The sequence below is a fragment of the Brachyhypopomus gauderio genome, chromosome 21 (genome assembly GCF_052324685.1).
Source record: "Brachyhypopomus gauderio isolate BG-103 chromosome 21, BGAUD_0.2, whole genome shotgun sequence".
In the NCBI taxonomy this organism is placed as follows: domain Eukaryota; kingdom Metazoa; phylum Chordata; class Actinopteri; order Gymnotiformes; family Hypopomidae; genus Brachyhypopomus; species Brachyhypopomus gauderio.
The window spans coordinates 1,160,914-1,424,339 of record NC_135231.1 but is presented as its reverse complement, the minus strand read 5'-3'; the positions used below and the strand labels follow the sequence as shown (position 1 = coordinate 1,424,339).

Sequence of the window (263,426 nt, the reverse complement as noted above, 5' to 3'; positions counted from 1 at the left end):
GCTAGGCTGTAATAATTTAACTAAATGCCGGAGTTGCTGCCACACTCCAGAAATGTTTATAATTTTACCTGTCCTGTATATGTCCTCATACAGAGCTAATTTTCCCTGTTTCATTTCTCCACATGGCTGCCCGCCTGCTTGAGGAATAATGAGATGAGGAGACCAGCGATCCATCCTGAGCCAGCCACCTCCTGCCTAACCGGATGCATACATCATGATGGACATTATTACATATTTTTCCTTTTCTTTCTCTTCTTTCTGTCTAAATTGTTGTTGTTGTCATGGTGACCGGTGTCGGCCAGAGGAGGATGGGTTCCCCCCCTGAGTCTTGGTTCCTCTCAAGGTTTCTTCCTCATGCAATAAACTAGGGAGTTTTTCCTTGCCACTGTCGCCTTTGGCTTGCTCACTGGGGGCTAGGACTCGGCACTTGTAAAGCTGCTTTGTGACAACAACTGTTGTAAAAAGCGCTATATAAATAAAATTTGATTGATTGATTGATTAAAAAGGAATAAAGTTGACTCAACCTCTGTCCTGTGTCCTTGTGTGTACCACATTGAGCATGGTGAAAAGAAAGAAGACCAAGTCTGAGGACTTGAGAAGCAAAATTGTGAGTAAGCATGGGCAATCAAAAGGCTACAAGTCCATCTCCAAAGACCTGAATGTTCCTGTGTCTACCGTGTGCAGTGTCATCAAGAAGTTTAAAGCCCATGGCACTGTGGCTAACCTCCCTAGATGTGGACGGAAAAAAAAAATTGACGAGAGAGTTCAACAAAAGATTGTGCGGATGGTGGATAAAGAACTTCGTCTAACATTCAAACAAGTTCAAGCTGCCCTGCAGTCTGACCCGTGTCAACCCGTATTATTCGTTGGCGTCTGAATGAAAAGGGACTCCATGGTAGAATACCCAGGAAGATCCCACTTCTGACCCAGAGGCATAATATAGCCAGGCTGGAGTTTGCCAAAACTTGAGAAAGCCAAAAACTTTTTGGAAGAATGTTCTCTGGTCAGATGAGACAAAAGTAGAGCTTTTTGGGAAAAGGCATCAACGAGGCCTTCAAAGAAAAGAACACGGTCCCTACAGTCAAACATGGTGGAGGTTCCCTGATGTTCTGGGGTTGCTTTGCTCCCTCTGGCACTGGACTGCGTGACCGTGTGCATGGCATTATGAAGTCTGAAGACTACCAACAAATTTTGCAGCATAATGTAGGGCCCAGTGTGAGAAAGCTGGTCTCCCTCAGAGGTCATGGAGGACATTATTCCAGCAGGACAATGACCCAAAACACACTTCAAAAAGCACTAGAAAATGGTTTGATAGAAAGCACTGGAGACTTCTAAAGTGGCCAGCAATGAGTCCAGACCTGAATCCCATAGAACACCTGTGGAGAGATCTCAAAATGGCAGTTTGGAGAAGGCACCCTTCAAATCTCAGGGACCTAAAGCAGTTTGCCAAAGAAGAATGATTCCAGCAGAGCATTGTAAGAAACTCATTGATGGTTACCAGAAGCGGTTGTATACAGTTATTTTGTCTAAAGGTTGTGCTACCTAGTATTAGGCTGAGGGTGCCAATACTTTTGTCCAGCCCATTTTTGTATGGGAGGTAAATCCTGCCAATAATAAAACTGAAATGAAAACACTAAAATGAAAATGAAAATACTGTTTTGCCATTTCTTTTTCCATACATGTGTGAAAATATAATGACAAAATTAAAAACAAAATGAAATCACTTAACTTGAAATTTAATGTTTCGAGCACAGGTCATATGTGACAAAAATAAAATTAAAATAAAAAAAGGAGGATTGGCTGATTTTCTTTTTCATTTTCCACTTTTCATTTTCATTTTCCACTTTTCTTTTTCGTTTTCAACTTCACCAGCATGCAAATACATGTAAATTGACAGTAGGCGGAGCTACAACTACAGAACCTCCCGTGAAATCCAGAGAGGGCAGCACACAGCAACATGGCTGACATTTTACTAGAAACGGCAAATGAGATTATGAGGTTGGCGAATTCCCAGGACGAAGATTATATATTATATAATATATTATTTATACAAGATATATAATATATTGCTTAGATATAATCTTAGACAGGCTTGTAATTTTAGACAGGCTTGGCGATATCCAAGCTTTCACCAACATGCAGGTTAATACTGTTGTATGTCGGAATATATGTGAAGTGGTAGAACGCTTAAGGTCTGGATGGGGGACCATTGGGGGGGAAAAAAAAACTGGAAACATGACACATGCAGTTGTGCGCACAGGTGAAATGGATCAGAGGGGCAATTTCAGAGGCTTCCTGTATACCTTTAAGGTGCCGGGCCAGGCAAATAACATATGCATCATACATAACAGTATGGCCCGATATCACTTTAACCCTCAGATCTAACTGGCAATATGGCATATTGTGTAGTTTTGGACAAGTGAAATGATACAGTTCAATTGCAGATGCTTGCTGCTATATGCCTCTAATGTCTCAGGCCAGGCATGCATCATATTAAACATGTGCCTATCTATTGGATAAACTAGACTTCAGTTTGTATAATAGTATTTCTAATGCAGTTAAAATATTATATAATGTTAATAGTGCAGTCTATTAATATTGTATTTAGAGAAATTTCAACTACATACTTGTAGGCCTTATTCATGTAGAGTCACACAAATGAATACTCAGACACAGAGACCAGATGTAACGCAGCACGCACTGGGGAGCGAGGAGACGGACACAAACGCTGAAGAGAGTGAGATTTATTAAAGGCAGACTCACCGAACGACGGAATACAAAACTCACAAAGGCACGAATGAACACGATACAATGAGCTCTGGAAACGTAAACAGGTCAAAGACACAAAACCACCGATACCAGACTGGGGAAACACAGGGAAGAACATGGAACTAACAAGACACAGCTGAGGACGATAATGACACGGGCGTGGCAGACAGAGGGAAACCAGGGCAACAGACAAGCTGGGCGGGACCAAGGAGCAGGGAACAACACAGACACGAGGGACAGACACTCCGGAGTGACAGCTAAGAGAGGGGGGCGTAGCCCTATGTGACACCAGGATATTCCCTAAAAGAAAATCATCATAACTCCACCAAATTCAATTTCCATTGCTATATTCAATGCCTTCCACTCTGGCCAGGAATAGCCCTCTCTTCTCAAGAATCAGATCTGTTTTAATTATCTTTGTAGGTCCAAGCATATTGTAAAATTTTAGAATCTAAAAGATTGTTTAGGTATTCTCTTTAATAAAGTTGTTTTAGACAGACAGATGTATGTCAACCTGTTGTTATACAGCATTGGGAAATAACTGTCTGGTTGTTATGCGTCTCTTTTTTTCTGGCCCTGTAAAATAAATAGAGCTAGTGATCCACTCCCATTCACAGTGCCATGTATTTGTTTACTTCCGTCAGCGTGTCACCATGTGCTTTGTGTTTATGTTCTCCTTGTCGGCAACGCCCATTGGTAACGTTCTTCACTTCTCTGTTATCACTCTCTGTACATTTAGGTGTAAATGTACAGTAATTTTGTACACTAATAAGTAAATGTACACTAATGTACACTAATTTTGCACTTTGGATTTTTAACTTGGATATTTGAGCCTTGTGTGCTCGGTGCTTTTGTGATTATGGCTCATGCTTCCACATCATCTATTTGCTCTGAGTGTATCAAACTATCTCAGAGGGTTGCAGAACTTCAGGAAAGAATCCATACCTTACGTTCTATAAGGGAAGAGGAAGAATATCTGGACTCGATTCTTGCCACACAAACCGCTGACAAAACCGTCCCTGTGACTGGCAAAGAAAGAGATGTTTCTCTCCATTGTCGCTGGGATGTGCTGGGGGCAAAGCCTAAGCTCATCTTGGCCTCAACTCCTAATCCCGTTAACAACAACAATGATAAGGGCTGGACTCTTGTTTGGGGGAAGGAACGTAGCAGAAACCAGCACAGCAGTGGCGGCAAGCAGCAATCTTCAGAACAGAACATTCTTCTCGTTAACAGATATGAAGCTCTTGCCTCAACAGAAGTAGCAGAAACTGAGCAGTCTCATCACAACATACTGCCTCCCTCTCCAGGACATCAAGGACATCAAGCACACCCCAATCAGCATCAGAGATCCGACTCCAGTCGGGCTGCTAAGCATGCAAATAACTCTGGCCATCTGCGGACCAACCACCAGGCTGCAAACTGTGTTAGCCAGCAGCATGCTAACAAGCATGCTAAGAGTCGTCCCAACCACCAGCTTGCAATTCGTGCCAATCGACAGCTATCTAATAAGCATGCTAATAGGGTTAGCCATCGGGATGTTAACCATGTTGGCCATCGGGGTGGTAAACATGCTAGCCATCGGGATGCTAACCATGTTAGCCGCCGAGGCATTAACGGTGAAAGGAGACGAGGAACACCGCCACAGCCCAAAACGCTGCTAATTGGGGACTCAGTCATCAGAGATGTATGGAGCAACAGTATTAAGGCCTTTTGCTTTCCTCGTGTTACTGTCTGTGAAGTGATACCCATGATTCCACACATATTGCATGACCATCCAGCTACGGAAAGACTGATTGTACATGTCGGCTCTAGCGATGTTTACAAACAACAGTCTGAGATTCTGAAACAGGATTTTAACCATCTGCTCGACATTCTGGAGTTTTCCCGGTGTGAAGTGTTCATTTCTGGACCGATACCAACTGCACGTCGAGGCAGTGGTCACTTTACCAGACTGCTGGCTCTAAATAGCTGGCTCACTACAGCCTGTGCACATCGGAAGGTAAACTTCATTGAAAATTTCAACATCTTTTGGAGGCATCCTGAGCTTTTTAAACCTGATCAGCTTCACCCTAACAGAGCTGGGACTCAAATGCTTGTGGATAATCTAATGTATGGAATCACTCACATGCGGAATCTGCACCCAACCGCCAGCAGTAACGTCAGTAATGTCAGTCAAAGGAGCCCACCATCTCCTGTCAGAGAATCTGTCCATAGTCTCAGAGGTAAACTCCAGGAGATTGAAGAGGTTCCGCAACACTACAGTCTACAGTCTTGTAGGAACTCACCTACTTCTCCTGCACACTCAGTGATTTCTCAGGTCTGACACACTGGAACCCATGCTCCTAGTCAGTGCTACATTCCAGTTCTTTTAAATAGCTGGTGACATGGCTCTCAGAATCGAAATAAAAATGTAATCAGAAGAAAACACAAGGGCACAAAACATTGTAACAAACAAAATTTGATCCCAGTGAAATGCACAAGTGATGTAAGTGATGCTGATCAAACACACCAAGTCTTCAAAGTCTCCTTACTAAATGTCCGCTCACTCACAAACAAGTCTTTTGTAATAGCTAAATTAATTGAAGATTACTGTCTGGACTTTCTTTTTCTAACAGAGACTTGGCTTGATAGCAATGGAGCAATAGTGCTAAATGAGGCTTCGCCTCCCGACTTTAACTATTTTAATGTCTCCAGAGTAAATAAGAGAGGTGGTGGTGTTGCATGTTTTTACCATAAAGCATTCCGTTGTAAGCAGATCTCATTGGGGGAACATCCTACATTTGAATATCTGGCAGTACAACTCAACAGTACTTATTCAGTTCTTTTGGTTGTTGTCTATCATCCTCCCAGACTACATGCAGATTTTCTTGAGGATTTTGAGGAAATGCTTTCAAGGATTTTGGTTGATTTTGATTATGTTTTAATTGCTGGGGATTTTAATATTCATATGGATATATCCACAAATCCAATCACTTCAGAGTTCATGAGGATGCTTAACTCTTTTGATCTCATACAGCATGTATCAGGCCCAACTCATAAGCATGGCCACATTTTAGATTTGATCATTTCTAAACGTATAGAGGTTAATAATACTGAAATTACTGATGTTGCAATCTCTGACCATTTTGGTGTATTTTTCAATATGTCATTATCTACTAGAACACTCAGTGAAAAGCGTACAATAACCAAGCGTTATCTCAGTGCTGGCAGTGCCGTGGCCTTCACAGACATGATACAGTCCCTCCCTCCCCTCTCAGAAAATGGGAATGAGCTAGTTGAAACATTCACACACAGAGTTAGGAACTGTATTGATGCTGTGGCACCAAAGGTAACTAAAATAATCTCTGGTAAAATTAAGATGCCCTGGAGAAACACTCCATCTATTGTAAAATTTAGGCAAGATTGTAGGCAGGCTGAGAGACGTTGGCGAAAGTCAAAATTGCAAGTACATTTTGATATTTATAAAACAACATTGCAGAATTACAACAGTGAAGTGAAATCAGCAAGGAAAAACTATTTCTCTACCTTAATAAATTCATCCAATAATAACTCAGCTGTCTTGTTCAGAAGCATAGATCTGCTAGTAAACCCCACCTCCTGTAGCTTCCCTGAGACTGTTTCAGTTGAAAAATGTGAGGAGTTTGCTATATTTTTTAGAGACAAGATTACTAGTATAAGGCAGAACATAGCAACAAGCACTAATAGACCATCAACCCTTACATCAGTTACTCAGCCTAACTTTAATATGTCTTATTTCCAAGAAGTTGACATGGTAACACTACTTGATGTGATCTCATCACTAAAATCCTCTACTTGTGAACTGGACCCTTTACCAACAAGCTTTTTCAAGCAGGTTCTGAGCTCATTAGCAAATGAAGTTCTAACGATTGTTAATCAGTCTCTGAAATTGGGTGAATACCCTAAAATTTTTAAAACTGCAATGGTTAAACCACTATTAAAAAACAGAAATCTTGATCCCACAATTCTTAATAATTATCGACCTATATCTAACCTTTCCTTTCTTAGCAAAATAATTGAAAAAGTAGTGTCAATCCAGTTGAATGACTATGTCAAAGTAAATCAAATAAATGACACTTTTCAATCTGGTTTCAGAGCTCTCCACAGCACTGAAACAGCCCTAGTTAAGGTAGTAAATGACTTGAGATTGAATAAGGATGCAGGCAAACTCTCAGTCCTTTTTCTGCTAGATTTAAGCGCCGCTTTTGACACCGTTGATCATGAAATACTTCTTGATCGACTACAGAGCTGGGTAGGCCTTAGTGGCTTAGTCTTAGACTGGTTTAGATCATACCTAACTGGGCGTGATTACTATGTAGCTTTAGGTACCTCTTCCTCCACACGTCAAAAAATAACTTGTGGCGTCCCCCAAGGATCAATTCTTGGGCCGTTACTATTCAACCTATATACAGTTGTGGTCAAAAGTTTACATACACTTGTAAAAAACATAATGTTATGGCTGTCTTGAGTTTTCAATAAGTTCTACAACTCTTATTTTTCTGTGATAGAGTGATCGGAACACATACATGTTTGTCACAAAAAACAGTCATAAAATTTGGTTCTTTCATAAATTTATTATGGGTCTGCTGAAAATGTCACCAAATCTGCTGGGTCAAAAATATACATACAGCAACATTAGTATTTGGTTACATGTCCCTTGGCCATTTTCACGGCAACTAGGCGCTTTTGGTAGCCATCCACAAGCTCCTGGCAAGCTTCAGGTCGAATGTTTGACCACTCTTCTTGACAGAATTGGTGCAGTTCAGCTAAATGTGATGGTTTTCTTGCATGAACCTGTTTCTTTAGCACTGTCCACATGTTCTCAATGGGGTTTAAGTCAGGACTTTGGGAAGGCCATTCTAAAACCTTAATTCTAGCCTGGTTTAGCCATTCCTTTACCACTTTTGATGTGTGTTTTGGGTCATTGTCTTGTTGGAACACCCAACTGCGCCCAAGACCCAACCTTCGGGCTGATGGTTTTAAGTTTTCCTGCAGAATTTGGAGGTAATCCTCCTTCTTCATTATCCCATTTACTTTCTGCAAAGAACCAGTTCCACTGGCAGCAAAACATCCCCAGAGCATAATACTACCACCACCATGCTTGACAGTAGGCATGGTGTTCCTGGGATTAAAGGCCTCACCTTTTCTCCTCCAAACATATTGCTGGGTGTTGTGGCCAAACAGCTCAATTTTTGTTTCGTCTGACCAGAGAACTTTCCTCCAGAAGGTTTTATCTTTGTCCATGTGATCAGCAGCAAACTTCAGCCGAGTCTTAAGGTGCCTTTTCTGGAGCAAGGGCTTCTTTCTTGCACGGCAGCCTCTCAGTCCATGGCGATGTAAAACACGCTTGACTGTGGAGACTGACACCTGTGTTCCATCAGCTTCCAAATCCTTGCAGACCTGCTTCTTGGTGATTCTTGGTTGACTCTTGACCATCCTGACCAATCTCCTCTCGGCAGCATGTGATAGCTTGCGTTTTCTTCCTGATCGTGGCAGTGACACAACTGTTCCATGCACTTTGTACTTGCGTATAATTGTCTGCACAGTTGCTCTTGGGACCTGTAGCTGCTTTGAAATGGCTCCAAGTGACTTCCCTGACTTGTTCAAGTCAATAATTCGCTTTTTCAGATCCACACTGAGTTCCTTTGATTTTCCCATTGTAGCTTTTGTAGCTGAGTCTAATCACTGGGTCAAATGAGCCCTATTTAAATGGGCTCATGAGAAGTCAACAGCTGTAGTCAATCAGAATCACTTACAAGAAGTGAAGAGGCCATGACATGAAGCTAATTTGATTGACACAACTCGCTACATCACCAAAATTGACAAATTTTGTTGCTGTATGTATATTTTTGACCCAGCAGATTTGGTGACATTTTCAGCAGACCCATAATAAATTTATGAAAGAACCAAATTTTATGACTGTTTTTTGTGACAAACATGTATGTGTTCCGATCACTCTATCACAGAAAAATAAGAGTTGTAGAACTTATTGAAAACTCAAGACAGCCATAACATTATGTTTTTTACAAGTGTATGTAAACTTTTGACCACAACTGTATGCTTCCGTTACCACACATCATTAAAAAACATGGGATTAGTTATCATCAATATGCAGATGACACTCAACTGTATATCTCGCTAGAACCTAAAGCCCTAAAATCAATTTGCTCACTGTTTGACTGCATAGATGATATACAGACATGGATGTCTGACAATTTTCTACAGTTAAATAAACAGAAGACAGAGGTTCTTGTTCTTGGCAGTGATTCACAGAGGAATGATGTCCAGACTTATTTAAATCATATGAATCTGAATGCCAGACAATGTGTTAAGAACCTGGGCGTCACCTTTGATAATGAGCTCAACTTCAAATCACACATCATGACTACATGCAAGACAGCTTACTTTCACCTTCGAAACATCACTAAGGTACGAGATATGCTCTCTCCTGCTGACAGTGAAAAACTTGTCCATGCATTTATCACATCAAGGCTAGATTATTGTAATGCTGTTCTATCTGCTCTTCCAAAGAGCTCTATTTCGCACCTACAGCGAGTTCAGAACGCGGCTGCAAGGGTTCTGACCCGCAGGAGAAAGAGAGATCATATTACACCTGCACTCCACTCACTGCACTGGTTACCTGTCAGCTTTAGAATAGATTTTAAGGTTCTAGTGATGGTTTTTAAATGTCTTCATGGTCTTGCCCCTCTTTACCTCAGTGAAATGATGGTTAGATATGTTCCAGTCAGGTCTCTCAGGTCTTCAAACAGTAATCTACTGGTGATTCCTAAAAGCCGATTAAAGATTGGCGAGGGTGCTTTTAGCCACTATGGCCCAAAGCTCTGGAATTCTCTTCATGAAGAGCTCAGAGGCATTTCATCCTTGCATAGTTTTAAGAACAGTCTCAAAACATTCCTGTTTAGATCTGCTTTTAGTTAAGAAATTCTCTATCTTATTTACTTTATTACATTATGTTGTCTATTATTTTTAAATCCAATTATCTAAATAGTTTTATCTTATTTACTTTACTTCTTATTATCTTATTTACTTTACCTTTTTACTTTTTATGTTATTTTTATATTTTTATCTTTAATTTCTTTTAACATTTTCCTTTTGTCTTTTTGTCTTATCTCCTTTTAATGTTTATTTTATTTATACTGTAAAGCACTTTGAGTTGCATGTATGTATGAAAGGTGCTATACAAATAAAGACTATTATTATTATTATTATTATCCCGTCTCTCCTTTGCTCTTTAATGTTTATGTCTTACTGCCTTACTTGCCTCAAAAGACCTAAAGTTTACAGCATGTTCATGTCTTCTCTGGTAGCTCAACGTGTTGAGCCACATGCTCCCAATTAGAAGCAAAGTGCAGGAGCTACAGGGGTTCAAATCCCACTTCTACCTTTTTTTCCCAGCAAGATAACTGTTAGTCAAATACCTGAAACCAAGTAATTTTTTTTTAACAGACAGCTAGTGTATCCGAAATCACATTCTGTGGACAGATGACAAACTCGGCTTTGAAATATAAATTGTAGAGGCAACTGCGCATTGACATTGTACATTTTATTCTTGCCTCAAAAGACCTAAAGTTTACCGCAAGTTCATGTCTTCTCTAGTAGCTCAACGTGTTGAGCCATATGCTCCCAATTGGAAGCAAAGTGCAGGAGCTACAGGGGTTCAAATCCCACTTCTACCTTTTTTTCCCAGCAAGATAACTGTTAGTCAAATACCTGAAACCAAGTAATTTTTTTTTTACCAGACAGCTAGTGTATCCGAAATCACATTCTGTGGACAGATGACAAACTCGGCTTTGAAATATAAATTGTAGAGGCAACTGCGCATTGACATTGTACATTTTATTATTGCCTCAAAAGACCTAAAATTTACCCCATGTTCATGTCTTCTCTGGTAGCTCAACGTGTTGAGCCACATGCTCCCAATTAGAAGCAAAGTGCAGGAGCTACATGGTTTCAAATCCCACTTCCACCTTTTTTTCCCAGCAAGATATCTCTTAGTCAAATACCTGAAACCAATAAATTTTTTTTTACCAGACAGCTAGTGTATCCGAAATCACATTCTGTGGACAGATGACAAACTCGGCTTTGAAATATAAATTGTAGAGGCAACTGCGCATTGACATTGTACATTTTATTATTGCCTCAAAAGACCTAAAATTTACCCCATGTTCATGTCTTCTCTGATAGCTCAACCTGTTGAGCCACATGCTCCCAATTAGAAGCAAAGTGCAGGAGCTACAGGGGTTCAAATCCCACTTCTACCTATTTTTCCCAGCAAGATAACTGTTAGTCAAATACCTAAAACCAAGTAATTTTTTTTTAACAGACAGCTAGTGTATCCGAAATCACATTCTGTGGACAGATGACAAACTCGGCTTTGAAATATAAATTGTAGAGGCAACTGCGCATTGACATTGTACATTTTATTCTTGCCTCAAAAGACCTAAAATTTACCCCATGTTCATGTCTTCTCTGGTAGCTCAACGTGTTGAGCCACATGCTCCCAATTAGAAGCAAAGTGCAGGAGCTACATGGGTTCAAATCCCACCTCCACCTTTTTTTCCCAGCAAGATATCTCTTAGGGCGTACTCACACTAGGCTCTGTGATCCGGGCCCGGGCACGGTTGCCTGCCGAAGCACGGTTCGTTTGGCTAGTGTGAGCGCTCCAACCGTGCCCGGGCCCGGATCAGTTAACCGTGCTCGGGCCCGCTTTGAAGAGGTGGGCCAGGGCACGATTCATGTGGACTCGGGCACGGTTCGCTTCTAGTGTGAGCGCTATCCGTGCCCGGGCCCGCTTGGTGCCTCGTCTGATTGGTTCATTTCGCTGGAACTCAAACATGACATCAGTGATGCGACGCTCACGTTAAACAGTCATAGCGGCAAAGCGATTAGCAGACAATCGTTGTGTTAAATTATCGATAAATCTGTGCTTGCACCGTGTTTCTGCACTCCCAAAACGACTCCAAAAATACAATAAAAAGAGAATCGTGAACTTCATAGTGTTGTGCGAGCGCGCTTTTTTCCAAATAAAGCGGCGTTGTGATGACGTAAGCGTGCTCGGGCCGGGTTGCTGAAGCGAGTGTGAGTGCAGGCCAGAGGGGGAGTGGGGAGGGGGGATAACCGGGCCCCAGCACGGAACCAGCAAACCGTGCCTAGTGTGAGTACGCCCTTAGGGCGTACTCACACTAGGCTCTGTGATCCGGGCCCGGGCACGGTTGCCTGCCGAAGCACGGTTCGTTTGGCTAGTGTGAGCGCTCCAACCGTGCCCGGGCCCGGATCAGTTAACCGTGCTCGGGCCCGCTTTGAAGAGGTGGGCCAGGGCACGATTCATGTGGACTCGGGCACGGTTCGCTTCTAGTGTGAGCGCTATCCGTGCCCGGGCCCGCTTGGTGCCTCGTCTGATTGGTTCATTTCGCTGGAACTCAAACATGACATCAGTGATGCGACGCTCACGTTAAACAGTCATAGCGGCAAAGCGATTAGCAGACAATCGTTGTGTTAAATTATCGATAAATCTGTGCTTGCACCGTGTTTCTGCACTCCCAAAACGACTCCAAAAATACAATAAAAAGAGAATCGTGAACTCTATAGTGTTGTGCGAGCGCGCTTTTTTCCAAATAAAGCGGCGTTGTGATGACGTAAGCGTGCTCGGGCCGGGTTGATGAAGCCAGTGTGAGTGCAGGCCAGCGGGGGAGTGGGGAGGGGGGATAACCGGGCCCCAGCACGGAACGAGCAAACCGTGCCTAGTGTGAGTACGCCCTCAGTCAAATACCTGAAACCAATACATTTTTTTTACCAGACAGCTAGTGTATCCGAAATCACATTCTGTGGACAGATGACAAACTCGGCTTTGAAATATAAATTGTAGAGGCAACTGCGCATTGACATTGTACATTTTATCCTTGCCTCAAAAGACCTAAAATTTACCCCATGTTGTTGTCTTCTCTGGTAGCTCAACGTGTTGAGCCACATGCTCCCAATTAGAAGCAAAGTGCAGGAGCTACATGGGTTCAAATCCCACCTCCACCTTTTTTTCCCAGCAAGATATCTCTTAGTCAAATACCTGAAACCAAGTAATTTTTTTTTTACCAGACAGCTAGTGTATCCGAAATCACATTCTGTGGACAGATGACAAACTCGGCTTTGAAATATAAATTGTAGAGGCAACTGCGCATTGACATTGTACATTTTATTATTGCCTCAAAAGACCTAAAATTTACCCCATGTTCATGTCTTCTCTGGTAGCTCAACGTGTTGAGACACACGCTCCCAATTAGAAGCAAAGTGCAGGAGCGACATGGTTTCAAATCCCACTTCCACCTTTTTTTCCCAGCAAGATATCTCTTAGTCAAATACCTGAAACCAATAAATTTTTTTTTACCAGACAGCTAGTGTATCCGAAATCACATTCTGTGGACAGATGACAAACTCGGCTTTGAAATATAAATTGTAGAGGCAACTGCGCATTGACATTGTACATTTTATCCTTGCCTCAAAAGACCTAAAGTTTACCTCATGTTCATGTCTTATCTGGTAGCTCAACGTGTTGAGCCACATGCTCCCAATTAGAAGCAAAGTGCAGGAGCTACATGGGTTCAAATCCCACTTCCACCTTTTTTTCCCAGCAAGATATCTCTTAGTCAAATACCTGAAACCAAGAAATTTTTTTTTACCAGACAGCTATTGTATCCGAAATCACATTCTGTGGACAGATGACAAACTCAGCTTTGAAATATAAATTGTAGAGGCAACTGCGCATTGACATTGTACATTTTATTATTGCCTCAAAAGACCTAAAATTTACCCCATGTTCATGTCTTCTCTGGTAGCTCAACGTGTTGAGACACACGCTCCCAATTAGAAGCAAAGTGCAGGAGCTACATGGTTTCAAATCCCACTTCCACCTTTTTTTCCCAGCAAGATATCTCTTAGTCAAATACCTGAAACCAATAAATTTTTTTTTACCAGACAGCTAGTGTATCCGAAATCACATTCTGTGGACAGATGACAAACTCAGCTTTGAAATATAAATTGTAGAGGCAACTGCGCATTGACATTGTACATTTTATCCTTGCCTCAAAAGACCTAAAGTTTACACCATGATCATGTCTTCTCTGGTAGCTCAACGTGTTGAGCCACATGCTCCCAATTAGAAGCAAAGTGCAGGAGCTACAGGGGTTCAAATCCCATGTCCACCTATTTTTCCCATTTCCCAGCAAGATATCTCTTAGTCAAATACCTGAAACCAAGTAATTTTTTTTTTACCAGACAGCTAGTGTATCCGAAATCACATTCTGTGGACAGATGACAAACTCGGCTTTGAAATATAAATTGTAGAGGCAACTGCGCATTGACATTGTACATTTTATTATTGCCTCAAAAGACCTAAAATTTACCCCATGTTCATGTCTTCTCTGGTAGCTCAACGTGTTGAGACACACGCTCCCAATTAGAAGCAAAGTGCAGGAGCTACATGGTTTCAAATCCCACTTCCACCTTTTTTTCCCAGCAAGATATCTCTTAGTCAAATACCTGAAACCAATAAATTTTTTTTTACCAGACAGCTAGTGTATCCGAAATCACATTCTGTGGACAGATGACAAACTCGGCTTTGAAATATAAATTGTAGAGGCAACTGCGCATTGACATTGTACATTTTATCCTTGCCTCAAAAGACCTAAAGTTTACACCATGTTCATGTCTTCTCTGGTAGCTCAACGTGTTGAGCCATATGCTCCCAATTGGAAGCAAAGTGCAGGAGCTACAGGGGTTCAAATCCCACTTCTACCTTTTTTTCCCAGCAAGATAACTCTTAGTCAAATACCTGAAACCAATACATTTTTTTTACCAGACAGCTAGTGTATCCGAAATCACATTCTGTGGACAGATGACAAACTCGGCTTTGAAATATAAATTGTAGAGGCAACTGCGCATTGACATTGTACATTTTATTATTGCCTCAAAAGACCTAAAATTTACTCCATGTTCATGTCTTCACTGGTAGCTCAACGTGTTGAGCCACATGCTCCCAATTAGAAGCAAAGTGCAGGAGCTACAGGGGTTCAAATCCCATGTCCACCAATTTTTCCCATTTCCCAGCAAGATATCTCTTAGTCAAATAACTGAAACCAAGTAATTTTTTTTTACCAGACAGCTAGTGTATCCGAAATCACATTCTGTGGACAGATGACAAACTCGGCTTTGAAATATAAATTGTAGAGGCAACTGCGCATTGACATTGTACATTATATTCTTGCCTCAAAAGACCTAAAGTTTACCTCATGTTCATGTCTTCTCTGATAGCTCAACCTGTTGAGCCACATGCTCCCAATTAGAAGCAAAGTGCAGGAGCTACAGGGGTTCAAATCCCACTTCTACCTATTTTTCCCAGCAAGATAACTGTTAGTCAAATACCTGAAACCAAGTAATTTTTTTTTACCAGACAGCTAGTGTATCCGAAATCACATTCTGTGGACAGATGACAAACTCGGCTTTGAAATATAAATTGTAGAGGCAACTGCGCATTGACATTGTACATTTTATCCTTGCCTCAAAAGACCTAAAGTTTACACCATGTTCATGTCTTCTCTGGTAGCTCAACGTGTTGAGCCATATGCTCCCAATTGGAAGCAAAGTGCAGGAGCTACAGGGGTTCAAATCCCACTTCTACCTTTTTTTCCCAGCAAGATAACTCTTAGTCAAATACCTGAAACCAATACATTTTTTTTACCAGACAGCTAGTGTATCCGAAATCACATTCTGTGGACAGATGACAAACTCGGCTTTGAAATATAAATTGTAGAGGCAACTGCGCATTGACATTGTACATTTTATTATTGCCTCAAAAGACCTAAAATTTACTCCATGTTCATGTCTTCACTGGTAGCTCAACGTGTTGAGCCACATGCTCCCAATTAGAAGCAAAGTGCAGGAGCTACAGGGGTTCAAATCCCATGTCCACCAATTTTTCCCATTTCCCAGCAAGATATCTCTTAGTCAAATAACTGAAACCAAGTAATTTTTTTTTACCAGACAGCTAGTGTATCCGAAATCACATTCTGTGGACAGATGACAAACTCGGCTTTGAAATATAAATTGTAGAGGCAACTGCGCATTGACATTGTACATTATATTCTTGCCTCAAAAGACCTAAAGTTTACCTCATGTTCATGTCTTCTCTGATAGCTCAACCTGTTGAGCCACATGCTCCCAATTAGAAGCAAAGTGCAGGAGCTACAGGGGTTCAAATCCCACTTCTACCTATTTTTCCCAGCAAGATAACTGTTAGTCAAATACCTGAAACCAAGTAATTTTTTTTTAACAGACAGCTAGTGTATCCGAAATCACATTCTGTGGACAGATGACAAACTCGGCTTTGAAATATAAATTGTAGAGGCAACTGCGCATTGACATTGTACATTTTATTCTTGCCTCAAAAGACCTAAAGTTTACCGCAAGTTCATGTCTTCTCTAGTAGCTCAACGTGTTGAGCCAAATGCTCCCAATTGGAAGCAAAGTGCAGGAGCTACAGGGGTTCAAATCCCACTTCTACCTTTTTTTCCCAGCAAGATATCTCTTAGTCAAATACCTGAAACCAATAAATTTTTTTTTACCAGACAGCTAGTGTATCCGAAATCACATTCTGTGGACAGATGACAAACTCGGCTTTGAAATATAAATTGTAGAGGCAACTGCGCATTGACATTGTACATTTTATTATTGCCTCAAAAGACCTAAAATTTACCCCATGTTCATGTCTTCTCTGGTAGCTCAACGTGTTGAGACACACGCTCCCAATTAGAAGCAAAGTGCAGGAGCGACATGGTTTCAAATCCCACTTCCACCTTTTTTTCCCAGCAAGATATCTCTTAGTCAAATACCTGAAACCAATAAATTTTTTTTTACCAGACAGCTAGTGTATCCGAAATCACATTCTGTGGACAGATGACAAACTCGGCTTTGAAATATAAATTGTAGAGGCAACTGCGCATTGACATTGTACATTTTATCCTTGCCTCAAAAGACCTAAAGTTTACCTCATGTTCATGTCTTATCTGGTAGCTCAACGTGTTGAGCCACATGCTCCCAATTAGAAGCAAAGTGCAGGAGCTACATGGGTTCAAATCCCACTTCCACCTTTTTTTCCCAGCAAGATATCTCTTAGTCAAATACCTGAAACCAAGAAATTTTTTTTTACCAGACAGCTATTGTATCCGAAATCACATTCTGTGGACAGATGACAAACTCAGCTTTGAAATATAAATTGTAGAGGCAACTGCGCATTGACATTGTACATTTTATTATTGCCTCAAAAGACCTAAAATTTACCCCATGTTCATGTCTTCTCTGGTAGCTCAACGTGTTGAGACACACGCTCCCAATTAGAAGCAAAGTGCAGGAGCTACATGGTTTCAAATCCCACTTCCACCTTTTTTTCCCAGCAAGATATCTCTTAGTCAAATACCTGAAACCAATAAATTTTTTTTTACCAGACAGCTAGTGTATCCGAAATCACATTCTGTGGACAGATGACAAACTCAGCTTTGAAATATAAATTGTAGAGGCAACTGCGCATTGACATTGTACATTTTATCCTTGCCTCAAAAGACCTAAAGTTTACACCATGATCATGTCTTCTCTGGTAGCTCAACGTGTTGAGCCACATGCTCCCAATTAGAAGCAAAGTGCAGGAGCTACAGGGGTTCAAATCCCATGTCCACCTATTTTTCCCATTTCCCAGCAAGATATCTCTTAGTCAAATACCTGAAACCAATAAATTTTTTTTTACCAGACAGCTAGTGTATCCGAAATCACATTCTGTGGACAGATGACAAACTCGGCTTTGAAATATAAATTGTAGAGGCAACTGCGCATTGACATTGTACATTTTATCCTTGCCTCAAAAGACCTAAAGTTTACCTCATGTTCATGTCTTATCTGGTAGCTCAACGTGTTGAGCCACATGCTCCCAATTAGAAGCAAAGTGCAGGAGCTACATGGGTTCAAATCCCGCTTCCACCTTTTTTTCCCAGCAAGATATCTCTTAGTCAAATACCTGAAACCAAGAAATTTTTTTTTACCAGACAGCTATTGTATCCGAAATCACATTCTGTGGACAGATGACAAACTCAGCTTTGAAATATAAATTGTAGAGGCAACTGCGCATTGACATTGTACATTTTATTATTGCCTCAAAAGACCTAAAATTTACCCCATGTTCATGTCTTCTCTGGTAGCTCAACGTGTTGAGACACACGCTCCCAATTAGAAGCAAAGTGCAGGAGCTACATGGTTTCAAATCCCACTTCCACCTTTTTTTCCCAGCAAGATATCTCTTAGTCAAATACCTGAAACCAATAAATTTTTTTTTACCAGACAGCTAGTGTATCCGAAATCACATTCTGTGGACAGATGACAAACTCAGCTTTGAAATATAAATTGTAGAGGCAACTGCGCATTGACATTGTACATTTTATCCTTGCCTCAAAAGACCTAAAGTTTACACCATGATCATGTCTTCTCTGGTAGCTCAACGTGTTGAGCCACATGCTCCCAATTAGAAGCAAAGTGCAGGAGCTACAGGGGTTCAAATCCCATGTCCACCTATTTTTCCCATTTCCCAGCAAGATATCTCTTAGTCAAATACCTGAAACCAATAAATTTTTTTTTACCAGACAGCTAGTGTATCCGAAATCACATTCTGTGGACAGATGACAAACTCGGCTTTGAAATATAAATTGTAGAGGCAACTGCGCATTGACATTGTACATTTTATTATTGCCTCAAAAGACCTAAAATTTACCCCATGTTCATGTCTTCTCTGGTAGCTCAACGTGTTGAGACACACGCTCCCAATTAGAAGCAAAGTGCAGGAGCGACATGGTTTCAAATCCCACTTCCACCTTTTTTTCCCAGCAAGATATCTCTTAGTCAAATACCTGAAACCAATAAATTTTTTTTTACCAGACAGCTAGTGTATCCGAAATCACATTCTGTGGACAGATGACAAACTCGGCTTTGAAATATAAATTGTAGAGGCAACTGCGCATTGACATTGTACATTTTATCCTTGCCTCAAAAGACCTAAAATTTACCCCATGTTCATGTCTTCTCTGGGAGCTCAACGTGTTGAGCCACATGCTCCCAATTAGAAGCAAAGTGCAGGAGCTACAGGGGTTCAAATCCCATGTCCACCTATTTTTCCCATTTCCCAGCAAGATATCTCTTAGTCAAATACCTGAAACCAAGTAATTTTTTTTTTACCAGACAGCTAGTGTATCCGAAATCACATTCTGTGGACAGATGACAAACTCGGCTTTGAAATATAAATTGTAGAGGCAACTGCGCATTGACATTGTACATTTTATTATTGCCTCAAAAGACCTAAAATTTACCCCATGTTCATGTCTTCTCTGGTAGCTCAACGTGTTGAGACACACGCTCCCAATTAGAAGCAAAGTGCAGGAGCGACATGGTTTCAAATCCCACTTCCACCTTTTTTTCCCAGCAAGATATCTCTTAGTCAAATACCTGAAACCAATAAATTTTTTTTTACCAGACAGCTAGTGTATCCGAAATCACATTCTGTGGACAGATGACAAACTCGGCTTTGAAATATAAATTGTAGAGGCAACTGCGCATTGACATTGTACATTTTATCCTTGCCTCAAAAGACCTAAAGTTTACCTCATGTTCATGTCTTATCTGGTAGCTCAACGTGTTGAGCCACATGCTCCCAATTAGAAGCAAAGTGCAGGAGCTACATGGGTTCAAATCCCACTTCCACCTTTTTTTCCCAGCAAGATATCTCTTAGTCAAATACCTGAAACCAAGAAATTTTTTTTTACCAGACAGCTATTGTATCCGAAATCACATTCTGTGGACAGATGACAAACTCAGCTTTGAAATATAAATTGTAGAGGCAACTGCGCATTGACATTGTACATTTTATTATTGCCTCAAAAGACCTAAAATTTACCCCATGTTCATGTCTTCTCTGGTAGCTCAACGTGTTGAGACACACGCTCCCAATTAGAAGCAAAGTGCAGGAGCTACATGGTTTCAAATCCCACTTCCACCTTTTTTTCCCAGCAAGATATCTCTTAGTCAAATACCTGAAACCAATAAATTTTTTTTTACCAGACAGCTAGTGTATCCGAAATCACATTCTGTGGACAGATGACAAACTCAGCTTTGAAATATAAATTGTAGAGGCAACTGCGCATTGACATTGTACATTTTATCCTTGCCTCAAAAGACCTAAAGTTTACACCATGATCATGTCTTCTCTGGTAGCTCAACGTGTTGAGCCACATGCTCCCAATTAGAAGCAAAGTGCAGGAGCTACAGGGGTTCAAATCCCATGTCCACCTATTTTTCCCATTTCCCAGCAAGATATCTCTTAGTCAAATACCTGAAACCAAGTAATTTTTTTTTTACCAGACAGCTAGTGTATCCGAAATCACATTCTGTGGACAGATGACAAACTCTGCTTTGAAATATAAATTGTAGAGGCAACTGCGCATTGACATTGTACATTTTATTATTGCCTCAAAAGACCTAAAATTTACCCCATGTTCATGTCTTCTCTGGTAGCTCAACGTGTTGAGACACACGCTCCCAATTAGAAGCAAAGTGCAGGAGCTACATGGTTTCAAATCCCACTTCCACCTTTTTTTCCCAGCAAGATATCTCTTAGTCAAATACCTGAAACCAATAAATTTTTTTTTACCAGACAGCTAGTGTATCCGAAATCACATTCTGTGGACAGATGACAAACTCGGCTTTGAAATATAAATTGTAGAGGCAACTGCGCATTGACATTGTACATTTTATCCTTGCCTCAAAAGACCTAAAGTTTACACCATGTTCATGTCTTCTCTGGTAGCTCAACGTGTTGAGCCATATGCTCCCAATTGGAAGCAAAGTGCAGGAGCTACAGGGGTTCAAATCCCACTTCTACCTTTTTTTCCCAGCAAGATAACTCTTAGTCAAATACCTGAAACCAATACATTTTTTTTACCAGACAGCTAGTGTATCCGAAATCACATTCTGTGGACAGATGACAAACTCAGCTTTGAAATATAAATTGTAGAGGCAACTGCGCATTGACATTGTACATTTTATTATTGCCTCAAAAGACCTAAAATTTACCCCATGTTCATGTCTTCTCTGGTAGCTCAACGTGTTGAGACACACGCTCCCAATTAGAAGCAAAGTGCAGGAGCTACATGGTTTCAAATCCCACTTCCACCTTTTTTTCCCAGCAAGATATCTCTTAGTCAAATACCTGAAACCAATAAATTTTTTTTACCAGACAGCTAGTGTATCCGAAATCACATTCTGTGGACAGATGACAAACTCAGCTTTGAAATATAAATTGTAGAGGCAACTGCGCATTGACATTGTACATTTTATCCTTGCCTCAAAAGACCTAAAGTTTACACCATGATCATGTCTTCTCTGGTAGCTCAACGTGTTGAGCCACATGCTCCCAATTAGAAGCAAAGTGCAGGAGCTACAGGGGTTCAAATCCCATGTCCACCTATTTTTCCCATTTCCCAGCAAGATATCTCTTAGTCAAATACCTGAAACCAAGTAATTTTTTTTTTACCAGACAGCTAGTGTATCCGAAATCACATTCTGTGGACAGATGACAAACTCTGCTTTGAAATATAAATTGTAGAGGCAACTGCGCATTGACATTGTACATTTTATTATTGCCTCAAAAGACCTAAAATTTACCCCATGTTCATGTCTTCTCTGGTAGCTCAACGTGTTGAGACACACGCTCCCAATTAGAAGCAAAGTGCAGGAGCTACATGGTTTCAAATCCCACTTCCACCTTTTTTTCCCAGCAAGATATCTCTTAGTCAAATACCTGAAACCAATAAATTTTTTTTTACCAGACAGCTAGTGTATCCGAAATCACATTCTGTGGACAGATGACAAACTCGGCTTTGAAATATAAATTGTAGAGGCAACTGCGCATTGACATTGTACATTTTATCCTTGCCTCAAAAGACCTAAAGTTTACACCATGTTCATGTCTTCTCTGGTAGCTCAACGTGTTGAGCCATATGCTCCCAATTGGAAGCAAAGTGCAGGAGCTACAGGGGTTCAAATCCCACTTCTACCTTTTTTTCCCAGCAAGATAACTCTTAGTCAAATACCTGAAACCAATAAATTTTTTTTACCAGACAGCTAGTGTATCCGAAATCACATTCTGTGGACAGATGACAAACTCGGCTTTGAAATATAAATTGTAGAGGCAACTGCGCATTGACATTGTACATTTTATCCTTGCCTCAAAAGACCTAAAATTTACCCCATGTTGATGTCTTCTCTGGTAGCTCAACGTGTTGAGCCACATGCTCCCAATTAGAAGCAAAGTGCAGGAGCTACAGGGGTTCAAATCCCACTTCTACCTTTTTTTCCCAGCAAGATATCTCTTAGTCAAATACCTGAAACCAAGTAATTTTTTTTTTACCAGACAGCTAGTGTATCCGAAATCACATTCTGTGGACAGATGACAAACTCGGCTTTGAAATATAAATTGTAGAGGCAACTGCGCATTGACATTGTACATTATATTCTTGCCTCAAAAGACCTAAAGTTTACCACATGTTCATGTCTTCTCTGGTAGCTCAACGTGTTGAGCCACATGCTCCCAATTAGAAGCAAAGTGCAGGAGCTACATGGGTTCAAATCCCACTTCCACCTTTTTTTCCCAGCAAGATATCTCTTAGTCAAATACCTGAAACCAAGAAATTTTTTTTACCAGACAGCTATTGTATCCGAAATCACATTCTGTGGACAGATGACAAACTCAGCTTTGAAATATAAATTGTAGAGGCAACTGCGCATTGACATTGTACATTTTATCCTTGCCTCAAAAGACCTAAAGTTTACACCATGATCATGTCTTCTCTGGTAGCTCAACGTGTTGAGCCACATGCTCCCAATTAGAAGCAAAGTGCAGGAGCTACAGGGGTTCAAATCCCATGTCCACCTATTTTTCCCATTTCCCAGCAAGATATCTCTTAGTCAAATACCTGAAACCAAGTAATTTTTTTTTTACCAGACAGCTAGTGTATCCGAAATCACATTCTGTGGACAGATGACAAACTCTGCTTTGAAATATAAATTGTAGAGGCAACTGCGCATTGACATTGTACATTTTATTATTGCCTCAAAAGACCTAAAATTTACCCCATGTTCATGTCTTCTCTGGTAGCTCAACGTGTTGAGACACACGCTCCCAATTAGAAGCAAAGTGCAGGAGCTACATGGTTTCAAATCCCACTTCCACCTTTTTTTCCCAGCAAGATATCTCTTAGTCAAATACCTGAAACCAATAAATTTTTTTTTACCAGACAGCTAGTGTATCCGAAATCACATTCTGTGGACAGATGACAAACTCGGCTTTGAAATATAAATTGTAGAGGCAACTGCGCATTGACATTGTACATTTTATCCTTGCCTCAAAAGACCTAAAGTTTACACCATGTTCATGTCTTCTCTGGTAGCTCAACGTGTTGAGCCATATGCTCCCAATTGGAAGCAAAGTGCAGGAGCTACAGGGGTTCAAATCCCACTTCTACCTTTTTTTCCCAGCAAGATAACTCTTAGTCAAATACCTGAAACCAATACATTTTTTTTACCAGACAGCTAGTGTATCCGAAATCACATTCTGTGGACAGATGACAAACTCGGCTTTGAAATATAAATTGTAGAGGCAACTGCGCATTGACATTGTACATTTTATTATTGCCTCAAAAGACCTAAAATTTACTCCATGTTCATGTCTTCACTGGTAGCTCAACGTGTTGAGCCACATGCTCCCAATTAGAAGCAAAGTGCAGGAGCTACAGGGGTTCAAATCCCATGTCCACCAATTTTTCCCATTTCCCAGCAAGATATCTCTTAGTCAAATAACTGAAACCAAGTAATTTTTTTTTACCAGACAGCTAGTGTATCCGAAATCACATTCTGTGGACAGATGACAAACTCGGCTTTGAAATATAAATTGTAGAGGCAACTGCGCATTGACATTGTACATTATATTCTTGCCTCAAAAGACCTAAAGTTTACCACATGTTCATGTCTTCTCCGGTAGCTCAACGTGTTGAGCCACATGCTCCCAATTAGAAGCAAAGTGCAGGAGCTACATGGGTTCAAATCCCACCTCCACCTTTTTTTCCCAGCAAGATATCTCTTAGTCAAATACCTGAAACCAATAAATTTTTTTTACCAGACAGCTAGTGTATCCGAAATCACATTCTGTGGACAGATGACAAACTCGGCTTTGAAATATAAATTGTAGAGGCAACTGCGCATTGACATTGTACATTTTATCCTTGCCTCAAAAGACCTAAAATTTACCCCATGTTGATGTCTTCTCTGGTAGCTCAACGTGTTGAGCCACATGCTCCCAATTAGAAGCAAAGTGCAGGAGCTACAGGGGTTCAAATCCCACTTCTACCTTTTTTTCCCAGCAAGATATCTCTTAGTCAAATACCTGAAACCAAGTAATTTTTTTTTTACCAGACAGCTAGTGTATCCGAAATCACATTCTGTGGACAGATGACAAACTCGGCTTTGAAATATAAATTGTAGAGGCAACTGCGCATTGACATTGTACATTATATTCTTGCCTCAAAAGACCTAAAGTTTACCACATGTTCATGTCTTCTCTGGTAGCTCAACGTGTTGAGCCACATGCTCCCAATTAGAAGCAAAGTGCAGGAGCTACATGGGTTCAAATCCCACCTCCACCTTTTTTTCCCATTTCCCAGCAAGATATCTCTTAGTCAAATACCTGAAACCAAGTAATTTTTTTTTTACCAGACAGCTAGTGTATCCGAAATCACATTCTGTGGACAGATGACAAACTCGGCTTTGAAATATAAATTGTAGAGGCAACTGCGCATTGACATTGTACATTTTATTCTTGCCTCAAAAGACCTAAAATTTACCCCATGTTCATGTCTTCTCTGGTAGCTCAACGTGTTGAGCCACATGCTCCCAATTAGAAGCAAAGTGCAGGAGCTACATGGGTTCAAATCCCACTTCCACCTTTTTTTCCCAGCAAGATATCTCTTAGTCAAATACCTGAAACCAATACATTTTCTTCTCTGGTAGCTAACAGCTTCTACTGCAGGTTTGAAAAGCCCAGCTCCACGCAACCGGACAGCACCAATTCACACCCCCCTGACTCTCAGCCACCCATCCAGCCTGCCCTGAAGATCTGTGAAGGAGACGTGCACCGACTCTTCAAAAAACAGTGAGGAAGGCCCATACGGAGTGTCACCCTCATGGTATGCTGGGTGTTCAAGGACTCTATGATATAGAGGACTACAACTACAGTGTAAATACAGTAATGAGTGAAGAGAGAAACAGGATCATCAGAGTTGCAGCTTGTAGTGTAGAAACTGATCCCATCAATGATTTCGGAACCAGTACAAGCAGAAATCTTCGTTATACTTCATACAATTTGTATTCAATATTACTTCATTATGCTTTTGATTTCACTCTGACAGACGTGAAGATTTTGGTCTTGTAGAAAAAAAGCCAGGAACCTGTTCTACTGATGCTGAATGTGGAAAGCAAACCTCTTATTCTGTAATAGCTACAATCCTATTTGGGGTTGATGTGGTGATGGTGGTGGTGGTGGCAGTATTCATGGTTCTTAAAAAGACGCACAAGCCCGTCCAACATGCAGGCAATGATTTGACACTTATGTGACTCTTAACATCTGATAAAACACATAAGTCAGGGATGTCAAAGTCAAATACACCGAGGGCCAAAAAAACAAATTTGCTACAAGCCGAGGGCCGGACTGGTTCAATGTTTATTAAAACATATTTAAATGATTGCACATAGCCTATTGAACCAAGACCTAACACAGTGTATATTATTTAATGCTTAAATGAATAAAGCAATATTTTCTTATTTTCAAGTGAAAATATTTTTCAACAAGCAAACATGAATAAAGTAAAGGTTTGAAAAGTGCTGGAATTTAAGCTAAAGTACTTGAAAATGCTTGAAATTGTAACTACTTCGTTTCACAACAAATAACTATCTGACTGAACAGTTCTCTTGTATCTTGTAATTACAGGACGAAACATGAGAGAACGTGAAGACGTTAATATTGGGCGTTTTGAAAATAAACAACCATTAAATAATGTGAATAAAAAGCGAATTATTTCGAATCATTTCGAATATATGTATAAATATTTAACTTAATTAAGTTTAACGTGCTGGGAAATATTGAAATGAACCTTGAAAGTGACGTACAAGTGCTTTAATTCCACCTTATAAAGATGTATGAACCCTGCAAACATGACTGCTCATTGCGCTGAGGCGCGGCGCGCGCAAAGTACAAAATTCGGGAGATGCACGACCTCGTGAATCGACAGCGCGCGAGACGCTCGCGCACGAGCTGAGCCACTGCGATTACGTTATTTTCGCCGCGCTGACCGCTTGTGCGCGCTGCAGTGACTTCGCGGGCTACCGTTGCATTGTGGGGAATGTAGTGTTTGTGCGTGCAAAACACCAGCGGGTGGCTGTGGCCTGCGGGCCGGTTCTAATAGTAATTAAATATCGTCCAGGGGGCCATAGATAATCAATTCGCGGGCCGGATCTGGCCCGCGGGCCTTGACTTTGACATATGTGACATAAGTGAACTCTGCACAGTGCAGTTAGACAGTAATGCACACTTACAGCCAAGGTCACGGTGAGCACACAGAAACACAAGTAAGCATCGTGTTATCTTAGGCAAATTCTGATACCTCTCCAAAGTCCTGGAAAAGGTTGTAGCTGGCCATCTTCAAGACCACCTCAAACATAATGATATTTTTGAAAAGTTTCAATCTGGCTTCCGCTCCTCGCACAGCACAGAAACAGCTCTGGTTAGGGCCAGCAATGATCTTTTAATGGCAGCTGACAATGGCTCACCTTCACTACTCATCCTCCTTGACTTATCTGCTGCATTCGACACTGTTGACCACCATATTCTCCTCCACCGCTTACATACCATCGTTGGTCTTAGGGACACTGCCCTAAACTGGTTTCAGTCCTATTTTGCTGAAAGGACAGAATATATTTCTATATATACATTGTTGATATATATATATCAACAATGCAAGATCACATATACATACCATGACCTGCGGAGTCCCTCAGGGGTCAGTTCTTGGCCCCATCCTTTTCAATCTGTACATGCTCCCCCTTGGCCATGTCATTAGTCGCTACGGCATTTCATTTCACTGCTATACTGATGACATACAACTTTACTTAAAAGTGGACTTTTCCTCTTCTGGATCACTACTGTCAACTACCCATCCTTCAAGACTCTCTGCCTGATTGGAGGAGATAGAGAAGTGGATGGGACACAACTTTCCCCAGTTAAACAGCGCCAAGACAGAAGCAATCCTGATTGGCACCTCTCACCAGACAAAGTCTACATCTATAACCAGCTTCACTTTCTCTGGTCAGAACATCCCACTCTCCTCTTCAGTCACTAACCTTGGTGTCCATTTTGATCCACAACTCACATTTGAAAGCTATATCAATCACCTCTGCAAAGTCTCCTTCCACCACCTCAGAAATATTGCCAAACTTCGTCCGACTCTGACTGTATCAGATGCAGAAACACTGGTTCATCCTTTTATCTCCTCCAGACTGGATTACTGTAATGCACTTCTCATCGGGATCCCTAACAAGAGCCTTCAGCGGCTACAGAACATCCAGAATAGTGCTGCAGGGGTCCTGATGAGAGTTCGTAAATATGAACACATCACTCCGGTCCTCCGTTCTCTTCACCGGCTTCCTATCTCTGCCAGAATAGAGTACAAGATCTCCCTCCTCACCCACCAGTGCATCTACGGCAACACACCCACCTACCTAAAAGAACTACTCAGACCACTAACCTCCTCACGATCACTCCGCTCTGAAAACACATATCGTCTCATGCAACCAAGGACAAAGCTCAGCACTATGGGTGATCGGGCCTTCTGCTCTGCTGCCCCCCGGCTGTGGAATGCCCTCTCTGACCAGCTAAGGTCACCACAGTCAAAGGAGTGTTTTAAAAAAGGACTTAAAACTTTTCTCTTTAGGAAATTTTACGACTTATAATTAACTTTCTTTTAAACACAGTACCTAGTGAACTATTAAAATAATGAATTATTTTGATCATATATATTTTAACATATATTTGATAATTTATTTAACCATATATTTGATCATATATTTTACCATGTTTTTTTATTATGTACCTCACCATGTTGCACTTTGGGGTTTGTTTCAAATGTAAAGTGCATTACAAATAAAATATATTTGTTATGCTACAGCCCCAAACCCCTCCCTTCGGGCGTGTGTTAATGTAGTCCATGTCTTTATATGTACGTCCACGGGTGTGGCTGGGTGTGTGTGCGTTCACTTGTCTCATTAGACTAATGTGTTTCACGCTGTGCTTGTTAGGCTATGTGTATTTAGTGTGTGTGTTCGTAGTGTTTGTTGCTCGTCTTTAACGTGATCTGTGTGTATTAGTGTGAGAACTGTTGCGTGTCTGACTGTAGTTTCAACACGCTGTGTTTACTGTTTGAGCCATCTCAACTGTTTCGACACGCTGTGAGCGTGTCCTGTGTCGTTTAAATAAAACGTAGCCTTTCTGTGAACGCACCTCGTCTTCGTATCCTCGACTCCCTCGCACCCGTCACAATATTATTATTATTACCTTTAGAGGCAACTATGCAACCAATTATGGAAAAGAAAATGAAAATTCACTCGGCTTGCAAACAACTGAAATTTTCTGTGTGACATTTTACACAGAGGGACTGTTATAAATCTCCAAGTCAGCAAGTCCAGATGGAGTCATTGACTCCAGTGTGCTTCTTGAGATAAAATGTCCTGTGCTCATTGACCAGCTTACTCATGAATGCAGTGACCTCAAATTAGTGGATGTAAAGCTTCAGCTGCAGAGAACTGGTATCAGAGGATACTACATGCAGCTACAACTTACAATGTTCTGCACATGTCTGAACACAGCCAGATTGTTCATCTGGACACCTAATGAGAATTGTTCTTAAAGTTGAGTTTGACAAAGTGTACAGGAGTATGTACAGCGTCTGAAAGGTTTTTACTTTTCATGTATGCTGCCTCACCTTGTAGATGAATTTGTTGGGGGACGGTTTACACTGAATAGCAGATATGTTGACATTATGAGAAAGGTCTAGATTAAAAGTATAATGTGTGCTGTACAACAGAATATCTCTGAATGCATTTGTGCTGTGTAAATAAATTACATTCATTGTAATGTAAAGTGTGACGGGCAGGGTGAGCAACTAAAAAGGAAGCGATCACGCCAAGTCTCAGGGAAATAGGATGGTTTAATTGAAAGTGTGCAAACCAAAAACCCGTGACATAGTTCCAAATTAAGGAAATAATAACCAGCAGTCAACTGATACAAAGACAAGACATATATAGACGAACAAACGATCCTGAGGTGAGACGGATCACGGGTCCCACCCACCTGAGGGACGAACATCACGTGACCAAAACAGGACAGCTGCTGCTGTAAACAGGGGCGACCGGAAGGGGGCCCCCCCACAACGTGACAAAAGCATGTACAACATTGTACAGGAATACAATTTATTCAAATTGTCTTCACTGCAATAACAATACATTTCACTAGTTAGAGGTGATGTAAACAATTAATTACATATAACATGTTCAAAATATATTAATGGTTTGCATACTGTTATGAAAATACTAAATATTTTACAAATACATTTATCTTCAGTAAATAATCAACTTTATTGCACATTCTATACAAACATTCAGAGTACGGAGCTAAAATTTATCTTTGTGAAAGACTGTTTAAAGATTTGTAGTTAAATGCATCACACACATTGTAAATTCATGTAAAGTCATGTATAAAATTTGCTGATCAATTACACACTGGTAATGTATTAAATCCATGCATTGTTCCAAGATATCTTTCTCTAGACATTTATTTGTCTGTGTTTTGTTAAAATATATTTCTCAAAAAGGAGAATCTGTGTCAAATCTGGTGCTTTGTATGACCACAACTTTTTAAATTTAATGTAGAATAAATATAGTGTCAGGGTTCGACCCAGGCACGTGCCTCCTGCTGCCACTAGGCGGAGCACGCGAGCTAGAACCAGGGGCAATCAAGCCCAATAGTTTGCAGCTGTAAGCAGCCTATTTAATACAAGCGACTTCAGCAACTCATTGCTGAAGTTGTTAGTTTTTCACTCGCAGCCTAAGCCAGTATCTCTTGCCCTCGTGCAGTGATTACTTTTCTCGTTTCACCCCTGAGTGTTCTCAGGTTGGTCTCTCTCGTTTTCTGTTTGTCTCTCTCACTGTTTCTGCGTCAGTTTGTCTTCCAGTGTTCTGGTAGACAGACTGACAGGTACCAGGTAGAGGCTTTAGGTCTTGTTACCTAAGTCTCATCTTTTCTTTCTCTCGTTTCTTATTTTTTCCCCGTGTGACACGTTGAGCAGTCCTCCGTGTAGTTTTTGTTTTTTTCCCGTTTCTCTTCAGTGACGCGTTGACTTCTTTTTCCGCGTGTTTTTTGTTTGTTTACTTACCTGGTTTATTCGCACGTCGAGATTCCTCCGGGTCGTTCTGCTGTCATCCCTTCGGGGTTTTTGTTTTCGTTTTCCCGCGATCGCGGAGGTTTCCGTTGGCTGTTTTTGGCATTTAGTTTTAGGTTTGCACTTGAATCCACATCACGTTAAAACCAGCGCGTCACCACCGTGTTCGGAGGCGACGCGTTACATATAGTAGTGTTACTTGGTATACCCTTAAATAAAATTACTCAGAATCACGAATAAGTTCATCCCTTAGGTTCACAAGGGCAGCACATACTCTGAGAATTTTGTCTATCTTAGATGCCATGGTAATTGATACAACCTGTGACAGAATTTTATATACTTTCAAATGTCGAATTGCTCTTTCCACATGGATTCTAACATTTGCAATTCTTCTAGTTGCAGTGACCTGTTCTTCAGTGAGCTGAGCTCCTTTTTTAGTGAATGATGGCATTACTAACTCTATTTTTTTTTTGAAGAGCACATCTCTTATTAAAAAGCTCCGGTCTGCCATTACTTCATCTCGAGCATTCAAGTACAGTGGTACCTCGAGATACGAGCTGCTCTATATACAAGCGATCCAAGATACGAGCACCGAGACGAGCAAAATTTCTGTTCGACACCCGAGTGCACGCTCAAGATACGAGCATGAACCACTAGGTGGCAGTACAGTACTATATGGAAAAAAAGAAATCATTAATCAGCTCAAAGACACACTCAAACGCTTTTCTTTCTCTCCCTTCCCCACAACCTTAGGTTCAAAAACACAAACATACCTGTATGTGCGGAGATGAAGTCATTTAGCGCGTTCTAGCAGCCAATAGCGTTTTTTTAATTATTGAGGTGTTGGTAAGATCGACTCCTGTACCCGGTCATCACAGCCATTCGCACGTGTGCTTTGCAACGAGTAACAGTACGTACCATGTTTATTGATACTACTGTACTGTAATAACTATTTCTCCTACATTTATTTTATTGTTTAATTATACATGTTGCGTGTGCCTTTATTAATAAAGAACATGTCTTTTTTTCCACATTTACGCTAGTTTTGTGACTTTTTTAAGGACCGGAACCAATTACAATACTTTGTTAAATTGCTTCCAGAACCGAGCAGTTCGAGATACGAGCATCGCTCTGGAACGGATTAAACTCGTATCTCGAGGTACTACTTTAATCTAAAATCCCACAGTCCATTGTTATAAATTTATCACTGCATCGGCCACCATAAGCTGCAGAGACGAACATGATAAGTCCACATGGGGCAACTTATTACTGTGTTGTGTGAATAGTAATGGCTATGATTCACCCCTTGAATCCAGGTTTTTGGGTTTTTGTAGTAGGCTCTCGCTGCAGTCTAAAATACATGTAATATTTGGAAATGTTTTAAATGCTGCTGGCATTGTTGCCTGTAGTTTCCTTAGGAAGCCATGGAATAAGGGGTTGTAAGACTTCCTCCAATTTGTCAATCCAATATGAGAAGATCTTACTTGCCATACTCTGTGATAAACAGAATTGCCTACTCAATCTCCTAACACACGGTTCAGTTTCAACTTCATAAGCGTCAATAGCAATTGGTCTCGTATGGGCATTGTAAAAGCACTGCTGGTAAACATTTCCAGTGTTGAAACAAGGGTGTCGAATGTTTGAAGTTTTAAGCCAGTGTACAGCAGGGAATCTGTGTCATGAAGTACCCAAAGTCATTACACTGTGTCATCTGGTCCTGCATAGCCTTTTCCTTGACTGTCTTTGTGTAATCATGATCCAGCAGGGTGCAGTCTTCCCACTGTGTGTGAACAGAGTGGCACTGTGAGGCAGATGTACATTGAATGCTTGAGAGTTCTATGTCAGAGGGTTCCAGGGGGAGGGCCACACTGCAATCTGATAAGACAAGTGTAATATATTTATAGGTGTCCGCACGTGTCAAGTGACCTCTGGTTGACCCCCCCCCCCCCCCCCCCCCCCCCCACACCACCTCACCCCACCCCACTATGTGACGTCATCACATCAATAAATGTCAAGGCGATCAAAGAGTATTAAGCTGTGCTTTGATATTTTGCTTTGATAAGTTTAATTAAAACTTTATTTTGATCTTCTTTGATGTTGACTCTCCGGAGCTGTATAACCCTACTAGCCACCTGCGACACACACACATACAAACATGCGCACATGCAAACATGCACACACATACATGCACAAACCCCTGAACACAGAACAGCGCTAAAGACAGGAGGGTCTCAGACACACACACACACACACACACACACACACACATACTGATGCACTCGCACATTACCTTGACTGGCGCTGTAGGGAAACCACTATCTGCACAAACACACGCACACCCACACACACACACAGACACACAGACACACCCCTAGGACCACAGAACAGCGCACACACCCATAGTCACACAGAACAGTGCACGTGCACACAAATATGTTTGCTTTGAATAACTTCAAAGTAGCGCGTACTTCAAACAATTAACAAACTCTGATGAACCAATGAGGAGGCATTCTCGACCGACCAATCCGGGGCATGTCTAGCACGCGAGCATTTAAAGAGAGAGGGGAAACGAGAAGGGAAACGTTTTCTTGAAGGATCAACATGCGATTGTCATGCGATGCGAAATGTAAAAATTTTTATATTTATACTATATTTCACATTATACACTGTTGTATAATAAGTTAACGTCAAAAATTGCATACTGAATGAATGAACCGCTTGACTGAATGAACATTACATTTAAAACTGTCTTCCTATAAGAGGTCAAACATAGCATATTGAATGAATGAACCGCTTGAAGAATGAATGTTTCATTTAAAACTGTCTTCCAACCATTATAAGAGGTCAAACACAGCATATTGAATGAACGTTTTATTTAAATCATTCTTCCATTCGTTATCCTATATATATCCTGTATAAAGATTTTTTCAGATCATTTCCTACCGAATTAATATGTTCATAATATATAGATGACAGCAAAACTCTCGAAGGGGTGACACCTGCTGAAGATGAATTTGAATACCAAGAGATTTCATTATATACGGATCTTGACGTCAATCATATAGTGGTTGTACGCCCTTTTCGTGCATCTCCGGGTATGTTTTATTATTATTATTATTATTATTATTATTATTATTATTATTTTGAATCATTATTATTCTCATTTGACTAAATTATTCAAACTTGTGTTTTCAAAGATGATGACATCATTAATCAAGCGATGAACGACTGGGAGCCCACTCCAGCTTTTGAAGCGCCGCCTGTAATAAACGCTTGGGAAACACTGTCTGAAGCAAGTTCGTTGCGTTTCGACAGTGGGGAACATGCTTCACCGCCCAGACGACCTCCACCGTCACACAAGTTTTTGTAAATGTTTTACCAAACATGTAATGAAATGATTTCACAATTCGATAGTAAGACTGTTTTCTCATATGTATTTTAGCCGCCAGCGTGACTTCAAATCAGGAAGACGGAGCGGGTCAACTTCAGGAACATAAGCCGAATCGATACGTGGAGGAGGAGGAGGAGGACCTCATGATGGCTGATCTCATTCGAAGGGCAAGAGACGCAGTTGTAGCCGCAGAACGTCTGACAGTCGCTCGTATCCACGGTATGCGGAGCCAAATGATTTCGGCCGCGTACGCAGTGTTAAGCTCCGCTAATTCGTTTATGAACGAATTCGTTATTAGTTTCAGAGAGGTCCTTTCATGAACCATAACGACATGATATATAACCAACGTGTCTAATAATGCATTTATGATTTACACGAGTTCATTCATTGTCTTACAGAAATAAATGAGAGCCTGCATGAAGATACGATGAACCCTCAAGTGTTACAAGCCGTGCAATCTCTGAATGAAAGTTTAGCAATACCTATCAAATACAATGCTCAGACCCCCAAACCCAGACCCGAGATTGTACAGCCTCAACAACAATACGACAGTTTCTTAGAACTAGAGCAATATCTTAGAGAAATAAATGAGAGACTACAAGATACTGTGAACCCTCACATGTTACAAACCGTGCAATCTCTGAATGAAAGTTTAGCATTATCTATCGAATACAATGCTCAGACCCCGAAGCAAGACCCAAGATTGTACAATCTCAACAACAAAACGACCAATTCCTAGAACTAGAGCAATATCTTGGAGAATTAAATAACCATAACCAAACCTCTGATAACCATAATCAAAATAACGCACCGAATGAAATTGATGAGGAGAGACCAGAATATTTTCCCGTGATCAATATTGATGCCGAACAAGTAGGATGTGGAGCATCTACGGACCCAAACATTAGAATAAAAAAGTTCAATAACACGGAAATTAGAAGGAGAGTAAATTTCTCCTCATTAGAGGACATCAATAGTTTAGCTGATTTTTATATGCACGTTTTGGGTCTTATAGATGAGATGATAGAGGTTGCTCGCGAAGCCGTAGAACCGAACGACGTCATGATTTTTTAAATTCATGGACCTAATCTAAACATTTCAGAACCTATTGAAGTGACCCCTGAGGGAGTGGCGTTAGATTCCTTTCTATCGCCTCTCAAGAAAACCATTCAGAGCAACCTTGAAGTCTTGACGAGTGACGCCGTTGATTTGGTGATTCAATTAGTGCACGCTCCGAGGGGAGGAGGTGGGAACAAGAGAAAATTATCAGGACTCCTTCATTCCGAAGTTGTAAGGAAAAAACTCAGACATTTATACGATTTTCAAAATGAGGGTAATAATTTGTGTTTTGCACTGTGCGTCGCCCGGCTGCTGAATCCCGGGAGGAGTCATTTTGAGATACGGCCGATAGTGGAGCAGTTACAGAGAGATGCGGGATTAAGTCCCCACGATGAGGTCGGGTTTGCGGACGTGCATCGATTTGAGAGTCATCTCAAGTGTAAAATTGTAGTGTTGCATCGCACCGCCTCCAAAAAAGGATATTCATTTTTTCAAACCTCTGAAATCCCCAATGATCGGACTTTGTTCTTATTTTTACATGACAATCACTAGTATGGTGTAAAGAACATAAAAGGACTTCTAGGAGCGGTTTACTTCTGCAATTACTGCTACGCTACTTACAATGACCCCAGGAGTCATAATTGTAAATATGCGTGTGGCATCTGTAACGATTCCGAATGTCACAAACACAAACAGAAGAAGCCTACGCAATGCCCTGACTGTCTAAGACTGTGCAGATCTCAGTACTGTTATGACAAACAAAAGGAGCCGAAAAAGAATAACGAAAACATTATGTACACATTATGCGAAAGAGCGTTCTATTGCGCACAATGTAACACTATGGTTAAAACATCATTTGCGGAGCAGAAGCCTCATAAATGCGTCATTCCAAGCTGCCATCTCTGCGGGGAAAAGTTGGATAAACTGTTTAAAAGGTGATGACTCTGGATTTATTGCATCTCTCTCTTCTCAGCGTGTGTCTAGTTCCTTATCGCTCTGGGCATATGGTGTTACAATCAGAATACACAACTGAATATTCACTGAATATATCAGACTTTTCCACAGTTCATGAGATACCACCTTGTGCAGTTGTCACACTGGAGCCGTAATGAGTCACATGTTTATTTATCAGTTTTTTGAGGTCATAGATTTGTCTGAACATTCTTATGCAGATCACAACCAGTTCAAAGGATTTGCTTAAATGTGCAGTCTTAGTACAGTGTAAGACTGTATGCCAGGGATGCACAATTTGAAGGAGGAGCCGGGCCAAAAATTTAATGTAAAGCTGCTTGAAGCGCGCAAGTTTAAATTTTCGAGGGGTGGTGGGGGATTGGCGGCGAGTTTAAATTGTTGAGCGGGGGGGGGGGGGGGGGGGGGGGGGGTGTGTAAAATGGAGACAAATTATGTCGCGATCGATTCTTAATGTTTACTTACTCCCGTGGTGGCCCGACTAAAAGGTAGCTCAAAAAACAACACTGTTGGTTCGTCGTTCAAATTCAGGCACGAAGCCAGAAGGTGGGCCAAATTATTTACCAACCGGCGGGCCGCAGCTTGTTTTTCTTTTTCTCCACATTTGCTTTTTTGGATTTCATTTTAACTGAATTACTTGTCCTTATTACTTGAATGCAGCTGCCCGAATTATCACCAGAACCCCCCCCACACACCATATCACTCCTGTTTTACAACAGCTACACTGGTTACCTATCAAGTTCCTCTCAGATTACAAAATTCTTCTGCTTACATTTAAGGTCATCCACAATCTTTCTCCTTCATGTCTGTCAGCTCTACTTCAAGTCACCACTCCTTCCCGTACTCTCAGATCCTCTTCTTCCATACAGTTAACTGTACCCTCTGCCCGTCTTGTCACTATGGGGAGCAGAGCTTTCAGCCGCTCTGCTCCCCGACTCTGGAACTCACTACCACCTGCGCTCCGGAATACAGACTCACTCACAAAATTTAAATCCAGACTCAAAACTCATCTGTTTAAAATAGCATTTTCTGGAATATTAGATATTGGAATATTGGAATATTTTATTTAATTTAGTTTTATTTTTAATGTTTATTTCCTTTGTCTAATTTCATGATTGTCTTTTATTGTACGGTGTCCTTGGGTGCTAGAAAGGCGCCATTAAATAAAATGCATTATTATTATTATTATTATTATTATTATTATTATGAATGGCACATTTTATTTGATAACTGTTCCATTACTGCACCAGTTCAAAACAGACCACTGTGTGAACTTACTTTCAGCACAAATACTCCACACGATGTGGCATCTTTCTTTACTGATCGTGGTTGATGTCCATGTGGACACCTCACATTCTCGCTTTCTCATGAATGTTTTGAAAAGGAAATAGTAAAAATGATGTATACAATTTACCTTGGGTTTTATAATGGAGCATTTTAATTATAAAGTATCGTGCTGCACTTTCACATCTGTGCAGTTTTGAGGAAGCATTTCCTAATGAGTCAAGTACAAGGCTCCTCTGCTCTGGTGGAAAAATACCATTATAGGTATTAACTGTCATGTATGTCAATCATGTATAGTCACAGCTCCCCAAATCACTTCATACTTATTGGGATTACACTTCATACTTACATTGGGGTCATCTCATTAGGAATCATCTCAATTAGGAATCAATGTTTTTATGCCCAGGAATCTTTCACATTTCTTTTTAACAACAGCTTTTTTAACAAGTTAAAAAAACAGTACAATGTTTTGTAAAAAAAATAAACTATTTGTGTTTTCCTAAATTTCATGATGGTGTAGTTTACATACTTTAATCCTGTTAATATTTCCTACATTTTCCTGAAGAGGAGAGCTGTTGCAACAAAGATGTCAGTTGGTGGAGAGGGGTTTTTCCTCCTATTGTTTTCACTCACTCCCAGTCATGAGCTAACTCAGCAATTGGGTCTTACCTGCCAAAATCCTGTGGTGGTTAACCCCTGGGTAACCTCTGGTTAATCAGCATAGTGTTCCTGGTTTGCTTTCCACCTCTGGCAAGCCACAATGTCACAAGTTGGTGGAGAAGAGATGACTGTAGCTGGTGGAGACAGGTCACTGTGGCTGGGGACTGTAGAGGAGAGGTACTGCAGATTTCAAGATGCCCTTTCAATGTGTTGGGAATCCTTGGGTTTGTTCATAGTAGTTTTAAAGAGTCCATTGGAGATGAAGTCAATGCTTTTGTCTTCTACTGTGATTGCGAAAGAGCTGGTGAATTTTGGGTCCAGCTTTGCTCCTTTGCGTTGCTGGCTGTGGATGCTCCTTCTCAAGACAATGTCCCCCACATGAAGGTTTTGCTGAGGTTGATTTGACTGCAGCCTTGTCCTTGTTCTCTCCTGAACCTCCTCCACATTGCCCTGAACAATGTTCAAGATCTTGCCATGCCTCTCAATATCAATGGCCACCCCTTCCTTTAAAAGAAGCATCAATCTGTAACATTGTATGGTAATGCACAAATCAACCTGCATTACTTACAGTACTGAGCTGACAATTGCTAAAAATTATTTTGAGTACTGCTTTTTCTTTTATAAAACTCATCACAACAATCTGTTTGGAATAAAGTGAATGAAGCATTTTCAGTGTCATGTTCACACTAATTACTACAGAAATAGTTCAGTAGAGCTGTTCATTTCATACATGGCTATAAGAACACTGCAGAAACCACTGATAACCGGAGTACAATGATCTTAGAAACAGTAACAACTGTTGGCACTGAGCTAGACTCACTGTTTTATCTAAGCTTTTATCTCTGGCTTATTTTAGACCTTTGCTCAGTGGTAACTTCTACCCACTATCTACCCACAATTTCCACACAATCAGCAGATTTCCTCTGTAATGACTATGATTGTTTTGGGCTTTTCATGAGATAGAGACTTAAAATCTTACAGTAATGACTACCTAGTTGTGTAATTTCTGCATAGATTCACCAAGACCTGTGTTACGGCCCCCCCATTTATTTATTTAACTTTCTTTCCACTACCGTTTCCCTACGGTCTAGGCCACAGGAGGAACAGCAGCATGAAACGTGGTGAATGTATCAAATGGAAGCCAACATATGTACACACAAGTCATTCGGACACCACTGATCAAATGCCAATAAAACCTTTATTTCATGACTAACACTCATCCAGTGCAATAAACATAACTGGGCAAGAGCGGCACTCAAGAAAAGAACCAAACAAAAACAGTAAGAAAAACTCTCCTATCATACCTCTAACCCCCTAACAGAACAAAAATCTCCTAACTAAACTTACCTACAAAATAAGGAAAACAAACATACATAATTAGTACCCGCCCACTTTCCTAATGAAACCTGACAATATTCATCTAACAGTGATGTACAATGTACAGGGCGCCCCATCTTACCTGCCCAGTTTACCTACATTGCATCAATTTTATGATTTGTAACCCAAACAGGTGTTATACGGTTAAGGTCCAAAAGCAGCTCAGCCCTCTCGCAGACCCGACGGTAGCCTCTTAAGACCGACGCACCGCCTCCGGTATTCCTCCAGCAGTACTCCCATTGGGCAGTTGGTCCGTCTTCAGGTGTCAGAAATACAACTAAATAAAAATTCAATCAGGCAATCAGGTTAATAGTGGAGTAACCTGAAGGCTTAACAAGCTGTAACACCTGTATCAGGAACACCTTCTCATATGTTTTACAATTGAAGGGACCAGCATAAAGCAGATATTATTTAGTCAAAGTCAAATTTATTTATATAGAGCTTTTCACAACACACGTTGTCACAAAGCAGCTTTACAATCGTATGGGTCCAGAATCCTAATGAGCAAGCCAAAGGCGACAGTGGCGAGGAAAAACTCCCTATAGGGTGGGGATTAGGAAGAAACCTCGGGAGGATCAAAACTCATTTAGGTGCTTGTTCACTCTAAGCACTGAAGTGACACCGATATAATGGTGGTGTTGTGCTGTTAGATATAAGAGATAAGAGAATCTTTATGGTCATTATACATGAGGATAACGAAGTTTGTTGACAACATCCCAAACAGTATAGACAACCAGGTACAAAAGGCAAATAAAAAGATTTTTAAAAAGAGATAATTTACAATATTTACATGAGCAGCAGAAAGTGGGAGTAACTGAAGTTTGCAGTCTTGAGGTAGATGGTGATGTAAAATACCTGTTATATTGTACCTATTCAAGTACTAGATTGCAGTAAGTAAGATTGCGAGCGTAAGTTGTTGACGGGTGGGGGGGGAGCGTAAAATGGACACAAATTAAGTGTTATATCGCGATCTATCGATCGCGGGTGGTTGGCGCCAGAGCGAACTAGTAACTCATTGAATCATAGATATGGATCAGAGGTAAATAAACTAGATATTTTTTTTCGGCGTGAGATATCGGAAGTGTGGCGTGAGAGCGTGTGAAAACGGTCAAATGCGTGTGTCTCACGCTCAATGCGTGAGAGTTGGCAACCCTGTAGACAGACAGACTGTACAAAAGGCCCTACAGGGACGTAAGCGTTCTAGCTGGCTGGACGTGATGTCATCATCTGCGCTGCTCTAGCAGTGGATAAGTTAGTTTCAGTTGATCTTTGTGGGGAGCACGTTGTCGTGCGATGTTCGTCGAGGGAATTTAATTGTATATAGTGCATCGTTCGTGCATACATGACTTAAAGTAAGTTTATTGTTATTCTGGATGGAGGAGGGTGTAATGTAGTAGTAGTAAGGTAATATGATCACGTTTGCGTTCGTGTGATCACGGCGCTTTGAGTTCACCGCACGGGTTTAGCTAACTCATAAGTTAGCGGTTAGCACGTGATTATTAAGTTAGTTCATTTACGATGACTTGTTTCTTTACAATGTGTGTTATGTCCGACCCTTACGTTTGTATGTGTGTGTTACCTTATACCTATTTGCATAGCATACTATTCCGCTGTTATGAGTAGTTACATATTTCGTTGTACAGCGTTGTCATTAAGACAATTGCATATATCCGCCACCAGAGGGTGCAAAGGCACCAGTTGTACTGTTTATTCTATTTGTGCTTGTTATCTGTAATTGGATATTATACATCTCATATCTGTATTTGTATTTTCAGACCACACCCACACCTACACAGATTTGCACTATACACAGCCATCCTGGAACACACCCCTCACATTGATATCCCTGCCTTGAACTGGAGAATAAAGAGTTGAATGCATCCTGGCCTCAAGTGGTGTTCTGGCCGACACAACGGGGTTGAATACAGCGAAAGAGGGTAGACCAGTGACCAGCTCTAACTTTCAAGTTTAGTCTTCACTACATTTAATGGTCCTTCGAGCCAGATAGAGCTGTGTTTACCCCTGAAGATGGATGCAGTTCAACATCAAGAGACCCAGGATGTACGTCCCAAGCGACGTCTGCGGCTCCCAACTCACTATGAGGATTATGAGGTAGCATTAGCCGGTTATCATCCTCACAGACATGGACACGATGATGGGCAGAATTCATATCGGGAGGGAAGGGCCAAGATGACCACCCTCAACTACACTCACGGTTCACCACGCCACCAGCCCGTGAGATATGATGATGCCTGGACAGAGGCAGATGCGTGCTATACTGGCACCCATCTGACGCTTGAAGCAGAGGAACAGTGGACATCTCAGCTACGCTCAGATCAAGCATACAGGGGAGCGACACGAGATTACTCTACTCCACATTTATACTCTCTCTCTCGGCAGCCTGAAGAGGATATCAGAGTACAGCTGGAGGAGATCCAGCATGAACGGCTCCTACTCCGACAGTCACAGCAGCACATTTCATCTGACCTAGCTGAACTTCGCTCCATCAGAGCAGATATGAAGAAGCTTGTAGATACAGCTCGTCACTTCCAGTCTGACCAAAGTCCTCTTCATACCACACAACTGAAACAAGACGCTTGTGTTAGTAGACAGGACCCAACCCCAGCACAGATGTGGCCATCCTGCAAGAGCGAACCAGATAGCGAGGAGGATGACTGGCCTGCACCACCTTCCTGGCCAGACAATTCAGAAGTGGTGCAACCATCTAGCGACCGACCGCTAACAGACTGCCTCAACCAGATGATTAGAGAGCTTCAGACCCTCAAGATGGAGGCTCAGGCAACTGACGAGAGTATACACCTTGAGGCGAAGGCATCTCCTCATGCTCCAGTTCGCAACACAAACACAGAGGGAGGACGCCATACACGTGGAACTACTCACTCGCCTCAGGTAGTAAGCACCAAGATCTCAGCACCCCCTCCTAGTTCCTGGACTCTACCGATGAGGCCGCAACATCTCAAACGACAGTCGACAGTTCCACAGCCTGCAGCCCCCGCCCGATCGCGGCCACCTCTTCACACGCAATCCCTCCATCACAGCTCCTCCGTGGCGGAGACATCTTACAGAGGGCCTCGTCCCACCATACCCAACTTCACAAACCGAGACCCTAGTGAGTTTGCTCGACTGAAGATTGCATTGGAGAACCTCTTGCCCGCTGATGGGACTGAGCTATTCAAATATCAGGTACTGGTAGATCACCTGAAACTGGAGGAGTCTACGCTTATTGCAGACGCCTACTTGCACTCCCCAATGCTCTACACAGACACTATGGCAGCGTTGAGTGACAAGTTCGGCCAGCCCCATCAGGTAGCACTGAAGTGAATCGCTACAGTGATGGACTCCCTAGACGTGAGACGTGGAGACACCGCGGCCTTTGAGAAGTTTGCGCTTCAGATCCAGTCACTGGTGGGCATGCTCTGAACACTAGGCCCAGAAGGAGAAGTGGAGTTACAGTGTGGCTCACATGTGGCCTGACTGCTTAGTAATCTACCAACCGAGCAGAAGGCAGAGTTTCACCGTCGCATGTTCCACCACTCCGGGACCAGCTACACCCTGCTTGACCTTGCAGCATGGCTGAATTATGAGGCCTGGTGCCAAGATTTTGATGGCCAGCTACCTGCAAGGGGGACCAGGGAAGGACAGAGGCCTAGACTAGAGCCGCGTCAGGGAAGGAGATCAGCAACAGTGCTGCATGGCGCTGGCGAAGCGACGAAGAAGGAGAGCACTCCACCCCAGCAGGCTTCCTAGCAAGGGAAGAGCCAGCCCTATTGCCCCTTCTGTGATAGTTCAGAGCATTACCTCAGTCAGTGTACTGCGATATCTAAGCTCAGCACAACGCAGGTAGCGGACTGGATAAGGACCACCCTGAGATGCTGGAGATGTGCACGACGGCATCAGGCAGCGCAGTGTAACCTAAAGAAGGCTTGCGGTCTGTGTCAGAGAAAACACCTACAGGTGCTTCATGAGGTCAACTCCAGGTCATGACCAGCCAAACTTGCTGCAATGGAGAAACCTAGCGAGAGTTCAACCACCGAAGTACTCTACCTCGATAGACCCACAGCAGGCAGTAGAGTCCTGCTAAAGGTTGTCCGTATACTCATTCATCACGGCAACCAGACACTTGATACTTTCGCTGTCTTAGATGATGGCTCAGAGAGAACAATGCTGCTAGCTGCTGCCACAGACAGGCTTAGTCTGCAAGGCGCCCCAGAAGATCTAACACTGCGTACCATACGACAGGATGTGCAGACTCTCCATGGTGCATCAGTGTCCTTCTCGATCTCCTCTACTGCCAACTCGAAACGGAAGTATCGCATCACAGGAGCATTCACTGCAGCTCGCATCGACCTAGCAGATTATACCTACCCCATGGAGCAGCTTCAGCGAAAATACAAGCACTTGGTTGGTCTGCCAATACAGCCCTTCAAGACCATCAGACCGCCCCTACTCATCGGGAGTGACCACCCACATCTCATTACTCCCATGGAGCCAGTCCGGTTGGGGCCTCCGGGAGGCCCTGCCGCAGTTTGTACGTGGTTGGGCTGGGCGCTACAGGGGCCTGCTAGAATGGTACACCAGACGGCTCACCCACACCAGTGCTTGGTGACATCTGTACCAAGTCAGGTGAATGAGCTGATGGGCTATGTGGAGAAATTATGGCAAGTTGATACGGTGCCATTCAGACAGGATCATGAGGCCGTAAGCCTCCTTGAGATGTGAACCTCACGTGTGGATGTGGATGGTGTCCTCCGTTATGTCACACCGCTGCTCCGTCATACAAACATGCCCTGCCTTCAGGCCACTAGAGACGCCGTCATGCCATGCCTGAGGAGGGTTGAACGGAGATTATCTAGAGATCCTGAGTGGGCCAGAGTTTCTCCAGAGATGGAGAAACTGATTCAATCAGGATCAGTGAAGAAGCTCGAGACTCAACAGCTGTCTGAGGAAGGGGAAGCCTGGTATGTTCCCCATCACATGGTCAGTCACAACGGCAAGAACCGATTAGTGTTCAACTGTTCTTATCACTACCAAGGGCAAAGCCTGAATGAACACTTACTTCCTGGACCAACATTAAGAGCATCTTTGCTAGGAGTCCTGCTGAGGTTCCGTGAGCATGCAGCAGCCATCTCAGGTGATATCAAAGGTATGTTTCACCAAGTCCGCCTACTCCCTGAGGATCGCGCCTTGCTACGCTTCATATGGCGTGACAGCCCAAAATGAGCCTGCAGCATATGTATATATATATGTGAGTGGCAAGTACTCCCCTTTGGCACAACATGCAGCCCTTGCTGCGCCACATTTGCCCTGCAGTGACATGTTACAGATAACAGCCAACCCGGGGACGAGGTAAGATCCTCAGTCGAGAGATGCTTTTATGTCGACAATTGTCTGCAGAGCTTCCCGACCGTGGCCGAGGCTAGACAACTCATTGATCAGTTGAGACCGTTACTGATGTCAGCTGGATTTGACTTGCGCCAGTGGGCCAGCAATGAGCCCGGGGCTATTAATCACCTGCCTGAAGAGGCCCGATCAAACAGCACTGAACTCTGGCTCACTCTCGAGAAGGTTGACACTCCCGAGTCCACCCTGGGTCTTAGTTGGAACTTTCAGGAAGATATCCTTGGTTACAAGCACCGTCCAGTTCATTATGGCGTCCCGACTATGCGTAATATCTACAAGGTGCTCGCCAGTCAGTATGATCCTTTGGGGTTCATCTTACCCTACACCACCCAAGCCAAGATGTTAGTCCGGCACCTGTGGGACTAACAGGTTGAAGGTATGAAGGTTGACCACCAGGCTGGTCCAATTAAGCCATGAAACCTTCCACACTAAAATAAAAGGTTTGCAGGGTTCATACACCTTTACAAGGTGGAATTCAAGCACTTGTACGTCACTTTCAAGGTCCATTTCAATATTTCCCAGCACGTTAAACTTAATTAAGTTAAATATTTATACATATACTTGAAATGATTCGAAATAATTCGCTTTTAATCACATTATTTAATGGTGGTTTATTTTCAAAATGCCCAATCTTAACGTCTTCACGTTCTCTCATGTTTCGTCCTGGAATTACAAGAGTAAGGTAATACAAGAGAACTGTTCAGTCAGACAGCTATTTGTTGTGAAACGAACAAATTCCAGCACTTTTCAAACCTCAAACACAACGAAAGTTGTTGAGCGGGGGGGGGGGGGGGGGGGGGGGGGGGGGGGGGGCGAACGAAAGTTGTTGAGCGGGGGGGGAACGTAACACTCGTCTGAAAATAAATTCTCCGGTTTAAAATATAGTCTCCCGTTAAAATTTTTTTGGCATTTGGGTCCGTATCCAGTTAATCAGGAATGTGATTGGGTCCGGACAGGATGGCGTTCTGCCATTTGGTGATACCTGCTCTATGGCATGGTGTAGCCCTCAGGCAACAAACCACTATTTCTCCCCCCACACTGCCTCTTTAAATTTTTTTGGTAAAACATCACATTTTAAATCAGCTGATAAGTCTGGCACCAATAAAACTTGATCTGGGTGTGGGTGTGTCTTTCACCTGGGGGTGGAGCACTCCTTTTTTGGAGCATAGCATGCTTAAACACACTGCTAGCAAAAGGTAAGATCAATATCACTTTTTCACAGGTTTAAATGTTTTAAATTTGTATTTAATTAAAATATCTGTGATGTGCATGAATATGTGAAAAAGCATATTTGATTGAGTAAAGACACTTTTTCTCTTTATCTATATTCTAAAATTTGGATTTTTCATTCATTGCCTCAGGGCAACATTGCGCAGTTAGACCACTTTAGTTTGTACAATGACATGTTCATGGATGGAGATGTGCAGGGACTCACATGGACTGTTTTTGCTGTCCTATCAACTATTACTCACAGAAAAAGGATGCAAGAACATGTTATGGGTGTAAGCAACATGATCCATCAGTTAGGGTCAAACCTGAGGACAGTGAGATTGAGGACAGTGATGGGGAAAATTTGTTTGAGGGAGATTTGGATGATGATGGTCCAGTCATACTGAACATACTGTATGTAATGAGTGTGTGTGTGTGTGTGTGTGTGTGCGTGCGTGCGCGCGCATCAGCGGGGTATGACAGTTGTATATGACCTATTGTAATTTTATGCTTCCTGGTTTCTTTTGAAAACAGATGAAGATGAAAATGAAGATGATAATGATGTATCAGAGGAAGGTGTTTCACACATACCCCGGTGGAGAACACACCACAGTCCCAACATCACTAATTTGCAGGCCAGCCTTCCAAAATCAGACAATATTGTGTCCCTATATCAACACTTCCAGATATTTTTTCTGAAGGCATTCTGGAAGTTATTGTAGAGCAGTCAAATTTACAGGGGTTGGACAATGAAACTGAAATACCTGATTCTAGACCATAATAATCTATTAGTATGGTGTAGGGCTTCCTTTTGCAGCCAATACAGCGCCAATTCGTCTTGGGAATTACTTATACACGTCCTGTACAGTGGTCAAAGGGACTTTAATCCATTCTTCTAGTGGCCAGGTAACTACATGATGCTGGTGGAGGAAAATGTTTCCTGACTCTTTCCTCCAAAACACCCCAAAGTGGCTCAACAATATTTAGATTTGGTGACTGTGCAGGCCATGGGAGATGTTCAACTTCACTTTTATGTTCATCAAACCAATCTTTCACCAGTCTTGCTGTGTGTATTGGTGCATTGTCATCCTGATACATGGCACCGTCTTCAGGATACAATGTTTGAACCACTGGATGCACATGCATTGCAATATTTTGAGCAAAACTGTGCTCTTACCCTGCTAATTGAACCTTCACTGCTCTTACTGGTGCAATGTGCAATTAATGAAGGTTGACCACCAGGCTGGTCCAATTTAGCCATGAAACCTTCCACACTAAAATGAAAGGTGTTTCAGTTGAATTTTCCAACCCCTGTATATGCCATTCAGTGTGATAGCAACAAACCCTTAACCTCACTACTAAAGAACTGGAGCAGTTCATGGGTACAGCAGTGCTTTGTGCTTTCCAAAAAAGTGAAACATTGATTCAATCTGTACCCCACAGGAACAAACATTAAGAAACACAAACACACATTGCAGCTAATTTCTAACCCACAGATTGATAAACCATTTGTGGAATTTGTGAAATAAAACTTCTAATGTGATTAATACTTGTTTGTACCTCATTACACTTATATGAAAATTACAGAAAACCTTGGCATTTTAGTACCCTCATAGCGTCTACAAACCAAAATCTGGGGGGGGGGGGCAAATTTTATTATTTATATATTATAAGGGACCCCTAATGAAAAAAATATTTCCTCCTAAAATAAAAATTCATGCCATAGAGGGTTAAATAATGTGATAAAGTATAAACCGCGTCAAGTATAAACCAGTCAGCTGTCAGAAACAGCTTTTATGTGTGGCTATATTATATACTATATGACCTAACACAAGGATTGAGGAAATTCAAAAGACGTAAGCGGACGGGGGGGGGGGGGGGGGGGGTTCTACACATGAAACTTTCTTGTCCCGGGCCCCAGCAAGACTGTCAACGGGCCTGTGGTAGACATTCAGGAACTTCAAGTATTTTCTTAAATAATGTTTATATTGCCACCTTGAAAACGCATATTTTTCTTCGGCTTGCTCCTGACTCGCCCTTTCTGCCTCGTCTCCAATTCTGTCGTGTATCGGCACGCATGTAAAAACACTGGCTCTGATTGGCTACCATAATGCTGCCTTAGCTAATCGCTTTCTGACTTGTTAACAGGTGTTACACCGAGAACTGACCTATTGAGGTCTGTTACTCCTCACTAGCCTGGGCAGGGGTCCGCTCGCATTACTGTTAGTGTATCAATATATATAGTATCTCACCGCTTTTAATGACCAGTAAGTGAGGTTTCGGTTTGATAAGTGATCATTCGATACAGTTAGTTGAGGTTTGAGGTTGTATTGGCCTAACCCATCAGTTTTCTTAACTCAATAGCACAATTCTACTTTACTCTCTATTAACATAGTGAATATTATGATCTGCAACACTACTGTCCGCTAGACTTATGAGGGGGGTAGCGGCCGCAGAGATGTCCACACCGTGCCGTCTTTTCATGTGTGTCGCCAGGTTCGTTGTGCTACTAACGTATTTGATAGCCCCACGGCATTGTTTGCAGATTGCGTGCGTCTTGTCAAGTTGACCACATCGCTTAAAAAACCCGAAATATTGCCACACGTTTGATTTGTGTGTCTTTTTTGGTGCATTAAATCTCTTTGTCATTGCTAATGCTCTCGTTTCCCTCCATCTTTGTTGTGTACGTCTGCGTGTTTGCGTCAGTACCTGAGGACACGATGGTGCATTTATGTTGCCTCGAAAAAAAAAAAATGTTGCCTCTGAAAATGTTAGAATAAGGAATAGATACTGGAAAACAAAACACCCGATTTAATCATGGTATTTGCCGATGCAAAAAGGCTAGAGGCGATGCATCGTGAATTCGCCCGCAAATTAAACCCGATGCACGTTGAATCTACCGGTGCAGTTGAATCGCAGACATGTGTACCGATTCACAGATGTGAATCGGTGAATCTCCACATCCCTAGTGTTTAGTCAATGCCGCTTCTCAATAGTGTGTGACTGCATGTAAAGGTTATGTGTGTTATTTGTAAAATTACCTTGGCTTCTTTGAATATATACTATATATACTATATACACATAATGTCATTCATTTAGTCATTGCACTTAGTACAACTGCTTGACAATTGTGAAAATTTATAACAATGAACAACAACATTGCAATTTTTAGTAACTTAGAAGGAAGTAACAAAAAAATCTATTGTTCAAAATATTGGGCAGAAATGGATCATTAGTGAAAATGTTTAAACAAAGCCTTATCACTCTTCATAATCAAATCAAATCAAATCAAATTTTATTTATATAGCGCTTTTTACAACAGTTGTAAAAAAAAAAGCACAAAGTGCCGAGTCCTAGCCCCCAGTGAGCAAGCCAAGGGCGACAGTGGCAAGGAAAAACTCCCTAGTTTTTTTGCATGAGGAAGAAACCTTGAGAGGAACCAAGACTCAGGGGGGGAACCCATCCTCCTCTGGCCGACACCGGTCACCATGACAACAACAACAACAATTTAGACAGAAAGAAGAAAAAGAAAAGGAAAAATATGTAATAATGTCCATCATGATGTATGCATCCAGTTAGGCAGGAGGTGGCTGGCTCAGGATGGATCGCTGGTCTCCTCATCTCATTATTCCTCAAGCAGGCGGGCAGCCATGTGGAGAAATGAAACAGGGAAAATTAGCTCTGTATGAGGACATATACAGGACAGGTAAAATTATAAACATTTCCGGAGTGTGGCAGCAACTCCGGCATTTAGTTAAATTATTACAGCCTAGCTAAAAAGGCAGAACCAGAAGGTAACATAGGCTTGGGGGCATTCTGAGACAATGGCATCCGTCCACTGCACTGTCAACAAACTTGAGTGACCACGAGCAGTGACAGGACGACAGCACCAGCGCCCCAGTCTACCATAAAACCCTTCGTCTATGAACCCCTGGATCTGTACTTTTATCTAAGGGGGGATATTAATTATCAAACGCTAAACTAAATAAGTGGGTTTTCAACCTAGACTTAAAGATTGTGACTGTGTCGGAGTCCCGGACGCATTTAGGAAGATTATTCCAAAGCTGGGGGGCCTTACAAGAAAAGGCTCTTCCCCCTGCTGTTACCTTATTAATTTTTGGAACTAATAAAAGACCAGCACCCTGTGATCTTAGTGGGCGTGGGGGTTCGTAATAGGAAATAATTTCCTGAAGGTACTCAAGAGCAAGCCCGTGCAATGCTTTATAAGTTAATAAAAGAATTTTAAAGTCAATACGGAATTTAACTGGGAGCCAATGCAGGGCTGATAGGACTGGACTGATATGCTGAAATTTTCTAGTTCTGGTCAGAACCCTGGCTGCGGCATTTTGAACTATTTGAAGTTTATTTAGATTCCTATTTGAACATCCTGACAGTAGTGCATTGCAGTAGTCTAATCTAGAGCTAACTAAGGCGTGCACCAATTTTTCCGCATCATCCTGTGATAATGCATTTCTTAATTTAGCAATGTTACGGAGATGTAGAAAAGCTATCCTAGTAGTATTATCCATGTATTTATCAAATGATAGGTCAGAGTCGAGTATGACGCCTAGGTTTTTGGCTACTGTGCCAGGTGTAATGGGGTAGCCTGCGAGATTAAGCATTAGATCTGGAATTTTCTGTTTTGAGGCCTTAGGGCCCAGAAGGAGAACTTCTGTTTTGTCCTCATTAAGTTGGAGGGAGTTTAGAGACATCCAGCATTTAATATCTTTTACATAGGCCTCAATTTTTCTTAAACTGAGTTTGTCATCAGGTTTGGCTGATATGTAAAGTTGAGTGTCATCTGCATAGCAGTGAAAATTGACACCATGTTTGTTTATAACTGTGCCCAATGGTAGCATATATAATGTAAATAATAGTGGTCCTAGAATGGAGCCTTGCGGGACCCCATATTTAACTTTTGTACGTTTGGATGGAATATTATTGAGCTTTACAAACTGATAGCGATTTGTTAAGTAAGAATGAAACCATGAAAGGGCTGTGCCAGAGACTCCAACCCAGCATTCTAACCTTTCTAGCAAGATCCTATGATCAATTGTGTCGAAAGCTGCACTAGGATCAAGAAGCACTAACAGCGATACATAACCTTGATCTGAAGCAAGGAGGAGGTCATTTGTTACTTTAACTAATGCTGTTTCAGTACTGTGATGGGGCCTAAAACCAGATTGGAACTTTTCAAATATGTGATGCCTATGCAGATATAGGCATAATTGCTGGGCAACAGCTTTTTCTATGATCTTAGATATAAATGACGTGTTTGAAATGGGTCTATAATTAGATAGTACAGTAGGATCAAGATTTGGTTTCTTAATCAGAGGTTTAATAACTGCTAATTTACATGATTTGGGCATGTGACCTATTGTAATGGATGAGTTAACTATAGTTAGAAGAGGTTCAGTTACCGCTGGTAATACCTCTTTTAATAACTTTGATGGAACCGAGTCTAGTGTACAGGTAGCACAATTTAAGGAAGAAATTATTTTCTCTAATTCTGATTGTGGGAGTGGATGAAAAGCATCAAGTTTTTCTCCCAGTATGCGATTTAAATCGATGTCAACCAAACCAGATGACATACCAGTTGTATTACTAATAAAAGGTTTTATATTTTGTCTAATATTCTCTATTTTATTATCAAAAAAATCTATAAATACATTACTAGTGAGGTTTACTGGAATCTGAGGTTCTGCGCCTGCTTGATTTTTTGTAAGTTTGGAAATAGTATTAAAAAGAAATCTAGGATTGTTTTTATTTTTCTCTATCAGTGAGGAATATTATATTCCTTCAATACCGAAACTTGTTGCAAACACACCAAGCACAAAGGTTTTCCGTGCATCTCTGTAAATAAATAGGACATGGTCCATTTTTCTTTGAAAATTCTACACTCCTTATCTACTTTTCTCCATTTGGATAACGACATTTTGGCTAATGAGGGTGTAGCGGAGAGGTAGAGACCAAAGTATTAACAACGTTGTAACAAGCAGCAGATGGCGCATTGATACCGTCTGCTGTTTTCAGTCTGTCTCAGTGATGCGGCTTGTCTTCTACTCTGATGGAAAGAGTGCGCCCCTTAGCGGATACGCGGGCCGTATGTTTGACACCCCTGCTCTACACTGTCTCGGAACCTGGTGCGCTGTCCGAGTGTCGTTCTCACGCGACGGTCTATGTTTTAACTTTTAAACAAAATGAAGGAAAATGTCCTAACATACATTACTATAACCCACTGCTTGTTGGAGTGTTCTGGCAGAACTCTCGCAGCAGATTCTTCCCCATAGCCTAGGAAAAGTTGGGTTTAGCATATGCTAACGAGAGGAAACAAACGAGCTGGCTGCCTCCTTCACCTTCCTCCGGCGAACTCTCTCCCCCTCCCCCGCGATTGCGCACAGTTCAGGGGTCAGTGTCCTTGACCAATGAGAAATAAGGAAGATATTTGACAGATATTAGAAATAAAATACAAAATATACAAACAAAGGCATTTGACCTAATAATAATAATACAAGAGCTTAGAAATTGCATTTTAAACGTTTTAAACTTTTAACCCTTTTAAACCTTAATGAACTGAAACCATCCCACGTATGGAAATTTACCCAAAATATAGCACAGGGCTACAATTACTTAATATAATCAGTCATTTGAGTTTTAGGAATGTTGGCATTCAAGATTTGGCCAGTGTTTTGAGGATTAACTCTATATACTAGATGGAAGGGAAGCTTCACAGCATATGTTGCCATAATGATTGAGATGGAGATTTTGTAACACTCTGAGCTTCAAGAAATTCTTAGTCAATTAGTCAATTCTTAGCCCACACACACACACACACACACTGTAAAAATGAAAAAAGTTGAGAAAACTCAATATTTCAAGGCAACTTACTGCACTCGATTTTTGAGTTTTGATCCCAACTCTTAAGTTTTTAAGAAATTCACTCACAGTTGAGCCAACTTATTATTTCTTGTTTCAATTATTTATTTTTCACAGGTATATAAACTTCAGATTTTAAGTATTGCCTACAAATAATTCCAAATGATTCAAGTTATGCTAACTTATTGTAACGCAGCCCGCGCTGCGGAGCGAGGGGACGGACACAACTGCTGAGAAGAGCGAGATTTATTACAGGGCATACCATCATCGGAGTCGCTGAAACAGTCCGGGGTCATAACGGGAGGGCAGTCCGAGAAACAGGCGTAAACAGGCATGATAAACACAGGGAAACACAACCAGGCAGGGGGAAACAGAGAACAAGAAATAAACGGGCGAAAACAAACAAACTAGGAAGTACAACGAACAAACCATGAACAGCCAAACAACCAAAACAACCAACGAAGGACAAGGGACACTCAGGGACTATAAATACACGAGGAACAGGTGATGGCAATGACACAGGGGCGTGGTAGACAATAGGGAATCACGAAGACAAACGAGCGGGGTGGGATAAACAGGCAAGGAACACAGACATGAGGGAATCCGTAGTGACAGCTAAGGGAGGGGCGCGAGGTCATACGTGACACTTATTATATCTTGTTCAGATTATTTATCTTGCCCATGTATAAGAACCTCAAAATGTAAGTTTTACATACCAAGAGTTCCAAATTTTTTAAAGTTGTGCCAACTTATTATATTGTGGCGTGGTGTGGGAGAAAGAGGCCGCAAACAAGTCCATTCTTATCAAGAACAGAGGTTTTATTCTCACCTCGCAAGAACATTGGCACTCACAGGCACAATCAGATCAAACTTGAAGCTTGCAAATAGTTTGGCATTGCACATGAAACACAGGGGGAGGTCATGAAGACGCCAACGTTACACATACATGGAGGGGGAACTACGATAATGCACATGTACATAAAAAATGGACCGGGGTGACTTAATAACACACAATTAATAATCATTAATTAATAACACTATACAGACATAAACACCACATAATACGCATAACAGGGCTGGAGCCGCAAGGGCTCATGGGTAATGACGTCACCCTCTGACCCCTCTTCAGCTAACTGAAGTTGGGTCAAATAAGACAAATGACAAAACGCATTTGGACGTTAATATTCAGTTCAGAGTAGCGTAGGTTGCTGCTTGCCGCAGGTGAAATCCATTTCAAGATGTCCAGAGTCCAATTCTGGCAAAAATCGCAAACCCCGCCCCGTTCTCAACAAGGAGTCAAATTGAGCATGCGCAGAGGAGTTGGCCTGGCCTTAACTAGGGTTCAACTATAATTTGTATATTTTGACAATGCAGGTTGTAAGATCAGATCAACTTTTAACAAGAAACTCAATAAAGTAAGCCGATCTAATAACTTTGTTATAGTTTATGGTGCAATTAATTATTGTTGGCTCAGCTAAACTAAAAATCATAGTAAGGAGAGCAATTTTAAGTTCTGTTTTTTACAGTGCACTGATCTATAAACAATTCAGGGCCAACATAGAGAGAATTCATTCTTACTAATAAAACTTAGAAAATTCAAAATCTTCCACATCAGCCTTAGAATATTTCACTTTTTAAAACATATCTCCACTATTTTGCTAGAGACAATACAGACATTTCAAGAACAAGTGATTTAAGGATTTCACTAAATGATTTGTAAAATATGAACAATTATACTATAGTATGCAAGCTTGATGGTGCTACCCCTGTTTAAAATGTGTTAAAAGCCTTACAATAAATGTATATATATTTTTATTGCAGAAGCATAATCTCACTCTAAAAAAATTTATTAAAGAACAAATTGATAAAAAATAAAGACAAAATCCCATAAAATGACCTGTTTCACAATTATTGGCAGCCTTAACAATTTCTTGGAAATAAATGTATTTGAATCACTTGTCATTTCTACTGTAGTTTATGAATACGATCAAAGTATCTAGGAACATTTATCTAGTAATTCATCACTTCCTGTTTATTTGGGGTATATATATGTCATTACACAGAGGCCTATTTCTCTTACTCTTATACATAGGAAAGACAACACTATACTCAAGTAATGCAGATGTGTGTTGACCTTCATAAATCAGGCAATGGCTACAAGGAAATAGACACTCACCTGCAGATGCCCTTATCTACAGTCAGAGCAATCATCAAAAAGTTCATGCACGGAGTTATACTCAGGGCTCTCAAGTTTTGGATTCATGTCAGAGTGTGAGAGTTGTTGACGGGGGGGGTGGCGAACGTAAGTTGTTGACCGGGGGGGGGGGGGGGGGGGGGGGGTATTTGTATATCGCGATCGATCGCCAGTGGAGGGCGACATAGATATGGATTGGAGGTAAATAAACTAGATTTTTTTTTCTCGCGGTGTGAAATCGGAAGTGTGGCGCGTGAGCGTGTGAAGACGGTCAAATGCGTGTGTCACACGCTCAATGTGTGAGACTTGAGAGCCCTGGTTATACTCATAAGGTGGAGATTGCCAAATATATATATATATATATGAACACTTCTTAACCAGGGGTGCCAATAATTATAGAGGGCGCTGTATTTCAACATATATATTTTTTAATGTAATGTACATAGTAATGTACATATTTTGATAATTAATTGCTATACTCCTACACTTGGCCAGCAGATGAAAACTGTAATATACAACAATTTCTTGTAAAACTGTAGTTTTTTGTATATCCTGCTTTTAGATATTCCCCCTAAATCCTTCTCCCTAATTTGGTCCTACCCAATTCCCCTCTCACACAATAGCTGCCAGCCAAGGAAGGCTAGGGTTGTCACATGCTTTCTCTGAGTCACGTACATCCCAGTCAATATAGCATCATGCAGCATCAGGGTAGCATTATCCACCCTTTACTGCTGCATGAGCTCACAGATGCCCATGACTGGTCCATATTGACACCACTCCTCCCTTATAGAACGGCCAATCTAACCTATCAATCTAGTTGACTGTGGCAACACTGGGAATCAAACACGTGATTTTTCTGATAGGGTGACCATTTTTTGTTTAGCCCCTTAGGAGACTGTGTGTTTTAGAAGGTACCCTTCTAGTATGACACTAAATTGTATTGCTGTTTTGCAGTTCAGTTTACATGTAGCCGGATCATTCAACTTCAGTATCTATATTTTCCAATAAATCATCTGCAATACCATGATTATCATACTATCCAATAACACAGTCACTATACACCACTTTGAGCATAATTGTGAGGAAAACACATTATATAAATCATGTATGAACAACATGTTTGATGTTGTAATGACAAAAAGGTACTAGCAGTTATCTTATCTTGAATGTTGAATTACTGACTATTAGCTATGGTTATTAGCATGTTCTCATATGAAATACACATATTTTTTACAATTTGAAAAATTATTATTTTCATATTTTTCTTTGGTGATAAAACATTGAAGTTGAATTTTGATAGATGGCTCATCATAATAGCTGTAAAAGAGGTAAAGGGAAGCTTCTATAATTATACCACCATATATGATATTTGCATAATAATGTAAAATAACCACTTAAAATACATACCTTAGTTTTATGTTAAGGTTTCTTTCTCTGTGTCTTTCTCAGTCAATAGTGGTGCTTCAGCTTGAAATGAAAGAAGAGTTGGTAAATATCTAAGCTGTGCAAAACATTTTTAATGCATTTAAAAATAACCAACAATACAATTGTTTATGAACTTAACACCCCATAAATGCTATTAACCTCCATCACACGTGTGATATGTGTACCTTCTAAAGATGAAACACTTTCTTCTGATGGGGGTGGCTTAGCTTGTGAGGGGAAAAGAGAAGAAGAATCTGTATTATTTCATCAACTAAATAAAATATGTCAAAGACCTGCAGAGGAACAAAAATTCATCTAGTCTAAGACATTCTTTAAAAAAAAAAATTTGAAGTCTTAATAATCAAGGGCAGCATCAATATGAGCAGCACTGTTCCATAGTGCTTCTACTGGAGAGCTACAAGTGCCCTCATGTAGAAAATCCTCAGCCTGTTAAATGTAAGTGAGTGAGTTACAAGTATGTGCCATATAGGTGCTTCACATATGAAAAACAAATGATCTTCTTGCTCTGTTTGTGTCAGTCCTGCCTCCCTCCTATTGGTCATGTCTTCTGTTTGTCTTTTATTTTGAAATTTCCTAGTTGTGTCTGTCTTCACTCCCCTGCCCCCTCGTTATTGCTTTCTGCTGTGTCTTGTTGAGTCCCTTGGTTGGTTAGTGTATTTAAGTCTTGTGTTTAATCTCTTGTTTGTATGCGATTTGGTATCTTGGTCTTTTGTGTCTGTAATACTAGTCTGTATGTACTCCTTGTATTTTGTATTCCCTATTAGATGTACTTTGTGTGACTGGTTTCTCTAGTGATTTTGCTTGTTGATGTCTTTGCTTTTATTTAGCCTTGTCCACCTAGTAGTGATGGGCAAATGAAGCCTCTTGAAGCAATGAAGCTTTCCAACCCTTTGCTTTGCAAAAAGGTTCATTACTCGAGGCTTCATTCATCACTCACTAGTGACATCTGCTGGTGAAACTGTAACAGCCTCGTCATTCAGTTGGATCATACTTTCAAAAATTTGTAAATGCAATATTGTCACAAAGTTTCCATCAAACTCATGTTTAGTAACAGGAGAATCAATTAAATCATACTTAATTGTCATGTTTTAATTATTAAAATGATTTGTAGCCAATCTAATCCTTGACCATTAGTGGTTGTGTTGGGTTTTCTTGTATGTCATGAACGTATTTGACAATGAAGATATGTTGTACTTTACTATATTGGGAATTGAGTGGTTGTTGAGGCAGACTGAATATTTTGAGTTAGAAACTGATAAAAAAAAAACAAAATGTGTTTTAAATAATTGCTTTTTGGGGGTTCTAGATCTGGTTTGGTAGTCATGGCCTGGTGGTTAGGGAAGGGAAGTGGTTAGGGAACTGGTCTTGTAACCGGAGGGTCGTGGGTTCGATTCCCAGACCTGAGGCCATGACTGAGGCGCCCCTTAACCCTCAATTGTTCACTTATATAAAAATGAGATAAAATGTAAGTCGCTCTGGATAAGGGCGTCTGCCAAATGTAAAATGTTTTTAACATTACAAATAAGGTTTGCCTCTTCCAATGGTTTTTAGTCTGTTTTTGATGTGTGAATCTGATGTACATCCTGATCAAACAAAAAGAATTTAGAACGTTCCAGATTTTAAATTTAACCACCTTCTACAACACGAAGCAACAGTGTTCATAGCGCTTTTATTTTGAAAAACGATACGCAAAATGAAGCAATGACGTAGCCGATGTAATGCGAGGCCTCGTTTGTTGCTGATCACGTGATTTTGCTCAATCTAACACAAGCTCCGAAGCGGGGCTTCATCGGACACGCCCCTTTTTACTCGGTACACGCTTCGAAGCGTAGCTTCAGATGTCCCATCACTACCACCTAGCTATTTCTGTTAGTGTTGTTTGGTTCATAAGTTAGGTGTTTGATTATTCTTGATGTATGTTTTGTGTGCTTTGTGTATTTGTATCAGTTTTGTCATTAAATTCATTGTTCAGTCCGCACTTGCGTTCAGCCCTCTCTCCTAGTTGTTACAGTTTGTTTGCGGAGTATGTGTTTCTGTGAATCTGACTACAAATGACTAAAAAATTTAGTGTTTTTATAGACCACACAATTTTCCAACACAGATCATCAATTAACATAACTCCTATCCTGTGTCAACATTAAATCTTTAACAATTTTTTACAAAGTGGTCTTGCTCCTAAGATTTGCCTATAACTGGAATTCTTCTTTAACACATTTTAAATTAAATAACACAGATTTAATAACCTCAGCTTTAAGCTCATGAAATGAGTCATATGATGTATATGAATTTAATTATGAAAACATGATGATTGCTGGTTACTTTGTGCCATGCAGTCAGCGAGTATGAATGGTAGGCCAAGCTTTCCTTAATTTACAACTAAAAATATATAATCTTGGCTAGCCACACTTGCTATACAATTTACAAGGAGGCTAAGTTGACAAACATGTCTTTTGTGTAACTCAAACATGAAAGTGTACCTTGATCAGACTTTAGTCCATCATGCTCTGTCTTTGATGTCTCAACTTGAAATAAAAGAGAAGAAAAACATTTCACTTAATGAGTGAGAAACAAACATTTTCTCACCTATTACGAAGCAGAAACATGTATAATTACTAAGTCTGAATATATAGAAAAATATCATTTTAATCTTTTAAAATAAAATGTCAATGTTAAATAATAAAATTATATTAAATTATAATTATATTAAATTAAATTATATTAAAAGTCGAATAAATACCTTGAAATGATTTCAAACATTTTGTTTCATCTGATTGAAGATCGTCAGCTTTGAGTAAACAAAAGGCAAGAATTAGCATTTCTACCATTTAAAACTATGTGAAGAAGTGGTAAAAGGACCTGAGGCTGTATATAGTATTTTTGTTAAAATTACATTAAGCAAAATGTTGAGTTCAGTAGATTAGGGAAAAGGGCACATATGCAATAATAAAAATATTACTAAAATTATAAATATGTTAAGTACTGGATCCAATGTTGTGGATTCAGTAAATTCAGATATCCAGACTTTTACCTTAAACAAGATTTATATACACTACCGTTCAAAAGTTTGGGGTCACCTAGACAATTTTGTGTTTTCCCTGAAATCTCATACTTTTATTTATCAAATGAGTTTTATTTGAAATAATTTTCTACTTTAAACTTTGCTTTCATCAAAGAATGCTCCCTTAGCAGCAATTACGGCATTGCAGACCTTTGGCATTCTAGCTGTTAATTTGCTGAGGTAATCTGGAGAAATTTCACCCCATGCTTCCAGAAGCCGCTCCCACAAGTTTGATTGGGTTAATGGGCACTTTTTTCGTACCATACGGTCAAGCTGCTCCCACAACAGCTCAATGGGGTTGAGATCTGGTGACTGCGCTGGCCACTCCATTACCGATAAAACACCAGCTGCCTGCTTCTTCTCTAAATAGTTTGTGCATAATTTGGAGGTGTGCTTTGGGTCATTGTCCTGTTGCAGGATGAAATTGGTTCCAATCAAGCGCTGTCCACAGGGTATGGCATAGTGTTGCAAAATGGAGTGATAGCCTTCCTTATTCAAAATCCCTTTTACCTTGTACAAATCTCCCACTTTACCAGCACCAAAGCAACCCCAGACCATCACATTACCTCCACCATGTTTGACAGATGGTGTCAGGCACTCTTCCAGCATCTTTTCAGTTGTTCTGCGTCTCACAAATGTTTGTCTGTGTGATCCAAACACCTCAAACTTTGATTCGTCTGTCCATAACACTTTTTTCCAATCTTCCTCTGTCCAATGTCTGTGTTCTTTTGTCCATATTAATCTTTTTCTTTTATTAGCCAGTCTCAGATATGGCTTTTTCTTTGCCACTCTGCCCTGAAGGCCAACATCCCGGAGTCGCCTCTTCACTGTAGACGTTGACACTGGCGTTTTGCGGGTACTATTTAATGAAACTGCCAGTTGAGGACCTGTGAGGCATCGATTTCTCACACTGGAGACTCTAATGTACTTGTCTTCTTGCTCAGTTGTGCAGCGGGGCCTTCCACTTCTCCTTCTACTCTGGTTAGAGCCTGTCTGTGCTCCTCTGAAGGGAGTAGTACACACCATTGTAGGAAATCTTCAGTTTCTTGGCAATGTCTCGCATGGAATAGCCTTCGTTTCTCAGAACAAGAATAGACTGTTGAGTTTCAATTGAAAGTTGTCTTTTTCTGGCCATTGTGAGTTTAATCGAACCAACAATTGTAATGCTCCAGATTCTCAAAGGAAGCTCAGTTTTATAGCTTCTCTAATCAGCAAAACTGTTTTCAGCTGTGCTAACCTACTTGCACAAGGGTTTTCAAGGGTTTTCTAAATATCCAATAGCCTCTTTACACAGTTAGCAAACACAATGTACCATTAGAACACTGGAGTGATGGTTGTTGGAAATGGGTCTCCATACATCTATGTAGATATTGCATTAAAAACCAGACATTTACAGCTAGAATAGTCATTTACCACATTAATAATGTATAGAGTGTATTTTTGATGCATTTAATGTTAGCTAAATTGAAAAAAAAAACTGCTTTTCTTTCAAAAATAAGAACATTTCTAAGTGACCCCAAACTTTTGAACGGTAGTGTATATTATGTAAACAATGTTTTCCTAAATAAAGTTGACAATATACAATCTCTCAAAGAGAAAATATCTTACTTTTAATCTGTTCCTCCACGTCTGCTATAGTTATTGCCTTATTAAGTAATACTGCAGTCTGATTGTATTCTGAAACAAGTAGAGATGCATGCCATAAATCAAATATGTTTTTTTACTTGTTTAATTTTAATAATAAAAACAAATTGTATGTCATGCATACTTGTTAATTATACATTAAATGTGATATAAGCATTGTGTGGAATCACTTAGCATGTCAATGCAGTAAGAGTAGTTATAGCTATACAATTTCCCACTTTTTCTCAAGCTCCATGAGGTGTCCTACAAAATGGATACCTATGTTCTTAAATATGACATCTGTGGCCTGAACACCAAAACCTGGATCCTGGAACATGTATGGCATTGCCCATTTGAGCGCACAGGATCTAAACAGTGGTTACTAGCAGATAGCCAAGGAAGAAAAGTGCAAGGTGGAGATTGTTGAGGTTACACCATTCAAAATTATGCCCTGTGGCCTAAAAATGTTGGAACCACTTTCCAGTGGTTCATGAAGCAGATGTTGAGGAAGCTGAAGGGAATAACTGATCTGTGTTGAGGGAAACATTGGCCTTAGTTGCAGGGCACAGTTTTTGACATCTATATGCATTATAGTCTATAATTTATAGACGATGCCATCATCTACTGCAGCATGAGTATAAGGTCAGAAAGTTTAGAAATAATGGATTTACGACTACCAGTAGTCAGTTTTGTTAAGATTTTATTTTAGGAAGTTAATGTTGATCCACCTTTAAGAATATAGGATAATAGAGCAGGGGTGGAAGGGTAGTGGAAACTTTGATGCTGGTATTGACCTGTGTTTCATTGGCATAACAGTGGAAGTGAACGCCATGTTTGTGAAAAATCTGACCAATGTGTAACAATGAAGAGAGGGCCAGGGACTGATCCCTGGGGCACTCCTTCAGTAACACTGTCAATGCGAGATTTATTTTTACCAAGAGCAATAAAGTGCAAGTATCTTGTTAAATACAGTGTTACATATTTTGCATGCTGTAGTGTGGATGCTGTCAAGTTTTATGAATCTAGCCCACGGTCTCTTTCTTTCAGATTACAAATGGATTGTTTTTTTTTTTCATTCAGTTCTCTACATTTAAAAGCCACATTAGCAATTAATAAAAAAAAACACAGACACCCCCTTCCCCTATTGTTGTAGAAAACTCAATGCTAGAAGTGATACTTTACTGCACTCATTCCTAACAATTGATTTACCTTCCGTGCCAGGTATAGGTTCATTTTCCATCATATATTCCTGGAAGGGTGAACTTGTTTCTGTGAGGAAATACATGTAAGTCTAAATGTAATTCTTACAAAAAGATTGCATGCAATTTTGAACAAATTAAGAAACTTACGTGTCTTAGAAGCTGTCATTGAAAAAAACAAGTCCTCTTTCACAGCTAACTTTTCCTCTAGCAGTAGAAGAAGCACATTTTAGTTATCATTATTAAAAACTACAAAATACACAACTAAAAATGTAAAAGTCTTAACAATTTGAAGGAGAATAATGTAGTAATGTCATTGTGACGGGCAGGTGTGAGCAACAAAAAGGAAGCGATCACGCCAAGTCTCAGGGAAAAAGGGTGGTTTAATATAAAGTGTGCAAACCTAAAACCCGTGCAATAGATCCAAATTAAGGATATAATGACCAGCGGTCAACTGGTACAAAGACAAGACATATATAGACAGACAAACGACCATCAGGTGGGAACGGATCACGGGCTCCGCCCACCTGAGGGGCGTACACGACGTCACAAAACAACAACAACACAGCCGCTGTGGACAGAGGCGGCCGGTAGGGGGCCGCCTCACCGTGACAGACCCCCCCACCAAGCCGCACTCCCCTCCACTGGGTGTGTGGCACACAGCGGCTGCACAACAACACGAAGGGGCAGGAAGGCAAGGACAGGCAGGGACACACCTCCTGCAGTCCACGAGCTGAAACACAAAACACATAACATTAGTCAGCTCACCTCCCTGGGCGGGACCCTGGACCGACCGGGCCGTTAACAACACAAAACCACGCCCCGGTCGGTCACAGGGCTCTCACGCCCTAACCGGCATTCAGCTGGTAAGCCCCATGGTGTGAGGACGAGGGGCTACGGCTCCTCTCTCGTCCCTCGTGTGTGTGTGGGTGTGCAGGCTACCTCTCCAAGGCGTGGCTACTTCACCTCCTGGACCTACCTCCTCCCAGAGCTGACCCCTGCTAGGGGTCACCCCAGCCTCCTGGGGAGCCAACCCCTCCCGGGGCCTTTCATCTCAAGGTGGACTCCTCCACCCAACCCAGGAGCGCCAGAGACCGAGGCCCAGAGCACCCCCGACGCGGGCTAGGGAGCAGCCCCAAGGGCCTCCTGGTCACCCCGGGCAGGAGGGAGGATCTCCATCCCCAGCAGGAGCTTTTCAGACCGGAGCCCCATGGTCCCCAAACATCCGGGGGCCCCAGCCCTCTAGGGAGGGGCTCTTCACGACCGGGCTCCGGTCACCCCACAACACAAGGGGTCTCCTGCCAGGTGGAGACCCCCACAAGGTCCAGGAACACTGCCAAGGAGAAGCACCTGCACAAAGAACACAACCTCACACACACACACACACACGCACCACACACATGTACAAACACGAAACACAAACGCGCCCTACCCTATTCAGGGCCTCCCTCGGGAGAGACGCCCTCCGTGCCACACCCCATGGCACGGGACCACAGCCGGTCCCCCCCCCAAACACACATTTAAGGGGAGGAGCATGTGTGGAATTACATTTAACAGTTGACATCACGCTAGGACAAAACACACACGCAAATACTAGACAAACAAAAAACGGTGTACAAACAGACAGACGGAACCCATCACATGCGCGCTCTGTTTACACACACACACAGTGACGCGCGCCGCTCAGAGCCGCAGTCGCTCCCCACATTAAACACACGACACACGGGGAGCGAGGCGACAGTGACGAGCGGCAACCGCGTCACACATAAAACATTCAACATAGAACAGAACGAGCACGCACACTGGTCCACACGTCCATCACCCGTACACACATACAAAACACACACGAGAGTCCACCAGGCAGACACCCTGGTGTTCGCCGTGCCACATACACACAAGCGCACGGCGAAACTCCCGCAACATACAATGGACACGAAGAGCTGTCTCAGGGCAGACTGCCCTGGTCCTCGCCGTGCTACACACACACACACACACACAAAACACAAAAGCACGGCGGAGCTCTTCAAACAAAACACCACGCAGACAAACACTTACCACGAGACATGACCACGAACGAAGGAGAAAGAAAAAGAGACTCGGCGGCTTCCGAAGGGTGGCTGGTCATTCTGTGACGGGCAGGTGTGAGCAACAAAAAGGAAGCGATCACGCCAAGTCTCAGGGAAAAAGGGTGGTTTAATATAAAGTGTGCAAACCTAAAACCCGTGCAATAGATCCAAATTAAGGATATAATGACCAGCGGTCAACTGGTACAAAGACAAGACATATATAGACAGACAAACGACCATCAGGTGGGAACGGATCACGGGCTCCGCCCACCTGAGGGGCGTACACGACGTCACAAAACAACAACAACACAGCCGCTGTGGACAGAGGCGGCCGGTAGGGGGCCGCCTCACCGTGACAGTCATTATTTTGAGATATTACATTTTTATGTTTTATGCTCACCTGGTTTGCGTGTGTATCGTAACACTATACACCCAATGAAAAGGAGAATTATAAAGCACACAACACATCCAGCAAAGGATAGCAGCACTTGTCGTTTTAGGACTGAAATTATGAGAAAGAAATATTTTTAAATGGTATAATTCATATTACATATTATTTACAGTATTGTACCTTGCATGCTTATGATATACTTTGCTCAATGATGATTTTGAAAAATGTTTTATTCTCTATTTAGGTTAGCATGTTAGTAGATGTCATTAACTTGCAAACTAAACAATATTATTAGTGTACTTTATTAGCTTAATGTATTAGTTCATGACCCACCAATATTATTAGCCTTGAAGCCATTGCTAAGAGAAGTGTATAGTGGCCGCTGTGTTCTGTTGCCTCTGCATTTGTATTCACTCTTAAATGTGTCTTCTCTGGCCTTCACACTGCACTTCTGTTCAGTGCAATTACTCTCTAATTGTTCATCCTTGTACCATGTGTAGTTCCATTCAAGTGTATCAATGATTTCACATTTCAGAGTTAGACTGTCCACAGACAAAATATCGGACCAGCTTGTCTCTGTAAATAGTGAAATTGCTGGACGGGCTAAAAGGTAAAAACATTATTAACAACAACACATTCATCTGTGAAATACAGCAAAGATACATCATACTACTTTTTACAAATTACACAACAACCACAAAAAATTATTATTGTCATGTAGGGCTACGCCCAGTGTTGGGTAAGTTACTTTAAAAATGTACTTTCCTTCCCCTCTATCCATACCTTACCATTCACACATCTGTACAGTGTTCCTCTTCAATTCACATCTGTATAGCCCTATATACTGTGGTATAGGATAATCTGTATATTATCTGTATGATTCCATCTGTATTTATCACATTTATTTATACCATAAATACCAGTGTGGCGCCTGAACACTATCAGGCCTGTGCTTGTCGAATACCAATTGGGTACCAATTGGGTAGGCTAGGTCGTGTCATAGACATCGACAAACGTTTTTCCAACACCAAACAGTCATAAATATTCATTTGATACCATCTGTCATTGTCTATAATAGTCATGCATGATTCCAACGAATACCTGTTTAGGACTTTAAACAGTTAATTTGGTTAGCCTGTAAATCAAGCTAGCATGCTAAAGGACAAACACATCCAAGTGAATGGTAGTAGCTAGCCCAGCAGGTAGCGAACTATGGAAACCACAGTGTTTGACGGTCAGCATACCTTGCTGTTAGCTCGCTTACAACCTCAATACTGGTTGCCTTCTGATCGGAAATAAACCTTCAAAGTCCGAAATTTACACAAAGGCTTGGCATAATCTCAAATAGTTGCCGATGGTAGCACATGGTTCACCTTTATTGACAACACGTAGCAAAAACAAATGCTCCTTAAATGTCCAGCGCTTCAAGGCGTCTGTCATTATTGCTGCTTGAGCTTTTTTGCTGCTCTAGCACAGAAAAGCTCCAGCACAGAAACAAGTGGGAAACAGCGATACAGGGTGCAAAGAAATAAAATATATCATTAAATATTTAGCAAAGGTTTTTTTAAATATTTTTTTTATGTAACTAAAATTGTAATTCTTAATATTTCCAGAAGTAACTGTAACTGAATTACATATTTTCTCATTGTAACTGTAACGAATTACAGTTACACTTTTTTGTAATTAAATTACATAACGTCGTTACATGTAATTCGTTACTCCCCAACACTGGCTACGCCCCCTCTCTAGCTGTCACTTTGGTTCCCTTCTCCTCGTGTCTGTGTTGCTCCCTGCTTGTCTGTTACCATGGTTTCCTTCCGTCTGCCACGCCCGTGTCGTCAGTGTCTCCACCTGTGTCTTGTTGGTTCAGTGTATTTATAGTCCCTGTGTTTCCCTAGTTGGTTGTCAGTTGTTTTGTGGATTTGTGTTCATGTGATTGCTGCCTTATTGTCGATGATCTGACCTACGCCTTCCTTTTCGACCCTGATTTTGGAATTCCCTTCATTAAATCTCGCTCTCTTCAGCATGTGTGTCTGCCTCCTGGCTGGCAGTGCAAGTTGTGTTACAATTATCTTTAAGATGAAGTGAAGACTTTAACAGAATGTGTTTCAGCATTTGACACATGAATATTGTTTCCTTACACTTTACTTAATATCTGGTAGGAGTTTGCTACTCTTATTTGTAACTTCAATTAAGGAGTCCAATTCCATGATCCGAACTTAAGATGGTCAAACTGATCAAAGTGCTTATTTTACACACATTGTGCAAACTAAATTGATTTGAAAATACAGAAAACAGTAGCTTACCTCTAATGGTTAAATTGTGACTGGCAAAATATTCTCTGCCATTCTCTCCTCTTTTTATTTTACATTTGTGTGTACCATTGTTGGAAGCTTGAGCAGAGTCAATGGTGTAGTTTGTATCACTGCTTAATGTCTTTGATTCATCTGTTTCTCTATACCACTTGTATTCCCAACCGGAAGAAGATTCCAGAATTTTACAGGTAAGGGTCACTTGTTCTTCAGTGTACATCACTTTGTGAGGAGGGTTTTGGCTCAGATGTACAGTAGGATCATTTGCTGTAAAGGAGGATGTAAAAATAAATAAATAACAATCAAAAAACCTCATCCAGTCCATGTTCAGCTGATCCAAAATGCTACATTTCTATTCATTAAAAGTACAAATTATAATAATATATAGCTTATTTAATATGTAGCTTGTGTAATAGCTATAACTTAAGCTATTTTAGGTATCAAATACATTTTCAAGAAATGGATTTGAAAAAGCAAACCAAAAAAAAAGCAAGCCAAAAAGTAGCCAATTTGCTATGAAATGAAGTTGCGATGCCAATCAAGTTATAATTTCAGAGCCACTACGAGAAATCATATTTGAAATACTAAGTGAAACTTTAAGAAATAAAATGTCACACTGCCAAAATGGGGTTTTACCCAGATTGCTAAAATGCTACATGTACACTCATTCCAAGAACATGCAGCCAAGGCAGGACAGCTGAGATACAGAGGGGACACAATATGTCAGGAAAAGAAAAACATCAGAGCTTATCTAAACTCTACAGAGATTTGAGTCACATGCCCTCAAGGCCAATCATTACATTTTTGAAGAATTTTAACTGGTCTGTCCCAAACCTGTCTTGGAGTCAGTTGGTGATTTAATTACTTTAATTATTTTAATTAGTTAATGATGACTATCATCCTTGTCTACTATGGAAGTATTCAGCATATAGCAGGGTAAGCATGTAAAACCCTCATATTGCATATTACCAAACAAATAGATGATTGACAATTTTGAAACAACTAAGCATAATCACAAACATCAACAGTAGAAGGTAATATATGGATTGAAGCTCATTGTGCAGCTCAAAATGAATGAAATGCTGATGTATACAGAAGCAAGTGGACCAGGGGTGTCAAACATACGGCCCGCGGGCCGGAACAGGCCCCCAAGGAGGTTCGATCAGGCCCGCAGGATAATTTGAAAGTGGAACAAATGCATAAAAGACATGGAATTAATATTTTTTATTCGTTGCAATTCATGGATTATCCGCTAAGGGGCGCACTCTTTCCATCAGAGTAGAAGACAAGCCGCATCACTGAGACAGACTGAATACAGCAGACGGTATCAATGCGCCATCCGCTGGTTGTTACGACGTTGTTAATACCTTGGTCTCTACCTCTCCGCTACACCCTCATTAGCCAAAATGTATGTATGAAGTTTACAGATTTACAGGACAGGCGAACACTTTCTTCATTACACATTTAAAATCACTCTCCTTAGTTTGTAAGGTGTACGCAGGGATTACATTTAGATTTTATATGCGTATGTGTAAGTGGTTTAAAAATTCCTTTCTTTAAAAATCTCATTTAATCTTAAAGTGCATTACTATATTTTTCAGTACCAATTAAAGTTTTGTGCCTTTGTACAATCAGTGGGATCAGTTGCAATGCATATTTGTGAATGATAAAAGTAAATTGCACATTTGTCTAAGCCTAAGGAAATATGAGGTGTTTCATGTAATGTTTTGTAAAAGGATAGTTCATTAAATTTCAATATTTTCCTAATGTTCTTGTGCTTCTTTACACCAAAGCAAAGGAAAGACATGATATTTTGGTTATTTATAGCAGAGTATGGTATAATTTTAATGGTCCGGCCCACTTGACATCTCCCTAGGCCGTATGTGGCCCACAATGCGAAATGAGTTTGACACCCCTGAAGTGGACCATTGTACCAGGCCTGCAGTTCCCTTGAAGAGGAAATTGTTCTTTTATTGTTCACTCTTAGTAAAATCCCCAAAATATCTGCTGCTGCACCTGTGTTAGCAGGTTGGTGTATTTCTGATTTACCATAGTTACTATGTGTGTTTATGGTCTTTGTTTTGTTTGTTTAACAACCAGGCAAGTTGAACCAGGCAATGAACTCTCCTGTGTGTCTTTCATTGTGACAACAACCAAACATTTTTCAAACCTTCCAGGACACAAGCAATATGTGTTATTATAACTGGTATTACAGGAGCACCTACAACACACCTCAGTTGTGGACTCCCTCACGAACAGCTCACAGCTCTTCGGGCAACTTACCAAACCGGAGAAGTGTGATGAAGATAACACAGAATACAGTGGGTTTCTATTACAATGCTATACAGTATTTGTAGCAAATAACCCATAATACATTTCCACACACCATTTGAAAGTAGATTTCATTATCTTCCTGATCTTTAGAGAGCTGGGACCTGGGCTACCACTGTGGAGGAAAAAATAGGTGCAGAGATGCAGTAATAGCAGGTTGCTAAAATAGTTCAAACAATCTTGTAATAATCCCTTTTTCCAAATCCATCAGAAAGTAGAGAATCCATTGCAAGAATATGTAGTCTGTTGCATGCAGGGATGCTTGTAGGTCACAAACTACATCGTCATGTTCTAGCTGACGTCTGCTGCAAGTGAGCAGAATGAGAATGCCCTTATGACAACTTTTCAGCAGAGTCTGACTGAGGACATCAGATCTGAACTTGCTTGCCACACTTGTCTCTCTTTGGAGCATATTATCTCCAAAGAGAGACAATTATATGGCCACCCATATTATATGTGCACCCAACTTGGAAAGTATTATATGGCCCTGGAAAGATGGGAAGGTTTGAAATTTCATAAGGATGAAGACTGCTGTCAACGAATAATAAGGCAAACACAGTTGGTAGGAAGACAGAAGTAGGAAAAGACTGGTACGAAAAAGGTATTTTTGTAAAGAATTGTCATCAAGATTTTTTTAATTTCTCATCCTTTGTTGAAAAATATGATCTCATATGATAGTTGCTATAAAGATTTTAAAAAGGTCTGCAAAGTGATTCCTTTAGCATTGATTCAATTAAACAAAAATGTCATTTTATATTTAGAGTTGACCACGTTAAAAGTGAATCACTAACTTTAACATCAAGTGTAATAACAAGATTAGCAATGATGGTATGAGACAAAAGACTTACTATGAATATAATAGAGATTTTTTCAAAAAACATCCTAATACAAATTCTAAAACCACAATGGCTTTTGCTTATTCCAAATTTGTCTGGGGCTCATTTACCACTCTGGGAGCTCAGCCAGAGGCTTCCTCACCTTGATGCAACACCATGGTGAGCAGCTTCTCAGCTAACTCAAGCTTTCTCTCACATTCCCAACAAACAACTATAGCCCTGCCAACCCCTACCCAATGCTGTTAATGGTTTCCCTATGGGTTTGGGGAGAATCCAGGAGAACGCAGGCCCACCAGCTTGTTCATTATTAATTTTCCTCACCATCCCACGATACTGGGTCTGTCCTGCTTAGAATGTTATGACCTGCATATCTCCTGTTTCCAAGGGGATTGTAGACAACTGTGAATCAATACCACTGTATCCAGCTGATATGTGTGACCACCTTGATGGAGAGGTGTCGAGACGTCTCAGTCTCACATATGATAAGCAAAGAGAAATAATAGTTCAAGCTGGTTTTGCTTTATTTTCACAACCCACTCTAGGTTCTAGACTCTGGTTTCCTCCTCTAGCTCATATGGAGTTTTCTTTCTTCTGTAACGTTTGGGTTGGAATGATCCTCTTTATAAGGAGCCAGATTCCCTTCTGTGTGGCCGCATCACTGTGCCAGCATCACTTTATCAGTTCAAGTTATTATCTCCTTTTATAATAGCTTGATTTATCTGTGTTGTCTTGCACATCTGCCTTCCAATGATTTGTCATCTTGTAATGTATGGATCCATTCAATGGACACGATGGCTAAAGTGTAACGCGGGAGTACAGGGAAGTACCCACCGCGTATAGTGAGTGAGAATAGGAGGACCCAAGTGCCGTCTAACACCACGCCAGCGTATGTAAAAACAAAACACAAGAAAGTAATCACGCTGAACCAAACAAACAAAACAAACGCGGAAAACTCGACGCGTGAAAAGGGAAACAATATAAACCGTGATAGCACGGTAAAAACAATGAAACAAAACGAACGCGGAAAAACTCAACGCGTGACAAAACAAAAGCTCAACCGTAAGGAGACGGGAGAAAAAATAAAACAAACGTAACTGAAATAGCGCGGATGAAAGCGACGCGAAAACGAAACTGAAAATGCCAGTGAAGGAAGCTGGCCAGCAGGCAGAAAACGCCGCAAACAAAACAAAACCCTTCACAAAAACAAAGACAAACAAATGACAGGAAGAGAAATAGGCTTGTGAAAACTTGAGGAAGGTCAGGGAGCGACGCAGGAGAGAAATCTCGAAGGAGAGCAGGAGACAAAGATAGAGAGAGAGGTGATGAGACACCTTGTAACTCGTGTGAAGAATACCACAGAGACCGAGGATACCAGCTGAAAGCGCATGGAAACCTCAACGAATAAGCAATGATCCGTTTCCCAAAGCTTCCTCAAGAAGCCTTAGAACAGCTGAAACGAATCATTGCTGATTACGTGCAGCAAGTCTAGGACTGACTCGGGTGTCCCTCCTGGTGGTAGAGGGAGTGGCAGCCGAGTCAGCCCTGACATAAATACCTCAAGCATGCACCGGAGAGGTTGTGTGGTGGTTCTCCCAGAAGAAATTTACAGAGAGAATAAAAAAAATAAAATTGTTCTTTTTTCATTATGGCATACAGTTGTTTTTATCCTCTCTCCCATGCAATTTTGAGCATCATGAACGTGAGTTTTGTGGTTTATTCAAGGTTGAATGTATGACGTTGAAACAATGTTGGCATATCAATGTTGATTCACTTTTCAAAATCCAACGTTGATTCAACCATAATGTGATGTTGATTCAACGTTGAAATGCCTGCTGGGTAGTGGTAGTCCTGTCCATGTCTTTGGTTTAACCCTATCTGGATCCGCTCCCCAGTCAGTCCTGTCCGTGTCTTCTGTTGTTCCCTGTCCTGTCTATCCCTTTGTCACGCCCCTCTTGTTATTCGTTCCCAGCCTTGTCTTGTTTGATTCCCCTGTAGTTAGTGTTTAAAAGCTCCATTTTTGCCCTGTTCCCTTGTCGGTTGTTCTTGGTGTGTTGTCCCAGTAAGTCTATGTCCCTGTGCTTCCTGTGCTCGCTGTTCAAATAGCCTTAGATGTTTTCTGTTCAGTGTATTTTGTATTTAGTTAATCATTGTTTGGCCCACAAAGCGTGTCCTATAGAACTTGTAGTTTTTATTAAAAGACTCAAAGGTCCACATCTGCATCCAGCCTCCAGTTCCCAATCGTGACACATCTGTGACAATGCAGAAGTAATAACAGGTGGCAAGGTGGCAAACAGAAAGTTGGCAAAAAAGAATGACAAAGCAAAACAGCACAGACAAATGTGATAGGCATGGTTGAAGCAGCCACTTGGATCAAACCAGTATTTGAATACATACTGTAAATGGTCAACAGTAAACTTGGGGCCAATCATCTTTAATTTATTTTTTTTGCAGTATTGACTATTTAGTAGAGAATGTACTTAAGATGAGTATCCCTTAGTTAAAGTAACTGTATTTACTCCTGTTGTTTTTGCTAACATTTCCTTAAATTAGCCACCAAAAAATTGTTGGTAGTACAGGGATGCCAACTTTTGACGTTCGCTTGGAGTGAGATTTTAACCTGGAGGAGGTGGCGAGTGTAAATTGTTGAGCGGGGGGGGACGACACACGTGAGTTGTTGAGCGGGGGGGTGGGGTGGGGTGGGTAGGGGGCGTGGCGAACGTAAAATGGACACAAATTGAGTGTTATATCGCGATCTGTCGGTCGCCGGTGGATGGCGCCAGAGCGAACTAGTAACTCATTGAATCATATATGTGGATCAGAGGTAAATAAACTGGATTTTTTTTTCGGCGTGAGATATCGGAAGTGCAGAGTTGTATAATCCAGGTTCAGAAAGTAAAAGTCCTCACCAGGATTTTGCTCAAGCTTGCTAGATTTCTAATTAGTGCAATCCAGGTAAAATTAGTGGAATCAACACAATCCAGGAAGCCTGAGCAAAATCCTGGTGAGGACTTTTACTTTCTGAACCTGGATTATACAACTCTGTGGAAGTGTGGCGTGAGAGCGTGTGAAAACGGTCAAATGCGTGTGTCTCACGCTCAGTGCGTGAGAGTTGGCAACCCTGGTAGTACATTGGATGTCATTTCATTACTTTCATTATCTTCACTAATGACACTAATGACTTGTTTTCTTCACAAAAACACATAAATAAAGTGCTGTTCGGTTCTCAAATGCTCCCTCTAGTGGACGAGGCAAGATTTCAGGTGGCAGCTCGTGCTGCTTGCCATTTAAGGATTTTAGATCATTAAAAAATATTTAGTGGAAGAAATTTTTGGATCACTTAGATCAAACAAATGCACATCACTGCTGAATTCTGAAATGGGCCTGTATCACATAATGAAGGAAAAAACAAACAAATAAAAAAAAACAATGGAATGGAACATGATAAAATGTAATATAATGTAAATGTGCCATATTTAGTCAATTGTGATTTTTTCACCACAATCTAAATTTGTCCTCCGCTTTTAACCCATCTGTGCAGTTAGAACACACACACACATACTAGTGATTACTAGGGGGCTGTGGATCACACGTGCCCAGAGCCATGGGCAGCCCTAGCCCGGTGCCCGGGGAGCAGTTGGGGTTAGGTGCCTTGCTCAAGGGCACCTCAGTCATGGCCTCAGGTCTGGGAATCGAACCCATGACCCTCCGTTCACAAGACCAGTTCCCTACCACCAGGCCATGACTGCCATGACTGATCTATTCTTAGTCACTTTTTCTATATACCTGTACTTCAAAGTACAACGAGTATTTCACTGGTTATTCTGGTAAATCTAATTCTGTGATTGGACACCTTAGAATTTGGGCTCTTTCAGCTTCTGCTTTGGGAGGTTTTTATTCAGACTTCGTTGGGGTTTTGCTGGACTTGGCAACCATGGGCTGTATACAGGTTTAGTTATTTAGTCCTTTCTGTAATTGGTTGCATGAATATACTAACATAACTAACAACTATAATGCACATATGCCTATATAAACTGGCCTCTATGGAAATTCTATATAGATTTTATATAGAAATAGTTAGGGGAGACCATGGTTGGTTGTAACAGCATCACTATTACCAATATGAGATAACCTAAGAATTATGTGATCAATTTTGTGTTATGACTTCAGTGTGAAATTAGAAGTCAATGCAGAGAACAATGCAGATTTTATTGCCAAAACACAGATTTTTGGCCAAAGTCTATATTTTTATTAGATCTAATAGTGATGAAGTTGGTTATAGTTAAATAAATTGTATTATATTTAAGAGCCCTCTCTAAGGAAAAATATGATAGTTTCAAACCACAATGCTACCGGGGTGGGGATGGTGTTACATCTTTTTTGAATGTGTTACCAACTACATACTGACAGCTAAAACATTGCGTGTATCCTTTTTCCTCCACACCTTTTCTCCGCATTCTAAGATCGTGGGTGAGAAACTGTTAGGGTGGTGCATATGCACATTTCTAAACCTGCATCAGATTGTCACGTTACAGCCCCGGACCTCTCCCCTTGAGGCATGTGTTCATGTTGTCTATGTCTGGTTATGTCCATCTATGTAGCTCCGTGGGTGTGGATGTATGTGTGTGTGTACATCAGTCTCACCTGTGGCTTGTCTCGTCATCACTCGGGGCTTATGTGGTCTGTCTGTTTAATGTGCGTTCGTGCAGTGTCTTGTGCTTGTCTTTGTCCGAGTCACACACGTGAGTGTTTATGTGTTCTATGTGTGCTATTGGCGCTATTTGTAGTCTCCAATAAAGTAACGTTGCTGTGTTTGGGCTGGACTTCGTGCCTCGTCCTTCCGCCCGCACCCAGCGTTACACAGATGAGGTGAGGCAAGGAAAAACAATAGGGTTTGTCACTAAATTATATGCTGTCTGCTATGTGACACTGAGCAGATGCTGTAAGAAATCACAAAACCTCAGAGGACAATAATCAATACAATATTAAAAGTCCCCATCACACCAAGCAAAAAGTACTGTGGCAGGAGGATGTATGAATTGTTTATTGGACTGGGGCAGCAGAGTTGTATTTTTGCGTGGCTCCACATGAGGCAGGTAGGGGTGGGTATCACTACTGATTTCCCATTTCGATTCGATTTTGATTCACAAGGTCCCAATTCAATTCGATTTTCGATTTGATTCGATCCGATTCAATATCGATTCTTGTAGGGACATTTCAGTTACAATAAAAAGTGTAGTTTGAATGTGAAATGTTGTAATGATACAAGGAACACTCAAACTTTATTAAAATGTTCTTTTTTTAAAACATTCTTTTTTTAATATCAATTAATGCACACTCTTCCACATAGCTCCTTTACCAGAAAAGGCATTGAAAGCGGTTTTAAACAGCCTTTTAAAGTGCAAATTAATTTTTTTTTTAACATGTAACAAAAACATTTATGAACATAGTTCTGAATATTGTAAACATTAAGGTCCAAAAACTAAGATTTATTCATGACTGCTTTTTGACATCTTGGAGATTGTCAAATTTTTCTGCAAGAAAAGGAGCTGATCAACATGTTGAGGAGTGAGACAGCTCCTTTGTGCAGTAACAATATTGCCAACTGTTGAGAAAACTTCACAGCTTTATACTTGACACGTCGCGACCGGCATGAGGGTCCGCGCGCCGAAAACGACCTAATCGCGGTGGCTCCGCTCGTGCGCTGTCGCTTCGCGAGTTCGTGCACCTCTCGAATCTTGTAACTTTGTCATGTTTGCAGGGTTCATATACATTTATAAGGTGGAATTAAAGCACTTTGGTTATTTTTTGGCACGGGGAGAACTTGTAGATAGTTTAATCGCCTTCTCTAGTGGAGTTTGTTTGGGTTCTGGCGTTTTTTGAATATCAGGATGGTGTCGCGTTAAATGATTTCTCAGATTTGTGGTACTCCCACAATATTTCACCTCCATGTTGCACAGTTTACACACGGCTGTGCTTTTATCCAACTCTTCCCTACCATCATGGTTTCTGAATCCAAAATGTAACCATACATCTGCACATGGACGGAGTGAGCCACTTTTTCAGCCCGGGAGTTTCATGCGCAAATCCGGCCCAAAATTATTTTTCCATCCCAATCGGCCTCCCGAATCTCCCGATTAGCCACTCCGGCTCTGCATCTGCAGGGTTGCCGACTTTTCAAGATCGCTTGGAGTGAGATTTGAACCTGGAGGGGGTGGCGGTGTAAAATGGACACAAATTAAGTATTATATCGCAATCGATTGCTCGCCAGTGGTTGGCGCCAGAGCAAACTAGTAACTCATTGAAGGCTTTTTACTCTTGCTGCAGCCATGCTTAACTGTTCACCCCAGCCAAGTGGCGGTGCTCGAGAAAAAAAGGATGATCTCGCGAGATAAAACGCGAGACGTAAAATGGTACGCATATGGGGGGAAAATTGGCTAATTCTAAAGATCGATCTCAGGTTTCATAAATCGATATCGAATCATTCAAATGAAGATTGATTTGAATCGAAAGATCGATTTTTTAAACACACCCCTAGAGGCAGGCCTACTTAAATAGGAGTCACGTTTTAGTATGTGTCAATTTTTTTTACATTTATTTATTTTTATTTTACATTTTGTTGGTATGCATAGGAAGTGTTGAAGTGCTGGAGTGTGCAGAAATATTTTGTGATGTGATCTCAGTTTTTTATTGTTACAACTTACTCAGGTAGTGGAGTAGGTTGTGTTGCAGTTTACCCATGCAGTGGAGTGGGTTGTAACAATGGATCTTGTATTTATTATCAATTTATGAATTCTGTGATATAGCTGGATTTGGAAACCGTTATTTTTAGCAAACGGAACTTTGAGTACAAATTTGGAAGCTCTACCCAAATGTTCAGAGAGTTATAGTTTCTGAAGCAAAGTGAAATGAAATGTGAAATGTGCCATATTTGTCAATTGTGAATTTACACCCCAATCGAAATTTGTCCTCCGCATTTACCCATCTGTGCAATTAGAACACACACAAACACACACTAGTGATTACTAGGGGGCTGTGGTGCACACGTGCCCAGAGCGGTGGGCAGCCCTAGCCCGGCGCCCGGGGAGCAGTTGGGGTTAGGTGCCTTGCTCAAGGGCACCTCAGTCATGGCCTCAGGTCTGGAAATCGAACCTACGACCCTCCGGTCACAGGACCAGTTCCCTAACCACCAGGCCATGACTGCCCAAAGTGTTACAACAATCCCTAGTTTCCCCTGCATATATAGATTTTTAAGCTGTTAGCATTATATGAGGTAGACAGACACAATAATACTACTTTTGACTTCAGTGCTTAAGATGCAGACTATTATTTGTGCTCCTCAACAACACCTAATAGTTTATTAGTTAACTTTTAGATACTTCTAAAAGAATAGCTTCAGAAAAACAGCCATCACACAAGTGTGATATAAGACATTGGTCAAGATTGATGTTTAAACACTAAAATATCACAAGGGAACATCAGATTTACACAAAATAAATTTATGGGTCAACTAAAGATGTAAAATGATCCTTTATGAAAATGTAGGACTGTTTTTAAGATCACAGTTATTTGATGCTCAATAGATCATGCTCATTTTTGACAATTTTGAGTTGATAAAGATTTTGCTGATAAGGACTTACCATAAGCAGTCAACAGAAATGCAGTGCTTACTGCTCTTGTCTTTGGTCTTCCTTTAGTTTCCGTTTGACAGGAATAATTTCCACCATGACTTGCTTTTATAGAGGAAATCGAGAGAAGGTTACCCTTAGCTGTGACCCCATCTTCACTTGAAATCTTCATTGAGTTTCTGAACCACACATAGATCCAATCCAAGGACGTGTTTGGAACTTCACACTGCAAAGTCACTTTTTCACCAGGGAAAACCTTTTCCCATCCAGAATCTAGAATTGCTTTTGGCTGAGGGGGTTCTAAGAAAGAAAGATAATTTCGTTACAGTGCAGAACTCTCAATAGCCAAATTATATATGTAAAAACAAACAACAAAACAGATTTATCTTACCTTCAATGACTAACTTGTGATTTTGAGACTTAAAGCTGACACCCTCTCTTTTCACGTGACATGAGTATGCACCATTGTGTGACAGTTCAGCAGAGTTGATGATGTAGCTGGAATTGCTGGTGTCACTGTTTAAGACTTTTGATTCATCTGGGATTTTATACCAGTGGTATTGCCAACCAGATGAATCCTCCTCAACGTTACAGGTAAGAGTGACTTGTTCACCAGTGTACATCACTGGGAAATTAGGGAGTTGGCTTAGAGATAGAGTAGCTTTGTCTGTGGTAAGGGAGTGTGGATAAACAAAACCAATATATTAAAAGGTTAAATATTAAAATTTTTGAATTTCTTCACAATTGTAGACATGCGTTTCTTATACACACTACCATCATTCTAATCCAGGCCTCCTTAATCTGACATAATGCAAGGACTGTTTACACTTTTCATTAACTAAGCTTATACGTTTGTTTTGTACATAGGTAGAAGTGGGAGGGATGTTTTTCCCCCTATTGTTAGTAAGTCTACAGTACATAAACACAGTTGGGCTGATCTCATTTCATTGTAATTTACTGTAGAAGACATATGAACACTAATATGTTACTGGCCTTTATGGAAGAGGTGCCACTACAAAGACAAGTCAGTTAAATGAAAAGATGGAAAGGAAATCAGGCAATGTTCACAGAGAAACAAATAAGCTAAAAAAAAAGTTAAAATACTTCTTGTTTCAGGAAATGTTATAGATTATTTGAGGCTAAATATATTAGTAACATCATTACTAAGTCTACAGTTCATAAACTTTTAGACTGCTCATCATTGTATTTAACCCTTCGGTTTTGTTGACCTCACGTTTTTTACTTTAGTGTTCCCGGTCTTCAGAGACCGGTCTGTTTTAACACACAAAAAAAATTTTCACCACCTTGCAAACATAGGCATAACGTGTGTGTGTCTGTAGGTGTGTGTGTAGGTGTGTCTGTGTGTGTGTGTCTGTGTGTGTAGGTGTGTGTGTCTGAGTGAGTGTGCGTGTGTGCGTGTCTGTGTGTGTTTAGGTGTGTGTGTGTCTGTGTGTGTGTTTAGGTGTGTGTGTAGGTGTGTGAGTGAGTGAGAGTGTGTGTGTGTGTCTGTGTGTGTGTGTGTGTGTGTGTGTGTGCACGCGCGCATGTGAATTCATGCACATGAGTGGCATGTCACACTCAGATCAGAGTGTGCCTTGCAAACATAGGCATAACATGTGTGTGTGTCTGTGTCTGTAGGTGTGTGTGTAGGTGTGTCTGTGTGTGTAGGTGTGTGTGTGTGAGTGAGTGAGTGTGTGTGTGTCTGTGTGTGTTTAGGTGTGTGTGTGTCTGTGTGTGTTTAGGTGTGTGTGTAGGTGTGTGAGTGAGTGAGTGAGTGAGTGAGTGTGTGTGTGTGCGAATTCATCACACTCAGATCAGAGTGTGCCTTGCAAACATAGGCATAACATGTGTGTGTGTCTGTGTCTGTAGGTGTGTGTGTATGTGTGTCTGTGTGTGTGTCTGTGTGTGTAGGTGTGTGTGTGTGTGTGTGTGTGTGTGTGAATTCATCACACTCAGATCAGAGTGTGCCTTGCAAACATAGGCATAACATGTGTGTGTGTCTGTGTCTGTAGGTGTGTGTGTATGTGTGTCTGTGTGTGTGTCTGTGTGTGTAGGTGTGTGTGTGTGTGTGTGTGTGAATTCATGCACATGAGTGGCATGTCACACTCAGATCAGAGGGGCCTTGCAAACCTAGGCATAACATGTGTGTGTGTCTGTGTGTGTGTATATGTGTGTGTCTGTGTGTGTGTCTGTGTGTGTGTAGGTGTGTGTGTGTGAGCGAGTGAGTGAGTGAGCGAGTGAGTGAGCGAGTGAGTGAGCGAGTGAGTGTCTGTGTGTATAGGTGTGTGTGTGTGTGTGTGTCTGTGTGTGTTTAGGTGTGTGTGTGTAAGTGTGTGTGTGTGTGTTTAGGTGTCTGTATAGGTGTGCGTGTGTGTGTGTGAGAGAGTGAGTGTGTGTGTGTGTGTGTGTGTGTGTAGGTGTGTGTCTGTGGGTGTGTGTGTGTGTGTGTGTAGGTGTGTGTCTGTGTGTGTAGGTGTGTGTGTGAGTGTGTGTGTGTGTGTGTCTGTGTGTGTAGGTGTGTGTAGGTGTGTGTGTGTGAGTGTGTATGGGGATGTTTTCTGTCTCATAGATGAATATATTCTGAATACCCATTCACTTCCTGTGATGGTCACGCTTGACCGGCAACAACACAGATGTAAAACATTGGTTTAAAACACTCAAAATTCAATGAAAAAGATGATCATCACTTTTATATGTTCCAGTGCATAGTGTGGAGGATGGCATAAGGCCTTGCAGCAATCAGATGTAAAACACAATATTTATGAGTGGTTTAAGTTGTAAATCGGTCAGATTTGACCCGAACACGACAGGAGGGTTAACTATATAAAACATGGCCCCTAAAATGTAATTTGCCTATGTCGTGCAGCTCTGTCCTCCTGTTCCTAGTGACTGTAAATCCTTTCTACAACTCCCAGAATTAAGTACATGGCCTGCTCACATGCTCTTCATTACCAGACCAATGAGTTCACCTGTTTTGTACTTCTCCTACCTATTTAACTCTGCCAGTTTTTAATAATTATTTGCAAATTGCCACTAGAGTGCCACTTCTCTCTAATGCATGATCTTCTTCTTCTTTCGGCAATTCCCGTTTAGGGGTTGCCACAACGGATCAAACTCCTCCATCTGGCCCTGTCCTGAGTGTCCTCCACTGACACACCAGCCACTCTCATATCCTCCACCACTGCATCCATAAACCCCTCTTAGGTTTACCTCTCCTCCTCTTGCCTGGAAGTTCCATCCTCAAGACCCTCCTACCAATATACCTCTCCTCCCTCCTCTGTACATGTCCAAACCATCTCAATCTCGCCTCTCTAACTTTATCTCCAAAACATGCTACATGTGCTGATCCTCTAATAAACTCATTTCTGATCTTATCCTTCCTCGTCACTCCAAATGAGAATCTCAACATCTTCATCTCAGACACCTCCATCTCCCTCACCTGTCTCTTTGTCAGTGCCACTGTCTCCAGTCCATACAACATAGAAGGTCTCACTACTGTCCTATAGATCTTTCCATTCATTCTAGCCGACACCCTTCTATCACAGATCACCCCAGACACTTTATGCCATCCACACCACCCTGCCTACACTCTCTTCTTTACCTCCCTTTCACTTGCTCCATTACTCTGTACCCTCGACCCTAAGTAGGTAAACTCGTCAACCTTCACCAAATCAACTCCTTGTAACTGGACCTGTCCACCGTCTGCCCTCTCATTCACACACATGTACTCTGTTTTACTCCTGCTCACTTTCATTCCCCTGCTCTCCAAAGCATATCTCCATATTTCCAAGCTCACCTCCACCTGCTCCCTACTCTCACTACAGATCACAATGTCATCAGCAAACATCATAGTCCAAGGGGACTCCTGCCTAACCTTGTCCGTCAGTCTGTCCATGACAACTGCGAACAGGAAGGGACTCAGGGCTGATCCCTGATGTAGTCCTACCCCAACTTTATAAATCTGTCATTCCTACCGCACATCTCACTGCTGTCACACTGTTCTCATACATATCCTGCACCACCCTCACATACTTTTCTGCTACTCCTGACTTCCTCATACAATACCACAGCTCCTGTCTCAGTACTCTATCATAAGCTTTCTCTAAGTCAACACACAATGTAGCTCCTTCTGTCCTTCCCTATACTTCTCCATTAACACTCTCAAAGCAAACATAGCATCTGTGGTGCACTTAGCTGGCATGAAACCATACTGCTGCTCACAGATCTCTACCTCTCCTCTAAGCCTAGCTTCCACTACTCTTTCCCAGATTTTCAGGCTGTGACTGATCAACTTTATTCCCCTGTAATTACTACAACTCTGAACATCACCCTTATTTTTGAAAATCGGCACCATTAAGCTTCGTCTCCACTCCTCAGGCATCTTCTGACCTTCCAAGATTTTGTTAAATAACCCAGTCCAAAACTCCACTGCAGTCTCTCCCAAACATTTCCATGCCTCCACTGGAATATCATCCGTTCCAACTGCCTTACCACACTTCATTCTCCGAATTGCAGCCCTTACTTCCTCCTTGCTCACCTGAGGCACTTCCTGATTCACAACCTCTACCTCTTCTAATCTTCTTTCTCTTTCATTCTCTTGATTCATCAGTTCCTCAAAATACTCCTTCCACCTTCCCAAGACACTCTCCTCACCAGACAACACATTTCCATCTTTATCCTTTATCATCCTAACCTGCTGCACATCCTGCCCATCACAGTTTCTCTGTCTGGCCAATCTGTACAGATCCTTTTCCCCTTCCTTAGTGTCCAACTTCTCATACAGCTTGCTATATGCCTTCTCTTTAGCTTCTGCCACTGCTCTCTTTAGCTTGTGACACATCTCCTTTTACCTCTGTCTACTTTCTTCATCTCGCTGAAAATCCCAATTCTTTTTAGCCAACTGCTTTCCTCTCAAACTTTCCTGAACTTCCTCATTCCACCACCACGACTCCTTGTCTATCTTCCTCTGTCCTGAGGTCACACCAAGTACCTTCCTAGCCACATCCCTCACTGCATTTGAAGTCTCATCCCAGGTATCCAGAACTCCACCACCATTACCCCGTACCTGCCTCACCTCATCCCTGAATTTTACACCAGTCTTCATCCTTTAACTTCCACCACCTGATCTTAGGTTCCGCTCTCACTCTCTTCCTCTTCTTCACCTCCAAAACCATCCTACATATCACCATCATATGCTGTTTAGCTACACTCTCCCCAGGTAACACCTTGCAATCACTAACCTCTTTCAGGTTTCGTCTCCTACATAGGATATAGTCGACCTGTGTGCATCTTCCCCCACTCTTATACGTTACCCTGTGCTCTTCCTTTTTCTTAAAGTAAGTGTTAACTACAGCCATCTTTATCCTTTTAGCAAAATCTACCACCATCTGTCCTTCCATATTCCTTTCATTAACACCATATCTACCCAACACCTCCTCATCACCACTGTTCCCTCCACCAACATGTCCATTTAAATCTGCTCCAATAACCACTCTCTTCTTTAGGAACCTGCAAAACAACTTCATCTAACTCTCTCCAGAATTCTTATTTCTCCTCCACATTACAACCAACCTGAGGAGCATAAGCACTGATGACATTCATCATCACCCCATCAATCTCTAACTTTACACAGATTACCCTGTCACTTACTCGCTTTACCTCCACTACACTCTCACTAAACTCATCCTTCAGGATTACCCCTACTCCATTTCTCTTCCTGTCTACACCATGATAGAAGAGTTTGAAGCCACCACCAATGCTCCTGGCCTTGCTCCCCTTCCACTTGGTCTCCTGTACTCACAGTACTTCCTCCTCTCCATCGCATCAGCTAGCTCTCTCCCTTTGCCTGTCATAGAGCCCACATTCAACGTACCAACTCTAACCTCCACCTTCCTGCTCTGCTTCCTCTCCTTCAGCTTCAGAACCCTCTTCCCCCTCTCCTCCTCCTCCTTGTCCCAACAGTAGTCCAATTTCCGCTAATGCCCAACAGCACCAGTGGCGGTCGTTAACCAGGGCCTCAACCCATCCGGTATGGAATTTCTGTTTTTGATCCGCATAATTTGATTTGGCACAGTTTTTACACAGGATGCCCTTCCTGACGCAACCCTCCCTATTTATCTGGGCTTAGGACCGGCACTAAAATAGGGTGTGTGCACCCTAGTGGCTAGGTTTCTCTAATGCATAATAAGTGTTGTATTTCTAATAAGCCTGATCATTATCCTGACACTGTTTGCTACTTTGTCTCCACCTTTGCACAATCAGATTTGTGTGGCTGAGTTTTGCTCATTTTTTCACCTGGAAGGATCTTTTTGCTGTTATGATTTGCTGTTATGTATCGTTTTGGCTTTGACCCTTACCTATTTCACGACCAAGTGTTTGCATTGCCTTGTTGATAATAAAATTGCCTATAATTTTGTCCGCAAGCATCTGGCAGAATCTCTGCTGTTGCAGACTATATACAATCAGTGTCAAAACTGATCAAATGCAGTCTTCAGTGCTCACAGTGAAGTTATCAGATATAATATGAGCCTAATTTATTGGATTGGAAATTGGACTTTCAGTTCCTTTAGTGCTAAACAATGTATGCTGGACATAAGTTGGCATTCGATTTTGTTGGACTTACCGTAAACTGTCAGTGGAAATGTGGAGCTTACTGCTTTTATCTTTGACCTTCCTTGAACTTCTGCTTCACAGGCATAATTTCCATGATGATTTGGTTTTATCGAGGAAATCAAGAGAAGGTTTTCCTTAGCTGTGACGCCATCTTCACCAGAAATCTTCTTTGAGTCTTTGAGCCACACATAGATCCAGACCAAGGACGTCTTTGGAATTTCACACTTCAAAGTCACCTTTTCACCAGGGAAAACCTTTTCCCATCCAGAATCTAAAATTGCTTTTGGCTGAGGGGGTTCTAAGAAAGAAAGATAATTTCGTTACAGTGCAGAACTCTTAATAGCCAAGTTATATATGTAAAAACAAACAACAAAACAGATGTATCTTACCTTCAATCACTAACTCGTGATTTTGAGACTTAAAGCTGACACCCTCTCTTTTCACGTGACATGAGTATGCACCATTGTGTAACAGTTCAGCAGAGTTGATGATGTAGTTGGAAATGCTGGTGTCACTGTTTAATACTTTTGATTCATCTGGGATTTTATACCAGTGGTATTGCCAACCAGATGAATCCTCCTCAACTTTACAGGTAAGAGTGACTTGTTCACCAGTGTACACTGGGTAATGGGGGAGGTGGCTTAGAGATAGAGTGGCTTTGTCTGTGGTAAGGGAGGGTGGATAAACAAAACCAATAAATAAAAAGGTTAATTATTAAAATTTTTGAATTTCTTCACAATTGTAGACATGCGTTTCTTATACACACTACCATCATTCTAATCCAGACCTCTTTAATCTGACATAATGCAAGGACTGTTTACACTTTTCATTAACTAAGCTTATACGTTTGTTTTGTACATAGGTAGAAGTGGGAGGGATGTTTTTCCCCCTATTGTTAGTAAGGGCGTACTCACACTAGGCACAGTTTGCTCGTTCCGTGCTGGGGCCCGGTTATCCCCCCTCCCCACTCCCCCTCTGGCCTGCACTCACACTGGCTTCATCAAGCCGGCCCGAGCACGCTTACGTCACCACAACGTGACTTTATTTGGAAAAAAAGCGCGCTCGTACAACACTATGGAGTTCACGATTCTCTTTTTATTGTATTTTTGGAGTCGTTTTGGGAGTGCAGAAACATGGTGCAAGCACAGATTTATCGATAATTTAACACAACGATTGTCTGTTAATCGCTTTGCCACTATGACTGTTTAACGTAAGCGTTGCATCACTGACGTCATGTTTGAGTTCCAGCGAAATGAACCAATCAGACGAGGCACCAAGCGGGCCTGGGCACGGATAGCGCTCACACTAGAAGCGAACCGTGCCCGAGTCCACATGAATCGTGCCCTGGCCCACCTCTTCAAGCGGGCCCGAGCACGGTTAACTGATCCGGGCCCGGGCACGGTTGGAGCGCTCACACTAGCCAAACGAACCGTGCTTCGGCAGGGAACCGTGCCCGGGCCCGGATCACAGAGCCTAGTGTGAGTACGTCCTAAGTCTACAGTACATAAACACAGTTGGGCTGATCTCATTTCATTGTAATTTACTGTAGAAGACATATGAACACTAACATGTTACAGGCCTTTATGGAAGAGGTGCCACTACAAAGTCAAGTCAGTTAAATGAAAAGATGGAAAGGAAATCAGACAATGTTCAAAGAGAAACAAATAAGCTAAAAAAAGTTTAAATACTTCTTGTATCAGGAAATGTTATAAATTATTTGATGCTAAATATTAGTAACATCATTAATAAGTCTACAGTTCATAAACGTTTAGACTGCTCATCATTGTATTTAACTATATAAAACATGGCCACAAAATTTTTTTTTGCCTATGTCATGCAGCTCTGCCCTTTTGTTCCTAATGACTGTCTAAATCATTACTACAACTCCCAGAATTCAGTACATGGCCTGCTCACATGCTCTTCATGGCCAGACTATTGAGTTCACCTGTTTGGTACTTCTGCTATCTATTTAACTGCCAATGTTTAATAAGTCTTTGCAAATTGCCACTAGAGTGTCACTTTTCTCAAGGGCATACTAAGTGTTGATTTCTAATTAGCCTGATCATTATCCTGACACGGTTTGCTACTTTTTTTCCCTCCACTTTTGCACATTCAGATTTGTGTGGCTGAGTTTTGCTTGTTTTTTCACCTGGACAGATCTTTTTGCTGTTATGATCTTCAACTGGATTGGTTATGTATAATTTTGGCTTTGACCCTTACCTATTTCACGACCAAGTGTTTGCATTGCCCTGTTGATAATAAAATTGCCTTTAATTTTGTCCACAAGCATCTGGCAGAATCTCTGCTGTTGCAGACTATATACAATCAGTGTCAAAACTGATCAAATGCAGTCTTCAGTGCTCACAGTGAAGTTATCAGATTTGATATGAGCCTAATTTATTGGATTTGAAACTGGACTTTCAGTTCCTTTAGTGCTAAACAATGTATGCTGGACATAAGTTGGCATTCGATTTTGTTGGACTTACCGTAAACTGTCAGTAGAAATGTGGAGCTTACTGCTTTTATCTTTGACCTTCCTTGAACTTCTGCTTCACAGGCATAATTTCCATGATGATTTGGTTTTATCGAGGAAATCAAGAGAAGGTTTTCCTTAGCTGTGACGCCATCTTCACCAGAAATCTTCTTTGAGTCTTTGAGCCACACATAGATCCAGACCAAGGACGTCTTTGGAATTTCACACTTCAAAGTCACCTTTTCACCAGGGAAAACCTTTTCCCATCCAGAATCTAAAATTGCTTTTGGCTGAGGGGGTTCTAAGAAAGAAAGATAATTTCGTTACAGTGCAGAACTCTTAATAGCCAAGTTATATATGTAAAAACAAACAACAAAACAGATGTATCTTACCTTCAATCACTAACTCGTGATTTTGAGACTTAAAGCTGACACCCTCTCTTTTCACGTGACATGAGTATGCACCATTGTGTGACAGTTCAGCAGAGTTGATGATGTAGTTGGAAATGCTGGTGTCACTGTTTAATACTTTTGATTCATCTGGGATTTTATACCAGTGGTATTGCCAACCAGATGAATCCTCCTCAACTTTACAGGTAAGAGTGACTTGTTCACCAGTGTACACTGGGTAATGGGGGAGGTGGCTTAGAGATAGAGTGGCTTTGTCTGTGGTAAGGGAGGGTGGATAAACAAAACCAATAAATAAAAAGGTTAATTATTAAAATTTTTGAATTTCTTCACAATTGTAGACATGCGTTTCTTATACACACTACCATCATTCTAATCCAGACGTCTTTAATCTGACATAATGCAAGGACTGTTTACACTTTTCATTAACTAAGCTTATACGTTTGTTTTGTACATAGGTAGAAGTGAGAGGGATGTTTTTCCCCCTATTGTTAGTAAGTCTACAGTACATAAACACAGTTGGGCTGATCTCATTTCATTGTAATTTACTGTAGAAGACATATGAACACTAAAATGTTACTGGCCTTTATGGAAGAGGTGCCACTACAAAGACAAGTGAGTTAAATGAAAAGATGGAAAGGAAATCAGACAATGTTCACAGAGAAACAAATACGCTAAAAAAAAAGGTAAAATACTTCTTGTTTCAGGAAATGTTATAGATTATTTGATGCTAAATATTAGTAACATCATTAATAAGTCTACAGTTCATAAACTTTTAGACTGCTCATCATTGTATTTAACTATATAAAACATGGCCACAAATTTTTTTTTGCCTATGTCATGCAGCTCTGCCCTTTTGTTCCTAGTGACTGTCTAAATCATTACTACAACTCCCAGAATTCAGTACATGGCCTGCTCACATGCTCTTCATGGCCAGACTATTGAGTTCACCTGTTTGGTACTTCTGCTATCTATTTAACTGCCAATTTTTAATAAGTCTTTGCAAAGTGCCACTACAGTGTCACTTTTCTCAAGTGCATACTAAGTGTCGTATTTCTAATTAGCCTGACCATTACACTGTTTGCTACTTTTTCTCCCTCCACCTTTGCACATTCAGATTTGTGTGGCTGAGTTTTGCTTGTTTTTTCACCTGGACAGATCTTTTTGCTGTTATGATCTTCAACTGGATTGGTTATGTATAATTTTGGCTTTGACCCTTACCTATTTCACGACCAAGTGTTTGCATTGCCCTGTTGATAATAAAAATGCCTATAATTTTGTCCGCAAGCATCTGGCAGAATCTCTGCTGTTGCAGACTATATACAATCAGTGTCAAAACTGATCAAATGTAGTCTTCAGTGCTCACAGTGAAGTTATTAGATTTTATATGAGCCTAATTTATTGGATTGGAAACTGGACTTTCAGTTCCTTTAGTGCTAAACAATGTATGCTGGACATAAGTTGGCATTCGATTTTGTTGGACTTACCGTAAACTGTCAGTAGAAATGTGGAGCTTACTGCTTTTATCTTTGACCTTCTTTGAACTTCTGCTTCACAGGCATAATTTCCATGATGATTTGGTTTTATCGAGGAAATCAAGAGAAGGTTTTCCTTAGCTGTGACGCCATCTTCACCAGAAATCTTCTTTGAGTCTTTGAGCCACACATAGATCCAGACCAAGGACGTCTTTGGAATTTCACACTTCAAAGTCACCTTTTCACCAGGGAAAACCTTTTCCCATCCAGAATCTAAAATTGCTTTTGGCTGAGGGGGTTCTAAGAAAGAAAGATAATTTCGTTACAGTGCAGAACTCTCAATAGCCAAGTTATATATGTAAAAACAAACAACAAAACAGATTTATCTTACCTTCAATGACTAACTTGTGATTTTCAGACTTAAAGCTGACACCCTCTCTTTTCACGTGACATGAGTATGCACCATTGTGTGACAGTTCAGCAGAGTTGATGATGTAGCTGGAAATGCTGGTGTCACTGTTTAAGACTTTTGATTCATCTGGGATTTTATACCAGTGGTATTGCCAACCAGATGAATCCTCCTGAACTTCACAGGTAAGAGTGACTTGTTCGCCAGTGTACACTGGGTACTTGGGGAGTTGTCTTAGAGATAGAGTGGCTTTGTCTGTGGTAAGGGAGTGTGGATAAACAAAACCAATATATAAAAAGGTTAAATATTAAAATTTAGGAGTTTCTTCACAATTGTAGACATGCATTTCTTATACACACTACAATCATTCAAATCCAGACCTCTTTAATCTGACATAATGCAAGGACTGTTTACACTTTTCATTCACTAAGCTTATACGTTTTGTACAAAAGTGGAAGTGGCAGGGATGTTTTTCCTCCGATATTGTTATTAAGTCTTCAGTATATAAACACAGTTGGGCTGCTCTCATGTCATTGTAATTTACTGTAGAAGACATATGAACACTAAAATGTTCATTGAGATGACACATTAATGACAATGACTCAGTTAAATGAGAAGATGGAAAAGGAATCATACAAAGTAGAGGTGGGCGGATCGATCCAAATATCGATAATATCGATACCAACGCTGGTATTGATATTAAACAATACTCGTGTAAAAAGATTGATACTCTAGCTTTTTTTCTCTCCCGCACGCACTGACTGCTGTGCACGCGGATTCATCAAAGTCTCGTCTGTCTGTAAGAGCAGCGTTGCATCACACAGCACGGAGAGGCAACCCACTCCCCTCTCGTCTTTTGTTGTTGCATCACGTGGCTTAGTGGCGCCAGCCAAACAGCCATGCAGGTAGGCTCAGTCCGGCCCCGCCCACTCAGCCTGGCCCACCCAATCAGCGCTCTCCTCGAGTCGACACTCACAGTATGGAGAGAGATGGAGTTTTGAAATGTCCGTGAGGAAGTAACCTACAGAAATCCCTCGTTCATCACGTTTATGCAATATTTACTGTAATTTTATTATTTATAACATTCCTTTATTGTTAGAATTAATATTTGTAATATATTTGTATACATTTGGGGATTTTTTTTTCATGTCAAAATTCATAAAATCTATTTTTTTCCACCGATCAAATGATGCAGAAAACTGGTGAAAAAGCTTCACAAATTACTTTTCAAATTTATATCTTATAAAAACCCATGAAAGAGTGAGGCTGCACAAGCTGAAGCATGAAGTGGCAAGGGATCACTGTGTATATATCACGGACATAATTTGGGGGGGGGGGGGGGGGGGGGCATGTCCCCCCACTTTTTCAAAAGCTGGTTCTGGTCCCCCCAGTTTTTATGGTTAAAACCAAACATTTAAATAGCGAAGAATCCATGTCCCCCCCCACTTTTTAACGGCTAAAAAACAATTATTAAAATAGCGACAAATCTAGCGCTAGGACCATGCAGAAAACGACCGCTCCCAGCTCTGCTCTAGTAACACCCCCCCCACCCCTCAACAATTTTCGTTTGACACCCCCCCCGTCAACAATCTGGAACACACTAGCACCCCCATTTGTGTCCCCCCCACCTAGTCATTGAGATAATAACCTAGTACATTTGTAAAAGTGTTATCATAGATAACGTTAGATTATGCTTTAATTATCCCAAAAAAGGGAATTTTATAGAATTAAAGCAACAGGCAAGTGCACATAAACAAAATTACATAAGGTTTGAAAGATAATATGAGAGGTGGACTAGAAAAAATATGAACAATTTAACTTCAAGGAATATTTACACAGCCATACAAGTATGACATTTATAGAGACTTTAAACATACAGAGGTCATTTTTTTACTCTGTTTAAGAAAAAACAATTGCAATGAAAGGAAGAAAATTCCTTTTTTTCATATGAACAATTCAATTTAAAAAATAAACAGAAAGAAAGAAATAGAAAAGATATCTAGTGAGGGGATAATTTTTATTCATTTTTGTATTTTTTGTGTATTCTACTTGTTTGGGCAACACGGTGGCTTGGTGGTTAGCACTGTAGTCTTGGATTCCCTATCTGAGTGGAATTTCCATTTTCTCCCTGTGTCTGCATGGGTTTCCTCAGGTGTCTCTGGTTTCCTCCCACAATCCAGAAACATGGAAGTTAGGTAAAATGGCATTCCCTGACGAATTCTCCCTGAGTTTGTAACTGTGTGTCTCTGTTCAATAGAAAAATAGGTGTTTGTGCATGAATGTGTGTGTGCTTGTATGCCCAGTGGTGGATGGTGCTCTGCCACTAAGGTCTGTCCTCTCCTGGCTGTGGCATCTGGTATAGAGTACGCTGTGTGCAATTGGCTGCCGCTTCCAGCCGGTGTGTGATTGGTTGTGTAAGACTTGTACCTGTGTTAAAATTGTAAAGCGACCTTGGCTATCTTGAAAGGCACTATATAAATTGAACATTGATTCATTCAAAAAAGATTTATTTTTTAATGTTAAGGCAAACTTTGTTTTGTTACTGTTCCCTTGTTTCTAAACAAAAATATTGATTGTGATTGTACTGATATCACAGTGTATGTTTGGATGTCAGTGTGAGTCATGGGGTTTGAAGGGGAGTTAACTGTTATTGGGGGTGTGGCCAGACTGAGCGGGAACGGAGAGCGGGAGTGTAGGCTTGTCAGTTGATTGAGTACGTGAATAAAGAAGGTTATTAAAACTTCCAGTGGGCTGCTGCGTCAAGTTTATTACATGGTGTCAGATGTCTAAAGGACTGGCGAATTCCAAGGATTTCGGTCACGAAGAAGAAGAAAAAAAAAAATGTCCAAGTTTTCACCCCCGGACCCGTTTGACTTTTCCCAGCCGTCGTCATGGCCATTGTGGAGACAAAGGTTTTCCCGATTCAGAGTGGCGTCGAAGCTGGACAAAGAGACCGGATTAGTGCAGGCGAATTCACTATTGTACGCCATGGGTGTTGAGGCAGAACCAGTGTTTAATTCGTTTGCGTTAGATGAAGACGACGCAGAGAGTTATGACGCGGTGGTAGCCAAATTTGATGAGCATTTTGTGCCCAAGCGCAACGTAATTCACGAACGCGCGTGTTTTCATAGACGAGTTCAGAACAGTGGAGAGCCAGTAGAGTCGTTTGTGCGCAGCCTCTACGAGCTGGCTGAATACTGTGAATTTGGCGCAGCTAAAGACGAACATATCAGGGACAGGATAGTGATCGGATTGACCGACCTGGAAGTATCACAGAAACTCCAGTTGGAGTCAGAGTTAACACTGGAAAAGGCCATAACTACCGCCCGCCAATCGGAGCAAATTAAGAAGCAGCAAGTGAATTTGAGGGCGGAGCAGCATGTGGATGAGGTGAGGTTCAAACCGGTACGGCGTGGAGACACAAGGGTAAACAGCACGAGCCAGGGCAGGCAGGGGAGAGACAAGATGGAAAGACGGACTTGCACAAGATGCGGCAGGACGCACAGCGTTCGAGAACAGTGCCCAGCACGAAACAAGGTGTGTAGGGCATGCAACAAAATGGGACATTTCGAGAGAGTGTGCAAAACAAAGATGGTGAAGGAGGTAACAACTCATGAAGAGCAAGAGGAATTCTTCTTAGGCTCGGTGAGTGAAAAACACAATGCTAACCACACCTGGAATGTATGCATCTCAGTGAACGGCACTCCAACTGAGTTTAAAATAGACACTGGGGCCGACATTACGGTGTTGTCGTTCAGTGCTTATTTAAATATGACACAGCGCCCCTCACTGGCGAAAGCTGGTACTACCGTCTACAGTCCAGGGGGCCAACTGAAATGCTTAGGGAAATTTTTAGCTAAATGTACATACAAGGGGAACAGATTCAAGTCTTGGATGTATGTCATAGATGGCTCACGTATGAGCAACCTCCTTAGCAGAGCAGCTGCATGCGAAATGGGTCTTGTTAAGAGAGTGAACAAAATCACAGCAAATGTCTTCCAAGAAGTGGGACTTCTAAGCTGTAGACCAGTGAAAATCGAATTGAAGCAAGGAGCCATTCCGTACTCTCTCACAACACCACGGCGTTTCCCTTTTCCTGTCTTGCCAAAGGTGGAGGATGAACTTAAACGAATGCTGTCACTAGACATTATTGAGGAGGTCAGACAGCCAACCCATTGGTGTGCCCCGATGGTGCCTGTGATCAAAAAGAACGGCAAAGTTAGAATATGTGTTGACTTGAAGAAGCTCAACAAATCGGTGAAGCGTGAACGTTTCATATCGCCTACCCTAGAGGATATTGCACCTAAACTCTCAAGGGCAAAGGTCTTTTCTACATTAGACGCATCTAGTGGATTCTGGCAGATACCACTCCACCCCAGCTCAATGTTGTTAACGACTTTCATTACTCCTATAGGGAGATTTTGTTTCCGACGCCTTCCCTTTGGGATCACCTCTGCTCCAGAAATCTTCCAGCGAGAGATGAGCACACTATTGAAAGACCATCAGGGTGTAGTAGTGGTGATGAATGACATCCTGATTTTTGGAAAAAATCAGGAAATCCATGATAAGAACCTGAGTGCTGTGCTTCAGACAGTGGAGAAATCTGGGCTGAAGCTCAATAAAGACAAGTGCAACTTCAGTAAATCTGAGATACGATACTTTGGCCACATAATCAGTGAAGAGGGAATCCAACCAGACACGGACAAAGTCAAAGCTATCACACAGCTGCCTAGCCCTACCAATATCCCTGAACTAAGGCAAATGTTAGGAATGGTGAACTACCTGGGAAAATTCCTTCCGGGTCTCTCAACAGTACTTCACCCTGTAACTGAACTGCTGAAAAGGGACACACCCTGGGTTTGGACTGAAATGCAGCAAGGATCGTTCGAGAGGGTGAAGGCCATGCTAACCTCAGCGCCAGTATTATCCTTCTATGATCTTAAGAAACCTACAGTTGTCAGCGCTGATGCAAGCAGCTACGGTCTCGGGGCTACACTGCTACAAGGGGACCCAGGTGAGCTCAGACCAGTTGCATTCTGTTCACGCACACTCACTGAAACAGAAAAAAGGTATTCCCAAATAGAGAAGGAATGTCTGGCAGGTGTGTGGGCCTGCGAGCGGTTTGTGCGCTATTTGAGGGGCATGGATAGTTTTCTGCTGCAGACTGACCACAAACCATTGGTGCCCTTGATAAATTCCTATGACCTGGATCAGGTACCGCCCAGATGTCAGCAATTGCTAATGAGGCTAATGGCCTTTAATGTGACAGCAGTTCATGTGCCTGGCAAACAACTGATCATCGCGGATACTTTGTCTAGAAATCCTCTAGAGGAAGTAAATCAGTCTGACACTGAAAAAGAAGTCACTGCACATGTGTTAGCAGTCACCAGGTCCAAACCTGTATCGGAACAGAGGTTGGACAGCATCAAGAACGCAACTATGGTGGACACTGTGTGTGCTGCAAAAGGTACTCACACACATTAGATGTGGTTGGCCCGACAAAATGACCGAACACTCTCATTTACTTCAACCATATCATGCAGTACGGGCAAATCTCTCTGAACTTGACGGCATCATCCTGTATCAAGACAGGCTAGTGATCCCAGCATCCCAACGTGAAGAAATGCTGCAGCGAATTCACGAAGGTCATCAGGGACTGACTAAGTGCAGGGAAAGAGCCAGAATGTCGGTATGGTGGCCTGGAATTAGCAGAGATATAGCACGGAAAATAAAATCCTGTGAGTTCTGTGTAGAGAATAAACCATCCTACAAGAGGGAACCGCTGGTTACAACACCTCTTCCTGATGGTCCCTGGCAGAAGATCGCTGCAGACCTATGTGAGCACGAAGGTAAGAAATACCTTGTTGTAGTGGACTATTACGCCAGGTTCTTGGAGATAGCTCAAGTGCCCTGCATCGATAGCCAACATGTTATCACCAGCTTTAAGAACATGTTTGCAAGGTGGGGTATTCCCCTCGAGCTGGTGAGTGATAATGGGACACAGTTCGTCTCTGCAGAATTCAAAAAGTTCCAGGAACGGTATGGATTCGCGCATTCTACATCCAGCCCCCGTTACCCGCAAGCCAATGGTGCAGCCGAGAGGGCAGTGCGAACTGCCAAGCACATCCTGAAACAGCCAGATCCGCAGTTGGCTCTGATGTGTTATCGGGCTACTCCAATCAGTGCCACAGGGGAAAGCCCAGCCCAGCTGATGATCGGGCGTCAGATTGAAACACCACTTCCAATGCTGAAGAGGAAGCTCAAGCCAACCCCCTTCTGTGATGCTGAAGTCAGGTGGCGAGATCAGAAAGCCAAGAGGGCTTACCGGTTCTTCTATGACAGGCGGCATTCTGCTCGCCCACTTTCAGAACTGCAACCAGGGCAAAAAGTAAGAATGAAACTCGACACTGAGAAAAGTTGGAAAACACCTGCCACAGTCATAAGCAAGTCCCAGGAACCCCGTTCGTATGTCGTCCAGACAGAAGACAACACTATACTTAGATGTAATCGGCGGCATCTTCAGCCTGTCCTGGAGCATCAGGGTGCTTCTCCACTGCAACCATCTAGTGGGGAAGAGGGAATAGCTGCAGAGCCATGTGAGCAGTCCGATTCCCAGGTGCCACCTCCACACCTGACTCCTTCTGCGGACATTCCAACGCTGGCACGGAAGCCAGCTTCTCCTCAGTCAATGACTGTGACATCCAGAGGCAGGGAAGTTAGATTACCTGCCCGCTACAGAGATTGATGATGCAGTAATATCAGTTGTAGGAACAGCAGCTGTTTTTTTTTTTTGGGCAGAATAATCCCAATGCTGCTGTGGACAGAAGGGCAGTCTACCCCAATGTCCTAGTTGTAGGAGTTGAATTAGTGGTGCTCTTTAGCACGTTATGTTGAAATTATACCATTATGGTGCTCTACAAAGGTTATATACTGTTGGGGTTGTTAAAAAAAAAAAAACAGTGGGGGAGGTGTACTGATATCACAGTGTATGTTTAGATGTCAGTGTGAGTCATGGGGTTTGAAGGGGAGTTAACTGTTGTTGGGGGTGTGGCCAGACTGAGCGGGAACGGAGAGCGGGAGTGTAGGCTTGTCAGTTGATTGAGTACGTGAATAAAGAAGGTTATTAAAACTTCCAGTGGGCTGCTGCGTCAAGTTCATTACAGTGATAATAAAGTATTTTGTTGTCACATACAGTGTTTGGTAAAATTGTATCCTAGATCTTTTGGATCCTTTGGATCTATGATCTATTAAAAAGTATTGTATCGGTATCTGTATCGGCGATACTGGCCCTGTATTTACTTGGTATCGGATCGATACCACAATTCCCAGTATCGCCCATCTCTAATACAAAGCTCACACTGAAAAGAATAAACTAAAATTATATAACATAATTCAGTATTTTCTGATTATTTAATATCTGATTTCATTGGTAATTTCGATATCCTATTTCTTAGTTATGCTACTATAAATACCAGAGGTGGGGACTCGAGTCACATGACTTGGACTCGAGTCAGACTCGAGTCATTAATATTAAGACTTTTGACTTGACTTGAAAAAATATTCAGAGACTTAGACTTGACTTGGACTTTTACACCAATAACTTGGGACTTGAATTGGACTTGAACCAGTTTACTTGCCAAGACTTGATTTTTTTTACCCCAAATATTTATAAAGTGCGCCCCATTAATTTCATTTCCGTCCTTCTGACGCAGACCGGCGTTACACCAGATTCTGTGACCGTCGAGTTTTGTGACCACAGGGGGCGCTATTTTACAGTTTCTGTTCAGAGGCACAAACGCTTTACGAATGCTACGTAAACTACGCTGATGCACTTTCTTTACTCGTTTTGTTGGTGTCCACGAGCCAAAATATGACAGATGTTTACATTTACATTTATCGTCTCTTAATTACATAAATGTACTTAAACAAGATTTACCATCCCCTCACCATTGCAGCCAACAAAGAAATCATGAATGGGATGTACAGGTGAGCCTTTTTAACTGGGGTCACCAATTCTGACGGCAGCCATCAGAATATGTGACCCCACTGAATCTCCAGGTAACAATAGTAGCCTACACCGTGACCCCACAATAACAGAAAACAATGAAAAAATAACCCTAACCTTTTATTAGTCTATATTTAAACATTTTATCCAAATGTTTAGAATAACCAATCGAAATGACAGCATCTTGCTTACGATGAAGCTTGCTATTTTCGTGTAAAATGATGTAACAAAACATTCTTGTTTAAGTACATTTATGTAATTAAGAGAAGATAAAATGTAAATGATCTGTCATCTTTTGGCTGGCGGACACCAACAAAACGAGTAAAGAAACGCATCAGCGTAGCATTCGTAAAGCGTTGGTGCCTGTAAAAAAAAAAGACTCGAAAGGACTTGAAATTCCAAGTTTCAGACTTGGGACTTGACTTGACGGTTGCTTGTCTTGACTCGAGACTTGACTTGAGTTGACTGTCTTTGCTTGAGACTTGACTCGGGACTTGAGGATAAAGACTTGGACTTACTTGAGACTTGCAAAACACTGACTTGGTCCCACCTCTGATAAATACTAGCGTTGTTTAGAATCTTGGCGTTCTGTTAATTTAGAGATGTTATTGTTTTGTCATCCTCGTTTAAAGTCTGGTCATACCTGTGTTCCTTAGTATTTTCCATTATTCTTAAGTTTGTTTAAGTATCAGTATTGTGGGTGTTGTTTTGGTAATTTGTCTTGCTTTTAATTTCAGTAGATAGATTTTTTAAAACTGAGTTAGTCGATTTGTCATTCTCTGTGTCTCTGTTAAATAGTCTATTGATTAACATGCCCCATGTGTGTATGTGATTCCTTATAATAATAATAATAATAATAATAATAATAATAATATGTTTATTTTATATAGCGCCTTTCACAAACCCTTAGGATTGTTTTACTGTTTAGTGTCGTTAGTGTTTTGGTTAATCATGCCCTGTCGATCTTTGTCGACTGTCCATTGGGTTATTCGTCGCTCTCTGCTACTACGGAGAGTTTAACCCCGTGTCTGACGAATAAACGTGTATTCCCTCCACAAATATGTTCATCCTCCGGTCTTTGTGAGTTCCAGACGTTACACTGTGTGACTTAAGGGTACAATAACCCAAGAATACCTAAAATGTTATCTTAACAAAATACTAATTCTTGATAATTAACAATATACTAATTTTTCTAATACTAGAACAAAATTATCAGTTAAGAAGTTTTAGGACTGCTTCAGCATCCTTTGATGCAGAACAATTTTTTCAATGTGTTGATACATATTTTGTGGATGAGGTCTTACTGTAAACACTGAAAAAAACACAGAAAAAATTATGTGCTTACTGCTCATGTCTTTGGTCATTAACCTCAGTTTCACATTTGTCTATAGTCTATCTTTAACCTCAGTTTTACTATGTATATTTTCCACAGTGGTGTAGAAAGGAAAACTTTTGCTATTCTATTCGGTATCTACCTGAGGAAACCTTTTTCTAAGCAAGTCGGTGATCCAGTCTAAGGACGTATTTGAATTTTCATACTTCATTGTCACAGCTGAATGCTGAATAACTTCTAATGTTCTAACGTCTTTTTCGTGTATGAAATTTTACTTGATTCATGTATGAGCTACTGTGATCATGTTGATGTTGTTGCTAAAATCAATTATCTTTAAGACTTACAATTCATCTGACTGGGGCAGTCATGGCCTGGTGGTAGGGAACTGGTCTTGTGACCGGAGGGTCGTGGGTTCGATTCCCAGACCTGAGGCCATGACTGAGGTGCCCTTGAGCAACGCACCTAACCCCAACTGCTCCCCGGGCTAGGGCTGCCCACCGCTCTGGGCACGTGTGCACCACAGCCCTCTAGTAATCACTGGTGTGTGGGTGTGTGTGTGTTAACTGCAAAGATGGGTTAAAAGCGGAGGACAAATTTCGATTGCGGTGTAAAAAATCACAATTGACAAAATATGGCACATTTATCTGATACTTTCTACAATAGGAGGTGCAAAAATGCACTTCACAAATATTTAGTGGAAATGCAGAAACATTTTACTTTGCATGACATTAGGAATTTAAATTGAACTATGAATTTGAAATTGAATTAAATGTTATTTCACAAACTAAGGAAAATTGTTGAGCTCACCATCAGTCTCTTCTTGAGACAGGTTTAACAGCACACTGATAGCTCCTGTTTAACAAGAAAAGGGAAATATTTTACCACAAAAGTACTTCAATCTGCTGCAGAACTTGGCAACACAGAACATGAGCAAACTGTTATAGGCATCACTAATTAAGCACAGCTGTTAGGTATAACAAAACTTTAATCAAAACCTTCTTACCTATTAAAAAGCTGAATTTGACCAGCGCCATTCTTCCTGTCCAGAGTGTAAATGGTTTATGTTAAATGGAGCGTTCAACAGTCATGTTCCTTTCTAGTCTGTACAGGGGAAGTGAACTTCCTATCACAGCATGTAGCTTTGTACCTAGACCTGACAGGAAATGATTTCATTCAAAAAGCAAAAAGCACAATTTATTTAGTTATCTTACAATTACTATCACAACTAATAAAACATTATGAAGTAGTGAAAAACATTATCTTTACAAAATGGTGCATCATTGGAAAAAGGTCCAAAATAATCAGTTACTCAAAACTTGCATGTGATATCCTGTTCGTGTGAAGGCAATGACGGTAATAAGAATCAACCAACACTGCTTAGCAGGGTTTCAGTTTTCTCCAAACATTAAACATAAAGACTGTCAATTATATAGCACCTATCCCCATCATTTCTTGGTACAGTTACTATTTTAACACACTTTTTTCTATTTTTCTCCCAATGTGATACATGTCTTGTCTGTTTTGTTGAAACAATGCCTAAGCCACCGTTTCTGCTCAACTCAACGTCTGTGGTAAACCAACATCCTGCATTTTGTGACCCACAAACAGAAATGTCATAAATGCATAAAAGCTGCTGCTTTTCACAGTACGTGGCATAGGAGAGACAGAATTCAACTATCAGACTGTACCCTAAATACCTACATGTTATTACATAGTGATCATTTAAACAAAGTGTCCTCAAATTGGGCTTAGCTATTATATCTATTATATATGTACATACTAGCCTACTACAATTTAAATATATAAAATTGAAGTAAATCAAATTGGACATCACACATATATGGTATTAGTGTTGTACTTGGATGCTCCAAGTGATCAGTGCTTTATATTCTGTGTAATTTGTGTTAACCTTTACTGGAGTTTCCCCCCCCCCCCCATCAATGATTCACTGCCCCTCACAGAAGTGTCTTAAAGGCTTATACGTTTACTAGGTTTTAACATACTGCTTGTTTAAAAGTTTTAAAAGACTTTAATTTGCAATGGAAAAATATGGCAAAGCTGTGTTTTAGATGTTAGCATATTAGTTTTGTGGTTTTATCTTTTTCTACCCTAATACAGCATGCCAATCATAAATCTAGCCAATCACAAATCATATATCTAACAGAAAAAGATTTTAAAATACTTGTCCAAGGGAAGAAATAAAGATGATATGTGTCAAAAGTCTACACGCATGTTCTATATACAGAATGCAAGAGAAAAAAGGTGTTAACCAATAAGGAGGTCACTTCCGTAGTAACCAGACTAGTTAAATTTCTGGTGCAGAAAAAAAAGAAAAACCTTTGGCATTGCACAATACATAGTGCAGTAAATGAGTAATGCAATACAGTATGCAATAAAGCAATTAAGATCAGTGTACACAACATAGACTGTAACTGATGAGTGCATTTTTATTTTAATAAAAGTTTAATTTAAAATTTGTTCTGACAGGTCCACACAAGAGTGAGGAAATATTTGTTAACAGGAAAAATGCAATATGATGACAATTACTAACTTTGGTCCAGTTGTACTAATGATTACCTTATGCTTACAACTTCAACAATCGATTTTCAGTTTGATTGTAATGTGGCGAGGCACATGCAGGATGTAGAGATGAAAGTCTTTTTAACATAGATGTTTATTTTAACAAGACAGCAATAAAACTTAGTGCTAGCAGACACATGACACTCAAGCAGGAATGAGCATGAGCATGACGAGCAATGAACATAACACGAACCCACAATTAAATACACACTTAAATACACAAATGCTAACAAGACACAAGTGTAACAAGGATAACAAGAGAGAGGTGAAATGAGTTACACACACACACACACACTAGCACGCAGGCTAACAAACAAAAAGACAAATGTACACGTATACTACACATAAGACATCCAGGGAGGAGTGAGAGGTGGACTGTGATATTGCTAACATGTTAGAGAGATGGTTATTAGGTATTATAGATGCAGATGAACCGTGCTGTGTTCTGGATTAATTAACACAGCTAAAATTAATAATGTAATTCAGGCTGTATATTGGTCAGTAATGTAAGTCATACTCATATTACTACGCGCTCAGTGAAGTGTTAAGTTGGTGTTCTAAATGTAATACTTGTGGTCATCTAGAGTCAGAGAGGACATTCAGTAGTGGATAATGCATGGTTTATTCTCAGCATCATTAAAAGATAATCTGAAATGTGTTAGACAACCACAAAATATAGGAACATCTAGTCTCGTCAGCATACAGTGCTGCACTGCAGGATTTGCATTGCACATCTTGTTAGAGTGAGAAACCCAAAGTATATCAGAATCTATTAACAATCTGTGAGAACATGCTCATCATACAGAGGGAATGATAATGGGTACATCCCCAAAATCAAAACTTTTTTTTTTTTTTTTTTTTACATTTTCTTCTGTATTTGAGGTTCTCAAATTGAACCAAACCAACTTGAGATAACTAATGTTAAAGTGTACTAGTACAAATGGCTCAAAAATGTCTCAAAGGGCTGAAAATGACCTCTGCACAAAGGGATTCATAAACACAACTGCAGAGTACCAGCATCCATTTTACAAGAACCTTAGAACAAAATAATACAAAAAAATCTACTGTACAAAACTACACCATCTACTGGCGACACAAAAAATCACAATCTGACAGCAGGCCAACAGCTTCTATGGGCTACAAGCAGGGGCGCAGATGGCACTGGGGACGGGCGGGACATGTCCCCACCAGATTTATATTGACCCCATCCGAAATCTAGCATCTAGATTTCGTGTCCCCCCCAGATTAATATTGAGGTCAGCAACAGGCGGACCGCGGTCAACAAGTTACGTTCGCCGCCACCCCCACACACGCACAACACATTAGATTACGTTCGACAGGTCGGAGCTATCTGCCAAATTTGGCGCGCGGAAAAATATAGTTGATTACCCCTGATTTACAAGCATAAACGTATAAATTGTACAGCTTGGTCCCCCTCACTTCAGAATTTCCATCTGCGCCCCTGGCTACAAGGGCAGGTACTTAGTGTCATCTCCCCTTACACTTGAGGAACAGCAGGAACCTGGCTCTCTTAAAACAAAATGTAATGGAATCTGAATGCAAATGGTACCAAAATATGACTTTAGATTACTTCAGAGAGAGCTTTGTACCAAGGGAATCAAGTCAAGTCAAATTTATTTGTAAATGTGACAACAAAAATTTCCCTAGATTGTGAAGAAGAAACCTTGAGAGGAACCAAGACTCAAAGACTCAATCTTCCTCTGGTCAGCAGTAAACATCACTGGTCAATCTAAGGGAGTTCACATTAAAGGACGACGTTTGCCTGTAGAACCCATATTGTTTTGAAAATTGTGTGTTTTTTTTATTTTATTTTGAACACACATTTCCAGTATTTATATCTGAAAGAGACTCAGAAATAATTATACATGCTAAAACAAATCTAATGGCGGACTAAGACCTTTGCACAATAGGCCTACTGCATATCTAACAAACAATTTGTGATGTGGGGACAGGGGCGGCCGAAGGCGATGCTTGCAACAAATGATCTTTATTCTCCATAATCAAATAAAGGGATATCAAAAGAATAACTGCAAAGCAGTCAGCTTGGCAAACTTCCAATTAATCTGCAGTCAGGCAGCGGAGGCGGAGAGAGGTCCACCGTCTAGCTTCCAGCGAGGCAATGTGCAGCACTGGACCGAACAACCTGCGGGAATAAAAAGGGTGCACAACCTAATGGGGAACAGGTGCTAGTACTCAGGTGATCGGGACGGAAGGAGTGGTTTGGTGCTCGGGGGCGTGTGTTGAGAAGCCGTGTGAGCATTGTGTGTGTATTGTTCCATTTCACTACAAGAGAAAAAGAAGAAATAAATCAAGACGTCTAGGGAAGGTACAGTTCCTCTACAGTTAAATGTGTTACATTTTAGTTCTATAACAACGCTAGAAATAATAGGGGATGCCAGACTGGGGACAGATGAAGACATGGGAAAGGGTCGGGATGGGACAGGACCAAGGAACTGACAGAGTGGGACTGGGAAAGACATCGTGCACAGGGACAAAATGGGTGACTATTTGGGGGACAGAAACTGGGACTGGGACATGGAACACTATACCATGGGGCCATGGGGCAGTCATGGCCTAGTGCAGTGGTTCCCAAACTTTTTCTGCCGTGCCCCCTTTTAGTAGATGAGAATATTTTTAGGTTCACAACTTTGGTCAAACATGAAAAAAATAAACTGCAAGAAACCTTTGAAATGGTTCAAGAATTCTAAATATAATTTAAAATAAATAAGGAGATGAAATAAGAGAAACAGCAATACCTATGCGGCTAGTTCGCTAGTGCAGACATCACGCAGAGCACAAAGCATGTAACGGCCAGAAATATGTGTACTGTCTCTTTAAGGGAGCGAGTTGAGTGCGCGTATGGAATATTGTTGTTTTTATAGCTTTCTGCCGTAGACCGACTCAGACCACTAGCTCTTTATTTTATTTCTGTAAGTAACGCATTCAATGAGCTTTGGACAACTCACCAATTCATGTATGAACAGTCAAGTAGTGCTGAAGCCCAGGTTTATTTTGATCAACCAGCAAATAAACGGACTAAGCGCGAGTACGAGTCAGTGATTCACCTCTCCTCTGTGTGCTTCGTGTTTCACTCGCCTGTTAACTGTCCAAGTTCACTTCTATCCAGGACAGAGTGGATATTTAAGGTTGAACTAACTCCGAAAAGCGTTACAAGCATAGAATTAGACTGAATAGATGTTTTTATGGATCGGTCACATTGTCACCGATACCCGATCTAGAATTTTTTCAGATATTAATATTGGAATCAGTGCATCCCTAATATTGACACATGTGCACGTGTACTTTCAAGCTCCGCACTTTAGGAACCACTGGCCTAGTGGTAGGGAACTGGTCTTGTGACCGGAAGGTCGTGGGTTCGATTCCCAGACCTGAGGCCATGACTGAGGTGCCCTTAAGCAAGGCAACTAACCCCAACGGTGTTAGTTGCAGTGTAAAAAATCACAATTGACAAAAATATGGCACATTTATACCAGACATGGACACGGTATGTGGCCACTGACGGATTCACGAACTGAGACAGGAAGCAACAGAAAACCGGGAACAGAACAGGACAACAATGAGAATATAGGGACAGACCAGGCAGGCCTCTGGAATGTGGGCAGGCTGGGCAGCTTCTGGGGCAGGTCAAGAGGTGCTGCAGCTTTGGAGACGCCAAGAGGCACTGCAGCCATGGAGGTACCGGGAGGCGCTGGGGATCCCACAGCCAAGGCGGCGCTGCAGCCATAGGGGAGGCACTGGAGACATCGCAGTCAAGGAGGCGCTGGGGACACCACAGCCGAGGAGACACTGCAGCCAAGAGGGAGGTGCTGGGAGGCACTGGGGACACCACAGCCGAGGAGACACTGCAGCCAAGAGGGAGGTGCTGGGGACACCACAGCCAAGGAGGCGCTGCAGCAGACACTGAGAGGCTCTGTTCCTCAGACTTCTAGCCCTCCCCACATGGCTGATGGGGTCGACTAAACAGGCCCTGAGGATCCAGCGCTCGGGTCCTTAGCCCCTCCCTCCCCTTCCCCCCTGAGAATTTCTTAGGCACCTCATACATTGAAAGTACAGGTGGCACTGCTGAACAAAGTTGTCTGCAGTGTGAGTCTCACTATTATGCTCCTCTGGGCAGGGGTTCAGGGAGGGCAGCGCTATGGGTTTACTTGTGGAGTCGTGAGCAAGGGACGCCTGTGTAGGGGTTTCACCTACTAATCCTTTAAAGTAGATATAATTTGTTTTACCTTAATTAATAATCAGTCTCATTAATTTAGAATCAGTCTCATATTCTAATTATACCAGAACCATAACATTTAGTTATCAACTAAGGGTAATTAATGGTTTGGTATCTGAAGGATTTAACTATGAATTCTTTGGAGGTTTTGGCAACAACCACTTTTGAATGACATCAACACAGACAATTTGGTGAAAATAAATGATACATTTATTTAAAACCAACATTTATTTAAAACCAACTATTCTAAAACAAACGGCATCAACAAGGATCAGTATATTTACAGTGAAGACTGGGTACTTAGTGTGTGTGTGTGTGTGTAAAAAGGGGAGGAGTGTAATGTGTGCACGCACTTGTGCGCGTGTGAGGAGGCGGAGCTGTAATCTCAGTTCTCCTATAGAGAACAAAGCAACTAAAATGGCGCCGACTTTAAACCGTAGAGCAGCGCGACTGTGTTAATGAGCTCAGTTGGTTTATTGCAACGTGGTCAGAACAAAGAGTAATGGATCTGGCTTAATAACTAAAAATTAATGTAGTGTGTCTGAGAATGGGGAAGACTACAAGTTGTCCATTAATCAGATAAATAAAAGATGGTGGCATGCACAGCAAAGAGAGCTTTGTATATACAAATCTTGAAGATTATGAAAATAAAGTTAAACACATTCAGAATGTATTAACAGTATTAACAGAAAGCTTGGTTAACTCTACAGTTCAAATAACTTTGCCCTTTTATAAACTATGCCCAGCGGTTAGAGTCTCACGTGTTGAGGACTTGGGGTAGTGTCGTCGTCCTCCCTGAATTAGGAGGGAATTTCCACCGCAGGCTCCTCGTTGATAAAGCGATGTCGTCCAGGTGTGCTGGGAATCGTCCTTCTGGATATGAAGTCCAGGAATGAGAGTCTCGTTCACGGTTTAACTACAGGGAATTGATCGCCTTTGTTTCAGTCCGTGTGGCCGCGTTAACAAGCTTGATTGAAGTTGTTCGGTGAATCTGTTGTCGCGGTAACCAGGGTTCCCACACCTCGGTTAACATCAAATTCAAGGACCTTTCAATGACTTTCCAGGACCAACTTCCTCAAATTCAAGGACTGCACCTGGCACCATTTACCTACTGTTACCCCTGAATATGTTGTCAAAAAACAATGTTAATTCAATGCAAATTCAAAAGACCGAATGCCATTTCAAGCCATGCATCCTGAAATGTTCTGTGCATGACGTTAAGCACTGATTAAACGAAAACTTAATTCACACACAACATGTCTGGCAATTTAGCAGTGTACCTGTGAGAAGGTGACATTCACGTAAAGCGGCTACACATACGTTAACTACATACAGGAAACACTAGCTTTTGGTGCTGAACAAACAAACAAATTTCTCTACAGGAGAATGACCAAACTTTTGCAAAGTAAGTCGGCATAGGCCCTGTAGAATCAATATCATTTTAAATGAACTTGTGCTGGCACGTTGACAGTAGACAAATAATAATAATACACATATGCATATACACATACAGTACATACATAAAACAGAGGAGCAAAGCCATATAATGAGATTAGATTAGAGAAATCTGGTGTGAGATGATTCTTGCATTTTCCAAGTTTTTTTATCTACTTAATGATTCTTAATTAATTCAATCATAAAGAGAAAAGAAGGCTTTTAACCACTCCACTTACTGTAGTGAATGTGGTATTTTGCTAAAAGTACAACTACATTTATGGCATCAGAGAAATCTGAACTTAAAATGTAAAATCCGAAGTAAAATGGTATCAATGAATCCACATCAAGTTTAAATCTTCTTTCAAGAAACATGGCTACAGGATATATCTTATTTATTATTTTGAAATGAGTCCCTTTTACTTTAGAAGATATGGGCCATTTGACAAGCCATTGTGGTTTTATAATTTGTATTAGTATGTTTCTCATTCATTCAACTCTGAATATAAAATGACATTTTTGATTAATTGAATTAATGCTAAAGGAATCACTTTGCAGACTTTCTTAAAATCTTTATAATAACTATCATATCAGATCATATTTTTCAACAAAGGATGAGAAATTTTAAACATTATGACAATCTTTTTCATAGCAATCTTTTGTAAGTATTGACTTCCTACCAACTTTGCCCTATTATTCCTTGACTGCGGTCTTCATCCATATGAAATTTCAAACCCCCCAAAATATTCAAGGACCTTCAAGGACGGCTGTCTTTTATGCCTGTTTTCAAAAACTTTCCAGGGCCTTGAACTTATTTTTTCAGATTCACAAACTTTCAAAGATTTCAAGGACCCGTGGGAACCCTGGGTAACGTTGATCGGTTGATGGTTAGATTACACCGTAACTCGGGCTCGTTAATGAAGTAATACGACTTTCAGCTGTTTGCTGTTAGTCGTACCAAAGTTTGCGTGCTCTCAAATAAAACCGGAGAGAGAGAAATGGCGGAGCCTCTCTTTAATAGGTCTAACCTATGTGTCGGTCAAACCAGAGAGAGAGAGATGAATGGCTGTTCAGGGTATTTAAACACCTGAACTGTAGACACACCCTTACTTCCGTCAAAGCAAGCTTGTTCAATGTGTTGCCAGTGGTACTGCCACCTGCTGGTTTAGCATGGTACCTACACCTGAAAGGAGTTCAACTGTTCTCTAAAACTCTCGTTGTACCTGGTAAAAGGCAGGCTATTTACCTTGCTATTTTCCTGCTGTGAGATGTTACGAGGGCTGGTAATGCTGTAACAATTTGGAGAGAGGCGGATATTGAGGGTGGAACTATAACCACGACACAAGACAGGAGAGGGGTGGAGCTATCAGTAACATTTGCGTGCCCATCTCGGTTTGCCAATATATAATAAACATTTAACTGTGCAAACTTTTAACTGTGCAATACTTATCATACTTACATATCTGCCTTAACAAAATAATCTTAACTTGCCATATAGCTTATATAGACTTTAAAATAATGTACTGTATGTGTTATTGTGTATGTTGTGTGCATTCCAGACCCATTCCGGTTACTTCAGATTCCATTCCAGACCTTGTTCCTTTCTGTTCATTCCACTACAGACTCCATCTCGTTCGTATGCCATGCAAGTCTTTAAAAGGCCCTTCCTGCAAAAAGCTTGGGAGACATCTTATACTCCTTTGTGGTACGCAGCCTGTTTTGTTACCTGGTTTGACTACGTTTTCTGGATCACCCATTTGCACTGCCTCAATACCTAGTCAGGGCCATGACAACATGTCTAATGTTTGTAGAGTTACAACCAAGATATAAAAGTAAACAAATGAATGAAACACACACACACACACACATAATATAAAGTAATATTATTTATGTACTGCTTTAATATGTCTCAAATGTTCAGCATGGTGGTCAAGACCCATTGTGCTGCAAAAAAAAGCGTGCAGCAAATACAAAAAGCAAATTCAGTAATACCACAACACAGACACTACATTTCAGGACCATGATGCTAAAATTCAGAAACACTACAAATCTAGTCACAACACAATGGAAGTGTTTCTGGACAAACTATTATAAGCAGAAGCTACCAAGTGAAAAGTAAGTGATGACTATGATTTCATTATACTTTTTCCATTTACGTAATATCGCCAAGCTGAGACACTTACTTTCATTAGCTGATGCAGAGAAGCTAGTCCATGCTTTTGTCTCATCGAGATTGGACTACTGTAATAGTCTTCTAATTGGATGCTCTAAACAGTCCATAAAGAAGCTACAACTTGTACAAAATGCCGCAGCTACAGTCCTAACCAAGGCGAGGAAATTCGATCATATTAGTCCAACTCTCGCCGCACTACACTGGCTGCCAATTAAATATCGCATTGAATATAAAGTTCTCCTGTTAAACTATAAGGCGTTAAATGGTCTTGCCCCACAATATCTGAGTGAACTCATTGATTACTACAACCCATCTCGCCCTTTGCGCTCCCAAAATGCTGGATTTCTCCTAGTTCCAAAAATTAGTAAAACTACAGCCGGAGGCAGAGCTTTCTCTTTTAAAGCCCCTCAATTATGGAATAGCCTTCCAGCTCCAATCCGAGATTCTGACACAGTTCCAATCTTTAAATCTAGACTTAAGACTCACCTGTTTAATCAAGCCTTCAGCTAAAATTCCCCTTGTAAGGTGTAGGGGCTTGGGGGCCCCCAGAAATTGAGATTTCTGGTGATCTGAGATGTTGATGCTGTCATCCAGCTGTGTCTTGGCATCACTCTATTTGTGACTATGACTTGACTGGAAAGCAATGTTTCAGTAAGCCCTCATGCCTGTGGTCACCTCTGAACCCCTCCCTTTAATTATGCTGCTATAGATTAGTCTGCCGGAGCCACATGCTCATCACTGGCACGTGAGCTGTGTACATTTAAATCAATGGTGGTTTAAATTCATGTCCACTCAGTCTGTATTGTCTATCTTCTTGCATGGCTCTACCCAAGACGATTGGATACAGGCACCTGCGGGATGGTCTGGCTGCCGGTGGATGGATGGATGGATGGATAGATAGAGATATATATATATATATATATATATATATATATATATATATATATATATATATATATATATATATATATATCAGTAGCGAACCGTGACCTTTAAACCTGGGCCCGCTACCCCCCTCCCCCCCGAAATTTTTTTTTTTCCTTTCTTAATAAACTAAATAAAGAAAAACTGAGACGACAGTACAGCTTTAAAAACGCAATAAACAATAATATCTGTACTAGATAACATCTTAAGCAAAATAAGTATCCAAACAAAATAAGGTTCACAGCTCCGTGGTTCTCGGAAGCGGAATATGTAAACAACGCGCACGAGGACGTCAAAGGGATGAATCGAAACTAGCTAGCGATGGTGCTAACGACAGCTAGCGTCGCCACAGCGGGCGGAAATTATCATACAGTTAAGCCCGCCCACTAAGAGAGAAGATATGATTGGTCAATTTTGCTGTCATTTGAAACTGGTATTGCGCTGAATTATAACTGCCAGGCCCTCTGTAAACGAACAGCGGGCATCACAGTCCTGATAGGGGGAGACACAGGCTCACAGGCTTCCACTCAACCCCTCACCTTCCAACACAGATTGAATAGACACGGGTGAATATTTTATTTGCTTATATTTTTGTAATTGTTTAGATGTCGAATGTCAAACTGTAAGTAGATAAAATAAAATTGGATAATTATATATATAATGCTTTAAGAATATTTTAGGCCCTCTGAGAGGGCGTAGAGGGCCCTGACGGTTCCCCACTGATATATATATATATATATATATATATATATATATATATGGATGGATGGATGTTTATTTAATCCCGGTGGGAAATTCACATATTGCAGCAACTCCAATATGCTGATGCTGGGGTTCACCTGGGGAGTAACACTGCAGTTGGAGCCTACAATACCAGCATCACTGCTCCGACACGGAATGAAAGCCTGGCGTTCATCAACAGACATTTACAGTGACAATATCAAAACCCAGAACTTTCAATTCTACATTTTACCTAGTCTGATTGTGTGACTTGTGTATTTGTGTGTTAACGGGCCGCCCAATGGAGGATGGGTTCCCTTTTGAGTCTTGGTTCTCCTGAGGTTTCTTCCTATTCCCCACCATCAGAGGGAGTTTTTCCTCGCCACTGTCGCCTTTGGCTTGCTCATTAGGGTTCTGGACCCATAGTATTGTTAACCTTGTAAATCCTGTAAAGCTGCTTTGCGACAACTTGAGTTGTTAAAAGTGCTATACAAATAAACTTTGATTGATTGATTGATTATAGGTAAGCTAACAAAATGATCCACTATGACTCAACAGTTCCACAAAATGGGCAAAACATAATACCTAGCAGTCCTCCACATGATAGCCAATGTTTTCCTGACTGTTAATTATCACGTTTGACAGAAAAGGTTCAGGGGGTGCTTCATCTTCTTATGACATGGGGGGAGATGAGGGGGCCTTCCTTAATTTGCAAGGCCCTACGCAGGCTGCATAATTAGTGTATAGGGCACACCGGCTCTTGATAAGAGGACTACGTTCAGTATCAGAATGCTGTCGCATAAGAGCTAAACAGACAACTTTAGTAGATCTTCAGAGTCATGTAGGGTGACCACCTGTCCCGCTTTACATTGTACTATACAGCAGCATCACACAAATTGAACATTGTGACCCGGTTTTGCCTTGGACCCTACCTAACTCAAAATAAAAACACAGGAGAGGAGGAGAGCAATAAATGTCTTTGTATGTCAATCAAGCTGTTGACACGTGCACACACGCCTCCTCAACACTGTCAGCAATCTCAAATTTGAGAGTGCGCTGTTCGGTCAGGTTAGGCAACCTTGCCCATGGCTAGTTTGGAAGATGTGATTTCATTAGCAAATTGACTGCAACATACTATATCATGACTACAGCATGGACTGACTAATGAAACCGGTGCTCTGTGGATGTTATCAAGAGTCAGAATCAAGTCAAGAACAACTTTAGATATAACTGCATGGAGTTGTACAGCTATGCACTGCGAAAACCCTACTGGAAGCAGTATGATAAATTCAGGAAGAACAATTAAAGTAAGATGAGCATTCTTTGTGTAAAATGTAGAATAGATATTTGTGGTCATCTGTGTGTTTGGGAGGATGTTTTTCTTTTTTATCTCAGATATGGCCATTCTTATAAAAAAAGGTTTTTGATTTACCTTATTTGCACTGAAATTGTTAAACTTTGTATAGGCTAGGTCTAAGGTTTTGTTGAACTTTAATAGGCTGGGCTTGATTTTTGTGTGTGTGATTTTTGTATATTGACTGGTGTATTCCAACAAAGACTACAGCGATATTGTAACGGTAGGCCAGGCCAGCCACCCTCTTCACAACACTCCACCTCCCGTTCACTCCCCCGGTCTCAATCACCAATTAACTAATCACACGCACGTGTCCCTCATTACATCTCACTCCTAATAAGCCCACAGGTCCTGCACATCTGTGCTGTGTATTCCTTGTGCCTGTCGGGGTGAACCTGCGCGTGTGACGTCTTCCGCCGCTGTCCCTGCACCGACCCCCAAGTTTAAGTGACTTTTATGCCTTACATGCATTATCTGGCCTTGTGAAAAAAAAGTATACTAAAATTATGCTGAAATATATATGTACTTAAGTTGTGCTATTTTGGATCATGATTTAGATCTCAGCGCTAAATCAGAGAGAGAGAGAGAGAGAGAGAACTACTACTTCCAAACCACAGAACTACTGACCATATCTACACTTTACACACCCTGATTAAGGAACACGTACACCAAACCAAAAACGGAAAAATCTTCGCCTGTTTCGTAGGTTTCAAGAAGGCGTTTGATTCTATTTGGCACGAGGGGCTGTACTACACACTCCTTCAGAGCGGAATCAGTGGTAAAGTGTACGACATTATCAAATCAATGTACTCAGAAAACCAATGTGCTGTAAGAATTGGGGACAAACATACGGAGTTCTCCCAAAAAAGAGGAGTGAAGCAGGGCTGCAATCTGAGCCCCTCACTGTTTAACATTTACATTAATGAGTTAGCGGTGCAGCTGGAACAGTCTGCAGCCCCCGGACTCACCCTGCATGATAGGGAAGTAAAGTTCCTGCTCTATGCAGACGACCTAGTGCTGCTGTCCCAGAGCGCACAGGGACTACAACAGCACCTGGACCTTCTGGAGCAGTACCGCCAGGACTGGGCCCTGGCTGTAAACCTGAAGACGACCAATATTATGGTCTTCAAGAAAAAGCCCAGATTCCAGGGACATAAATACCAGTTCACCCTGGGCAGCACTGTACTGGAACACACACTCCAGTACACTTACCTCGGCCTCACCCTCACTGTGTCAGGTAGCTTCAGCACTGCAGTGAATGCACTAAAAGAAAAAGCACGAAGAGCTCTATACGCAATTCGGAAGAGGTTTCACAACATCGTTATTCCCATTCCAATCTGGTGCAAATTATTTGATAATGTAATCCAACCCATCGTGCTGTACGGAAGTGAGATCTGGGGTCCACTAAACGAGCACAGCTACACTAATGGCGCGATACGATCCTTTCCACTAGGACCTGCTTGGCGTGATACGGTTCGATTCGCGACGGTTTGTGAGTGTTTCCATTAGTACCAGGTACCAGTTTGCCAGTACCTTCAGGTACTTTTTCGTACCGACTCGCTCGAGGTTCTAACCGTGCCAAAGCGGTACAGTTCTGTGACGTGGAGGAACAGCATGACACTGATTGGCCAGGGAGTGTCGTCACAGGTTGCGTCAGGAGAGCGACTCCTCCACTATCGACTTCTCAGCCATTTTTAAAACCCAAGGAGAGAAGAATGGAGGACCAAAAGTCTGTTCCCTGGTCAAACGCCAAGGTACAAACCTTTCTGTTAATAATCAGCGATCAAAAAATCCAGGGCGAACTGGACGGGCCACTAGAAATGTAAAGGTTTTTAGCGAGGTTTTCGCGCTAATGGCCACTCATGGCTACCAGCGGTCCGTTCTGCAGTGCCGGTCCAAGCTAAAAAGCTTAAAAGCGATTACCGGGCGGTGAAGGACCATAACGGACGCAGCGGAGCAAACCGCAAAGACTGGAAATGGTTCCAGCAAATGGATGCCATATACGGTCACCGGCCAGCCAGTAACGGAAGAGAAAACGTGCTGGACACGGCAACGTCGGTGCTGGAGGCCACGGAGAATGGTGAGTGTATTGTGAGTTCACAGTTTTACTAGGCTCGTAAAAGATATAATATGAACGTAATATGAACGCAACTATTGTAAACGCTGGAATTTAGAGCTGTGTTTGTAGTTAATGTTACCACCACAGTCACTACTGTACAATAGCTAGCTCTTAGCCTTGCTAGTTGCTAGTTAACTGTAGCCATAAACAAAGCATGAGCAGCGATGACGTGCTACACATTTTGTGCAGTTACGCTATATTGTTATTGCTTTCACGGGAATGCTTGTGTTTAATATTTGTTATTTTTTACGTTCAAGATTCCCCTTCCACTGACGAGGCGAGCGCCTCTTTGGAACCTCCCACATCATCCGTGTCATACACGGAACCAGCGGTCTCTACACCGGCTGGATCACAAACGCCTGTCCGGCGGCCCAATACAGGTGAGGAACACAAAAAACATGTGAAGCACCGGAGTAGCATGAGTACCGAGTGCATTTCAGTTTTACTAATCAACTCCCATTACCCTCTTTTTTTGTCAAGGCAAGCGAAAAAGGACCCAGACGGACCTGGATATCGGCGCACATCTTCTGGAGATGCAGGCACAGGATGTGCGGATGCACGAGCAGCGTGAGGAGCACATCCAGCTGCTGCTCCGTGATTGTCGCGAGGCCCGAAAACAAGAAGCCGAGCTGAGGAGAGCGGAGTTGGCGGAAAATAGTAGAAAATGTTTCCTTCAACCGGGCTTTCCTCGGGGTGCTTGGCGAACTTGTGAACACCATGCGAGACAGACGCCAGTAAAAGCACACAAAATGTTGCTTGTAGTACTATAAATATTTATTTCATATAAAGCTATACGTTATTTTTAGGTAATTTGCTTTTTGCACTTTTTTTTACTATAACTAATTATTTACATATTTTGTACTTTAAATATCTATATTTCATAATAAAGTTTGATTTCATTTGATTGTATGACTGATGCTTTTTATGCAGGGTGTGTTCAGCCTGCTTGAGTAATACCAAATTATTACCAATAATTAGAGCAACCACATACAATAATGAAGATAAAGATAAATAAGATACAATAATGGTATGTGTTAAGGGGCATCGACCGGTGTTGTGGTCGCATACAAATGATGTCACAACACTACAACCCGTGCGGCAACAGCGACTCCATCCACATTGGGGTGGTTCACCATTGTAATGGAAACACAACGCGACCGTACCGTTCCGTTGTGAATCGATCCGTATCGAACCATACCGCGCCAAGCAGGCCCTAGTGGAAATGCGCCATAAATGGGACAAACAACCAGCAGAAGCCCTGCATGCAGAATTAAAGTCCAAAGAAAAACTCCAACCAACGCATGCAGGGCTGAATTAGGCCGGTTCCCTTTAATTATAAACATCCAAAAACGATCCCTAAATTTCTGGAAGCACCTAAAAACAAGTCCAAGAGAAACCCTGCAGTTCAAAGCCCTACAGAGCCAAGAACTGACCCCTGAACAGAGTCTCCTCAGTCAACTGGTCCCGAGACTTTCTGACCCTCATCTCCATCTAAGCACCAGTCAGCTCATCACACGCAGCAAGAACAAACCCAGGCTCAGAGTAAACTAGACTGCTTCCGTATAATAAAAACGGAGTACAAATTAGAAGAGTACCTCCTGACAGTCAGAGACCCACAACAGAGACGGATCCTTACCAAATACCGGCTCAGTGACCACAGCCTGGCCATAGAGACAGGCAGGTATAAACGCTCCTGGCTGCCCAGAGAGAGGCGAATATGTGGTCAGTGCGAGACTGGGGAAGTAGAGACTGAGCTGCACTTCCTCCTCCACTGCTCAAAATTCAACACAATACGAGAGCACTTCACACACAGGTTCAAACAAATAATACCAAACTACCACAGACTCAAAGAACCAGAAAAATTTGGGATACTTCTGGGAAAGGAGCATACTGCTCCCCTCGCTGCCCAGTATATATTAACATGTCACCGCCTGAGAGACAGTGGGTAACACCTACTCACTTAAAACTGTGTATAGATAGTAATATGTACATAACACTTATGTACACACCCTACTTCCTTTTGTAAATAAAACACCAGAATATATACTGTAATTATTGTTATTTTTAATCATTGTACTTGTTTTTTGTTACTATTGCCATTTTTTTTATTCTTTACCATTATTGTAATGCTTTGGCAATATTGTTGTAACTACAGTCATGCCAATAAAGCTTCTTTGAATCTGAGAGAGAGAGAGAAGCTCTACAGAAAGCAATCAAGTCAGCAATAAGAGCCTTTTCTTGCCAGGTTTGAGGTTTGTAACATGGACATTGCAGCAAAGACCAAAATTCTCTCTGTGGACTTTGTGGTACTACTGTCAGAGGGAGATGTAAGTTGAATTTTGGAGGCAGGTAAAGATGATCAAGGAACTGTACTCTACACTCTACAGTGCCTTCAGTCCTAAAACAATTGTGTAAATTTTACAGTGCACACATTGGGCCTGAAAGAGTTTTTGAAAACAGTAGCAGGACTTCTCAGAACATGGAGCAATTTATAAATTCTCCAGAGTACAAAAGGTGATTCTTAAATAGAATTTGTTCATTCAATTAATTCATTCAACTACAGTAAGTTGCATTATATACAATTGTATGTAGGGGTGGGTATCACCACTGATTTTCCATTTCGATTCGATTTCGATTCACAAGGTCCCGATTCAATTCGATTTTCGATTCGATTCAATATCGATTCTTGTAGGTGTAATGTATGGCATACAGTAGACTGGAATACTGTTACTTTAAGAGATGGGAGCGCTGCAAGGGGTTCTGGGAAAAAACGCTGTACTGAAAGAGAGTCTGTAGTAATAAAGCGCGCGGTGTAAAAGCCAATACGGAGTCGTCGTCTTCTTATGTCTCGTAAGACAAGTACGGACATTACATGGTGTCAGAAGTTAAAGTTGTTCGAGTATAAAGGAAAGTTACGTCATGGCGAAGTTTAATCCACCGAGCGAATTCAAGTTTGATCGGCCTGCGGATTGGCCGGAGTGGAAACAGAGATTTTCGGTTAGCAACTAAGCTAAATAAGGACAATGGAGAAATACAATTTACTTCATGGGGAGCGAAGCCGAAAAGATATTCAGCTCGTTCGATTTCGCTAGTGAAGAGGAAGAGAAGAACTTTAACTTGGTTCTCAAAAAGTTTGACGATTACTTTATTCCCCGCCGTAATGTTATACACGAACAAGCATGTTTTTACCAACGCGGCCAACTGCTCGGGGAGACCGTGGAGCAGTATATACGCGCGCTGTACGAGCTGGCTGAACACTGCGTGTTTGGGGACAAGCGCGACGAGCATATCAGAGACCGCCTGGTCGTGGGCATCCTGGATAAAGACCTGTCTCATAAGTTTCAACTCAAAGCAGACTTGACATTGGCCGAAGTTATCGATCAAGTGCGACAGGCGGAGGAGATTACTAAGCAGGTTAGTCTTCAGTCTAACCCGCCAGAGGCTCAACATGCGAATGTAAACGCGCTACGTCATCGCAGAAGCCCGCCATCAGACAGAAGAGAGAGGCAAGGGCAGCGGCAGGGTGGTAGCAGCCGCCAGGGGAGCTATAAAGCTGAAGCCTGTGGGAGATGTGTTAAGCCTGGACACACGGATATGAAAAGATGTCCTGCACTCAAGAGCAAGTGTAATAAGTGTCACAAGCAAGGACATTGGGAGCGTGCATGTCGCTCAAAACAAGTGAGAGAAGTCACGGAGGAGGTGGAACAGCCATACTTCCTAGGGGAAATAAGTAGAAAGACCTGCAGTCGGGAGGACTGGACAGTTAACCTAGTGGTGAACAAGGTTCCAATCACCTTTAAAATAGACACAGGGGCAGATGCCACAGTCATCAACCTTAACACTTTTAAAAGGCTGACGCCTAAAATAAATCTTAGCCTGCCCGACACCAGCTTTATTAGCCCAGGAGGTCATCTCAGCTGTATGGGGCTGTTCCGAGCTTTTACTAAGTACAAAGAGAAGCAATACTCCTTCAAAGTTTATGTCATGAGAGGAAGAGTCAGCTGTCTCCTAGGCCTTCCCGAAGCCGTAGACATGGGCCTCGTGAAAAGGGTAAATGAGGTCAGTGCCGTTTTCAAGTCACTACTGTTGAGGAAATACTGCCTAGACTCACAGGGTCAACTGTATTCACTACACTGGATGCAGCTAGTGGTTTTTACCAGATACCCTTACATGAGGACAGTAAAAAGCTCACCACCTTTATCACCCCGTTTGGAAGGTACGCCTTCCGGCGCCTTCCATTCGGGATCACAAGTGCGCCTGAGATTTTCCAAAGAAAAATGGTTGAGACTCTAGCTGGATTGGAAGGGGTAGAGCTGTTCATGGATGATATCCTTATTCATGGAGAAAACAAGGGAATTCACGACGAGCGCCTAACAAAGGCCCTGAAAGTCATCGAGGCAGCAGGGCTCAAGTTGAACGAAAACAAGTGCAAATTTAGGCAGAACCAGGTCCGGTTCCTGGGCCACATCATCGACAAGGAAGGCGTCCGGCCTGACCCAGACAAGGTAGCAGGGATAGAGAACTTTCCGCAGCCACAAAACGTCACAGAACTGAAAAGGTTCTTGGGGATGGTGAACTATCTGGCTAAGTATGTCCCTGAGCTGTCCACGGTGGGTGAGCCACTCTATGCACTTCTAAAAGGCAGGGTGGAGTGGCTGTGGGAACCCGCACAACAGATGGCTTTTCAACAGCTCAAAACCCTGATGGCCACAGCCCCGGTTCTGGCGTTCTACGACTTGGAAAAACCCACTGCCGTGTCAGCCGATGCCAGCAGCTACGGGTTGGGAGCTGTCCTTCTCCAGCAGCACGGGGAACAGTGGAAACCTGTAGCCTACGCGTCAAGGCGACTGAACGACGCAGAAACCAGGTATGTTCAAATCGAAAAAGAGTGCCTGGCCAGCGTCTGGGCGTGCGAAAGATTTGAAAAATACCTGTTTGGACTTGACAACTTCAGACTGATAACCGACCACAAGCCCCTAGTTCCTCTTATTAACAGTAAAGACTTGGACGACGTTCCTGTTAGGTGTCAGAGACTGTTAATGAGGCTCATGCGGTTTAGTGGAGTAGCTGAGTTTGCACCAGGCAAAACCCTAGCAGTGGCAGATGCTCTGTCCAGAGGCCCAGAACAGGCTTATGACGACAGAACTTTTCAAGATGAGGTAGCTGCACACATAGATACTGTCCTAAGTCAGGTGCCGGCCACACCACAGAGGATCAGAGAGATAAAGCTCAGCACAGCTACTGATCCACAGCTCCAGATCGTTTGCAGCTTTATTACCTTGTAAACCCTGTAAAGCTGCTTTGCGACAACTTGAGTTGTTAAAAGCGCTATACAAATAAACTTTGATTGATTGATTGATTTATTAGGTCAGGGTGGCCTGAGTACATAGACAAAGTCCCAGAGTCGGCAAGGGATTTTTACCAGGTCAGAGGAGAACTATCTGAGTTAGATGGCTTAGTGGTAAGAGGGTGCCGTATAGTTATTCCTGAAGGAATGAGAAAAGAGACACTGGAGAGAATCCATGATGGGCACCAAGGTCTAACCAAATGTAGAGAGAGAGCACTACAGTCAGTTTGGTGGCCAAACATGAGACAGGACATCATTAACAAAGTGCAGCAGTGCTCGTTTTGTGTAGAAAATAGGAACATGCACAAGAAGGAGCCTTTACTTCCAACTGAGCTACCATCGAGGCCATGGCAAAAAGTAGCAGTAGACCTGTGTGAGTTTAAGAAGCAGAATTACCTGGTTATTTCTGATTACTTTTCTAGATTCTTAGAGGTCTTACATTTACCCACTGTTACTAGCAGCCAGGTTGTCTCTAGGTTAAAGACAACCTTCGCACGCTATGGAATTCCAGAGGTGTTAGTGAGTGATAATGGTCCACAGCTGGTCTCTGCTGAGATTAGGAAGTTTTGTAAGGACTATGACTTTGCTCACATCACTTCAAGTCCCCATTTCCCTCAAAGCAATGGCCATGCAGAGAGAGCTGTTCAGATCGCAAAGACCATCCTACGTCAGGACGATCCCCTCCTTGCTCTGATGACATACAGGGCCACACCCAACTCTTCTACAGGAGTTAGTCCAGCCGAACTGTTAATGGGCAGGAAGATCAGGACGACTTTGCCCACCCTGCAGGATAATCTGAAACCGGACTGGCCCAACATGGACAAAATCCAACAAGCCGATGACTCGGCCAAACAAAGGCAAGCATACTACTACAACCGGCGCAATGGAGTAAGAAGCTTGCCATTACTGAACTCGGGGGACTCAGTGCTTATGAAACTGGATGGACAGAAACAATGGAAAACTCCTGCTGTTGTCCAAGGCACATGCTCAATTCCTAGATCTTACATAGTGGAGACAGCACGAGGAGACCGCTTTAGAAGAAACAGGCGCCACCTGCTGGTGAATCCCAGCCATCTCTCCCCAGACAGGGGAGGTTCAGAGGCAGCCACTCCAGTATTGGACATGGACATTGAGTTGACCAAGGAAACTGCGACACCGCTTTATATCACACGAGACTCTTGCGCCGGGGTCTAAGGTCACTCGTTCTGGCAGAGTGAGCAAGCCAGTTGCTAAACTTAATCTATAATCTTGCGTGTTAGAAATACTTGAGTTTACTTTGCTATTTCTTGCATAGCACCATATTTTGGGGGGAGATGATGATGATGATGATGATGACGGACTGAAAGGTTGGTGATTATAGGAAAGGGTTTCAGTTACCATTGATTCACAGGTTGTGATGGAACAAAGTTAAACGTTAATAGTGATGGTTCAAAAGTTATGTTTCCACATTTATGTATTCTCTTTTAAGAAGGGGAGATGTAATGTATGGCATACAGTAGACTGGAATACTGTTACTTTAAGAGATGTGAGCGCGGCAAGGGGTTCTGGGAAAAAACGCTGTACTGAAAGAGAGTCTGTAGTAATAAAGCGCGCGGTGTAAAAGCCAATACGGAGTCGTCGTCTTCTTATGTCTCGTAAGACAAGTACGGACATTACAGTAGGGACATTTCAGTTACAATAAAAAGTGTAGTTTGAATGTGAAATGTTGTAATGATACAAGGAACACTCAAACTTTATTAAAATGTATTAAGATATTAGTGTTTATACTGTGAACAACAGTTACATTCTTTTTTTATATCAATTAATGCACACTCTTTCACATAGCTCCTTTACCAGAAAAGGCATTGAAAGCGGTTTTGAACAGCCTTTTAAAATTCAAATTAAGTTTTTTTTTTTACATGTAACAAATACATTTATGAACATAGTTCTGAATATTGTAAACATTGAGGTCCAAAAACTAAGATTTATTCATGACTGCTTTTTGACATCTTGGAGATTGTCAAATTTTTCTGCAAGAAAAGGAGCTGATCAACATGTTGAGGAGTGAGAAAGCTCCTTTTTGCAGTAACAATATTGCCAACTGTTGAGAAAACTTCACAGCTTTATACTTGACGCGTCGCAACCGGCGTGAGGGTCCGCGCGCCGAAAACGACGTAACTCGCTTCACGAGTTCGTGCACCTCTCGAATTTTGTAACTTTGCGCGCACCGCGCTTCAGCGCAATGAACAAAGTCATGTTTGCAGGGTTCATACACCTTTCAGGGTATCTGCACATTTTAAAATCTCAAATTCAATGACTTTTAAGACCTTTTTAATACCTCTCACAAGGAAAAATAATACTATTACTGGGGATGCAGGTGTGTTCCACATCGTTGACCGGGGGGGGGGGGGGGGGGGGGGGGGCGTTTGGCGAACGAAAATTGTTGACGTTGTTGAGGCCGTATACTCCAACGCTAGAAATCTAGCACTAGGACCCTGGAGCGGTTATTTTCTGCAATAGCGCTAGATTCGGCAAAGTTCACATCGCGCCAGAACAACTGAACAACACACACTTATAATAATTTAATGCCTCCCCTCATAAAATTCCAGACATTTTAATACATTTTTAGGCCTTGAATATGGAAAACTAAATTTAAGACATTTTAAGACTTTTTAAGGACCCGCGGGTACCCTGACCTTTAAAAGGTGGAATTCAGGCACTTTGGTTATTTTTTTGGCACGGGGAGAACTTGTAGATAGTTTATTCGCAAATGCCTTCTCTAGTGGAGTTTGTTTGGGTTCTGGCATTTTTTGAATATCAGGATGGTGTCGCGTTAAATGATTTCTCAGATTTGTGGTATTCCCACAATATTTCACCTCCATGTTGCACAGTTTACACACGGCTGTGCTTTTATCCAACTCTTCCCTACCATCATGGTTTCTGAATCCAAAATGTAACCATACATCTGCAGGGTTGCCAACTTTTCAAGATCGCTTGGAGTGAAATTTGAACCTGGAGGGGGTGGCGGTGTAAAATGGACACAAATTAAGTATTATATCGCGATCGATCGCTCGCCAGTGGTTGGCGCCAGAGCGAACTAGTAACTCATTGAATCATAGATGTGGATCAGAGGTACATTTTTTTACTCTTGCTGCAGCCATGATTAACTGATCACCCCAGCCAAGTGGCGGTGCTCGAGAAAAAAAAGGATGATCTCGCGAGATAAAACGCGAGACGTTAAAACGGTACACATATGCGGGGAAAATTGGCTAATTCTAAAGATCGATCTCAGGTTTCATAAATCGATATTGAATCATTCAAATGAAGATCGATTTGAATCGAAAGATCGATTTTTTAAACACACCCCTAATTGTATGTGTGTATGTGATTGTCACAACTGCATCATAACTTACTCCAGAGCACATAACATTTTATATATATATATTAGTGCTGTCAATTCCAGGTGCCGCGATTAAATTTGCTCAGGCTTCCTGGATTGTGTTGATTCCACTAATTTTACCTGGATTGCTAATTAGAAAATCTAGCAAGCTTGAGCAGAATCCTGGTGAGGACTTAATCGCAGCACCTGGAATTGACAGCAATAAGTATTTGATCCCCACTGACTTTAAAAGTTTTAATACAAATTAATAAATGAAACGTCTCATTGTGACACGGGAGGCGGCTGATGGACGAGACACAGATCCACAGGTTCGTTTCCACAACGTCACGTTTATTTATATAAACAAGCGCTTTAGAGCGCACGAAGAACAGGTAACACACACAGAGACGTGTAACTCTAGACAACGACGAGCACAGGACACTGCGCGAGCGCACATTAAATAGACAAACCACATTAGCCTCACGTGATCACGAGACGATTCACAGGTGAGACTTAATCACACGACAAAACCCTAACCACGGATATCCACTGACGCAGACAAAGCACGTGGACAACGTTGACACACGCCCAAAAGGGAGGGGCCGGGGTCCTCAACGTGACACTCATAATTTTATGCAAGCTTTATTTGAACAGTGCCACATAGAATATCAAAAGAAAAACGGAGAAAATTACAAATGAGAAATGAGAACTAAAAAATAATTTGCATTTCATTGAGGGAAATGAAGTATTTGATCCCCAAATAAAACATCATTTAATACTTGGTGGCAAAACCTTTGTTGGCAAGCACAGAAGTCAGACGTTACTTATAGTTTTTTATAAGGTTTGCACACATTTCACGAGTAATTTTTGCCCACTCCTCTATGCAAATCATCTCCAAATCCTTAAGGTTTTTAGGCATGCATTTGGAAACGCGAAGAAATGCAAATTATTTTTATTTCTCAATTTTCTCCATTTTTCTTTTGATATTCTATGTGGCACTGTTAAAATAAAGCTGGCATAAAATTATGAGATGTTTCATGAATTTTTTTGTATTAAAACTTTTAAAATCAGTGGGGGATCAAATACTTATTTCCTCCACTGTGTATATACAGTGCCTTGCAAAAGTATTCACCCCCCTTTACATTTTTCACATTTTGTTACCTCACAACCTGGAATTCAAAGGGAATATTTGAGGGTCTGCATCATTTAATTTACAGACCATACCTACAATTTTCAACATTTAACTTTTTTTTTTTATTGTGAAGCAAACAACAAATAGGACAAAATAACTGAAAACATCAGTGTGCATAACTATTCACCCCCGTAAGTCAGTACTTTGTAGAGCCACCTTTTACAGCAATTACAGCTGCAAGTCGCTTTGAATAAGTCTCTATGAGTTTGCCACATCTTGCCACTGGAATTTTTGCCCATTCCTCATGGCAAAACTGCTCCAGCTCCTTCAAGTTAGATGGTTTTCGTTGGTGAACAGCAATCTTCAAGTCTGACCACAGATTCTCAATTGGATTAAGGTCTGGGCTTTGACTAGGCCATTCCAATATGTTTACATGTTTCCTCTTAAACCACTCAAGTGTTGCTTTAGCAGTATGCTTTGGGTCATTGTCCTGTTGGAAGGTAAATCTCCGCCCTAGTCTCAAATCACTGACAGACGTAAACAGGTTTTGCTCAAGAATATCCCTGTATTTAGCACCATCCATCTTCCCCTCGACTCGGACCAGTTTTCCAGTCCCTGCTGCTGAAAAACATCCCCACAGCATGATGCTTCCACCACCATGTTTCACTGTGGGGATGGTGTTCTTGGGGTGATGAGATGTGTTGGGTTTGCGCCAGACATAGCATTTTCCTTGGTGGCCAAAAAGTTCAATTTTGGTTTCATCTGACCACAGTACCTTCCTCCATACAGTTTGGGAGTCTCCCACATGCCTTTTTGCAAACTCGAAACGAGCCTTCCTATTTTTGCCTGTAAGTAAAGGTTTTTTTCTGGCCACTCTTCCATAAAGCCCAGCTCTATGGAGTGTACGGCTTATTGTGGTCATATGGACAGATACTCCAGTCTCTGCTTGGGAACTCTACAGCTCCTTCAGGGTTACCTTTGGTCTCTGTGCTGCCTCTCTGATTAATGCCCTCCTTAACCGGGCTGAGAGTTTTGGTGGGCGGCCCTCTCTTGGCAGGTTTGTTGTGGTACCATGTTCTTTCCATTTGATGATGATGGATTTGATGGTGCTCCGGGGGATCATCAGAGATTTGGATATTTTTTTATAACCCAACCCTGACTTATACTTCTCTACAACTTTATCCCTGACTTGCTTGGAGAGCTCCTTGGTCTTCATGGTGTTGTTTGGTTAGCTTGGTGTTGCAGCCTCTGGGGCCTTTCAGAAAAGGTGTGTATATACTGACAGATCATGTGACACTTAGATTGCACACAGGTGGCCTTCATTTCACTAAGTATGTGACTTCTGAAGGTAATTGGTTGCACCAGAACTTTTTAGGGGCTTCATAACAAAGGGGGTGAATACATATGCACTTGCCAATTTTCAGTTTTTTATTTTCATATTCTTTATATACATATATTTTTTCCTCATTTCACTTCTAAAACGTAGACTATTTTGTGCAGATGCATCACATTCAATTCAGAAAAAAAAAACAATACATACAGGTTGTAATGTAGTAAAATAGGGAAAAATCCAAGGGGGATGAATACTTTTGCAAGGCACTGTATATGTATGTATATATATATATATATATATATATATATATATATATATATATATATATATATATATATATATATATATATACACACATATACATACACACAAACTCAATGAAATGCAAATTATATTTATTTCTCAATTCATGTAATTTTCTCCATTTTCCTTTTGATATTCTATGTGGCACTGTTAAAATAAAGCTGGCATAAAATTATGAGATGTTTCATGAATTTTTTTGTATTAAAACTTTTAAAATCAGTGGGGGATCAAATACTTATTTCCTCCACTGTATATATATATATATATATATATATATATATATATATATATATATATATATATATATACACATATACATACACACACACACAAACTAATTTGATGTGTAATCCTAATTCATTATATCTTACATTTAAAAACATTTTATAAAAAGACATTGCACAATGATCAGGGTTAGCTGTACATTTTTAATGTACTCTTAGTTTTGCTGTGTGGGTGTTTGCCACAGTCGTGGTATTGAGCATTTTGTTGGTTACAGTTTCAATTTAGTTCATGACAAAAGTACTACTTCCTGTTAGGTGTGTTAAACATAGAAACTTCAGAAGTTGTGTGCAATGGGCATTAGCCTATAACACATTCAAAACGACCTTTGTGGTGGCCAAAGTGAACGCAGCTAAAATGGTGAAGCTACACCCCCTGGCCTGATATGACTCAATGATAATGTAGCTGAAAATTGGAAGCAGTTTAACCAATGTTTCAAAATACATGAAGGCCATCTGGGTGAGGAGAAATGCAGAAGGACATTTGTGGACAATATGCATCAATACCTTGAGATGGCATAAGGACAGAGAGCTGAGTCTGCCACACTTTATTTTGGCATGTAGAACACAAAAATGTTTCATGAAGCAAAAGAAAGTTTCATGCATATGTGTATATATATTCACAACAGAACCTAATTCTCAAAGGTTACAGGAATGTATATAGTAAATGAGTTAAGGAAGCTCATTAACACAACTATAGGTGTAGAGCTTTGGTTTTGAGGAAGAGAAAATACTGAAAAAAATCAGGACTGCATCACTATTCACAGTAGGGGTGGGAATCGTTTACTATCTCATGGTTCGATTCAATTCCGATTTTGGGGGCCACGATTCGATTCAAAATCGAATCATTGATTTATAAAAATTTCTGCTTCAGTCTATAAAATCTGCATGATCTACTAGTCTGCTTTGCAAAACAGAATGGCAAATACAGAAAATTAAGTGTCTTTCACTTTTAATTAACAAAAATAATGTGCTTTGGTAAAATAAAATGCTTTTTGTTGTGTTACCAAAATTCTTTACCTGCGTGAAGCTGGCCCCCCCTCAAACCAAAAAGGCTGAAATAACACTGCAGTTCGTTTGTGCCCGTTTGTGCTGTAAATATTTTCGTTTGTGCTATTAAGGCTTTTGAGTAATTTAAAATGCATTTGAAAAAGATCCAATTATAGCCTATTTTAAAAACCATAAAAGCACAAACTTTAATTTTAACAGCACATACGAGCACAAACGAACGAGACTAGTTTGGATTGATTTGGACATGGAGGGGGGGCTGGTGACGTCACGCATAAAAAAAAAAAAAAGAATTGGTTACATTTTAAAAACCATAAAAGCACAAACATTAATTTCAACAGCACAAATGAGCAAACACGTAGCACAAACGAACGAGACTAGTTTGGAGTGATTTGGACGTGGAGGGGGGGCTGGTGACGTCACGCGTGTGAAAAATAAAACGACTGTAACTTTACAAAGCAAGTGATTGAAGCGTTAATTTTAACAGCACAAACGAGCACAAACGAATGAGACTACTTTGGAAAAATTTGGACGTGGAGGGGGGGGCTGAGTGACATCACAGGTCAGAAAATGCATTTTTTTTTTTTTTACCCGCCACCACCCCCTTTTCGGAGGACCAATAGAACTTTTATTTTATTATAACAGAAGCAGAGGGAGGACATGTATATATATAAAAAAATAAAAAAATAGAGTATATAAGGAAATACCAATTAGAAAATAAGGAATAAAAGAAAGGAAAGAGATGGAAGGAAGAGAAAACAAACAACCAAACAGACAGAAAAATATATACATATCAGTAAATCTAGTAATAATCATTTAGTAAGGAAAGAATAGTAAGACAATGGTACATTTTTAGTTCCAAGTGCTTATTTGACTGTGTGTATGTGCATATGTGCTGGGTCATTCGGGTAGAGGTGGTATATGTGTGATATGGTTATGGATGTATAATGTGTGCAAGTAATCTGCTAGAGACTAATGGAGTAACCTTCATTAGACTAATGAAGGTTAGTATTGTTAGTCATGGTGAATATGTTTGTCATAATGTTTATCCAGAAATTGTCATTGGCAATAATTGAGAGATGATCTTCCCATTTTTTACTAGGGATGGTGACTGTTTGATCTAGTTTAGATAGGAATCTATATACACTGCTCAAGAAAATAAAGGGAACACTTAAACAACACAATATAACTCCAAGTCAACCACACTTCTGTGAAACCAACCTGTTCAGTTAGGAAGCAACACTGATTGTGAATCAATTTCACCTGCTGTTGTGCAAATGGAATAGAAAACAGGTAGAAATGAGAGGCAATTAGCAAGACCCCCCCCCCTATAAAGGAGTGGTTCTGCAGGTGGGGACCACAGACCACTTCTCAGTACCTATGCTTTCTGGCTGATGTTTTGGTCACTTTTGAATGTTGGTGGTCCCTTCACACTCGTGGTAGCATGAGACGGACTCTACAACCCACACAAGTGGCTCAGGTAGTGCAGCTCATCCAGGATGGCACATCAATGCGAGCTGTGGCAAGAAAGTTTGCTGTGTCTGTCAGCGTAGTGTCCAGAGGCTGGAGGCGCTACCAGGAGACAGGCCAGTACACCAGGAGATGTGGAGGAGGCCGTAGGAGGGCAACAACCCAGCAGCAGGACCACTACCTCCGCTTTTGTGCAAGAAGGAACAGGAGGAGCACTGCCAGAGCCCTGCAAAATGACCTCCAGCAGGCCACAAATGTGCATGTGTCTACACAAACGGTTAGAAACCAACTCCATGAGGATGGTATGAGGGCCCGACGTCCACAGATGGGGGTTGTGCTCACAGCCCAACACCGTGCAGGACACTTGGCATTTGCCAGAGAACACCAGGGTTGGCAAATTCGCCACTGGCACCTTGTGCTCTTCACAGATGAAAGCAGGTTCACACTGAGCACGTGACAGACGTGAGTTTGGAGACAACGTGGAGAGCGATCTGCTGCCTGCAACATCCTTCAGCATGACCGGTTTGGCAGTGGGTCATTAATGGTGTGGGTTGGCATTTCTTTGGAGGGCCGCACAGCCCTCCATGTGCTCACCAGAGGTAGCCTGACTGCCATTAGGTAACGAGATAAGATCCTCAGACCCCTTGTGAGACCATATGCTGGTGCGGTTGGCCCTGGGTTCCTAATGCAGGACAATGCTAGACCTCATGTAGCTGGAGTGTGTCAGCAGTTCCTGCAAGATGAAGGCATTGAAGCTATGGACTGGCCCGCCCGTTCCCCAGACCTGAATCCGATTGAGCACATCTGGGACATCATGTCTCGCTCCATCCACCAACGTCACGTTGAACCACAGACTGTCAAGGAGTTGGCGGATGCTTTAGTCCAGGTCTGGGAGGAGATCCCTCAGGAGACCATCCGCCACCTCATCAGGAGCATGCCCAGGCGTTGTAGGGAGGTCATACAGGCACGTGGAGGCCACACACAATACTGACATTACATCAAAGTTGGATCAGCCTGTAGTGTGTTTTTCCACTTTAATTTTGTGTGTGGCTCCAAATCCAGGCCTCCATTGGTTAATAAATTTGATTTTCATTGACAATTTTTTGTGTGATTTTGTTGTCAGCACATTCAACTTTGTACAGAACAAGTATTCAATGAGAATATTTCATTCATTCAGATCTAGGATGTGTTACTTGAGTGTTCCCTTTATTTTTTTGAGCAGTGTACTTTACTCAGAGTTTTGTCTGAAGAACAGATGTTAAGGAATTCTGATATTACTGGACTCTGTTCGAGTATTGCTTTATGTTTGATTTTTGAGTTTAACATGGATCTTTGTTGGAGGTATTCCAAAAATTGGCTTCTTTCAATGCTATAATTCAGGGATAGATGTGAGATAGTTGCCAGATTATTATTGTGTATGATATGGCGTAAATGTGTGATACTTTTTTCTTTCCATTTTTGTAGATTTGGTGTTTTTTTTGTGGTGGGAAATCGGGGTTGTGCCATATAGGTGAGTTTATTGTGGGCGCAGTTATAGTATTTGTGTTATTGTGAAGTTTCCACCAAGCTGTCAGAGTTGATGATATCATTGGGTTTTTGAAACATGGGTGACGTTTGAGTGCTAGGCCTATACTAATAAATGGTAAGTCTGAGATTTGTATGTCATTAATAAGTGCCTTGCACAAGAGCTACATTGACAAAACAAAAAAAAAATGGGGCTACAAATTCATGACGGAGTGTTTTTTTCAATAGCGCTGAAATAAATGCTCCGGTTTAAAATTAATTCTCACGTCAAAATTAAGAAATATTTTTAACAATTTATTCTGGGTCCGGATGGGATGGCATTTGGGTCCGTATCCAGTTAATCAGGAATGAGATTGGGTTGATTGGGTTGAGATAGGAATGAGACAGGACTGCGTTCGGGTCCGGATCCGGACCGCGGTCCGCCTGTTGGTGACCTCTGTTCTATGGTTTCCCCACGTCTGCCACGCCCATGTCGTTATAGTCTTCACCTGTTTCCATAGTTGCCAGGTTTGCGGTTTTCGTGCCAAATTGGGCTTGTTTGAATATGCAGCCGCGGGTAAAAATTCTGGGGTCGCGGGGTGCGGTTCTTTGGGCTACTTTTGAGTTGGGCCACCACGGGGGGTTACAAGTCAACACAAGTCTTAATTTGTTTCCATTTTAAACACTCGTTTATGACTATTCCTTACTCGTCATCGCCATTCACGACTTTATATTGTCATATCGTGCACCCCTAAGTAGGCTACTGGATATTTTCTAACAACTCCTGAGATAACTGTTGTGTGGCATCCTGCAGAGTTCATCTGTTCAGTGCACGCCTCACTACAGAAGAGGGACACTTTATACAAAATAGTAGTCAAATCAATCAATCAAATTTTATTTATACAGCGCTTTTTACAACAGTTGTTGTCACAAAGCAGCTTTATTAATTATCAAACGCTAAACTAAATAAGTGGGTTTTCAACCTAGACTTAAAGATTTTGACTGTGTCAGAGTCCCGGACGCATTTTGGAAGGCTGTTCCAAAGCTGGGAGGCCTTATAAGAAAAGGCTCTTCCCCCTGCTGTTACCTTATTAATTTGTGGAACTAATAAAAGACCAGCACCCTTTGATCTTAGTGGACGTGGGGGTTCATAGTAGGAAATAAGTTCCTGGAGGTATTCAGGAGCAAGGCCGTGCAGTGCTTTATAAGTTAATATTAGAATTTTAAAATCAATACGGAATTTAACTGGGAGCCAATGCAGGGCTGATAGGACTGGTCTAATATGCTGAAATTTTCTAGTTCTGGTCAGAACTCTGGCTGCGGCATTTTGAACTATTTGAAATTTATTTAGATTCCTATTTGAACATCCTGACAGTAGTGAATTGCAGTAGTCTAATCTAGAGCTAACAAAGGCGTGCACCAATTTTTCTGCATCATCCTGTGATAATGCATTTCTTAACTTGGCAATGTTGCGGAGATGTAGAAAAGCTATCCTAGTAGTATTATCTATGTATTTATCAAATGATAGGTCGGAGTCGAGTATCACGCCTAGGTTTTTGGCTACTGTGCCAGGTGTAATGGGGTAGTCTGCAAGATTAAGCATTAGATCTGGAATTTTCTTCTTAGGGCCCTTAAGTTGGAGGAAGTTTAGAGACATCCAGCATTTAATATCTCTTACACAGGCCTCAATTTTTCCTAAACTGAGTTTGTCATCAGGTTTGGCTGATATGTAAAGTTGAGTGTCATCTGCATAGCAGTGAAAACTGACACCATGTTTGTTTATAAATGTGCCCAATGGTAGCATATATAATGTAAAAGTGGTCCTAAAATGGAGCCTTGCGGGACCCCATATTTAACTTTTGTACGTTTGAATGGAATATTATTGAGCTCTACAAACTAATTTGTTAAATAAGAGTAAAACCATGAGAGGGCTGTGCCTGAGACTCCAACCCAGTTGGAGTAACCCAGTTGTGTCCACAAATCTTCTAACAAACCCACTTAGTGCATTCAAGTGCATCTTCTCTGAACAAAGAAACAGTATCCAACATGTCTTGATCATCTAAATATTTCTCGACACCGCAAAACATCTCAAAATCCAAAAGGGATACATCCAAAAACAAAGAAATAAAAAGTCTCTGCCTGAAGAACACACTCTACATCATGAACACTTTACTGACACACTTAACAAAAAGGAACACTGACAAGACACAGGAACCGAAAACTACAACTAATAATAATAATAACTCCAATAATAACTGCACTATGTGGTGAACTAAAGTGGCACATGGGGGTGTTTTTGTCATGAAACGGTAAAAGCACATGACATTGGAAAGATGGTGGCTGTAGGGCGACCAAGGTTGTATGCATATTGTACACTTCCGTATACCAGTTGAGCAGTGCATACTGAATTGAATCTAGTGCATTATTTTTAAGTATGCTATTTCGCACACAACTTTGGTGCATTCCATTATTGCATACTGCTTTCACATACAGTGTAGCCTGGAAGTATCTCCAGCATTAGCATGCAAACAAATTTAATCTGAACAGCAAAAAGGTTTAAAGGGTTTTTAATTGCTCTTACTGTTTGTAAATTGTAGTGTCGTTTCACTGCCTCCAAACAGATTGTCATTAGTTAAGTTTGCTATTTATTGTTAGAGTCTGTGTGTGTGTTTAGTGATGTTTGGTTTAGTGATGTTTGGTTTTGTCTCCCCTTTTTGTTCACTTTCATCATGTGCCTACCTTTTAGTTGTGCTCCCTTTAATTTATCCTATAGTCTCAGTCATTTGCCATTACAATACATTTTTAATAGTCAGAAATTTGTTTTGTTAAAATGTTTCTCATAATTACATGGCTTTGCTCTGACCATGTTTTATGCAACTGTCACAGTACAGCCCCTGACCTCTGGGCATGTCTGCATGTGTCTATATATGGTCCATTTCTTGTGGTGTGTTTGTATCGCTCGTATTTTTCATTGCAGCTGTCTTGTTTCATCATCGTTATTGTCAGTGCATTTAAGTGTGTGTGTGTTGTTGACGTTCTTTGTCAGTCTTTCTTTGCTTGTATGCTGTTGTTGTTTTCACTATGTGTGTTTTAGTCAATAAAAGCAAAAGTAAAAAGAAGCTCTCTGCCTGACATCCTGCTACAAGCTTCGCATTATAGCAGCATTCTTTAGAAATTCATACTTTAGAAATTCATTTATGAGATCACATTTTAGAATTTCATTTACTGCCAGTCAGTTTTTGAATGCCTGACATGACCTGCAGCTGCTCCTCTAGAATAGATCTAGCGGTTTTACTCCACTTGCTGTTATATATTGAGCATTAAAAGTACATTTTAAACAGACGCCTTAAACCAACATCCAACCCATGTTTAATATATATTATTTGGACTCAGACAGGATTGTAGGAAAGGAAATGGAAAAATTACAAGTTGATGGTGCCTTATGACATTATAAAAAGTCCCTGACTACATTTCAGGAAGTTATTAAAATATCAAGGGCAAAAACCTTCTCGGACAGTATTTCTAAAAACTCATAAACCTAAAATATATATTATATGGTAGGTAGTAGTAGGTAGGTGGTAGTCCCCATTTGTTCACTGATAACTGTAAAATTACAGTGTACACCAACTCAAATTGAACACATAAATTCTTAGATCTCACCTTCAGATGTTGAATAGTCAATATCCAGTTGGCTAGTTTCTTTCCCTCTTCAGTTTCAGTTTTAAACCCCCTCCCTCTCCTTAAAGAGACATTTAATGTAGTAGGCTCTGTAGTATGTAGTCTTTCTATGAACCCCTTATTTTGTATTTAATTTAATTGTATGGCTACATTGTTTATTGAAATATGTAAGCAAACTATTTGTTTCTGGCATTGCTACATAAAATTAGGGATTGGTTTTGTATTGTATAACTTGGGGTTAAACACTGATTCACGGATTTGTAAATTACTTTCACATAAATTAATTATCATGACACTATTGCATAATGTAACAAAGATATGACTTAGTTGAGAAATACAATTCACCCTTTATGTGACCATATCACAAATTAAAATGAAGATGGGTTGATATGAAAATTGGAAAGATCTACATAGTTCCAGTTTGTTATGTAAAAAGACATTTCTTGTTGTGTTGGTGTGGATTTTGAAAACAGGTGTGGAAGAAGTGTGCCCACCTCATATTAAATAGGAAAAGTGATCAGGACAGAGGGACTTAGACTTCCACAAAGCCTAGTAGAGGAGTATTCTGTAATCACACAGGAACTGAACCATAAACAAAGAAGCATGTAGAGTGAGTCAGTTCTGCAACAGCCAATTAAATGAGCAAAGATTAAAGTCATAAACTAATATGCCCTGCTAGTAATCAAACACTAAGCAACCAAAATAAGCTAGCCACAATAGATGGAAACTGCTGAGATTAAGACCTCAAAACTCCGCACAGTGTATGGGGCACACCACCCAAGATCTAACATCCAAAAGATCATACACCAGCCAGAGGTCAAGACCCACTGTTGTGTGATGCATAACAACCATGACTACATGCAAGCAGTGGCCCCTACGAATGAGCTAAAGAGGGAATGCCTCAGATACATAGTTTTTAGGTCAAGGTGGAGGGCCAGTAAATGCGAGGAGGTTAGTGAGTATTGGAAGTACATGGTGAGTACACGGTGATGATGGCAGATTGCATGTTGGTATACAGTGGCGGACTTAGCAATTTGGAGGCTCAAGGCGAATTTAGCTAGGGGGCCCATCAACATTAATATGCGAGAAATAAGTTCAGGTTCCCACTACAAGATTTTAGGCTGGTTTTTCAGTCGCCGACTGTTTTTGTAGATCGCCGACAGAAACTGTGGTCGGACGCAAATCGGGGATCATTCGGCGCTCGCTCAGTCGTGTAGTGTGAACTGCTGAAAGACGCTCGCCGAGCCGTCGCCGAGTGGCCGCCAACTCATCGCAGACGACCGGCAGATATCTAGCATGTTTCATATCTAGCCCAGTCGGCGACTGTGAGTCAACAGCAGCGTCTAGCTTCATACAACTTTACTACAAGACTGTGTTTAAGTTATTGTGACAGCACTGGAGAAATAGTGCGATTGACTATATCTATGTACACTGCAACGGAGAGATGAAATAATTCTGGCAATTTGGGACTATGGAGTGGTTAAACGGTAAAAAAAAATTATAATAATAACGAAAATGTGGAGTACATGTACGTTGTTTTTATTTTCTTCGTGGTGTTGCTGGTTCTCGTGTTTTTGGACGGCAGCCAGATGAGTCGGCGATTCCCCAGTCGTTTAATTCGTGAGCCCGCGTCGCCGATCAGTCATGTAGTGTGAAAGCCACAACAACTGAGAGACTCGCGATTACAGCACAACCAGTCGTGTAGTGCGAACGGCACAAAAACCTGATGACTGAAAAGTCGTATAGTGTGAACCTGGCTTTAGCTAGACAAGGGGGCCCTACAGTGGGAGGGGCCCAAGGCAATTGCCTAGCAACGCCTCTATGCAAAGACCGCCTCTGTTGGTATAGGCAGCATATTGAACAATTAAAAATAAATTTACATTACATGCTGAAAGATTTCATTAAAGGTAAAACCTACAAAGTACTGTGCCCCAAACAAAGTATAGATCTGTACTGTAATCTACATAATGGATACGACATTATATAAATGAATATGACATTATAGCACAGTCTACAGCAATAAAAGGGCATTGGTTTTCCTGATCATACCTGATCCAACTAATCACCTCATTACCAGACAATTGTTGAGTTAATAAAAGTGTTGACGCAGAGGAACACGAAAATGTGCAGGACAGTTGGCCTCAAGAAACACTACCCTTTATTTGAGGAGAACTACTACGCATTACACCTACACGAATTACACGAAGAATCAAATTCTAAACCCATAAGCATTAATATATGGACCTGCTTTTTCACTTTTAACAGTGGACTCTGCAGTAGCTCTGCATGTACTGATCAGCAGTGGCACTATTTTGCAATACCTGAACACTTTTTTATTTACTACAGCAAATATTTTCGGGAGCATCGCTTTCTCCGCATAAATCCCCTCACCCACTTCTGTTAATTGTCTAGGTTACAGATAAGCTGAGCTGAACAGCTCCTCCCTAGCGGTACAGCACTATTTAATACAAAATTATCGTTGTGTGATTCAGTATTACTTATGTATTCTGTTAAAATAGGGTTGTCAAATCTTTTCGAGTCTTAAAGTTCAAGTCCGATTTCAAGTCCGATTTCAAGTCCAAGTCAGTTAAGGTAAAGTCTAAATCGCAAGTCTTTAGTCATGATGTCGAATCAGGTCACACGTCATAGGTTTAGTGTTTACTTACTCGACTCCAAGTCATGTTATTCGAGTCCACACGTCTGCAAAACATGGGACCTTCACAGCGTTTGTGGAGGTTTTGTTTACTTTTCTTTTTCTTAAAAATGTTGCCATTCCTTTGTTTGCCCAGCAGAGGCTGCGGAAGGATTTGTTAACATTTCAGTATACGTGTGACTCACTTCTCTTTTCCGCTCTCTTTGCCACACCCTCAGATATTTAGTAGGAAGCTCACAGAGCCACACTCCACCCGTTGCAGTTTGAGAGTAACTTTACGATAGGACTTTACAATAAAATTCTGAATCTCTGGATCTCACACAGACGCCTTATTCATCTATATCTTATTCACCTGGCTATTTGATTACAACAGGTAATGTGAAACGTTTCCCTTTGAATTGTATAATCTGCCATCAACACAAACACAAACTGCTCTCGTTTTCTTGATGTACGTTTGCTGCTTCATTTGCCACATTTTTAGCACTGAGGTGAGTTTTGTCCGTTCTGAAGTGGATAACAAAATATTTTAACTCTCAGTTTAACTCTCAAGTTTTCAAATGCACGTTTTCCACATTTTATTATACTTGTAAGAAATTTCCAGAAATGTATGTAGGCTATACACACACACACACACACACACACACACACACACACACTTTAATTAAAGTGTGTCTGACGTGCCTAGACTTGCTCACTAGCTCTTTTGTGGTACACTGGTTTTCAGTTTTCGGTTTTGATGGGTAGGATTTTTTTTTTGTCTTTTGTCAGATTTCTCTAAAGGTCCATAATATTTTGTATCTTCCCAGTCTTTGAAAAGACTTTTTCAGCATATATAAAATTACCCCTTATATTATATATAATTATATATATTATAATTTTTTGGCATATTGTAAATAACCATGAAACGTGTTTTTGTGCAGGATGTCTTAAGCTGGTATAGTAAAATATAAACATACAATAAAAAGGACATTTGGTAAAAACTAGAGGAACACAATGTGTGCTCAGTTCAGTATATTTGCACACACCCTCTCTACTGTTACACAGGCTTTGCCAACTGTGCTGGTCACTATCTCTGCAGGGGCCAGAGGCCAATGTCAATGATTACCTTGGCCAAAGCTGAACTGTACAAGAATTAATTAATTATAGTCATCATGCTTTTATGGAGATAATCATATTCCAACAATTCTATCTAGCCAATGGATACATAAAAAAACAAAAAGGTCTTGTGTGTAGAGTATAATGTTCTTGGTATGGACACATGAAGATCCATGAACTTGCTCTTGTTGCAAGTCTATTTCATGCCTCCTATTTTCCAGTTTGAGCATGAAATTCAATGATGGCATTATAGGAAGCTGAAGCTGACTTTATTATAGAAGTAGATTTGCCTGTACGGAGATAGAGCCATATCTGTATGGCTATACGCACACACACACTCTGCTGTTACACAGACTTTGCCAACTGGTCTTGCTGGCTGGACACACCAAAGATTTACAGATAATGCAAAGAAAACCATGAGAAATTGTGTGACTAACCAAGTTACCAAGATACCCACATCATCTGTGTGTGTTGCAGGATGCCTCTTGGGGGTGGAAAGACGTGTGGCTGCTGTCAGAAGACGGTCTATTTTGCAGAGGAGGTTCAATGTGAGGGTCAGAGTTTCCACAAGTCCTGCTTCCTGTGCAGTGAGTTTACTTCTCTCTTTTCCTGTTTCACAGCTAACCAAACCAGGTGGTTATTAGTGAAATACATCATCATAGATCAACCCTGAATATAATATAATATAGTATAGATAGAGAGAGAGAACATTATAATAGAACACGCATTGCTACAAATGCCAGTTTGCTTTCCACTTTTTGACCTACTGCATAGCCTTATGATTAAATTTGATTATCTCTTCAGGGTCATAAAGTACATCTAGAGAATAACCCTGTTGCACAAAGAAAGTCATTATTATGCCTTATTTGAGTATCTTTGAGTTACTGCTGTTATACTGTATAGCAGTACACTGTTTATTAATATATGACGGACAAGCTTTTGTTTACACGAAAATCTTCTGCACTTCTCTTCCTCAGTGTAAAGACAGATCTTGTTAACATATGGAAATTTGTCCACATGATTCAGTCTAAGGTCTTTTTCTAAGCTAGGTCTTTTGCAGGTATGTTCTCATAATTATATGATGATGGTGTGTATATTTAGATAAGAAGTATCTGAATGCAAGAATTCTGTGTTGGTCTTTTTTGCGAACGTCCCCATCTCTCACTGTAGGTGTTACAATGCAGTATAGGCTGGGATAGCTGTAACAGAATAGAAGCTGTATAGGCAACCGTATTTTATGTTATCTGAGTCTCAGTAACTATGACTACAATGAGTAGTAAGTAAATTGAAATCCCAAAACAAATGGTAAGCAACCCTACACCTGTTGTGTTAGCCTGTATACAGTGATGAGGAATGAAGAAACCAAAGGCAATAAACACAAAAATACCAACATACACGGTGCAGCAACACAGTTTTCAGTCCATTCTTATTGTCTCACTATCGGCACTAAGATTCAACATTATTAGTTGTTGTAGTAAGTGAACTAAGTGGCAAGTATTGCAGTGAAATATATTCAAATTCAAAGACATTTCATTAAAAACAGGAGTAACTAGAACTATACATTGACAGCTATATTTGCAAACTAACTACAATGATGGAAAAACCAGAGATGTAGCATCTTTGCATTCAGGATTCCTACACAGACAAGGAAGACCTAGATGCCAGCAATAAAACGAAGGTTAGTGTGATTCAATCAACAATAAACTCTTGACTATGGAATCTGATTAGCCCCTGATTAGCAAACTGTATAAAGACATTGGATACTTAAAACAAGTGGAGTTGCGTTTTGAACAGGCTAAGGATATTCAGTCCTACTCACTCTTGAATTTACAGACAACTCGCTAACAACAAAGTTGAATAAAATTATCAAAAGAATTGTTAACAAGATAATTGGGAGTCTGTGTTTTCTCCCTCAAAAAATGTATTCATTCTAGCTGTCCCCAAAGGTAATTACAAAATGGCTACCACTTAGCATAATAACATCTCACTCTACCAAGGACCCCATTCTGTCCTCCATTTACAGACCTCTATCCCTCAATAACAGCAGTACTGTCTGTTGAGGATTGAGACGCATGTTCTTGTCTTTACATCAACAATGAACGGTGCAGAAATACCATATTTATCTCAACTTACGTCCTGTCTCTGATTGAGAATATGACTGTAAAACTGGCCATACTACTTCCCCAAAGGGTTTTCTGCTGTTATGGCCATTTAAATGTCACCTAGCATCAGCATGAGGTAAGCATTTTTATGTTACGTTTCTATTTGCACAGACTTTTTTTTTTTGCTACATTGCAGCCAAACTACCAGTACATTAATGTTGCGAGGCCCTACAGCTGGTGTAGAGACTACACATACAACGCAGCACCCCACCCCTGCCTTGGCTGCTCAGTCCACACCTTTTTAAGCTAATGACACCAAAGACACTACAGCTCCAACGGGTCAGGCTGGTTCTGAAATGGTTGATAACCTGGCCTGAAGGGATCATCTCAGAGCACACAGACTGGAACATATTCAGAGATAATGCTGCAAACAACAAACGTACTGATGCAGTCCACAGGTGATGTGAACAGCCAATGCATAGATGATGCGACTTCCTTAAAAGTAATCACAATCACTAACCAGAAGCCATGTGTAACTGCAGAAATGTGTGAGCTGCCAAAAACTCGAGATGCTGCTTTCAGATAAAAAACTGCTTTTTCCACTATTTCTGTGCATGTTTGGAGGCACAAAAACAGCCCAACAAAGAAGACTTCTCCCACCAAGTAGTTTGTCTAATCACAGCAGGTTACAAGAAATTTCTGTCTAGAGTCTAGACATATTCAGCATAACCATTCCACAAGATCTCAAAGAATCCTTGAGCCTGCTGGACCCACACACACCTCCCTCTGCAACTGAACTGAATCCTGGACTTCCTGAGTGGGAATTGGTAGCATAATCTCAGGAACCACCACTAAGGTCACAGCAGCCCCTCTGCGTGGATCGAGTGCTCAGATTGTGTGATGTTCAGGTTCCTGGCCCATTACTGTGATTCAAAGCACAGCTCAAATAATTTCATCAAGTTTGCTGATGACGGCAACAGTGATGAGTCTGTATATGTATGGAGAAGGTGAATCATCCAGACAACTGGTGCAAAGACAACAACCTCTCAATGTTGATCAATCTAAAATGATAATTGTTGAATTTAAGAGGACCTTGGACCTTGGTCAAAAAAGCCCAGCCATACCTTCACTATATTTTTTTATATTTGCATAGGATAGAACTACCTTACATTAACTCATCCTACCATATGCACTGCATCTGTATGATGACCAGCATGGTGGATGAACACTCCCATTCATCGCACCACCTGCTGACCCATCTGTTTTCCCATAGAAGATACCTTGCATAAATGCCACCACCACAGTAACTTCTTTCCAGAGGCAGTCTTAACACTAACATGGACTCATCAAAATTATTTTCTACCAGGACCCATCAAGACATACTCTACCATCCCCCAGGTTAACATGTACCTTTCTTACACATAATTGCACACCAGCATTTTAAACCAGAGTATTACCTTGTGTCCTGTTGTGAAAACCCTTATAGGCAAGGGTTAATGTCCTGAGCAGTGGACCCTGTGTGTCCTTTGTGGTTAATGCTCTGGGTATTTATTTTATTATATTTCTAGTTTCTTATGCACTTTGTACTGCTGGGTTCTGCATTTGCACTTTGCTTTGCTATGTACTGTTGTGTAGCGCCATGAATCGGATGAAATATCTTGCTTTAAGGTATGCTAAATATATAAACAAATGACAATAAGCCTCAATTGACATGACATAATAAGGCCTCTTGAGGATTATCAAAGTTGAAGTGTAACTTTTTATTTAGGCTAAAGGCACACATTTTAAAACTGAGACAATAGCGCTTATTCAGAATACAAAGTTACTTGAGGGCAGATTTGATTCGTGAAAGTACAATGTCAAAATGAGCAGTGAATCACATGTTCTGTCACATCAGAAGTTTTCGAAACATTTGGTGTTTGTTTATTTATTTGCAGTGGGCACAAGGCAAGGGTTTATTCATGATGGTGTGCCTTCAAACTGAGGAATCAAATAAGCAACCAGCTTATCTGTGTAATGAATCAGTGACTCATTAATATGATTTTCTACAAATGCTGCATTTAAGTGATTATTGTAATCTGTGAATACATATTAATCTTCCTCCGCTCTCTTTGATGACAGTGGTGTGCCGGAAAAACCTAGACAGTACTACTGTGGCTGTCCATGATAATGAGGTCTACTGCAAGACATGCCATGGCAAGAAATATGGGCCAAAAGGCTATGGATATGGTGCTGGGGCTGGAACCCTAAATATGGACAAAGGAGAATCACTGGGAATCAAACATGAATTGTAAGCTTTTGATTCAGAATGTCTACAACAAATATATATTTCCATCAAATGGAGATGAGCTGAATTTCTTTTTAATTACAGTACTCAGCCACACCAGCCCACAAATACCCCAGACACCGCCAAATTGGCCCAGAGGTTTGGGGGCTCTGATATTTGCCCAAGGTGTAGCAAATCGGTGTATGCAGCTGAAAAGGTCATAGGAGCAGGCAGTGTAAGTATACTAAATACTGTTAATCTAATATTATTCATTAATTAATTTATATATTCTGTGATGTATGTGACAGATGCGTTCACAAAAAATGGAGACATTGTACTGACCGATACTGACACCACTTTGGATATTTTTGTCCTGCAAGTTAACCTCTCCTCCCTCCACCCCCACTGTCTAGTCATGGCATAAAAGCTGTTTCCGTTGTGCTAAATGCGGGAAAGGACTAGAATCCACCACACTGTCTGACAAAGATGGAGAAATCTACTGCAAAGGTACAATATTGTTTTAATATTTAACTCTATATATATATATATATATATATATATATATATATATATATATATATATATATATATAAAATATAACTGTATAGTGTGTGTATGTATGTATATATATATATACTATATCTCCTTGGATTTCTTGTGCTCTACAGGTTGCTATGCTAAAAACTTTGGACCAAAGGGGTTTGGGTATGGCCAAGGTGCTGGAGCTCTTGCCCATGCTCAGTAAGACTGCTCAGTCCTTATTCTGTCCTGCTCAGTCCTTATTCTGTCCTGCTCAGTCCTTATTCTGTCCTGCTCTCCGGTCCGTACTCCTTATTTCTGCGTATCTAAGGAGGCATCTCACTGATGCTTTATATAAGTTGCTTTGTGCTGCATTGAACCTTATTACGATGAATAATAATGAATTAATTAAAAAAGGAAAATCTAATGAATTGCATAATAATGCAACTTATGACAGAAAGTATGTGAAAATAAAACTGCTTGTGCATACATATTGCTTGTTTGTGTTGTCTAATGAATGTGATTTTATTTGGAAAGTCAATGACCTACTAAAACAGCAACACATTAATCAGTGTATGTTAAATATGTATGTTTAAAGGATTGTCAGTGGACCATGTATCAGCATTATTTATGTTTGATGCAGGAACTTAAATTGAAACTGTGATGTCTACAATTTCAAATAATTTGTGAAATATTGTCCGTTTTGCTCATAGACAAAAGGTCTTATTTGTAATGTTTTTCTTTATTTTCATTCTTGTTTTTGTATTCATAGCCATCTCCATCAGTTGTTATACAATATTTATCTGATCAACATTTGCAAACAGATCCTAGAAACATCCATTCTCATCCGCTTATCTGGGTCCCGGTCGCCGGGGCAGTAGCCTAAGTAAAGAGGCCCAGGTTTTCCTCTCCCCAGCCACCTCTTCCAGCTCTTCTGGGGGGATACCGAGGCGTTCCCAGGGCAGCCGAGAGATAGAATCTCTCCAGCATGTCCTGGATCTTCCCCAGGGTCTCCTCCCAGTTGGACATGCATTACGGATCGCTTTTGTAAGCTTGTCTTACAATATAATTTGGTTATGTTTGCTCTCCTCCAAGCATGTTCAGTCATCCACTGATGTAATGTGGGTGGTAGTTAAAATAACAAAGGTCTGGCTGCTAACTCCATATAGCTCCATATCGGAGGAAACACATCAGCTTTCACCTTCCTGGCTTGGTGGGATAATGTGATGAGGGGCAGTTAGTTAGTGGGTGCAATTGGAGACATGACTAACATTAAGAGAAAACCAAGGTAAAAATAAAAAGGTAAAAACCAAGTTTTCCAAATTCAAATTATTGAGGCAGTCTCTCACAGAGATAAGGGTGATTAAGATCATAATGGTCAAATGCTCACCACTACAAATGATTCCGTGCCCTGCCACCCGCCGAAGGATCCTGTGGTTGCTTCCTGTGGTGGGGGGATAGCGTGTAGGTACTTTTCATTGGTAAGTAGTCATACATCTACTTCTTGTTCAAGATAACACTGTAGGTATTTGGGAGGGGGATGGGTTGCTACATTTTAATGGGCAACTTGCTTCAGAACAAGACAACAAAGATCTGTACCAGAATACTGAAATGGTTCAGTAATATTCAGGTCATGACGACCTCTGGTGGCCAGATGCTTATATCACAGCTCCATTTCAAAGCTGTAAGCAAAGGAGAAATCTGGAACTTAACAGGTCTCCACACACATACATGACACAGGTGAAAGCAGATGTAACAGTTTCCTGCAGAGTTTCCAATCTGCTGTGCACTTTTCCTAGATTAAACTAAAGTTAGCTTAACATTTTCAATAAATATATATGGAGCTTTTTTAGTGTCACCAGAACCTGAACCTGAAATCATTATTACTTGAAAAAACAGTCTGTAAAATTAATTCAGGTATGCAAAAATTCAAGTTAAAATTCAGGTTCAGGTCGAAATTCAGGTTTGGGTCGATATTCACAGGGTTCCCACGGCTCCTTGAAATCCTTGAAAGTTTGTAAATCTGAAAAAATAAGTTCAAGGCCCTGGAAAGTTTTTGAAAACGGGCATAAAAGACAGCCGTCCTTGAAGGTCCTTGAATATTTTGGGGGGTTTGAAATTTCACATGGATGAAGACCGCAGTCAAGGAATAATAGGGCACAGTTGGTAGGAAGTCAATATTTACAAAAGATTGCTATGAAAAAGATTGTCATAATGTTTTTAATTTCTCATCCTTTGTTGAAAAATATGATCTGATATGATAGAAAGTCTGCAAAGTGATTCCTTTAGCATTAATTCAATTAATCAAAAATGTCGTTTTATATTCAGAGTTGAATGTTAAAAGTGAATGACTAACTTGGTTGACTTCAAGTGTAATAAGATTATCACTAATGGTATGAGACAAAAGATGTAATAGAGATTCTTTAAAGAAACATCCTAATACAAATTATAAAACCACAATGGCTTGTAAAATGGCCCATATCTTCTAAAGTAAAAGAGCCATGTTTCTTGAAATAAGATTTAAACTTGATGTGGAGTCATGTGTATGGAGTGATTTTTGTTTCAATAGTTCCACAAAAGCAAAAGTAAATCCAAGAGCAGAAAGTATATGTTATGAATGCAAAACAGAAAAATATATATCAAAAGTATATATTTTTATATAATTGGTTATTTGAAACTTATTTTCGTTTGCATTTTGACAAGTTTTTGGTTCCATTGTTTTTGTTTTTTTGGATTTTCCCAGTAAGGTCTTTTGCTTCTGGAATCTCTCTTTGCTTCTGGTTCGTTTTTTGCTTCTGACTTTTGGAACACATTTCACGTGTGGGAGGGTCTTAGATGAAGGCGTTCCTCTGCAATCTCCATTGGTCACTGATTCCGGACTGACACAGAGCTCTGAGACCGCCTCTGGGACCAAGCCACGCCCACCCCACCAGCTTCCTAGCGTTTTCAAACATGGCGGAACGCGGTGGTTCTGTTTCACAGTAGCATGTAAACTAAGTTTTACCATAAACGTTTATACAAAGGTTATAATTAATTGGTAAATGGTCTGTAGATATTGCAAATGTACACTGTATAATAACTACATTAAGCATGGCAGTTAATATTTAGCACACTTCACCAGCGCGAGCTTTTTAAAATTTTAGTGAACTGGATGCAGGCATGAAAATCTGTCACCTTGCGGCGAAATTCGCCGTTTTGAAGTTTTCATATTTTGTGGTAAAACAAACTCTTATGAAAAATAGGTAGATAGTGAAATAAGAAACAAGATTTTTTTGTAGTTCTAAATGATGAACCCTGGTATTTTTTACACTCATTTTTGCCGCTGATGTTATTTATTGGTTCATTAAGATATAATGGTTTTGACTGAGCCATCTGGAATGGCGAAAGCGGCTCGCGTTTACGGATCTGGCTCCATATATTGACAAGACAGGTCAATATTTTTCAGCGCGACATTACCGTGAGAGAAGTCAACAGGGAAGAGCGTGTTTAAAGCTAGCCTTTAAATTATTTTTAATTTAATCGCTGCTGTAGCTTCTGTCACCGTTTTGCTACATTCACAATAGTAGCGACTAGTTACTCGCTCCTCCTGGATCATTCGCTAGCGTCCCCGCGGGTCTAAAGTGAGAAGGAAACTAATCCGCACTCTGCGTTTCAATGGACTACTCTTCTTACTCTCACCCCTCCAAGTTAAAATCTTTTTGTTTTTATCTCTGAGTCGGACAGTGTCTGAATGTCATGTCTGACATGTATTGTGTTTAGTATCTCTATGTTCAATGGTTCAATGAATATTGTTCACTTCTTAATAAAATATGGACAGCACAAGATGCATGTGATGTGTGTTTGTGTGTGGTACCTGCAGAACACTGAAAAACAGTGTGAGTGAACAAAGCTGGTTGTATATAGGGTGGCCACTTTTCAGTATTGCTTTAATTTTGGTATTTGGCTTTAATTTTGGTATTTTTTACTATTATGGATTTTACTATATTTGGCATCACCTCTCGTACACCAGCTGCCCCCCACCCCCCGTCCGTCGCCATATCAGATATTGCAAATACTCATATTTCTTCCACACATCAATGTTCTCTCCATCCAGTTCACTAAAATTTTAAAAAGCTCGTGCTGGTGAGCATGCTTAATGTAGTTATTATACAGTGTACATTTGCAATATCTACAGACCATTTACCAATTAATTATAACCTTTGTATAAACTTTAATGGTAAAACTTAGTTTACATGCTACTGTGAAACAGAACCACCGCGTTCCGCCATGTTTGAAAACGCTGGGAGGCTGGTGGGGTGGGCGTGGCTTGGTCCCAGAGGCGGTCTCAGAGCTCTGTGTCAGTCCGGAATCAGTGACCAATGGAGATTGCAGAGGAACGCCTTCATCTAAGACCCTCCCACACGTGAAATGTGTTCCAAAAGTCAGAAGCAAAAAACGAACCAGAAGCAAAGAGAGATTGCAGAAGCAAAAGACCTTACTGGGAAAATCCAAAAAAACAAAAACAATGGAACCAAAAAGTTGTCAAAATGCAAACGAAAATAAGTTTCAAATAACCAATTATATAAAAAATATATACTTTTGATATATATTTTTCTGTTTTGCATTCATAACATATACTTTCTGCTCTTGGATTTACTTTTGCTTTTGTGGAACTATTGAAACAAAAATCACACCATACATGTGCCTTTTGTAAGTCAGAAGATGAATTCCAGGAGCATTTGTTTTTTCATGTCAATATTCACAAAGTTTTTGCATGGACACTAGAAACTCGATTAATCTCAAACTTAACATTCTTTCTTTGGATACCATTTTACTTTATGTGGAAAACTTAAGTTCGGATTTCTTTGATGCCATAAATGTAGTCGTACTTTTAGCAAAATACCACATTCACTACAGTAAGTGGAGTGGTTAAAAGCCTTCTTTTCTCTTTATGATTGAATTATTAAAGAATCATTAGGTAGATTAAAAAAAAAAAACTTGGAAAATGCTAGAATCATCTCACACAAGATTTCCCTATAAATCTATAGTTCTAATCTCATTATATGGCTTTGCTCCTCTGTTTTATGTATGTACTGTATCTGTATATGCATATGTGTATTATTGTTATTATTATTTGTCTACTGTCAACATGTCATTATTTTGCCAGCACAAGTTCATTTAAAATTATATTGATTCTACAGGGCCTATGCTGACTTTTACTTTGCAAAAGTTTGGTCATTCTCCTGTAGAGAAATTTGTTTGTTTATTCAGCACCGAAAGCTAGTGTTTCCTGTATGTAGTTAACGTATGTGTAGCCGCTTTACATGAATGTCACCTTCTCACAGGTTCACTGCTAAATTGCCAGACATGTTGTGTGTGAATAAAATTTTCGTTTAATCAGTGCTTAACGTCATGCACAGAACATTTCAGGATGCATGGCTTGAAATGGCATTCGGTCTTTTGAATTTGCATTGAATTAACATTGTTTTTTGACAACGTAAGCAGCAAGAAAGTGACCCCTGTGCCACCCAGAAATGGCACCTTGTGGCAGCTGCCACATAATCGTGGCACTTAGTGTGGCCAGTGCTGCGTGACTGTGGCCTCCGTTGTCCAGGATTTCGACCCGAACCTGAATTTCGACCTAAACCTGAATTTTTACTTCAATTTTTGCATACCTGAATGGATTTTACAGACAGTTTTTTTCAAGTAATAATGATTTCAGGTTCAAGTTCGCATCTTCCTGCAGAGATGGTGCAAATGCTGGATTAGATCTGCATCTGTGACCAGGCATCTAAAGGGGTTTTCACCACCTGCACTATGGGTTATTTTCAGCAATAATGTTCAGAGTCTAATTTTTGTTTGTGCTGTCTTGAGAAAGTGAACATGCTTGGCTTTTAAAGGGAATGAAAGGAGTTCGTCTGATTGGATATTGTGGCGGTACAATGTGTAGCCTGTGTATTTATTCTCGGCTCTTCCAGTCACTAGTTATGGGTCAATATTGAAGATATTTCGATGGTTTGTGATTGTTATTATTGTGTGCTTCTCTCTGGTATCTTTATGTACACATTTGAGAGTGTTCATGCCAGGTTAGTTAGGTGAGTCTTACTGTCTGGATGTTGTTCAGGTTACCACCTAGTTTATTTGTTATTCACTGTGTGTAAGTCTTTATTTCAAGTCCTCAGTACCAAGTCGTGTTATTTCCCGGTGTGTGATTGTATTTAGACACTTAATGCTCTGTGTAATATAGTGTCCTCCTTTAGTCCCCGTTTTGTATATTGTTGGATTACTAGTCTTGTCTTCCCGTGTTTAGTTTTGTGTTATGCTGCGTCAATCTTGTGCCCTCCGTGTCTATTCTGTGTTAAGAGAATTTATAAAGAATAGTCTTATCTTTACCAAGTAAGGTACTGTGTTAAGATCATACTGCATATGCCAAAATTTCAAGTTGAATCCTTCTTGGTCTATTGGAATGTACTTTTCATCTATGTACTAGTTTTTTTAACACCATTTTTGGTTATTTATTCATATCTAGCCCACCAGACAAATTGTTTTCTTCACTACTGATGAGAGAAACAGCTTACCGTTTGAGACTGAATCTGTGGAACAAATGCTGTGAGCTCTAATTTAACCCACCAGGACAGATTTGATCAAGGTAATATCAGGATATGAAAGTTCGCCTGTTATATACAGAGAAATATGGATTTGGAAAGAAGAGATCGGGCATTATTAGAAGAATGGCTTAGTTTATTGCTTGCCAGCAAGTTTTCTAAAGTTTTTTTCTTGCTAGGTTACAAAAAAGCTTGCATTTTCACAAAAGCATTCATCTCAACACTTAGCATAGGTATTATTAACATTGTTATAGGTTTGCATGTATTCAGGCACATTTCATGATGTTAAGCAGTTAACACTCCTACCCACTACTACACTCTTCTGGATTCACAAGATTCAGAATCTATTAAGAGAAGTGTGAGTTCCATGCACGAAGAACAGCCCTGCTACCAAATACTGTTGTAACAGCATACAATAACTGAACGCATTTGATATTCTGTGAAATACAGAAGATACATTGCACATTGTTTTGTATGCTTAGCAAAGTTAAAAAGGCAGTTTACTGGTTCTCATGTGTTAGGCAATGAAGGGGCGGTGATGCTGGAATATGTCAATACAGAGGAAAGTACAAAATGAAGCTAAGACATTCACTTAAATACAGACATGGCGGATATATGTGTCTTTGTTACTTTGTGAAAATGCTGTTTACAAACGACCACATAAAATGCTTCAGCAAAAATGCTACATTTTAAAGGTTAATTTTTATGAGATTAACAGCATATAAATATAGTAAAAAATCAATTAATTGTTCGTGTCTATTAATTTTTATGATCCATTCCTTTTGCCATATAAATAGCACCAGCATGTTTGAATATTGTCTTTGCTACATTTGTTTGTCATTAAACCCCCCTACACTGTTAGCTAAAAAACAAGGAGAACCTGATCTGTTCTTTGTGCATTTGTCAACAGCACACCAAAAATATGCATGCAAGAGCAATTGTAATGCAGTAAGAAAAATGTATTGTTACTGTCCTACAAGTGCAAGTTTTATCTTATTAAAAATGGTACATTCAAATGTGAATACTATGATGGGTATGGGCTACTGAGATGAAATGAGCTCTAAAACCAAACACACCCAACTAATCTAATAATAAAGTCACCTCAACAAAAAGTCAAAACCAAACATTTAAAAGCCATCATCATTGGTTAGATTAGCACTGCTGTTGGCTAGATGTTTTTAGGTGGGGGGATCAATTTTAACTAGCAGTTATACTGAAGTGCATACACTGGCAACAATGATACACTCAGTACACCCATCCTAGCACAACACCCACTACAATAGTCACTGCTGTGGTCTGGCACACAGATAATAGCCAGTCAACCATTTTGCAGAGGGTGGTGGACAAATTATGTATGCCAAAGCAGAATTACAGGATGTAATGTGCAGTGGACGTAGGTGTGATGCTTCTAATGAAGTGTTTTATGCATCTAAGTAGCTTAGACTGGTAAGTGTCAAGGAAGGTGCCAACACCCGTGACATTAAGAAAGGTATGTGTATGAACTTTCTTCACTTCCTTGTGCAGATGTGGCATATTATTTCCACCCTGAAATCTTAAAAGTGGGAATTAGTTACAGATTAGTTACAGTAAAAGTTGCACAGACTGTCATGTACTGATCAAATAATCACAGCAAATGAAGACAATGGCACAATTACAGTATGTTATATTTCCTCACATTTGATCTACATAGCCTTCATGGTTTCCAATTTGTACAGTTTACAAAAAAAAAATACATTTAATGTATCGTATTACCAGCATTAGTCATTAGTAACTAAGTCAAAAAAATTTTCAAGTTCATTGTGGTGTTTCAAAATTGGGAACCCCTGAAATATCACTTTCTGGTGACTCAGTGTAGTTGGCATAGTCCTGGAGTTTCAGCAACATGGTCATCTAAGTGATTAGCAGACAAAAGAAAACCAAACAAACACATTTATTTCAAATCATTAGGCAAATAACAATTTAACATCAATTGAAGTGTAACACATACTGAAGACTTATTGAGGATTCTCACCAGAGGGTCTGACTCCATGGGAGGAAACTGTGTGTCTTTAGTAGACCGGTCATTGCTAGGCTGTGAGAACATGGTGTTGGGACCAGCAGTTGGGGGAGGGAGGTGGGAAAGCTTCACCTGGTCCTGCTGGGCTGAGGGCCAAGGGAGTGTGTCCCTCACCCATTCCACTGGGTCTTCCCATGCATCTTTTTTACCATGGACCTGTAACAGAAGACCACAAAGTAACGACACACACCTGCAGAGTAACACCAATGGGCCCCAAGGAGGGTTGCACAAGGGGGAACTCTTGTAGTTCAACGAAGGCTGACCCAGGATCCAAACATCAGCCCATGCATACAGCCTTCCTTTTGTTACCGAGCTGTATAAGTAAGCAAAGAGTTTACCCTTTGAATAAACTAACTTCCTAACTCTCTGTGAGGTATTGATGGAGAAGGTGGAGTATGGACCATCCTTGTTCCAATCGCACACTTGCACCTCTGGGGACCCTACTCCAGGGAACCAATGTCCCTATGTTTTATAAGCCTAGTTATTGAACATGAAGAAACTTTGATTTAAACATGGATGTGCTCTGGGGAACTAGTATACGTATACTGTTTTGTCATTGTGTTATGGGAGCCAGATTTACAATGCCTCATGTCTAATGAATTGCTATTGTGGTGGACCTCACCAAAGCAACATGAATGACTACTTGATCATCATCTGAGAGGAAGACATTTCTCTTACCTTCATACCATCCTTTGCTCCCTCCTGCAGATAGGGAATAATTGACTGATTCCACAGGTCAATAAACCAGGAACGAAATTCTTCTATTGTTACAGGACATGAAAGGAAAAAACATGGACCTGCAGAAAGAAGTGTCATGTTAAAATGTAACCTCATGCCAGAAAAAATAAAAATCACAAAGAATATTCTTTCAGAAGAAATTTCATGCATTGATGGAAAAATACAGCATACCAATGAGGAAATCGGCAGTGCCGTATTTCTCCAGAAATGTGTGGAGGTGGTACCAGAGCTTTGAGACCCAGTCCAACACCTTCATCATCTGCCCCTCACAAATCAGGATCTCACGCTCAGCTTCAATCAGCTTTCTATGCAAGTAACGCAACAAAAAGCCATTGATGGGCTCTACGTTGTTGGAGAAGGTGACCATCCTGAACAGGAGATAGAGGGCCATGTAAGCAGCAAGGTTGTAGACATAACCATGTTACAAATCATGTGCAATTCTAAGTGATGTTTATTTAATTTACATTTACTGAAATAGTGCAAATAAGTGCAAAACTTCAATAGTTTAAGTAGATAAATAAGCCTGTAATATACTAGCTAATATGTTGTATTTCCTAGCAATTTCATTGCTGTTTTAGTTACTGAATACCTAAAACTGAGGTGCAGGCCATGGTTTGGTGATATCTTCACAGGCTGGTTGGTGGTTCCAATGATAAATGGGCTATTATAAGTCAATAATTATAATTAGAGATGTAAAATATATATAAGTAAACAAGTAATTCAAATATTTAGTATTTTATTATTAAATATATAATATTTATCTTACCATTTGTAATATTTGCACGTTAATGTACTGTGGACAAGCTCACTAATAGAGGACGCATCATTGACATCATCCAACACAATGACCAATGGAATGTCTTCTGCATTGCTGTCATGCTCTATCTGATTGGCCAGATTTGACAAGTACAGCTGAAGCTCCTAAACAAAATAATGTTCAGATGAACATTCAAACAAAGAAATTAATTACCGTACATTAATTCACACAATGATTGTGTAAATAAACAAAGTGCATTTGAGTAAAAACAAAATGGTGATATATAAAACAGAATTATATTTTGATGTTAAAAGGCAGTCCATCTACTTTGGAATAATGCACTCATTTTCAATAATTAAATGGCCAAGTGCTGAGATGCTGATTAAAAAGACTTTTCAAGCAAGGTATAAGTTACTAGTTAAAACACAAAGCCAAATATTAAATTTCTGGTTTTATTGTTATGACTACATCTCACTGATTAATTTTTATTTATTTATTAGATGATCAAATAAACTAACCTTGCTGGTTTGCTGGTGCATATTGAAGGTGATGACATGGCCGTGCTCTGCCTCATGACCACTCCTCTCCAGTAGGTAGTTGGCCAGACAGTACGTCAGGTGGGTCTTTCCCGTTCCACTTGGACCTGACAAAATCAGCCGCCGGTGCTTTATCAACAGACTGATGTAGTGCTGCATCATGGATTTGGGAATGAGTGTTTCAAACACAAGACTGTCCACTGATTTTTCATTAAATCCTGAAAGGGTTTAAAAAAAAAGAGTGAAGGAGGGAGTGAAGAACAGAAACTGATAGTAAAAATATTAAAATACAGGCTGGGGGAATTAAACATAATAAGGGAAAAGAATTTAAGTTACTGGGACTACAGCAAAAACAGCAAGAAAGAGAATTTGTGCATTGCACTATGGGAATACAATTATGCCTGTTTATATAAAGACATATACAGTGCGGAAAATAAGTATTTAGTCAGTCACCAATTGTGCAAGTTCTCCCACTTAAAAAGATGAGAGAGGCCTGTAATTGACATCATAGGTAGACCTCAACTATGAGAGACAAAATGTGAAAAAGAAGACCTACAAGACCACTACTAATCTCCCTCGATCTGGGGCTCCACACAAGATCTCAGCCCGTGGGGTCAAAATGATAACAAGAATGGTGAGGAAAAATCCCAGAACCACAAGGGGGGATCTAGTGAATGACCTGCAGAAAGCTGGGACCAACGTTACAAAGGCTACCATCAGCAACACACTACGACGCCAGGGACTCAGATCTTGCAGTGCCAGACGTGTCCCCCTGCTTAAGCCAGTCCATATCCAGGCACATCTGAAGTTTGCTACAGAGCATTTGGATGTTCCAGAAGAGTATTGGGAGAATGTCATATGGTCAGATGAAACCAAAGTAGAACTATTTGGTATAAACACAACTCGTCGTGTTTGGAGGACAGTGAATGCTGAGTTGCATCCAAAGAACACCATACCAACTGTCAAGCATGGGGGTGGGAACATCATGATTTGGAGCTGTTTCTCTGCAAAGGGACCAGGACGACTGGTCCGTGTACATGAAAGAATGAATGGGGCCATGTATTGTGAGATTTTGGGTGCAAACCTCCTTCCATCAGCAAGGGCAATGAAGATGAAACATGGCTGGGTCTTTCAGCATGATAATGATCCCAAGCACACTGCCAGGGCAACAAAGGAGTGGCTTCGTAAGAAACATTTAAAAGTCCTGGAGTGTCCTAGCCAGTCTCCCGATCTCAACCCCATCAAAAACCTTTGGAGGGAGTTAAAAGTCCGTGTTGCCCGCCGACAGCCCCAAACCATCACTGCTCTAGAGGAGATCTGCATGGAGGAATGGGCCAACATACCAGCAACAGTGTGTGCCAACCTTGTGAAGACTTACAGAAAACGTTTGACCTCTGTCATTGCCAACAGAGGATATACAACAAAGTATTGAGATGAACTTTTGTTATTGACCAAATACTTATTTTCCACCATTATTTGCAAATAAATTCTTTAAAAGTCAGACAAAATGATTTTCTCAATTTTTTTTCACATTTTGTCTCACATAGTTGAGGTCTACCTATGATGTCAATTACAGGCCTCTCTCATCTTTTTAAGTGGGAGAACTTGCACAATTGGTGACTGACTAAATACTTATTTTCCCCACTGTATAAAGAAAGTTGAATGAGTCAAAGAGACCTTTGAGAGTCACAGTGATTAGTCCAGACCCTTTATTCAAACATTCACAGGGAGGGCTCGCTGGGCTCTCTGATCCCAGGAATCTTCTGCTCTGATTTACATTGTAGCTGTAGATGGAGTCTACAGACAGACCCATACTACTACTTGGGTCCACCTTGGAAATGTAATCCTAACAAAGAAAGTCAAACTACAAATGAATCACATTCATATTTGCAACCATTTAGAATTGAAGAATTGAAGTCCATATACTTTAACTATTAAAAGCTTGCATATAATGGAACTCACCTGGAAAGCTGCAATGATGAATTTGTCTAGTGTAACCCAATCAGTTCTTGAGTTGATCAATACTGATCCTATATAGAAATCCTGCTTTTTCACCTGATAAACCCAACAACACAGGTTAGCAAATTGCAAAGGTATCTACATTCAAAAATAATTAACCAGTATATACATACTAGACACCCAGGACCAACCAAAATAGGAAATATGCTTAGCATCCTCTGGCACTGACAAAAAATGCCTTTTTTTATGCCTTTTCTTAGCATCATCAGTATTCCCTCCCTGCTTTCTCTCCCCCACCTAGTAGTGGCAGTGATCACGTAGTGCCCCTTTAAAGGTCAACCATCCCTGTGATCTCTCACCGTGGCCTGCCCACCACCACTGTCCTAGTCTACCCAGTGTCCTGGGAGGCTCCACACATCTGTGCCAGGCAATATGATCCACCTTGCTGCCTGGCTCTCAGGCTCTTTGAACTGCATGAGCAATGTCAGCAAATTGTGATCTGTCCGCAGAATGAAAGGGGATGCCATAGAGGTAAGAGCCATTACTAGATGTAACAGTTCTCTCATCATACAATAGTTTTACTTTGACTGGCTCATCCACCAACTGTTGTAGGCCACAAACATCTCAACCCCACTCTGTGCCTGTTAGACGTTGGGAGTTAACATATTAGCATCAGTGCTGTCCTCTGATCACAAAGAACTCCCTGCCTACTCTGGAGAACACCATCACTGCTGCACTGTGTCCATTAACCAGTGTGCCATGGAGTGGGCCACCGCTGCACTCTTGTCCGTTTTGGCTGGATCTGTTTCCACTCACAGTTCCACTCATGCACTTCCTCAGAAACAACCGGTTTACTGCCTCGCTCCAACATGTTCATTTATGCATGTTGCATATATATGCATATAGCAAAGCCTAAAAGCCACAACCTTGAACTGCCAACGTCTGGTGCCTATCGTGAACACTGCCAGAGAGCTGCAAGATGACGTGGAAGTAAATACTAGTTGGGCTTAGTGACAGCGTTCAATTTCAGCTCAGCAGCCAGGTAGGCTGGTGCCTGGTTGTATGTTGTAAGTTGCATGTTTTATGTTGCATCAGCTTTTCCAGCACAATGTGTTCAGCAAGTATTGCAATGCTAATTCCTCCTGTGCAGCCTTCTCAAATGATGAGTATGCCTGCCAAACCCTTGTACGTAGCTCTGTGGCCAACATACTGAACCGCTCTCCCTGTAGTCTTTATCTCTCTTGGAACAGGTGCCAGATAGCACTAGCAGTGCCTGCCTAAAATGTCGCTAGAGGGCTGTTGTCAATGCTCCTGGGCCTAGACAGTGTTCAAGTGAAATTACCAAAGAACCAGTGGTCTACAGACATCGACACCTGGACAGGAATCAGGTTTCCTGACATTCACTTTTGCAAAGTCTGAAAGGCATGCAAAAGCCTAGTTGTATATGATGGCAGGTTTTGATGGTAAAATGAAGGTGATGACACTTGGACTTGTTATTTGGACTTGGACTAAATACCTCTCCAGATAGCTTCTTATCTGTAATATGCACCAAGACTCTGAGTCGAACTTCATCACTTTGGCAGGATAAATTCATTGCCTTCATGGATGCAAAGTCTAGAGAGTGAAAGGAAAAGGTAAATCTGACAAAGCCTCATTCTTTTGAGGTTAAACACTGTAAATTAAGGCCAGAACCAATTGCCACATTTCAAAGAGTGTGACAACACTATGCAGTGGAATGTCATTTGTGTGAACTTTAAATAAATTAAAATAGAATTAGGAAGTCATCATATGAATAAATACAATGTTACTGCAACAAAATATAATGCAGAAATTCAGTGTGTTCATGGTTCATCCTCCCCCTCCTTGACCCAAAATCTGTCTCTTAAATGATGCTGATTCATTACTGATATACGTCTGATCCACCTGTTCTGCTGTGCCCTGTTCCCATGACAATGCTGCCGCCCCATAGCTTCTATCCAACCTGTCACCTGACCTGCTGAACTCCCAGTCTCCTACTCTGTCTACTTCAGTCTTTTGCCCTTAGTGCTCCCCAACCCTCTGCTCATGTTGCTTCCTTGTTGTATGCTGGACTGGAACCTCAATTCACCTAGGGTTAGTTTTTTTTTTTCATTTTGTACATGAAAAATTATATTTAATGTGAAAAAGTGGTATCAAGTGGAACTTAACAGACTTTTGCTTTATACTGAATGTCACGGTGAGGGGGCCGGGTCGCCACCAGAGGGCGCGCATCCCGGCCAGCAGGCGATCCCAGCACACACCCCCGAGCACGCAACCACTCCCACCGTCCCATTCACCCGAGTACTAACACCTGTACGCAATTATGTTTCCCTCTTTTTTAAGCCCGCAGGTCGTTCGGTCCAGTGCTGCACATTGTCCCGCTGGAAGCCACACGGGACCTCTAGCTCGTCGTTTGAAAGCTACATACGTCCTTTGTTTTTGCTTATTGCCTGTTTTTCGTTGTCTGTTTTCGTTGCCATTGACATGGAGAATAAACTCCCTTCATTTCAACCTGTGCCTCCGTCCCGACGCCCCCGGCGTCACTCTGAAGAGATTATCCAAAAATCATTTTTGGAAGTCTATACATATTTTAGGTTTAATGACAAACTTGTATATGAATAATGAGTAATATACACTGAAGGTAAAACTTAATCACTTTAAAAACATACCTTATAGAAAATGTCTAAAAAAAAAACAAATTCATATTCAATGTAAAAAAAATAATAATTTAAAAGTCTAATTTTATCCCATTTGTGGGACAAAAATAAAAATGCTTGCACAGTGTAGGGCTAATACAAAAGAGAAGTGCCTACAGGTCTTGAGATTGACCGTGCCAAAAAGAGAAAAATGTAAAATCAACCATAAACAAATAAATAAATAAAATGTAAAGCAGTCTGTAATCATGTTACACCAATGATAACTCAGTTGTTTTTTATACATTGCCTATTACACTCGCAGTAACAACACATTGCCTGTGTCAATGCCTACATTGTAAATAATGTATATGAAAAGCAGTCAACTTACTGGGCACAGAGCACTCATAGAGGCTGAAGCTCAGGCTCTTGGTGAGTTTGAGCTGGTTGGACCTTAGCACAGTAGGTGGTCCATATGGCTGAGAGAGAGAAGATATGGGGGGACCACAGTGCAGCAACAGTGAGGATGGAGCATCTATTTTCAGCTGGTCATTCTCTGCTTTCAGATTTTCCACTGTAAGCTGAAAGGGAATCGTGTCATCATTCTGTCCAGATTTCTAGAATGTTTTGAAGGAATATTTCTGTTTCTGAAGGAACATATTTGCCAGTATATTCTAACACTATAATGGATTAAATCTAGTGTTCTAACTGTTTATAATCAGTGATTAGTCCAAGTTGCATTTTAGGTGTGTTTTTCCAAAAAAAAGTACCACGTTTTCCACAGAATGATTGATGTGATGTTAAAGAAAGAAAGAAAAGTATGTGAAAGAAAGTATCACATAAAAGACCGACAAACCTGCATTCTGTTCATGACCCCTTTCAACTGTTCTAGTTGATGGGCTGAGTTTAGTGCCTCTAGACGGATATCCGTCAGCTTCATTTCTTTCTCCAAAAGCTCTGAACGCAACTCAGATACAACCTTTTCTCCACTCTCGTGCTCCTCTTGTCCTTCACTAATTCTGCAGCACAAACATGATTGTTTATAGTTTCTCAGGTAAACAACTTCACAGAAAATTTAACTGTTCACTCACGCAGAGAAAGAGGTGGTTTGGAGGGGCATGGGCTCTTCTCTCTCATGGGCCTGGTTGCTGGGGACAGAGTCCTCAGGAGTGGCAGTTTCTTCAGTGTCGGAGTACAGAGCATCAGCCTTTGTGCCCTTCTTAATGGTGAACGCCTTGCCAAGGGAACTCCGTAACTGGAGGGAGACGGAGAGAGATGGAGATAGAGATAGTGAGAGATGAATATGTAGACAGGTAATGGAGTCAATTATATTAATGTAGCAAAACAGCCAGGAGAGATTTTAGGATTATAATGTATTTATCTAAATTAGATAAATAGATAGATATTTAAGTATTTAGGTATTTATCTTCTCATCACAGGTAGTGTGAATGTAGTATCATTTCACAAACATAAAAATTATTGTTAGACAGCAATATTTTTACTGCTTATTTAAGGAACATGCAATGGTGGTTTTTATGTGGCTATTGTTTATTCTCTCACCAGTTAAATAAAAAGGCCTCAGTGACTTAAGCATGTCACAATTTAACTCCTTAAAACATTTTTTACTTTTACTGTTTCAGTTTGGCCAAGTGTTTACTGATGATTCAAATTTTATTTAAATGTTTACACAAAACAAACATGACTGAAATAACACTTTGAGTAGTCCTTTATAGATGATTAATAAACTCCCAACAGTATCATGATCATTTACTTCAAGAATCCATGAAGTATCACTGATATGTCTGCTGAGTGTCTAAAACTGACCACTCAAATGGTCACCAAAACATTTATTTAGTTTTAGACAACTGTATGTATATTACAGAAATAGTTTAAATCTTAAATATGAAATGAAAGGTGTGAGGTTTTGGTATTATCACGGTGGGTCAGCCCAGACGCCACGAAAAGGGCGCGCGCACACACACTCCTTCCCTCTCACGCACGCCCACTCCGACACAGCGCACACCCTCTCATTCCCTCTCACGCACGCCCACTCCGACACAGCGCACACCCTCTCATTCCCTGACACTCCTTCCATCCCAATCACCTGAGTATTGACACCTGCCACTGATTAGACTCGGGCTCTTTAAATGCCCTCAGGTTGCGTCATCCAGTGCTGCGCATTCAGCCTGCACCCCTCGCCTCGCTACGTGGGATAGCCTGCTCTGCACCGGACCTGCTACTTCACTTCATCAAGTATCCTGTTGTGTTTATTCTGCCTTGTGACCTGAGTGTTTGCTTTTGAGCAATGGATAATTAAAGCCTTTCGCTCACAGCTTACGCCTCCTGCTGCCTCTGTCCCCACGTCACAGGTATCAAAATTTTGTGTTAATTTGTACAGAATGCTCACCTCAATGCTCCCAGTAAGATAGTGAGCTACTGGATTTACCTTACGAAAATCTGCTGTGTTTTTGAAAATTCGTAACCATTGTAGTGTTTTTAAGCAGTAATTTTGGACCAAACGGTAAGGTCATCATTAGTATAAAAAACACCTGTACTTTCGTCTTTTCATACCCAGTTCTTTTTCTTCTTCTTTTTAGCATCCCCCTTCAGACTGCTCATACTTGAGTGGCTGGAGATGCTGTTTAAACTGGAGATGCTCTCTGATGAGTTCTGCCTCTTGATTCGCAGCTCTAAAAGAGAGAATGAGGCAAAGCAAAAGTAAATTCATGTTGTGCAAGAGTTAGTGAGACAGATGTTGAGCTTACCTGATGAAAGTGTGCTGTGCAAATCCCTAAACATTTTAGCCATCAGACCTTATCACTATATATCATATCACTGACATGTCACTATAGACTAGCAATAGACATTATTTATACCTCTAAATAGAATAAAACAAATGTACATTTGGAAGCAGCCTGCATTTTGCTTGCTCCATTACCTCAAGGCCGAATCTTGTGCGTCAACGTGGCTGCCATATTTTCATAAGGAAGATGCATCTACTAATTCATGTAGGCAGGAAATCCATGCATATAATAATGAGAACATACTGAATTTTCAAACAATTTACAAATGGTTTGGTTTGTTACAAATATAAGATATGTATTTATGGAACAGGCTACTTGGTTCTCAGAAGAGACATCATATTGCTTTCTCCCCATTCCAAGAACTTCAAAGCTGAGAAAGCAGTAACCATCACAGTTCTTAGCATGCTGTTATTCTAACAAAAAACAACAAAAACACTTCTTTTAAGAAGTTAAAACAGGGTTTACCTTTGGCAGTGACATCAGGTTTGTTCAGGGCTCCTTGTATGACATCCTGTGCCTCTGTGTTCTTCATTTTCAAATGTTCTATGGTATCCCTCAGCTCCATTAGCTCGGAGTCCTAAAGGGGCAAACACCATCAAAGACACCATTTATATTTAAGAAACATTAATGCTTCTTAAACATATATCACTGTTCCCTCAACATATGTATTGTAAAGCTGACCTTTTTGTTTTTTGCCTGTCTCATTGTTGCATGTGCCCCACATTGTGTATGGAGGCTTGTGAACCTGCAGCATGTTATGAAAGGGGACCCTTCATACCAACCAATCCGCTAGTTCTGATCTGGTTGAACACAGTGACCTGCCTCTTTCATACGTCAGTTGGTACTGGCTAGGCTACAGTTATTTCAGGTTAATTTTGTTCAGCTAATTTTGTTATAGCTCCATGTTGGTGAATTAAATACACTGGGTCATTATTAACATATTCCTCGATTTTCTTAATGTTTAGTCAGTAACCGACAGTCTACCTATTTCATAGTACGTGTCTGTCTGGTAAACAGTGTTTCTGACAGTGGTTACCTTCTGTTCAGCACTGGCTGAGAGGGTCTGCAGGCGGTTAGTCATCATGGTGAGACTCTGCTCAAATGCTGCCACCAGGTTGGCCTATTGAGGTGGGGAAGTGTGGGGGGGTTAATTTAGAAAACACATAGCTGACAAATGCCCATGTAGTGTCTATATCCATATTTTTGTAAGAAAATTTGGATTTAAGCCTCCAATGAAATACACAATGATCAGCCACTTCATTAGAAACGCTTCTTTACTTTTTTTTAATAAGCTTGTGGGTGTATAGTTAGAGACAGTAGCTCATTTCTTGAGCCCATCCTCCACCAGCAAGATATGGATTCTCAGTATATAATTAAAATCTTGATGGTCTCCCAATCACACCATCGTTAACAGTTAATGATCTTTTTGCAATTATGAATCACAGTCTTTTGTTCGATGCTCAGTAAATAATATTTCATAGAAATAATTTTTCTAGGACAGCCTTTATCCACCTGCAAATAAATTGCAAATATTAATAACCTACAAAATTGCAAATATTAGGAGCATACTATCTTTACATGTCTCAGAAAAGATAGATGTGCATTATTCACTTCCAGATTGAACAACTGGAATACCTTTGTGACGGGCGGGGGTGAGCAACTAAAAGGAAGCGATCACGCCAAGTCTCAGGGAAAAAGGATGGTTTAATAGAAAGTGCGCAAACCAAAAACCCGTGCACTATCTCCAAATTAAGGATATAATGACCAGCGGTCAACTGGTACAAAGACAAGACATATATAGGCAAACAAACGACCCTCAGGTGAGACGGATCACGGGCTCCGCCCACCTGAGGGACGCACATGACGTCACTAAACAACAACAACAACAACAGCCGCTGTGGACAGAGGCGGCCGGTAGGGGGCCGCCTCACCGTGACAACCTTACTATTTGGTTATACTACAGATATTTTCTCTCTCTAACACTAACACTCTAAGTCTCTAACATTATGGAATAACCTTCCTGTCAATGTTTCAGACTCACACAGAAGTATTTAATTTCTCAATATTTAATGTTAGGCTTGAAAACCTTATTTTACAGTCAGGCATTTTCTAAAATACCTCTCATCTTTGTTAAATGAGTAGAACTAGGGGTTCATGGGTATTAAGATATATAATATTGTAATCTAATATAATATAATAATCTGGGATGTTATGATGCTGTCACTGTTTGTCGTTCAAGTTTGTTGACTGAGAGTGGCAGAGTGCTGACGTTCCAGGGATCCTGTCTACATTTCTTTCAGGATCGATCCTTACACATTATTGCTCCCTAATTTACACACTCCAGTATCTGAACATGCCTAATACTCTATAGACAGTGTACTACAGTGTTCTACTAAGGCCAGTTTGAAAACTATGTTCTTCTGAATATTATGCTTTACTCTTTCAAAAAAAAATAAACAAATACCAAGATAATTTTAGCAAACTGAGAGGTGACTGTCAGAGAACGTGAGAGGGAAACGAAGAGCAGCACAAGCAGCACAGACAAACTTGCAGTTCTTTAGCCCTGCGGCAAACAGGAATTTTAGGATAGAAAGTTGAGGTAACTTTCTCCTGATCTAGACAGGTACTGAAAAGAAACTAAACAAGGATCTGTATGTCCTTTACACATCAAACAGACCCACACAAGCATTGCTCGGCATAATGTCTACTCGAATCATCTGACATATTTCAAAGCTCTTAAATATCACTAAAAATCTCAACCGCATGCGAGGGTATCAAATCACAGTGAGATCAAGATAAACATCAGTAAGAGGCAAATAGCAAAATTAGCAAAAAGCTAAAATAATTACTCCAACACTGGGGAAATTCACAAGCTACAGAGATACGTACATTAGCAGACAGTTGAGAGGTTAAACTGGCCACCTTCTCCTGAGAGGACTCCAGCTCTCTTCTCAGCTTACGTATTTGCTGTAGATATAAGACAAAGAGCAATTAGTTGCAAAACCACACTTACCTGAGGTGCCAATACAAAAATTAAAACTACTGTAAGTATCATACCAATCCAGCAGGTGGCAGCACCACCAGCAACATATAGACTTTCTTCAACAGAAGGAAGAGGGTGTGTCCGATAGCAAATTTAGGTGTTTTAAATACCTTCATCAACAAAACCTCATTTTCTCTCTAGTTTGCTCTTTACCAACATTACACCTTTTAAGAGAGGCTCCATCAACTCTGGCCTGTGCCAGACTCTCAAACTCTCAAACCTGAGCTGGTATATCTATCTCATCAATTAGTGCAAATTGCAAGTGCTATTTTGAATGTATTTGTGCTTGGTATTCAATCAGTTTTGTTTAGATAATCATAATCAAGATTTGTACACTGGAAGCTTTCTTTTCCTTGCATGCAATCTCTCTCGCCTACAAAAAAACATCTCGCCTTTCCCAGGCTCAGACCACTTTATTGTTAGTTATCAAAACTAGCACCATTATACTTTGGTCTGTAATGTTTGAATACATATTCCAATATTTTTTTTATTCCTGTTTAATCTTCGGGTCTGGGGTAAAAAGTAAAAAAAATTACATAAACATTTTAGGTTTATGTACTATATGTGTTTTATACACACACTATGTTTTATACACGCACTCCTTTATAATCGTGTGTCCTGTCATCAATAGATTAAAATAAATAAGTACTGCGTCCTGCTTTAAAAACGTGATTTGAATATCTGTCACGTGCTGCATGCCGGCGTGATGTTGGACACGCCCCGACACGACGCAATGCTGGCGACGGAGAGCGATTTTATCGCTTTCGGTGTGAATGCAGTTACTCTGCTGTTCAAACTCAGCACAGATGCATTTGCTTTGTTCTCCATCGGGGAATCAAGATAACAAATCCTGCATTATACCATTTACTAAATTGTCTGTGTTGGTATCATTCAGATTGTGGTTGATGTCAATACTTTCAAAGAAATTTTAATCGTTCAGAGATCAATCATTAGTTACTTTCTTTAGTTAAGAAAGATTGTGATTCTGGTTTGATTAGAATGAGACTGTTTTGAATGATCACGGAACAGCTCCGGACCCTTCTCTGTGGGCGTGTCATTATGTCGTCTGCGTGCAGATATGTCCATGTTTGTACTTCCGTGGGTGTGGGTTGTTTGTGAGCGTGTTCGTTTGTTACACCTGTGCCTTGTCTCGAGGTCACGTGGGTCTGTGTAATTCACCTATTTAATGTGCGTTCGCGCGGTGTCGTGTGCTCGTCTTTGTCTAAAGCTACGTGTCAGTGTGAGTGTGTTAATGTGCTGCTTGCGCTCTGCACTGAGCTTATTCGTATATTCTCATTAAATGTTCGTTGTTCACCGTAATCGTCTTGGTGCCTGCTTCCCACACCCAAGCGTTACAGAAAGACGAGCCGCAAAAGAATGCCAGGATACGCCACCCGAGCACCGAAGGGGAAGAGAAGAAGCCGGCACCATCACGGCTCTTCCCCAGTCCGACGCCGCGAAGCCCCCGTCACCGAGCGGGAGATGAAGCAAGATCCCCTCTGCACTATATGCTCTGCGCAGCTCAAGAGTCGGAGGACGCGGAGACGGCGGAACACTTCCGCCAATCCGCGGTGCACATATGGAAGGAGAAACACCCCCCTGCGTCCCTAGAGCCGCCACCTACTGCGGTGGGCAGCCGTGTGTGGAGGGAGGGGGAATTCAAGCCCCAGCGCGCGGCTTCTCCCGTGCGTGTTCCTGAGAGTGCCGAGGAGAGGAGAGAGGAGGTGTTTCTCCAGGCGGCGTGGAGAGAGGGACTCCGCGCGAGACCAACCCCCTGGCCGAAACCGAAGAGGGCACGGAGGACCCGCTGGTCGTCTACGCGGGGATGGTACGTGCCAATCCTCCCGAGGACGAGTCCGAGGAAGACGGCTCGGAGGAGGAGGAGTATCCCCCCTCAGTTTGCTCAAGGAGCACGGTCTACTACGGGGAGGAAGACGTCAGTCCTCCACCGTCGGACTACGGCGAGGAGAGGGAAGACTTCAGTCCCCCTTCGTCGCTGCACCCAGCCCCGTCGGGAACCGACGAGCAGAGCGAGGAGAGTGAGGGGAAGAGTCTTCGGTCGGTGAGTTCGCTCTCGACCGTATGCAAAGGGGGTGGGAGCGGACCGGACAGTTCGCCCGCGTTGGAGAGTGGGGACTCCTGTGGGGAGGAGCCCATGGACCACTCCCGATGTGAGACCCCCGCACAGTCCATGGACTGGAGCGTGGCCGAGGAGGAGATGCCGGCGATGGACACCACCCCCGATACCGGTTCCAGAGGGGGCTGGCGTGGCAAAGGAGGGGCTTCCTACGGGGGGTTCCCAGAGAGGGAGCGCCAGCAGGCTTATAGGGCGGCAAGCCCTTACGGCACTCTCGGAGGAGGGAGCCGCGGACCCGAGAGGAGGGTTGCCGCGAGACCCGCCGGTCGCGCTGCCTCCAAGCGGAATGCAAGTCGCGCTGCACCTCGCGAGTCCGGCAGGTGTGCGTCCCCCAAGCGGTCAGACAGTCGTGCTGGACCTCGCGCGTCCGCCAGGTATGCCGCCCCCAGGCGGTCGACCAGTCGCGCTGCACCTCGCGCGTCCGCCAGTTGTGCCGCCCCCAGGCGGTCGACCAGTCGCGCTGCACCCGACGCGTCTGCCAGCCGTGCGGCACCTGGCGCTGAGCGGGCGGAACAGGCGGGAGGAGAACCGCCTCCTGCAGCATCTCCAGCCTCCGGAGCTTTCTCGCCGCTACAGGCTTGGCCCAAGGCGGGAGGCGTGGCTCCGGGGATGAATGTCTGTGTTCCTGTGTTTTTGTCTGTCCCCTTGTGTCTCCCTAACCCGCTGTTCCCGTTTGTGCCCTTCGTGTTTGCTGTGCCGGTGTGCGTGTTTGTCCTCGTGCCCATGTTTAATGTTTTCTCCCCTGTCTTCCCAGGGAGGGTGTGCTAGAGCGGTTCGGGGGTGACAGCTCTCGGAGGCTCGTGATTCCGGCGGCTCCGGACCTGCCCGTCGGTGTTGGTTCGGGGCTTTCCAGCTGCGCGGGACGCTCCGGGAGTAGCGAGCCCCTGGTGGCGGGTTCTGTCACGGAACAGCTCCGGACCCTTCTCTGTGGGCGTGTCATTATGTCGTCTGCGTGCAGATATGTCCATGTTTGTACTTCCGTGGGTGTGGGTTGTTTGTGAGCGTGTTCGTTTGTTACACCTGTGCCTTGTCTCGAGGTCACGTGGGTCTGTGTAATTCACCTATTTAATGTGCGTTTGCGCGGTGTCGTGTGCTCGTCTTTGTCTAAAGCTACGTGTCAGTGTGAGTGTGTTAATGTGCTGCTTGCGCTCTGCACTGAGCTTATTCGTATATTCTCATTAAATGTTCGTTGTTCACCATAATCGTCTTGGTGCCTGCTTCCCACACCCAAGCGTTACATGAATTAATTATCTATTAGATATTTATTGAGACAATTAATAATTGAAGCATAGTAAATTATATGTACTTTAAAGGATTAGTAAGGGAAACCTCTACACTACTATAAGGATTCTCATTACCACACATTTCTCATTACCACACATTACCACGCATAAGATCAGTTTTTTTTTCCTTTTTCTCAAAACTATTTGAGAAACAAGCAGATTACATGGCAACAGGCCATGTGACAGTCATAATAACAAGCATAGGGACAGAGAACACAGCAGGGACCAGGACACAACCAGCAAAAGGAGACAGGACAGGAAGAACAAGAACAGAACATGGACAGACACACACATTAAAATACTTATTGTGCATACTAAAAAAACAAAATGAACCAAAAAAGGTTTAACTATAAGCAGGACTTAAAACGTTATGATGGTATACTGGTACTGAAAAACTGCTGTTTGTAGGGATGCAATTGCCTACCTACAGTAATTCAAGCTAGACTTCCTGCTTATGCAGTACTCTGCAGTCTTTTGGCCCTCAACTTGTCTATTGTAGTGTTAACTTGGAAACCATAATACATTAGTCCATTTTTATTAATTCCCTGCAACTGGGCTGTGTTCCTACTGCAGTCGAACTGCATTAGGGTCATAGCACTGATAATATGAACAACAAATTACTAAAACTTTTTTTTGATGTTTCAACATATTTTGATACTGGCAAAATGGTTTAATTTAAATACAGCAGGCTTTCAGACGTTAAATATTTGTCAGACTTGCCAACAGAAAAAGCATTTAGCAACTCATAGGATAGAATGATACACAGTAAGAAAATAATATCCTGAAATACAGAATACAAAAAATAATAAAATTGTGATTTATGCAGCAAGTTGAATCATCAAGTTGCAAAACTGAAAACATAATTGCACGATTGATAAAATAAGGCATATATGAGAACATACCTTTGCTGTATATATATATATATATATATATATATATATATATATATATATATATATATATATATATATATATATATATATATATATATATATATATATATATATGTATAACATATGTATGTTATAAATTCAAGCTATAAGCCTTGCTTACAACTCACATAAATCACAGATGACAAAGCTCTGCTCTGCTATGTTTTGGCCCAGATCACCCACTGCCTCAAGCCACTGTCCTACACCTTTGTGACTGGCTCATCCACCACATTGAGGTCCAAAAGCAAATCTGTTACTTAGATGTTTTGGCTCATTTAAGTCTCCGTCTGGATTCTCAGCTCCCTCCATAAATGTGGATGAATGGAAATCTGCAGCATTTACTGCATATAGAGTGTTACGTGCATGTGCACATTTGCCAGGGTTTTGTTTTTCAGGAGATGGACTGTGGGCGGAGCCTGGCCTTTTTAAGACGCCACTAGGGGGAGAGAGAGAGAGAGAAGACCTGAGGGAGACCACAGAGGAAGAGCAGCTTGGGCCATGCTGCTTGAGCCTGAAATTGTTTGCTCTAAACAACCTGGAGTAAGGGTTGAGCTATGAGCCTTGTAATAGATGTTTCTGTGGGATTATGTTGTTTGGTTGTTTTTGGGGCTGGACAAGTAAGGTAGAGCGCGCTCCTACATATCCATCACGTAGGCCTTATCTTGTTTAGATTCAGTAGGTAAGGGGCGGACACCCACTTTGTATGTTTTAATTATTAGAATAGGTAGATAAGGATAGTTGTGTTTTGTTTTTCCTTGGATTAGAGAGGTAGTTCTTGTTGTTTTGGGTTTCTAGCTTAAGGTGTGTTTGTTTTGTTGTGTTCTTTGATTTGGTGTCGTCCAGGGTCCAGTCTTATTTGTTTTTCCTCATGTTATTATAATTATATACATATATATGATCTATATCCCATAGTAAACAGATATTGACCTTGGGAATTTTGTTGTGGTCTTCTCTTCTACATCTCAGTCTCATCTTCATCCATTTCCACCTGATTGCCATCTCCACTTGTTACATACTCCTTTCCCCCCCCCCCCCTAGACCGAGCTTGAGGGGTTTGTAACAAGAGATTAAAACTATTTTGCAAATGTGATATAAAATAAACGTTTCAGACATTTGCTGACTACGCTGAAAACTGGAGGGATTTTGAATGTGCTTATGCCATGATGAAAAAATTTAATATAAGACAAAGACAATAAGGACAAAATGAAAAAGACTGAGAAAAGAACTCACTTCCCCTTGTATCCGCTCTTCAGCCTGAGAGAGTGCAAGGAAGAAGAAAAGCTCATTAGTGCGCTACTCTGTCATATTACAACCAAATCTACCATCACTGAAGTCACATGGAGTAATGAAATGAAAACAAAGAGAATGGCTAGTTTAATTTCTTAAACTATTATTTATTATTGTTATGTGTCACGCCCGTAGCGCGGTGAAGGATGAGACAGAATCTTTGGTAGAACTTATGTAACGTTTAATGTATTACACGAAAAGCGCAGACAGCGCACATAAAACAGGCACACTCACAGACACGTATGACTCAGACAACGACGAGCACAGGACACTGTGCGAACGCACATTAAGTAGACAAACCACATAATCCCCACGTGATGACGAGACGAGCTACAGGTGAGACGAATCAGCACAAGACGCACCCGCACCCACGGAGATCCACTGACGCAGACTAGTAAACACAGACAACGTAAACACATGCCCAAAAGGGAGGGGTCGGGGACCTCAACGTGACAGACGCCCCCTCCAAGGGCACTACCCGTCCCGGGGTACCAACAGGACCAAGTGCCCCGAACCCACGACGATGGGCGGATCCGACGCGCTCAGTCCTGCATCTGGGAGGTGACCGCCCTCGGTGTCGGGTCCGCCACGAACAGCCTAGAACACCCTCCCTGGGAAGACCGGGGAAAACACGTTAGACATACATAACAGGACATTTACAAACACACAAACAGGTACATTACCACACAGCGGCATGAGAAGGAAAAGGAGATTGGGCAGACATACGGGAATACATACGAACACTGGGACAGACACACACGTAAACGGCGCCAGGCTGTGCGGCAAAAGGAGAGCAGCCAGCGGAGAGAAGCCGGGAGCTACGGGTGCTGCGGTGGGCGGTCCTCCTCCTGCCCTGACTGGTCTCTCCACTCGGTGGACCACAGGGAAGTCCCCCTTCACCTCGCGATCGCCCTCCGGACCTGGCAGTGGGAGCGTCTTCCTCGACCTCCATCTCCTCCTCACTGCCCAGGCTCCAGCTCATGGGCTGCTCCGGGCTGCCACCCTGGGAATAGTACATTTCGCTTCCCTTGGAGCGTTCCGGGGATACGCCCACCTCCGGACTGTTCCTCCCCTTCACAGTCCCGGCAGAGAGCTCAGAAGGAGGCGGACTCTCTTCCTCCTCCTCCGTGTATGAACCGTCTGCGCTCTCGGAGCCACCCGAGCACACGGACGCAGGGTTGTCCCCTTCCTCCTCCTCACCATAGTCCACGGTGGGAGCAGAGCACACGGAGGGCGGACAGTCCTCCTCCCTCTTCCTCCTCGCTCGGGGAGTCTTCCTCCCCAAACTCGCTCTCCAGGGTCTTCTCCGTCGAGCAGAGTTCGAAGGAGCCCACCCGCAGTGGCGAGAGTTCCCTGGTGGGAGAGGCGTGTCGCTCCTTCCAGATCCGCACCGCGGACTCGCGGAAGTACTCCGCCCTCTCCGGGCAGGATGACTCCCGAGCCTGACGGAGCATGAAAGCACACATGGGGTCCTGCTCCATCATCTCGGGAGTCACCGTGGCCTTGCGGTGCTGGGCAGGGGAGGGGGCATGGTTCCGCTTTCTGGGTCCTTTGCCCTTCTTTGCCCGGGTGGTGTAGCCTGGCATGGTGTCTCTCACGGCTCGTCGTAGCGCGTCAAAAGATGAGACAGAATCTTTGGTAGAACTTATGTAACGTTTAATGTATTACACGAAAAGCGCAGACAGCGCACGTAAAACAGGCACACTCATAGACACGTATGACTCAGACAACGACGAGCACAGGACACTGCACGAACTAGACAAACCAAATAATCCCCATGTGATGATGAGACGAGCCACAGGTGAGACGAATCAGCACAAGATGTAACTGCACCCACGGAGATCCACTGACGCAGACTAGTAGACGTAGACAACGTAAACACACGCCCAAAAGGGAGGGGACCTCAACGTGACATTATGGTTATAGTGTTTTTGGCATGTCAGTACTTTGTTGACAGTTAACAGAAATGAAACAGTAATTCAAAACCATTGTGTTTGCTTGTATTCTTAGCTCTTCACTTAACATATCCTATCCCAGACCTATCCTTTGATACTGTAGTCCCACAATGTTCTTTTTAATGTCTTTTCAGTTTATTCTATCTCAGCAGATAAAGAGTTTGAAATGGCCTAAAGGAAACTCAAGAAAAAAAACTTCCCAAATTTACAGTATAACGTATATTTGTTAATGCTTTCATTGCCCTTGGAAACATGGCTTATTAGTGCAAACTGTAAGAATACCTTGTAAGAGAGACACTAAATTATTACTTTTAGTGCTACTATTGATGAGTGAAAACTAACCCAAGGACACTTATACAAGCTAGAGCCCTATAAAATGTCAGCACACATTAAGTCATGCTCTATATATGATTCTTTCATACTCAAACTTTGTTGCATGTGTAATGAGTCCATGTTCAGGGCAATACTTACTGAAGAATAACTGGAGGAAGCACTAGACGTCAACGAGATCACTGAGCCATGAACTACAAAGTGAGAGTGGTTGTTTTAGTTTAGTCTGAAACTACAAAACTACAAAGGTGAAACAGTCTTGCCTACTAATAAGGTTACTGCAGTAACCTTACAGAAACACCAAAGTCCTTTTCTCTCACCATCGTCCCCAGGTTCTTTGTCCATGAATGATCCAGAATGGATCATGCTCTTGGGACGTTCGGTCAATGACAAGGTGCTGCCCAGCAAGGTCTGGTACAGGTCACAGTCAGAATCATGGATGGGGATGCTATTGGACCGGGTCATCTGAGGGATACACGTGCCGGGGTGTGCAACTTCAACAGACAGCAGAAGGTCCAGTAAGTATGCCATTATATGACATCTGCTCCCCATTCACACCAATAATGCACTAATTAGAAGTCATTTTCAAACTGGTACTATGTGGTACTATTGGTACTATAGTATGTTTAAAACTCCAGTCAGCACAGGCATGTACTCACCAGACCTGATCGGTGGGATCTTCTGTGATGGAGATGGTAGTGAAGAGGGGCTTTCTACCTCGGTCATGTTCATGATCGTGTGTGAGTCACACCCCTCTATATCATCACTCTGAGAAGAGTCATACTGACTGAGGGGCAAAGAATGGATCACATTATTTCAATTGTATTGGTGAATTTTTCATTTCATTCATGGTGGGAAAAACCATAATAGACACTGAATCATCTTTTTTTATTACACCTACTGTAGGATGTTGATACATTTTGTATCTGTAGAGAAATGTACAGAGGCTACTCTGTACAGCATACTGGCATCTACCATGACAAAGACAGTGCTATACTAATCACATTGTAATGAAGTGTGACCCTGAGACATGAAATTTGCTGTGGTCACATTTTTAATACGATCTGTAGATATCAGACCTGCAAAGTAAAAGACGTGAAACAGTAATGTGGGAAGGCTTAGCTTGGAAAGTGTAAGCAGTTTTCAATGCAAATAAAACTGGCTGTTGTAAAGACTCCCTTATGAGGTCCTACAATAATACTATCATCAGATATTAAAGAAAAGCTAAGTTCTATCAAAGCATGTCTTTTTATAGAACATTAAAACCAAACAGAGAGGATTTTGTGTCACGGTAGGTCGGTCCCAACCCGTGAGGGAGACCACACACACACACACACACACACACACACACACACACACACACACACCCACTGATTCCAACCAACATCTTTAAATGTATTCAACTGATTTTTTTCTCATCAATCCACATTCAGTTCTCAATGAGAAAAAAAACATGGCTTAGGATTGTTTTGTAAAGGCATTTATATATAAAAAAATTCAATTTTCATTAGTATTGAGACCTTTACATTTAAACTTAGTACTTGGAGATAACTTGCTTCTACTTCAATAAAATTATTTAGTCATATGTTGGAATCCTGTGTAGAAATTGTATAAGCATTTCTGTGAGTAATGTGTGTAGACTGATTTATGATAAAGAAAATTGCATCTCTTTTAGAATGACTAGAATGAAGCGTATGTAAAAGCTGCATGTTGATTGTAAAGCATTGGGTTCCGACTTAATTCCAAGTTAACTTGTCACAGCTTACCAATGGCAATCTTTAATATCTGTCTTTCAACATCATTGAGAAGCTTCCACACTCACACTCACTTACACTAAACTGTCTGCTATAGGTGTTAGAGAGACTTTGTTGCCTGAAGATCTGCTGTTTCCCAGACTTTTCTCTTCATGCTTTGCTCTGACCCTGGGGCAGAACACAGGAGAGGAGCCTGGGAGAGTCTCTTGCTCTCCTGTTGAGCCAGAGAAACAATCCAAGGAGTTAACACTGAGAGTGGGAACAGGGCTAGGAGTGAGCCCAGAAGCAATGGAACTGCGATCCAGGACATTGGAGCAGGATAGCACTTTGGGAGGAAAATGTTCTTTCATGTTGACTATGTGGCAGTGCAAGCTGTTGGAGTTGTGTTGAACCAGGTGGATGGGTTTGGACTGGGACTTGGCACTTGAAGGCCTAGGAATACAAAGAGAGGTATTAAGAGTGTCTAGAAACACAGCAGGCAAGAAATGGTTCGCAGGACTTACACTTCTCTGAAATGCAAGTAAATGAAATGTAGAAAATATAGCACTTTGAAAAATGAGAAGAAACATTTTGAACTGAAATAGTTATAACTGTTTACTTTTTAACTGTGTAAATTTTCTCATAAGTGAAAAACACGATGGAACAATTTAATTCAGTAACTGATTATGTGTGAAACATAGTCAATAGGTGCTGATAGGGTTATTAGTCTTACCGTTGAGAGCTTGGATAAGGCAGGTCAGAATATTTCCCCCGGCTGTAGGACTGCCTGAGTCCCAATAATTTGGAGGGAGGATGTACTTTGATCTCAGTGTATGTAGAAGACCCATTCTTCAGTTCTCCATTTTCTCCACATTCAGCTTTTGACACCACCATCTTAGCTTTAGCTTTCTCTTTTTCCTTGTCTGTCTGATTCCCTAAACTGAATCTGTTACAACCGCCACTCAGTTCCTTCAGCTTGGACTGGATTTGCACTGGTTTGAGGCTGAGCAGACTACCGTCTATGTTACTGCTAACTGGACGCGCTCCTGACTGATTTCCAGGTAGATTCATTGTGCTGGGCTTTGAAGGCCTGGGAAGACTACGATAGCGGATGTTTTTACATGAGTTAGGAGCTAAGACCCCCTGATCAGAGTTTGACACATCAGAGCTGGTTTTAGCATTGCTGCTACTAACACTTGGGGGTTTTAGGGGAATGCTGGAAGACTTGGATGTTTTGCCCATGGTTGTAGAGATTCCTGATACAGAACTGACACTCGGTGTGAGAACAGTAGCAGTGCCAGTAACTGTGGGAGGCTTTTTGAACCCAAAGGAGTAGCTGGATCCAGTAGAAGGTTGGACAAAGCCAGAAATGGATTTGTGATTCTCGCTGTGATCCTTCTCTGCATCCGAACATGAACGCTGTAAACCAGATGATTTTACTGTCATCTTCGCTTTCTCCACATTGTGGTCATTCTTTGATACTGCAGAAAGATGTGAATAACCACAAAAGATATTGTGTTAACACATAAAATGCATTAATTATGCCAGCATTTGTAATAACACAGTACATGATGAAACATAATTCATTTAATATACCTGACATAATTCTTATATTTTCCTGCCATTGACTTCAGTGTAGATTAAATCATTCACACTGCAGGATTTAGACTTGCAGGTTCAGGTCCAGATATTTAGTATGATTGATGTTTCTCAGGACTCTGCAAACCTCTTCAGTCGCGCATTTGAACAATTCACACATACCAACTGAGAACCAATTTGCAAGCCCCAAGTAAAAGGCACTTTGCATCAAATCTGGAGACATTCGAAAATAAATGTTTTGTTTAGTAAACTCACATTCTCTACATAAAAAAAAATTACTCTGTTTTTTCACTGTACCAGACACCAGTCTCTAATTGATGTTACATCCAGAGCCTACATTGGGTCATAACAGTCAATGGAAAAACATGCACAACACCTGAAAGTTGGGGCATTTCTGATTTGTTGGTATATTTCTCTGTTTAGGAGAGGCAAAGAGGTGATTCACAATGTAACGACGTCAACATCCTATTGCTTCAATCTATGTATGAATTTGTTTGGCCAAAAGAATTCTAAAACTTCACGGTTTTATTCATGCATCTCATCATGAAAATCTACTAGGGTTAGCATTAGTTAGATGCAGGTTTCAACAGTGCTCATAGGCTCTTTATAAGAGAAAATACAGAGTGGACAATTTGTGCTTCCTCAGACTCCCATCCACGGATTGGTCGGTCATCACTGGGGAATTGATTCTCACCAAGAAATGTAACTTCCTCTGTGTTCAGTGAGGTATCTGAAATTTTGGTTACTTGGTGGTCAATGAACTGTTCATTCAGACCACAAACATCAGACCATAAAGAAAGGCTGAACAGTTTAATCAAATAATGCTTGTCAAAGATGAATTATGGAGTTCCATGCCCTGAATCTCTAACAGCTGTGGTAGGGAGAGTTCGGTATGACAGTATTTCGGTATACCACGGTATTTATATATGTTGACAGTACATTAACTACAGTGGCCTTTTACCAGTACGCTACAGAAACAAATTTGCAAACAGCAAATCTGACAAGAAGGGTAGGTACAACACACAGGAAGTGCTTGTTGCTGAACTTTGTGTCAATCAAACTGGAGTGAGTAAAGCTAATCCATGTTTTGTTTAACCCATTTTAAACAGTTGGCATGCTTTAGTTTTCTTGTGTGAAGTCATTGGCACTAGCTAGCTTGGGATGTTAATGAAAGTAAAGTAAATAAAAGTAAGACTTTAAATGCTTTCTGACTAGCTAGCTAACGTGTACAGACACTTTCATTAATATTTTCATGTCAATTAAACTTTCAAATGTTAATGAAAGTAAGTGGACTGTAAAAGCTAGACCCCCCCAGGTAATACTGTATACCACCGTATAAGCTGAACATTGTATGATGGTATGAAAAAGATCAATACCACACAACCTAGTTGTGTCCTAGTTTACAACCTAGTCCTAGTTCTGTTTCGTTTTTCTGACATTGCTGGCTTTTCAATAACAGACCATTGTAACAACTACGATTTTGGATTTGCCCTCAATAAATGGTGCATCTCTCAGTGTTTGCGCAAGCCTCTTACTTCACAATGTTACAATATCCTTGGGGTTTTTTTTTATTATTATTATTTCCACAATATAGAGGTTGCTAGCTACATTTCCTTTCTCCATCATATTGTGCAAATAAATGTAAACATATATTGAAAATTAAAAAAATATTTTATGAAGCCTGGAGATTAGTTAACCTGTCTCAGCTGTTATGGGTCCGCACACCACCCCCTGATGCCCCACTGTCCATTCCCCCTCCACCAAAAACCACACTGCCCTGGACAGATGGTTTGCCAGATGGGTTTCAGACAGGTCTTTGAGAAAACTAGAATATACATTTGCTTCTTTTTCTTTTTCTTTGCTTCTTTTTCTTTTCATTACTTATTATTTACTGTTTACATTTTATTAAAAGCTTCAAGTGATTATTTCAGGGTTGTCTCTTTTTCCTTCATTTTAATAATTATCATGTTATGATCATGGGGGGGGGTTATTGGAGTATATTTAATTTAATTATTAATAATTTAAGAATTAAGAATGCCTTAGCTTAAAATTGAGTCTAATATTTATCTGTGTGCGTTTTATTTCTGTGATTTCTGAAAAGTATGAGCAGGTTTTTCATCCATGTATATATATTAAAGAATATACTTATTTGACATTACACTATAAATAAAGCTCATATCTTTGTATCAGATCATAAAGATTTGATATATCAGACACATTACAGTGTGTATGTCACGGTACGGCGGCCCCCTACTGGTCGCCCCCGTCTACAGCAGCAGCTTGTCCTGTGGGTGTGGCGTTGTGTTCGTCCCTCAGGTGGGCGGAGCCCGCAATCCGTCTCACCTGAGGGTCGTTTGTTCGTCTATATATGTCTTGTCTTTGTACCAGTTGACTGCTGGTTATTATATCCTTAATTCGGATCAGTTCACGGGTTTTGGTTTGCGCACTTTACATATTAAACCATCCTATTTCCCTGAGACTTGGCGTGATCGCTTCCATTTATTTTCGCTCACCCTGCCCGTCACAGTGTATAGATCACAGATGGTCTATTTGATTTCCAGGTGGACAAATGCTAGTTCTTCTGTTTCTATATTAAGTTTGCTAGGTAAAAAGAAATGTCTTGTTCAAGGGTTACAAAATCAAAATGACCCAAAAGCAATGCAACATTTGTTGTTACCACCCACTCACAAATATACAGATCTTGTTCAGAGGCAGCAGCTGGCTGGGACTTTTGCCAACCACTTCTTCTGTATCACTGCACAGGGCCATCTTCCTTCATCATCAGACTTAATAACCCAGCACTGCCTATAATCTCAGGCTGTTATCATGGAGAACAGACGATTCATGGGGAGAAGTGAAAAGAATTGAAAAGAAAGGAGAATTTGTTTACAATGATCTTTTAAGCATTAACTTGTTTGACTATTAAAATCAGCATTATATAATTACAAGTTGATAGCACGGCCCTCCCGAGCCAATTTTAATTCTAAACAATTATCTACTTTAAATAAAGCCAGGTGAGGTTACTGTTGTTATTACCATTAAATTGTTTCTGTAGTGCTGTCTGTTTGAGGTCATGTCAGAAAATGTCCTGGTGGTGCAATCAGATAAACCGATGTTGATTTACTCATCCATCTACTCCAGTGGAACAACAAACACAGCTCACCCACCCTTCACCAACTACAAACACCTATACTGAAAAAGCTAATGGACTATAAACAATGTAATAAAACAGGAACTATTTATATTTAGTTCCCTCTTGAGTCTTGGTTCTTCCAAGGTTTCCCCCTTAATTCTACCCAGTTATTTCTTGCCACTGTCAGTGCTGGTTTACTAGTGATCTGTGCCCAGATATGTATTAAGCTGCATTGTGATATGTTGTAAAACGCACTACATGAAAAATCCACACAGAATAGGAAATCTTTGTATAGATTACAGAGATGGGAGTGGCTACTTGATTTATGTATTGATGTCACAAAATCCCCATGTGTAAAACATCGTACACTGGTCACTAAAAACAGTAAAACTGCTGCATGAAATATTAATTATTATGTAATTGTCACATTGTGGTGGGGGGGGGGGGGGGGGGGGCCTGCCGGTCGCCCCCGTTTACAGTGGCAGATGTCCTGTTTTTGGTCACGTGATGTTCGTCCTTCAGGTGGGCGGGACCCGTGATCTGTCTCACCTGAGGGTCGTTTGTTCGTCTATATATGTCTTGTCTTTGTACCAGTTGACTGCTGGTTATTATTTCCTTAATCTGGATCTATGTCACTGGTATTTGCGCACTTTCTATTAAACCATCCTCTTTCCCTGAGACTTTTAGTTGCTCACACTGCCCGTCACACTAATATAGAACTATTATGAAACAGGAAATTTGGGTGTGGTCTAAATTTCTCATTCACTTTTCGGTAATCCTACACACATCTATGCAAAATTGTTATTTACCAATACCTTGAGTTTTAGCAGGGTACAATCATGTTGTAGAATTTACCTAAGGTTACCAGAAGTGTTGCTCTTCTGAGAAGGTATGTAAGAAAGTACACAAGTCAGCCCCCCTCAGTCCGTTTACTTGGCACCAACCGAATATTACGGTGAAGAGGAACCTGACGTCAGTCCCCCTCCGTCCGTGTGCGCGCCCCCCACCGAGTCCGACAGCGAGGGCGAGGAGGCAGCCGGCTCTTCCGCCTCTATTTGTTCAGAGGTGACCGTGAGGTCGGAAAAGGGAGACGGGCAGGAGGAGGAGGCTCGTTCTGCTTCAGGAACGAGCAAAATGGTCTGTTCGCCCTCCGTCACCTCCGAGGAGAGAGGCTTGGCGGGGTCAAAGGTCCAACGTGGGGGTACGAGACGCCCCCAGGGGTGCCTCGAGAACCAACTCAGGAGCGGCGACAGGCCAGCCCTCCTGGAGCGCCCAAGGGAACTGCGGGTGCACCCAGGACCAAGCAGGCGGAAGCGCGCTCTCCTGGTGTGTCAAGACCCACTTCACGTGCTGGACAGTCAGCTCCGAGGAGCAGAGTGACTCCACCTCTCATTTTGCCTGCGGTCCTAGGAGGGCTCACACCGCTGATCACGCTTCTACAAATGGGGAGAGCGATTACTTGGTTGCCTGTGCCTGTGTGTGTGTCAGGCTCGATGTTTCTTCCTAATGCCCTTTTCCCTCTTGTGCCCCTTGTGTTTCATGTGCCAGTGTTTGTGATTGTCAACGTGCCTCTGTTTAATGTATTTTCCCCTGTATTCCCAGGAAGGGTGTTTTAGAGCTGTTTGCGGCGGTTCCCACCATCGGGGGAGACGGCTCTCGGGGGCTCGTGAGTCCGGTGGCTCCGGACCTGCCCGTTGGTGTAGGTTCAGGGTAGGGATGCACCGAAATGAAAATTCTTAGCCGAAACCGAAAATGAGAAACCCAAGGCCGAAAGCCGAAAACCGAAACACCGAAATACATTATGCCAATTATTAGTAACATTGGATTTATGGCTAACCTCACTAAAATCAAAGCATTGCTATTCAAAGAATAAATCAACTACAAAATTTGATTTGAAAATATGTATTTAGCACTGACATTACAGTAATGCATATTATAAAATAAAATTAGTGGTGGGCCGTTAACGGCGATAACGCTGACAATGGCCGACCACTAATTAAATTTAACTCGCTTCCAGACCGTTTTTATCTGAGAGGAGAAATATATGTATTTTATACGAGTTAAATTTAATTATAACCGACTGACCTGAAAGATAAATATAAATTCTCTCATAAAAACGTGACGTGAGTTGCAACAACATTAAACAGCTCAGGTAAACACGCTTCTGAGAAATGTCGTCTGCTCAGCAAAACATAACGGGGCTCAATGTGCTCTATTAGCCGACGAAATCCCTACGACAGAGAACGGCAGATCGTCTAAGGCAACGAGTTCCATAATTTTTGGTGTAATGTCCTTTTCCTTGGCGCCATCACTGGAAAACTTTTTTGCTAGCTTTATCCAAATAAACACGTGCAGGCGATTTTTGCTTGCGTCATCACAACACATTGTTTCGGCTGTGTTGTTTCGGTGATGAAAGTATTTCGGCCGAAAACCGAAAATGCTAATTTAAGCCATTTCGGCCGAACCGAATTTTCGGTGCATCCCTAGTTCAGGGCTTTCCCGCTTTGCGGGACGCTCCGGGAGTAGCAAACCCCTGGTGCGGGGTTCTGTCACGGTGACAGCTCCGGACCCCCCATGTGTAAAACATCTTACACTGGGTCCGAGTGCTCCAACCCCTCTGAGTACTGCGGGGAAGAGGCGAGCCCCCCCGAATACTCAGGGTACAGTCCACCTCCGTCTGAATACTCGGAGGGCGGGCCTTACACTGAGGAGGAGGAGGTGAGCCCGCCTGCGTCGGAGCGCTCTGGGGCAACCGTGAGGGAGAAGAGAAGGCTGACGGAGAGCGTTCGTCCTTCCCACTCCGAGGGGAGCGAGATGGACTCCCGGTGCTACACCCCGGAGGAGCCCATGGTATGGAGCCCGGGTGGCTCGGAGGAAGGGATGGAGACGGAGGAACCCTCACCAGCAGCCAGACCAGAGGATCCCTCACCACGTGGAGGTGAAGTCCCCCTGTGGGGTTCGCGGAGGCCAGAGAGCGTGCGTCGGGCCAGGAGACTGGTCGCGTTCCTACCGAGAGGACTGCAGGGGCATCCGCTAGCTGTGCCACTCTCGGCGGAGGGTTTGCGGCAGGGGCGGGAAGGGGAATGCCCACTGCAGCGCCCACAGCTCAGGGAGGATTTTCCCCCCTGGCAGCGCTCTACCAGGCACGAAGCCTGGTTCCGTTTTCATGTGTCCTTGTTCCAGTGTTTGTGTCAGTCCCAGTGTTTCTTCCTAATCTCCTTTTCCCTCTTGTGCCTCTCGTGTCCAATGTGTGTGTTCGTTAATGTGCCTGTGTTGTCTAATGTCTTTTCCCCTGTCTTCCCAGGGAGGGTGTTCTAAGCTGTTCGTGGCGGATTCCCCATCGAGGGCGGTCATCTCCCAGACGCAGGACTGAGGGCTCCGGATCCGCCCATCGGCGTGGGTTCGAGGCATTCAGTTCTGTTGGCACCCCGGGACAGGTAGTGCCCTTGGTGAGGGGCTCTGTCACGGTACAGCCCCTGACCCCTCCCCTTTGGGCGTGTGTTTATGTCGTCTACGTCAAGTCATCTGCGTCTGTGTATCATCGTGGGTGTGGTTGTGCCCGAGTGTGTTAATCAGACACATCTGTGGCTCGTCTCGTCATCACTCGGGGATTATGTGGTCTATTTAATGTGCGTTCGCACAGTGTCCCGTGCTCGTCTTTGTTAGAGTCCTAAACGTGCCTGTTTTGTGTTGATGTTCTACGTGCGCTGACTGCGCTTATTTGTATAATTAAAAGTCACGTTTTTCGTTTGAGACTGGACTCGTGCCTCGTCCTTCTCTCAGCGCCTCAGCGTCACAGATACACTATTTTGTATGATGGACTGATATTTGGAGTAACGTTTTTATGGTCCAAAGTGGGTATTGTTATTTCATACTTTAGTGTACAATTACAAAAACTGCCCACTTTTTCTTTTTGTTCTATGTCTCTGTTTTGCATTAGCAGAACTCACCGCTTGGTACTTTCAGCATGCTCTGCGAGTTATGGGTAACCGGTGCAGTTATGAACAGTGGAGGTTTGTGTTTCTTCTTCAGGCTGGGATGATGATTCAGAGTTTGCAGCTTTGGTACTTCACTTTTAGTCCCATTGGCATCCTTCCACATGCTAGCAGATGCAGTTTTGAGGCTGCCTGTGTCAAAGCTTCTGTCTCCTCTGCACTGGGCACTGACCTCCTCACTGTACCACGCCAGACCACTCTTCACAAGTGAATGCTTTTCAGAATCTGTTCGCCACTAGGGAAAGAGACATAAGGAGAAAGAACCCATCATGAATTAAATGTAATGCAAAAATGATCCTCTACAGCAGTCTTTAAAGCTGACAAAACCCTATGTTTAACAAGTTAAAACATTCATAGAGTGGGAGCACATTACAGGTCTTTAATATTTAAGACTAAGTTACTTGATAAATTAAGCTTATTGCTGGAACATACAGCTTCATAAATGTTTATGCTCATACTGAATTTTTTGTTTATCCAGGATCACACTGATGATCCACTATTTTTAGCCTTCTCTGTTGGTCTATGTCTTGCTGTTGCAAGTTGTGAATTTTTTTAATTATGCCAAAACTGGTCATGTGGTTTTAAATGCATGTTATAACACCACCAACAACCTTTACTTTCTGATACAAAACAATAGGAAAGGTTGTTCATTAGTTTGGCACAGAACACAGCCACTGTTGAATGATAAACTCTAAATATTACAACTGCAGAATAGACCTGTACTAAAGAGTCATTTTAACTTTGTTAATCTCACAAATGTATACAAAGTACCACTTTGGTACTTTGGTACAGCAGATAAAGGACCTCTGAAATGTTTACTTCAATACGATTGTCTACCCCCTCTGCTCTTGGGTCCATGTTAGTCCAAATTTGTGGAGACCCCAGAGGCCGGCAAACAAATGCCCGTGCCCGCACCCTACAGTGCTGATGTGTTCGGTCTCACTAAAGCCACACAACTGCCATCACACCGCAATTGAACTCAAGGAGCAAGGAGTGATTCCTCCATGCTGTAGGGTGTACCCGCTCTCTGAGGAGGAGGAGCAGGACATGGAGCATTACATCAAGAAGGCCTTAGCTCAGGGTTACATCCATCACTCTACCTCGCCTGCCTCTGCCAGTGTTTTCTTCATAAAGAATGGAGAGCTGAAGTCATGCATAGATATACAAATACCTGGTTTTGCCTCATGGCATTGCTACTGCCACGTCCATCTTTCAGGTATTCATTAATGAGGTGCTTCAGGAATTCCTGGGCAAATCAGTCGCTTATTGATGACCTATCGATCTATTCCTGTTCCCAGGACAAACATATGCGGGCGGTACTGAGCACTCTCCTTTGCAATAGGCTCTGAGGCTGACCACGAGGACAGCTCTCTTCCTCGGAGTGTGCTGGTGGCCGGCGATGCACAAGGACATCACATCGCCTTCTGAGTGAAGTGTGCGTTGGTCCTCATACTATGATTAAGCGACTCAATCCAGTCACTTACAGGATCAGCATGCAGGAGCAGCCATGCATTGTCAGCCTTTCAAGTCTCCATGCTGAAGCCTATCCATGAGGGACCTCTGAAAGAGGCTGAGGACACATGCCCACCACCACCACTCCCTCTTATTGACACACCCAACACACCTCCAGCTTGTTTTCTCTCACTGATTTCCCTCAGCATTTAAACCCACAGGTCCAGTCCTCCAGTGCTGCACACTGAGCCTCCATACAAGAGAGTCACTTCTACTTTGTTTAAGCACTTTGCACCTATGTATGTTTGCATGCTAAAAAGAAAAAAAAACTTACCATGAAGGAGTTGGAGCGGGAGTCGTTGGGCAGAGAGTTAAGAGAAGAGTCAGCATTGAATTCCTCTGATCTGAATTTGTCTGAACCATCACTGAAACCACTGCTGGTAGAGCTGCTCTCGTCCCAGCTATGAAGAACATAGAAAGTTCTATCAAATAAGCTTTTTATGCCATAAATCTCCTTTTATTTTAAACGGGAAGAAAACAGTGACTTTTTCCATCCCTAAACATTACAGTCACAAATATAGTGAAAAATCAGTCAACCAATAATATCCAAACAGCAGTTCAATGAACAAAAATGCCCATTGATGAAGGGCTACAAAAGTGTCTGGTAAGAACATAACTACTATAGAGATATGATTAATACTGTAATTATCATCATATCTATCTGCGCCTTACCAAAAATTTAACAGATGCCAGAGGTAAGTATTATATGTGCCTAATTAAAGAATGGTGAGGTATAGCATTTTGGTGTGCCTTCCCAGTTCCCTGACTTCAAATACAAATAGTGTTGTAATTGTGCAAAAAAAGTAGAAAAAATGACACATGATAAACAAGGATAGGAGATATTAACAAACAAAACAATCTCAGGGGTTTGAAACAACTAAACCGGAGGCAGAGGTGGGGACTCGAGTCACATGACTTGGACTCGAGTCAGACTCGAGTCATTAATATTAAGACTTTTGACTTGACTTGAAAAAATATTCAGAGACTTAGACTTGACTTGGACTTTTACACCAATAACTTGGAACTTGAATTGGACTTGAACCTGTTTACTTTGCAAAGACTTGATTTTTTTTTACCCCAAATCTAAATTTTAAAACACATATTAATATTTATAAAGTGCGCCCCATTAATTTCATTTCCGTCCTTCTGACGCATACCAGTCCTCTGCTTTTCCACACTCTGTACGTGTGTGTGTGCATGAGAAATCGGATGTGTGGCGTGAGAGCGTGTGAAGACGGTCAAATGCGTGTGTCTCACGCTCAATGCGTGAGGGTTGGCAACCCTGGGTTCTGTATCTGAACTCGGGGAAGAGAGCCTCTCTCTGTCACCATCATAATATCCAGTTCTATCTCAGCATGGATTGTGTATTTGAAGACATCTACGTCGAGAAAAAAATATATTGACAAAAGTGGAGCGAGTTTTCAGCTATGGGGACATCATTCATCGTGCACAAATGACATACAGACTTTTGGCCAGCAAATGCAATGCAGAATAGTTTACTGAAATGTCTAAAGTTGCAGATTCCTGTTAATTGTTCAGTTCTTATATTTGTTTGTCTTGTGTCACTCACACATGTTCTCCAAGAAACCAGATAAGAGAAGAGAGGGAAAATGCTGTTATGGTTCTTTGTATTGTACTGTGAAAATATCAGCACTTTTTATTTGAACATGGAGTTCTACTTGTGACTTTTTCACAGAATATTTATTTCTGGAAAATTGTAGTTTAAAGTATGAATATTTTTGCAGCTAAGTTTAACAAATTGAACTGTGCAATAAAGAGGTGTAATTTTAATTTTTTTTTATACTTCGTGTTTTCAGTTGCACATGTTTTATCAAGATTTCAGGAGAATACAGATTAAAAAAAGAACGCATGTCTGTTATTTACATTTAAAATATACCTGCAACATTGGTAAAAAAAAAAAAGACTCGAAAGGACTTGAAATTCCAAGTTTCAGACTTGGGACTTGACTTGACTTGAGTGTCTTTGCTTGAGACTTGACTCGGGACTTGAGGTATAAAGACTTGGACTTACTTGAGACTTGAGAACACTGACTTGGTCCCACCTCTGAGGTGTAGACAACAGATGAGACACAGAAAGCTGAGTAAGGGGTATGACTATAAGGAGCCACAAGCTATGTATTTATTTTAGTTGTGTGCATACATTAAATATGAATGCACACAGTTACTACTGTAACCTTTTATGACAAGTCAAAGTTTTCTGAGTTATATTTTTTCCTACCCATAAGTTTTTTGAGACTTAAGGCATTTTTTCCTCTATAGTCTGTTGGAAATACAGCTTGTATTCAGTTGCTTCTACTTAAAGCAGTTTTTCACATGCGTGACTAAGAACAGAGCTATGTTTTGATTTCACATGGTTCAGGATAGTAAAAATTGATTAACAAGTAGCTTCAAAGGAGCTTGGGATACTTGTGCAAATGCAGAACTTTTTAAAAATCCAGGACTCTGTAGTCTGGCCTGACATCCTGCACAGAGTATTATGGGATTACCTGAAATGTGGATAATACACCAAACAAATACTTCAGCAGCAGAGGTGAGCATTCCAGGTTCAGAAAGTAAAATTCCTTCCCAAGTTTTTACTCAAGCTTGATGGATTTTCTAATTAGTGCAAGCCAGGTAAAATGAGTGGAATCAACACAATCCAAGAAGCCTGAGCAAAATCTTGGTTGAGGACTTCTGTTCGGCAGTCTGTTTTTATGTTCCACCTGCAGTATGTTAGATTGGTAGTACAGCCAACCAACAACATTTCAGCAATGTATGCTGTTCAAAAGTAGTCTCTCTATATGTTCCATCCACAGCATTACTAGATTAGTAGAAATGTGAATATGTTGAGTAAAATCAAATCAAACATGATTTGTTTCTGTGCGTGAATGATTAAGCACCTGCATTTAACCCTCTTCACCAAAGAAAAGGAAGAATGTGTTGAACCAACTACCATTTTCATCCAATCTCAAATCACTATTAACAAATCTGCAAATACATTAATAACATGTTTTTATAATATTTATAACAAATTTAAATAGCATTTATTTAAAAAGCAAATAAGATATTTTCACCATGACGTACTTATGGGTTCATTTAAAAAAGCAGTTTACAGGCAAGACTGACTTATGAAAATATGCATGAGTATTCATGACAGACTGGTAGCACAGATGGCCACACTATGAGCCATAAGATCATCTAACTTAGCTTCAGAAAACTGACCGCCCTGGGCCAATAATCTCAAAGTCATTCAGCTCAAATCATACATTCAAGAAATGGGCCTATTCATGCAAACCTGTCAGGAACATGGTATGGAAAAGCACTTTAAAGAAATGAAGATATTCATGACCTTGGGATACAAAGCATCTTCATATTCTGTCAGCTCAGCTAAATCTTGCCTAAGTAAAACCTCAGTGAGCTTCTATACCCAAGAGCTTTCTGTACTATTATACCACAATGCTGTGGTTTTTTTCCCCCAAGTGAGACCTGATTCTCACATCTCAAGTTATTAAAGGTTTCCATTTTTTGTTCCTTGTATGAAGTTTCTATTACACAAGTGGAGAAAGTAGAGATTCTGACCATAAAGTGGTCTCATATTACTTAAAGTAATGTAGCTTGGTATCGCAAAGTGATGCCAGAGCTACTGATGCAAAGCTTAGAAGAAATAAATAATCATTTGTCCTCATTTTAGACTCCACACTCTCTCTGGATGCTCACATAAAGAACTCCACCAAAATAGCCTTTTTCCATCTTAAAAACATCGTCAGACTGCGCCCCTCTCTTACTGACTCAGTGGCGGAGACACTTATACATGCTTTTATTACTTCTAGACTTGACTACTGTAACTCTGTTTTAATTGGGCTCCCTATGAGTAGCCTCAAGAAGTTGCAGTATGTCCAGAATTCGGCAGCTAGACTACTCACGCACACCAGGACATGGGAACACATTACCCCCATATTAAAAGACCTGCACTGGCTTCCGGTCCATTACCGTATTCAGTATAAAATATTGCTTTTGGTTTTTAAATCCCTGCATGGTTTGGCTCCTTGTTACCTTTCTGGCTTACTGTCTACATATACTCCATCACGCTCACTTCGGTCTGCAGATGCTCACCTTCTATCCATACGCACTGCAAAACTCAACACTTATGGTAGAAGAGCATTTAGTGTTGTTGGTCCTAAGTTATGGAACTCTGTCCCCCTCTATCTCTGCACATGTACATCCCTAACTACTTTTAAGAAGCTTTTAAAAACTTATCTTTTTAGTATTGCATTCTTAAATATGTAGGTTCACTTATGTGTATGTGTTTATGTATATGTGTGTATGTGTGTGTCTCTTTTCTCAACTGCTGCTTCTTTCTAATGTTTTTATTTACAGTGGTGTAAAGCACGCCGCTACTGGACTCTAGAGCAGTGGAGATACGTTCTCTGGAGTGACGAATCACGCTTCTCCATCTGGCAATCTGATGGACGAATCTGGGTTTGGTGGTTGCCAGGAGAACAGTACTTATCTGACTGCATTGTGCCAAGTGTAAAGTTTGGTGGAGGGGGCATTATCGTTTATGGTTGTTTTTTCAGGAGCTGGGCTTGGCTCCTTAGTTCCAGTGAAAGGAACTCTGAAGCTCTGAATGCTTCAGCATACCAAGACATTTTGGACAATTCCATGCTCCCAACTTTGTGGGAACAGTTTCGTGTTGACCCCTTCCTCTTCCAGCAAGGTCCATAAAGACATGAATGGCCGAGTCTGGTGTGGATGAACTTGACTGGCCTGCACAGAGTCCTGACCTCAACCCAATAGAACACCTTTGGGATTAATTAGAGCAGAGACTGAGAGCCAGACCTTCTCGTCCATCAGATTGTGACCTCACAAATGCGCTTCTGGAAGAACAGTCAAAAATTCCCATAAACGCACTCCTTTTCCCAGATAAGGTGAAGCTGTTTAAGCTGCAATGGGTGGACCAACATTATATTGAACCCTATGGATTAGGAAGCTTAAGCTCATATTTGAGTCAAGGAAGGTGAGCAAATACTTTTGACAGTATTGTGTAGTTGTGTGTATGTCTGCTTATTTTCCTTAGAAATAACATGGGTGCAACATACTAACATGGTTCTATACAGTTTTCACTTGTATAATGCATTATTGTGTTATTGTTTAACAATTTGAGCACTCCGATTCAGTAAAGTTATGATGGTATGAAAGACATGCCAAATCCTCTGGCCTACATGCTACTTTCTGAGATCTATCTCATTTGTGTATATAGTATAGACGTGGATCAGTTTAATTTTGGAGCGAAAATCCCCACGCCATCGTGCTGCTGAAGTGCAAAGGAACACACCGAACACTTTATTGGCCTCTCACATTCAATAATTTCAACTGCAAATGTTCTTATTTTTGTTACTTATGATGTATAACCAATCACTTGTCATTTTACTGCACTGGTTCCTATACACTGTGTACTGCACCATCCTACTACACATGTGGATTCTACTTTTCATTGCCGTTTCATTCATCACATGTAATGTGAATTTACTGCATGTACACCTATAGACCTATACCTTTGGGTTAGTTCTGCATATGTATGTTTATTCTTTAGAGTATAGTGTGTTTATTACATGTTTAGCAGAGATTCTCCTTAAGTTTCAATGTCTGTCATTTGAGCTGTGCAAATGTGTGCAAAGACTGTGCAAAGACTTAGGTGATTAATGTCTAAAGTTCATCAACCTGGCTGTTCAACAGATGCTGAGCACATGAAAGTTCACAGATTCATTAAATACATCGTTGTAAAACAATTTGTAAAAACAATTTGCTGTCAAAAAAATTAATTTCAATGGGATCACAAGCTGATCATAACAGAAAACACGGATTCTTTGTCAAATAACAACCTTTGTAAATGTTTAGCTAATTACACTATTTAGCTGAGACGTTTGAAATTTGTTCAGACATTTAAATTAGATTTCAGGTTTGTACAGATTTCAGAAGTGATTGCACAGAAAACGGTCTAAATACAGAGAGAGCTTAATCATCGTTTTGTCATCCGCAGCTTGTGAGGGTAACAAAAAAAAAGTTTTAAGCTCCAAGATCAAAATCAGTAAGAGTAATTAGAGCTCTACGACTCATCTGCTCTTTCGCCTGAGGTAAGATTAAATAGATTATTTCAACTATATCACAGTTAGCTCTCGAGTACGGTAATTTGGCAGGTGCACTGAAGAAACCAACGTGAAATAACTTCAGAAGAAGCTGTCTGTAGGCTACAGTAACAGTTATGGTATAATCTTGGACAGTTTAAAAAAATGTCTATCTCCACCTTTTGCCCCCAAAACTTAAGATAGTGAGATACGACCTTGCAGATAACGCTCGCTCTCTGCGAGCTACCCTTGTCTTCATAGTATATTTGTATTTTTGCACTCTGACAATCGTTATCATCAGTGCATGAAATAAAAAAACAATTAATTTAATCGGGTATTTTAGAGAAAAGACGCAGCAAACACAATCGCAGAAAATGTGCTGCACGGTAGTTTACTTGAGTATGCATTCATAAAATAAAGTCCATTACTGTACAACCAATCGCAACAACACTAAAATCAGATTTCATCCTGTGGTAATCTGCGCTTCAACCAACCCACAAATGTTTGTCCTTCGCCACACTCATGAACATACAATAGAAACACTTCCCTCTGAAATAAATCTGCCATTGTCCTACACCGCAGTGCAACCTCCTTCATATTCAACACTTTTGCCTAAGCCGCTTTTTGCATGCACTTTATTCCTCAAACCCGGCACTACATACTTTAAACGAACATAAACGTTAGAAACGTTTGTTTATTCACAGCAAATCAGTTACAGCACTTAAATATCTAATTCTGATATTTAGCTGTTGCTAATTCCTCCTCTTTTGTATAGACATAAACCAAATCAGGTTTACCCCAAATCCCATAGCGAGAGCATCTTCCCTGTAGTTCATTGACAGGCACTGGTATCCTTTCACACCTTGTGTCGCCGCAACATGTTAGATATAAGACATTTTATATCTGCCACTCACATCCAATGTTGCTCCAGTATCGTTTACACGCATTTTACAATTATTTAATAATATTTTACTCACTGTACCTTGAAAGACCGTGCATTGTCTTTTCCACTCTCTGCGCCGGCAGTTGAACCGCTTTCCCGTTGAGGACTCGCCCGCTCATTTTCAACTCAAAGCTTTGTTCCCGTTTTACACACTAAGAACATTTCTCACAATCGTACTGTAATCGCGCAACCGAGCTCACGATTCACGAATACAGCGACAATCCACATTGAAAAGCCGAAGCAGAAGAGATGTGTTAAAAGCAACACCTCCCAGAAACCACCCCTTCCTTTTGATTGGAGTCAGCTATGATGCACAGCGCGCCATCTCTTGCCTACCTAAGTATCTGCAGATTCGTTTAATCACGGGAATTTGAATAATCCAATGCGGTATTTAAATTACATCGGTCAAAATAAAATTGCCCTGGTATCTTTATCAGTTACATTACATTAAATCTAATTCTATAAAATGTTTTGCTAATATGAATATACTATTAATTTGCTAGTATTGATATACTACTTAATTATCTTTAGAAGTAAATCAAGGTAGTTATTGTTGCGACCTAATATATAAAAAATATTTATCTTATGTTTTGTGTTTATTGGAACAACCCATATGCAAAAGTTTAAAAACAATTACATATGTGTCTATGAGTTTTACCCTAATCATGTAAATTCAATATATGTCATTCTAAGTATGCATTACATTTTTGTACTGTGTGACATGTCATGTATACATATAAAATTATTTATAAATAAATATATACATAGACATCTATGTCCTACACACTTATGTAATTCAGATAATTATTATCTGGAAGATAATAAAAAATATGTAAAGGGTGCCAATCCAATTATGAATTGTCCCCACCTATTCACCTGACTGACTGCAGTAGTTTCCAGTATGCGACAAAATCAAAGCATACTAAACTTTTTAGAAGAACAGCTACCGTTATAGCTTTCATTTTAGAGGAGTTTCAATGTTTAACTCAGGCACCACACAGTTATGACTACCAGGGCTAAATACCAGTAGTATTTTGCCTTCAACTTGTTCTTGTCCAATACTGAAATTGAATGTTACTGCAATTTGCTACACATACTGTATGTGAATCTACTAACCTTTTGAAACATATGAAGAAGATAAAGCTTGGGGTAATATTGAATCTTGGCTTTTAGTTGACTTTAGTGTTTTTGCAAAAAAACAATCAAACAAACCCCCCAGCCCCCAAATACACACATGAAATGTAAAATTTCATATATGAATATGATGCATTATTTTTTTTTTTTTTGCAAAAATAATAATGAATATTAATGAGGACAATTACTTCAAACACTAAGTTATTGAAGATACACCTTCTAAACATATCACCAATTCCTATTGTTTAACCCTTCACACAGGTTGACAGGAGGGTACATTACTGTCAATTTAATCTCAGTACACCTGTGCAGTATTGAGTACTCCACGTTGGGATAGAGCTACCTAAAGGCTTTAAAGAGGACTTATTTTATACAAAACTCGCATTCTACACCTCCAGATGCAGGAGGAGGGCCGCCTGCATCATGAAGGACCCCACCCACCCAGCACACCCACTTTTAGTCCCGCTCCCCTCAGGCAGGAGGAGGGCCGCCTGCATCATGAAGGACCCCACCCACCCAGCACACCCACTTTTAGTCCCGCTCCCCTCAGGCAGGAGGAGGTCCGCCTGCATTATGAAGGACCCCACCCACCCAGCACACCCACTTTTAGTCCCGCTCCCCTCAGGCAGGAGGAGGGCCGCCTGCATCATGAAGGACCCCACCCACCCAGCACACCCACTTTTAGTCCCGCTCCCCTCAGGCAGGAGGAGGGCCGCCTGCATCATGAAGGACCCCACCCACCCAGCACACCCACTTTTAGTCCCGCTCCCCTCAGGCAGGAGGAGGGCCGCCTGCATCATGAAGGACCCCACCCACCCAGCACACCCACTTTTAGTCCCGCTCCCCTCAGGCAGGAGGAGGGCCGCCTGCATCATGAAGGACCCCACCCACCCAGCACACTCACTGTTTGTCCCGCTCCCCTCAGGCAGGAGGCTGCGGAGCTTTAAGTGCAGAACTTCCCGTCTGAGGAACAGCTTCATTCTTGAAGCTGTTAGACTCAAACTCTAAATGAGAACCAGCACTCAGTTGGTCTCTCTGACAATCTGCACTTTACACAAGGACACTTTACCCACAGTCACTTAAAAAAAAACTTTAACAGTACTCAGATTTATTTATTTATTACAGATTTATTTTTATTCCACTTATTCTATTTAATTTTTATTTTATTTATTTCTTTTTATTCTATTCTATTTTTATTATATTGCTGCTATTGGGGTAAAAACTGGGACCTTGGGTTCTAAATTTCGTTCCACCTCATGTACCACATGTGATGTGAATGACAATAAAGTCTCCTTGAATCCTTGAATATTTTCATGCGCTTACCTGGCTTAGTGCATGATGCCCGGGTCTCAGTCTATGTGAAGCAGCTCTACCCAGCACAAGGCTGGTGCATCACTGGAGATGGAGGTTATCCCTGTCTGGCTTCACCCATCTACCTCATGACTCCATTTAGAGAGCCAGTACAGAATGCAGTGCAGTCCAGGTACAACAGACACCTATCCAAGGCCAGGTCTGTGGTGGAGAGGGCATTTGGGATGATGAAGACCTGATGGCGATCAATCTTTTTAAAGTCTGCTGATGTGAAAGAGGGGTCATAAAAGGTCCTTTACAGTAAATCATGATTTAAGCACTATAAATGACAAAATATTGTCTGTCAGTAATGTAATATAAAATCTTACCTTGTAATTAATTACAAGGTTTTTTATTTTTAGTTGTGACGGGCAGGGGTGAGCAACTAAAAGGAAGCGATCACGCCAAGTCTCAGGGAAAAAGGATGGTTTAATAGAAAGTGTGCAAACCAAAACCCGTGCAAAAGATCCAAATTAAGGATATAATGACCAGCGGTCAACTGGTACAAAGACAAGACATATATAGGCAAACAAACGACCCTCAGGTGAGATGGATCACGAGCTCCGCCCACCTGAGGGACGCACATGACGTCACCAAACAACAACAACAACAGCCGCTGTGGACGGAGGCGGCCGGTAGGGGGCCGCCTCACCGTGACAGACCCCCCCACCAAGCCGCACTCCCCTCCACTGGGTGTGTGGCACACAGCGGCTGCACACAAAACACGAAGGGGCAGGAAGGCAGAGACAGGCAGGAACACACCTCCTGCAGTCCGGGAGCTGGAACATAAAACACACAACATTACACAGCTCACCTCCCCGGGCGGGACTCTGGACCGACCGGGCCGTTAACAACACAAAACCACGCCCCAGTCGGTCACAGGGCCCTCACGCCCTAACCGGCCTTCAGCCAGTGAGCCCCACAGGTGTGAGGATGAGGGGCTACGGCTCCTCTCTCGTCCCTCGTGTGTGTGTGTGCGTGCAGGCTATCTCTCCAAGGCGTGGCTACTTCATCTCCTGGACCTACCTCCTCCCAGAGCTGACCCCTGCCTTCTGCTAGGGGTCACCCCAGCCTCCTGGGGAACCAACCCCTCCCGGGGCCTCTCATCGCAAGGTGGACTCCTCCACCCAACCCAGGAGCGCCAGAGACCGAGGCCCAGAGCACCCCCGACGCGGGCTAGGGAGCAGCCCCAAGGACCTCCTGGTCACCCCAGGCAGGAGGAAGGATCTCCTTCCTCAGCAGGAGCTTTTCAGACCGGAGCCCCATGGTCCCCAAACATCCGGGGGCCCCAGCCCCCTAGGGAGGGGCTCTTCATGACCGGGCTCCGGTCACCCCACAACACAAGGGGGCTCCTGCCAGGTGGAGATCCCCACAAGGTCCAGGAACACCGCCAAGGAGAAGCACCTGCACAGAGAAGAGAACACACACACACAACACAAACGCGCCCTACCCTATTCAGGGCCTCCCTCGGGAGCGACGCCCTCCGTGCCACACCCCCTGGCACGGGACCACAGCCGGTCCCCCCCCAAACACACATTCAAGGGGAGGAGCATGCGTGGAATTACACGCAAACACTTGACAACACGCTAGGACACAACACACACGTAAAGACTAGACAAACAAAACTGTGTACAAACAACGAACGGAACGGGATCCATACGTGCACGCTCGATAGACAATGACGCGCCGCTCAGGTTCGCAGTCGCTCCCCCACATTAAACACAAGACGACGGGGGAGCGAGGCGACAGTGATGAGCGGTACCCGCGTCACACATGAAACATTCAACACAAACACAAACGAGCGACGCACACTGACCAACATTACCATTCATACGTACACACTGACACCACACAAGATGAAGAGCATACCCAGGGAGACTGCCCTGGTCCTCGCCGTGCCACACACACAACACGGGCACGGCAGAGCTCTTCAAACAAACAGACAACAAACACGAAGAGTTTTTCCCAGGGCAGACAGCCCTGGTCCTCGCCGTGCCACAAACACAACGCAAAAGCACGGCGGAACTCATCACAAAACACCACGCAGACAAACACTTACCACGAGACATGACCACGAACGAAGGAGAAAGATAAAGAGACTCGGCGGCTTCCGAAGGGTGGCTGGTCATTCTGTGCCGGGCAGGGGTGAGCAACGAAAAGGAAGCGATCACGCCAAGTCTCAGGGAAAAAGGATGGTTTAATAGAAAGTGTGCAAACCAAAACCCGTGCAAAAGATCCAAATTAATGATATAATGACCAGTGGTCAACTGGTACAAAGACAAGACATATATAGGCAAACAAACGACCCTCAGGTGAGACAGATCACGGGCTCCGCCCACCTGAGGGACGCACATGACGTCACCAAACAACAACAACAACAGCCGCTGTGGACGGAGGCGGCCGGTAGGGGGCCGCCTCACCGTGACATTAGTCTTGCCTTAATCTTATTATCTGTGCTAACCCCTGTTTTTGGGGCATTCAACTACTACATGTAACAATAATCTAAAATTAAATAAAAAATAATAATGCACATGTAAGCACAGATGGTCTTTAACATCACTCCTGTTTTTATTTTTATAAGTTTTTGATAAAACGTGAGCATACTCATCAAAACACATACATAAATATATTTGTTGTACACAAAAGTCTGTATTTATACATTTATGTACAGAATAAGCCATGCATAAAAACATTATGTCTTAACACTGTATGTGTTTTGTGAGAATACAACTTCAAAATCTACAACTTATGCATAAGACTAGAATTTTTACGGATATGACCTCTATGGAGCTTTTTCAGTGTCACCAGAACCTGAACCTGAAACCATTATTACTTGAAAATTGACTGTGAAATTCATTCAGGTATGCAACATTTCAAGTTAAAATTCAGGTTCAGATCGAAATTAAGGTTCAGGTCAAAATTCAGGTTGGGAATGCATCCGGGATACTTAGGATGAACAAACAAACTCAGAGCTAATCGAACTGCATCTGGCCAATCACAAAACATCTCAAAGGTCATTGGGAGGCGCATCTTTCTGCTAAAGTTCCTATAAGGGTGCGGTCCCTGTTTGGCGTGTAAGTAGCACGTAAGCAGCAGTTCTTCCTGGCCACACTAAGTACCACGATTATGTGGCAGCTGCCACAAGGTGCCATTTCTGGGTGGCACAGTGGTCACTTTCGTGCTGCTTACATGCTACTTATATTTTACACATGTGTATTGAGGCTTACATGTTCCCTAACCACCAGACCATGACTGCGTAAGAGCTTGGTCTCATGTTCCTGTCTTCAAATGTCCAACTCCAGTTCTTTAAGTTTGATTGTCAGTACCTGATCATGTTCCGCAGCACGGAAACCACTTGTACCTAACCCTGTCTTACCTTCAGTAGTCGGAATGCTGGCAGGTTCTGGATCCTGCGGTTTCTCAGGAACAACCGCAGAGGAACGAACTCGAGGCGGAAGCACTCCATCTTTCACCAACCATGCCTCTAATGCACTCTTAGTCTCCCGTTTTGGAGCTGAGCGCAATACCTCCACGCTATAAAAATCCACTACCAATAATAGGTCAACCTTACGGCATCTGTCAATCTGCTTCTATGAGGAATACACGTTAAAGACGGCCAAATCAAAGATAACAGACATAATTGCACACAAGCACTAATGCCAATGGAGCCAATCTGCAACTCACATCCCCACCACACAGAGAAAAAAAAACCAGCCAAACCCAGAACACAGCAACAACAACCCAAAACGGAGAGCCAAAAAAACCAAATTAAGAAGAGAGAGGAAGAAATCTGTTACGCCCCTTGTCTAGGTAAAGGCCACAACATGAGTGTATGTATATAATCTGTACAAATATGGATAATGGAAGAAATCTGTTACGTCCCTTGTCTAGATAAAGGCCACAACATGAGTGTATGTATATAATCTGTACAAATATGGATAATGGAAGAAATCTGTTACATCCCTTGTCTAGGTAAAGGCCACAACATGAGTGTATGTATATAATCTGTACAAATATGGATAATGGAAGAAATCTGTTACGTCCCTTGTCTAGGTAAAGGCCACAACATGAGTGTATGTATATAATCTGTACAAATATGGATAATGGAAGAAATGCAAAGGCATCCAGGACCAAGTTATCTGATTTATGAAATAATTAACTTTACTGGTACAATTACACTTGCAATCGTCAAGAGTGACAAGGCCAAAGTAACAAACAACCCACCCCCCCCCCCCCCTAGAAAAACAATATAACTAATCCTAAAACAAAAGTACAATGCTTACCTACACTGAAATCAAACATACACAAACCCACAAAACAAAAGGCACCACCCAGTGTCTAAGCACAAATTTACAGCTTCTCCCACAGGGCTCACACAACACTAACAGCATTCTAACAAGAAAGACAACACACAAAGACACAAGAGAATCACAAAGTTATACAAATCCACATGAGCTAGCACACAATGTAGAGGGTGTATCAAAACAGCACAATACAAAAAAGAAGTCTGCTCATCTCAGGAACATGTGTTTGAGATTTGATTTGTGAAAGGTTGAAATAATGTGAAATTGACACAAACATAATATTTGAATTATAGTGGCATATAAGAGGCATACTGATTATTCAAAATAGCTGATTTTTTTGAAATAGTTTTGTCTTTTGAAAAACTGCCACTAGGTAAAGACATGGTTACATAAATGTATACAAAAAAAATCCTCAGCTACTTGAAATAGAATAATATTCTTGAGCAATTTTAACTTATCAAGATGGTACTTTTTGCAGTGTGCCTCTTCCAAAAACACAACAGCCATAACCAGTAAACAAAAAGAGGAAATTTAGGAAATCTCACTGCAGATAGTAACATTTTCATTAGTCAAAATAGCTCTGATTTTTTTTTACCTTATTTGAAATAGTTTTTGTCTTTTAAAAAACTGCCACTATATGTGCCACTATATCCCATATGTGCAACACGCTCATATATGTACCCACACATACACACCCATCCACCACTGAGGCAGTCCTACCCCAAGGGGAGACCAGGGTTTTTTCTTCTCCATCTGAGTCAATGGATCTACACAGATCACCGCCACCAGAGGTCACAATCACCGGAATTTTAGTAATCAGCTGTTTTCTGCTGATTGAAACCAGTACTAAAGCCCGTCCTCCCCAGCCGTACTTCGCGAAGTATTGCCATCTCTTTACGAGTGACTTCTGAGCGTATTCATAATGAAGTCTCTGATTGTCTTTTTGGTACTTGATCTTGCTCTGGTTTTGTCTTCTGCCCCTGTCTAGCCCTCCGGTACTTCTGCCTGACCTCACCCGTGTCCTCGGACCTGGCTGCTGGTGTCCTGTCTTCCCGTGGCCTGTGTCTCTCTTCGTTATTCCCCTTTTTGTGTATTTTTGTCCTCCTTGAATTAAATCAACTCTGCCTGCACACTCTGCTCATGGATCCTCATTCACAGCCTGATCACCAGGCATTACACATTGTTTATATTTGAAACACTTATTAGTACACTATTCTGATCATATTGTGGTTGTTACTGTCATCTAATCCAGTGTACTCTCATTTCTCTAACAATTGTCTTTCTTATAATATTGTAATCATGTCTCTCCACTGTATATATTGACATTGCTGATTTAGGGAACCAGATCCACATTTTTAGACAACCTGATTTAGGACAGTGTTCTTAGGAAGTGGAAATTAAAGAATTCAATATTGTGTTTTCAGATTAGCAGTGCAACTGATGACGAGCTCGGTGAACATACTGATGAAATTCTAAACTGTGGATACACTGGAAGGGTGTCTGTAGAAAAGAAAGATGACATAATCAGGTATTTATTAGGTGTTTCTTTGTTGATTGCTGAAATGGTTACAGAATGGAACATTTTAACACAAACACATGGACTACCAATGTGCTGTTAATTTCAAAACCACTATATTTGCAGTGGTATCTTGTTAGGTGGTTCTTAATTTTATTGTGTTTGTAATAAGTGTCCATGTCCTTCACATTTGTGTTTCCCTGCTCCAACACTCAGTCACTCAGTTAATTCACATACATTTTTTTAAACAATGAACCCTAGATGTCTTTTTTTTGCTGTTTTTAAAAAGTACGTGTATTTCCACTGTTTTTGTGGGGCCGTTATACTCCACTCAACCATGAGAGTCATTCTGGTGCTTGATCAGAAAGGACTGCTGCTTTATATTCTTCTTAAGATAATGAACCTCTACCCAGAACTTTGTCTACCACTGTTTGTTCCAGATGATGACAAGGTAACTTAATCCTTTACTAAGGCATTTCTATTGAATTTGCATTAAAAGAACGGTTTCCAGCTCTAGGCATGCTGATCAGCTAAAATGTTCAGGTTAGAACTAAAGCCGCAGCACTATACTGTAGCGTCGCAAGGGTGTTATTGTTGTTGTTCTGTGATTGGGCGGGTATAGTAAGGGGGCGGAGTATCCGCGACTCCCATGATGTTCTGTGAGTTACATGTTCGGACCCTCTGTCCCTGATGTGTCAGTAGGAGTGTGGACGCGAGTGCGTATACGTGTACTGTAGTGTGTGCTTGGTGCTACTGAAAGAGCAAAGCTTGGTGCGTCCTCAGTGCAGCCTAAAAGAGCAAAAAGACTGCACTGTTGATTTTCCCAAATAAACTACACGAAAATGAGCTACCCGCATCCGACCTCCTTCTTGGCTTCGTCACAATACTAACACACTAAAAGCCCAGTAACCTAAATCAAGACCAGGTTTCTTTGTGAATTTCATACGCTATTCATGCAGTTTGAGAGGTGTGTTTTTTTGCATTTGCATGTTTTTACAGGAATAATGTGGTCTGTTTTAGTGACTTCTAGTGTTTTGCTCTAGTTCAAAACTAAGGGAAAATCAAAATAATTGATTTCAATATTAGGCAGATGCAGCTTTTATTCTGGAGAAGTGCCACCCTGACTTCAGTGAGAAGGGATCCCTGAAATACAGCAAGGAAATTAACATTATGACCTGTTTCTGGGACTTCTTACAAGAAATTGTTTTAGCTTTTGTTAAAAAAAAACAAAACAAATCTCTATATCCACCCTAACGTGTTTTCAATCCTTTATGTAAGAACAAGATGAACATGAAGAAATGTCCGTTGGCAAAATCATGCAGTGGATGACAGGCCAGGGACACAAACCTCTTTTGCTAACACTTTCTTATATTTCTGATAAAAATTAAACTTCATCAGAATAACGATAAAATACGTATAACGGTCTATCCTGACGCCGTCCTCCTCGGTCTTGAGCCCCGTAACCATGTATTCCTCCGCCGCGCCCACTAAACACCAAGTTTCGTTTAAGACGCAGAACCACTTAGGTCCAAACAAGGCTTTATACAGTAAATGGGAGATGTGTAGTAACCAGTGATGTCAGTAACGCTACTCTAATCTTACCACTTTTTTCGGTAACGAGTAATATAACGCGCTACTATTTCCAGTCCAGTAATCAGATTAAAGTTACTTATCCAAATAACTGTGCGTTACTATTTTTATTTTCCCTAGTAAAAATATATATTTTTGCTTTCTTCTTGGCTCAGTTCTACTTTTGCGTCTGACCGTAGCGCTCGACTCCGCCCGCTGCACACGACCCTGTGAGAGCGCGAGCGCGTTTTACAAGTCATTTTTTGCAGTGTCCTCCCGTAACAATATGTGGTAGTATAAAGAAATACCCCTCAAAAACAGGGGAAGGGACATTTACCTGATTTTAATTTTAATGTTGCTTTGAAAAGTGCTGGAATTTTGACTAACGTAGCATACTTTAAAATGCTTGAAATTGTAATGGTATTTCGTTTCACAACAAATAGCTGTCTGACTGAACAGTTCGCTTGTATTACGTTAACAAATAAATTTACAAATAATACCGCGCAGCTACACAAACGTAATGTCAGGAGATACTGTAGCGACTACTACTGCTCAGGCCGAATTCCTTAACGGACCGGCACTTGGCCACTCAAGGAGTCTTAGCCCTTTAAGGTTCCTGCATGAACCCCTGATTACCTCCAGGAACTTATCTCCTATTATGAACCCCCACGTCCACTAAGATGATGGGGTGCTGGCCTCTTATTAGTTGCAATAATGAATAAGGTAACAGCTTTTCTTATAAGGCCCCCCAACTATGGAATAACCTTCCAGAATGTGTCCGGGACTCTGACACAGTCTCAATCTTTAAGTATAGGTTGAAAACTTACTTATTAAGTTTAGCGTTTGGTAACTAATATGCCCCCTTAGATAAAGGTACAGATCCAGAGGTTCATGGGCAAAAGGTTTTATGGTAAACTGGGGCGCTGCTGCTGTCGTCCTGTCACTGCACATGATCACTCAAGTTTGTTGACAGTGTCTCCTAGGTCTTTGTTACTTTCTGGTTCTGCCTTTTTAGCTAGGCTGTAATAATTTAATGCCCGAGTTGCTGCCACACTCCAGAAATGTTTACATTTAATCTGTCCCGCATATGATTCCATACAAAGCTAATTCTCCCTCTTTTCTTTTTCCAAATGGCTGCCCACCTACCCAAGAAATACTGAGACGAGGAGAGACAAGCCTTTCCCAAGATCCACCCTGGGCCAGCCACCTTCTGCCTAGCCAGTTATGATGAAGGATGAACCCACTGCCCTGTTTAACCAGTTGTGGATGAAGGATGAACCCACTACCCTGGACCCTCTCACCACCCTGAGTTCTCCCCAGCTATGGCTGTATCTCCGTGGCCCTGGACTACTATTTACCAACCATCAAGAAGTTCAGGACTGAATAAGAATTACATAGAGAACTCATGTATATAAACACACAAAGATGAGATTTATCTATCCTTTCCATCTTTTCTTTGTTTTTCTATCTCTCTAACTGTTGTTATGGTGACCGGCATCGGCCAGAGAAGGATGCGTCCCCCCCCCCCCCCCCCCCCCCCCCGAGTCTTGGTTCCTCTCAAGGTTTCTTCCTCATGCTCTTAGGGAGTTTTTCCTTGCCACTGTAGCCCTTGGCTTGCTCACTGGGGGGCTTGGATTCAGACACTTTTAAAGCTGCTTTGTGACAACCGTTGTGAAAAGCACTATATAAATAAATTTTTATAGATTTTCAAAGAGGGGGAGTTCAAACAAATGGAGCAGGTTAGGCAGCAAGATTGGGAGAGGGAGATGGAAACACTGATGGAATGTCAGAGACAGGTGGAGAAGATGAGGTTGGAAATAGAAGAAGGAAGGAACAGGATGAGGGATGAGGTTCAAGAACTATCACCTGCAGCTGAAGCGACAGAAGAAAGAAAAGGGAAAAAAACAAAATTCACATTGATTGCTGAGCCATATCTGACCAGAAGATGGTGACAAAGTGCCAGACTGATGCATCAAAAATTCTTGCATTACACCTGTATATTATTGTCATATTCACTTTTTGCTGAAAAAATATTTCTTTCCACACATTTTGTGCAAACAGTAAATAGCAGTGCCTCAGTTACATGCACTGGAAAAATATTAACCAAATCTGTATTTGACTGTTGATACATACTTATTGATGTACCACAGCTGTATAATGTAACATCAATAGGCAATAGGGTTTTAATAGTTTATGTGTATGCACCACTACAGCATGTGCAGCGTGTGTGTTCCCCTTCTAAGGGGTGTTAAGAGTCAGGGGAGAGAGGGAGGGAGGGGGAGAGAGAGAGAGAGAGAGAGAGGAAACAGATGGGAGTTCAAGTGTCTGGCCTTATGGCCCCAAGCACTTGTCACGATTCTCGAGCCGCCTTGCACCGAGATGGCCATGCTAAGCTGTGGGCTTTCCACCCTCTGGCGGGGAGAGGAAGGAGCACGTTTCATAGCCACACCCTCGTCCCCGAGAAAAATAATTTGTCTTCACTGCTCTTGTGCCAGCTGGACATAGCAGCATGCACGTGCCTGGCACTGGGGGGTCAGGAAGACGTTAACCTCCGTAGCATATCTAATATGAATGGCTTTACTGTGAGCTCACCTCTCTCCCAGATCATGTATGTGTCGGACCTGAATTCATTACACTGACACAGTGTAAACAACTCATGGTTCCGTTCCTAAGGGCCTCCGAGGGCACATTATTTAACTTTTGCCAATAAATCAACTGAAAGGAGACATGTAAAACAAAATAACACGTGAACTGCCATCATTGTACCATTTCCTCATTGTTAAGGAAAATATAGTTTATGATTCTTCTAGTTATGTGAAATTTCCCGCCTCATTTTAATAAACATTTTCTGCTCTCACTGCTTCTTCCTGTTGCCTGTGTGATTTCATGTGTTATTTCTGCTCACACATCAAACATAAGACACAGTGACATTCGGCCAGAGGTTACGAACTTCACCTCTTTCATGTCTTCAAAGGTCGGTCACACACCACAAATTTAGACTTCTGCTATGCACTAAACTGGTAACTTTAGCTTACATCCATGAGTTGTACATTACTTCCATTAATAATGCTTTCAGAAATTAGGAATTTGATCTATGGACATTTTACATAGGCCCTAAATAAGGCCCAATATGAGCTAAATAATCGTTAACTCTTGTGCTGTAGTCCCATCCATCTCTTGTGACAAATATGACAAAGAAAGGTGTGTGCCAAAACAGTCTGCCAGATTAGGTCACATGACACCCGTCATAGTACAGAATCTCGGCATGGAGTCAGTACTATTGTTGATTCGTACATGCTCCAGATCCATAATCTACTGCACTGCTGAATCTCACCCACATGCAGCAAAGAATGACTGACCATGAATTACCAAAAAAAGCAGTGATTCAAAGTACAGACATCTTTATTTTTAATGAGCATGTAGAATTGATGTAATTTTGATATGAAGCAACTTATCAATAAATAATCAGTAAAATGTAAACAATTATAAAGGACACCTGCCGCAACTAAGTCTTTGCAATTTTCACCTTCACATTATAATTATTATATACTGTACACAAAATGTAATGAGACTAAACATAAACTACAACACTAAACATTTGTTTTACTCAGCTATCAGTGAGAAAATGAAATGGGGACTGATGATCACCGAAAAGGTGCAATTTCATTTCTCACAGCTGCTTAAGAAAAAAATATGTGCCATATAGCCAAAGTTTGTCAGTTAGTCAAGACATTTTTGTAATCCAAATGTTGCTTCTTAATCATACAACAAGACTCATTTGCTAGCTAGCTAACAAGCTGTGCATCCCAGAATTTGCTAAATGCAGTCTACATTATGCTAATTCGATAGTTATATGGTATAGAAATTACAATTACGGATTACAATTGATGTAAATTATAAATTTGTATGAATTTAATCCACCCCCCACCCCCAAACAAAGACTGCATAACTGATATATATTTTTTGGTTGGTGTCTGCAGTTGTTCCATGAGACAGGTGCTGGGCCCGTCTGCGGAGGCTTTCAGACGGAGCCGCTCTGAGGCCCGCTCTCTCTGCCAGCATTCCCTGGCCCTTTGAAGCGGTGCCTCTTCTCAGAGTGGCTGACGGCGAGCAGACATTTTACATTTTATGCTGCCATATCTGCGGTGCACTCTCCACCACCACGCATCACACTGACCAACATCACCCCTTCTCATTTCTCATCCTCACTGCCAAGATCAAGGTCCTGCAGCGTCACTGTGTGTGTGTGTGTTTGTGTGAGTGTGTGTACATTTGTACAATGGTATGTGCACATTTGTGTATTTGAAAGAAGAGCACCGTGTTGCTGCGTCAGAATTTTAAGTGCATGTTGTGACTATGGATTTGTTTACATTACACACAGTTGGTAGCAGATGGTGTTAGCAAATGTGACTGTGACAGCAAGTAGAAGAGTGAAACACTTCTACTTTAGTTTCTCAGCAACATTTATTAAGGCTGGAGGCTTCTAACAAAGGTTAGATTTTATGGTCACAATAATTTTCAATCCATTGTCCAACCCAAATCCATTGGGTGATGTTGACACCAATAGTGAACAGCAGTAAGAAGTTCAGGCCAAGTGACTTGTGTTTACTCTGTTCACTTCTCTGTAGGAAACCTTAGCAGGTATAAATTTTAAGTAAATTCCAGCAGTGTCTTGATATATTCTTCCATTTACTGCACTCAGATCATTTTTAGTTTTTATTCCTTAATCAAAGGCTAGTTCCTGTTGTGACACAGACTGTACAAAGACTGTAAGAAGGCGCTCATGGGTAAATGTAAGATCTGGCTGTTAAGCATTACAGTAAAAACACTGTAATGGAAGTGCCAGAGCTTTAGTGTGAAACAAGAGGTCATGGGTTTGATCCTAGCTTATTCCTACTACCATGATACCCTCAAACATTCCTGCAGGTGCTTAACATAGGTTACTTTGAGTCAAAGATTCATCTAAATACCTAACCTGAGGAATTGGCCTTCTTGTGTTGACTGAAGACCTTGTTACCCCTCTGTCTCTTTTCTCTGGGCTTACCATGTGGCAGCAGGGGGCTTGTACTGGCATGGCTGTGCTATTCTGGAACCTGCCTTCTTTCTAAGTTTACAAGGTTTTAGTATGAGCTGGTGGCTATTGTCCTGGTCTAGGCGTCGGGGGGGGGGGGGGGGGAGGTTTAGACATGTCGCTGTCAAAGCATGGATGAAAATAGCCAAACAGCTGTAGGTGCTCATATCTGGGTTATGTGTTTGAGTGTGTGTGTGCAGTGGGAAAAGACGGTGTAGAAGAGGAGATCGGCCCTATCGCGATGCAGACGGGCCCGCGGCTGGAACCGAGAGGTGGGGGCGACTGTGCTGGCATGCTCCTTTGCTGAGACACTCGCTAAAATACTGATTAGCTCACATTATTGCTAAACCTGGGGTGGGCTGCTTTGTAAGCTGGAGATTAGAGGGTCCTAGTGGTGGCCAAAGTTAAACAGGCTCGTCCAGCCCCGCTCTCTCTTTCACACGCCCAGAACGATGACTGGCTGAGGCACATGAGGTGCTGCCAGGGATTTAAAGAGAGATCAGTAAGGGAAATTAAACAAAAAAAAACTTTTATACAAACAAACAAATCAGGGGTGGGAATCAAAACACTGTGGTCTGGGGGTTGCCCCCTAGGGTTCAGAGGTTACTGGCAGCTACAGTCGAAATAAATCATACAGGATCGAGAGAAAAGATGCAGATTTATTTTCTTATTAGTGTGTCAGAAATTATACTTTGGCATGCAAGTCCATCTTTTTTTATGGAGTTTTTCAGTGTATGATAGAACATACTGTAATCCAGTGTTTTAGTGTGGGGGTAGATCTTCAGACACATTAGCTCTGTTAGCTCTGTGAAGGTGCGTGCACAGAGCTCCAAAATCAGATTCCTGAAAGTCCTGCAGAAGATTTTTCCAGCCTTTCATCCACTGGTACCAAAGGATTGGCTACAGGCTAATTGTGCTTTCTGGCGCAGACAAGAATCTCCATTCTTGCTGCAAAGCACAAAGTAGACACGCAGATGTTTCACACTGTTTTATATTCAGTATGCGAGGGTGCATGCTGCAAACTCAAGGTCTTACTTCAATCAAATTTAGCACCCACTGAAGCTTTTCCTAAAGTTATTATTGCTGTTATTTTCACATTAGTAATCAAGATGGAATAAGTTATTGACAGCAACTTCAAGACCAGAATGCATTGCAGTGAATGTACTGAACGACTGTAGAATGTATGTGATCCAGCACAGAAGTGGCGTCTGCCTCTTTAACCACAGAGCCAGACAGCATGTCTACCTCTAAACATGTCTATCTCCTCATGGAATGGCTGCCATTGGGAATGGAAATTGTATTCTCTTCTATTTTTGGCCTTCATAGTGGGCTCTGCTAGGGGGCTCTTGTCTCATTTCTGGCCCTCAAGGTTGAGAGCCTTTGTTCAACCCTGCCCCTGCCCACAAGGAGGCTTGGGTTTTACAGATCTCCAGTCTTAACACTGCTCATCATATATCACCATAGTGGATAATTACCTTGGAATTACTATGACGGAAACTGAGCAGCAGCAAGTCACACTCACACTCACAGAGAAAAGCACTGAGATGGTGATGTGCAAAGATGCTTATGCTACATGCAATCAATCATTCAGAAAATAAATCAATCAACAAATCCAGTGCAATGCCATAGGTAACAAGAAAGGGCAGAGGCTCATAGTAGCCAGTAACCTATATTAATATCAGTACATCAGTTACATGTGATATTAGACTACAGTACACTATAACCATTACACAGTATAAAAATAATTTCTGCTCCTCACCTGGCCTATGGCATAATGTTGGCATATGGAACACATTGGTGGTGAGGGGCGGGGTTAACTACCCTCCTACTTCACCACCAATTATAACCACCTTTTATACTGAGCTCATTTTCAAATGCCTGTAATGTCACATTACAATCCTTTACTGGACATTCTGGGCCACGTGACTCCTGAAAAGCCCCTTGACAGTTTTGCTACATGCACCAAGCTGGATGGCGATGCGGAAGCTTATTACACAGTGATTAATTAAACATGTCTCCTTATGTCTGTGCTTTATGTAATCTCATAATAAATCTAAGACAAGAATTCAAGAGGGGATGTGGAAAATTGCAATATTGTCTTCATTTATATAACTAAACACGTTACATCTCCGTATGGACTTTTTCGTTTTCAAGTCCCAGCTGTGGTGTGATGATGAACTTCAGTTTAACCATAACTACAGCGATGTCAATGCATTTTACATAAATATATGCAGACATTTACATTCCAGATATATTGCCTAGTAGAATACGTTAACTAGTTTAACCTTGTGATTGCAATACATAAATCTTCGCCAACAAAGCATTTAAAAATAGCCCGCTTACAGTAGTGCTCAGATAAAAATGCCGTTTGCCTTTTGTGCGACCGCGCACGACCATAACCAATGAGCGCGTGAACATAGAGGGACACGCGGGGATTTGTGACATACCTCCCCGGGTGTGACCTTGAGCGAGACAATAAAAACAGATCACACCCTGCGCCTTGGGCCAACCCGTTGAGAGCTTTCAGAGGTTAGTACTCGTGTGCATGTACGTCACACCGCGCAATTATTTTGTGTCTTGTATGTAACTATTTGGAGGAATTTTGCTTTAGTTTTTTTAACCAACTTTGTTTATTTTTTATATTTGCGCTTTTCTGAAATGTGGGATCGTTTGAATGAACACTTGCAGGTACGAGAGCGCTAGTCCGGGGCCCCATCAACCATGGACCACTTCACGGAACTGAGGGAATTTGGAGAGGCGGCCACATTCCTCCGTAAAACCAACCTCGAACATCTTGCTGCACAGGCCCACGCTTTTGATGGTATATATGCGGCGTAAAGCCACCACAAATGAATTTCTTACTTATTTATATTATACAGTTATTATTTCCAGACAACGATTTATATAAAAAATAAGATCAATCGGTAACTTTAAATATTACTATTACGAGTACTAATATATGTTCTATTAATTAAGTGCCTAATTAAGAAGAGTCTCCACTTATTACACATCCTTGCGCAGGAAAGAAACGGGTCTGGATCCCAGATGAGAAAGATGCTTATATCGATGTGGAGATCAAAGAGTCAGATGGGGAAAAAGCCATTGTGGAAACCAAAGACGGGAGGGTTAGTAAATAACGTATTGGCAGCACAGACAGCCCAATAGTATTAATAAAAATCGAATTAATATAAAATTAAATAATAAGCAGAAACTCTTATAACAGCAAAACGTCAATAGAAGAGATCAAATCATGCTGCTGTCCTTTCCTCTGTTAAGATTTTAAGAGTGAAAGAGGATGACATCCAGCTGATGAACCCTCCGAAGTTTGACCTGATAGAGGACATGGCGATGTTGACTCACCTCAACGAAGCCTCTGTTCTCTTCAACCTCAGCCGCCGCTACAGTTTCTGGATGATTTATGTGAGTATAACTCACAGGGACTCACATCTGCTGGGCGAGACTGCACTACGAAACATCAGCTTCACTTCTAAACAGTTCTCGGAAAGTGAAGGCCACCCAAAGCCCTGTTCTGAGCTGTATAACGCACTCTAGAGCCACTGATTTTTGATTTCTCTCTTTTTCTCTCTCTCTTCCTCGGTCTGATTTCTGAGCCCAGGTCTCACACTCATCCTCTCACACTCATCCTCATCCTCACTCATTCTCTTTGTATTGTCACCGCAGACCTACTCGGGGCTGTTCTGTGTAACGGTGAATCCTTATAAGTGGCTCCCGGTCTACGCCGCCGAGGTGGTGGCGGCCTACAAGGGCAAGCGACGATCGGACACGCCGCCTCACATCTACTCCATAGCTGACAATGCTTACAACGACATGCTTAAAAGTGAGCCCACATCCACCTGCACTCTCTTTTAGAATATACGTTGATGAGTTTAACTATGTGCAAAAGTGCTTATTCAGGGTTCTTTATATTTTTTGTTCAGATCGCGAAAATCAGTCCATGCTTATCACGTAAGTAGCCCCCCCCCCTCTCTGATGCGCGCTCCACTTTTTGCTAGCTTAATTTGCATAACGTATTCAGGAATTCCAATTTACAAATGGATGATTATCTAATCATGACGGGGAATAAAACCGGTTGTTGGATTACTTTTTGATTTTTTTTCACCAGTATCCCATTTTATTCTCAGTTTTTAAACATGGTTTTGGTGTTTGTATATTTCTGATCCATTTTATCCACTCCTAGCGGAGAGTCCGGTGCTGGCAAAACTGTCAACACGAAACGAGTAATTCAGTATTTTGCCATTGTAGCTGCTATCGGCGAAGCAGGGGGCAAAAAAGGAGTAAGACCAGACAGCTTCCCTCTGTTTTTTATCCTCTATTCGTTCCCCTATTTTTACTCCCCAGTCCTTATTTTTCTTCCATTTTGTGTTCCTTTTTTGGATTTTTAATACGTCTTGAATGTTTGTACATTCCCTTTTGGTACAGCAAGCCAAAGACATTTTAACAGTTAGAACTTGAGCTAAGTGTTTTGTAGCCCAGAATTTCCTGAATGTTTTTGTCAACCCCTTTTTTACACCACTGTTTCCTCTTCCTTGTTCCTGTATGCAGAAGTGTCTTTAGTTTTTAATAACATTCTACATTTTTTCTTCTCTTTTTTTGAGACCAAGTCCTGTTTTTGTCCATTCCCTTTCACCACATGAATAATATCTCATGTCCATCGATTTGTATCAATTTTTGTGGTGTCTTCTGTCAGGATTCCTTTTTGGTTGGTTTTTGTTGTTTTTTCACCCACCGTTGTTTAATTACTGTGCTCTGAACTCATATTCACACACTTATCCCTGTCCACCTTGAAACACACACAGGGTACACTAGAGGACCAGGTGATAGAAGCCAACCCTGCCATGGAGGCGTTTGGCAATGCTAAGACTCTAAGGAATGACAACTCTTCTCGATTTGTAAGTCTACAACATATAAGGCATGTGGTGTCTAATACAGCCCTTTTATTGTAGAGTTTCATCTTCACTTCATTATCTCTCTGCACAGGGCAAGTTCATCAGAATACATTTTGGTCCCACAGGAAAACTGGCATCAGCCGACATTGACATTTGTAAGACAATCACACATAATGTATAGTGTGTTACACTTTTTTTGTCAGAATCACTGGAAATATTTTATAAATTTTTTCTAAATTCCCATCACCTCTTATGAATATATTTTTTTAATCTCTAGACCTTCTTGAAAAATCTAGAGTGATTTTTCAGCAACCTGGTGAGAGGAGCTACCACATCTATTACCAAATCCTATCTCACCGAAAACCAGAGCTTCAAGGTATTCAGCCCTCAGAAACATAGTGGAGTTACTAACCTTTAATGTAGAAATGTTGGGTTTTGGTGTTGCATGTCTGGGTTAAATCATATTCATTAATTCCCCAAAATCCAGACATGCTGCTGGTGTCATCCAATCCCTTTGATTACCACTTCTGCTGTCAGGGTGTGACTACTGTGGATAATCTGGACGATGGAAGAGAACTCCTGGCCACAGACGTGAGTAGATGATCCTTGCCCCAAATACAACTGAGCCGTTTTCCTATAGTTATCCATCGTTTGTCAGAGCCTCTCTTTAGCATCTCTTAAATACTTTTTATTTAGCACGCCATGGATATTCTTGGCTTCACTCCTGAGGAGAAATGTGGCTGTTATAAGATTGTGGGTGCCATTATGCACTTTGGCAACATGAAGTTCAAAGTGAAGCAGAGGGAGGAGCAAGCAGAAGCTGACGGCACAGAAAGTATGATGAGCATTTTTTTTTACAGATATGCTCGCGTATGCACATGTGACCCACACGTTCACACGAGAAACGCGTGCTCAACTGAGCCCTAAACTGTGAGGTGTCTTTCTCAGGTGCAGACAAAGCCTCCTTCCTGATGGGGATCAACTCGGCTGAACTGATAAAGGGCCTGCTTCACCCCAGGGTGAAGGTGGGAAACGAGTACATTGTGAGAGGTCAGACTGTAGAACAGGTGAGCATGAGCCTATTCGCTAAAAAGCAGCACGGAGATGTTGGTGTAGGTCTCAGTAATGAGGGTTTGGCCCTGGGTCTTGGTTTCTGAACACATCTGCATCAAACACCTGCTTTTCGTTGCTACATAGGTGACCTATGCTGTCGGGGCTCTGGCCAAAGCGACCTATGACCGCATGTTTAAGTGGCTTGTCAGCAGGATCAATAGGACGCTCTACACTTCCATCCCACGACAGTTCTTCATAGGAGTTCTGGACATAGCCGGCTTTGAGATCTTCGAGGTGAGTCCAGCAGGCTTTACTGTTTAGGAATGTTATTCACATCACTGAAAACCCCCTACCGCAATGTTATGCAGCTCCTGTAACTTGCCTGGTAGGACAGACCACATGGTGCTGGCAACCTCAGGGAGCCCACATTCTGTCATGGTGGTTGATATGCAGGTTGCTCTAATGCAAATATAAGCTGGTATATTTTTGTTCTTTAATGGAAGAACTTCATTATGTTCATATTAATAATTCTCATCCTGTCGTTTTTTCTTTGTCTTCATTAGTATAACAGTTTCGAGCAGCTGTGCATCAACTTCACCAATGAAAAACTGCAGCAGTTTTTCAACCACCACATGTTCATCCTGGAGCAGGAGGAATATAAAGCAGAGGGCATAGAGTGGACCTTCATTGACTTTGGCTTAGACCTACAGGCCTGCATCGACCTCATTGAGAAGGTGGGTTTACATCTGAGGCATGCAACAGGCAGAGTGAGTTTATGCTTGTGATTTAATTTGTTGTTTGTGATCTTATTTGTTGATTCACAATATTCCTGGTTGTGTTTGTGGCAGCCACTGGGTATCATGTCTATAATGGAGGAGGAGTGCATGTTCCCAAAAGCCACAGACAGCAGCTTCAAAGCTAAACTCTACGACAACCATCTGGGCAAGTCTCCCAACTTCCAGAAGCCAAAACCTGACAAGAAGCGCAAGTATGAAACCCACTTCGAGCTGATCCACTACGCTGGTGTGGTGAGTGCTGGACCCCCTTCAAAGGCTCCAAATATGACAAACATTGAACAACTAAGGTCTAAATATTCCTCAAAAATTTCTACTCACAGGTGCCATACAACATTAGTGGATGGCTGGACAAAAATAAAGACCCTCTCAACGAGACTGTTGTAGGCACTTTCCAAAAATCGTCTAACAAGTTAATGGCAAGCCTCTTTGAGCACTTTGTCAGCGTAGATACAGGTATGTACAGTATTTCCACTTCAAATACAAGTTTCCAGTTTTAATTCATACATTTTAGCATAAATTTGAGCATAGTTGAGCATAAATCAAATGTACTGAAATAAACTTTGTAAGTTCCTTTTGAATATATATATATATTGCTATTCTGACAGGAGGGGAGCCAAAACCTCCAGGCAGGGAGAAGAGGAAGAAAGCGTCTTCATTTCAGACAGTGTCACAGCTCCATAAGGTGAGAGTGAGCTCTCCGAGAGCAAATGGGTTCATTACTTTATGCAAAGATGTCCCATAGATTTGTGGACCCATAATTCCCCATACCTTCATTGGAGAGCGAGGCAGTTAAGACTTGCAGTGATGTTTAGGTCACGTCAAACATGAACATCACTTTAAGTCTGTGCTGACTCTACTCTCACCAGCGCCATGAGAGAAGGTAAGAGTGCATATCTTTTTGGTTGTCAGAATGACCTCTTCTCCAGGCAAGGATGGAAAGGGTTGCTTTGCCTAGTCACCCATCATTTAACAGTAAAATCCATTTCTCTTTGTCACAGGATAACCTCAACAAGCTGATGGCTAATCTGAGGAGCACTCAGCCTCACTTTGTCCGCTGCATCATCCCCAATGAGACCAAGACTCCAGGTGTGCAAAAGCACAGTAATGAGGTCTCAAAAGCAGATAAATGAGCAGTTCTCTGCAAAATACAGTCACATCTCCCTCTCTGTTTAGATGTTTCGCTAAGTGGCTCTTGGTGTTGAACTTGTAATTTGTAGGTGTGATGGAGCCCTTCCTGGTCCTGCACCAGCTGCGCTGTAATGGAGTCCTGGAGGGTATTCGCATCTGCAGGAAAGGATTCCCCAATCGCATCCTGTATGTAGAGTTTAAACAGCGGTGAGGATTCTTTCTGTGATGGCCATTCCATGACTTTTCATCAATCTGTGATGATTCATAAGGCTCTGGCTATGTTAGGCCTTAAAACATAACATTTTGGCAATGAAAAATAAACCCCATGAGCAGGGTACATTTTCTCATATATTGTGAGGTCTTTCACTAGCATAGTTAGTTAAACGAACAACTCCATATGTTTTATGTCCAGTTACCGTATCTTGAACCCTTCGGCGATCCCAGAAGACACGTACGTGGACAGCAGGAAGTCTACAGAGAAGCTGCTCAGCTCACTGGACATTGACCACAATCAGTACAAATTTGGCCACACCAAGGTGGGTAGAACTATACCTTACTCTATTCTGCCCTCTTCTCTCTCAGCCTGCAGCAAACTGTGTCTATCTGGACCCTGAGTGAGCCTTCATCCGCAGGTGTTCTTCAAGGCCGGTCTGCTGGGCCTGCTGGAGGACATGAGGGATGAGCAGCTGGCAAAGACCATCACGCTGCTCCAGGCTTTCTGCAGGGGCAAACTCATGAAGATGGAGCGGAAGAGACTGATGCGGGAGAAGTACGTCCCACACCACACGGGTTTGCTGTTATCCACAGGGACAGATTTTACAAATGTTTTTTTTTATTATTATTTATTTATTAAGAAGTTTGGCTTTTCAACTGCATTAAGTTACTCTTAAGTTAAAGTACGATCTTATATATAATCTGTCATACAAATAATGTACTCATACAGACTTGGGGTAGAGTTTTGCTGTTATTCATTAATTTAGGGGAACCTTTCAAGTTTGATATGGTGGTGTGCTCCCGAGCGAATCCCAACCACAGTGCTAAGCTGTTGAATGTGTGGGTGTGGGACTGTGAGTTTATAGATCTATGTGGGGAATGCATTGGGTAGGTCCAGGCTGTTGTTTGGCGTGTGGCGGTCGTGTGTCTGTATACACACATGCACGTGCACACAGAGGCGGCATTGAGTGTGTGGTCCCTGTGGGGGAAAAAAAAACCCCGTTAAACCCTTTCTACCCCAAATGGCATGGACAAAAGCAGGTGTGGATGTGGGTCATATGTCCCTCAAAGAGTCCCCCATGGCAGTTGTTCAGAGACCCACCTCCCTTTGCTATTATAAATAACCTAGATCTACTCACCCACCCTTTGTTAGAAATGGTTGCAGTCAAGAGCACACACATAACTGAGATGCCAGCCCAGGTGACGGAGGATTAAGTCCTCTTGTTTCACCACTGAGTTGCAGATAATCAACGACCTCTGTCCAACCTCCGACTGTTCCTGATTGTGCCGCCATGCCAACAATGCGGAACCGATTTCCCACCCAGGCATGTTCAGTGTCACCGTGGACTTACTGATATAGCACGCTAGACACAATGGCGTGTGGCGGGTCTGGCCCTATTTGGTGATGCCCTCACTGAGCTAATTTAGAACAGGAGTTTGAGCTACGACACCAACATGAAGTGTCACCCCCCCCCCCCCCCCCCCCCCCATATCTGCACCCAAAATGAAAGCAATAGTTTTCTTACGTTGTTTTCAACATCCTATTAACTTCACTGGATAACAAAATGCATAGCATTTCTTTTGGGTCTATCTTCATCACCCAACCACAGTAAAAATCAGTAGTGATCATTAATCAGTCATTTAGAACACAAGTTTCACATCATATTTGACATTTTATTTCTTTGCAGTTATTATCCATGTTCTGATATAAGTAGGTTTATGTCTATAGTGAAAGAAGTCTATTAAAGGTAATTAAATACATGGAAATGATTTTAAGCCTCTGTTGCTTGCAGTCATTGTTTACTAGTTTGATGTTTTGTTCTCTTGCTGCTTCACAGGGAGGCCATAATGGTGATTCAGTGGAACATCCGCTCATTTTACGCCGTGAAGAACTGGCCTTGGATGTGTCTCTTCTTCAAGATGAAGCCTCTTCTGAAGAGCGCTGCCACAGAGAAGGAGTTCGCCGCCCTGAAGGAGGAATTCCAGAAGCTGAAGGAGACGCTGGAGAGATCTGAGTCCAAGAGGAAGGCGCTGGAAGAAAAGCATGTGTGTCTGATGCAGGAGAACAACGACCTCTTCCTGCAACTTCAAGCTGTAAGTGACTGAACACACATCATTCATGGTGTTCTGTAGTGGTACAAACTAAAAGTTTAAATGTCCAATTAAAGTAAAAGTAAGAATATAAATCTAATATTCCAACCCTGAAATAATCCAAAACAAAGTGAAAAGTAATGGTGTAGAGTAATGGTAATAAGAGTAGAAATTTATAAATTATTATATTTATATTATAAATGATATATTTTATATATATTTTAATATCTTATAACATCTTTTTTAATCTAGTTAGTCTGCTAGTTTTCTGCAACTATTGGCAAGACTGCTATCTCCCTGAATAATATGCCCTAGTACATTTAATGTAAAAAATGCAAGGATAGCAATGACAGTTTGTTCACATTTGACCTATAGGAGCAAGACAATCTGACCGATGCTGAAGACAGATGCAACCTGCTCATCAAGACCAAGATCCAGATGGAGGCGAAACTCAAGGAGCTAATGGAGAGATTGGAAGATGAAGAGGAGATGAATGCTAGCCTGGTCACCAAGAAACGCAAACTAGAGGATGAGTGTGTGGAGATGAAGAAGGATCTGGATGACTTGGAGATGACCCTGGCCAAGGTGGAGAAGGAGAAACATGCCACAGAGAACAAGGTGAGAGAAGAATGGACAAAAAAAGTTGCAACAAAGACCAACAATTAAAAGTCAACAAACATATAACACAACTTGTGTGTCCTGTCTGTAATTTTTCTTCCCACCACGTTCAATGCACAACTTTCACTATTATCTGCTTGGAAAGTGCTCACGATGGTGTCTGGTCTCCAGGTGAAGAACCTTATGGAAGAAATGGCAGTTCTGGATGAGACAATCCTCAAGCTGACTAAAGAGAAGAAGGCTTTCCAGGACGCTCATCAGCAGGCTCTAGAGGACCTGCAGGCAGAGGAAGACAAGGTCAACATGATGGCAAAGGCTAAAAACAAGCTGGAGCAGCAGGTTGACGATGTAAGTATAGAGTAAATTCAATATACCAAAAGAGGAACAACCCTGACTGTAACACATTGCAGCAGTGCCAATGGCATAATATGCACAGTGTATGCAGTATACAGCTTCAGGCTTAGAGGAGCAAAGAGATACAGTTAGAAATGAATCACGCATCCAGAATGCATCAGTACTGATGGTATTACCGATCATTCACAGCTGGAGGGGTCTTTGGAGCATGAGAAGAAGACGCGCATGGACCTTGAACGAGTCAAACGCAAGCTTGAAGGAGACATAAAGCTTTCTAATGAGTCAGCCATGGACTTGGAGAATGACAAACAGCAGCTAGAGGAGAGACTGAGGAAGTGAGAAATCTGACACTTCTACCTTCGATACTTCTTATAATCTATTGTCTATTTTTACAGATGTTTATGGTCTGTGGGTTTTCATTTCCTCTTTATAGGAAAGACTTTGAAGTAAGTCAAATCACCTCCAAGATAGAAGATGAACAAGCCCTGGTACTTCAGCTGCAAAAGAAAATGAAGGAATTACAGGTGATCGAAGATCTTATCCGATTATTTTTTTCTGAGCAGCGCAGAGCAAAATAAACGAACAGTGTGTCTGACGAGATGACGCGCTTCTAGACTCGTATAGAGGAGCTGGAGGAGGAGCTGGAGGCGGAGCGGGCCGCCCGAGTGAAAGCCGAGAAGCAGCGTGCAGATGTGTGTCGGGAGCTGGAGGAGCTCAGCGAGAGGTTGGAGGACGCCGGGGGAACCACCGCAGCCCAGATTGAGATGAGCAAGAAGCGGGAGGCGGAGTTCCTGAAGATACGGCGGGACCTGGAGGAGGCCTCCCTGCACCACGAGGCCACGGCAGCCGTGCTGAAGAAGAAGCATGCAGACAGCATGGCCGAGCTGGGTGAGCAGTTGGACAGCCTGCAGAGGGTCAAACACAAACTGGAGAAGGAGAAGGCAGAGGCCAGAATGGAGGCGGAGGATCTGACCTCAAACCTGGAACATCTCTCGAGGGCCAAAGTGAGACAATACACCTCTCCTTTCAAGCAGTATAGAGCAGTACACAGCTGTTAGTTAGTGACTCTTATGGTCAGCCTCATTTAAATGATCTCTGACCACAGGTTGCAACAGAGAAGATGTGCAGAATGTATGAAGATCAGCTGAACGAGTCAAAAACCAAAGCAGAGGAGCTTCAGAGGCAGCTAATGGATGTTGCTTCTCAAAAAGCCCGGAGCCAGACAGAGTGCAGTAAGTAGTTTTATGTTACGATTCCTTCTTTGCTGTGGCTCTGACACCCCCCCCCCAAATTTCACCAGCGTCTTCGACTGCCTCTCTGTCCGCCGTCCAGCTGAGATCAGTCGGAGACTGGAGGAGCGGGAGGTTCTGGTCATGCAGCTTCAGCGGTCTAAGCTGTCCCTCAGCCAGAGTGGGGAAGACCTGAAGAAGCAGCTGGAGGAGGAGTGCAGGGTGAGCGCGTCGCACACGGGTCTACGTCCGATGCTCGTCTACGTCCGATGCGGGTCTACATCCGATGCAGGGTTCGTGTTCCCTAGTTCCAAAGCATAATCCATCAACGCGCGTTTTGTGTTCATGACATCAGGCGAAGAATGCACTGGCTCACGCACTGCAGTCATCCAGACATGACTGTGACCTGCTGAGGGAGCAGTTTGAAGAGGAGCAAGAGGCCAGATCTGAAGTGCAGAGGGAGCTGTCCAAAGCCAACGCTCAGATTGCTCAGTGGAGGACCAAGTACGAGACTGACGCTATTCAGAGAACAGAGGAGCTGGAGGAGAACAAGTGAGGGTCCCATGTTGTCTACTCTCACCATTGTGTGCTGATAAATTCTTATGATATCGTGGAACTGTCCCTATAGTGAGTCATTCTGATTAGGCCTACTAATTCCAAGTTTTTTTTTTTTGGAAAACATAGAATCAGCATCTCTTTTCTTTATTTGATCATTTTTGAGGCAGTGCGACTGAGCATTCCAAACATTTTCCAAGGCTACATTGCATGATCTGCTTGTCCTTGTTCTCAACACAGAAAGAAGCTGGTCGCACAGCTTCAAGATTCAGAGGAAGCCACAGAGGTATCTAATGCCAAGTGTGCCTCCCTGGAGAAAACCAAGCATCGCCTGCAAACTGAGATTGAGGACTTGATGATAGACCTAGAACGCTCAAACGCTGCCGCGGTCGCATTGGACAAAAAACAGCGCAGTTTTGACAAGGTTCCACCCTTTCTGTATTCAGCATTAAAACTCTTCAGATCATTGTTCCTTAATGAGAAGGGAAAACCCTCTTCTGACATTTAACTTTTACAGGTGTTGTCAGAGTGGAAGCAAAAGTTGGAGGAGACGCAGGCGGAGCTGGAGAGCTCTCAGAGAGAGTCCCGCAGTCTGAGCACTGAGCTCTTCAAGCTGAAGAACTCCTACGAGGAGGCAATTGACCATCTAGACACCGTCAGCCGGGAGAACAGAAACCTGCAGGGTACAACAAAATTAGTTTGATTTTAATTCGTGTAGTTACTGCATGGCCTTTAAGAAGTGACCCTCAAATCAAGGAATAAACTATTTTTTTAAGGGGAAATCACTGACCTGACTGAGCAGGTTAGTCAAGAAGGCAAGACCATTCATGAGCTAGAGTTAATGAAAAAGAGCCTGGACCAAGAGAAGACTAATATCCAGGCAGTTCTGGAGGAAGTAGAGGTACGCGCCATGCCGTACTAACACCACTGTTCAGCATGATATTCATCCACTCATGATGGTGCAACTCATGTATGCTGTGGTGACCTTTGCCCTTCGGAACTGGTGACAGGGCACACTGGAGCATGAGGAGACTAAAACCCTGCGTGTGCAGATGGAGCTTGGTCAGTTTAAAGCCGAGGTGGACCGGACACTAGCAGAGCGTGATGAGGAGATTGAAAATCTCCGGTAAAAGCAGGCTCCAAATTGCTTACATAATCAATGAGAAATATTCTTACATAGCTAGGAATACTTGTGGTATGCTTACAAGTCTGGGCTTTTGCTTTTGAAACCATACAGACGGAACCACCAGCAAATTCTTGAATCCATGCAGACATCTTTAGATACAGAGATCAGAGCCAGAAACGAGGCTGTCAGGGTGAAAAAGAAAATGGAGGGGGACCTAAATGAGATGGAGATTCAGCTGAATTATGCCAACAAACAAGCTGCTGAATCCCAGAAACTGGTTCGCCACCTACAGGTTCAGATAAAGGTGTGAAGAACTATTTGCACAACAGAGTGACTTGGAAATATAATTTTTTTTTCCAGATTGTTATGTATTAATGAAAAGATCTACACATCATTCAAAGTTACAGAGCATGTTTAGCATACTCAGGACAGTGGTGTGATTCTCGCTCTGTGTGGGCCTTTAGGACGCACATCTGGAGCTCTGCGAGTCTCTGCACCAGTGTGAGGACCTGAAGGAGCAGGTGGCCGTGACGGAGCGCAGGAACACCTTGCTGGCCACAGAAATGGAGGAGCTCCGCTTGGCCGTGGAACAAACGGAGCGAATGCGCAAAGTGGCCGAGCACGAGCTTCTGGAGTCCACCGAGAGGGCGAACCTGCTGCACGCACAGGTAAAAGCCCACCTGGCATGCACACACGCCTCGTGTCAAACACACTCAAGCAAAAGAGCAGACGGCAATTTGTATATTTGGTGGCATTTTATAGAACATGGGAGCACTGAACCAGAAGAAGAAGTTGGAAAGTGATCTCTCCATGCTGACCGGCGAGGTGGATGAGGCCATGCAGGAGTGTCGCAATGCTGAGGAGAAGGCCAAGAAGGCCATCACTGATGTGAGCTCCAACAGGAACATGTTCATCATCTCACCAATACACTCCAAGCCCTAGGAACTACATGCACTGTTCACACTGATCCGGAAATAAATTCTGCGTCGCAGTATACGCTGTTCATATGTAGATCGTCCTAACCCCCACCGCAGGCAGCCATGATGGCAGAGGAACTGAAGAAAGAGCAGGACACTAGCTCCCATCTGGAGAGGATGAAGAAGAACATGGAGCAGACCATCAAAGACCTGCAGATGCGTTTGGATGAGGCAGAGCAGATCGCCCTGAAGGGAGGCAAGAAACAGATCCAAAAATTGGAAACACGGGTGAGCTTCACAACATTTTAGAAACCTCATTAAATAAAAACCGCGAACTACACACACACAAACACTCCAATGTGTGTCCAACATACCAATTCCCAGGTCAGGGAGCTGGAAGGTGAACTGGACTGTGAGCAGAAGAAGAGTGGGGAATTCCAGAAAGGAATACGGAAATACGAGAAGAGGATCAAAGAGCTCATGTATCAGGTACCACATGCATCTACCCAGAGCACAGAGAACATGCTCCTTTGCTGCTCCCGGCCTCGCTCAGTCTTTCTGGTCTATGCAGACGGAGGAGGACAGGAAAACTCTGCTGAGGATGCAGGACCTCATCGATAAGCTTCAGGCCAAAGTGAAGAGCTACAAGAGGCAAGCAGAAGATGCCGTACGTATCTCCATCACCAAGCACTTTGTCAGACGTAGCATGACCAAATATTACATCTTTCAAGGCAGCATATTAAGAGAGCATCTGACATGGAAGACTTGAAGAAGACAGCTGTGTAATACCCCAAGCATAACAGAAAGGGGTTTACAGGCATCACACACACAACTCATTACCACTACATCTTAGTGCTTCTGCTAGGAATGGTGTCACTAGGCTGCATGTCCGTGTGTCGGGCAGGAGGAAGAGGTCAACTCCAACATGACCCGCTTCAGGAAGCTCCAGCATGAGCTGGACGACGCAGAGGAGAGGGCGGACATGGCCGAGACCCAGGTCAACAAGCTGAGAGTGCGCACCCGGGAGACGACCCATGTTGTCAAGGTAATGCCAGCACAAAGGAAACAGAACACTGCATGCTGGAACACATGGCAGAAAGAAGAGACTTGAACAAAAATAAAAGCAGATAACGTACAAGCTTTCGTTACATCACAACTCTCTCCTTGCGTTTCCAGATCACAGAGTGAGGAAGAAGCCACAAAGTATTCTTAAGCCAGATGACTTCACAGAGTGATGTAGTGTGTGTCAAGTCTACTTCTGATTTTTGGTTTATACGATGCAATGTTGGGGGTGGGAGCCACTTAATGTAATGCTTACTGGTGATCACTGCAGACATTTCATTTGTGGTAGAATTTAGGACATGAATATATTATCATTGGTTTTTAAAAGGTCTGGGGCCCCCAAGCCAGAGACCCATTTACCTGATCAGACCTTGTTCAACAGCAATAATTTTGAAATAAAAACATTATGAATGTGTGTTATTTTTTTAATACTACCAAGATATTAATCAAATATTTAGATTTAAATAGTGAGTTTTATATTAGAGGCTGATGTTGCTCCAGGGTTTTTGAGGACCGCTTCCAGAAACTACCATCGGGGTTCATGTTAACGGACCTGGAGCCTAGTTCTTAAGCCACACCATATTTGACCATTTTCTTTCAGATATAAACAAAATTCCAGAATTACAAATAAAATCATCTAATCCACAGCTCCTGCAATTCCATCTCCACATAGAGTCTGATGACCATGACACTAGTCACAGCTCATTTCACTAGTACATTCACACCTGAACCTTTTAACACTAATGATGTCGTCGTCACCCCCCCCCCCCCCCCCCCCCCATGGTGATTGGATCATACTCATGTATGTACAAGATTATTTCCTACACTTGTTTGATCTGTACCTCAAATGTTCCTTTGATACACGCATTCCAAACCATGAGGCCGTATGGAAAAGAACATGTATCAGTGTGGCAGTTCACACAGGAAATGAAACCTCATGTTTCTGAGAACAAAACGGGCAGCTTATTAAAGACACAAACACTGCATCGTGGACAATATAGTTTATATAATAAGACATAGCTGTGATAAAACGTCACATCTTTATTTTTCATTGACTGTCCTTTGACATTGGGCTTAAAAGTTAGAATTCATATTCAAGAGCGAGCTACAAGTCATTCTTAAATATAGAGGCAGTATTTTAAACTAAGCAAACCACCAACAAGAATAGCAATGGCCCTGAAATTCCTAGGGTTCTTTCTGGAGAGGGCTCCCCGAAGTTCCTAGGGTTCTTTCTGGAGGAGAGGGCTCCCCGAAGTTCCTAGGGTTCTTTCTGGAGGAGAGGGCTCCCTGAAGTTCCTAGGGTTCTTTCTGGAGGAGAGGGCTCCCTGAAGTTCCTAGGGTTCTTTCTGGAGGAGAGGGCTCCCTGAAGTTCCTAGGGTTCTTTCTGGAGGAGAGGGCTCTTTTCACCGGTGTCTCCACAGCTGATGATTCTTCCTGTTCTTTAATCCAATCAACACCCTCAAATGTCTAAAAAGGAGAGCGAGCCCTTAGCCTACAGCTGAAAAAAAAAGTGTGCGTGCCTCTAGACCTGGAGGAATAACCGACATCTACTGTAGCTCTTGCACACACATAGGTGTGCCAACGTGTTTACAAACAAACACAAGTGCCCACAAACAACTTACTGGCTTCGCAGACATGCATGTGCACACACACACACACACACTTTCTAATCCTTGCAGAATCCCTACAGAGCAGTTCTGTGAGTGGAGGAGTGGGTGGTGTTCTGTGGATGTGTGGCGCCAATGAGCTTCCAGTAGCTCATTAGAAATGTTGCCGTCACTCCTGGGCCACGCCCACCCTCCACAATCACACCTCCATAAAGTCCTTGTCCAGGTCCCTGTAGGCATCGTCGATGTATGAGGCTATGGCACAGAGGGAGCTCCTGTCCGAACTCAGCAACACCGTCACCGTCTCCTTCCAGTAGGTGAAAGGAATACAAGAACTCTGTACAGACAGGGAGAGAGACAGAGGCATTGCTACACTGAAAAAAATGCAGCTATAGAGTAGTGAATGCGCGTATTTTAGAAGAGTGTGCTGACATTTTCCAGACAGGTGCTGTCTTTGTCCTTGTTGAGGTAGTGGTGCTGCCAAAATCGGAGCAGCTGGTGGAAGTTGTTCAGCAGGTAGCCGGGGTATTTCTCCACAAACTCCTTCTGGCGCAGGGCGCTCAGGTAAAAGGGCAGCTTGGCCCGCCAGCGTGCCAACATCAGCACCACCAGGCTGGTGTTAAGACAGCTCACGTTCTCCTGCGAGGTCAGGACGGAGGCGTTTACGCAGTGTAGACAGGGACCAGAGTGCGAAAACTGTGCTCGTCATTTGTCGTCGGGGGAGGGGAGTAGATGACGTGACAACAAGCTCCGCCCTACCTGAGTTAGCGTCTGCACGTTGATGATGCTGATGAGCCTGAAGAGAAAGGACAGCCTGTTCTCCATGTGGGCCATGTAGGACAGGAGACGACATTCAGACAACACCTCCACCACTGAGAGAGAAGAGAGAGAGGGAGGGGTGGAGGGGGGGTGAGACACAGATAGAGAGAAAGAGCATGGGAGCTTGGAGGGCCCAGCAGACATCTTATGCGACTGGTATGACCACCTGCTCAGCACTCTCGTTCCAGTACCTTTCACGTCTTCTGTCTGGCCCTCAAACCGGTCCAGGGACAGTACAATGCAACGCACCAGCATGTTGGAGTCCACCAGCGAGCTGTTGATCTGACCCAGGAACGTCTGGAACTGAGAGTACACACAGAGGTTATGAAAAACACCTCAGAGGCATATTTTTTTATTTAAGGCATATTTTAAATGAAATTATACTTTATTTTAAATGATCTGTTTCAAAGTGCTACTGCATTTGGTGTCTTCTGATGATAGACGTGTCTCCAAGCAAGAGGACAACTGCAGAAAAACCTTCATATCTAAAATATCAGAGAAACCACAAAGCCTCTTATAACAGTCTGTGTGGCTTGCACGAACCCTCTCTTCTGTGTTCACATATTTGTTGAATCTCTTAAAAGCATCAATGTTGAACTTCATGAGCTCGCCCAGCAGATCGAAGTAACTCTGAAGAACATCCCGCGATTTACAGCCACTGTCGATGATGCAGAACAATATGTGCTGCACACACACACACACACACACACACACACACACACATTACAAAGGACAGAACTGTAGAAATGACACATGCACACATCTGTGCGGAGGAAGAGGTGATTACTCACTTCCAACAGGCCCCTCTTCAGCAGAAATATCTGGTCTGCGTAGGATGTGGCTCCTCTTAGAAAGCTCTCGACTGCTCTAGCTTGCCAGAACCTACAGGGCACAGAACAAGCAACATGAAGCACTGTGCACAAAACGGCCCCACTGCCTCGTTCCTGTAAAGGCCTGCCCCACTGAGCAGACGCTGATCTCACCTGAAGGACGAATCGACGGGCTCCTTCTTCATGACCGAGATCAAGCGGGTCAGGAGACCCTTCTTCCCATCGCACACCAGATTCCTCCACGAGGAAGAGCAGGGAGCGAATGAATCAAAGGAGAACCTCAGGATCTGGTAAGGGGTTAAACACACATGCGTACGCCCCGAGTAAGCCCCCCCTCGCTCTCTGTACCTGTCCGTGTTGACCAGGGCCTCCACTTCAGGGATGTTCGCTTTCAGGGAGATGGCGCTGAGCTCATTCAGCTCCTGACTGTTCAGGAGCAGGTACTTGTTCCTGAGGCAAGACGGGGTCAGCATTTCACTACACGTACACATGAAGTCTCAAAGCAAACACTCAAAACCCATCACAGAGCACGTGGGAGAACCGTAGGGGGAAATCACGCCCCGATCACATCGCCACCCGTGGCTCTCTACTCACTCATGGTGATCGCTGAAACTCTGCAGTAGCCTGAGGAACTGGATCTTGAACGAGATCTCCTGCAAACACAAACAACACATGACAATCTTGGCAATGTTATATACAGACTAGCTCATGATGATGCAGTGGTTAGTGAACTGGGTCTTACTGGGCTGCAGTCACAGTTCTGATTCTGTCTGTGTAGTGCATGGCTGGATGGCTGTCTCCTCCAGATCAGCTTATCAAACAAGTTGTTTAGACCAGGAATTAACCGGAACTCTGCTAGCATTCTGTGAACCTGTTAGACACAGAGTTACTTTGATGGCCACTGCCAAAACATCTGAATCATATTACATACAAATTTCCTAAACGTCTAGAAATCTGTGGGACACACTGCCTGTGCCCATTATCATCAAAAGGTCAAAGTGCAACTTTTTGTAGAAATAAAATCTACAAACAGAACTTGGACAGGAGATCCCTTCAAAGTAAATCCCACACTTGAAGTGAGGCTATATGAACAGAAGCTCACTAAAGTTCAGCCGTGCGTTCTACCTGATTTCTTTGGCGGCCCATAAGCAGCACGCACAGGACGTAGAGGACTTCCACTTTGTACATGATCTCATGCACAATCTTCATGGACTGAGGCAGCGTGTGCCGTAGCGGGCTTGAGGAGAGCGAGCCTTCGTCGGACGACTCTGGAAAACACGCGGGCCACGAGGTGATAAGTGGGGGGACAAGCGGAGAGACGCACGCACCCAGAACCACTGGCACCCAGAACCACTGGGCCACTGCCCATGATTAAAGATGCGGGTTGAACCGTCCTACACCCCCCCTCACGCACCCAGAACCACTGGGCCACTGCCCATGATTAAAGATGCGGGTTGAATCGTCCTACACCCCCCCTCACGCACCCAGAACCACTGGGCCACTGCCCATGATTAAAGATGCGGGTTGAACCGTCCTACACCCCCCCCCCCCCCCCCTCACCCGTGCTGCTCTGCTCAGCCTCCTCGATGGCCATCTGCATGAGGGCTTCCAGCACCAGCGCATTGTCCAGCCAGCTGTGCCAGTCCTCCAGCTCCTGCAGCAGGGCGGCGGTGCCCGACGCCTCGGACACCTTCCGCGTGGCCAGCTTGCACAGCCGCTCGATGAAGCCTGGGATGTTCAGCAGGGCCACTGTGGTTGGGGAGGAGGGCGTGTCCAGGGGGAGGAGCCAGCCAGAGAGACAAAGATAGTGTACAATGGCAAGACTTCAGTGTGAGATTGAGGAGTATTATCGCCTGCCATGAAGAGTTTCACTGTTTTAAAACAAATCTGGGTTCTGGCTTGAATCCAGCCCAAATACCCCCTCCCCAACAAAAATCCCAGCATGCATGCGTGTCTGCACTCTTGGTTACCTTGGTTGCTCTCGGCACGCGATGGAGAAACAGTGACCTTCTGCTGGGAGTTGCGGGCCAGGAGGGTGTGCTTATCGTCCACGCCCACGTCCGGCTCCGATATGGTGACAGACAGGATACGACAGAAATTGGCCAGCTGCTGTTGGTTAAAGCTCTGGACTAGACTGGCCAGGTTGGGAATGTCCTCCAATCGGATCACCTCCTGACAAAAGAGCTTGAATTGAATGTCTGGAGTTTCAAGCTGTTCCCGTTAAGCCACAATGAATGAATATATTGCAGTCTAAGTGCAATTACACAAACACTGAGGCAGGAAACACACAGACTGAACTTAAAAGCAGTCAAATATTTACCTTCTTAACCCCCATTATGTCTTCAATAAGAGTAGCGGTTTGTAAAAATGTCTTTTTGTTTGACATAAGAGTGAAAAGGAACATGACAAAGTCATCCCTTGCTGCTAGACTTTTTGTAACGCCCTCTGTCTGTGAAGGAGAAACAGGGAGAGACAGAGACAGAGACAGCAGCGTTACATTCAAATATGGTGAACAGAAATAAAACAATTAAGGATTAAATTCTTAATCTCACAAAATAAGTATAAAAGATACCTACACATATACAACAGTTGTAAAGAACGCTTAAACAGTCTTTGATGAGATCATCACTCACTGTAATATAAAAACATTTAAAATAAATAAACATGCAATTGTTCAAAGCAGTATGTATTTCAAGTGAATGAGGAATAACTATCTACACATTTAAAACTTAAAGAAATAAAAAGAAATGAAAAAACACACAAGTTACATTTATACACACATGCACAAAAGAAACAGAGCACTCTATAAACCAGCTTAATTCATTCAGGCACTCACTTATGGGTACATCCTTCTGTACTGAAAGAGTGGGTCGCATCAAAATTTCTACAAACAACTAATAAAAACAAACAAACACAAAAAGTTACTGATTTTGCACTATACTGAAACCATTTATGTTAATGTTGTCACATCACTTACATCAACACCTCCAAACAGATCAAAGGTGTAGGTGTTGGGTGAAACAGACTCTTGAGGCGTCTTCCTGTCCTCCGTCACAAATGACATGGCCTCCATAGACAGCAATGACGACAGCTCCTGCATTACCACATGTTAGCTACCGAATACTGTATCAAATGTTCAAGACAGATGATAAAAAAGTTGATTTTGATTAAAGACTTTTGTTTTTTTTTACGGATACCTTAACCACACTGTGGGTCTTAGTCAGGTCGCTGTGTGTGTGGCTGCTCTGATGCAGTCTCCTCAGTAACAAGGGTATCCCCTGCCATCCAGCTTTCTTATCCCTCTCCTCAAGAAGGCCCACTGGGATCTATCGATTGTCCACAATTTAAAATAACCCGATTAACATAACCGACACACACGTAGTCACCACGAAGCACAGAATAGGAAACGTCCGTCAAATGAAAACAATAGTCATTGTAAACTGTAGCTAATCTTGTTGTGCAACCAATAAGATTAAGTTGTGCAATGAAAAGCACTTTTTCCCCCACACAAATGAGCTATTGGCCAAACACAATGGTGTGTATTTACCTTTAGTTAGCTGGCCAGTCTGAAACACAAGCTAGCAAGCTAACGAATGATCTATGGTTAACGTTACCGTAATATTATAGTCAACAGTTGTATCATATACGCAGTGTAAATGTGTAAGCGTGTTAACTACACATTTCTCATGTTTATTTACAGGTGGTACATTAAACACAGACCAACACTATATGAACACAGTCATATATGGGAGCGAACCAAACCAACCGTTTAGCTAGCTAGCTTGATTAGCAACTTGAAAAGACAGTTCTGTCCAGAACAAGCCAGCCGCAATAAAATCATTTCTTAACACTACATCGGTTCACAAAAAACATCATGTATCAATACAACTCAGACACACACGAATATACGAATACACGTTTGAACAAACTCGTACATAAACTACAGCGCTAGCTCGCTAGTCAGAACTTCACAGACGGGGTTCCTGCGGCCTGCAAAACTGTAATACCTACAGAAGATCTTACTTCAGCAATAACGAAACATATGCAGGGGGAACTTACCTGTGCACCCCGTGTCATCCCCAAACCTGTTATATGACCATTTTTGATCTTACATAATATATTTTTGGTTCGATTCCTTCGTCTTGTCTGAGTTCGAGACGACTGTTGCCCGTTGGTCGCCATTGTTTTTCCTCTGACGTTGCACTTTTTCTTCTTTTTCTTCAGTAAATCTCAATCGAGTCACACGCACAACTCACTGTCACCTACTGGCACGGAGGATACAACAGACGCGTTTGATCTGGGTGCGTCCTGGGAGCAGAGCACAGCATGGTCTAGCAAGACCTCTGCTCAGGCACCTAATTCAAATACCTTAGTTAATTACGAAGATTAGAAGAATTAATGAACAATGAATGAGTCGAAAAAAACACACAAAGAAAACCCAGCCTTAACAATAATTCTCTTTCAGCCTACTAAAGTAAGAAAAAGTAAGATAGTAATCATAATTGATGGAAAGATTTATTTTTTTCTAATTAAAAAAGCCATCCTGAAACATTTTAAATATTATGGGTGACATTCTGTTGGGTGGTTCTTTTCCATAATGACGCTTAACATTATACAGTAAGGATTTGCCCCATAGATAAATCTGAAATCTGAGTTTTTAGATTCTGCAATTACATGCAGAGTGTACTATGAATGTAAACACAGTCATTCCTGTAATCTTCCCTCCCTATTCAACAAATTTCCATCAAGAAATCAACCTCTTGGCACGGGGCCAATGCAGTATAATGGAAAAGGAAATCTGATGGGGTAAAGGAAACATTTGTAGATGCATGCGTCTCTGTCCAGATGGGTGGGCCCTGGCTAAAGAGCAGCCTCTCTCTGTAGACGTGAGGGAGTGCAGGAGAGTAAAGGGGGTGTTGTTCACGCCAAAGGAAACAGCCGTTTAAATGCTCCAAAAAAAGAAAAAGAAAACAAGAACAGAAAAAAGTGCAAGGAAAAGGAGGAGAGTGGAAGAGGAGAGTGGAAAAGACAGAGTAGTCGACTGAGTGGAGGAACAGCCGTGAAGCTGCCGAAACCCGTTTTTGTCTGAACCCACTGAAGGTAGGAATCACTTCTCCTCATCAATACAAAATTGAGTGGCAGTAATCTGCATCAAAGTTCTTTCTGATCTATAGCAAATTACTGAAATTTATTTTACTGATGTTTGTATTTTAGCTTCAAGACTATCTCACTAACTGATGAGATTACGATCAGACGGCTTTCACATAAACCATTTCGATTTTATGTCAGATTTTTTCTGTTCTTTCAAGTTTTATAATTTATGTTACGAGTCACTATGAGCTTTCGTAAAAGCATTTCTGAATCCACTGGTCGGTGTCCATGTAACACACACCCATGTGCTTTGAACATGAAATAACTGACTTTCCCACAAGGGTCTTTGTTAATATCTGATGTGTTATCTGATGTCATGGTACAGGTAATTGCAATGTGATATCAATTAACTCAACTGATTAAATCCCTCCCTCTAATTATAAGGGGAGGTAGCACAGTGCAAATCCCCAGAGACTGTATAAACGCTTGAATGAGGTCTTTCAGCCCTCGGCCTGTGGCCTCGAGCCAGGCAGAGTTTACCCACCCTCCAGGAGTTTTACTAGTTGCCCACTTTCCATTCCTGGTTTTGGCTGGAACAGATCAGTTCGGTACTCTAACCACAAAATCTACAACCATGGACAGTGTTATGCGTAAAAATATCACTGGTTACACCAATGGGAAAAAATGGCCTTTATTCCAGCACTCTTCTGAGATCTTGATAGTAGATAGATGTATACATAAAGTGAAATAGCACACATTGTGCATCGCAGTAAAGAAATCGTTGGGAAGCCATGTATAAGAATGTACACCCTATCTCAGCAGGTTAATGTGCAGTGGGGCCATCATGGAGGCAACCTAGTTTCATATAGGAATGTTTGTCATTGTGAGTTGTTTCCAGGGTGTGGAAGATCATGGCCTACCTGTTGATGTTCATCACACTCCTTCATCTCTTCACACTGGCAGTTCTCTTCATCGCCACCATGGAAAAGGTTATCTCAGCAAACTCAGTCCTGACAAATTTTACCAAGTGTAAACCACCAAAGATAAACCAATTCATTCTGTTGACATAATATGCACCATGATAAATCTAGTAATGTTTTTGAGATTATGAAAGAAATGTCATTAGGACAGCCTCTGACTGAAAAGATTCTCATCTTTCTTGGCTCAGTCCTGGTGGGTGTTAGACAACACAGAGAGCTCAGACCTCTGGTATAACTGCAGATTCGACAATGAAACCAAGACGTGGCTTTGTACCTCATCAAGAGAAACAGGTAACAAAGGATTTATTTGAGTAAAGCTCCATACAACTCCCACGTTGTACAAAGCTCTTCAATTGAGAGGTTTTATGTAAGGCCCGCCTCATCCGTTACAATGGTTTTTCAGAGTGGCTCCAAGCTATCCAAGCCCTGATGGTCCTCTCCCTGGTTTTCTCCTCGGTCTCATTCCTCATTTTTCTTGGTCAGCTCTTCACCATGTCTAAAGGAGGATTATTCTACCTCACTGGTGTCTGCCAGGCTTTCGCAGGTAAACCAGAACGTTGAGATCTTGGTCGAGTTCCCATTTGAGCACACCTCATCTATGTATAATACAGGATGTTATGTCATACTTACATAATTGTTTGTATAACCAGTAAGTACATCGTAATTGCCAAGTAATATGACTATGATGAATCTCCGTGATCATCTATAGTTTCCCTGTCCTCTGTAATGACATCCCTTTCCACATTGTACACCCAGGTCTCACAACCTTTACAGGAACGCTCATCTACACACTACACGCTAAAGAAATTCTTCAGGACTCCAAAGAGCTGAGTTTGGGACACTTTGGTTACTGCTTTATTTTGGCATGGGTATGTGTGCCTTTGCTTCTGTGGAGTGGAATTATGTATATCTATTTGCGCAAAAGGGAATAGTTCCGCACATTGATGTTTGAGTTAAAGGAAATGTACAACTACAGATGTAATCTTCAATTATTACTATTAGCAGTGTTCTAAATCATATAAGACCAAAACCAAGTACTCACTATTCAGAACCGAATTCAATGTCCCTCCTAATTAAAAAGGCATTTTTTGTGAACTATGCTGAACTATGGCAAAGCTAAGTGGTACAGAGGGAGTACACAACCTAATCTATTTCATGTACTCACAGCCAACCCATTTCACACCCACCCTTTAGTATACAGTATTTTCCACACTGCAGTATATTTATAAACATTACAGAAGCCTTTTTTAAAACAAATAAAACCTGATTAAACTGATTCTAAAATATTGATTTTGAATCGACTGTCTAAAACCATACCCAGATATCATGTGCAGAGTGGGTATGAAACCGTAGCCACGTTCTCCTAGCAAGTAAGCAATGGCCAAGTGTTTACACTGTAATCATCTTGGGCTCCACAAACATGAATGTGCTCTGATTTCATTGTGGAGTAATCAGCTGCTGCAGAGACCTTTGCCCTCTCAGCAGTGCCATCCTAATACGAGGCTTCCAGAGGCTGGGAATCACGACTCCAATTAACCAGGGGAACGAGCTGACGAGGACCACAAGGCACGACTCATGACTCAAATTAGCACACTAATAGCTTCCATGTCGTCCTCGTCTTACTACACATGCTACTGCTACAAGCACAGCCCTCGCAAACAAGTCACTCAAAGGTACATGAACGTTGGCCAGACCTTCTCCTTTAGAAAGATGTTCTTCTTTGATAACCAGTGGCCACTTTGGCTTCTACTACAGAACCAAAACCTCAAAAGAAATAAACCCTGTAGAAAGTGTAGGAGTGTTTAAAAAAGAATGCCTTCTCCAACAGCAGACAGAGAGATTTTAATCACAGGTTTACTATAGCTCCACATCACCACGCACTTCCTCCAGCTTGTACAAGACCCCGCTGCACAATGGCCACCAACATGTTAACCAGCACGAGTCCAAATAATGTCTCAAAAACCAGCTAATTAGTTGTTATCTTGCTAGCGTATAACTGGAGAAAAAATAAAATATAGCATGATGACTGTCACTTCCAAAATAAACACTGCAGTGCTAAAATTCACAACCTCCAATCGTCTCAAAGTAAAAAAAAAAAAAAAAAAAAAAAAAAAAATTCTAATCTTGGACAGGAGATCTTTAGGAGATCTTGTAATCTTTAGGAGACAAAAAGTTCAACCATTTTGTGTCAACAGCTGCAGGAGAATGTGGAGGTCCACTGGATTGTTTTGGGGTGTAAGGCTACTGGCACTGGTATACTGGTACAGAATAAGATTGGTGAGAGAGAAGTTTGTTAGACGGACCACACAGAGAAAAGAGAAAGACAAAGAGGTAAAAGAAGAGCAGCAGAACTGCTTGACAAATACTGAGGTAAAAGCCTGTCAAAACTCTTTAGAAAGCTCTTTATTTCTTAATTTGGATAAGTGTTCACCCAGTATTTTCAAACTGTAAAATATGCTGTTAAACTTCCACTCCGTTTCCCTCACCATTCCTTAAAGCATTCCACATAATCTATTCTCTCCAACTCCTTTCTATTAATCCAGATGCACCCACTGCCACAAAACCGCTGAAGAGGAAAAAGGTCACTAAAGAAACAAAAAAAAATAAAATAAAATAATTAAGTAGTTAGGAGTCCTCAAGTCCACGAGCTTCCTGCTGAGGAGGAAACTCAAGAGTGCAGTGATAAAAGTGAGCCACCAGAGGGCGTCATCACTTTAGCCGCTGCACAATGACAGCATTCAGCAGGTTGGCCTCCTTCAGCGTCTGGCTCTCGTCCATCAGCTCTTTGTTGGGGAAGGTCGTCATGAGAACAAACTCGGCTGCAGCCATGGCTGGCCGAGCGCTCGCCACAAACTGACGCACGTCAGAGACCCTGAGGGGGAAGAGATGGGGGATAAGAACACCAAGCATTTCCCTCGTGTCTGTCCACGGACACGACGAAGGAAGCTCGGAGGGCCCAGACGCTTACGTAAGCGAAGGCTGTGACTGAGGTATTACGATCGGCCCTTCACCTGTGGGTGTGGTTGAACTTCTGTACCAGTCGACCCCCATCAGCCAGCCTGATCTGGATGCTGGTGACGGGCTGGGAGTCGTCCACGCTGATGGAAGCACTCGCCTGGGCCTCGCTCGCTGCCTGGTCCTGCGCAGACATGCTTGGGGCCGACACCAGCTCCGGAGTGGCACTGATAGGAATGGAGGAAGACCATGAGGCTGGAGAAATGCATAAGATCTCAAGCCCCCTTGTGGTTAAATGGTGTCACTGAATCTTGCACAAAAGAAGTGAAAATCCCAAACAAATTATCTATCCGTTTGTGAATAAACACTAATCAGTTTGGATTACAGAGATAAAATTACTGACATGAGTTTAAGTAGCTGTGAAGATTCTTGACTTGTATTTTTTTTACTTATTAGGGGAAACATGTTGGTTTGTATTTTGGTTTACTGTGTCCTACTTACTGGATGTGTTGGCTAGAAAGTACAGCACAACAGACAGAAGCGATTGTTTTGGATTCTTTTTATACACTGGCTCATGTAAATATGCAATCAGCCAATCAGATGGCAGCACTAAAACCAATAATTACACAGACAATCGTAAAGAGCATCAGTTAATGTTCCAGTGTAACATCAGAATGAGAAAGGTGATTGTAAAAATCCCATATAAGCACTTTTGAAAATGCGTTACCAAGCCTGACTACAACCCTGTCCAAATTTATTCAATCACCCATCTCAGTGCTCACACAGAATTAAGAGAACACAACAACATCAAACAAACCCCCCCCCCCCCCCCCCCCCCCCCCCCCCCCCCCCCCCAGAAGTCAGAGAATGGTCAGACTGGATTAATTGACAGGAAGGTAACTTAAATAGCCACTCTACAACCGTGGTGAACAGAAAAGTCTCGTGTTTCACTCCGGTCAGTGAAGAAAGGGAACCTGGGGCTACAGTGGGCACTAGCTCACTGAAACTGGACAGCAAAAAAAAAATTAATTAATTAATAAATAAATAAAATTGTTGCAGGTCTAATGAATCTCAGCTTCTCCTGCGTCATTCAGATGCACCACATGCATCATAATTTGGAGTATGTAGCATTAATCCATGAATCCAACCTGTTATATGAACAAATCAGGCCGGTAGATGTTTTATAATAAGCAATAAGTGATTTCTGCCCATTCTGTACAAGTCTTTCACAAGAGCTATGCACTATTTTTAGATGTTAACTCACTACATGGACATTAGTATGATCCAGTTATTTTTAGTGTAGTTTCTATTCATTTTCAACATTGTCTGCTTACTGTACACCATATTTTCACCAATAGTTGCTGATGTACATTCTTGCTACCCATCTCTGCCTGCCTCCTCCCATCTCTGCCTACGATCCCAAACACCCCAAATAATGGCTACTACCAGTGTAAGTCTGACCCATGTCCCAATCACCTCAAACTGTTCTTAACTATGACAATGTACCACAGTGGCCTCCCTAGTGACCAGATCTGGATACAACAGACTGAATTCAATAGATTCAGATCCGATTCCAGGATTCCTCTGGGATTTGGCAGAAAGGAAGATTTGCATCAGCAAAGTGCAGCTGATAGATCTGCAGTAACTACATGATGCAATCATGTCAGCATGAACACCGCATTGTAGAATCCATGTCACACAGCTAAGGCTGGTTTGAGAGCCAACGTTGTGGAGTAGATTATTATTTCATTCAAAATTTGAGGTTGCTTGGGTAAAGCAGCGCATGCTCCTAACTGTGAAATCTGTTAACATGATCAACAAATACCACCTATTCAGCACGATGACTGGTGTAGCTCCACGATTGTTAAATGTCAACCAGAGTGTTGCTAACTGCTTAGGCAATCAACCATTCAGACTGACAGCAAAAGTGACACACAGACACTCTTTAATAGCTGCTCACCTGCCAAGTTTCTGTCCTTCCCCAGTGAAGGCACGAAAGGCAGGCTTGGGCCTGGAGAAGTCCTCGTCCCGATGGTCCTCCATGTCCAAGTTGACCTGCCCTCCCCGGGCACGCTGTCTCAGCTCCAAAGGAATCTCCCTGGGAGAGGAAGAGAGCGAGAGTGTCATGCGGTGTGACGAGTCAGTTGTAGCCTAGCTACAGAGGGAGGATACCGGCCAGGCAAATGCAGTGGTATGAAAACAAACATCAAAACCCAATCATAATCAGGCTGCTTCGCAGGTCTCGTTCAAGCACCATTTAGGCTTAAGGTCACGGTCGACTCACCCCCTGCGGATAGACTCCAGAAAAAGGGCGTTCCCAGGGTCGCTGTAGTTTCTGATCTCGCCCTCGTCAAGGCTGAACCCAGTCTTCCACAGCTTCAGCACCACGTGCACCTGTAGTATGGCGGCAGTTCGGAGGTCACGCCAGTTAAACTCATTCAGAAGCACTACTGCACTAGTGTACTCACATCTTGTGAACTACCGGAGGCTCTCCTTTCTCCAGCCACATAGGCAGACTCCTCTTCAGGGGCTGCACCCAGCCGATAACCGCCACCCCCAAACGGCTGCTGAGGAGACACCGCTGGTTAGGACGGGCATCACCCAGCAGGTATTTGAGCAGGGCGTGTCCCAATTGCATGCACTTAGTGAGTAATACCTTTGCCTTGCTAGATTCTCCTGGACCCTTGCCAGGTTTGTCTACTGGGACGGCCCCGTGCTCCTTAGCACCCTTGAACAAGTCTTCAACCACCTCGTTCGTGCTCTTCTTCTTGGGAGGGCCAACAATCTGCTGCCCGCTGCGTTCCGAACCACCAGCAAAGAACCTGTGGAAGACAGATCTGACATTAGATGGATCCCGTGGTCAGTATCTGTACTGACAGAGCAGCGGTGGCCAAGATCCTGTGCAGACTGTCCAACTATCAGGTGCCTATATACACCCCCCCCCCCCCCCCAAACAGAATGTGCTTACATGGAAATTTGAAAAAGCATAACAGCCCTGGTTCAACCTGGAGACTTGCTATTTAACTTCTACATTGCAGAACTAGAACTGTTCTGAAAATTTCATTCATTCGAACATTTTCATTGAAGCTGATAGACACCTAGTCGTGCATCTTGAAATACTGTAAGTGTTGGTTTAGGAATGAGAGCAAAATTTTAAAAACGAGTAAAACCCATTGTGGAACTTTATGATTACTGTACTGCAAACCAAATAAAAGCAATGCTCGTATAATTCAGCACTGACAATGGTGCACATGCATGTACTGACCTCTGACCTTCTTCATCACTCTCCTCCTCATCTTCATGCCTCAAGTCTCTGAACGATGTCACTCTGTGTTCACTAAATGCATGAAAAGTAAAAAAAAGCTTACAGAAAACACGATCAAAATCATTCAAAGGGATGCATGATGACCACCATAATCCTTGAGGTAGGCCGGTTCCTTTACCTCGGCCCTGTCGATCGAGTCACTGAGCCACTTTCTGACTGAGGGAGGGTGACAATGTCATCATCTGCTCCATCTTCGAAGAAACTGGCAAGCGCAAGCTGTGAACAAAGTCAACGGCCACACACAAGTTGGCTAAGAAAGAGGCAGACGCATGTGCAGGCAATAAGTAGCTTCAAACGCGGGCCTTGACAAGCACACGGAGAGCGACTGGACCTCCGTAGCTAACAAGCTAGCGTAGCTAACAAAACAGCCAAACAGAAGTTAGCCAGCCAGCTAGGTTAGTGCAGAAACCAAAAGTAAAACTTGCTAGCCAACAATAAATTAACCACTCAAATGTGTTTGACAGTGTGATAAATGTATATGTAGGTACACTGCCTATTGGATATACTTTGACCAAAAACAGCTGAATTAACTGCTGTATAAAAAAGCCGCTTGTCGTTCCGATATATCGCAGCACGCTAGTACGCTGCCTAGCTACATAAGCTAACCTATCTAACCTGTAGCCAGCGATGGCTGTGATTCATGTCAATATAGGTGGACTACTTGTACATGCTAAAGTACGCACGTTCAGGCCGTTATGTACGAGTCCCACCTCGTCGAGTTAACCGACCACACCAAGTCCTCAAACTAAGGGTGGTCTCCAGTAAGAGTGACTTGCACTATTCTCCAGTTATCGCTAGCTGAACACACAGCTAGCCTAGCTAGCACGCCGCTAGTTCAGTGTCAGCTACACATCTGATCCGTGGCGACTACAGCGCTTATAACGTACAGTACGGCGTTGTGTCCCCCTCACCTGTAAATCCCAACCGGCCGAGTCAAGGAAAAAACGAGCCCTTTCTTCATCAACGTCGGTAACTGCAACAAACTCTCTCACCAATTCATCCCGGTTCGCCATTTTGATGTCAAACTGTGAAAAGGTCCGACTGCTGCCTGGGGAGCAGCTGACTGAAAACTTAAGTTCCAGTGTATCAGAACAATTGCCCAAAATAAGAAAACTCCGTATCAGTGCATTTCGCAATGCAACTAATGTGGATTTTTTTTGTTATCACAGGATCAGACTTCCTGAAGTCTAGGATTTAAAATTTAAAACAACTTGCTCCAAATTAAGTCGAATTATGTAGCTCAAAGTGATTCTAGACAAGGGATTTCCAAGCCCCAGATAGCCGTCACCGTTTGTTTAGATTTTATCAACACGAGAAGTGCCCGTTGATTAGTGCCAACTTTTACGTTGTACATCAGCCCGGTGCTAAAACCATGAAATAATTGTATATCTTCGTTTAACGTTTGCCTGCAATACTTCTACATACCACCAGATGTCCATGTGAATTCGAGGGAATGTTATTCAAAATTTACAAATGCATGTGGGACATAATTCTTTATACAGAGACGTCATGCTAGTTCATGCCATAACAGTAATATGATATCATTCTCTGTATCTGGTTTATGGACCAATTATCTATATAATGAAATGTAGACCCAACAGAGAGCATAATAAGGTAGTGGATATCTCAAAGAAGAAAAATATAATTTACCCCTACAGCTACATTCATGCATGCACGCACACACGCTGGTCATCCTCAAATGAAGATAAATTTAGATGTACTTTCAGAGTTTTTTCCCACTTCTCCCTTAGTCAGAACTTGAACAATAAGACAATAGCTTCCTGGCCTGAGACAAGACATGGAGACAACAGAAAATAGTCTGCTAGCTTGCTACAGATCATAGTGTTGGGGAAAGGTTTTCTAAGAGTCATGGAAACATTCATTTTGCATGGCAATGATGAATAGCTTCAAGAAAAGTTTTCCTTCCATAGGCAAAATAATTTTAGAGCATTCCCAAGAGTTTAAACAATGCTTTCGGAATTGTAATTTCAGAACATTACTAATCCCTTTGTGTTACATGACTGAGAATTCTAGGTCCTCTTAATGGTATGGCATCATCTTAATGGTATAAACATGGCATCATCTTAATGGTATTACTGCTGCAGTCTCATGTATAATGTTTCAAAAAGCCATAAACTGAATTTAAAAACATGCACCCTAGTTTTTATGACCCCCTTGGCAGTTTTGCTCAATAGCCTCTTCAATAAAAATTGACAAGGTAGAGAGCAGTGCTGACAGAGGTGGCGGTAGTAAACCTAACTGGGAATAGTGGGTGAAGTGACCTTTAACACAATGGCTGCCAGGATATATCAGTCCACACTCTGCTAGGCATGTAACACCGAGTCACTCTGGGGTAAAGACGATGCGTTTAAGATGTAGACTTCAAGGGTTGATAACAGGCATTTGTCTGCTGCTTAAACAATGGGCAAACTCATCAGGGTGATGCCTACCTGATACTGATTCTGCTCTGTAGAGGGAGGGAAGAGTGTGAGATTCCACATAACACATATACACAGAAACAGCTGGTTGTAAAAGTGAAAGCTGTTATCCCTTTTATGACTCCGTTTGACAAGCAATGGTCTTTCTTGTCACCTTTTTTACATGCACCCCTCTCCCCTCTTTCTGTGCTGTTTATGTTTAAGCTTTGACCTTTCTACCTCTAGGCACCTATAAATAAAAAAGCAAAGGACAAAAAAAAGCGTGCGTATGAGTGCATATCAAAGACAGATGCTGCCCGATAAACAGTTTCCTCTCGTCACCTCTCGAGTTTCCCCCTTGTTACCCCTGAAGTTGACCCCTCGTTTATTCTTCATTAGTTTTGCCCCTCAGTCATGCGGCAGAAAGGTGTATCGCTGATGCGCCATGGTCAGGCGGTGTGTCTCACACGCATGATGGCTGCAGAGGAGTAGGGCTCATGCGTGAAAGAGGAGGCACCAGCACGTCTTGCTTTTGTCTAGCCAATGACACGCATGCTGACAATGACACAAGTTAGCCGTGATGTAAGAATATGCAAGAGAAAGAGAGCGAAAGTGAGAGAGAGAGAGCGAGAGGACCCATTCTTCACACTCTTATCTTAACTGCTGGAACAGGGCCTGCAGTCTGCTCCACAAAAAACATGACACAAAAGAGCAGAGGCCTGTGAAAACCTGTAAGTAGGGCAGGAAGAGACGGCTGACAGAGGATACCGGGGCCCAAAATCCGGAAGCCTCTGGCAGCTTGTCCGAACGGGGAAGTTAGAGAGGCTCACAGCACAGCTGAAATAACAAAACAAATGGCTGGACTGTAGTGTTGCCCATGTTTAAACACTCGGTCTATTTATGCGGCAGTCTTTTAGCTGATTAATGACGTCTATGGTTAATCCAAACCCCTGCACAGCAGTCAGTCCTGGCTGAAATTTACTGTCTAGTGAATATGTGTAAAGTGGCATTTGGGCATCAAAAATGTAAAGAAACAAACAAAAAATCCTTCTAAAATGGCTTTTCTCATTATATGCTGTATATGTATATGTATATGTATAGACTTGCACTAACCATCCACCAAAGAGAATGTGCAAAGTGCAAAGTGGTTCAAACATTATGGTTATTTTGCTATACTCAATTCTATTCTGCTCCCCGTAGGCCTTGTTAATGTAGTAATGTTGCACATTGTGAGTAAACACATCTTAGTTCATGGGGTTACGTCTTGCATCAGAAGTTAAAAGACGCATTTCCAGTGCAGCACATTGTGTCACTCGCAACGATGATTCAAACAGGTTGATGACTAAGCAGTGAAAGGCGGTGATTGGTGAGGAGGAACCTCGCTGCCTTTAAACGAGACAGAGACGTAGACAAAGAGGAAGTGTAGGCACAGGAAGATGCAAACAGATAACACACTGGCCCTTCAGAGACAGTGTGGCTGATATGTTTACAGGTGTGGGGCATCTGTCCATTCATGTAAACAGTACAATGGTAGCCAACAGGCTTTGTGCAATTACCAGCCCGGCAGAACCAGTAAAAATAAGAAAGTGCTACATAAATCAAAATCAAAGTGACTGGAAAACTGGAAAACAAATCACTGGTGTCCTTCCCTCGTCCTGGACATCTCCGCGTTTACGGTGTTTCTGAAGGACATTCCACTCGCCGGCTCCAGGGTGACTGTCATTCTGGTTAATGCTAAATGCTGGCTAATGGGTGAGGAACAGCATCTCCGTGGTAACCGCTGAAAGCCATCTGGTCCACTAGGTGAACAGGCTGGGGCGTGTAAGCACGTGACACCCGCCTACTTACTGTAAATGAACGTGAGTGTACACTTGTGTGTGTGTGTGTGTGTGTGTGTTATGATGATGTTTGTAAGGGGGCAGGGTGTGCTCTTACTGACACTAAATGGGGTTAATTTCCATTGTATGCGTGGTGTTGGGTTTAAAGTACCTTGAATACATTACATGTAATACATCTATGTAACTGTACTTCTATTTAAGTGTACTTTCTCTAGCACTATTAACCAAACACCTTTTTGTTTTGTAGGTCTGTTCGGTTCAGTTGCGTTAACAATTCATCCCTCAGAAGACTAACCTGCACCTGCCACGCAACTCCATGAACCCGTTAGCAGACCGAGTCCAGCACAAGAGCAGGTGTCTGAATGAAAGGGCTTTTGCTGTGAGGGTCCGTGTGTGTCCATATGAGGGGCTCTGTGGATGAGTTCACATATCGACGTTTGGGACGCCCAGCTGCCCACTGGCTCTGAGGCACACTGTGGTAAATGTGAGCGCAGGACATGGTGTGTTTACATGGAAGCGTGGACATGGTATTGGGGGGAAGGGGGGGTCATGGGAAGCAGCTGTTCTCTAAGAATGACCGATGTGCTGGGCCGCTGCAGTCCAGCATTCCAACTGTTGCGATGGATGACTCGCTCCTGTGCCAAGCCCGCGCTGGAAGAGCAGGCCAACGGGACCGGATCATGATTCACCCGCCCGTCTGTTTTTTTGTGACGGCCTCTGTCTCCTGCTGATCGGTATTAACAGTAAGAGAAAGATCATGCACAGGGAACGAACGAATGAAGAATGAATGAGAGAAAGAGAGACAGAGAGAGCTTTGTATGAAATATTCAGGAGACACTAGAACAGGGCCTGTCCCGGCGCACCTTTAATTTTTCATAATGCCTTTTCCAGGACCGGCCCGTGTCTGCAAGCTCCACCCTCCGGCACGTGCTGCAGCCTTCACGTGGGGCTAACAGGCAGAGCTGCACACGTGGAGGTTCATGCCCACGCCGCAGGAGAGGAGGGCAGCAACATGCGTGCCCATCCACAGCAGGATCTGGGCAGCACGCCAGCGACGGGCATGTGCAGGCTGCATGACAGGCGAAGGCGTGCTTGTCCGATCAGGCCGGGACCCACGTTTAGATCCTTAGATCCTATAGTAAACATGGTTAAAACAGTTCTGGTTGTTTTGTTGCTTTGAGACCCATTTCCTATACAAGAAACTCGAAATTGGAAATGCTCGGTGGGGAGGGAGTGGTGTTGGGTCAGCATTGAGCCTCCTTCCTAACACACCGCACCGGCACTGCGAGGGCTGTGAGTGTCAGATGGCTGGAGGTGAAGACACAGAGGGCGTTCTTCATTATCAGGAGCCCAGAAACGCAGGGCCCTCGGTGTGCGGACGGCAGCCTGCTTCAGCATGGAGCATGGGCTCTAGAGAGATGCATCAGAATTCAGACAGGCCTTAAGTCAAGAGATTAAAGTGACTTGACATCATCCTGGTCACAGCCCCAGGGGAACACGCAGGTCATGTGTGTCACAGGCAGGTGTGCAACTCTTGTTTCTGTGTGCGGACTGAGGCGGGCTGGTGCAGTTTTCTCTGGTATAGCATTAGACATGACAGAACAAAACGTTCCCAGTGTTGAAAAAGACCCTGTGTGATTATGCTGCCACATAAGATGAGTAATGCTGCAATCATCCACACACACACACACACACACACACACACACACACACACACACACACACACACACACACACACACACACACACACACACACACACACACACCACTGATGGAATGAAATTCCACACCTCTACCCACTGTCTGCCTTAGGTTACCCGGCTGCTTTCTGAGGGCTGTGTCTCTTTTTCTCTCTGGTACAGACTGTGAACAACCACTAACGTGAGCCACTAAGGCAGTTCCACTGAGCCATACAGGCACGAGAGAGTCCATCTGTAGACATGCCCTAGTCACCATCTAAATGACAGTGTGTGCTGTCGCAGTCAAAAGAAAGGACTGATCTACAAGGAAGAACCCAAACAGTGTTTTTTTTACGTGGCCCTGATAACCTTCTCCTTTTTAAAACAATGAAGAGGAACTCTGGCATAGAAAGCTGCACTGACCTCCACACACACGCACGCACACACACACACACACACACTGTAGTCTTAACATGCTGTGTTATGACGTTAGTAGGGCAGGGTGGGGAAGAGCCTGACTGGTGACAGAAGGAAAACTGACCTTAAACACACACACACACACACACACACACACACACACACACACACACACACACACACACACACACACACACACACACACATACACACCAGGTAGTCAGCACTTAAGCCAAGGCATGCACAGGCTGTTGTTTTACACTCCTGCTTTCCTTCACCCCTGAGCCACAACGGCCTTGGCCATCACCCTCATACATATACAATAAAGTGTCTGACAAGGACCTTTCTTAATCCTAACAGGATGCCCATAGAATGATGGGTGACCCCCAGTGTATCTGTGTATTCAAGCCTTATTAAACAAAATGTTCCAGAAGCAGCAATTCTCTTTTAAACTAACCACCATGAAGTCTCAAACGAGCCTTCGGGACATGTGAAAGTTTATGAACCCCTCTAAGACATTAGGACAAAAGCCACTGAACCCACAGTGCAGTGACAGTACAGTCCAACGGTCATAGCCCACCCCTGTCTCTATGGCATCTCAACAACAAAGCCCATCTTAGTGATGCACAACGACACCGATCCTGAGGTTTCCAGTACCCTCAAACAGACTCTCCCTCCGTCTCCTTGTCTGCCCCATTGTGCATTGCCCATCCAGACAGAGCAGCCACCACCCAGACCTTGGCTGACTGAACTGGGGAAGAATCCCAGACACTGGACCTCAGACTGGAACTGGTCAGCTTGATGGGCACATAGTGTGATTCTGCAGGCAAACTGTCTCTCCTCTAATCTACCCCTCCGGTCCTCGCTAATCCGTGCCCTAATCCCCTTGTAGTCACTGACGACAGCAAACACCTGCAGTGGGTGGAGAACATCGGAGGGAGAGGGTCTGTGAGGAAACTAAATCCTGGAGGCTTCAAAGATGTCAACATTATACCATTTTAAGAGTTCAAGGTCTGCATATACTATACATTCTTGTCTTTTTGCTGTGAGCTTTCACTGGGACTCTGACGACAGTCCCACAATCCCTTTTTGAAGTAGAATTATCAGCCGTCTCATCACACGTCAGCCTGTGTAGACCTGTTTTCATCCGCCTTCTCATAGTACTCACGCAGTACAGGACTGCGAGTGGGTATGTGTGCATGTGTGTGCCCAAGTGCACATGAACCTACATCTGTTCACGTGGCTGACTGGCCCCTTAATGCCCTTGGAGAAGTTTCTGCTAGCCCTCCTTTATAATTCATCAACCCCAGGCCATTGGAGGGGCAACACCTGTGCATTTTTCATGCCTCATGCAAATGACCTGTCCCCTAACAAAAGGCCATGACATGATGGGCATATACACAGCTCCCACACAGTCAGGAATGAAAGGTAAGGGTGTGAAGAGGCACCGGGATGCGGAATCAGCACGGTGGCGTATGCCCAGGGCAGGAGTTACCCTCATCCACAGTGGCCCACACACACGGGGCCATTTAAACCACGCCATGTGTTTAACAGACATCAAAAGATCGCAGTTGTTGAGCGGACCAACCGATACGCTGGCCTCTGCCGCCAATTTTTGACGTAGCACGGCCGCACCCTGGTAGGCGGGGCTTGTTAGAGACAGACTGGTGCTAGTCTACAAGGAGGAGGTCACCATCCAGCTCAGCTGGCCTTGAGCGAAACACACGTGCTGGCAGTCTGAAGTGCTCAGGCAACAGCCGCGATGACTCATTATGGGTTGTTTTGGGTTTTTTTTTCCTGGTTAAGTCTTTCCTTGCTGTAAAACCCCTCCTGTCTGCTGGAGCGCCCCAGTTCTGAGGCGCTGCCTTTGAGACATTAACGTATCCTTTTGAAGATGTTTCAGCCTGTGTAGCATGACAACCTCCATTATGGGGAAAGAGAAGAGGAGAGAGAGGGAAGAGGAGGAGAGAGAGAGGAGAGAGAGGGAAGAGGAGGAGAGAGAGGAGAGAGAGAGAGAGGAGAGGAGGAGAGACACAGAGGAGAGAGAGAGAGAGAGGAGGAGAGGAGGCGGAAGGGTGGATGAAGACAAGAGGAATATGTCTGTGTTACATCATGTATCCAGGCGGTGAGAGCCTGCAGTATAAATAGCTAAGCTGAATCAGATTTTTTAATCAAGATGGGCGTAAAGTAGCTTCATCTGTCAGTTGGCAGGATGCAAAAGTTTTACAGCTAGTGCAGATTAGTAGGACACAGAACACAAGTTTGGGACGGGTGTACTCAGACTGAGAGTCTGAGTCTCATAATGCAGTATTAATCCCACAGAAAGAGAATCACAGATGGAGAAAGGCGATCATGAGCTGAAATTAGAACAAATACTTGACAGTATGAACCAGAAATTTGATCAGAAATGGTAAATAATAACTGAGAATGGTTAGAGGAGCAGCTGAATATCGTTTAAACATTTGATTGAACTTCTGAACAGAATCCTTGAGCACCAAAATGTAATATGAATTTCAACACACATACTATACACTGCATAGCTAAACTATTGCAATGACATCAGTAGTTTTGACATGAAAAAAGTTGAGTGAGTTTGCATTTGCATGTACACGTGTGTGTGCATATGTGTGTGTGTGTGTTGCATGTCCATGACGTGAGGCTCTGACCCCAGCAGGACAGGTTGCTCCAGTGGTGAGCACATCCTCACTGTTTCTCCACGTATTAGTGGGAGCAGAAAGTGGACTAGATTCTGCATGTTTAATTAGGGGAGGGATTTACCCTCCAAAAAGGATCCTCAGCAGGGAGGATGGAGGAGCACGCTGGAGGTGGAGGTGGAGGTGGTGATGCTGCTGGTTGTGCACAGTGAACAGCGTTTGTGTTCATCTCTCTCCGTCACTCTCTCACCAGCAACACCCCCCGCCCCGCCCACGTCCTCATCCTGCCTCATGTTTATGTTTCTGGATGTTCGCCTTCTGTGTGTGTGTGTGTGTGTGTGTGTGTGTGTGTGTGTGTGTGTGTGTGTGTGTGTGTGTGCCTTTGGCTCGACTTCTCTGTTCCCACACTGCCCACAGATCATAAACTGGAAGGACACATTGGACAGCAGCTGCCTGTGGTCCAGGCCAGAAAGTCCAGCTCGTCCCGGTCACACTGTCAGGACAAACAGTGGTGCCATAAAGGCTGTAAAGACGTCCCTGAGCCAGGCGAGGCTGCATGCACTTCAGTGATCATGCTGCACGGGTAATGGCACTGACAAGAGAGAGGAAGAGAGGGCGTCGGCATGACGATGACGATGCTGCTGTCTTGATGTGAAAGTCTTTAGAACACACGTTCACAAACGTGCACGGTTAATTTATTTTGAATTCTCTATCTCTATCTCTCTCATATTTGCACATGCCTCTATATTCAAGCCCTCTTATCTAAGAAAATACCTGCTGTCAGCTTGGACCTAGTATCATTACCTTGCATGACAAGACTATTACAAGAGGACGTGTGAGTGAAGTGTGCATGTGTAGTGAGTCCATGCACCACCATAGAGTCTAAATGGAGAGTGAAATACACAACTAGGGCAGATGGAGAGAGAATGAATTACACAGGATAACAGAGGGAGTAATTAGTGTAGAGAGATCACAGCATTAGCAAAAGAAAACCCAGATCTGCATCAGCATTTGACTGCAAACAATTTGGACCAAAAATAAACTTCCCCAACTCACACGCCAGCCAACACTGGTGAGACTGAAACCGGCCAGTGAAACTGACACTCCAGGAAAGGAACACAGGAATGTGGGGGAAAATAGAACTCAGGCATGATCGTGTCGTAATGCTGAAAATGTAATGAAGGCCTGCAAGCCATCCACGGATAAAGCGATGGCATTACAGAGAGCTGCGTGCTTGCGAACGCTCTCCTCAATTGGGGGGAAAAACAAGAAGCAGAAGAGGGAGGCAGGGGTCTTTGTGAGAGCCATTTAGAGGACACTGACTAATACATGTCTGATCTACAGTGTGTGCATTTGTAGTGTAACACAATCTTCATCTTCAGTACAGCAGAGAAGAGTGAGTTGAGCAGCCAGGGGCCAGTACCCTTCTCCATTTGTGAGGCTGGGCTGTCCGTCCTCTTCCTCTTTAGCAAGACACTGTCCTTCATCTTCAGCGAGACACTGTCCTTCACGCTTGCCGTTGTATTTCATTCAGTGTTCATCAATATGCACAAGTCTCCACAGCGCACTTCAGTGACATGATGTTATACACACTTACGGTGTTGAGATGGTACCAGCAAAGCTTCAAGTTCTGTGTTCAGAAAAAATGGCGCCGATCCCATTGGCTCAAAGGTCTTTATCTCTGGATGATACATATTGACCGGATCAGCAGAAAAAATCCTCTAAATGTCCAGAGAAACATCCCTTAGTCAGAAACTTTGTTATTTATCTTATCAATCTATAGCCATGATCCATAAAAAATAATAGTGGTTGTAGTCCAGTGGATTAGTTTCAGTACAAAATCCATTACAGTGAAGCTGCATCCTGGTTCACACACAGGAACCCCAGACAGCCCAGGCTCCCCAGCTCAGATACACACAACCACCTGGCCTTTATGCATCTATCAGTATCAGTCATCATCACCATACATCCACTCAGTCAGCAAGTCAGGGTGTCAGGCTATGACACACATAGTCTATGAACCCATTCATTGGCCAGGGACATCCATAGTACAAAGCTTACATAAAGACACACAAACAATGGTAAAAACTTTCAAAAGACAAGACACACACAAGCAACTCAGCTTCATGCATCGTGTCATTGGCATGGCTGTATTAAGCAACACTGTTTGTACAGTAAACACAGTTCAACGTTTGCACTGGGATCCCAATATTTGCAATAAGGACTCTGTAGACATAGAGGGCAGTCTCAGATACTGTACTGAACTAGAAATCTTTAGCACTACAAAACTGTACATTTACAAAGCAAATTTGTTCAGAAGATGTTCTCCAGTGTCTCCAGGGTTCACACGGTCCCCACACGTCCCTCTCACTCACTGAACTCTCTCTCCCTCTCTCTCATTCTCACCTTTTCCTACACATCTCCAGTCCTCTTTTCTTTGAGGCACAGACGACATAATCCTGGATGAGTAAACCCACTGGTGTGCAGAGAACGCCTGCTTCTCCCCAATCACACTCCCTGAGTCCCACCCTCCGGCAGATCGTACATGCGCTCCTCCACGTCCTCAGTGACACCCCCCCCCAACACCCCCCCAACACTCCTCCTGCCGTATCAGTGTCTGCTGAAGTTACGCTGAAAGGCGTCTCTCACAGGTGGCCATGGTGACAGGTCCTTGCTGTCAAACACAACAGCCTCCGTGAATGATGTAATGCCGTTTTATCCCCCCCCCCCCCACCCCCCACACACACACACACACACACACACACACACACACCACAGCAGGTTCAAAACCTCAAAGTGCCCCGGGGCACTAACTACCAGAGCGGTAACACAAGGAGTATTGTAGATCATCCTCATACAATTATTTCAGCTTAGTGTGTCAACACTAAGGTGAGTAGAAATGTCTGAGGGGGGGTGTGTGTGTGTGTGTGTTTCAGTTAAGTTTAGGATATGGACCTGTGCAGGACTGCTTAGAACACTGATTTATTACACATGTGCTTAGTGACCTGTAGCAGGTGCAGGTGTGAATTTGAAGGTTTCTGACACCATTCACCTCTAATCAACGGGGGAGTAAATCACACCGCCATCCAAGGAAACACTTGGGCCGGACCAAGACAGGTGAGTGTTGCTTCAGCCTCTCATGACCCGGCAGCGTTTGACAGCGCCTGGGCCACTCGAGCAGCGCCGGGGTCACTGGAGCAGCATCGGCAGACAGAGCCAGCGTGAGAAAGTCTGGCATTTCCAGCCACACTCTCCTCATCACTCCTCGTCACTCCTCATCACTCCTCGTGACAAAACAAACGTGGCAAACAAACATGACCTCGAAACCAAGGCCGGAGAGTCGGATGATGGACGGGGAAAAAAGGGGAGGGTGGAAATTGATGTCTGGATCTAGCGGGAAGTCAAGGATGCATCTAAAATCCTTTAAGACTTCCACCACCAAATGTCTCAGCAAAAGCTCTTTAGATGAGAGCTGCAGGATGGAAGGCTGTAGACCACAGAGTCTAGAAGAGACTTCTGCAGTTCCTGATTCAAGGGAGAAACGTATTTACATGTTACATAAACAAGAGAGCCTCATCTATTGCCTTCTTTTAATGAAAAGAAAATTATGAATGTGGAAAGCAGACAGATATAGGCGAAGGTTTTTCAAAAACAATTTATCTTTATTGACATCTTTACAAGACATTTTGCATCAGAAATTCACCGTCTTTGATGTCTTAGTGCTGAACTTCAAAGCACTAACAGACTCACCATATAACTATAGTCATACTTCATTGTCCACAGAAAACAGAGTGTCTTATTGTGTTTTGTGTGTTGTTAATGTTAGCATCTGTGGATGTGTGGGTGTGTAGCACAAGTGTTGTGTTTTCACTAATGAATGTTAAGAGGCTTTAGACTGTACACTCAAAATCCAAACAGCACTTGAATGTTTGTTGTGCTTTAACATCAAACTGCTTCAGTTAAAAAGAACTCAAAATTGCACGGTGAATAAAGACCTTCAATTTTTCTTCCCTGTCCACAAATTTCTATTAAATCAACAGCTTTGAAGAACCATTTCATTTCCTGCGTCTCATCACCATGACGGTGTTCTTCCCCCTGAGAGTTCTGACCCAGACTCACTCCTGCTCCAGTGGGCTGTTCTACACCCCTACCTCCTGCATCCATCTGACACATGAGGCAAACTTCTTGCCAAATGATATATAAACCTGCACAGAGTGAATTAAACGCTGGGATGCACAAAGTTAACTGAAAGCCCCAAACAAACAACAAAAATCTCAACAGGATGCTGAAAATGTATGTTTGTGAGGGCTGGAATGTTTGTGGGTGCAACTATGCTTTTGCAGCAATGGCTTTCTATACATCATCAAGAAAATGTGCCTGTACGTAATCGTGCGCATGCTAAAGGAAGCTCTCACGCGTGCGTAAACGTGTGCGCACTAACGAAAGCTCTCACGTGTACGTATTTGCGTGCATTCGACCGGTTGCTCTGATGTGTACATAAACGTGTACGCGCTAACGAAAGCTCTCGTGTGTATGTAAACGCGTGCATTCTACCGGATGCTCCCACGTATACATGAACGTGTGTGTGCTCTCGCTCACCGATATGGAAATCGCCACGAGCGCTTGAGCAGGCAGCCGTGTTTAAAGTGAATACTAGGAAGCTCGGAGCTCCTTCACAGTGTCATGGAGTCTTGCGGTCCACTGCATCTCCCCACTGTCTCCTCTTACTCCCACACGCCACATCACCAGCGCGGAGGTGTGTGTGTGTGTGTGTTCCCGACCGCGATTCCTGAGCCTCTGCTACCAGCGTGTGGCGTCTGAGACCTCGCCATGGCACACGGCTCTCTTCGGACCGCCGCGTTCCCTGATCCGCAGTGTAGAAATACACAGGACTCCCCATCTAAACAGTACCCGGCTAGATCTCACTCCTAAGCCCTCTACCGCTGGACTAGTGAGTGAGATCAGAAAAGCCACAGCTCTCACATCACTGCTAGGTGTGACTAAAGTACCCAAACAGCACCATTACAGCAGTTCTACTGCTGCCTTCATCATCATCATCATCATCATCAACAATTCAGTCTATTATTAAAATATCTATTTTAATTATTGCTTTAAATGACTTTCATTTTAAAGTCAATGTGCAGCGTCTCTAAAGCTCAATTTAGTCTGCTGTATCCTTCTCTTCCTTTGAGGTAAAATGTCATTACAGCCCAAAAGGTGTGGCAGACTGACGCGCTTAAGAAAACAGGAGAAAAGCGAGAGATTCATACCAGAGTAACACAAGTGAGACGTCCAAGATCCGAAAACCTTGAACTTTAGTGAACGGCAAATAAAAACAGTACATATTAAACACAAATGTAAAATAAAAAATATATGTCAGTTCCTCCAAGAGTCCCAAAAAAACATAATAAATATATTGCATGTAAAAGGAGAAACAAAATGAGGCATGCTGGGTAAAGTCTCTGCCCCTTTATCTTCCTTCTCTTCCCTGTTTTGACGTTTCTGAGAGTGCCACAGGTGTTCACACGTTAGACACACTTTGTGAGTCCCGTGCCTGTCGTATTCCGTACAGCCACTTGATGACCCGAGCGTTCCTCTCAATGATAGAGATGCCGTAGGGCACGCGTCCGCCGGGCCGAACCGGCCCGTCTTCTTCGTCGTCATCATCCCCATAAGTATGGCCGTTGTCTCCGCACTCAGAGCTTGGCGCGCTGACGCTGCGCAGCTTGGAGACGGAGACGATGTCGGAGCTGGCGCGGGCGAAGCACTGCACTCCACCCAAGCCCTCCACCTCGTCCGGGTCCAGGCCGCAGTAGTTGAAGAAGCGCTCGAGGTCGGCGGTGGCTCGCGAGTAGCGGTCGCTCAGGTCCGACTTGGAGCGGTGCAGAGAGGGGCGGTGCCGTGCCGAGCCGGGTCTCGACCCCCGCGAGCTGGCGGAGGACAGGCGGGTGAAGGCGGGCGAGGGCGGGGCCAGGACCAGGGGGCGGGACTGGAGGCGGGGGTGACGGCGAGCGGGTGGGGAGGGAAGGGGTGTGACGGGTGGCTGTAGGGCCCGGGGACGCGGCCTGGGGATGAGCGGCTTGCCCAGGCTTGAGCAGGGGCTGCAGGGGCTGCAGGGGCTGCAGGGGCGTCCTACGGGGCTTCCGCGCCTCCGCCTGCGGCCGCACGTCCACCCGCCGGACCGTCACACAGTTGGGGCTGCCGTAAGTGCCTGGCGCGGGGACTCGGGGGGCTCTGGCCGGGATGGGCGGTGGCCGGCGACCGGGCTCTGGAGGACGTAGATGGAGGTGAGAAGCGGTGTAGGGGTCAGGCGGTGGCAGCAGGTGGGCCTTAAAGCTGAAACCCTGCTGAGGCTCGGCCGACTGTCCGCTGGCCATGCTCCTCCCCCCGGACGAGGGCGAGGAGGCCGAGGGTGAGGAGGGAGCGGGGGACATCAGCTGGGGCCCGTCGGGGATGTTGATGAGGTTGTTGAGGACCTCCAGGTTGAGCTGGGGGCCCCGTCGAGGTCCCTGCGACCCCCCACCTCCGTTCTCGCTGTCTGACGGCCTGCGGGGGACTTTCCGGGCCGGCGGGGTGCTGATCCGGCACTGCAGCGCCATGCCCGGCGACATCAGCGGCTTGCGAATGATGGGTGGCTTGACGGGCTCCTGCCTGGTGAGCGCCACCTGCTGGCTTTTCACGTACTTGGCTTTGTCGGCCTCGAGGCGCTCCACGGCGCTCAGTTTTCGGACCCCGGGCTCAGGGACCTTGCGAAAGTACTCCGGCCCCTTGTTCAGGATTCGGAAAGGCATAGCTGAGGTGAAAGGACCCCCTGCCAGACGCCCATGCGAAGGACGAAGGGTCTCCACCGGCATGACGGCTTAGGTCAGTGATGACGGTTGTGGGCTCAATGGATGTGGGGTGAACCAGAGGCTAACGGTCAGTCTCTGAGCTTCCCAGTGTCCAGCAGCCCAGAAAGGTCTTTTGTACTCACACTTTTCTCACAGTTTCTTTTGCCTGTGTCTCTTAAGCTCTTCTTGCGCCCCTGAGGGCCCCCACCTCCTTTAACTTTTCCAGCCGGGGCCAAAACTCTCCTGCTGATGCTCCTCTTTTCTGCTCCTCTTTTATCTCCACTCTTGGCCGTGCAAGTCACTGAATGGAGGTTTGTGGGAGAGGGTCGCCAGAGGTTGCATTCCACATCGGCCCGGCTCAGTGCCCCACCGCGGCGAGGGCAGACGCTCAAGAGAGCACGGAACTCGCGATGTGATGCGAGCACTGGTTCAGGTGCCAAGTGGAGCCGGCAAAACACAGTGGCACTCCTCCCTGTCTCTCTCTCACACCCACACACACACACACACACACACACACACACACACACACACACACACACACACACACACACACACACACACTGGATGGCTACCACAAACTCTTCAGAAGCTTGTATTCCAATGATCCTCCTCTTTGGGCTGTGGTCTCCTGGAACAGAAAGAGAGAGAGACGCAATCAGAAAAGAGGAGAAGAAAGAGAAGGAACTTCACTGGCTCCCACAGCTCCACACATATAAAGCACACTGGAGCACTGTGGAACAAATGGGGCAGACACTTGGCTTTAATGCACTGCCTAACTCCTCCTACTACACTCCCCGAGCCTCCAGATGCTGTCTGGCTGAACAGCCAATCAGCAGAGAGAAAGGAGCTCAGAGCATATAAGAGAAGAAAGGGGGAGAGGAGTGCATTCCAATTGGCTGACAGCAAAAGCTCTGACCAATTGTTCCCTTCCCCCTGAACACAACAAACACGCCTACTGAATTTTCATTCAAATGAAATTATTTGAAAGACAACAAAAAAGAAAAAGAAAAAGACAGCTGCAATATTTTACATTCAGTTGCATCAAATACAACAAGGCTTTTTTTGAGGGGGGGGGGGCGTATTAATCTCCTCCTCTCCTTCATTTGGGCAGTATTCTTGAGCACATAAAGGGCTTTGTGCACTGTCCATACACAGCAAATTACAGGCAGATTATCATGGTTAATACACTGGGCCCAGGCACGTTCACACGTCAACACACTTATGAGCAACACTTTTGACTCAGACAGTCCAAACTAGACCAGAAGACCAGAACTGGACCAGAACTAGACCGACGGCCACTCCAGCTGCTCAACACTGACGCTGGAATTGTATTTTGTCACAACTTTAGAATCCACGGTCTCTGTTGAGTTAAGAGGCTAATTTGCATTATCCCTCTTTTTCTTACACTACCAATGATTTCTGTTACGTGATGGCAGACACCAAGAGACTCACTGCCTGCCCTTCATCATCCTCATCATCATATTCAAGCGCACAGTTTAAATTAATCGTTTTATGTCCAGCTGAGTCTGTGAAGCCGTGTGCCCGTCACACGTTCTCAGTAGAAAGAGACAGATTTGCAAACGGTGTGAGCTAACTGAAATCCTGAACACTGCCATGACATGAGAGGTAGGATAGAAACGCACGAAGGGAAGATGCTAGAGTGAACACATGAATCATTATGATTCATAATCATTATGATTCACATGCAGAAGACCAACCCAGAAGTCCATTATAACGGCCTGTGGGGGCGAATACTGTTGTGGCCCGAACACAAGAAACATCAGAATGTAGAATATGTACACAACATGTGCAGGTTTACATTCAAATAAATTGATGATGTGCATGAAGATAGCTGGACTTTTCTCAGGAAGACCATGAAAGTCTATGTGTGATTCCATGTGTGGTAAAAATGTGTGCATCACACATGCATGCGCTTCTGTACTCCTCAGGACACTTAGGCACAGTAATAATTAATATACATGCAGGTGAAAGTCTGTGGTGCTGACACACCCCCCACAAATGTTCAGCTGTTGCTCAGTGCCAGGGCTTTTAATAGAAGACACAGTTGCTCAGGATCCAGCCAGGCGAGAAATGCTGACAGGGGACCCAGTACCCTTCATACACTACGCCAAGTAACCAAAACACCCACACAGTCATGGTCACCAACGCACAACGCTTACACACCCACAGAGGACAGCAGTGAGAGGCCTGGGTGGGTCAAGACTACTACATCCATTCTAGCACAACACAAGTATTACATTGATCACAACAGCCTAACAGACAGCTACACAAAGAGTGTGTACATTATAAGTAGTATGCACGTACACACACACAAACACACACTCACATGCGCGCGCGCGCGCACACACACACACACGCACACACACGCACACACACACACACACACACACACACACACACACACACACACACACACACACACACCTTAACAATGGTTTATAGTTACACAACACAGCTGTTCTGGACTATTTTCTACCTCTGTTTTGTCTTCTAACCTCTTTTAATTCCCTAGTTTTATTCTAAATCTTTGTTTTCAGGTAGTGTACCCCTCCCACCACACACACTCCTTATTGTGTGAGTCATCGCTCCTCATAAGCCCGTCAGTACTGGAGGTACAGGTCAGGTCAGAACCTCACTGCAGGCAAGTGAGTCAGGCAAGCACAGGTACGAATGCACGAGTCATGGGGAAGTGTTCTGTGACATCACAGCTTTTTTTTTTTTTTTTTAACTTTGTTTTTATTGACGTTCCATTTCAAATGAAAAACATCTACATACATGTATATTCTCAAATACAATGAGTATGTTAATATACTCAATCTACATACATTTGTATATTTAAATACAGTCAGTATGTTACAAGTAAATCAAACGGAGATGACCAAAAAAGAACCAAACAAATAGACAAAAGAAAAGAACAATAACATTAACAGTTGGCCTATTTAACAATGGGTTGTTTAGTAGCTATGGTGTAAAGTATAGAAATTACATTGCATTCAACATTTCTGTATAATGTATCCATTTCACCCAGTTTCTTTCATATAATTCTTCCTTCAGTTTCAATTTATATGTCATCTTTTCCATCCCTTGGATTTCCTTAATAATAGTAACCCATTGCCCTTTACTCGGTATGTCCGGTTTCAACCAATTTTTTGTAATAGACTTTTTACTTGCAATGAGAAGTATTTTAACCAAATATTGGTCTTCAATAGATACAGACCCTTCCAGATGCCCAAGGTAAAGTAGCTTGAAAGTAAAAGGGACATTGTAACTTAACACCTCACACAGATCATCATGTACCTGTCGCCAAAATGGTTCTAGTCTCTTGCAACTCCAAAAAATGTGTGTGTGATGTGGTGCCTTTTCTCCACATTTTCTCCAACATTGTTGTTGCTGTGAAGTTTGTTTGTTTGTTATTTGAGGAGTGATAAAAAAGCGAATCTGATTTTTCCAAGCAAATTCCCTCCATTTATGTGATTGTGTTGTAGTTTGATGATTTTTCCACATCTCAAACCAGGTTTCATCTAGAATCTCCTCCTCCATTTCTTTCTCCCATTTAGATTTTATGTATATTGTGGAGTGTTTTCTACTTTCCAGTAGACATAGATATAGTTTTGAGATTGCTTTTGGGGTATGTCTCTGGTAAGATGTTACCAGGATTTTAATGAGAGGATGTACCTCATCTTTTTTAATCTTTTTAATGTAATAGTCCCTTGTTTGTAGATACCTAAATAGATCTGCATTTACTAGGCCAAATTTATCTTTCATTTCCTGAAAGCTTACTATATTCCCCTCCTTTGTAATAGTGCACATTGCAGTTATACCTTTGTCTACCCAGTGTCTGTACGTTATGTCAGTGGATCCTGGTGTAAAATTTTTGTCATACGCTATCCATTTTAGAAGGCTTAATCCATCATCTAATTTTAACTGTTTTACAACAGAGTGCCATATATCTAAAGTAAAAGATGTTATTGGATCCATCTCTTCCCTAACTTGAAGGGGTAGTTCCTTCTCACCAATGAATGTTTGAACAGGGCATTTATAGTTACTTATTTCTATATCCTTCCAGTGAGCTACAAAATTAGTACAGCACCAGTTCAATAATGGACGTACTTGAGCTGCAATAAAATAGTCTCTTAAGTTTGTGAGTGCGAGTCCCCCCCTGAGCTTGGGTAATTGGAGAGTGGTAAAGCGCACTCTAGGTCTTTTACCCTCCCAAATAAATCTAGATATTAATTTGTCCCACTTTGTAAACTGTATTTGTGGTACTTGTATTGGAAGTGATTGGTATAAGTATAATAGTCTGGGTTGGATATTCATCTTGACTACATTGATCCTGTCATCACAGCTTTTATCTTTTATCATGAGTGGAATAAACACGCACGCACGCACACACACACACACACACACACACACACACACACACACACACACACACACACACACAAACTAAAACACACACACAAATACATACACACACACACACACACACACACACACACACACACACACAAACTAAAACACACACACAAATACATACACACACACACACACACACACACACAAACTAAAACACACACACAAATACATACATACACACACACACACACACACACACACACACACACACACACACACAAACTAAAACACACACACAAATACATACACACACACACACACTAACTAAAACACACACACAAATACATACACACACACACACACACACACACAAACGCAAACACACGCTCACGCATACACACTCTCAAACATGCTACCAGCACCGGTGCTTTAAACCACCACTAAAAACAGTGGAGACTGTGGGTTATCTCCACCAGTCTAAGGCTGGAGAGGGAAAGAAAATGACAACACACATTCCAGCTGAGAAACACTACATGCTGTAATTACAGGGGAAATTCTGTGACTGGAAGCAATTTGGTACTTTTACAATATCTATCAATTATTGCCTGGAGTAGAACGGGGCAGATGAGAGAGAGGAAGAACAGAAAAGGACATGGAAGATCAAATGAAGGGGAAAGAACAGAAAATCTAGAAAGAGAAATGAGTGAGAGATAGATAGAGAGAGAGACAGGCAGAAAGGAAAATGGCTGCACACGGGTTGTTTTTACAATTCACGGAGGAATTCCTGGAGATAACGCCCCCTAAATGACAAGGAGTAAAAATAAATAGTCTCTGGCCCACAGAAGCCAGGCGTGGACCACTGATGAGAGGTTTCTTGAGGTCAGTGAAAGTGAGAGAGGTTCATTTGAAGTGGACGAGGGGTTACAAACCAGCAAGTGGCAGCGTTATCTGGACCCTGATTGTCCTGCTCAGCGAAGATTGCAGGACTGGTGTGGCCCGCCCTGCTGGACTCTACACTAAATAAACATGAGGCTGGGAGAGAGTGCAGGAGCTGGGAGAGGTACGGCTTACCTCTGCTACGTGATCTCGGGCATTCGCGCATTGTTGAGAAGTACGGCATTTCAGATTTGTAGAAGTGACCGTACCCACTTCGGAAGAGCACAGGATCAAAGCCACCCGGATAGCCTAGCCTTGCTAATAAAAAGCAGGTCAACATGGAGGCGTCGAGTAACGTGTAAATTAAACTCAGGTGGAGTCCGCGACTGCCCTGCAGGACACAGATAATGGGAGCTTACTACCTCACAAACATACAAGCAGAAACTTTAAAAGGTCATCTCTATCAGTCCCACCACCACCAAGATCAGTGATAAGATGTGATAAAGACTCCTCAGTCCACCTCAGCGTCATTATGTGATACTACGGACCTGAACATCATCCGTTATCCAGCCCCTGTGTTTGCTCTCTGGGGCTCTGGGAGCCTTTCTACACTTTCAGGTTTTGTGCTAAAGATTATCAGTTGCTTTATATGGCAGCAGACACTATTACACCACCTTGAGTTCTGCACAGATGTCTGGATCGTTTACATTTTCACTCTTCTCTGTAACTGGGTGGAGTGTAATCTACACTGCAATAAGCTCTGAATACACTGGTCATGCAGTGCAGTCTAAACCTCCAACTCATGATTTTCACATTTCTACCAGTGCTGGAAGTTTAGGCTGAGGAACCCTAGAGAGACCCCAGCGTTAAGCACTGTGACCCCAGCGTTAAGCACTGTGACCCCAGCGTTAAGCACTGTGTAGCACGTCTGTCTCAGTGAGAGGTGATCAGAAGACCTTCCAACTGACCCGCTGGAGAAAGAGTGTGATACCTCAGAGGTGCGCTCACACCACTGCCATGACAACCAATCCGTAAGGACTCAAACATTCAGCCAGAATCTGTCCTGTGTTCTGGGTCCATATCTACTGCATTCCCCTATCTGTGAACGAAGGAGGGGTGTGTGGGTAGGGTGGGGTGGGGGGGGGGGGGGGGGGGGGGGGGGTTTATAAAGAGCTCTATAATGGCCCCATTCTCACATTCCACAATGCAGCGAAGCACAATACAGCTGCTTCTTACACCCACAGCAGGACAAAGTCAACTCTGACCTCTGAACCACCAGAGCGTCAAAGAGTTGTTGTAGTGGTGGAGAGCCTGACTCTTCATCCTCCCAGCGGACAGTGAGGACACCGAAGCCCCCAGGACATTCTCAACACTCACCTCCCCATTCATAATCACGCTTAGTGCATTTGCACTGCCAAAAAAGACCACAAATCTCTCTAAATACCAAATGAAGACATCAGCATAACCATGCGTGTGTGTAATCGTTATTTTTTTTGTTCCAGACACATTCTTGAGTACATCTCTAAGGCCAAAGATTCAGCTGCAAACGTGTGTATCGCTGGATGAAGGGTGGAGGAGGAGGGGCGTGGAGGAGGAGGGGCGTGGAGGAGGACCCCCCCACCCCTCATTATTGGGTTGTAATAATCAAATAAGAGCAGGTGGTGCAGCTGCCCTCCGCACCCATAACCGAGCCCCTCCTCCTGACGAACCGCCACTTACGGGCATCAGTCCAAATTAGAGGAGCAGAAAACATTACTCAGGGCCTCCAAAACCCAATAACAGAGGAAGAGGTCCCAGAATGTTGGGATGAGTAATACGAGCGTGTCGAACCTCTGGCGTGGTGCTAACTGGCGCGGATATGAAGCAGCGCTGAGCCCTTCCCACAGCCCAGTGAGTCTGCGGCCGCACATTCTTCTCATTCCCTCCCATCACGCGCTGCCAAGCCCTCTCACTGAGCCTGGAGATAAGGCAGCTCAATCGGGGCCCTCAGGGGCCCAGACACACCAGGGCCTCGCCCCCCCCTCAGGGGCCCAGACACACCAGGGCCTCGCCCCCCAATCAGGGGCCCAGACACACCAGGGCCACGCCCCCCCATCAGGGGCCCAGACACACCAGGGCCTCGCCCCCCCATCAGGGGCCCAGACACACCAGGGCCTCGCCCCCCCCCTCAGGGGCCCAGACACACCAGGGCCTCGCCCCCCCCCATCAGGGGCCCAGACACACCAGGGCCTCGCCCCCCAATCAGGGGCCCTGACACACCAGGGCCTCGCCCCCCCCCTCAGGGGCCCAGACACACCAGGGCCTCGCCCCCCCCCATCAGGGGCCCAGACACACCAGGGCCTCGCCCCCCCCCATCAGGGGCCCAGACACACCAGGGCCTCGCCCCCCCATCAGGGGCCCAGACACACCAGGGCCTCGCCCCCCATCAGGGTGGTAATGCAACCTGAAGGCCACCAGGATGGAACAATGGACAGACACATTAGACCAAGGTGGACCATTAGACCATCAGAGGGCCGTTAGTGGACCAATAGCTCCCCTGGGTCGGGCTGTTGTTTTCTTGATGTTGTCTTAAGGGCAGGTCATCAAGGTGGCTGGGGTCAGCGTGAACTTTGAACTAAAACACACCATTGGCACAGATTTCTTCTTATCGCCTTAGCAACCAGGCAGACTGTCAGCAGCAGAAAAATGACACCGTCCCTAGTGAGGTGTTGATCAAGAAGGACGGCGGACAAACCGTCCAATCATCTTATCGGTTATGACCATGGTGGCCTTGTACATCCTGGCAACGGACATGAGACACATGGCTCTGCGCTGCACGCACAAGCTCTAACCCTGAGGGCAAACCGTGATGGGATGACAGCTGACGATTGTTGATGCGCCACACAAAACCAGCTAAGGCTGGAAATATGAAACAACAACAACAACAACAACAACAGGATTGGATTGCTTATACACACATAATCACTATATATATTATATATATGTGTGTGTGTGTGTGTGTGTGCACTAGAACACACGTACATATGCACATGCACACACTTGCAGATATAATGACAGAGTCAGGGTGGTGTTGCAAGCATCCTAACGTCTCAGCAGCCTCTGCTGGTTGCCCTTACTCACCCCCCTCCACCCCTCTCCACCAGTTACCACAACCAACGTTCACCTCTCACACACACCCACACCCACACACACACACACACGACATGAACAAACAACTATATACCACAAAACCTATGAAAACATTCAGTGGCTCTCAAACTGTAAGGCAACCCTGATTAGCTCTAATCTGTTTACGCAGAATCGAATGACTGACCCTGGAATGTCAATCACAGTGGACCTTAGACAAGGAGGCCAGTGCCCCAGTAACAGAAGAGGCATCCATCTGTTTTCCTATCCATGTGAGGAGGATATGCCAACATAACGCAAGCATACACTCGCACGTGCACACGTGGACACACACACACACACACACACACACAGCTCCCCACTCTTGACTCATTTGCTGGTTATTGTTGACACTCATTTGGGAGAAGCACTCACAGAACTTAGGTACTTAGCAGTATGAACACAACGCATCTATAAATGAGAAAAGGCTAATCTGATGTATGAGAGCCTCTTGTGCCTACCGGCATGCTAATAAATCCACCATTATAACCAAGGCCCATTTATGAAGGCAAGATAAGAAAATTCCAAGGGCAGACTGTGGTTAAGTAGAGAGGGTTTTTGTCACCTCTGACACAAACTGGAGTTTAACGAGCAATAGCTTATCCTCACTTATCAAGTGGTAACGCACCCCCCAACGATTCAATACAGGCACTCATTAACATTCTGGGAATGATGTCAATTACTAAAAGATTTATGCGCTCTGCTCTAAATAACAGCAGGCAGTTCAAAACTGTTTGGTTGCTTCTACCTTTAGTGCAAAAAGAAAAAGAAAAGAACTAACCCAAAACACTGGGTCGTTTTTTTTTTTTACAGAAAAAGTCCGTATAGAGTTACTTGAGAGATTACTTCACCAGTCTCAGTTACATTACCTCAGACAAACAACTCAGTCTTTACATACTGTCATAGATTTCTAATGAGCTATTTCTGTGCAGAAACTTACCGAAGGAGGAATGAAGAGTTGTCAGGCTAAAGAGAGCTACAGCGAGAGCTGAAAGTCCTTTTTGAGAACAGACACCGGCTGAGGAACTAGTGTCACCCTGAAGAGGCGAAGCGTGTGAGGGAGTCCTTGTCTGTGCAAACCAGCCCACAACTCAAATGCCCCTCCCTTCCTCTGCCTGACCCCGCCCACTATGACCAATCAGCATGGCCGTTGGAGTGCAGACAGGAAGACCATGTGATACACAGTAACTTGTGTACAGATGTTCCACTGCCCGCCCACCACCCCCAGTCCCTCGAGCACCACCACCTTCTTACACCTCAGTGTTACTGTTGAGGAAGTGATACAACACGTTCGGTCCGCTTCATCAAAGAGCCGGAGGAAAGAGTCACAGAAACAAACCAACAGGGTTCTTATAAGGATATCCTGCTATTAGGCAAGCTGCTCTCCCTATGGGATTAACCAAGCAGGACTGAAAAGAACTGTCTGTCTCTTCGGGATGTGCATATATATATATATAACACACACACACACACACACACACACACACACACACACACACACACACACACACACACACACACACACACACACACACACACACACACATATATAACTTATAAATATATATATTTTGTAAGTTATATATATATAAATGCCTACATTTTATGTGTGTGTGTTTCCATTTTTAGCGCCAGCCCCACATTAAGTACAGGATCTTTCAGGATCGGTACAGAGCTGCTCTCCTATGCGGTGGCCAGACTGAAAGGATAGTGGAGGCGGTGGGAGGTGGTTAATGGATCCACACACACACACACACACACACACACACACACACACACACACACACACACACACACACACACACACACACACACACACCACTAACGCTGTAGTCACCTGCTTTTTGTCAGTCATGTGACTCTACGGTAATCACATCTGAGTGATCTGAAAGAACCTGATGAGGTTTTCATCAACTGTCAATCGTGCCTACACACGCTGGACGGGATGACGCTCGTTAATGAGATGTTTAACGAGGAGGCTTGTTCCATACAGGCAGCACGGGTCATCGCAGCGTGAGCGTGGAGTCAGTCAGTGGCCCATCAGGTGGTTGTGTGGTGGTCTTCTCCATCCTACAGACTTTGAAACACACACCACCAGTGCCAGGGGGCCCACACCAGAGCAACACAATGAGCTCCAATCCTACTGAACAGCGGCTGTGGAAACGCATCTCCATGGGAACAGGTGATACGCGGTGCACGGTGAAGCCGGAGGGTTCCGCGGGTGCCCGGATCAGGACTCAGCAGAACGGAGAGTACAGACGGCAGGCTTCCCGATTCATCACGGAGAGCACACGGAGTCCGCGGCTTACGTGAGAGGAAGGCGAATGTTAACGGGAAGAGACCACACCTCCCCGAGATGGCGGCATGGAGCTTAGTGCAAACTCTCCAAGCAGGAGGATAAGCTGTA

General features: G+C 42.4%; 8 protein-coding genes across 17 annotated transcripts; 3 read left to right on the top strand and 5 right to left on the bottom strand.

Annotated features, from left to right (window-relative positions):
* Positions 1 to 52,269: 52,269 nt before the first annotated feature.
* LOC143485223 (Fc receptor-like protein 5) lies at positions 52,270 to 136,257 on the bottom strand. Of its 2 annotated transcripts, none has more exons than XM_076984573.1 (22): positions 136,105 to 136,257; positions 99,470 to 99,619; positions 99,274 to 99,318; positions 89,111 to 89,383; positions 88,732 to 89,019; positions 87,230 to 87,502; positions 86,851 to 87,138; positions 84,754 to 85,026; positions 84,375 to 84,662; positions 78,144 to 78,419; positions 77,765 to 78,052; positions 66,955 to 67,227; positions 64,982 to 65,251; positions 64,658 to 64,759; positions 62,342 to 62,398; positions 62,202 to 62,261; positions 60,978 to 61,046; positions 59,049 to 59,096; positions 58,789 to 58,833; positions 56,476 to 56,517; positions 56,273 to 56,332; positions 52,270 to 56,182 (listed from the first exon to the last, which is right to left on the bottom strand). In XM_076984573.1, the coding sequence occupies exons 2-21, from the start codon at positions 99,498 to 99,500 to the stop codon at positions 56,280 to 56,282; spliced, it is 3,342 nt and encodes a 1,113-aa protein (XP_076840688.1). In that variant the 5' UTR covers positions 99,501 to 99,619; positions 136,105 to 136,257; the 3' UTR covers positions 52,270 to 56,182; positions 56,273 to 56,279. The 2 variants fall into 2 exon arrangements, with proteins under 2 accessions (XP_076840688.1, XP_076840689.1); XM_076984574.1 differs by lacking the exon at positions 136,105 to 136,257 and adding an exon at positions 99,945 to 99,968.
* A 34-nt stretch (positions 136,258 to 136,291) lies between these two features.
* LOC143485224 (cysteine and glycine-rich protein 1-like) lies at positions 136,292 to 142,564 on the top strand. Of its 2 annotated transcripts, XM_076984575.1 has the most exons (6): positions 136,292 to 136,464; positions 137,664 to 137,773; positions 141,410 to 141,578; positions 141,660 to 141,789; positions 141,968 to 142,061; positions 142,223 to 142,564. In XM_076984575.1, exons 2-6 carry the CDS (start codon positions 137,665 to 137,667, stop codon positions 142,297 to 142,299), a joined length of 579 nt encoding a protein of 192 aa, XP_076840690.1. In that variant the 5' UTR covers positions 136,292 to 136,464; position 137,664; the 3' UTR covers positions 142,300 to 142,564. The 2 variants fall into 2 exon arrangements, with proteins under 2 accessions (XP_076840690.1, XP_076840691.1); XM_076984576.1 differs by lacking the exons at positions 136,292 to 136,464; positions 137,664 to 137,773 and adding an exon at positions 141,238 to 141,301.
* A 6,043-nt stretch (positions 142,565 to 148,607) lies between these two features.
* LOC143484827 (neuron navigator 1-like) lies at positions 148,608 to 210,768 on the bottom strand. 4 transcript variants are annotated; one of them, XM_076983779.1, is made up of 26 exons: positions 210,428 to 210,768; positions 183,372 to 183,498; positions 181,541 to 181,820; positions 173,592 to 174,339; positions 172,958 to 173,311; positions 171,785 to 171,912; positions 171,446 to 171,619; positions 171,267 to 171,319; positions 168,784 to 168,807; positions 163,048 to 163,125; positions 161,195 to 161,278; positions 160,624 to 160,735; positions 159,926 to 160,044; positions 158,446 to 158,609; positions 158,211 to 158,373; positions 157,746 to 157,935; positions 156,220 to 156,317; positions 154,707 to 154,799; positions 154,422 to 154,590; positions 152,727 to 152,962; positions 152,218 to 152,372; positions 152,041 to 152,112; positions 151,623 to 151,819; positions 151,392 to 151,510; positions 150,669 to 150,869; positions 148,608 to 150,547 (listed from the first exon to the last, which is right to left on the bottom strand). In XM_076983779.1, exons 2-26 carry the CDS (start codon positions 183,372 to 183,374, stop codon positions 150,452 to 150,454), a joined length of 4,110 nt encoding a protein of 1,369 aa, XP_076839894.1. In that variant the 5' UTR covers positions 183,375 to 183,498; positions 210,428 to 210,768; the 3' UTR covers positions 148,608 to 150,451. The 4 variants fall into 4 exon arrangements, with proteins under 4 accessions (XP_076839894.1, XP_076839893.1, XP_076839891.1 ...); XM_076983778.1 differs by lacking the exon at positions 210,428 to 210,768 and adding an exon at positions 192,622 to 192,853; XM_076983776.1 differs by lacking the exon at positions 210,428 to 210,768 and adding an exon at positions 190,204 to 190,436.
* Positions 207,610 to 221,573, top strand: myh7bb (myosin, heavy chain 7B, cardiac muscle, beta b). 2 transcript variants are annotated; one of them, XM_076983774.1, is made up of 43 exons: positions 207,610 to 207,637; positions 207,797 to 207,929; positions 208,130 to 208,233; positions 208,385 to 208,528; positions 208,790 to 208,946; positions 209,047 to 209,074; positions 209,307 to 209,403; positions 209,926 to 210,018; positions 210,107 to 210,170; positions 210,293 to 210,391; positions 210,503 to 210,606; positions 210,712 to 210,850; positions 210,964 to 211,082; positions 211,213 to 211,362; positions 211,632 to 211,802; positions 211,917 to 212,096; positions 212,186 to 212,318; positions 212,471 to 212,547; positions 212,864 to 212,951; positions 213,083 to 213,200; positions 213,406 to 213,529; positions 213,626 to 213,762; positions 215,045 to 215,300; positions 215,673 to 215,915; positions 216,087 to 216,263; positions 216,459 to 216,604; positions 216,703 to 216,793; positions 216,884 to 217,273; positions 217,375 to 217,501; positions 217,602 to 217,720; positions 217,854 to 218,050; positions 218,294 to 218,477; positions 218,571 to 218,736; positions 218,830 to 218,954; positions 219,064 to 219,179; positions 219,291 to 219,483; positions 219,644 to 219,847; positions 219,942 to 220,067; positions 220,214 to 220,384; positions 220,481 to 220,585; positions 220,668 to 220,763; positions 221,001 to 221,141; positions 221,273 to 221,573. In XM_076983774.1, the coding sequence occupies exons 2-43, from the start codon at positions 207,830 to 207,832 to the stop codon at positions 221,282 to 221,284; spliced, it is 5,811 nt and encodes a 1,936-aa protein (XP_076839889.1). In that variant the 5' UTR covers positions 207,610 to 207,637; positions 207,797 to 207,829; the 3' UTR covers positions 221,285 to 221,573. The 2 variants fall into 2 exon arrangements, with proteins under 2 accessions (XP_076839889.1, XP_076839890.1); XM_076983775.1 differs by lacking the exons at positions 207,610 to 207,637; positions 207,797 to 207,929; positions 208,130 to 208,233; positions 208,385 to 208,528; positions 209,307 to 209,403 and having other exon boundaries at positions 208,835 to 208,946.
* A 573-nt stretch (positions 221,574 to 222,146) lies between these two features.
* trpc4apb (transient receptor potential cation channel, subfamily C, member 4 associated protein b) lies at positions 222,147 to 228,709 on the bottom strand. Its single transcript, XM_076984114.1, has 19 exons — positions 228,474 to 228,709; positions 227,612 to 227,740; positions 227,392 to 227,508; positions 227,251 to 227,308; positions 226,991 to 227,046; positions 226,735 to 226,863; positions 226,385 to 226,586; positions 225,975 to 226,163; positions 225,540 to 225,682; positions 225,157 to 225,285; positions 225,009 to 225,067; positions 224,763 to 224,864; positions 224,568 to 224,651; positions 224,376 to 224,466; positions 224,128 to 224,268; positions 223,776 to 223,887; positions 223,525 to 223,637; positions 223,198 to 223,404; positions 222,147 to 223,102 (listed from the first exon to the last, which is right to left on the bottom strand). Exons 1-19 carry the CDS (start codon positions 228,594 to 228,596, stop codon positions 222,965 to 222,967), a joined length of 2,322 nt encoding a protein of 773 aa, XP_076840229.1. The 5' UTR covers positions 228,597 to 228,709; the 3' UTR covers positions 222,147 to 222,964.
* Positions 228,710 to 229,363: 654 nt separating this feature from the next.
* Positions 229,364 to 231,590, top strand: emp3b (epithelial membrane protein 3b (MAM blood group)). Of its 3 annotated transcripts, none has more exons than XM_076984004.1 (5): positions 229,364 to 229,514; positions 230,394 to 230,494; positions 230,674 to 230,776; positions 230,889 to 231,029; positions 231,242 to 231,590. In XM_076984004.1, the coding sequence occupies exons 2-5, from the start codon at positions 230,417 to 230,419 to the stop codon at positions 231,415 to 231,417; spliced, it is 498 nt and encodes a 165-aa protein (XP_076840119.1). In that variant the 5' UTR covers positions 229,364 to 229,514; positions 230,394 to 230,416; the 3' UTR covers positions 231,418 to 231,590. The 3 variants fall into 3 exon arrangements, with proteins under 3 accessions (XP_076840119.1, XP_076840120.1, XP_076840121.1); XM_076984005.1 differs by having other exon boundaries at positions 229,377 to 229,514; positions 230,404 to 230,494; XM_076984006.1 differs by having other exon boundaries at positions 229,422 to 229,514; positions 229,629 to 230,494.
* Positions 231,591 to 232,310: 720 nt separating this feature from the next.
* Positions 232,311 to 238,108, bottom strand: nsfl1c (NSFL1 (p97) cofactor (p47)). Of its 2 annotated transcripts, none has more exons than XM_076984003.1 (9): positions 237,677 to 238,108; positions 236,884 to 236,981; positions 236,706 to 236,777; positions 236,097 to 236,262; positions 235,909 to 236,004; positions 235,725 to 235,834; positions 235,401 to 235,538; positions 233,497 to 233,667; positions 232,311 to 233,357 (listed from the first exon to the last, which is right to left on the bottom strand). In XM_076984003.1, the coding sequence occupies exons 1-9, from the start codon at positions 237,776 to 237,778 to the stop codon at positions 233,195 to 233,197; spliced, it is 1,116 nt and encodes a 371-aa protein (XP_076840118.1). In that variant the 5' UTR covers positions 237,779 to 238,108; the 3' UTR covers positions 232,311 to 233,194. The 2 variants fall into 2 exon arrangements, with proteins under 2 accessions (XP_076840118.1, XP_076840117.1); XM_076984002.1 differs by having other exon boundaries at positions 235,909 to 236,007; positions 237,677 to 238,104.
* Positions 238,109 to 249,422: 11,314 nt separating this feature from the next.
* Positions 249,423 to 262,101, bottom strand: LOC143484902 (protein FAM110A). Its single transcript, XM_076983943.1, is given in 3 exon segments — positions 249,423 to 251,767; positions 251,769 to 253,229; positions 261,960 to 262,101. Coding segments are annotated over 2 exon segments (1,332 nt in total). The 5' UTR covers positions 252,626 to 253,229; positions 261,960 to 262,101; the 3' UTR covers positions 249,423 to 251,292.
* Between the last annotated feature and the right edge of the window lie 1,325 nt (positions 262,102 to 263,426).

Coding starts and splice junctions, on each gene's coding strand:
- LOC143485223 (XM_076984573.1), bottom strand. CDS start 99,500: ATGGCGCTGGTCAAATTCAGCTTTTTAATAG. Junction 78,053..78,143: donor TCACAAGTTAGTCATTGAAG/GTAAGATAAATC, acceptor TTTCTTTCTTAG/AACCCCCTCAGCCAAAAGCA. Junction 56,518..58,788: donor TGGACTAAAGTCTGATCAAG/GTACACTTTCAT, acceptor TCCCCTCACAAG/CTAAGCCACCCCCATCAGAA.
- LOC143485224 (XM_076984575.1), top strand. CDS start 137,665: ATGCCTCTTGGGGGTGGAAAGACGTGTGGCTGCTGTCAGAAGACGGTC. Junction 141,579..141,659: donor CTGGGAATCAAACATGAATT/GTAAGCTTTTGA, acceptor TTTTAATTACAG/TACTCAGCCACACCAGCCCA. Junction 141,790..141,967: donor AGGTCATAGGAGCAGGCAGT/GTAAGTATACTA, acceptor CCCACTGTCTAG/TCATGGCATAAAAGCTGTTT.
- LOC143484827 (XM_076983776.1), bottom strand. CDS start 190,283: ATGAGCGGGCGAGTCCTCAACGGGAAAGCGGTTCAACTGCCGGCGCAG. Junction 157,936..158,210: donor GGGTCATGAACAGAATGCAG/GTTTGTCGGTCT, acceptor ATTCCCTTTCAG/CTTACAGTGGAAAATCTGAA. Junction 154,800..156,219: donor ATAAGAAGCTATCTGGAGAG/GTATTTAGTCCA, acceptor TGGGTTTATCAG/GTGAAAAAGCAGGATTTCTA.
- myh7bb (XM_076983774.1), top strand. CDS start 207,830: ATGGACCACTTCACGGAACTGAGGGAATTTGGAGAGGCGGCCACATTC. Junction 211,083..211,212: donor GAGGTCAGACTGTAGAACAG/GTGAGCATGAGC, acceptor GTTGCTACATAG/GTGACCTATGCTGTCGGGGC. Junction 211,803..211,916: donor GCATCGACCTCATTGAGAAG/GTGGGTTTACAT, acceptor TGTTTGTGGCAG/CCACTGGGTATCATGTCTAT.
- trpc4apb (XM_076984114.1), bottom strand. CDS start 228,596: ATGGCGACCAACGGGCAACAGTCGTCTCGAACTCAGACAAGACGAAGG. Junction 227,509..227,611: donor AGACCCACAGTGTGGTTAAG/GTATCCGTAAAA, acceptor GTGGTAATGCAG/GAGCTGTCGTCATTGCTGTC. Junction 224,269..224,375: donor TGAAGAGGGGCCTGTTGGAA/GTGAGTAATCAC, acceptor GTGTGTGTGCAG/CACATATTGTTCTGCATCAT.
- emp3b (XM_076984004.1), top strand. CDS start 230,417: ATGGCCTACCTGTTGATGTTCATCACACTCCTTCATCTCTTCACACTG. Junction 230,777..230,888: donor TACCTCATCAAGAGAAACAG/GTAACAAAGGAT, acceptor ATGGTTTTTCAG/AGTGGCTCCAAGCTATCCAA. Junction 231,030..231,241: donor TGTCTGCCAGGCTTTCGCAG/GTAAACCAGAAC, acceptor TTGTACACCCAG/GTCTCACAACCTTTACAGGA.
- nsfl1c (XM_076984002.1), bottom strand. CDS start 237,778: ATGGCGAACCGGGATGAATTGGTGAGAGAGTTTGTTGCAGTTACCGAC. Junction 236,008..236,096: donor GAGAATCTAGCAAGGCAAAG/GTATTACTCACT, acceptor GTGTCTCCTCAG/CAGCCGTTTGGGGGTGGCGG. Junction 233,668..235,400: donor GAAGGACAGAAACTTGGCAG/GTGAGCAGCTAT, acceptor CATTCCTATCAG/TGCCACTCCGGAGCTGGTGT.